General features: G+C 39.2%; 29 protein-coding genes, 1 long non-coding RNA gene, 1 other non-coding gene and 3 pseudogenes across 54 annotated transcripts; 17 read left to right on the top strand and 17 right to left on the bottom strand.

Moving 5' to 3' along the window:
- Positions 1-747: 747 nt before the first annotated feature.
- LOC137934966 (2-oxoglutarate-Fe(II) type oxidoreductase hxnY-like) lies at positions 748-3,100 on the bottom strand. Of its 2 annotated transcripts, XM_068779572.1 has the most exons (11): positions 3,018-3,100; positions 2,619-2,814; positions 2,390-2,467; positions 2,245-2,296; positions 2,049-2,167; positions 1,866-1,960; positions 1,716-1,774; positions 1,346-1,402; positions 1,216-1,261; positions 1,043-1,122; positions 748-958 (listed from the first exon to the last, which is right to left on the bottom strand). In XM_068779572.1, exons 1-11 carry the CDS (start codon positions 3,096-3,098, stop codon positions 892-894), a joined length of 930 nt encoding a protein of 309 aa, XP_068635673.1. In that variant the 5' UTR covers positions 3,099-3,100; the 3' UTR covers positions 748-891. The 2 variants fall into 2 exon arrangements, with proteins under 2 accessions (XP_068635673.1, XP_068635674.1); XM_068779573.1 differs by lacking the exons at positions 748-958; positions 1,043-1,122; positions 1,216-1,261 and having other exon boundaries at positions 1,342-1,402.
- Positions 3,101-9,196: 6,096 nt separating this feature from the next.
- On the bottom strand, positions 9,197-13,708 carry LOC137934967 (cell number regulator 6-like). Its single transcript, XM_068779574.1, has 4 exons — positions 13,267-13,708; positions 11,840-11,954; positions 10,223-10,488; positions 9,197-9,650 (listed from the first exon to the last, which is right to left on the bottom strand). Exons 1-4 carry the CDS (start codon positions 13,375-13,377, stop codon positions 9,429-9,431), a joined length of 714 nt encoding a protein of 237 aa, XP_068635675.1. The 5' UTR covers positions 13,378-13,708; the 3' UTR covers positions 9,197-9,428.
- Positions 13,709-18,310: 4,602 nt separating this feature from the next.
- Positions 18,311-22,235, bottom strand: LOC137934955 (leucine-rich repeat receptor-like protein kinase TDR). Its single transcript, XM_068779560.1, has 2 exons — positions 19,286-22,235; positions 18,311-18,980 (listed from the first exon to the last, which is right to left on the bottom strand). Exons 1-2 carry the CDS (start codon positions 21,969-21,971, stop codon positions 18,568-18,570), a joined length of 3,099 nt encoding a protein of 1,032 aa, XP_068635661.1. The 5' UTR covers positions 21,972-22,235; the 3' UTR covers positions 18,311-18,567.
- A 3,118-nt stretch (positions 22,236-25,353) lies between these two features.
- LOC137934738 (uncharacterized) lies at positions 25,354-29,865 on the top strand. Its single transcript, XM_068779254.1, has 7 exons — positions 25,354-25,788; positions 27,145-27,315; positions 27,441-27,605; positions 27,699-27,863; positions 28,358-28,492; positions 29,208-29,305; positions 29,518-29,865. Exons 1-7 carry the CDS (start codon positions 25,468-25,470, stop codon positions 29,714-29,716), a joined length of 1,254 nt encoding a protein of 417 aa, XP_068635355.1. The 5' UTR covers positions 25,354-25,467; the 3' UTR covers positions 29,717-29,865.
- An 804-nt stretch (positions 29,866-30,669) lies between these two features.
- LOC137934177 (phosphatidylserine decarboxylase proenzyme 1, mitochondrial) lies at positions 30,670-35,733 on the top strand. Of its 3 annotated transcripts, none has more exons than XM_068778431.1 (12): positions 30,670-30,990; positions 31,394-31,482; positions 31,864-31,917; positions 32,022-32,087; positions 32,552-32,612; positions 32,786-32,895; positions 33,015-33,271; positions 33,495-33,604; positions 33,796-33,863; positions 33,983-34,060; positions 34,597-34,722; positions 35,265-35,733. In XM_068778431.1, the coding sequence occupies exons 1-12, from the start codon at positions 30,837-30,839 to the stop codon at positions 35,424-35,426; spliced, it is 1,335 nt and encodes a 444-aa protein (XP_068634532.1). In that variant the 5' UTR covers positions 30,670-30,836; the 3' UTR covers positions 35,427-35,733. The 3 variants fall into 3 exon arrangements, with proteins under 3 accessions (XP_068634532.1, XP_068634534.1, XP_068634533.1); XM_068778432.1 differs by having other exon boundaries at positions 30,879-31,003; XM_068778433.1 differs by lacking the exons at positions 31,864-31,917; positions 32,022-32,087.
- A 1,626-nt stretch (positions 35,734-37,359) lies between these two features.
- LOC137934178 (uncharacterized) lies at positions 37,360-38,490 on the bottom strand. Its single transcript, XR_011109160.1, has 3 exons — positions 38,343-38,490; positions 38,032-38,180; positions 37,360-37,865 (listed from the first exon to the last, which is right to left on the bottom strand). It is a non-coding gene; the product is annotated as an uncharacterized lncRNA (long non-coding RNA).
- A 4,318-nt stretch (positions 38,491-42,808) lies between these two features.
- LOC137934880 (formyltetrahydrofolate deformylase 2, mitochondrial-like) lies at positions 42,809-46,508 on the top strand. Of its 2 annotated transcripts, XM_068779443.1 has the most exons (9): positions 42,809-43,031; positions 43,191-43,303; positions 44,787-44,937; positions 45,130-45,203; positions 45,277-45,436; positions 45,530-45,628; positions 45,734-45,820; positions 45,964-46,101; positions 46,216-46,508. In XM_068779443.1, exons 1-9 carry the CDS (start codon positions 42,894-42,896, stop codon positions 46,315-46,317), a joined length of 1,062 nt encoding a protein of 353 aa, XP_068635544.1. In that variant the 5' UTR covers positions 42,809-42,893; the 3' UTR covers positions 46,318-46,508. The 2 variants fall into 2 exon arrangements, with proteins under 2 accessions (XP_068635544.1, XP_068635545.1); XM_068779444.1 differs by having other exon boundaries at positions 45,964-46,302.
- A 453-nt stretch (positions 46,509-46,961) lies between these two features.
- LOC137935114 (VAN3-binding protein-like) lies at positions 46,962-49,626 on the bottom strand (annotated as a pseudogene).
- A 9,741-nt stretch (positions 49,627-59,367) lies between these two features.
- Positions 59,368-60,890, bottom strand: LOC137934708 (probable aquaporin TIP-type RB7-18C). Its single transcript, XM_068779210.1, has 3 exons — positions 60,676-60,890; positions 60,290-60,540; positions 59,368-60,206 (listed from the first exon to the last, which is right to left on the bottom strand). The coding sequence occupies exons 1-3, from the start codon at positions 60,800-60,802 to the stop codon at positions 59,832-59,834; spliced, it is 753 nt and encodes a 250-aa protein (XP_068635311.1). The 5' UTR covers positions 60,803-60,890; the 3' UTR covers positions 59,368-59,831.
- An 876-nt stretch (positions 60,891-61,766) lies between these two features.
- LOC137934707 (probable aquaporin TIP-type RB7-5A) lies at positions 61,767-63,057 on the bottom strand. The gene is made up of 3 exons (XM_068779208.1): positions 62,862-63,057; positions 62,493-62,743; positions 61,767-62,400 (listed from the first exon to the last, which is right to left on the bottom strand). The coding sequence occupies exons 1-3, from the start codon at positions 62,986-62,988 to the stop codon at positions 62,023-62,025; spliced, it is 756 nt and encodes a 251-aa protein (XP_068635309.1). The 5' UTR covers positions 62,989-63,057; the 3' UTR covers positions 61,767-62,022.
- Positions 63,058-64,561: 1,504 nt separating this feature from the next.
- On the bottom strand, positions 64,562-64,996 carry LOC137934300 (uncharacterized). Its single transcript, XM_068778584.1, has one exon. It carries the CDS (start codon positions 64,994-64,996, stop codon positions 64,562-64,564), a length of 435 nt encoding a protein of 144 aa, XP_068634685.1.
- Positions 64,997-73,174: 8,178 nt separating this feature from the next.
- Positions 73,175-82,147, top strand: LOC137934504 (uncharacterized). 3 transcript variants are annotated; one of them, XM_068778885.1, is made up of 12 exons: positions 73,175-73,321; positions 73,491-73,598; positions 77,555-77,630; positions 78,257-78,367; positions 78,490-78,606; positions 78,767-79,057; positions 79,746-80,065; positions 80,464-80,563; positions 80,646-80,705; positions 80,787-80,873; positions 81,196-81,336; positions 81,407-82,147. In XM_068778885.1, the coding sequence occupies exons 2-12, from the start codon at positions 73,525-73,527 to the stop codon at positions 81,734-81,736; spliced, it is 1,707 nt and encodes a 568-aa protein (XP_068634986.1). In that variant the 5' UTR covers positions 73,175-73,321; positions 73,491-73,524; the 3' UTR covers positions 81,737-82,147. The 3 variants fall into 3 exon arrangements, 1 of the variants encoding a protein (XP_068634986.1); XR_011109180.1 differs by lacking the exon at positions 73,175-73,321 and having other exon boundaries at positions 73,352-73,598; positions 81,407-81,830; positions 81,948-82,147; XR_011109181.1 differs by lacking the exon at positions 73,175-73,321 and having other exon boundaries at positions 73,352-73,598; positions 81,407-81,830; positions 81,928-82,147.
- A 7,266-nt stretch (positions 82,148-89,413) lies between these two features.
- On the top strand, positions 89,414-111,260 carry LOC137967116 (uncharacterized). 3 transcript variants are annotated; one of them, XM_068813561.1, is made up of 17 exons: positions 89,414-89,751; positions 91,840-93,196; positions 93,299-93,554; positions 93,945-94,391; positions 94,600-94,710; positions 94,892-95,295; positions 95,371-95,840; positions 95,928-95,986; positions 96,079-96,186; positions 96,269-98,064; positions 98,163-98,271; positions 98,380-98,563; positions 109,279-109,346; positions 109,562-109,671; positions 109,772-110,626; positions 110,805-110,910; positions 110,986-111,260. In XM_068813561.1, exons 2-17 carry the CDS (start codon positions 91,850-91,852, stop codon positions 111,003-111,005), a joined length of 6,450 nt encoding a protein of 2,149 aa, XP_068669662.1. In that variant the 5' UTR covers positions 89,414-89,751; positions 91,840-91,849; the 3' UTR covers positions 111,006-111,260. The 3 variants fall into 3 exon arrangements, with proteins under 3 accessions (XP_068669662.1, XP_068669661.1, XP_068669660.1); XM_068813560.1 differs by having other exon boundaries at positions 91,840-93,554; positions 110,989-111,260; XM_068813559.1 differs by having other exon boundaries at positions 91,840-93,554.
- Positions 111,261-111,582: 322 nt separating this feature from the next.
- LOC137933974 (malate dehydrogenase-like) lies at positions 111,583-114,643 on the top strand. Its single transcript, XM_068778132.1, has 7 exons — positions 111,583-111,883; positions 112,704-112,862; positions 113,008-113,183; positions 113,283-113,560; positions 113,653-113,788; positions 113,877-113,988; positions 114,338-114,643. Exons 1-7 carry the CDS (start codon positions 111,841-111,843, stop codon positions 114,430-114,432), a joined length of 999 nt encoding a protein of 332 aa, XP_068634233.1. The 5' UTR covers positions 111,583-111,840; the 3' UTR covers positions 114,433-114,643.
- A 574-nt stretch (positions 114,644-115,217) lies between these two features.
- On the bottom strand, positions 115,218-122,828 carry LOC137934002 (O-fucosyltransferase 29-like). Its single transcript, XM_068778173.1, has 9 exons — positions 122,139-122,828; positions 121,182-121,272; positions 118,904-118,980; positions 118,360-118,448; positions 118,086-118,275; positions 117,408-117,589; positions 116,667-116,769; positions 115,849-116,177; positions 115,218-115,556 (listed from the first exon to the last, which is right to left on the bottom strand). The coding sequence occupies exons 1-9, from the start codon at positions 122,403-122,405 to the stop codon at positions 115,238-115,240; spliced, it is 1,647 nt and encodes a 548-aa protein (XP_068634274.1). The 5' UTR covers positions 122,406-122,828; the 3' UTR covers positions 115,218-115,237.
- A 2,951-nt stretch (positions 122,829-125,779) lies between these two features.
- LOC137935167 (uncharacterized) lies at positions 125,780-128,409 on the top strand. Its single transcript, XM_068779851.1, has 4 exons — positions 125,780-125,923; positions 126,692-126,785; positions 126,875-127,142; positions 127,916-128,409. Exons 2-4 carry the CDS (start codon positions 126,702-126,704, stop codon positions 128,062-128,064), a joined length of 501 nt encoding a protein of 166 aa, XP_068635952.1. The 5' UTR covers positions 125,780-125,923; positions 126,692-126,701; the 3' UTR covers positions 128,065-128,409.
- A 3,958-nt stretch (positions 128,410-132,367) lies between these two features.
- On the top strand, positions 132,368-136,127 carry LOC137934929 (squamosa promoter-binding-like protein 7). The gene is made up of 3 exons (XM_068779521.1): positions 132,368-132,947; positions 133,235-133,353; positions 135,582-136,127. The coding sequence occupies exons 1-3, from the start codon at positions 132,496-132,498 to the stop codon at positions 136,034-136,036; spliced, it is 1,026 nt and encodes a 341-aa protein (XP_068635622.1). The 5' UTR covers positions 132,368-132,495; the 3' UTR covers positions 136,037-136,127.
- Positions 136,128-137,573: 1,446 nt separating this feature from the next.
- LOC137935078 (squamosa promoter-binding-like protein 8) lies at positions 137,574-139,936 on the bottom strand. Of its 2 annotated transcripts, none has more exons than XM_068779723.1 (4): positions 139,555-139,936; positions 138,657-139,379; positions 138,031-138,191; positions 137,574-137,937 (listed from the first exon to the last, which is right to left on the bottom strand). In XM_068779723.1, the coding sequence occupies exons 2-4, from the start codon at positions 139,292-139,294 to the stop codon at positions 137,762-137,764; spliced, it is 975 nt and encodes a 324-aa protein (XP_068635824.1). In that variant the 5' UTR covers positions 139,295-139,379; positions 139,555-139,936; the 3' UTR covers positions 137,574-137,761. The 2 variants fall into 2 exon arrangements, with proteins under 2 accessions (XP_068635824.1, XP_068635825.1); XM_068779724.1 differs by having other exon boundaries at positions 139,482-139,566.
- A 6,059-nt stretch (positions 139,937-145,995) lies between these two features.
- LOC137934298 (metalloendoproteinase 1-MMP-like) lies at positions 145,996-147,066 on the top strand. The gene has a single exon (XM_068778582.1). It carries the CDS (start codon positions 145,996-145,998, stop codon positions 147,064-147,066), a length of 1,071 nt encoding a protein of 356 aa, XP_068634683.1.
- A 3,286-nt stretch (positions 147,067-150,352) lies between these two features.
- Positions 150,353-151,156, bottom strand: LOC137935186 (uncharacterized). The gene is made up of 2 exons (XM_068779876.1): positions 150,970-151,156; positions 150,353-150,835 (listed from the first exon to the last, which is right to left on the bottom strand). Exons 1-2 carry the CDS (start codon positions 151,065-151,067, stop codon positions 150,562-150,564), a joined length of 372 nt encoding a protein of 123 aa, XP_068635977.1. The 5' UTR covers positions 151,068-151,156; the 3' UTR covers positions 150,353-150,561.
- Positions 151,157-154,732: 3,576 nt separating this feature from the next.
- On the top strand, positions 154,733-164,182 carry LOC137933931 (T-complex protein 1 subunit alpha-like). Its single transcript, XM_068778057.1, has 17 exons — positions 154,733-154,952; positions 155,152-155,216; positions 158,841-158,930; positions 159,020-159,106; positions 159,243-159,302; positions 159,448-159,498; positions 159,652-159,747; positions 160,005-160,070; positions 160,167-160,384; positions 161,217-161,313; positions 161,459-161,545; positions 162,230-162,364; positions 162,476-162,580; positions 162,717-162,845; positions 162,943-163,046; positions 163,117-163,207; positions 163,379-164,182. Exons 1-17 carry the CDS (start codon positions 154,880-154,882, stop codon positions 163,460-163,462), a joined length of 1,638 nt encoding a protein of 545 aa, XP_068634158.1. The 5' UTR covers positions 154,733-154,879; the 3' UTR covers positions 163,463-164,182.
- Positions 164,183-166,000: 1,818 nt separating this feature from the next.
- Positions 166,001-169,691, top strand: LOC137934586 (protein NONRESPONDING TO OXYLIPINS 2, mitochondrial-like). 9 transcript variants are annotated; one of them, XR_011109188.1, is made up of 5 exons: positions 166,001-166,265; positions 166,354-166,472; positions 166,791-166,897; positions 167,340-167,439; positions 169,274-169,691. XR_011109188.1 is itself a non-coding variant. In XM_068779018.1 (4 exons), the coding sequence occupies exons 1-3, from the start codon at positions 166,084-166,086 to the stop codon at positions 168,802-168,804; spliced, it is 321 nt and encodes a 106-aa protein (XP_068635119.1). In that variant the 5' UTR covers positions 166,001-166,083; the 3' UTR covers positions 168,805-168,833; positions 169,274-169,691. The 9 variants fall into 9 exon arrangements, 4 of the variants coding, with proteins under 4 accessions (XP_068635119.1, XP_068635118.1, XP_068635116.1 ...); XR_011109191.1 differs by lacking the exon at positions 166,791-166,897 and adding an exon at positions 168,785-168,833 and having other exon boundaries at positions 166,354-166,519; positions 169,274-169,300; XR_011109192.1 differs by lacking the exon at positions 166,791-166,897.
- Positions 169,692-172,212: 2,521 nt separating this feature from the next.
- Positions 172,213-173,417, top strand: LOC137935090 (GATA transcription factor 4). The gene is made up of 2 exons (XM_068779745.1): positions 172,213-172,592; positions 172,700-173,417. The coding sequence occupies exons 1-2, from the start codon at positions 172,359-172,361 to the stop codon at positions 173,261-173,263; spliced, it is 798 nt and encodes a 265-aa protein (XP_068635846.1). The 5' UTR covers positions 172,213-172,358; the 3' UTR covers positions 173,264-173,417.
- Positions 173,418-174,088: 671 nt separating this feature from the next.
- LOC137934985 (RGS1-HXK1-interacting protein 1) lies at positions 174,089-195,930 on the bottom strand. Of its 2 annotated transcripts, XR_011109220.1 has the most exons (10): positions 195,616-195,930; positions 195,466-195,532; positions 195,277-195,354; positions 185,530-185,582; positions 176,100-176,183; positions 175,915-175,967; positions 175,763-175,827; positions 175,615-175,673; positions 174,359-174,547; positions 174,089-174,245 (listed from the first exon to the last, which is right to left on the bottom strand). XR_011109220.1 is itself a non-coding variant. In XM_068779593.1 (9 exons), exons 1-9 carry the CDS (start codon positions 195,844-195,846, stop codon positions 174,458-174,460), a joined length of 780 nt encoding a protein of 259 aa, XP_068635694.1. In that variant the 5' UTR covers positions 195,847-195,930; the 3' UTR covers positions 174,262-174,457. The 2 variants fall into 2 exon arrangements, 1 of the variants encoding a protein (XP_068635694.1); XM_068779593.1 differs by lacking the exon at positions 174,089-174,245 and having other exon boundaries at positions 174,262-174,547.
- A 1,194-nt stretch (positions 195,931-197,124) lies between these two features.
- LOC137967063 (uncharacterized) lies at positions 197,125-219,953 on the top strand. 4 transcript variants are annotated; one of them, XR_011116481.1, is made up of 52 exons: positions 197,125-197,295; positions 198,100-198,391; positions 198,522-198,750; positions 198,927-199,266; positions 199,412-199,525; positions 199,610-199,738; positions 199,819-200,010; positions 200,176-200,370; positions 200,540-200,677; positions 200,760-200,882; positions 200,997-201,244; positions 201,558-201,661; positions 201,757-201,851; positions 201,936-202,169; positions 202,276-202,488; positions 202,586-202,697; positions 202,798-202,895; positions 203,013-203,158; positions 203,360-203,468; positions 203,578-203,724; positions 203,942-203,989; positions 204,065-204,193; positions 204,336-204,500; positions 204,587-204,718; positions 204,804-204,886; positions 205,015-205,120; positions 205,240-205,335; positions 205,492-205,644; positions 206,318-206,500; positions 206,638-206,870; positions 206,989-207,127; positions 207,222-207,344; positions 207,503-207,550; positions 208,097-208,174; positions 208,260-208,376; positions 212,076-212,202; positions 212,302-212,405; positions 212,628-212,765; positions 212,861-212,947; positions 214,137-214,283; positions 214,418-214,555; positions 214,674-214,703; positions 214,794-214,940; positions 215,034-215,095; positions 215,336-215,489; positions 215,581-215,772; positions 215,855-215,959; positions 216,110-216,241; positions 216,387-216,614; positions 218,900-219,001; positions 219,087-219,322; positions 219,448-219,953. XR_011116481.1 is itself a non-coding variant. In XM_068813488.1 (52 exons), exons 1-52 carry the CDS (start codon positions 197,197-197,199, stop codon positions 219,219-219,221), a joined length of 7,152 nt encoding a protein of 2,383 aa, XP_068669589.1. In that variant the 5' UTR covers positions 197,125-197,196; the 3' UTR covers positions 219,222-219,953. The 4 variants fall into 4 exon arrangements, 3 of the variants coding, with proteins under 3 accessions (XP_068669589.1, XP_068669588.1, XP_068669587.1); XM_068813488.1 differs by having other exon boundaries at positions 206,638-206,698; positions 206,765-206,870; positions 219,087-219,953; XM_068813487.1 differs by having other exon boundaries at positions 202,297-202,488; positions 219,087-219,953.
- A 1,695-nt stretch (positions 219,954-221,648) lies between these two features.
- On the top strand, positions 221,649-223,136 carry LOC137934297 (deoxymugineic acid synthase 1-B). The gene is made up of 5 exons (XM_068778580.1): positions 221,649-221,768; positions 221,877-222,052; positions 222,295-222,538; positions 222,612-222,791; positions 222,900-223,136. Exons 1-5 carry the CDS (start codon positions 221,649-221,651, stop codon positions 223,134-223,136), a joined length of 957 nt encoding a protein of 318 aa, XP_068634681.1.
- A 1,059-nt stretch (positions 223,137-224,195) lies between these two features.
- Positions 224,196-232,584, bottom strand: LOC137934777 (P-loop NTPase domain-containing protein LPA1 homolog 2). Its single transcript, XM_068779302.1, has 15 exons — positions 232,432-232,584; positions 232,234-232,317; positions 230,934-231,007; positions 230,646-230,679; positions 230,282-230,340; positions 230,038-230,152; positions 229,866-229,903; positions 229,557-229,654; positions 229,403-229,458; positions 228,266-228,503; positions 228,030-228,145; positions 227,899-227,946; positions 227,384-227,449; positions 224,913-224,987; positions 224,196-224,522 (listed from the first exon to the last, which is right to left on the bottom strand). Exons 1-15 carry the CDS (start codon positions 232,558-232,560, stop codon positions 224,454-224,456), a joined length of 1,299 nt encoding a protein of 432 aa, XP_068635403.1. The 5' UTR covers positions 232,561-232,584; the 3' UTR covers positions 224,196-224,453.
- Positions 232,585-235,099: 2,515 nt separating this feature from the next.
- Positions 235,100-238,005, bottom strand: LOC137934496 (F-box protein At5g51380-like). Of its 2 annotated transcripts, none has more exons than XM_068778873.1 (2): positions 236,435-238,000; positions 235,100-235,880 (listed from the first exon to the last, which is right to left on the bottom strand). In XM_068778873.1, the coding sequence occupies exons 1-2, from the start codon at positions 237,604-237,606 to the stop codon at positions 235,607-235,609; spliced, it is 1,446 nt and encodes a 481-aa protein (XP_068634974.1). In that variant the 5' UTR covers positions 237,607-238,000; the 3' UTR covers positions 235,100-235,606. The 2 variants fall into 2 exon arrangements, with proteins under 2 accessions (XP_068634974.1, XP_068634975.1); XM_068778874.1 differs by having other exon boundaries at positions 235,788-235,880; positions 236,439-238,005.
- A 3,097-nt stretch (positions 238,006-241,102) lies between these two features.
- Positions 241,103-245,336, bottom strand: LOC137934431 (MOB kinase activator-like 1A). 2 transcript variants are annotated; one of them, XM_068778756.1, is made up of 8 exons: positions 245,157-245,336; positions 244,239-244,287; positions 243,632-243,740; positions 243,263-243,356; positions 242,590-242,723; positions 242,341-242,504; positions 241,858-241,936; positions 241,103-241,551 (listed from the first exon to the last, which is right to left on the bottom strand). In XM_068778756.1, the coding sequence occupies exons 1-8, from the start codon at positions 245,177-245,179 to the stop codon at positions 241,454-241,456; spliced, it is 750 nt and encodes a 249-aa protein (XP_068634857.1). In that variant the 5' UTR covers positions 245,180-245,336; the 3' UTR covers positions 241,103-241,453. The 2 variants fall into 2 exon arrangements, with proteins under 2 accessions (XP_068634857.1, XP_068634858.1); XM_068778757.1 differs by lacking the exon at positions 241,858-241,936 and having other exon boundaries at positions 241,109-241,551.
- An 8,846-nt stretch (positions 245,337-254,182) lies between these two features.
- Positions 254,183-254,254, top strand: TRNAT-CGU (transfer RNA threonine (anticodon CGU)). Its single transcript has one exon. It is a non-coding gene; the product is annotated as a tRNA-Thr (tRNA).
- A 1,558-nt stretch (positions 254,255-255,812) lies between these two features.
- On the bottom strand, positions 255,813-256,671 carry LOC137935533 (cyclin-U2-1-like; annotated as a pseudogene).
- Positions 256,672-259,728: 3,057 nt separating this feature from the next.
- LOC137935170 (transcription factor UNE10-like) lies at positions 259,729-262,554 on the bottom strand. Its single transcript, XM_068779857.1, has 6 exons — positions 262,483-262,554; positions 261,666-262,317; positions 261,458-261,562; positions 260,893-260,958; positions 260,364-260,738; positions 259,729-260,283 (listed from the first exon to the last, which is right to left on the bottom strand). Coding segments are annotated over exons 1-6 (1,314 nt in total). The 5' UTR covers positions 262,485-262,554; the 3' UTR covers positions 259,729-260,169.
- A 5,353-nt stretch (positions 262,555-267,907) lies between these two features.
- LOC137935023 (expansin-B15-like) lies at positions 267,908-269,126 on the top strand. The gene is made up of 4 exons (XM_068779647.1): positions 267,908-268,148; positions 268,321-268,433; positions 268,508-268,701; positions 268,790-269,126. Exons 1-4 carry the CDS (start codon positions 267,908-267,910, stop codon positions 269,124-269,126), a joined length of 885 nt encoding a protein of 294 aa, XP_068635748.1.
- Positions 269,127-269,605: 479 nt separating this feature from the next.
- Positions 269,606-272,676, top strand: LOC137934296 (putative expansin-B2; annotated as a pseudogene).
- Positions 272,677-277,681: the final 5,005 nt, after the last annotated feature.

The raw sequence follows: 277,681 nt of genomic DNA, 5'->3' as shown, positions 1-277,681 counted from the left end.
CATAATAATTTTGTGTTTTATATTTTATTTTAATAAAAAATTATTAGATAAATGTGGTAATATATAATATTGATTATTAAATTTTATTTATTTCCCTAAAAAATTCATATAATTTCCTAATAAGGCACTAATTGAATTTTATCTAAAATTTTCTTTAAAATGTATATCCTAAAAAAAAATATTTTTTGTTTTTCTTAAGATACAAATTTCCAACTGAAATCCTAAATGTTGTTCATAATATTATAACAAAAAAAAATGATTGTATCTAAATAAATTTGTTGTGGTCCTGGGTTAAGTATTTGGTTTTCCACTACTTATCAGGCTGGTATTTTGGATAATATTAACTAGGTGTTTAACATTTGATATCAAAGTTAACGCTACGTGACGTAACTCGATTCCCAACAGATGCGACATGGGTTATCGCGAACCCCGGAATGCAAGGTTTCCGGATTAGGCTAGGTCCCTCGTCGCTATGTGTTAAGCTGTCGTGATCGTCGGTCGTTAAGGACGGCTGTCATGTTGTGGTTCTGGGTTAAGTATTAGCTAGATGCTTAACAAAATCATCGATCAATTGACTATGGTTATCATTTGGATACAAACTAAACTTTTAAAACCCAAATTGATTCGATTCTTCAAAAAAAAAAAAACATAAAAATATCAGAATTACGGATCTTCCTTTTCACTAGTGTAAGGTATCTCTTCAGCTCATCTTAGTGAATTCAATTCTTATGTAACCTAATAAGATAAAAACTCACAATTAAAAGCCAAATATATAGAGTCACCCCTTAGTATTGCAGGATACAGATCCCTGAGGTTTGTTATCAACACAGAAAGCTCTACTCAAGATCCTTTCAAGGGCTTGGAGACCAGCGGCACTTAATGCAACATTAATCATTCTTTTGAATAAGTGACCCTCAAACGTTCCATCACGTAGTCACCACCACGGATAGGAGGAAACCTGTGTGGATGTTCAATTATAGATAAACAAAATGCAAATGCAGGAGGAACCATCTTGCCTTTTAAGGAGTAGAGATAATTTTACCTTGGAGGTGATTTTTCACTCCAACAATTTTCTAGACATTCAACCACACAATCTGATTTTGGGTCCATAAAAAATGCCACCTGCAAATTTTGATTCGGATCATTGTTGGAAATCTCAGCCGTGTCTATAATCGAAAGAACATTAAAGAAGAAAATAATGGAAGTAGAACACACAGAAAAGCGATCTTGTCCAACCGTCATCACCCTATGCAGCGTCGACCTGAAAAAGAAAACCATTTCACTCGAGGAAATGGAAGCAATTCAAAATAATCTTATAGAAAAGAACTGGGAGCAATTTGATTACCGAAACAAGCAATTAGTCCATCTCTCCAAAAGATCACCAATATTGACAATGAAAGCACTGCAGAAACATTTCGGGTATGTTTGGAACCCATGGAAAAGAAAAGAAAAGAAAATGAGAATTTGACCATTATTATTCTCAAAAATAGTTTGTTACTGATCATTATCTCATTTGCACTAACTATTTTTTAAAAAAATAACGATCAAATTCTCGTTTTCTTTTCTTTTCTAGAAGTTCCAAACACACCCTTACTACCATGAGTGTGGAATCAAACAAGAAATTTATGTGAAATAAAGCTAAAAGTTCTAAAATTGTGGTCAGTTCATTTTCTTGAGTTTTGTTGCAGTTGTTATGGCAACAAACTAATGCTCACCCATTGACATGAGGAACATCCTCCCAGACTCTTGGGATTTTATCTTTTTCCCTGCAGATCTGGAAAATACCAAAACACAAAAGATCAGAAACTTTACTGCCTATTTGCCTTACAGGAAACAGATCGAAATAGCAAATTCATCTAACATGCCTGAAGGCCAGGGACCTCATCAGAAACTAAAAGTGTGATCATTCCATAATCTGAATGAGCAGACGCACCATATGTTTCTGAAGCACTGAGTTCACCTGAAAATGAATTTTTTAACCGGCTTCTGTATCAACTTCTGGGTTTAAAAATAAACTAAAAATACAAGAAAAGGATCTGTCATTTAACCTGGATAGTGTATAAGACGAAGAAAAGCTGCTGGTGGATAAGCACCCACTTTCTCAAAGAAGTCTTCTTCCAAATTCAGAGACAAGGCAATGAAACAGAGTAATCTTCGAGCTACAGTCCTGATACAAATATTGAAAGAATGAGAGAAACAGAAAACTTTTAGTACTAACAAGAGAGGAGGGATATTAGAACTAACTGTAATCTCTGGTAATATGCTTCCATGGTTGCTCTCCAGGATGGCAGGAGTTCTGAAATTTCGTAGGCCATTAAAACCTTAAGGTCAGATAGCTCTAAAACACAAGAAGATAAACCAGATAACTTAAGAAAACAGATTGAAATACCGTTTGGTGGCCATTGATTTGGGAAATTTTGTGTACTTTCCTCGAGAGAACCAATATAAAAGCTCTCCTTTAAGTCCTCTGCAATTTAAAAATGATATTTAGTTTATGTGATCTTGTATCTGTTGATAAGAGAGAGAGAGAGATACAACGGCAAAACAGGCTAATGGAAGAAAACTACGGGCCCCGGAAGACATAGGATAGAATCGAATGCAAGAATCAGATAGCAGACCTTGGGGTTTTATGGAAAGATCGAGAGTCTCATCATACAAGACCGTATAGCCTCTGTATCCCTCATTACGAAAGAACTTCGTCTTCTCTTGCAAAGGCAGAGAGAAGAACTTCCGACTCTCGTCAAAGACTTTCTTAATGAACTCGCTGTCAACTCCATGATTTACTAGATAGAAGAAACCGTGATCCAAGCACACCTGAAAATTTTGAAATAACAAAAAAATTCATGACCATTTCCACAGCAGCAGTTTACATATTGGCAGGCTTGAAGCTTGCATTAGTTTCCATTTTTTAGAAGAATATGCCATTTAAACGTTGAAATTTGTTAAAACTTGAGAAGAGAGTAAGTGCAAGAGAGACCCCCGATGGAAAAAAGGATCCAAGAAGAAGAAACATGTACCTGACGGATGGTGCGAGCTGTGGAGATACGGTCCGGCGACGATAAGTCGATCTTCGGGAGCTTCACAGCGTTTTCCATCATTATCTTCGTCGTTGCTATGAGTTCAGAGGCTATCGAGTTGGAATTTTTTAATGAACGACAGCACGTACGGCCTACATAAAATGGACAGCTTTAATTCTATTTCTCACGTGTTAAGAGATATTTCATAGCTTGAAAAGTAAAAATTGTTGGAATCTATCTCACTAAAACTTTGTCGAATATTTTACGCTTAAACAAGGTCAGCACTTCCGTGGTTAGGGGTCTCTCGGTGAAACGATAACATTCTGGCTTAACGACGGATATTTCTATACTAGCAAGCTCATCCAACATTCTGGCTTGACGACGGATATTTCTATACTAGCAAGCTCATCCCAAAGCAAGCTCGATAGCAAGTTTTTTTGGCCAAGTTTGACTTTGAGATGAGATACAAGTTGGGAAAAGACTATGCTGTTGCAGATACTTTAAGTAGAGAAACAGATTCTGCTATGCCTTTTGATGGAGAAAATAACACAAGGGTATCGGCTCATATACAACACACATCACCAGATTGCATTGCTAGAATACACTCAGAAACGGAAATTATACGTGCAACAGAGGCAGAAGTGCATGTGGCGCTATGCGAATAACAGTCAGTAACCTCAACGGGTGATGCGGCAAGCGGCAGACCCTTCACGTGCATCACGCGCGATGCGGTAGCGACTGCGCGAGACGGATATACGCGCAGCACATGCGTCGGCATTGGTTTCACATGCACCACACGCGGTGCGGTAGCAGCAGAACCTGATGTGGTGCACGACGCACACATAGACGCACGAGACATGCGCTTTGTGCAAGGCGTGCTTGCGCACGTATAAGACCATCTTGTCGCAGAAACGGAAAATGCGACATGGCGATTACGAGTCTTAGCAACAATTACACATGTTAGTGCTTCGTTGCTAGATCGGATTCGCACTAGACTTCACCAAGACGCCCAGACTTTCAGCATTGTGCAAGCTGCAACCTTGGGTGAGAGGAGAAGATTATGGCTTGACGACGGATTACTCAAGACCAAAGGTAATCGACTTTATGTGCCTAAGTACGATTACCTACAGCATGACCACTCGAGGGAATGCCATGATTCCTTGTGGGGAGGACATCCAAGCCAAAGACGGACATTGGCTTTGCTCTTTGGCCAATACTATTGGCTACACATGGAGAGCGATGTGGAGGAGTTTGTGTATACATGTTTTATCTATCAACAAGATATGATGAAACAAAGAAAGCCCGGAGGCTTGTTACAGCCTTTGCCCATTCCAAAACGGCCGTGGGAGTCTACTTCAATGGACTTACCTTTTTGGTTTGCGCAAGAAAAAAATGGCTTGAGTCTATCATGGTAGTGGTGGACCAGGTTACGAAGCACAGGACATTCGTAACGGTGCCAAGTAATTGTACAACAGAGGAGGCTGCTTGAACTTTCATGGCACAAGTGGTGAAGAACTGGGGCGTGCCCACAACACTCATTAGTGATCGTGACCCCAGATTCACAGGAAAATTCTCGACCGAGTTATCTAAACTATTGGGAATTACTGAAAAAAATTTCACTTATTTTCATCCTCATACTGACGGCCAAACGAAACTTATAAAGACCGAGAGGAGCGCAAAAGGGGCAAGCCCTGGAGGATGCAATACTTGGCAAAGCGGCGGAGTCAACCAGAAAGTTAGGCGACATGGCAAGACACTGCCGAGTTGTAGCAATCCGAGAAGGAGGAGGCCCACTATCGCCAGGGGATGCAGACGAGGGCGTCTGCCTTATGGCGGTGGGAGTATGAGACGGGGGAAAAAGCCATGGTGTAGCCAAACACTAAGGCCGAAGACTGTGCAAGTCCAGTGCACAACAATAGCAGCAACGGCCAAGGCCAAGTACAAAGGCACGGCCCAGAGGGGTGCACACATATGGTCGGCCCGGAACCAGCTGTAGCGGAAGAAGACGTACTTACGCTTGCCAAACGGATAGGCAAGCAGCAAGGTACGCAACAACCCCAGCAGCCAACCCAGACACAAGGCAGCACGCCAACAGACACTTCTGGCGAGGAGAAATGGGGTTGGGCGCGACCAGGATTCCTAGCGGGGCGAAATGGGGTTGCTGGCACACGGCCAGGACTCCAGGAGAGGTGAAATGGGGTTGCCCGCACACGACCAGGCTTCCAGGCAGGGCGAAATGGGGTTTCCTCAGGACACCAGGCGCCAACGCGTGCGTGGCAGGACTCCAGGTGCAGGTGCGCGCGCGGCAGGCCAGGCGCCCGCGCGCGAAATGGGGTTTCCTGGCAACCTGGTCGCCAGGCGCCCCTGACGCCAGAAACCGAATTTTCGGGATCTGGCGAATTTTTGGGCGTTTTTAGAAATTTCAAAGGGCCAGGACGGATTATAAGCATTTTAATGCCCAGGGGAGGAGGCTATAAATAGGAGGGGTCTCTCCCATTGTAAAGAGAGGAATTTCGGATTCTTAGGATTCTTTGCTTTTTGAATGTATAGAGAGAGTTTCTAGCCTTGGCCTTCAAGAGTGTTTGGCTACCCTTTGTAATCTTGTATTCTCAATACAAAGTAGGTTTTTCTCTTCTATATCTTGGTCTTTTCGTTGTCCCTTTTGGCTTGCAACTTCTTGTGTGAAGTATCGGTGGGAAGATCCGAAGCTCAAGGAGGCTGACTAGTTCTTCGGAAGAGCTAGGCCGCACGGGGTAGATATTCCGCTGGGCTAGATGGACTTAGCCCAAATCTGACCGCGTGACAACTAGTATCAGAGCAGCATTCCATCCATGACGTCCACAAGTGGAGAAGTAGCAGCAAGAGGTATGGAAACACACTCTGAAAACGATTTACGTTTTAGTGATTTCAAGTCCAGGCTTGTTAGCTTGAAAAATCAGCTTTCGAGACTGGAGGAGTTTGTATGTGACATTGCGCATGGCCTACACCCTGTCCCTAACTTGTCCCAAAGGTTTTTGGACAATGTACATAGTACTATGGCAGTGATGCGAACTGAAATCCAGAGAGTGGATGGAGATGTTAAGACCATCAAAAAAGGAGTGGGGCAACACTCACCCTATGAGAGAGAGCCCTTGCGAATGGAGAAGGTTCGCAAGGAGGTGCCAAGACCAGTTCTGCTGGGAGAGACAGCAGAGAGGCGCCCGATCCGGTGCTGCTTTCCAGAAATTGTTGGGTTAGGCAGCAAGGAGGCGCCAGTTCCGGTTCTGCTGGGAGAGACAGCAGCAAGGCGCCAGATCCAGTGCTGATTTCCAGCAACTGCTGGGAAAGGCAGCAAGGAGGTGCCAGTTCTTGTACTGCTGGGAGACACAGTAGTAAGGCGCCAGATCCGGTGCTGCTTTCCTGGAAATGCTGGGAGAGGCAGCATGGAGATGCCAGATCTGGTGCTGCTGGGAGAGACAGCAGAAAGGCGTCATATCCAGTGCTGCGTTCCAGAAATTGCTGGCAGAAGCAGCAGCAAGCCAACCATGAGTGGGTGGCATATGGTGATGGCACGCAGATGAGGACGTCTGCATTATGGCGGTGGGAGTATGAGACGAGAACATTCTGGCTCGACGACGGATACTTCCATACTAGCAAGCTCAGCCCAAAGCAAGCTCAGACCAAAGCAAGCTCGGTGGCAAGTTTTCTTGGCCAAGTTTGACTTTGAGATGAGGTACAAGTTGGGGGAAGGCTATGTTGTTGCAGATACCTTAAGCAGAGAAGCAGATTCCTCTATGCCTTTTGATGGAGAAAAGGGCACAAGGGTATTGGCGCATATACAACGCACATCACCAGATTACATTGCTGGAACACGCTCAAAAACGGAAATTGTGCGTGCAGCAAAGGTAGAAGTGCATGTGGCGCTATGCGAACAGCAGTCAGTAACCTCAACGGGTGATGCGGCAAGCGGCAGACCCTTCACTCGCAATGCGGTAGCGACTGCGCGAGACGGATATACGCACAGCACATGCGTCGGCACTTGTTTCACGCGCACCACGCGCGGGGCGGTAGCAGCAGAACCTGATGTGGCGCACGACGCACACATAGGCACAGGAGTCATGCACTTTGTGCAAGGCGTGCCTACGCACATGCAGGACCATCTTGTCGCAGAAACGGAAAATGCGACTTGGCGATTACGAGTCTTAACAGCAATCACATGTTAGTGCTTCGTTGCTAGACTGGATTTGCACTGGACTTCACCAAGACGCCCAGATCTTCAGCATTGTGCAAGCTACAACTTTGGGTGAGAGGAGAAGACTATGGCTTGACGACGGATTGTTCAAAACCAAAGGTAATCAACTTTATGTGCCTAAGTACGATTACCTACGGCATGACCGCTTGAGGGAATGCCATGATTCCTTGTGGGGAGGACATCCAGGCCAAAGACGGATGTTGGCCATGCTCTCTGGCCAGTACTATTGGCTAGACATGGAGAGCGATGTGGAGGAGTTTGTGTACACATATTTTATCTATCAACAAGATATGATGAAACAAAGAAAGCCCGGAGGCTTATTACAGCCTTTGCCCATTCCAAAACGGTCGTGGGAGTCTACTTCAATGGACTTTCTTTCTGGTTTGCGTAAAAAAGAAGGGTTTGAGTCTATTATGGTAGTGGTGGACCAGGTTACGAAGCATGGAACATTTGTAACGGTGCCAAGTGATTGCAGAGGAGGCTGCTCGAGCTTTCATGGCACAAGTGGTGAAGAACTGGGGCATGCCCACAACGATCATTAGTGATCGTGACCCCAGATTCACAGGAAAATTTTGGACCGAGTTATCTAAACTATTGGGAATTACTGAAAAAATTTTCCACTAGTTTTCATCCTCATACTGACGGCCAAACGGAGCTTATAAAGACCGAGAGGAGTGCAAAAGGGGCAAGCCTCGGAGGACGCAATACATGTCAAAGCGGCGAGGTCAACCGGAAAGTTAGGCAACATGGCAAGACACTGCCGAGTTGTAGCAATCCGAGAAGGAGGTGGCCCACTATCGCCGGGGGATGCAGACGAGGGTGTCTGCCTTATGGCGGTGGGAGTATGAGACGGGGGAAGAAGTCATGGTGTAGCCAAACACCAAGGCAGAAGACTGTGCAAGTCCAGTGCATAGCAATAGCAGCAACGGCCAAGGTCAAGTGCAATGGCACGACCCAGAGGAGCGCACACATATGGCGGGCCCGACATCAACTTCAGCAAAAGAAGACACACTTGAGCTTGCCAAACGGATGGGCAAGCAACAAGGTGCACGACAACCCCAACAGCTAGCTCAGACACAAGGCAGCATGCCAACAGACACTTCTGGCGGGGCGAAATGGGGTTGGGCGCGACCAGGAATCCAGGCGGGGCGAAATGGGGTTGCTGGCGCACGGCCAGGACTCCAGGTGGGGCGAAATGGGGTTGCCCGCGCACGACCAGGTTTCCAGGCGGGGCAAAATGGGGTTTCCTGAGGCGCCAGGCGCCAGGTGCGAAATGGGGTTTCCTGGCGACCAAGTCGCCAGGTGCCCGCCTGACTAGGGCGCCCTTGACGCCAGAAACCGAATTTTCGGGATCTGGCGAATTTCTGGGCGTTTTTAGAAATTTCAAAGGGCTAGGACGGATTCTGAGCCTTTTAATGCCCAGGGGAGGAGGCTATAAATAGGAGAGACCTCTCCCATTGTAGAGAGGAGGAATTTCGGATTTTTAGCATTCTTTGCTCTTTGAGTGTATAGAGAGAGTTTTTAGCCTTGGCCTTCAAAAGTGTTTGGCCACCCTTTGTAATCTTGTATTCTCAATACAAAGTAGACTTTTCTCTTCTATATCTTAGTCTTTTCGTTATCCCTTTTGGCTTGCAACTTCTTGTGTGAAGTATCGGTGGAAAGATCCGAGGCTCAAGGAGGTTGACTAGTTCTTCGAAAGAGCTAGGCCGCACGGGGTAGATATTCCGATGGGCTAGACGGACTTAGCCCAAATCTGACCGCTTGACACCCGGGTTCAAGTCCAGGCAACGGAAACTTTTAACTAATTTTTAGCAGCTCTTGTAAAGACTAAATTTGGTCCAAGTTCTCATAAATCATCCAAAAATAACGGTCATATTAATCACTACGCACAGTAGCTCTGGCGTAGCCACATTAAAAGACCTGTAATCGGCACCAATAACACACCCACTCACAACACCCAGGCAAAAATTCTTTTCCAATCCAGGTGATACAAATTATGTAGTCCGACGAAACGAGAAAACAACATAATAATCATAGTATAGTATTCTTATATAAAGAAATGTGCCATATCCGACCCAAATGGGTACAAAATGAACGTAAATAACTTCATGAAAGATCTGTACTAAACCATCCTCACTGGCTTGAAATGACACGAAATGAACCAGCACAAGAACAAGAGCCTACAAAGCCTGTATCTCCACGCTAGTCTGCTGTGTTCCGCCATTCTCAGAAGCTGTTGATTCCCTGTTCTCACTGCTCATTTCTTGGAGAGGAGGTGGATTGATGATGGTCATGGGCATGACAACATTGTCTGACAAGCGACCTTTCATCTCACGGTGCTCCTGACAGAGCGCACACCAGTGCATGCAACAATGGACCACACATGGGTCACATGGTGAATTCTGCAAATTAGTAACGGTAATTAAATTCATTAGACGTGCATCATCCAACATATTAGCACAAACATTCATGTCTTACAGTTTACTACAATAGCACAATAACCTGTTTGCCAAGGGATATAAAAAGGATGTCTAATTCCTTTACTGGGATAGTTATACTTAGTAAACTCATGGTAAATGCTCTCTTCTAGGACATGAGAAGTAAATTATCCAAGATTAACAAAATATGGCCTGATCAAAAAGATCACACAAGGCCTGGGCGCATCCTATACCAAAATGAGTAAACAGCCAATAGCAGTATGCACAATAAATGCAATATAGCTAATCCAAAGCTAAGCAAGACAAATTGTCTGAACAGAAGCATTGTCTATGGCTTCATTCAACTTAAAGCAGAACGCTATTTCAAAAGCAATTCCAGATGAAAAATACCAATCAAGGATAAAGTGCTGATCAATTTAAAAGAAGAATCATTTGCACGGCCTAGCATGCATGGATGCTTATGTCCATGAAATATGAGTTTCATGTGTGATTAGATAGATATCTGCATGAGACATACATAGAACAGAGAGATCAACCTTGAGATGATATTTCTTCTGTAGTGATTGCCGAAACAGGCCGGTATAGATTCCACACATCCACCAAGCAAACAATAAGCCTTCACCAATCAGAAAAGATGTCCGAGGATCCACACCATGGAAAATTGCAGTTAGAGCTGCAAGAGCTATGCCACCTTCAACACAAACAGCATGACAAATGCAAGGCTTGGTCCAAGGGATGTCTTCCCTCAAGCTTTCAACATTACGACCAAATAGCACACATGGACAGAATAACCCAGTCCAGCCTGAAAAAAATCAACAGAAGTGTTAAGCAATAACGCATTGTACATGATTCGTGCTTGCTAATTATGAGGTTTTTTACTTTCCTAAATGACAATTACATACACAAGCTAGATCCCTTTTTTTACTTTCCTAAATGACAATTACATACACAAACTAGATCCCTTTTTCCTGGTGAGACTTTAACCCAAGACATCACACTTAAAAATCTCCAATGTGGTCATTGAGCCAAAGGCTCAAACTAAGCCAATTATGGTGTTTTATAGAAAGCTAATAATTATACAGAGGAGAGAGCTAATAAATGCATTATCATCTGTATTAAGCACACCAAAGCAATGTAATTCTGTTTTTAAACCAAGGGGGAGCAGAACATGGTATTGTGTCACATCAGCAGAATTGCATGGTTACAGATTTCAACATTACAAATTTCATCAGATCATTTAAAATACCATAAGTTACTTGAGCACCCTCAAGTGGTTAAATACTAATGCAAATTGTCAATTCTTGATCAAAATTTTATCTTTTGAAGGATAAATCTTGGTTATGTTTAAAGGTTGATAAGTTTATACAGATTTCAAGAATAAACTTGTTATGTTCTCGTAATGCATGTGAAAAAAGGGGAGGTCTGAATATAGGTTTTGGACTGGATAGATTAGGACTGTGAACTGGGGGTTGTAACAATGATCTCATTGGGGAAGTGAGGTTCCAACTCCAGTCTTTTTCTTAAAATAAAAAAATAAAAAAATAACAAAACTCTGGTTTTTGCAGTACAGTACGTGGCAAATGTTTGAAGAAAAAAATTTACTGGCAAGAATGCTTATAATGATGTGAAAAGATCTCTGCACTGAATCCCAATGAAACTCCAAGAATATTGAAGCATTCAATATAAGTTTTCGCAAGGAATATTCTATTATCAAGACTGGTCTCTAAATGTAGCTCTTTGGTAGACTCTAGAATCATACTAACAGGAGCTAATTGGACTGCTGACACATTAACCAAATAAGGGTCTGCCTGTCAATGCTTCATGGGAACCCCTTTTCCCCTTTGATCCTGAGGCCCAAGGCCTGGCCTCACTTTGCTCTTTGTACCTTTTTTCATTTTATCTTTCATAAATAATTCACCATTTGAAAAACAAAAAAAGTACAATAACAATAAGCATCGTCATAATGATCTAGACATCTGAAGACAAGAGGATAATAACTGGAGATGACAACCAAATCACAAGCAGTACAAACAGAACAAGTACTAGGAAGGATAACAGTAAAATTTAACAAATAATCTACAATTTAAAGAAGTAACAACGACTAATGGTTTTTAGCTGCCAACATGGTGAGTCTCCAGTAAAAAGAATCTTACAACTCTCTGAATCTTCGGCACAGCCACATATTCCAGTTGTCCACGCTTCATCTGCAGGCGGTTCATAACTTTCTGGGAGGGGCTGTCCACATTCCTGACATCTGTGAACAGCCAACTGCCAACCAACACAATCTCTCAGTTACATAACAGGACATTTATTTATCACCAGCCTAAATCAAGAAATGTGCAGTGAAAATAACAGTGATATAGTCAATGAAAAAGCTGAATTAGTAGCCATTTTGCTAAAAGGAAATACCAGAAGTAAATGAACTAATCCATAATCTGAAAAGAAAACTACATCAATCAGAGAAATCCATTTTCCTCTTCGGACCTCATATTACACAATGAAAAGTTAAAATAGAATTTACTTTCATTAAAGGTGAACAAAAAAACTTTAGGTATGAGATGGTGCACAGAGTAATTAGATCACCTAAGGGAAAGATAAGTGAAAAATCATTGAAGGTTGACCTATGTTCTAGAGAAATCATGCATTTATGCATTAAATTGAGCGTATGAGAGAGAGAGAGAGAGAGAGAGAGAGAGAGAGAGAGAGAGAGAGAGAGAGAATATTCCATAGGTGAAGTGAACGTCTCTCTCACTCCCCACTTGACTAACTCAATTTTGCCCAATTCTCTAGAGAAAGTGAAAACTTCAGCAACTTTCCAAGCACTAAGTAACCATTAGAATGCAGGAAAGGTAGCAGAGGCATTCACCCAACTCAAAGAATTTAGTCTCTCTTTCAAGCCTAAATAAGGGGAAGTGACGATCCCTATAGAAAAGACATCTGTTTCTATCTCCAGATAAAGTTTTGAGTGAAATGATGTCGTGTCATTTTCAATAACAACCTTAGATCAAACAGAAAAATTAAGGGATCCTACACTTTCTACTGCACTTTTTGTGAAACACCAACACAAAGAAGCAAGTTCCCTAAAGAGAGTCAACGCCCCTAGATCTCACTTATTTCATTTGGTGATTCGCTTATCCCCCACCTTAGAAAAAACACCTCCACAAAAGTCATTCTTAAACTGATAGATTCTTTTGGGAGACATAATATAACATGTTTATTTACAAGAAAATTATAGTGGCATTGACCACGAGTTATGTTACCTAACATAACAAACAAAAAGACTTGTCAGACTGTGAGATAGTTATCCATACCGTCAAATAATTCTTTGCAATCAATCCATCTAAGAAAAAAAAAGGACAAGTAGAAGTATATGCAAACTCCAATCAGCGGTCAAAAAATGTCAAAATTTGTAACCTGAAAATGAAGACAGACTACGTTAAAAATCAAGAGAAACAAAAAACCTCGAGAGGTCCAGCCCGGGGGAGAAGGCTAAGGCTCAAACAAGTACGTCTTAACAAAGCAAATGAGTAGATCCAATTACAACTATATCAGACTTCACTGAAAGGGAAATGCCACGAACCTGAGGAACCTGAACGGGCTGATTAAGCTCTCCAGGCCGAATCTCCTCCACCGGCGAATCATGATCCTTCGTAAGCTTCACGTAGCGCGACGCTGTCATGTCCTCCATCATCAGATTCAACAAACTAACTCGGAAGAAACACCTAAAGCCACTTCCACCCGATTAAATTCTCAAATTCCAAGAACGAGCGTAGCCCTCGACAGGGAACTCAAATCAGAAGACTTCCAATGTTGTAACATCGGAGAAGGGTTCAACCTCACAAAATTTAGATCTGACTATTCGTTTTCAACGAACGAAACTGTCTGGAAAGAGGTGAAATATGGAAACCCTAGTAAATGTCGCAATTACAAAAAAAATCCAAGAAAACTGAAACAGGAGAGAGGGTAATTAGAACCGAAACGGCTAAGACGACCGAGACGAGGCTCCAAAAGATTCATCCACGTGGTCGCCTTCCGAGTCACGACGAGTCACGCCTGCAAGCCTCAAATCGTAACTACCCTCGCGTCGAAGGTAAACTGGAACAATGCAGTGGTTGGAGCCTTCGGGTACGGGTACGGGTACCGGGGTACGTGCCTTAATGCCTCCACGTTTCCGCCGGGGTCTATGGACGCATCGTCTGTTACAAATAAATCTTGTTACTACATTTTTCAGGCGATTTAGACCTAAGTAGCCTCCTATGTATTAGAAAATAAAATTGAATAGTGTGTTTATAGGACTTTTCTGTGATTAAAAAAATTGAAGGGAGTAAAGAGTAATCAACCCAAACTTCTTTCTAGACTATATTAACATGTTTTGGTATTAGTTTTTCCAAGTAATTCCATTTGGAAGCTCTTCGCCTTTCCAGAAACTTCCACGGTGATGCCACCAAATCCCATTTGTGGATGTAAAAAGGCTCAAGTAAATGGCACGCGAGGATGATGGAATTGAACATGAAGAAAATCTAGCATGACATTTAGATAAATTCCAAAGCTTAATAGGGAACAAGACAAAGATCCGGATTTTTCAAACAAACAGAGGAAATTGATGTCCGCAACAACCCTATATTTAACTACAAAGTGAAATTAGGGGGGGTTAGTCAATTTGAAACTGAAGATGAAGATCAGCAGCATTACGTCCTTCATCAATTTATGTCGTTAGTGGAGTGCCAGACTTCATGTCATCTTGATGTCGGAGATGAAGCGGAACATCGTCTCCACGTTATAAAAAATGAAAACCGGTTTTTGACCTTTTTTGTCAATCATCCGGACGAAGGAAACGCGAGGATTCGAACCCTCAACGTTTACGTTTTTTTTTCCCCTCTCTCGCCCTTTGTCATTTTCATTTTTTTTTCTCTCTCCCGCACCCCCTCTCTCGTCTCCCTGCGCCTCGACATCTTTGCTCTGTCTCTTCTCTCGGACGCTCCTCTCCAGCCTCCATCATCTCTGCTCCCTCTCTTCTCTAGCCTCCGTCTCTCGGTCTTCTCTCGGACTCGCCCTCTCTCCCGTACCCCCTCTCTCGTCTCCGTGCCTCTCTCTCTTCTCTAGAACTCACTCTCCGTTTTTCTCTCTCGCTTCTCCCTCTCTCTTATCCCTCTCAGCCTCCCTTTCTTCTCTCTCTTCTCCCTCTCTTCTCCCTTTCAACCTCTCACTCCCTTCTCTTTTGTTGTTCTCTTTTCCCCCAAAATATCTTCTGATTTCGTTCGATTTTCTTCGATTTTGACATTTGGGCATCGATTGCTGAATTTCTACTTTGATTAGGCATCGATTTCCCCATTCGGCTTCGGTTTTCCCCAAATTTCAGAAGGTATACAACACACTTACAATTTATGAGCCAAGAATTTGATTTCACTTTGTCGACCATTTTGTCTTCATTTCTTGAAGCTGACCTTTTTTCTTGTTATTTATTCTGTTAAGTAAATATGTTTGTCAAACTTCTTGCTATGCATTGGCATTTTTTGTGATGATTTAATTATCTTGAGTTGTTTGCTTACTGATTGATAACTTTATTAAAAGAAACAACTACTGGCATTAGTTAAAATTATTTTCACTTTGGATTAGTTTTTTACCTAGCAACCTAAAGGAATAGATTATGTTGAAAATTCTCCATGTATTTGTTCTGGACTTTAACTGGAAAATATTAGTTTTTGCAAGTTAACGAATGCAGTCTATAGACCATTTCAAGTTTAACTTATTTATTGGAGGAAGGAAACAAGAGTGAGTTCTCATAACTTATATAATTCAGTTGTTTGTTCAGCTGGAAATCGCTTTGGCATATAAGTTTAGATTGGTCAACTTGTTTAGGGGGGGTTAGTGCCCCAAATGGATTCTTGAAGATCAAGTTCATGTCCAACATGAAGATCATGTCAGTCATGTACATGAAGATCATCTTCGCATTTGGGAGGTTAGTGTTGACGACTTCATGTGCATTGGAAAACAGTTTCCAGTGTTAGTGCCCCAACACGAGAAAAACATAAAAAACAAGAAAATCTCTAAACCTTTACAATACACTTAATTACAATATAATCTTTAAACTCCAAATTAGGTAAAACAACCATTATTACTACGCGAATAAATTATTTAATGTATAATTAAATATATTGATATATTTATTAATTGAATTAGATATATTATTATGCATTAATATGGTAATTATACGAGCCAATGAAATACGCACATGATTAATTACAAATAATAAATAAATAGTGTGGAGTTATTAATAACGTTATAAATTAAAAAAATGAAAGTAATACGTGGAGTTATTAATAACATATGATATACTTTAACCTAAAAATAAATAATTTAAGAGAAAAAATTGATCTAATCATAAATTTAACACATTATATATTTGTATATAATATATTTGATGTATTATTAATTAATAATATATTATCACAAAATTTAAAACCATTGGTTTAATTAACTATAGCAATTGGATAATTATGCCAAGATAATTTATCAAATATTTATTTTAAAAATATTTTAATTATGACTATTAAATCACTATTTTTAATATAGTAATTATAAAATAAATGTATTAAATAAATAAAAATAATTATTTTATAAATTAATGACGATAGTTTTAAACTATCGTCGTCTTCCTCAGGGTCATCGTCTTCGTCAGGGGCGAGCCAGCGGGCAACGGCGACGGCAACGAGCCAGTGGGCAACGGCGACGATGGTACGTAGAGAGGGAGAAGAGAAGGAGGCCGAGAAGTCCAAATGTCAAAATCGAAGAAAAACGAAACTGAAATAGGGAAAATCGCAAGAAATTGGAAGGTCATTTGGGGGAAAAAATGATAGCGTGAGGGAGAAGGGAGTGAGATGCCGAAAGGGAGAAGAGAGGGAGAAGAGACAGAGAGATAAGAGAGAGGGAGAAGCGAGCGGGAGGTTCAGAGGGAGAGCGAGTCTGAGAAAGAGAAGGACGCCGGAAGAACGTTTGCAGTGAGAGATGGAGGCAGTAGAGAGGGAGACCGGAGAGGGACGGCGGAGACGAGAGAGCGAGCAGAGAGCTCAGGCTTCACGGAGACGACAGAGGGTTGCGGGAACGAGAGTGTCTGTGCGGGAACGAAACGAGAAAAATGAAAAAAAAAAAGAGTGAGACGGTTGAGCAAGAGAGAGCCCGCGCGAGAGAATCAAGTGGATGATTCTCAAAATCGGGTGGCATGTATATTCATGTACATGACATGAATTTCGGCGCCCCCTAACGATGTCAGGACATGAACTACGTAATGCGCATGAAGATCATGTCCTGAGTCATGTGCACTAACCCCCCCTAGGGGGGGGGGGGGGGGGGGGGGGGGGGGGTTCAAGTACATGTCCATTGGAAAACAATTTCCAATGTTAATGCCCCCAAATGAGGAAAACGCAGAAAATAAGAGAATTAACAACTTGTAAAGTATATTTAATTAAAATATAATACTTAAACATTAAATTAGGTAAAATAAACATTATTACAACACGAATAACTAATTTAATGTATAACTAAAATATATTAATGTACTAATTAATTTAATTATATATTATATTAGTTAAAGATTTCTGTTAACTATTTAACTATTTATCAATTGACAAATTGACAAACGGATGCGTTTCATTTAGAGTAAAGCTATCAACCAAATTTAGTTTCAACAACCAGGTAAAAGGGGATGATTTTTTATTTTTTTCTTTCCCTATAATCACAATTTACATCAACATTGGCATTAGCCTTAGCCTGTTGTCACAATTGTCCTTAATCTTGAAAACGGGAACAATAAGCATAAACAAAGAAATTTGCAATAAAACAACAAATCTCTTAAGAGAAGTTCACATGCAAAATAGACCATTTTGGAATTAAACTGGAGATGCCTCCAACACCCACCACTTTGCCAATTTGTCATTCATCTAGTCGTTTATTGTTTGAACAAGATGTGCCTTTGGAGCTAACAACAAAGCCAATATGTTGTACCCAAATCAAAATGAGAGTTTACATGGTCCAAGAAAAAAACTGAGAAGCAAACTATTGAAGGATCATGTTATCAATTAAGTGAACTTTACTAATCCACACCTCAAAAAATATGTTGTCCTTCTTTCTTCCATAGGAATGTTAGACCACACTTCTCACTGTTCAACAAAAAGGAAACAACAATTGTCACACTATCATTAAGCATCAGCAATGGGGTCTTAATCTGGTGACCTAGACGGAACTTATACATAGTGGCAGAGATCCCCTTCCTCATGGTGTTAAAGCAACTTGTCTCAGTTTGGTCTGAAGGACGACACCGGCTTCATCTGCAATGTTTTTCTTCTTTGAGGCAACCTGCATTTTACATTATTAAGTGTTTGGCTTTGCAAAAAACAAAAAAAAGTGAGCAACTTAAATATGAAAAGATGATCGAGCTCAAAAGAAATAATTAGCTCCAAGTGTCCCATAAAGGTCTTCCATCTTGAATGAACTGACTGAGGACTGACTGAGGAAATAAGGAGAAGCCTCCAGCCTACAAATTTTCAAAGGAGAAGGGGATGACTTGAACTCTGGTGCTCTACTGATGTCAGGAGAAGAATTAAATAATGCGGTTGAAGTTCATAAAATGATATAAAAAATGATTTTTTTGTCTTTTTGTTTACGGTTTCTAAGAGATCAAACTGAGGTCATTGTTTTTGTCGAATAAAAAAAAAAAAGATAGCAAAAACAGTTCATTCACCGTTCATTGCCACTGAAATTTAACCCAAAAAAAAAAAAGATACAGAAAGTGTAAAATAAAAAATCCCCCTCTTTTATACCAATCCCAAAGTGAAAACGAAAAGAAAAGGAAACCATTACAAGTAATACAAAAGTTAAAAGAAGATTAGCAATCTGTAGGTGGCTTCGGAGGCAATGAACCAGCGCCACCACTAAGAGCACCGCCTCCACAAATGGTTCCTCCTTGCAGTTTCCTCTTGGGCATGGCTTCCTGCAACATAGAAACAACGTCCCTCATTGAGGGTCTGTCAGCAGGGTTTCTGCTGGTACAGAGCAATGCCACTCTTAACACCAGCATCATCTCCTCCCTCACCGACCCACAAGACGCCCCTGCGTTCTTGTCAAGAACCTCAGTCACCCCTTCTTTACTCTTGATCTTGGATCGAACCCAGTCCACAATGCTGTTCCCGTCTCCAAACTCGGCGTCCACTGATCTCTTACCACTGAGGATTTCCATTAATACAACGCCGAAGCTGTAAATGTCGCTCTTCTCGTCCACTTGCAGAGTGTAAGCATATTCTGTTCACAAGTTCCTTTGTGTTAGCTCACGGTGCAGACATATAAGCAACAAAACCATAAATTGAAGAAACAATTGTTCATAGCATAGCATCCGCATCAGAGGAATTTACTCGAACATTTTAGGGGCTTCGGTGAACAGCGGGTGGCGGCGTCGGTTCCTACTCCCAGTGCAAGAAAAAGGAAATGCGGACTAGTTCCGTTTCAGAGGGTAAGGGGACACGAACAGGGGAGGGACTACTACGACAGTTGGGCTTTGGTTAACCTGGAGAGTCTAACAGTAGAGAGAGAAAGAGGGAGAAAATTACCGGGGGCAATGTAGCCATAGGAGCCGGCGATAACGGACATGGACTCGTCGGTCTGAATGAGCTTAGCCACCCCGAAGTCGGCGACTCTCGCCTCCATCTCGGCGTCGAGTAGTATATTACTAGGCTTCAAGTCTCGGTGGACGATGACGGGATCGCAGTCATGGTGCAGGTAGCAGATACCCTGTGCTACGCCCAGCGCAATCTTGTATCGCGTCACCCAGTCGGCTACAAGATTCTCCCCTTTATTTTTCCTGTGCAGAAGATCGTCCAGGCTTCCGTTTGGCATGTACTCGTACAGTAACATAGTACAGTCAGTGTTGCTGCAGCAGCCCAACAGCCGCACTATATTCCGGTGCCTCACGTTCCCCAACACGTCCACCTCCGCCAGCACCCCTCGCCTTCGCCGCACCGTCTCTTTGTGCTTCCCCCACAGCTTCTTCACAGCGATGACCTCTCCGCCGGGCATCTCGGCCCTGTAAACGGTACCCGTCGAACCCATGCCGATGATCTTGTCGCTCATGGAAAGACACTCGAGAACGTCCTCCGCGGAAAAGTTCAGCCGCTGGAACGCCGTCAATTTCCAAGGCCCCGACTGTGTTTCCTCTCGGAATGGCCTCCCATACCTTGCATGGAAACAGCGGCTGCCGGCGATAACGAGGAAAAGCCCCACTCCGAGAGCTCCAGCCATTATCCAAACGATCGCGCCGGCGGATTTCTTGGCTTGCGGCGGGATTCTGGTTTCATTCTCGCTGGCTTCTGACAAGCATGGTTTCCTCAGCATAGCACCGCAGAGCTTCGCGTTCCCAGAAAAAGCCGAGGGATGGAGATTGGGGAAAATAGTTCCGGAAGAGGGAATCGGCCCGGACAGGAGGTTGTATGAAACATTAAAATTCTCCAAATTGCTGCAATTGTCGAAAGCAGAGGGAATCGTACCAGTGAGAAAATTGTGCGAGAGGTCGAGGTCCGTGATGTAAGGAAGACCCGATAATTCCCATGGAATTATCCCAGTAAGCTCGTTATTGCTGATTTTTAAGCTTAGAAGCCTCTGACAATGACCAATATCCCAAGGAATGCCGCCGGTTAGGGAATTACCGTCCAACTCGATGTTGTACAAGCTCCGGCACCCAATGAAGTCGGGTATCGTACCTTTCAATCTGCTAAATCTCGCAGAGAAAATCTGAAGACTCGGCGCACTCCATATATTTTTGGGCAATGCGCTTCCGAGGGGATTCTGGGAAACATTCAGATAAGACAACTTCGGAGCCAACCCAAGATCAGCCGGAATCTCGCCGGATAAGTTGTTCCGACTGAGGTCCATGAAGGTCAAGTTCTGCAAGAACCCGAAACCAGATGGAATTGGGCCGCTGAATCTGTTATCTTGGATCCGGAACCTCGCAAGAGAAGTACAGTTGGTGAGCGTTTTCGGGAGCTCCGAGTCGAATCGGTTGGAGAACAACAGCAGCCCCGAGAGACTGCTCCCGAAGCAGACGGTCGGCGGAATCGGACCCGAGAGCGAGTTCGAGGAGACATCGATCCGCCGGAGTCTGCCATTGGAACCGAGTTTCGGCGGGAGGCTCCCCGTCAAAGAATTGTTCCAAAGCAGCAGCATCTCGAGGTTGGGGAGCTCACCGAGGCCCTCCGGGATGGGTCCAGTGAGATTGTTTTGCATGAGACTCAGCCGAGTCAGCTCTTTCAAAGCGGAGAAACGAGTCGGTATAGAACCCGAAAGCCGGTTATCGGAGATATCCAACACTATCAGGGCGCCGAGGTCGGAAAAGCTGTCGGGTATAGCTCCTGTAAACCGGTTACTGAATAGAAACAAGGACTCGAGACGGGTTAAGTTTCCGAGTTGACTCGGAAGCGGACCGGACACATCAGCAGCGGCGATGTCGAGGTAAGTCAAGTTACGTAAGAGTCCGAATTCCGGAGGAATTCTACCGTCGAATCTGTTATACCCGATTTCCAGATGCTCGAGTCGGCTCAGCTCTCCCAGCTCCGGTGGCAGCCTTCCGCTGAGCAGATTCCCAGCCAAATGGAGGTAACGGAGCTTCTGCAAACCACCGTAGCTCGCTGGTATAGTCCCGTCGAAAAAGCTGCCTCCGAGATTGAGCTCCTCCAAGTAGTGGAGCTTGGCGATGCTGCGCGGCAATGGGCCCGTGAAGTTGTTGCTGTACGCGTAGAAGAGCGTCAGCTGGCGAAGCCTGTAGATACCGGGAGGAAAGCTCCCGTTGAAATTGTTGCGGCTGATGTCGATCGTTTCAAGATTCGGGAGGTCGAAAATGGCGGGCTGCAGCGGTCCCTCGAAGGTATTGCTGCTGAGATTAAGATGGTGTACCCAGGAAAGAAGCCGTATCTCCGGCGGAATGACGCCGGAGAGGTTCTTACCAGAGAGGTCAAGCGATACAATCTCGAACGTGTGAGGGTCGCAGGTGACTCCAGTCCAGGCGCACCACCCAGGTCTGTCCGCACCCGGCTCAGGGACGTTGTAGTTCCAGTCATGGAGAGAGGAGAAAGGGTCATTAACAGAGTTCTTCAAAGAGATCAAAGAGTGGAGCGGTAGAGGCAGACCCGACGAGAGAAGCAAACTAGAAGTTTGAAACAAGGAGACAAAAACAGGGAAGAAGAAGAAGAAGAAGTAGAAGAAGAAGGAGAAGGAGAAGGAGAAGGAGAAGAGGGTGGGTTTCATGGTAGAGTGGCCGTAGCAGTACTGGTTTGCTGTAAGGGAATGAAGTTTCCGAAGGTCGATTTAAGGAAAGCAAGGGATAGAATTTGATTGCTGCTTTTCGGTAGTGGTGGAGGCAGAGGGTTTTTCATGATGATTGCAGAGAGGATCGATTTCAGTAAGGAAGCGGAATTGCGCTTCCACAACTACTATATACCTCATGAGTACTGTCTCGCTTTCTCTTTCTCTTTCTCTTTCTTTCCTTTTTCTTTTTCTTCCCCTCTTTCCGTTTTCTCTGTAATTTCTTTTTTGTTTCTGGTTTTTCCTTAAATCCCTTCAACCCCTTCTGAATCCCACTCTCCTCTTTCCCCTCTTTTCCAATTTTGTAACTCACTTCCCGCCTCTGTATTGAAATCCGACACGGCTATATCTCACCCCGTCCGATCACATACGATATGTGATCCGGGAGTTGACGTAAGTTCATTTCCCTACGATCATGAGTGGCATGTAGGTAAATACGTGAAGAGTGACCGCAGCGTCATTTTCGTCCCCCGACCTGAGCCATCTTTAACTGAAAAAACAAGGAAACCGAGACGAAGAAAAACGAGAATACAGAAGCATACGTAACGTAGCGCGTGGAGGTACGGTTGGAGGTGGGGCCCAAAAAGAGTAAAAAGTCGTAAGAGGTTATGATTGCGGAAGGGCAGCTTTGGTCACACTCCTTTATCTTTAACTGCGATAGGTGGGACCGGGGGTTTGTCTCCTTCATCCCCATCAACCTGCAACCCGCCATCACTCCTGCCTCCTTTGCCGCTTTAACATTCACATAGCACGTGTGCGATTTCCTCGCACGCTTAACGTCCTGCTCGACCCCACCATCCGCGTGACCATCGCGCCACGCTTGCATCATGTCCTGAACGGTGAACGGTGAACGGTGAACGGCCGAATGCCACCACCCTTGTTTCCCGTTCGCCTTTATATATAATCCAAGGGCATAACGGTAATAATGTGAGGTAATAAGATACTGCGATATCCGGGCCCACTAAGGGATAATTGTAGAGTTGAAAAGTCCTACGCGGGCCGTCGATAGGGGTAGGATTTTGACCTTTCCAAAGAGAGGAGCCCCGCCAGGTGAAGGCCCAAGGGCTTTGACGAAATCATTACAGGGGGGGGCGCTTCCGCTTTCCACGTAAAAAATTTCTGGGATCACGTCACGCGCGTTGGCAGTAAGTGGAGAACCGAATAATTAGGGAATTGAAGGGGGGCATGTGAGAGCGTCCCGTTTTGTTTCTTGGTGATTTTGGCTTTGGGAGTATGTGAAGAAGGGGAAGATTTGGGGATTAATGAGGCCTGAGAATGAGACTGTAGGCATGATGGTCTTTTGCTTTTTGGTCGTATGTCACTGTGGAAGAGACAAGGAGGATATAGCAGGAGAAAGGGGACAAAAGTGAATGTTAGTGAATTATCTTAGGAATATACAATGACTAGACAAGTTGAAAAAGCATGGTTTTAATGGGTTTTACTTCAATTAATTATTTATAATAAATAAGAAAATATAAAATTATTTTACTAAAAATAATAATAATAAAAAGGTTGACACGATGTACAAGTAAAAAACTTTACTATGTTAAGTACAAGTGAACTAAAGTTGATCTCTTTCTTATCCAACTTTAAAGTTTATATGCTTATTTGCATCCCAATGCATATTACTTTTTACATAATCGAAAGAGGCGAATTGGATGTTACATGATCCTCTTAATCGCCCATTTATCTGTTTTAGCCTTGTTACTGTTTTTTCTACAAAACACTGGAAAGACATTTATAGTAGAAATAAGTTTTTAAGAACCATTAGTACATCATGTTTCCTAAAAACATTTTTCTATCTAGAATTTAGTAACATTTTCCAAGCAAGATGGGTCAGAAAATCATATGAAAATTTTTTTAATAAGTATTTGACAATTGATGTTGAAATACTTTCAACTCAAGACACTAACAAGTTCAAATGGAATTTTATGTGAAAATTTCTTGGAAATGTGTATCAGTTTCTAGTTTTTCCTGGGATATAAATTTTCAATTAGGAACACTAACAGAGCTTCCCAATTCCATCTATGGTGGGCATATCATTTCATATATCATGTCAAGTAGCCAAAATCCGATATAATCATAAGAGACACAAATCTTTCTTTCTATATTAGGAGATAATTAGGATTAATACTAGATAATGCTCATAACTTTACTCGATCTCCTACTGATCGATATGATTGATTGAAGAAACTTAGAAAGGTGATGGCAACACTCCACACCCAAGTTTTTTTTAGGATTGAGTAAAATCTCTGTAATTGTTAATAAAACACTCCAAAGGAGTCACGTTGGGAGGAATCCATTAAAAGGAAGTGGATGCTTAACTTCTAATTCTTGGTAGTACGTCTTAATCCACTCGATTCACCCACAGTCAGTTCATGATTGCAGAGGGTAATCCTATAAACAATTTCATTTAGTTTAAGATTTAAGACAAATTTGAGTTTTTTTAAGCTCCCTTCACAGCGTGAAATGGAATCAAGGCTGTCCAGGACTGAAGTTTTCGTGAAATCATGATCTTTCACAGAAGGATTTGTCACACAAAAGTTAAAAGAAAGGATAAGGAAAGAGAGATATTTGAAGATATGAATCACCTAAGAAAGAAATGAAAAAGCAAGAGAGGCCGTTTTTCTTCTTCCTAACTCATCATTAGCTTCGTTTAAATTACAAATCCAAGAAGAACACGAGAAAGTAAGGAATAGACATTAAAGCTTTTCCGCAAAATCATCATCTTCCTCCCCCTCTCCATGCATCCTGCATTCGGAAGCAAAGCCAAAGCCCCACGTATGAAATCCACCATTGAAGCAAATCACCCACATTTTAAGCAAAAAATCGAAATGACAAAACCCCTCGTGATTCTGGTTTCGGAAGGCGAAGTTGCTTTTGGCCTGAGGTCTTGTCCATGGCTGGTCGACATGGGAATGATAAAAGATGATTTTGTTCTCCTCCTTTTTTCGCCTTTGACACTAATGTATCCCAGAGTCAATTTTTCCTTTGCTTGACGTGGAAAGCAGCTCAAGGAGGCATGCGTTTTGATTAGTTATGGTGCCGTTCGGTGGACTGCAATTCATGAAGATGATCAAATTCATCACTGTCCTCCCCTTTTGTTTCTTTTCCCTTTTCTGGCTGTGTAAGGATTCAGTGATCGATGGATCTTCCACCTACCATTAAACGCGTTAACAGAGATGAAAACAGCTTCTGAAAAGTGAAAAATAGTGAATTGCGCAACATGATCTCTACCATTTCAATCTCTAATACCAGCTTATTGAAAAACTGAACCCATTTCTGAGACGGGTCTGATTGTAAGTATTGAGAAAACAGGTAAATTGTGCGCATATGGTAGAGCACTACTGCTACGAAAGGATGAACGAGATTTACTCGATTCTGAACCCATTTTTACAGAAAATAACTTTCAATCTGATATTCAGATCCCATTTCTGAGATGGGTCTGATCGTAATTGTAGAAGAATGGATAAATTGGGCGCATATGATAGAAAGATACAAATACAAAACGATCGGTAGCAGTCTGCGACAGCACCACTCAATAGCGAGTCAGCAAGCAGAGGAAAGAGAAGCAGAAGCAAGGATGGAGGGTGCGGTGAGGTACGGGATCGTGGGAGTGGGAATGATGGGGAGGGAGCACATCATGAATCTGGCCCACCTCCGAAGCCATGGCGTCTCCGTCACCTGCGCGGCCGATTCCCACCCGCCTTCCCAACAGCAGGCACTCGATCTCGCCGCCACCTTCGACTGGCCGATCCAGGTGCGCTCCCTTCCACCTCTCTTCACTTCCTCCTCCGGCGACCGTCTATCGTGCGCCGCGAGTGTTGGAGACTTTTTTCCCTTAAGGTAGGCAACATACGGCGCATGTTAGAAAGAGAGAGTTATTCTGTGCAGGAATCGGTAAGTCAATGGGAGTGATGAGGTGGGAAAAAGCACGGTCCAGATTGGGTCGTCGTGGGGCCGGGTGGCCTCTCTGGTAACTCAAAAGGCTAGTCTATCGAGCTTTCCAGTGATTGGGTTTACCCGGGTTTCACCAATCCGCCGTCGTAACTCGTAACTCGGAGGCCTTTTTCTCGGGAATCCGATGCGAGTTTCTCCCGACTTCTGACGCTAGAAATATGGCTCATGCCTACGTACACATAGCGTGGCATGATTACGGACACGTATGAGTGAGTGTGTTGAAGCTCGGTAATTTTTAAATCCCACCAAACTATGATAAAACAAATATAAAAAATACAAGATGGCATATTTTCAAACATAAAAATATTATTATTTTTAAAAAAATTATAATCTTATTGTCTATTTTAATTAGTAAATTTTATTATTACTAAATTATAAATTATTACTAAATACAAGAGACCATATTTTCGGTCACTCTGAAATTCGATATGTATCAATTTTTCAAGTTTCTAATTAAGAACAAATTTCCCCGAATCAACCCTTCCAATGGGGAAATATGACAATAATAAGGTTGCAAGTAGGGGTGACATCGAACCGACCCAAACTTGAATCGGTATATGTTCGAACTTAGCTTGATCTGAATACTTCAAACTTGAATTTAGCCTAGAACTTGGAATTAGAATCGAGCTCGAGTCCAAAAATTTTAATCGAGTTTGAGGTTCGAGCCCTAACTTATATTTAAAATTAAAAAAAATAATAAAATAAATAAATAAAAATAAATATTATGATGAATTTAGTGCCACCTGTAGTCGAAGGGATGAACATCGGGTTTGGAATTTAATTCACACGTGTCCAACCTAGTTGCATAGGATAGGTGAGAGAGATCAGCGAGGCTCAAAACTCGACCCTTCTACGACGGGCGAGTCCCTTGTCTGTCAAGTTCAGCCATCCTCATGAGTCTGGGTCTGACTCGCTTGATCTAACTCGAAAAACCATGGTCTCGAGGTATGGTTTTGGTAGATGAACCGGTTCACCCGGCCTCCTGATTGGGTCGACGGCGGCTTGAGTCTAATACGTTTGATTCTGGTAGGCATTTTAATCGGATCATGCTATTTTCTCATAACAGAAGCTGTAAGCTTCCCAGCTTCAGATTTCTCCACTATGGAATTTCCAAACATTTGATGCTCATTCTCTTGACAATTTGGAAAATTTACAGGTTTTTTCAAGGCACGATGAGCTTCTGGATAGCGGGCTCTGTGACGTGGTGGTCGTCTCAACTCCAAATATGACTCACTTTCAAATCCTTATGGACATTGTAAACCACCCTAAGCCCCATCACATACTCGTTGAAAAGCCTCTGTGCACCACTGTGAAGGACTGCAAAACTGTATGTTACCTCATTCTTCTTTCATTTCAGTATGACAACAACACCATAACATGACTCTCTTTTCATCGTCTTTTCTCCATTCTGGTGCTGAATTTTCTCAATGGGTTTCCTGGGGCCATCTTTAGATCATTGAAGCAGTGAGGAAGAGGCCTGAGATACTGGTGCAGGTGGGGCTTGAGTACAGATACATGCCTCCTGTGGCCAAGTTGATTGAGGTAGTGAAGAGTGGCATACTTGGCCAGGTCAAGATGGTGGCAATCCGTGAGCATCGGTTCCCTTTCTTAGTTAAGGTACAGTGATGGTGCTGGGGTAATTACTCAGGAAGTCATTAGGGAATTCTGGTAATGATTGATGGGTGGTTAGCTTACTAAGTGTTTTTACAGGTGAACAACTGGAATAGGTTCAATGCTAACTCGGGTGGGACACTGGTTGAGAAATGCTGCCACTTTTTTGACCTGATGAGGTTGTTTGCAGCAGCAGACCCAGTGCGTGTGATGGCTTCTGGAGCTATTGATGTTAATCACAAGGATGAAGTGTATGATGGAAAGGTTGATGCCCTCAGTACTTTGAATTACATTCCAGAGCTTTGGTTTGATTCCAAATGCTAGTTGCACCTCCTCTCCATGCAATGAATTCTATGTTTGCGTTTGCCATGAAAACTCAAGATTTATCACCTGGTGAAAAATTACACCTGGCCCTGTTCAAGCTTTACGGATTGCTACTGGTTTTCAATTTAAGGTTGATACTATATTCAGTATTGCTAGGATAGCTGGGTGGGATACACTAGGGTTAATTCTCAAACTGTTTCAGAAAGCAGGGTTGAGTTTTGGATGGGTTGAAGCCCTTAACAATTCTCACTTCTTTTCTTGGTCAAGGGAATCGAAATTTCTTCTGTCAATTTGCATCATCACTTAATCTGGCGACTCGGCTTGCATTTATTGGAAGAAACTCCTCTTAGGAATTATCTAGTTCAGTTTTTTTATATGACTGACTTCTAAAATTTGTGATTCTCTTCTTTGCTAACTTCCAACTCTGGAAACAGGTGCCAGATATCATTGACAATGCGTATGTCATTGTGGAATTTGATAATGGCTCTCGCGGCATGCTTGATCTCTGCATGTTTGCTGAAGGCAGTAAAAATGAGCAGGAAATTTCAGTTGTAGGTGATATTGGAAAGGTAAACCATGATACAGCTTTCTGAGGTATTTGCTTTGGTTCCTAGTTTATCCAGATTTGAGTCCATACCGTGTCAATTGTTTTTGACGTACTAACATCTTTATGTCTCTCTTCTTTTGTTTTCATTTATTGTTACTATCTTGGTTTTTTGTTGACACATGTAAGGGTCATTCATTACCCGTTCTATTACCTGAATCATGTTCCGCTACTTGTTCGAGATGGAAGGGATAAGGGATGTTATGTTAAAGTTTATCTACGTGGTTACACATGGATAAATGAGAAGCAGTAAATAAATAGATAGAATGTCAACACAGCGCTTTACAAAGTTATAAAAGAATCACACAGAACTAGTAAAAAATTTCTAAGCAAAAACTTATAAAAGGTTGAAACACTTAAATCCTCTTTTAACCTAACATTTCTTGAATTATGCCATATACTGCATGGGAATGAATTCATACTACTTATACATACTGAGGTCAAGGTTAAATTCACAATGGCACCTCCTTTCATATCCAGGTTATTAGGTAATTGGCCGTGGCATCGATTTTACTGATACCCATTCCATTTGGTAATCGATATGCTGAATTGCTTTAGACAAGTTTTGACATAGGAAAGGATTTTTATCCTGTTTCAATTTACAAATAGAATGGTAGAATGATAAAAGTGATAGTTGGGTTAGTTGTGAACCTGTTATAATGTCAGAAAATTCTTTGCAGGGTGAAGCATTTGTTCCAGAGAGTATTGTGCATGTAGGCACTCGAGCTGGTGGGAGAGGTGGGATTCAGATCATAAAAGCTGATGATAAACGAATCAAGTGAGTTTTATTGGTCTCTCTCTCTCTCTCTCTCTCTCTCTGTTGTAGACCACAATTGGCATTGACAAGTTCTCCCATAATTGAACTACTAACATTTATGAGTCTCTTAAATTGGTTGCAGTTAGCTATCTTTTCTCACTTCTGTGATCCTGGTTTGATGAAAGTTCTTCACTTTATCAAACAAAAAAATATAATGCATGCTTCATCTTCAGGTATGAGGGACTACACCATGGATCAAGCTACTTGGAGCACCTCAACTTCTTGGCTGCCATAAGAGCCAAGGGTGACCAAGCTCCGGCTGTTGGCTTGCAGGATGGGCTCTTCTCTGTAGCTATAGGAGTAGCAGCACAGCTTTCAATCGAGAAGGGTCGTTTTGTTACCATCGAAGAAGTCATAAATGAAAAGATATAGTTATAGTTGTTTATTACTTGTTCCATTGCTATCAGTAGCTGAAGCATATTTTGGATTATTCCAGGCCATGTCAAAAGATTAAAACAAGGATTATAGATTCTCAGATTCCTCTCCTCTTCAACTTGTCCACTTTGAAAGTAAATTACCTTATGAAAGTGAATTACAATGTAATATATTTTACCTAGCAAAGGTATTTGTGTGTGTTAGTGTACACAATCGAAAGAGTGGGGAGAGAAGGGAGAAGAGAAACAAGCACATGGCGAGTTCAAAGCGAGCTAGCTTGAGAATGAAAGTGAATTCAATGGCCGTTGAAAGGAATTTTACTTCCGGTCTTTTTTCTTAAGGAGCGAAAGTAGATAATTTTACTTAGTGCATACTAATACATTTCAAGTCACTTTCATTAGTGAAAGCATCGTTCGGAGAGAAAATAAGTTAGCACATGGCGAGTGCAAAGCGAGCGAGTGTGAGAGTGAAAGTGAATTGAGCGAGTGTGAGAGTGAAAGTGAATTATCGCCAAGCGAGCGTGGGAGTGAAAGTGAATTCAGTGGCCATGGAAAGGAATTTTACTTACATTCGTTTTTCATAAGAAAGAGCAAAAGTAGCTTAGGTAATTTTAAGCGAGTGTGAGAGTGAAAGTGAATTATCGCCAAGCGAGCGTGGGAGTGAAAGTGAATTCAGTGGCCATGGAAAGGAATTTTACTTACATTCGTTTTTCATAAGAAAGAGCAAAAGTAGCTTAGGTAATTTTACTTGGTGCACACTAATGCATTTCAAGTCACATTCATTAGAGAAAGCACTTTCACTCTCAATTTTTCTTGCTAACAGGACTGAGTGCAATTCTATCATTTTAAAATAAAATTGCACTTTCTCTCTTCTCTCTCTCCTGTTTTTTATAAATGAAATCATTGGCCCAATCTGTGTAGTTTTATTAGTACACAAATTGATAAAAATATTACGTGAGAAATCTCTTCACTCTTCCTTCTCACTCCTCTGCGCTCTGCGTGCTATCGTTCAACACTCTTCATAGTCGCGAAACTCTCGACGACAAAACCTTCTCCCTGCGCGACTGCGTCGAGTTTCTGTCCGAAATTTGAAAAGACTGCGCCTTTTTTGCTCCAATATGAAATTTAGGGTTACTCCACCTTGGCCCGTCTTCGCCCGCCATTCCTCGCGCGCCAATCGGGTCTCACCTTACTTCCTGTGCTCTAATTCCTTCTCCAGAAACCTCATCTCGAGTCGAGCTTCTTGCAATGGCGGGGGTAGTAGCGGCGAAGGTTCGATTTTACTGTAAATAAGCTTTGACCTTTTCTGTAGCAATAATCTGTAATTTTCCGTCATCGTACTCTCTACTTAAATTATACTGTCTCTTCAGCACTTTGTTTTAGAGGAATTCACAAATTTTAAGCATCAGAACTGACGTTATCTTACTTTTTTTATTTAATCTATGAGACGCGTGTGAATTCAGTTTGTGGTTTGTCATTGTTTGAAATGGTTTTTAAAATTTTAATAGGCATTCACGTTTTCTGCCTATGAGTATTTTGGGCTAAGAGTTTAAATTACGTCTCCCGGAGGATTATATACTTATTTATCAGATAACTTCTGCGGCGAATTCATTAGCATCATTCTTATTAATGAAGGCAAATGAATTAATTTTCCCCAGGTGGTATTGTGTTGCAGGTAATTCTTTCTTTGTGCCTGGTGCTACCGTGGCTACTATTCTCATGCTTGGAATTCTTCATGCCCGCCGCCTCTATGACGACAAGAAGGTGCATTTCATTTCTACTCCAAGTTGATACTTGAGCTAATAGGCACTAAGAAGTTATCATCCCCCTTTTGGTTAGACTTGTTTCATAATCTTCTGGATGCTAGGGGACTGGTTATCTTTCTGAAGATGAAGACAGATAACCTTTTGTGGTACATGGATATAGCCCATTGGATTTTTCAAATTCCGAAATGCTGTTTTAGATATCTATTATTTCTTTTTATTGAAAAATTCTTGTTCACTGAGTTGATGGATATTATTCTAGTAAAAATGTCTCAATTAATTATGAAATCTTATTCTCTACACCTGGATTGGATTTCCTTGAGACATTTCTTTGAGTATAGTTAGGGAGTGGTTCTTAATGTATTAACTCACTGAATTACAGATTGAAGAGGCAAAGGAGAAGGGGCTTGAATTGGAATTCTCACCTGATGCAAAAGTACACCTCATATTGTACTTCTTGTAATTTTTTACACGATAAAACGTTTTTAAAAGAAGCCATAATGTACGGATAATATAATCTAGTATCTGACATTGTTGTAGGCTGCATTCTTGAAGATGTTGCCTCTGCGTGCCATCTCGCGTTGTTGGGGTTTCATGACAAGTTTGGTCAGTTTTTACCATTCACCCTTAAGGAATTTGCATTTATTTCTCTGTGCGCTAAAACACATTTGATTTATTTAATTGAGCTCAATAGGCTTTATCATCCCCACTGGTACTTGTTCTAATCCAGTTTGACTTTTATGCTTGGGGCGTTCTTGGAGGTTCTTGTGTTCCTTGTTTCCACTTATGTTCCTACATATGGTGATTAAGTTCCTTTTTAAAGTTTTGCAAAAAAAATCCTTTTAACGTTTTGTAAAAAAGCTCCTTTTTAAAGTTTTGTAAAACAATTCCTTTTGAACATTAATTGCTTATTGTAATTATCATCCCCTATCGTTTGGTGATTGCTGGCTGTCGTTTTGTAAATAACTGATGCTAGACGATTTATCGTCCAGATGTTTCTGTAGTCTGTAGTGCTTGTCCAGAAGTAGTATACTGTTCTCAACTTTCCTGCTTGAAAATTTGTATCTTAGGAAATCCCAGTCTCGATGCGGCCTTACATCTACAAAAGCTGGGCACGGGCCTTTCATACGAGTAAATTTGTCTTGACTATAACTTTACTTCTTGTTAATAATATATCTTTCATAGTGATTTTCTATCTGTTCAGTTCTCCATTGTTTAAGCTAGTTTTTTTTTTTTTTTTTTTGTTGACATACAAGAAATTTTCCTTCTAAAAAATAATACATTTTTTATTTTCTTTGCTGCAGACTTAGAAGAAACTGCATTGCCTTTGGAAAAATATGCATCGTTACAGGAGTTTTTTGCTTATACTCTGAAAGAAGGATCTAGAACTATTGATTCAGACCCTTTTTGTCTGGTAACTGGTAACAAACCACTTCTAATTTTGATCTATCAGCTTTTTTTTTTCTTTTCTTTTTGTGTGTGTGCAAGTGTCCTTTGCAGATATATCCCATATTTTGTTGAAAATGCAATCAGGTCAGTCCAGTGGATGGTACAATTATGAGGGTTGGGGAGCTAAAAGGATCAGGGGCAAGGATTGAGCAAGTTAAAGGGTTTTCATATTCTGTGATTTCTCTTCTTGGTGAAAATTCGTTCCTGCCTATGGTAATTGATGAAGATATGGCGCATGAAGAACGTATCAAACGAAAAATGGATTCAAATAACTCACATAAAAGGTCATGGTGGAGGGTTTCATTAGCATCACCCAAATTGCAAAATCCCATTCAGTCATGGTGCTCTTTCTGTTGCCATTTGATATATAATTTTTCACTTCCTTGCCTATTTGTTTTCCCTGGAAAATGTTTATAGTTTGTCACATATTTTAATTCATTTGTTCTCTTGTTTGGGAACGTAGACGGAACATATTCGAAAACTTAATTCTTACTTGCAAGGATGTAGATATGAATTTTATAACCTGTGGCAACAATGTTAATCATTTGATTATTTTGTTCGCAGCACTCCAATGAGGGGCCTCTTTTACTGTGTAATATACTTAAAGCTTGGTGATTACCATCGTGTCCACTCTCCAGTTGATTGGCATGTTTTTCTTCGCCGCCATTTCTCAGGTGCACAGCTTTGTTGGGGTTGGTGTATATATTTTTTTTAATTTGTCCAGGTTTCGGATACTGTAAGAGAAAAGTTACTCTCTCTCTCTCTCTCTCTCTCTCTGTGTTCTAAACAAGAGATTCATAGATAGAGCAAACACCTAATAATTCTTCTCAAATATTCTAAGTGTTGCATTTTATTTTTATCTCAGGACGCCTTTTCCCAATGAATGAACGTGCTACACGTACTATTAAAAACCTATATATTGAGAATGAAAGGGTATTTATTACTTCTCAAATGATTTTCTTCTTTTGCCAATCTTTATATTGTTTTCTATTGCTTCTTCTTTTCCAATCGATATCTCAAGATATTCACTAATTCATAGTTTATATCGCTAGGTTGTTCTTGAAGGTCAATGGGAGGGAGGTTTTATGGCAGTTGCTGCAATTGGTGCAACAAATGTTGGATCTATTAAGGTTTTGTAGTAGACATTATGTATATGCATTTTTTTACATCAATTATGTATATGCATTTAATAGTTGTAATGTTACTAACCAATAGAAAGTATACTTTGATTTGCTTTTGTCGTGCTGTCATAAAGTCTTGCAATTTGCTTATGTTAGTAGCCACTTGAGACACATTGAGGCATATATGATAACTTTAATATCTCCACCTTACTGGGCAAGGTTTTATGGTTCTTGCCACATTATTTTCTACAATGCTCTAGAATCAAATGCATCTTAGGTTATTGCTGCCATTACACTGTTAAGTATGATTTCTTTTTTTGCTTTTTTTCTTAAAAATACTGGAGATGGTTTATAATGTAATGTCTCCCTTTGTTGCAACTTAAAACTTCTTGCAAGGACTGTACTCTAGTGGAAACTGTTGATAGTTTTGGTCCTTTCATTTTCAATTACTAATTTTTAAATAAACTGATGATAATCAATTTAATTAATTTCTGTTGTCCAAATTGTTGTTACTGAAATCTAAGTTCATAGCTTTTTATTGGCAGCTTTCTATTGAACCAGACTTAAAAACAAACATACCAAGGAGGAGTTTTCTACAACCAGTGCCCCCTCCAGATGAGCATGTCTATGAACCCGAAGGCATTGGTGTGTCACTCAAGAAGGGTGATGAGGTAGGGAAGCTTTTATATTTAGTGAAGTATAGAGCCTCTCTTTAAACAATTTATGAATGGATGTTACTTCGATATGAGAAAGCTGAGACTTTTGTGTTGTATGTCAGTATTACATCTTTCTTTAGTTGCATGTGTGAAAACTGAAAACAAAAGCTTTAAGACCCAGAGTGTCACAGGCCAGCTGTACTGGATATGGAGACCTTGTCTGATCTTAGAAACCTGAAACATGGGATTTTTTAAAGCTTGGAAATGCTGGCAGGATAAAATCAGTTAATTCAGCCTGCTTTGTTGGGTTTCAATTTAGTCAACATAAATAAGATCTTTTCAATATCTCTATTAAAATTTAAACTGGTTAACCTGTTCCTTCCGGTTTTACCTCGAGGTGGCCACCCCACCAGCAGACACTTTTTTAGTGTTGGTGAGCTGCTACTCTGACATGCTGAAAGTGGGCAGGCCTAACATTTAAACTGGGAGCAGTGGTGCACATTTTATGTCATTTTAGCTTTTTTCATTTCCTCATGAAAGTGAACCATCTCTTACAGGTGGCTTCATTCAACTTGGGTTCCACTGTGGTGCTTGTTTTCCAAGCTCCCATTTCAAGATCACAAGGCAAAAATGGTGAAGCTTCAGATTTCCAGTTTTGCATTAAAAATGGGGACAGAGTCCGGATGGGAGAAGCCATTGGTAGATGGCATGCTTCATAACAAAAGCGCTTGGTATATTGATGGGCAAAGGGACAACTTTGTTGTACTCAGAAAGGTTCCCCATTGCCTACTAATCCTAGAAAAGATTACATTTGAGCCTTGTGCAGAATCTAAGGAATTATAAGGTATTGCCTGAATCATAATATTCTCCCAAAGTGCTCATTTCCTGTGATTATTTATTTTTGTTTTGTTATATATCATTCAAGAAAAAAAGCACAATTTATGAGATTAGCCATTACTGGTTGCATTTTTCTGAATTATTTCTTGAACAGCAAAATTGCAGACGGATATTGTTTCCTATAACACCACATTCAACTACTTGAGTCAGATATTTTAGTTATCAGAAACCAATTAGTAATGTCATTGCTGTTGACCAGCAGAGCATGAAAATATGCTAACAGACATTAAGACAGTTCAATGCCAGTACCATTGTCTGAAAGCAGCAGAGCTGTGAACCAGTAAACATTGCAGCTCTTATATGAACTGGTTGCCGTTATTTTTATTACCATGTTCAGGTCGATTACAGGAACCTTCGTCAAGCTCAACATGTCTCAAGCTCTGCTGTGGTTTTTCTTATATTACCCCACTAATCCTTGCTAATCTTCGCTAAGATAAAGCTGGGGTTACTGTGGGAGTCATTAACTCATCTGTAACCTGTGGTCTCCATCTTTTCACTGTTGGATGCAAGCAGCACTTAAAGGCTCTGAATTGTTCAACCGAACACCAATGATTCAGCTGTTTTGGGCAAAAGTACATGATTCAGTAAGAGCTCTGAATGCAATGGCTGTTATGGTGAAGAGAGGTTGACAGGATGAGCAATACCCAGGAAATCTGTTTTCAGATCAGACTCGCTAATGATCTGTTATGGTCTTCATAAAAATATTAACTAAATGATGTCCAATGTTTCCATTTTCAATCAATAGATGATAAAACAACTACCACTTCCTTCATATAGAAACCTCTGGAATGTTAAAAAAAAAGAGAAACAAATAAAAGAAGTTCAAAAGATGCAATATGCTGATGCATCTATTAAGCTCAAACTGAAACTAGAACTAGCATTAGAAGTATTGAAGACAGAACTGTATGGCTTACAGCACTGGCAAAACTGATTTGTCAGCCATTCCATTTTCTGACATCTGGAGAGGACTCCTCACTCTAACATCTCGTTGCTACTGTTGCTAATAATCCCTCTTAGTTTGTATTTTTTGTTTCCTTAACAATATTTTACCATCCCAAAGTTTTTTAAAATTTGTTTAAAAAAAGAACTGGAGAGATGAAAGTCCCACGAATGATTTGGAACCCTAGAAAAGAAAAGAAAATAAGAATTTTGCCATTATTAGTTTAAAAAAATAATTAGTAAAAAAAAAATCAAAATTTTTTTTTCATTAACTATTTTTAAGAATAATAATGGTCAAATTCTTTTTTTTTTTCTTTTCCATGGGGTTGGAACAGACCTCTAGTGAAGGCTACTAAGCAAAATAGCTTAAATATACTTGTGGATAGAAGTTTGAGTACCTCCGATTAAACAACCCCCAGACCATCATACTTTGCAAGGGACCCTAGTATATCCAGTACCAAGAAATCAGAGGATTGGTTTTCTAAAAATGCATTAGATTTCTGGGGCTTAAAAATCACATATTGGAATTCACAATCACCATGGAACCTGGGATCTATTCAATCAACTGTGCCTTGTTAACTTCTCCAAAATGTTCATGAAGCAAACATGATTCAAGATACTTGATACCATGCTTGTCATGAATATGATGGTCCTCCATAGGGTTCAAGCATTCTGTTAATCCATCAAGCTAGCCTTTCCATTAGTCCAGCAGTGACATCCAGAACACTAAGATGACAATTTCAAGATTCAGAGTGATCTGGAGTAAACTACAGATTCCAGCAACCAATCACACTTCACCAATCCTAGATGCACCACAAACCACTCAAGTAACTTGCTCAAATGAACAGATAATTCAGCAAAGATCATCAACAACCAAAAGTCATATCTCACCCCCTAGAACTATACAGGATAACTACATTAAAAATCAACAACAACATGCGCTCAAGAAGTTACTAATTGTACCGAAAGTGTCTGATAATAAACAACAGGAGAAAGATATCCAAACCATGGCTGAAAGGATCAGTCCTACTTATTTCAGTGGAATGACAGAGAAAATTAGGCCATTATCTTTCTCTATAAACCTCCACGCCCACTAGAATAAAAGAGGTACTGATTCTGCAGGCCATAATGAATGAGAGCATGTTCATTCCATGTCATGGAATAAGGTAGAAGTATCCAGCAGGAATTCATCAATTTTTACATTCAAATCCATATCCACTCAACAGGATTTACACTGTACCAGCCCGCGATATGCCAACATCAATCTTAACAAACAGAAGGGCGGAAGCAATTTCCAGCATCTTTACATCAGGCCTTTATTCCTATAAGAGGAGGAGAACTCGCATCAATCTCCACAACGGTCACAGATATAAGTATACGTTGAACAAAAGATCGTGCCCAGTTTTGCTCTTGTTGAAACAACTTGGTTCTCGCGAAGACTTAATAAAAGATATGTAAATCAAACACAACAAGAAAAAGCACACCTACGTCTGTTTGGCATAAGAGGAAGAAGAAGGGGCACGCTTGTTGCGGAACATCATGTACCCGACAGGCAATACCACTCCGATCATCATAATTGCCGCTCCCATTATATATCGAATTGGGGAAGGCGGTTCTACCTCCAGTAATCTCCTTAGCTGCGATGAAAACAAAAAACAAAGTTAGCAGATCTCATTCGATAAACCAAGCCAAATTGTCTCCAATTGCTTCAGTCTCCGGAACAAGAACTCGGCATGAAAAGATGCACATCGAACAGATCAGCAAGATACGGTAAATGGTAAAGGAATTCTAGAAATTACAGGCATCTTCAGCGTCTTGCAGGTGATAGAGTTCTTGGAAGCGCTATTCCGCGGAATCTGAAACTTAGCAAGTTAAAAGGCTCTGATTGATTAACCGAACACCAATCTTCTGTCTTCCAAGGCAGGGGGAGGGGAGACAGAGACGCAACCAGAGAAGAGAGAGTACAAACAGCGAAGAAATGGGACATAATAGAGGTTGTTTCAGTTAAGGGGCCCGGGGCGGGTAGGCTTGAACCTGCCTCAACTGTGATCGAACCGGGGGAGAAAATTGACGGTGAACGTAAATTCGTCCCTACTTACTAAATTCCATTGCTCTGATTATGAAGAACATCATATGTATTTCAAAATTAATGGTGGGTGTTGCTTGTAGACAATTTGGAATGGTATCATTCCTGTTGTTGAGTGATATGTTGTGTTATACAAATACTTAGCCTAGGGAAGAGCTATTGAGCAGGGCGGTCATGTACAAAAGTCTTAAGATAGATTTCTAAGTATTTATTTGAAACTTCTGATTGACGATTAGTCTGTGGATAATAAGAACTACTCATATGTAGCGTGGTCCCTTTAAGCAAGAAAAAATCTTTCCAAAAAGAACTAATAGAGAAAGAATCTTATATAATAAGCAAGAACAATCACTAATTATTGTCGATGGCATCTCATGTAGTTTGAAAATTGAGTTGATCAATACTTAAACTACTTGAGATGTTATAGAATTAGCTGGGAGAGGTGATAAGTGATAGTATTTTGAAAATTGATCAACTATAACAAGAATTGTCGTGTAACCTTTGGTGTTAGATAAGCTTGTGATAAAGTTTGTGGCAATGTCTTCCCAAATTTGTTTGGAAGTGGCTGGAAGAGGCATATTGATGTGTTGTCAAATATTTTATTTGTTGACATATATTGCACTTTGATTACAATTCTGGAGAACATTCAAAGAAAACCAACATTACTGAGTGGTGAAATTCATAAAACAATGGTGTGGTTGTAATGGAGTTGTTTGTGACAACAATAATTTTTCAGTAAAAAAACACGAGTGCATAGTGTAATCTATAACCAATGGCAGTTAAAGCGTCTTGTTTTATCTTCGATGGATGTTTTTTGGTGTCCTCATCAATTAGGTTGTCTGCTTTCATCATGGGCATAAGGCTGAATGTGAGATAATAAAATTGGAACTGGGATTTAATAGTAAGTGGGTGGCTCGTGATAACGTGTCTACGACACTATTGGTGGTTCTGGAACGATATTGAATGTCAAACTCATAACCAATCGATTTGAATACCCAACACTACTGCTTGTTGCTTTGGTGTTTGCAATGTTTGATATGATGCCTAGACTATTGATAAGTTCTAAAGAAAAACTTTCGTTCAAAAAATAATGATGTCGTTTCTATACAACATGTGTGATTGCAAATATTTCTTGAACATATGTGGATGCAATTGTCAAATGCCTAGCCAATACAACCCAAAAGACTGGTCTATTAAGTGCAGAAAACCAAGTACCTAACCCATTAGTGGTAGACGGAACCACCTAGCTCTAACACCCACCGTTCCAGTTCCCTACCGCTTCACCCGGGATTCAAACGTGGAATGTGGTGCCCAAGATACCATGTCAAATGCCTAGCCAATACAACCCAAAAGACGGATCTGTTAAGTACGGAAAGCCAAGTACCTAACCCATCAGTGGTGGACGGAACCACCTAGCTCTAACACTCACCGTTCCCGTTCCCTACAGCTTCACCCGGGATTCGAATGCGGAACGTGGTGCCCAGCTCTGATACCATGTCAAATGCTTAGCCAATACAACCCAAAAGACCAGTTTGTTAAGCGTGGAAAGCCAAGTACCTAACCCATCAGTGCTGGATGGAACCACCTAGCTCTGACACCTACCGTTCTCGTTCCCTACCCCTTCACCAGGGATTCGAACGTGGAATGTGACCCATCAGTGGTGGACGGAACCACCTAGCTCTGACACCCACCGTTCTCGTTCCTTACCGCTTCACCCGGGATTCGAACGCGGAACGTGGTGCCCAGCTCTGATACCATGTCAAATGCCTAGCCAATACAACCCAAAAGACCGGTTTGTTAAGTGCAGAAAGCCAAGTACCTAACCCATCAGTGGTGGATGGAACCACCCAGGTGGACGAAACCACCTAGCTCTAACACCCACCGTTCTCGTTCCCTACCGCTTCACCCTGGATTCGAACGCAGAACGTGGTGCCCAACTCTGATACCTTGTCAAATGCCTAACCAATACAACGCAAAAGACCGGTTTGTTAAGTGCGAAAAACCAAGTACCTAACCCATCAGTGGTGGACGGAACCACCCAACTTTGATACCTACTGTTCCTGTTCCCTACCCCTTCACCCGAGATTCGAACGCGGAACGTGGTGTCCAACTCTGATACCATGTCAAACGCCTAACCAATACAACCCAAAAGACCGATCTGTTAAGTGCGGAAAGCCAAATACCTAACCCATCAGTGGTGAACGGAACCACCTAGCTTTGACAACAACTTTGCTTTTAGGCTTGAGATTCTTGTTAAATAAAACTATTAGACAAGCATTTAATAATACAACTCCTATTTCAAATCCAAAAGTATATGTTTTATGGTGAATGAAAGGGTGAAATCAAGTAATACAAATATTAGCATAGACAAATATGTAATAATATAACTCTTATTCCAATCCAAAAGTATATGTTTTATTGGTGAATGAAATGGTGAAATCAGGCAATACAAATATTAGCATAGATCTCAATGCTATTTTCAATCGGTGGAAAGTATTTTCTCCGTCTGTCCACTACATGAAACACCTTTTTGCAAGAGATTTGTATGTCGGCTTGTCTATTTAGCATATGACAACAAATCTCCTATGGATCAAGCTAATCTAAGAAATGCTCTTAAGTCCCATAGGGTAGTTGTTCTTGGCCCTTTCATAGAAACATTAATCTAAAGATGAATCCACAAATACATTGGTCGAGGCAATTATATGGCCCAAATAGGCAATTTGTTGTTGTCTAAAAAAATATTTCTCCCTATTTGCATTAAAATAGTATTGTCGGAGGGTGCTTAGTATTTGTGGTAGATGTTGGAGATGAAAATTTCATGTCAAACTGTAAATCAAACAGTCATAAAAAAACACTAGGATAAATATACAAAGGGTTAAAAAATGATTTTCATCACTTATTGAAATTTAGGATCATGGGAAAGACCCAATTGCATTACTAAATACTCCCATTGTCCTTCATCGGTTGGATAGGTACCAAGTGACAACACCCATTGCAACTGATCATTTCATCATTGCCTGTAGTAATTGAAATAAAAAGGAGTAGAAGCAAGGGTCAACTAGTTCAAGAACTTACCCAAAGATGATTGGATGAAATTGTGTGTATTCTCAAGTAATATCTATATCAACAATGAATTTACTGATGCAGATAATTATAGTGTCGGGGTGTACTAGCTCTTCACATGGCATTGTAGGATATTTTGGCAAACAACTGTGTGGACATGGGTGTGGGGTGGATTGGTTAGTTTGTCAATTTCAAATTCTTTTGGTAATAAGATGAAAATTTATGCTAACATTTGTGACTTGTTGTATATCATTCATCTTAATGAAAATATAAACCTTTCTTTCAACATTGTTGGACTTCAATGATCGGGTAATGTGATGCTTGAGGCTGCAATATTGTTGAACAAGAGGTAGCCTCGAATAATTAGCTAATGTTTCAAAATCCGTATAACATTGCGAAACCATGGATGATTGCATAAGTTTGGGTAAAACTGTTAAGTTATGGAGCCTAATTAACGCTTTACATTGAATCGGTACGCGGATCCACGATATATTGATTGTTGTTTCATTAAGGGTAGTTTAAAAATTTCATACTTGTATTATGGTTACCTTAGTTTTCTCTTTATATTTGGATACACCGCTTTTAGGGTTATCATCGAAGATTATTTTGATTTGCGGCTAATAAAGGTTTTTGTAATTTCTCTTGTAAATTACTTTATCTTCATAGTGAATTATTACATCGGTTGAAGAGAGGACGTAGTCTCACCTTAATGCGAATATGTATAAATTTTGTGTTTCTTGTACTTAGATTATTTTTCTTCTTTTATGATTATTATTAGAACATAACTCTTGTAATCGGGTGAAGTTGCTCCAAGACGAGAACTGGTTATTTTGGAACATCCATCCTAATTAAACTCAAGCAGCTGCCTTGCACGATTTTTAACCCAACTAAAACAAAGATTCTTTATCCTAGCACCACATGTCGACTTCCATCTGTCCGCACTGCAGAGTGATCTCTTTGAGACATTTCTCGTACGTTTAAAGGAATTTGATATCCAAAACAATCTCGTAGGGATCAACCTATCGATTGCGACATGCCGGAATTGGTGGTTCACATCTGTCGGATCCATATATGGCCGCGGTTAAGGCACCAAGGGAAACCACGCTACAGATAGAGAGATCAAACGCTTTCGCGCGCGGTGCGGCAGTCGGTAGCGGGAAGGCGTGCGTGTCGTGCGTCTCATCTCCATCTCCCCGATGAGCCGATGTCAATCCGAAGAGCTTCGAACGTCTTACAGATCGTTGGATTTCGTTCGAGGCCATTTAGTTCGTGGAAGTTACCAGGCCAATATCACGATGCCTCTTCCAATGCGACTCTGGGGATCCACGTCTTCAGGTGCCCGGTACATTACCTCTTTCTCCTCCCGTCTGAATACTATGTATGAATTTTGCGTTCGAGAGGTGTTCGGGGGTTATTATTGGCAATGCCTCCTGTATGTTCTGTTTCGGGTGTCGGGCTGAATCGTGGTTTGGATATTGTTTTGCTTGAAAAAATATTTTAGGACGCTGTGGGGATAGTTGCGAAGCTGTCGGAATGCATTGCCTCGCGTGGGGGGAATATACAGAGTATTGATGTCTTTGTACCGGAAAACAAGGAAATCTTCTATTCGAGATGGTTAGTTTTTCGTACTTCTTCAATCGTAATGAAATTAAAAAAAGAAAATTAAGCTGTAAACGGTTGAATTACATTGGACATTTAGTTATGTCTTTGAACTAGATGTGGACATGTAGTTTAGTACTGTTTTTTATGTTGTGGTTTTTACTTCACGTTTTGGGGTGACTAAGAGTTACAGTTGAAAAGTCAGAAACTGCATGAGCTTTTCTTTTCTTCTGCTTAAATTACTTGAAGTAATTTGTTATGTGAGGATGAAAAATTTAGAGTGAACCGTGGTTGTGTTTTCCATTACCTTTGCCTGCAAGTGTTGCTCATGCTTCTAATTAGATCTTGAACATGTGAGAGACGTTTAAATGCCTGGAATGAAGCGTTGTGGTACTGTTTATTATGAAGTCAGTAACCATGTGACTGTCCAATTCGTTTCCTCTAATCCAATGGCCTTTCTTGGTTAGGATAATCTGTCCTCTGTTTTTTTCCTTTTGTTCAAAAGTGTTAAGTTGGGTCATCCCAAAATGACTAGTCTACTTTGGAAACCTCTTTTCTAACTAATAAACTCAAAACTTTTGTACTTGGGACTATTTGTGTAGGCCCTCTTTTGTGGCTTTACAAGTAGATAATTTAGGTGTAGGCCTTCTTTTGTGGCTCTACAAGTGGATAGTTTAGGTGTATGCGCTTTTTGTGGCTTTACAACTGGATAATTTAGGTGTAGGACCACATATGAGTACCCGCTCTGATACCATGTAAAATAGGTGATTTGGGAAGAAAATAGAAGAGGATTGTTTTTTCGTCATTTTGTAAATTTTCACTTAAACCCTGATTATAAAGAAGTAGGAAAGGCCTTTTTAGCTCGGATTCTAAGGCAGAAAAGCTGCATCTCTTCCAGAAATCTTTTTCTTCTTCTATTTTCTCCCCAAATCACCTATTTTTCAAAAAGTAATTCACTTATCATTTGAAATGATTTGAAAATCAAGAGAGCTCACCATTCCCATTATTCTAAATTCAAATGAAGGAGCTATACCATCCATATTAACATCTCATTTCGCGAGGTGCAATTCTTCACCTCTTATCCAAATATATTTTGCAAAAATTGTACAAAAGTTTTCAAACTTTTATGCTTGAAAGTGTTTTTTTCTGCTTTGACTGGTGCTGATAGGATAAATGTTTTAAGAAATGAGATATTTGGAAGAGTTTCTATCCCAATTGCTAATTTTAGCTATCCTGTAAACTATGATCAAAACACGGAGTTTTGACCTCTATAATATACATTGACAGCTCAACAGACTATGCAGTGCTCATCTCAGTTACTTGCAATTTAACATTCCCTAGCACTTTTCCGACACCAAATTTTGATATATAAGCTTTGTAGTAGTTTCATTTTATGATGGTATTTGTTGTCCTGTTTTATGGGCATTGCTTTTCAAGTAAAGATGCTTTCCAAGTAGTTCGCTCTAATGTTTTTTATTTCTGATACTGGTTTTCTCAGTGAATTTGTCTTTGATCCCATTCGCTGGTCTCGAGCATCAATTGATGAAGACTTTGCAAAACTGTCAAAGACATTTAATGCAGTGAAATCTGCAGTGCGTGTTCCTTTTGTAGACCCGAAGTATAAGATTGCAATTCTTGCTTCTAAGCAGGTGAATTACTTTTCTTTGTCCCAGTTTCAAGGATGATCATTGAACTATTAAATGGTTTGTTAGGAATTAATGGTTCTTTCATTCTGATTATTGCTTTTCATGCTTAAAATGAAGGGGGCATGACCAATGGGATGATGGTTCGTTCAATAACATATGTTACGTGAATTGGGTGAAAACTTTATCTTGTTGCAGGACCATTGTCTGGTGGATTTGTTATATGGATGGCAAGAGGGAAGATTGCCTGTGGATATAACTTGTGTGATAAGGTGACAGAACTTGAGAATCTTGTAAGATGATTTACTTTTGAATATTACGTTTTGACCTTGAATGTCTTTGCAGTAATCATCAGAGAGCTCCAAACACTCATGTTACTCGATTTCTGGAAAGGCATAGAATTCCATATTATTACTTGCCTACAACTTCAGGAAACAAAGGAGAAGATGGGTTATTGGAGTTGGTCACAGATACTGACTTTCTTGTGCTTGCAAGATACATGCAGGTCGCTCACTTTCTTATCTTGATGTGTGTATTGCAAACCTTACCTGAATGACTTTCTGTCATGCCTGAGACTGTAACTTGTTGGATTTTGTAGATATTGTCTGAAAAGTTTTTGGAGAGCTATGGGAAGGATGTAATAAATATTCATCATGGGCTTCTTCCATCATTCAAGGGTGGGAATCCTTCTAAGCAGGTCTAATGTTCTTACTTGTTTTTTCAGGCATCTAGATTTATGATATCTTTTGAGCTTGTTTGGTAAAAAAAGAGAGGATATCTGAATTTTCTTTACAACTTCCAGGCTTATGATGCTGGTGTTAAATTGATTGGTGCAACAAGTCACTTTGTGACTGAAGAACTTGATGGAGGTCCCATTATTGAACAGATGGTGATGTTGTTTTCCACATTAACCTTGTAAAAGATTCATATTGATATAATGATATGTACTAAATGAATCAAAGTATCATGAATATTTTACCTAGTATGATGGTACCAACTAAAACTTTTGGAGTTGTACGTCTATGGTTGCAGGTTGAACAAGTTTCGCACCGTGATAGCCTCCGCAGCTTTGTGCAGAAATCGGAGAACCTTGAGAAACAATGCTTATGGAAGGCAATAAGATCATATTGTGAGCTTCGGGTGCTACGCTATGAAGAAAACAAGACTGTTGTATTCTGAAAGGAAAAATTAATGTAAATGGTCTCATCTGTGTTAAGTTTTCTAATTCATTCAACAAAATTACTTATTTTTTCCACTCTTTGCCTACTTTGACTCTACAATCAGACGCTTCTCCTCCCCATTTATTGTCGAAGTAGGCTGGTCCATAATCATCAGCTGGCCCAACGGGAACAAATGTCTGTCAGGCAGATTTTTTATGTATGTTAATGAGATTAGAAGATATTTGTCATAATCCATTGGCTAGGAAGGGGGTTATGTCAAAACACCTTGTTGTTGGTTCCTTTATCTTTGATGTTTTTTATGTTTTAGCTTATCTTTGTTGCTGTTCTCCCTCTCTTCTTTATGAAGTTCCCTGACTGTACTTCCCTTCGTGGGTTTTTTTTCTTAATAAATTTCGTCTTTCCATCTTCTTCTTACAGGTACAATCTCATAAATTGCTAATTTCCTTGTTTGGGATTTGAAATTTTAATGCCATTTTTATGGTTTCCAGTTGGTTACTTTACTGCAGGTAGATTGCAGGGAGAACTTTCAATGACCTCAGAGAATCAGAACTTTCACTGCATCATTCTCAACAACAGCTCGATGCACTTTTGGCGTCCGTAAGTAGTAGAATAACAAAAATTCAATTATTGATTTGCCATCAATATGAATATGCTTATAGCAGTGAGGTTAGATTGTTTATGTCAATGTGCTCTTGAGGTCCTTAAGCAGCAGTAGGATCAATTTTTTAATTATTGATTTCCCATGAACATTCAATATGAATATGGCAGTGAGATTAGATTGTTCATATCTCTTCAGCATTTGCTAGTTCTCTTGCTTATTAAGTTCAATGTTTATATAATCTCTGTGATTTCTCAATTGATACAGAATTGGCAACTAACCACGTCTATGAAATGCATGGCTTGTGTCAGTTTCGTAACTACAGTAGTGATTTGATCATTTAGCATAGAAGCGTAGTTTTTGCAACAAGAGAGAATTAACTGCATTCTTTTACATTTTGAAGCATTTCTCGAATGCTGTCAACCCATTTCTGCTGCTGAGTCTTGCTTTTGCATTCAAACTCCAGAATTCCTTTGTGCTGTTCTCAAGCCGAAATAACCTCTCTTCCCTGCCTTCACCTCTTCCTATCCCAGGTCATGCTGGGATCTCGTCAGAGACGCCATAAACCACAGCTAATGATAAAATGCATATTTATATTCCATCATAGAAAATTTTCATGCCAATGATTCTCGAAATCCATTATTTTTCAACATGATTACTAGGACAATAGAACACTTAGACAGTGTTTGGAACTCACAGAAAAGAAAAGAAATGAAAAAAAAAGGAGAAGAAAATTATTTTCTATTATTTAGCAATAGAGAATCATTAAGAGAAAAGAAAATAAGAGAGAATAAATTTTCTCTCACAAAATGATGAAATTTAGGGTGAAAATAAAAGAAATGGAAAATTGAAAGAAAATCTTAATCATCAAAATTTTAAAATATTACTAATTTTATTTTCTTTTCATTTTTCACTTGTATCCAACCAAAAGAAATTATATTTCTCTTCAATTTTCTCTTTCATTTTCCATGGGCATCCAAACAAGAAAAAAACTTTTTTTTTTTTTTTTTTTCTCTCCACTTTCTATATTTCCAAAAACAGCAGTAGTTAATAATTTTTCTCACAAAATTATGCAATTTAGGGAGAAAAAAGAGATAGTAGAAACTTTGAGAGAAAATTTTAATCATCAAAATTTTAAAATATTACTAATTTGCTTTTCTTCTTCATTTTCCATGTGTATCCAAACAAGAGAAACTAAATTTTTCTTCCATTTTCTCTCTCATTTTCCATGGGCATCCAAACAAGAGAAAAGAAACCTTTTTTCTTTTCTTTTTTCTTCTCTTTATCTTTATCTTTATCTTTCTCTTTCTCTTTCTCTTTCTCTTTCTCTTTCTTTTCTTTTCTCCCCACTCTCTGTATTCCAAATAAAACCTTACTCTTTTTCTTCTTCGAGAATGCACCTCCAACATGCTTGCTTTTGAGCTTAACAATGACCTGTGAAATTCATTTCATAATTCCATCAAAACACTTCATATCTTGAGTATCTCTGGTGCAGTTACCCTTTTTCTTTGTTTTATGATATATACCTGAGAACTGTTTTTGACATATACAGAGACTCGCTTCCAGTGAAGTAAACCTGCAGGTTCCATGAACTGATTCATCAGTACTTCCTATTTTCAAAACAGATTGAAGGAATGAGGATGAACTGAAGCAAGAACTCGGATACAAGATAAAGAGCTTCAAATTTAACCTTTTCCTGAGCGATTCAATAGCTTGCCCTCTTTGCATGAAACGACAGAGCTGCTGTTATTTGGCTCTGTTCCTCTGGTACTAACAAGATGACAAGTTGCACAACGCCTTTGTCATAGGGAATTATAGCAGAGTTATGTCTCCCTTCTCTGTGAGTTCTCGCTTTCAAGGCCGCGGCTCCTCGTAGAGCTTAATTCGCATTATTCAAAACGGAAATCAATGATCAATTTGATGATGGTTCTTTATTCTGAATTCTGAAAAGTTCCAAACATAAACTCTGACCTGTTGCAGCAGCAGCGATCATGGTCATCAATTCACTCGGGTTTCTAACATCCACTGCAGATCTGACCAGGGATGCCACCTGTTCACGATCAGCTCCGGCGAGTTGTGCCATTTCCACGCAGTGCGAAGCCAGGAGCTCTGTCGCCGTCGCCATGGCCGTCCCCATTTTCGAATTTGAATGTTCTGCATTCGCAGCAGCAGATATGGACGCTATAGCTGCTGCAACTCCAGCCACGGACACGGCAGCGTGAATTCGAGCATTGTCCATGCGTGCCCGCTCTTTCCTTTTCAACTTGTTACTACTCAACTCCCGGTAATGAAACCAGTCTCCGATCGACGCCCGGAACGACTGGATCCGATCAATGGTCTGAAATATCAAAAGATCACCTGAGTCAAACAATAGGAGGTCAGAAAATCACACCTGCAACCGACAACTTACCTCTTGGGAGGTAACAAAGCTTTCAGAAATAACATCGGGCCTCTTGTCTCCAACTGATGATTTCTTCTTCTGTGCAAGTGCTTTAGAGATTTCAGCAGCGGAAGCGCTCCAGGATCTTGACAGAAATTCCATCGGTTCCTTCGGCGTTTCAGGAGGAGGGATCCTATACATTTCCAGACCTCCCTCCACCTCTTCAGAACTCCTCAATTCCAACCAATCTCCCATCTCGTCACTGGTCCTAAATTCTGCAAATCAGAAAGCTCCACTCTCCATCATCATACAAATACCCAAAACCATAAACAGTAAAAATTCTCCCCACAGCCCGTCCCCATATATACAAACACGAGCGGAGAAACACAGGAAGTCGAAGCAGGAAAGCAGAAGTGGAAACGAGAAGCGACCGACGCCTCGTGCGTGATTACTACTACTCCCTCTGGTTCTCGTATCAAAATTCCGAGATTAAAAAACCACGAAAAGGGGTGAGCGTGTCCAGGAAATGTCCAACGTTGGACTCCATTCTTTATACAGTCGCAAAAAACCATTCCCCATCTTAAAAGGAAGAAGACGAGCAAGCCCGGACGGTTTTGCTGTAACGGGGACACCCTTTTCCTTCAATTATGATGAAGAGACGTGTCCTGGCAGACCAATTTACGAACATATTTCCTAGACAGGGGCCCGCCCACGGGAAGCTCGGTTGGCTTTCGAGGAATTTTTGAATAGAAACCTTTCATTGGTTCTATTTGAGAAGAGGTCCCAGCCATGTGACTAGTGGGGAGCTCTTCAAATTTGCTGCTCCAATTGGAGCAGCTATAAAATCGGATGTCACCAACAGGCTTCTCCCTCCACGATGTAGATCTCGTGTAAACATCTGTTGTGTCATGATCGGAGGGCACTGGTGCTGACAAGGTAAGGGTCCATAGATTTATTGGTGATAGTGGTCGTAGATATTTATTTTGGGGTCTAGGGTAAATGTTAATTTTTATGGCCAATACAGAAACCTCAGATATCAAGGGATGGAGAGACCATGAATACTTAGTGAAGACTTAGTGGGGATGGCCAATACATAAGCATCGTCGCTCATGTCGGACCAAAAGTAGTAGATCCGATGACCAGAAAAAAAGCTTTCGCATCGTGTCTCTTAGTCAATTGTCGGTCATTGTAATCCACCATGGAATCCCTTTTTTCTGCATCTTTACCGCCTCACACGGCGACGAAAAGGCAAACCAGTTGTTTTCGAATTTCACTTTTCATCATCATCATCGGGTGAGTAGGGTTGCAGATTATGCCTTGCTTGATTCGAAAACACTGCCGGCGCATCCTCTTTTATGGAAGAGTACTGTTTACAGTTCCGACTTTAAAGCATTAGATTCCTTTCGATGGGATGGGACAACCCAGAAGTGCGTTCATCTTTTCTTACATGTGATGGCCTTTTCAGTTTTCCTCGTGCGCTCATCTTTTCTATCTTCTTTGTGGCGCTCATCGTTTCTTACATGTGATAGACATTTTCAGTTTTCCTCCCTACTCTGTTCAAGGTTTTTACAGTTTTTTTATGTTGCATGAAAATTCCTGCAACTTTTGAAGGCGGTTGAAATCGGCAGCGACAAGAGGCACAGAAAATCCCTGTGACCTTGTCTACAAAGCTCGTTAGCCATTTGGCTTTCAGGAAATGATTTACACCCTCTTATTGCACAAGTGAAATTACTTGTTAGCTCACTGTTTAAGTGGATTTCACTTTGTTGTTTTTCCTCTTTCTTCTTCTAGCTCTTGGTGTCTTCGTCCTCCAGTTCGACCCGCCCACCAACAAGTTTTATCGACCCTCTCTTTGTTCCTCTCGTGGGCGCTTCCCTATTGACAATCCCTCTCTCTCACTGACGCCGGGTTCTAAGCTTCAAAGCCTGTCGACGCCTACTAGTTTCAAGTAGGGGTGGCTTCGAACCGAGCCGGTTCGCGAGCTGGCTCGGTTCGGTTCGGTTTGATTCGTCATTTAACGAGTTCGAGCCGAGCACCGAAATCGGCTCGTTTACCTTAACGAGCCGAGCTAGACCGAAGCTAGGTTCGGTTCGTCGACTCGCGAGCCGGCTCGAAATGAGTCGGATCGGTATGACTTGGTAACGGGTCGCGAGCGAGCGGGGGAGCGGGAGCGAAAGCGAAAGCGAGGGGGGGAAAAATTTTTCCTCCCCCCTCGTCACCGCCGATCCCTCCCATCGATTGTTGTCGCCGCCTCTACCACCGTCGTAGCTGTTCGCCGGCGTCTATACCGCCGTCGCAGCTTCTCGCCGGCCGCCTCTGTGGCCATTCGTTCAATTTTTTGCTCTCCTCGCCGTCGCCTTTGTTTTCGTCGCCGCCGACTCCGTCGTGGTCGTCATCCTCAACGATAGGTCCTCCCCGGCGCCGTAACCCCCTTCCCTCCGCGTCTCGGCGGAAAACCAGAACAGGGGAGAAATAATCTCCCCCTTCCCTCGCGAGAAGATGATCTCGCACGTGCGATTTCGCAAGTGCAAGATCATAAAATAAAAAAATAAAAAAAAAAACTTTTTCCTTTGGAAAAAATTAAAAATAAATTTTATAGAAATAATTTTCTATAAACTATTAATGTCTCATGTTTGTTTTTCTAATTGAAATTTTGTATTAAAAATCATATAATTTTCTAAGTAAGATTTTTCGTACCAAGATGGGGTAAAAAACTGTATGGAAAATTTTTGAATAAGTATTTAACAGTTGATGCTGTAATACTTTTAGCATGAAGCAATTTTCATTGCAATTTTGTGTTTGATATTTTATTTAATTAAAAATTTATCGATAAGTATAATAATATATTAGATTGATTATTAATTTTTATTTATTTCCCTAGAAGAGACAATAAAAGGTCCATTTAACTTTCCTAAGAAAATTTTAAAATATTTCTTTTAATTTTCTAATAAGTCACTAATAGTAATAAGATTTTATTTAAAGGTTTTTTTGGGAATATGTATCATAGGAAAAATATTTTTAGTTTTTCCTAGAATATAAATTTTTATCTAAGGGCACTAAGGACGCCATAACAAATTATGGCCAGATTCAAAAATTACAAAACAAGCTAAACAACAATTGGAGTAAAAAATATTAATATTGGTGCATTTTAATCCATTATTGAAATTCAATCCTGAACCGCCCCTATCATTATATTTTTTAAAAATGTATGCATAATTTTATATATAATTTATTCAAAGCCACCCCTACGTGCGAGATCATAAACAAGGAAAAAAAAAACTTTTTGTCCTTTCCTCATGGCTCTTAAATAAATTGAAAAGATATTTTAGTAGAAATACGTTTCTAAAGACTATTAGTGGTTTTTTCAATAAATGTTGAAAAGACATTTTTAATAGAAATATAGGGACCATTAGTGCCTTATATTTTTTCAAAATATTTTTTTAATTATAAATTCTTTTTAAAAAATCATATAATTTTCCAAGTAAGATTTTCTTGCCAAGGTGGGTTAGAAAACCATATAGAAAAATTTTGAATAAGTATTTGACAGTTAATGATATAATACTTTGAGCATGAAGCAATTTTCATAGCAATTTTGTGTTTGACATTTTATGTAATTAAAAATTTATCGATAAGTATAATAATATATTAGATTAATTATTAATTTTTATTTATTTCCTTAGAAAAGGCAATAAGAGGTCCATTTAACTTTCCTAAGAAAAATTTAAAATATTTCTTGTAATTTTCTAGTAAGTCTGTAATAGTAATAGGATTTTATTTAAAGGATTTATAGTTTTTATTTGGGTGATTGTAAATTGATAGTGATATTTTATTTAATTTTGTTGTGTTTGATTATTGTATGGAGTTTATTTATAATGTTATGCAGTGTTTGGAGTGTTTAGATTATTTTATGGAGTGTATAAACAATTTCATGAAGTGTTTATGGAATGTATAGACAATTTTATGGAGTGTTTATGGAGTGTTTATGCAGGTATTATGTATATTGATTATGCCCAATTTTAAGCAGAGGTCATGCCAAATTTTATACAAGTATTATATATATTATGTTCAATTTTAAGTAGAGGTTATGCCCAATTTTATGTAAAGGTCATGCCCAATTTTATGTAAAATGTATGTATAATTTTATATACATTTTATTCGATATATATTTTTTGAAAAGTTTTAAATGTATGTTGAGGCTCGAGCTCGGCTCGAACTCGTTGGACTCGAGCTCGATAAAAATTTTAGGCTCGAGACGAGGCTCGGCTCGAAATATTTAAATCAAGCTCAACTCGAACATAAGCAGGTTCGGACTCGACTCGGCTCGATGCCACCCCTAGTTTCAAGCTGCAACGCCTTCCTCTCAACCCTATCCCCACTTATCTCAAGTCGTTGTTAAATCTTATTGTTCTCGACCTTTCATCCAACTATGTCACCAGCCCTATCTTGCCTCAGTTCGCCTACTGCGCCTACCTCAATCACATCGACCTCCACAATAATCAATTCATTGGTCCCATTCTGTAGCAATTGGGTATGTTGGACAGCCTATCCTCTTTTATTGTCCCCGGATTGTGTTTCCTCTGCCACCAGTAAAACACAGGGGTTTGTGAGACATGGCAATCGTGGGGATTGGATTGGGGAGTACTTTTTTCTTCTTTTTTGTTATTTTTCTATCAATATATTAGCTCTAAGTTGTCAGCTAAAACCATTTGTTATGATTCCAAAAGCTTTCAAATCAGTCTCTAATTACTCTTTTCTTTTTTTTTCTTTTCTTTTTTTTTCTTTTTTTTTTCTGACAAGTATAAACTAATTCAGTTGGCTTTTAATGGAAATACTCATCTTATTTTATTGAAAATTAATATTCTAATTAATGGATTTAAATTAATAGATTTTATTAATATTTTTTTATTAAAGGATTTTAATTGTAATACTCATATAATTTTATTAAGAAAATACCCTATTTATTTATTTATTATATTCATGATATTTAATATAAATTTATATTACTAATTTAAGAGTGATAATTAAGATATCATAAAAGTAAGAATTTGATCAACTATATAGAGTATAATTAATTAAATTAATATTTTTTAATTTTTTAATTATTGTATCAATTTAGACTAATATTCTTATTAATGGATTTAAATTAATATATTTTATTAATATTTTTTTATTAAAGGATTTTAATTGAAATACTCATATAATTTTATTAAGAAAATACCCTATTTATTTATTTATTATATTCATGATATTTAATATTAATTTATATTACTAATTTAAGAATGATAATTAAGATATCATCAAAGTAAGAATTTGATCAAGTATATAGAGTATAATTAATTAAATTAATATTTTTAAATTTTGTTATTATTGTATCAATTTAGACTAAAAATCTATCTTATTTTATTAATGAAATACCCTATTTATTTATTTGTAGTATTCATGATTTTTAGTAGTATATTAAATTACTAATTAAGAGTGATAATTTAGATTTTTTAAAAGTAAGAATTTGATTAAGTTTATAGACATATAAAAGTACCCATGTTTGTTTAGTTATATTTTTTTAATAATTTTTTTATTTTAAATTTAAATTTTGTATATTATTTTTTAATTAAATTATTAAATAAAATAAAATTAATAAAATTAAATCTATCAAATTATTTTATTAATAAACTCATTCTCCGCTATCCACTACATTTTTTTACTGTGCACACTAACACAATAAAGTATTTTACACTACACTTTCTATTGAGCACACTAATTGGTTGGTCCACAAGAATTAGGACATGAAGTGCACCCACATTACTTAGGTCATTCAATGAAGTTATTAGTGGTGCACCAATGCCAGCTTCATTTGAAGGACCTATGTTATCGGGATGAAGTCTCTCCAAGCTTAAAGAGTGGAATAAAAAATCAGGTAGACAAAATTCGATATATGTCATAGGTTAGTGTCCTATAATTGGCCTATATGACATCTTGCAATGTCCCACAAAATAGTATTTAACGTTCATAACACAATATTTTGTTTGTAACGTCTAAAAAATATCATCTGATATACCTATGGTTTCGGATGTTTTTTCGCCTAAACGGGGTGACACAATAGCCCTGTATGATAATGCTAATTGAAGACTCGAGACATATCGGATGATACATGTTAAGTAATATTGCGGATTGTATTCCCATTTGAAATCTTATATTTATGTTAAGAGTACTCCATTAATCACAAAAATACTTAGAGAAAGAGATTATTCACATAGGCAAGATGACTAACTCAAATCCCATTTTCCATATGTGAATGTGTCCATTCATCCTCTTTGTTCTTTAAACTTGCAATTTTTTTAAGTTGTAGGTGTTTCTTAACATTAAAAGATAACCAGAAAGTCTAAAGAACACTTGTAATCTAGCTGTGACCCTGAGGATGAAAAGACCAGCTTTTGACCGTCTCACTTGCAATCAAGCTGTAACCTTAGTACCCATCGTTGTTGATTTTTCTGTAATTTAACATTTTTGTATATATATCCAAATTCCAAATTTAACGTCAATAGCCTCAAATCTTCTCCAACAATCGGTAAGCTACCATGGATACCCATAAAAACAGAAACCCATCAAAGCATGCAACTGCAACTGTAATGGAAGAACATCCGTCGTGTCCAATTAGGGTTTTGTACAATAACCCCTTGGGTAAAAAATCCTAGAGGAGCAAAAATGAAAAAAACAGTTAACTGGCCAGAGAAGTCGTATCAAATATATCAAGTATGTACCACTTCATCTCCTCCTCCGTTTCAGCATCTTGATCAGAGTTTTTGTTCGTGTTGGAGGTTACCTCATCTGTTCCGTGGAAGTCAGATCGGTTGGTTTCAGAAGACGAACATGAGGATGATGAGTTGCCCGTCAGTTGCTGAACCACTCTCATGAAATTTCGAGGTTCGACGCGGATGACCCTGGGAGATCTGAGGTAGGTGATCACAGGTGGACGACGGCTGAGGGGTGCCGACGGTGGGAGTGAACGGGCTGTCTTCTTCAGAGAGTAATTCACGACCTTAAGGGGTGGAGGCCTCGAGCCGTGAGACTCTTTCTTGGTGGGGAGCTTCATATCTCTGCGACAAAGGAAGGAAAAAAACCCAGAATAGAGACAGCGGATTGAGCGGATTAATGGTTAGGGAGTTCGCCGTCCTGGAGAAGCTATTTAATGAGGGGAGAGGGGAGGGAAAAGCCGAGGCGTTGGTCAAGGGTCTGCTGAAGAATGCCCGGCATGGAAGGTTCTATTTCTATTGATCTTGGTTGCTTCGCTTGCATGGACATGGTCGAATGTGTAGAAATTTTCAACGCAGTAGAACCCAGAAAAGTCCAGTCTTTTGCGACTGCAGACGGTCAACTCGTCTCTCTCTATTTTAAATTTAACGGAAGTCGCCGTTGGTAATTTTGGACGGCGATGTGGTCTTCCAGAGGTTGAGGAAAGAAATTTTCATTACAGAAGTTTTTTTTCATTTTTGGCAATATTACTGCAAAGGCATGACCTTTGCTTGTTGGTCTTCGTTGCTCTTCTCAGGCGTCCTGCAGCCTCTTTAAATTAATAGCAACAGAACTCTCGAACTTGCTCTGTTCATTCTCCGAGGTATTAATTTTTCTTCAGTAAAATAGAAAGCATCTTCAATTACGACGATGACCCATTTCCAACAGTCTCTTTCTTGTAGCGCCTTCCGTTCTTATGTGGCTGAATTCTTCTCCATTTTTCTTTTTGGTAGTCGCAGCAGTTGGATCTGCCATGGCTAGGAGTGAAAATAATACTTCTAATATCAGACTAGATAAACTTTAATGGCAATTTCTTTCTCTGGTTTGTTCTGAACTTCTGGTTATTACATGCACGGCTTGTCGTGACAGGTGCGTCGTTGGATCCATCGTCTCTCGCCGTCGGTGCACTGGAAGTGGGTCAATGGAACCTGTCACTGGAAGAAGATGAACCAACGATAATATAAATATTTGATCCACTTAGACATCTTAACACTTGGATCTACAGTGAATATTTGACCTAATGCCGTGTCTTTTCACTTTTGTCAACCTAAAAACTTATTGCACATGCAGATGGTAGGAATTTCTTCACATGAAACCGACAAAGAAATACAAGCCAGTGAGATTGAAAAACGTATAAGAAGCCATCTTAAGACGAAGAAGACAAAAAAAACATTCCAAGGAGAGAGAGGATCAGACGTTATTACAGTGATTTTTAAGTATTAGGAATCGGGATATATACCTGGATCAGATGTTATTACAGTGATTTTAAGATGAAGAAGACAAAAAAATCTCAAAGGAGAGAGAGGATCATTTATAATATTTTTTAGGGTATGTTTGGAACCCGCAAAAAAGAAAAAAATGTGAGAGAAAGGTTTTTTTTATTATTTGGCAACAAATAATCATTGAGATAAAATAAAATAAAATAAAAAATTATTTTTTCTCTTAGTTAATAATTTTTTTTGTCACAAAACAATAGAATTTGGGAAGAAAAGAAAATAAATAGAAACTTGAGAGAAAATTTTAATCATCAAAATTTTAAAATATTACTAATTTTATTTTCTTTTTCTTTTTTCACGTGTATCCAAACAAGAGAAACTATATTTCCCTTCCATTTTGTCTCTCATTTTCCATATGCATCCTAACAAGAAAAAAGTGACCTCTTTTGTTCTACTTTTCTTCCTTTTATTTTCTCTCCACTTTCTGTGTTCCAAACACAACCTTAAAGATTTCCTTATGTATTAAAACAATATTGTCCTTTACACAAACAGTAATTGTTGCATGGAAAGGAGAAAAAATCGCCTTTTGAGCTATGATAACATTAAATCACCGACAATTTATGTAAACTTTTCCGTTACCTTCAAACCTTCTAATCCTATTGCTCCTAAAATTTGACAAAATCCTTGTTCTGAATTTTTCCTGCCATTAAAAGTTACAAAAGGAAAAAGAGTCACATTTAATTAGAGAAGTCCATGACTAAAGACATAGAAATGGCACCTTGAAGATCAATATTTCTCATGTTCTACAGATAAAGAAATGCCCAGACACGAAATGACGACTTCTTATGATTTCTTTACATTTGACCACAAACCAAGTAGAGTACAAAATCATATGAAAAATCTCATATCTGATCTGTTTATGAAGCCATAGGAAATGTTTTTAGACCATATTGACACTTGTCAGTGTCGTAAAGTAATCTACAACAAAGTTTAAAATGTTTTAGAGTTACAATTTGAGACGATCTCATATTCTATCAATTATTATATTTATTTCTATTGTACATGAGACGTATCTTCTAAGAGGAATAGCTAGCAAGATATCCTTCTTAGCTACAATTACTAAACTCCAATCTAGAACACCATCAAGAGAGAGGAAATCTTGCTCCCATTATAAGAAGCTCGAGCAAATATTTAATAGAAGCCAAGCATTTGGCAAGCCTGATACAAACATTGGTTCTAGAATTACATACTCAATCATGGCAGGTAACTAAATATTTTATATTTAAATATTAAAAATAGATATATTGATATTAGTTTTCCTAATCAGAAATATATGATCTTACTTCTAGACATATCTATTTCGTTATAATATACTTTACATAATAAACATTTACTGATAATAGTTTCATTTTTTGTGTTATTAATTTATTGCATCATTTTCTTTTTTATATATTGATGTTATTCAATTATTTGTTTCTCAATTTATTTTTAACCTATTCATAATTTAAAATCATTTAAAATATCTCAAATATTTAATAAAATATAAAATTTATGAATAATTTTATTTATTATAATTTATATATTTATAATACTAATTTTTATTATTTATTTTAATTTAAAGTTTACTTTTATTATTTTAATAGAATTAAAATTTTAAAATCCTTTCTACTTAACTAAATATTAAATTAATATCGCACGAAGTAGCCGCTAGTCAGTCACAATAGCAGCATTGAGCCGGTTCAGTAATTACTTGGACCAAGCGGTTCAGGAGAGAAGTAAATATAGCTTTCATTAAAAGCCTGGGCTTTCCTCATTGATGATGTCGTGATCATGGGTGTACAATTTTGAAAATTGTTTCTGTTTGGTTGAATTGAGAGGGGGCCTGACACCCATGTGGTGGTCAACATTATTTAATGGACGGAGTCATGTTCTTTTAATAACATTCACTTAATGTTACATCACTTTGGTGCACCAACTTCTTCGTGCCCTTAACGAAAATATATTGTGCTTTGGGGAACATGGACAAAAATTATCTATTCGGCAGACGATTCGAAGACAAAATTGACAGCACACACTGTCACCACCTCCATTTTTGTTATCCCATTATTCATGTTGCAGATGTGTGGGGCCATAAACTTCACATAAGATTTGTGGAAGCATAAAAAGTGGCAGTGTCCACGTAGACCCCACAGTCACGGAAGAGGCGACGACTAGTGCTTGACAGCTCAACCTGTTGGGTTGCCCAGCCCACCCACGTTGTTCATAGACGTGACGTGAGTAGGGCCGGTATCAAACAAGGCTCATCTAATTTAAAATTTCAGAGATTTTACTGGAGGAAGCAAGTTTGATGATCGATCCATGACCGTTTCTGTCCAATCAACAAGAGAAACAGTGCGCAAAGAGCGGCAGCAAGAAACCAACAAAACACAGAAATTGCTACCTACACTTTTATTGAAGCTGAGAGTACGCCAAGGAGTCCTCCAAACTCCTCGAATCCCAGCCATTTTCAAGGCGATCTAAGAGTAGTCTTCAGCAGCGGGGAGGGGGGTATATGATCCGATGAAGATGTCTCCGTAGACAAGGCCAGCGAGTCCACCGCCGATGAGCGGGCCAACCCAGTAAATCCAGTTCTCGGAAAAGTCTCCGCTGGCAACCGCAGGGCCGAAGGAGCGGGCTGGGTTCATGGAGCCTCCGCTGAAAGGACCGGCGGCGAGTATGTTGGCGCCCACGATGAAACCGATTGCAATGGGTGCGATGGTTCCGAGTGAACCCTTCTTGGGATCTGCTGCGGTGGCGTAGACCGTGTAGACGAGAGCGAAGGTGATGATGATCTCCATCACCACTCCCTCGAAGCCGTTAATTCCCGCTGCGACGCCGTGAGTCGGGATCGGCTGCCAAAAGATAATCATATGGATTAGATGGGTTAATTTTTAACTTATTCCGTGAAATTGTCGCACTATTTTAGATTAAATACCTCGCCACTGGTGACGAACTTCAAGAGGAAGCAAGCAACAATGGAGCCAAGACACTGGGCAACCCAGTAGAAGAAACCGGTGAGGAGGGTGATGTTGCCTCCGATGGCCAATCCGAATGTCACTGCAGGGTTTAAGTGGCCGCCGGAGATGTTGGCAGCTATGGAGACACCGACGAACAAGGCGAATGCATGGGCGACAGCAACGGCCACAAGACCAGCGGCGTCGAGTGGGGCACCGGCAGTCAGCTTACCTGCACATTGACGATCAGTACCACATCATGAGTTAGCAAGAAGGACGTCCAATTCAACCACTGCGTACTATCACACATCATCCATTTGACTCTCCATCGAACTGTAACCCAGATTAGACGCCTGTTAGTACTTACTGAAGGCAATGGCGGAGCCGACTCCAGCGAAGACAAAGAGAAGGGTAGCGATGAACTCCGCCAGATACGACTTCAGAGACCCAACACTGAAGGAGTCCCCAAAGCTACCGAAAGCGATCTTCACCATTTTTACAAGAGAAATCAAGCTCACTACACTTTCTCTGTTTCTCCTGCTTGTGCTCCGAGCTCGCCGAGGCCGTCTGGTACGAATCCAAAAGCGATAGAGCTCAGAGCTTTTATAATGGCACCCGGGCGACGACGTGGCGAGGTGACCCTGGACAGCACCGTCCCATGGACCCCCTGGCGGAAGACGCGAATGAGAATAGAGACATTTTCCAGAGAAGCACAATGATTGGCTCACCGCCCACCGCCCTAGCTTGAATTTATTAGAAATGATGAGGGCAAGGACAAGTCCATAATCAGTAATTAATAGTCGACCAAACTTTGGGGAATTTTGTTAATCAGTAGAAAAGCCCAAAAGTGGTAACCACCCCCTAATTAAATTAAAATATATAATATTTTATAAAATGGAAATATGAATTAAAATATTTTACAACTCTCGGATGACTTAATTTAATTTTTATCAAAAAAATTTAATTATAGACTTCTTAATCGTGTGGGCCCATGTTTACACATCTTAATCTGATCCTTATTCACTCGGATCGTCGGCCAATCGATGTCAGGCAAAGCTCAATCAGTGAATTCTCTTTTGTCGGATAGAAGTTGTTGGGGTCATTTAATTGGAAGCTAATTTTTGTCAATTAAGGCTCAAGTAATCGTACCAACAGCTGTTGACAGCAACTCGGCTAGTTTAACCCGGATTTGGAAGAGGATGAATGGGGTCATGGACAAGAACGTGTCCAGAATTTCAAATTTTTAAGTGAGATTAGGTGATGGAACCAGATCAATTTGATACGTCAATGGAACCAGATCCATCATGAATGATGGTCAATAGTTACTCAAATCTGGTCAAGTGAAAAAACAGACATTGAGATTAGGCAGGCTGAACTCGAGAGGCTAGATGCCGCCCCTAGTTACTGGCTCACATGTCTATCGCAGAGTCAGCCCTTTTATGTATCAAACAAATGATGTCAATCATAACGCTCATGGTCCAATATTGCAATCTGATCTACATCTGCGACCCTGTTTCTGTCCAAACCCAAATAACTCCAGAAACAGTACGCCCAGATAAACAACAATGAAGCAACAAACTACTACTACAAAAAAAAAAAAAAAAACTTCTTATCTACTCTTTTTATTGGAGCAGACTCCTAAAGAAAGAATCCACCACAGTTAAACATCAAAACCCGACATTTAATGGCTAATTCCAATCTACTCTTTCGAGGCCTAAGCGTAGTCTTCAGAAGATCCGGGGAGGGGGGCATAGGATCCGATGAAAATGTCACCGTACACAAGGCCGGCAAGTCCACCGCCGATGAGAGGACCTACCCAGTAGATCCAGTTCTGGGAGAAGTCTCCGCTGGCAACCGCTGGACCGAAGGAGCGTGCTGGATTCATGGAGCCACCGCTGAAGGGACCGGCGGCGAGGATGTTGGCGCCCACAATGAAACCGATTGCAATGGGAGCGATGGTTCCGAGAGAACCCTTCTTGGGATCTGCTGCGGTAGCGTAGACCGTGTAGACGAGAGCGAAGGTGATGATGATCTCCATCACCGCGCCTTCCAGACCCGTCATCCCTGCCGCGACGCTATGAGTCGGGATGGCCTGAAATAGCAGAAGAAAATCATATCCATTAGATTGGTGTCACGCTGTCTCAGTTACTGATTGAAATTATTGCACTGTTATAGATTAAATACCTCCCCACTGGTGACGAACTTCAAGAGCAAGCAAGCGACAATGGAGCCTAGGCACTGGGCAACCCAGTAGAAGAAGCCGGTGAGGAGGGTAATGTTGCCTCCGATGGCCAATCCGAAAGTCACTGCAGGGTTTAGGTGGCCGCCGGAGATGTTGGCTGCTATGGAGACACCGACAAACAACGCGAAAGCATGGGCGACGGCGACGGCCACAAGACCAGAGGCGTCGAGTGGGGCACCGGCAGTCAGCTTACCTGCGCGCGTGTTAATTCACCATAACTATTCATAAGATAAAAGGGTAGCTTCCAATTCAAATACACCAGTTCGCGTTAAGAGCTAAGCTAACCACCATCGTGACCATTGTTTACTTACTGAACGCAATGGCGGAGCCAACACCGGCGAAGACGAAAAGAAGGGTGGCAATGAACTCCGCCAGATAGGCCTTGAGAGACCCGACGCTGAAGGAATCGCCAATGCTACCGATAGCAAGTTTCACCATTTTTACCTACTGGAGGAAGAGACTGCAAGCTTGTCTGAGCTTGCTGAAACTTGGTTGCTTGAAAAGGTGAGGGAGAAATGACGGATTTTATAGCGAAGAATTTCGGCTGGTGGCGGGCCACGCCGGTACCGACTACAGGGACCGACAGACAGGAGATGCGACCGGTGAAAGACGGAATCGCGAGGGAACCACAAGATTGGTCGCCGCCCACCGCCCGTCTTGATTGGTTTTATTAGGCATGATTTTCGCCTTTTTTTTTTTTGTGCATCTTGTGAACGGGGTGAGTGCATGCCCGAGGACAAGTCCATGATCAGTAGTAATTAGCCCTAATTAATGAGCGGCGCTCTAGTAATTAGCTCCTGTGATTGTTGTTTAAAATGGAGCCGGTTCTTCGAGTGCCAATCGTAGTGGTTGGGGTGTCTTTTGTTGCTGAGTTGTCGACCCTATCATTATAAGTTGGGTGTAGCAAATTTTGGTTGGATTTGAGTGTAACCTCCTTTCGAAAGAAATTATTGGGGGTCCACTTCTAAAAGCAACATAAAGTGTATAATATAATTAAATTATACGACCACGAATCCATCTCATACTAAGACAACTTTGAAATCTCTAGGAATACTCCTTGACTAGAGTCTAATATGACTATTTCATAGAGGTGTGACGATCTAACAACTTACTAGTGATGGACATATCGAATTTCTAATACAAATTGGGGACCTCAAAACATGATACATATTGGTCATACAAATCAATACATTCTCCTATATTTGTACAATATGTTAGGAAACCCAAGTTTTCTATTCTAATTTGGGTAATATATTTATTATTTAATGGAATAGGCCGAAATTAAGTGGTTTAATTGTGGTAAGCCTATGGACTGCAATAAAAAAATTGGAATATGGGCCAATTAAGTAGATACCATAGGGAATTATGAAACCCTATATAAGGAGCACATTATAGTTATGGTCTCCAAGCGACTAAATCACATACAATTTTCCTTCTCCCCATCCAGAAGAGAGACGACAGTCCCAAGAGATTTAGTTGAGGAAGACCATAAAACCAATCATCCGTTCGTATCAATTGTCATAGTAATTCTACAACAATCGGTGATTGTTCATAATGGATCTATGTATTTAACCCGAATCTACAAATCCTAATATTCTGGCATGATGTAAATTCACCACAAAAATAAACTTTTCAGTATCACTTGGCAGTCGGCTCCACAGGCAACCCTGCAAAGGCTTATGTGAGTGGTAGCACCAGAATCCACCCACCAAGTATCTTTAGGTACAAAAGCTAAATTAACTTTAGAACAAACTAAAGCTAGAGACATACCCTTCTTTACACGCCAAATGGCGTACTTGGGACACTTTTTCTTCATATGTCCCGGCTTCTTGCAGAAGTAGCAGGTAAACATCTCATCCTGTTTTTTATTCTGAGAAGATCCTTTCGCAGCATCCTTAACTCTCTTCTTCTTCTTGATCTGAGAGGTCGATGCCAAGTGAACACTTTCAATCTTATCCCGTTGCTGCCTCTCTTCCTCTTGCACACAGTGAGATATAAGCTCATTGAGCAACTATTTGTCCTTCTGAGTATTATAGCTCACTTTGAATTGTCCAAAGTGTACAAGAAGAGATATCAAAACCAAGTACGCGAGCAAATCCGCAGACAACTTCAACTTAAGTGACTTGAGTTTTGACGCGAGATGTGACATCTCCATGATGTACTCCCTTATATTCCCTTTGCACTTATACTTCATCGAAACGAGTTTAGCCAAAAGGTTACTTGCCTTCGACTTTTCGTTCAGTGCAAAATATTGCTCAATTTCCTCAAGGAACTTCTTGGCGCTCTTGCTCTCAATCATAGAACCCTTAAACGCCTCCGAAATGGAGTGTTTCATGATCATCAAGCACATTCGATAAGAGCGATCCCACTTCTCTATTTTAACCTCATTGAGGTTTTCCAGAGTAGAAGTGGGTTGTTCAGCACGAAGTGCAAGATCCAAATCCATACAACCGAGGACAATTTCCACGGTATCTGATGTATAATTTTAGTTACATTGACTTTTATACCTCGCAAGCGTACGAATCGTTCATGTAATCTAGCAGTAAGCGAGGGTCATATCCACAGGGAGGATTGAATTTTGTGTATTCTTCAGTCAACTAGCCTAACCAAATATGATGAATTAATATGAACTAAACACTAATTATATCCTAAATTATCAAGCAATAATTTAATTAACTACTTGCGCAATAGGAAACCTCAACTCTGGATTTTACCGTGATTCGTGCCTCTCTCGAGCGCCACGTAACCACGAATCCGGATTCTCAATCCTTGCGTCTAGCCCCTCTCGGGCGCCTAGAGTTAATGACAAAGAGCAGATTACAATAGAATGCAGAGAATCAATTTCCTATTGTGATGATGCTAAAATTATCAACTCTGGATTTTACCGTGATTCGTGCCTCTTTCGAGCGCCACGTAACCACGAATCCAGATTCTCAATCCTTGCGTCTAGCCCCTCTCGGGCGCCTAGAATTAATGACAAAGAGCGGATTACAATAGAATGCAAAGAATCAATTTCCTATTGTGATGATGCCAAAATTATCAACTCTGGATTTTACCGTGATTCGTGCCTCTCTCGAGCGCCACGTAACCACGAATCCAAATTCTCAATCCTTCCGTCTAGCCCCTCTCGGGCGCCTAGAGTTAATGACAAAGAGCGGATTACAATAGAATGCAGAGAATCAATTTTCTATTGTGATGATGCCAAAATTATCAACTCTGGATTTTACCGTGATTCGTGCCTTTCTCGAGCGCCACGTAACCACGAATCCGAATTCTCAATCCTTGCGTCTAGCCCCTCTCGGGCGCCTAGAGTTAAAGACAGAAATCGGATTAAAATACCAAAATCCAACCTCAATTATAATCTTACCCTAATTAGCTAATTTAATCAAATATCAAGAAAACAAATCTTAAATAAACCTTAATTATCAAATCAGATTCAATTAACATTCAAAACCTAAGTTCAAACCATATAAAAACTAAATTCAATAATGACGAATTACTCCCCTTCTTCCTCCTCTCGCTCGGGCAGCAACTCGTTCTCACGGGTGCTGCAATTTCCCGAAATCAATGGCTTCGGGTTTGCAAGAGAGTGGCCGGAGGTAGAGACGACGCCGGCGACGAAGGGGTGAAGCCGATGGATGGAGGGAACGTCCGGCGAAGAACGAAACAGAGGTGAAGTTCTCTAACCGGCTCTCTCGAGCCTCGGTCGGAGTCGGAATCGCTCCGGGAATGGTCGAAAATACGTAACCGACGCCGGAGGATGGTCGGAAAGCGGAGTTGGCACCAGAGAAGCCCTCTCGGATCACTTCTCAGCCTGGCGACCAGAAACTGTCGAACTCACCTCGACGGAGACTCTCTCGAGCTCTCCTCGGGTTTGTTCTCGGTTGCTGGACGACGGTTGACGGCGGTGGATGATGGTGGCGGGGCGAACGACGGTGACGCCGCGATCGACGGAGGGAAACTTCTCTCGGGTCTTCCCCTTTTTTGGTCGATGGTCGTGCTCTGTTTTGTCTTCCCGCTCGAGTCTCCCCTCTCGGGTTTTCCCTCTCGGGTCCCCCCCCCCCCCCCTCGGTGTCCCCTTTCGACCTCCTCTTTCGACGCCCCCCTTTTGCTTTAAATACCATCTTATTTATTTTAAAACGATTTGACCTAAAAATCATCTCCATTTCACTAAGGGCATTTTGGTAAATATCTTCTTCTCCACCATAATTCTTCTGAAATTCCATAATTAAATCTATAAAAAGCATTTCAGGAAGAAATAAACCTTAAAAACAATGAAATATAATTCAGGAGAGAAAAATATGCAATATCAACAGTGATTAATGCCAAATTCAATAAATACTCATTTCATTTGAAAACCGATAAATAACCACCTATAACACAATTATAAAGGTTATTCTATTATAATTAACTTAGTTCTCATGTCAGAATATAGCATCTATCAGTATCTTTCCAGGCCTTAAAGTTCGTCCTGCTTAGCATTCGGATGTTACTTATTTGGACAGAAACATTCGTAGCAGTAACAACAGAAACTGTATATATAACAAAATAAATAAGTATACTCACATTAACTAACATGTCAAATAAAGAAAAAACAAAACATGTACAAACAATCCAAATTGGGGACCTATCTCAAGATACGTAGTACAACATTACTTCCTAGTATTTGAACAGATAAATTAACTGTAAGTGGTACTCTCTGTGCATTGATCAAATATTGGCAATCATTTTTGTCAAACAATACCCTTTCTTTGGACTGACTATTGTTCACATGAAAAGTCTTTATAATTGTCACATATTTATCATCACATGCAAGTTGTTTATTTGGCCAAACTGTGTCTTCCTTTGGGTAGAGCACAGTTTGCATAAATAACTCCCCACAACCATTTTTGTATTTTTTGTCAAATTAATCTACACTACAAAGGTTACTTTGGCAACATGTAGCTTCAATCAATTTGATTGAAAATACTAGACCAACTGATCAACATGACAATAGGAATAAAATTTCTATGAAAATAAAGTAATTCATAATTTTTTTAATATTTTTATTCAGTTACGACGCCGCGGCACTGCCCTCTCTGTCCTTGGCGCTACAGTGTGCCAATGGGCACTACAGTGAACGGGTGTTGCAACTGCAGCGCACCTAACGGACGCTACAGTAAACGCATTGCAGTGCGCCCAACGGGCACTGTAGTTGGGCGCTGCCCCACCGATCGCCGTCAGTCCTCTGGTTGATCAATTCCCTTCCAACGACCAAAAAACAAGTCATCACTACTTATTCCGGCTTATCGATGCAAGTTTACAGCAATGACGACGTGTACGAGGGGGAAACAATTATCCAACCCATAATACAATTTCCATAATTATATGAATTTTCTAAATACATAGAACATGCTTTAATCCCAAATTAAACCCCCAAAATTATAAAAATTCAAGGAATTTCATACAACTAAAACATTTTATTCAAGAAAATTAATGTGAACACTATCCCAATGGAATGGACAAATCCCAATAATCTAACAATAATTACTGCTCTTATACCACTTGTTAGTGTTACTAACCATTGTGCCAAAAGACCGGTCTGTTAGCGAAGGCACAACATGCATATTAAAGAGAAACCATTCCAATACTCCCCCGCACGGGGAACACCCGTGTACAAATACAAATGCACAATCCCACCTATACGGGGACGGCCAAAGACAAAGTCCCACCTATGCGGGGACGAAACAAACGGGGGGAGCGAGACTCGAACTCGAGACCACCTGCTCTAATACCATGTTAATCTCTCTGATTTCAGAGAGGTTTTTCTGTATTGTCAAAACTCTCATCCGAAATTTACAGAATCCGTCGGGTTTTAGAAACCCTATTCGAAAAGGAAGAGGAAGATGGAATTTACAAGTATGCCCTTGGACCAGAATTTACAAGTATGCCCTTGGCCCAAAGAAAAAGACAAATATGCCCCTTTACATATACATATTTACATTAACACCCCCCCCCCCCCCCCCCCCCCCCCCTCAAACTTATGAAGGGGCAAGTAACAAAAGTTTGCCTATGAGATGATGAAAACGAGGAACTGGATGCGATTTGGTGAAGACGTCCGCAAGTTGAGATGTGGAGGAAACATGGGGCAAGGTGAGAGAGCCTTGCAAGTAGTGATGCCGCACAAGCTCTGTCGTGGGTTGAATCCTCGTTTTGGCGCCCTCAAAGGTTGGTTCCCCTCCATTTCTCGGATATTTGTAGCTTGTTTACTTAGTCTCGTCGACCTCTGGTATTCACCTCTGTGATTTCTGTCCGTGGAAGGCATTTCAGACTCGTGGAATTTTTAAAAATTGCTGCAGTAGGTTAACATTGAAATTGGTTGATTTTGGGGTCTTAGAGTGGGTTTCGGACATACCTCTATTGGTGGTTGCTTGAAGTCCTAGTGATATTATTTTTTTGAGAAACTGTGATATAGATTTGTGTTTGTGAGGGAAGTTGATTATAGTGGCTGGGCTGAGAGCTGGTTTCAGTTTGGAATTACCTATCTATGGATTCAATTAGTCAAGATATGAAGGTCATTTCTTTTCGATTAAATGGGAATAATTACTCACTCTGGAAGTTTGTGATGCGAAATTTTCTAGTTGGAAAAGACCTATGGGATTACATTGATGGAAGTATTACTGCTCCAGAACCTACATCCATTGACTTCATCAAAGAAAATAGGAAGTGGTTGACTGATAATGCAAAGATCATCACTTGGATCAACAACTCAGTGGATCAGTCTATCAGTTTGCAACTATTGAAGTATGAGACTGCAAAAGAAATATGGGACTATTTGGAAACTCTGTATGAACAGACAAACTTTGCCAAAAGGTATCAAATTGAGACAGAACTTTGGTCTGCTAAGCAAGGTGATCGTACAATTCAAGAATTTTACTCGTTTATGACACCTTTGTGGGATCAATTATATATGATGGATCCATCCTCCTTTCGGAAGCTCCCTGAATATACCCGAGCATGTGATGATCGCAAGCTTACCGACTTTCTTATGGCTCTTTGCAATGATTTTGAACTGATACGAGGATCTATGATCCATAGAGCTCCGCTACCCACCTTGTCTGCAGCTGTATCTGAATTGTTGGCTGAAAAAACAAGATTGAGGTCTTTAGGTGGGATCTCTTCCAGTAAGACATCATCACCAGATATGTCACACGTACTGGTCTCTGGAACACACTCTCATACTCAGTCATCAGGGGGCATACTTGGTTCTGGAACACACTTTCATACTCATCAGTCATCAGGGAAGCCAAAAGTACCAGTTCCACAAGATGAATGTTCCTACTGTCATGGTAAAGATCATTGGAAACACCAGTGTCCCTCATTGCAAAGCAACAATAAAACTCAAGGCAATTTCAAACCTTCACAACATCATGCCTCTAGTCGTCACAATCAAGGCCATTTCAAATCTGCACCACATCATACCTTCAGTTGTCCACCTCCGCATAGAGGTTTTCGTCCATCTGCTGCTATTTGATCTTTGGATTGTTCAGATGCCTCTTCTGCCCCAGCTCCCACCAGCAGTGATTCTACGTCTGATCTCTCGTCATTAGCTACCGAGCTCACTCGCATTCTTGGCAAGTCGTCTGCTCTCAGTACTCAATTTGCATCTCATACAGGTATGGCTTGTTTGGTTGGCTCCAGTGACACTCATAAATGGATATTAGATTCTGGAGCCACACACCATATGACACCCCACTTGTCTCTTTTACATGATTGTGTTAAGCCTTCTCACCCAGTTAACATCCAAGCGGCTAATGGCTCTCCCATGCCACTAGCCTCGGTTGGAACTGTCACTCACCCTACTTGGTCTTTATCTAATGTCTTCTATGTTCCCCATCTAGCTGTTAACCTTCTTTCAATTGGCAAACTTACTGATTTGGGTCTCACCATTACCTTTGCTTCTGATCATTGTCTTATACAGGATCACCAGTCTGGGAAGCAGATTGGGATAGGCCATAGAGAAGGTGGTCTTTACTTGCTTGATGATTTGAAATTGCCAGTATATCTGCAAGTGTCTAGTTTTTCAGTTCAATCCATGTTGCAAGATTTACTTTCTGTAGATAACTCTTTTTACTTATGTTTGCTGCCTTCGACGGGCTTTATATGGTCTCAAACAAGCTCCCCGTGCTTGGTTTGCGAAGTTCAGTTCCTCTTTGATCCGCCTTGGCTTTGTTGCTTCCAACTATGATTCTGCCATGTTTATTCGTAAAACTGTTGTGGGGCATATTGTGGTCCTTCTATATGTTTATGATATGATTGTGACTGGAGATGATGAAGCTAACATTGCAGACCTTAAATGACAACTTCATTCTCTCTTTGAAATGAAGGATCTTGGGTATTTACAGTATTTTTTGGGTATTGAGGTTGCCTATTCTCCTGAAGGTTATATTTTGTCTCAATCCAAATACATCTCTGAAGTGATCAGTCGAGCCGGATTGACAGAGATCGGATTGTGGATTCTCCCATTGAACTCAATCATCGCCTAAGCCCTATAGATGGTGACTTGTTGTCAGATGTTACCCGATACAGAGAGGTAGTTGTTAGCGAAGGCGCAACATGCATATTAAAGACAAACCATTCCAACACTCCCCCGCACGGGGAATACCCGTGTACAAATACAAATGCACAATCCCACCTATACAGGGACGGCCAAAGACAAAGTCCCACCTATGTGGGGACGAAACAAATATGGGGAGCGAGACTCGAACTCGAGACCACCTGCTCTGATACCATGTTACTAACCATTGCGCCAAAAGACCGGTCTGTTAGCGAAGGCGCAACATGCATATTAAAGAGAAACCATTCCAACAGTTAGATAATAGTATCTTAAATCCAAATCTAGATGTGAACATCCTAGACTATAAATACCAAAGAACCAAAAATTTACATCATGCCTGAATATTAGGATTCATAGATTCGGGTTAAATACTTGAATCCGTTATGAACAATCGCCAACTATTGCGGAATTACTATAACAATCGATACGAACGGATGATTGGTTTTATGGCCTTCCTCAACTAAATCTCCTTAATTCCTCAATGGGACCGTCGTCTCTCTTCCGGATGGAGAGAAGTAAAATTGTATGTGATTTAGTCTCTTGGTGACCTTAACCATAATGTGCTCCTTATATAGGGTTCCCATAATTCCCTATGGTATCTACTCAATTGGCTCATATTCCAATTTTTTTTGTAGTCCACTACGGGTTTACCACAAATAGATCACTTAATTTTGGCCCATTATATTAAATAGTAAATATAATTAAATAATAAATATGTTGCCCAAATTTAGAATAGGAAACGTGGGTTTCCTAACACAATACACCCATACTTGATGACATTGCACCTCTTCCTTTGTGCTAGAGGCAATATAATGATGAAATAATCTTGTCGACATGCTAAAAAATTTCCTTATTGGCGTCTCTCTTACGCCTATTTTTTTGCTTTCTCCTTCCTCTACCGCCCTACCTGGAATTTATGTGCCTAATAGAAGTGTTTTTGCCAAGAGGAATCAAAGGTAAAACATGTAAACAATTTTTTTTATTTAACTAGAATTTTCTAGTTTTTGCGCCAAATGAGGATTACTTTATTTTATTTCAATTAATAGACAATTAATAAAAATATATATTTGAATTCTTTGTCTAGTATTTTTATTTGTTAATAATTACATAAAATAAATAAAAAATCAAACAAATAGGTAAGATTATTGGTGGACCGAATATGGTAGTTTGATTGTATTACAAATATTTGAATATCCAAAATCTACAAAACACATTGACTCCCCTATTGATGTCCCGAGTTAGTGCTCTCTATGAATTGTTTCTCATCATAATTCTTAAGGCCAACACCTCACTCTAGACTTTAGAGTACCACAAGTAGGGTACCTCAAGAAGTGCCCCTAACATGTGGCCTTAACTAAACCTTAAAACTGATTATATAATGGAAATGAAGTCGAACTCAGGTAAAAAATCGGACCACATACATATTTTTATATTAAAACATTTAATTTTTTTATTGTTAAATAATTAACTTAAATGGACTGAAAATCATTTATTGTTAACTTAAATATTTTTAAATGAGGATAGTGATAATAGTTTTAAAGTCTCCTATAGCAAAAACAAGTCCTAATATTTTTTTTTGTAAAATTAAATATATTAAAATGAAATTAACTGAATAAAAATTCAATAACCCTAATATTTAAATAAATTTATTAAATTTAATAAAATTTTAAACATAAAATACAATATAAATTACCCACACGTCTATAAGTTGTAAATTAGAATTTATTATTTTAAAAATTAAAATTTCGTATAACTTAAAAAACATTTAAAAATATTAAATATTTTTAGAATTAATATGAAAGCGATAAATTAGATTCAGGTATACCGTGTGATAAATAAATGGAATCAGAATTAGCCCCAAATATATGCACTATTAGACCGGGTCCGTCGACAGACCCGACCTGTACGTCTCGTCGAACCCGGGTCATCTCATCCCATCGATTCAAACGCTGGCAGAGGCGGTAAAATTCGAAGGCGAGCATTTAAGCGGTCTAAGGCGCAGTGATCAGAGACCACCAACGACCGAAATAAAGGAGCAACGGAGCAGGCGACTGGAGGTCCAGTTCATTAAATCGCCTCATTCAATTCTCCAACTACGCACATGCCGTTGAATTGAATTCTATCCCTCTCTCTGAAGCTTTCGATCCTTTAAATACAAAATGACACACTCTCGAGGTATAAAACTTTCTTTAAACAATCCTATTATAAAAAATCCTGAAAAGATCCCCGCGCAAATTCTTCGTATCATTGGATCCGCTGTCTTTTCATTCTGTTCTTGTTATAAATACGGCGACTCGTGTGGGAGAATGTGAATGAATTTTTTTTTGTTTTTTGTTGTTCATAGACGATCTTGTGTTTGAGGTTGACGAAATCGGGGAATGGAGGCGGTAGGTGAAGGTAGAGGCTGCCCCGGCTGCTCCCAGATTTCTTCCAGGCATAAGCGGAGTAAGAGGTAATGTTATTGGGTTCAATTGTTTGTATAGTGTTTGGTTATTGAATGGATCTCTGTTGAACTTTTAGACGACGCAGTGCAATGGTGTTTCATTGAGAGAATCATTTGCCGTTCTGCTTTGATGGATTATTTACTGTTTCTATACTACATTGTAGGTTCTGGCTTTTTTTTTTTTTTTTTAATATTTGTCGTTCTTGGGAAGGTTGGGGTTTCTTGAGAGATTTTTAGTGCTCTTTCATGAAAGTGTCACTTATTTAGGGCCATGAATCTAGTGTTTCTTACTTGTGCATTCGAGTATCGTCAGTAAGCTCGAGCTTTTTCCTGAACTGTGGTTGTAGCAGCGTTTATGAAATTTCTACAATGGAGTCAGGTAAATGAAGGTACGAGACATCCTTCTTAGAGTTGCATGTGAGGTCTTGAAGGTGTCAGTCGTGGATGTGAGCTTCTACAAATCTACAGATGGCGTTTTCTCCTCTCGTCTAACGTAACTCCGTCTTTGGCGAATAACGGTTTCTTAAGATCAGGATGAGAATTTTATGAGATCCTCGGTCCACTGGATTCATGTCATTTGTTCATGCTGGTAGCAGCTATAGGTCCTCGCTCTCGGCACCTTGAAACTTTGAAACTGTACCTTGAGTCAAAATTGACGTGTCTAGTTGGTCAGTCGAGAAGACTGGACAGCCATATTGAAGACATTTCTTTCGCTTTCTTCAATAGGTGGTCGCTTGAAGTCATCTGGAGGTGTCCTAGTTATGTTTTGTAAGTTGATTGGGAATGTCTATTTATGCACAAATTTTTGGGCAGCACTATTTTGAATTAACATATAGCAGAGCTGCAATGGTGGAGATTCAGCTTGAGATATCCTCTCTGTCCCTTCTTTTCGAAGTTCTATTCTCTCTGTTTTCACATCAATTTCTTTTTTTTCTCCTTCCACTGTTCTCTCTGGGTTTTTTATGGTTTCATCTTGTTTTCTTTAGGTTACACAAAAGAGTTTCATATTATCAGAGTTTAAGTTTACTGAATTGCTAAATTTGGATTTTGTTGTACTTCTCCAACGTTGATGACAAACAAATTTACTGTCTTCAAATGATATTTCAATTTCTAAATCAATATTTGAATTCCTTTCAGAAACTTCAAATAGAAATGATAAGTACAATGGCGACAATTAATATGAACGAGTTTATAATCAAGTACAAATTTCATGAAAACTATCATATTTTGAAATGTACTTCACGTAGAACTTGCAATTAAATAGCTTCAGGATTAAAACACATGACAATATAAAGAATAAAAACTATGCGTGCATTTGGCCTTTTGAGGGGTTCATATGAAAGTTGAAATCATTAGGTCTATTTGTAAATTTGAGCAAATCCATTAATGGGTCAGAACCTAATAAATAATCTGTGTCCAAAATTCAGCTCCATCACTCAATTATTGATCCCATTAACCCCAATGGTTCTGCAGGTGGAAATTAGATGTGGAGTCTTGTAAAAATGCATGACATACACCAAGATGGTTTAGGTTAAAATTCATAATTAATAATTTGTCGACCATTGAAAGTGCTGAAACTAATAACGAATTTTATTTTATTTTTTAAAAAAGTTAAGAATACATGAAAATGAGAAAGAAACTTAAGGATCAGAAGCACACTATTTACCATGTTTTACTTGTAGGTTGAGATTTTTATATGCCACTCAGAATCTTCTTTCCCTCTTAAAACTAAACAATTTTTTATTAATTTATAAGAGATTTTGTACTGCAACTAGTGGTTGGTTCCTTTTTTTTTTTTTTTTTTTCAATTCTGGGTTATAAATTCCCCATCACACTGGAATAGAAGGAATTGAGGAGCAAGGATATCCTTGCCTCGCCCATTTTATTAACTCTTCTCCATCAAGTTGCATTTATATTCTTCTATATCTCTTTGATTTCGAGTGCCAGACTATTCAGATTTTATTTCATCTTTCTTTGCATATCTCTAAATTGTTTATTTTGAACAAATAGAAACATTAGGATGATTTTTCTATAAAAGTCGAAATTTCAAGACTTAAAAACTTTAATAGTTCATTGTTTGAAAAGTGAGTATATTTACTTGGAGTCACTCTCTTGTGAAAATCAAGTCCCAGTTGTTATTTGGTCCTTGTTCAGCTTTTTTCTGCATAGTGATTTTCATTAGTCCCTGCTCTTTTAGATCCTCCTTTCATATATTGTTTGTTTCGAACTTGTTTCCATTCCTTTCTTTTATGATCTCCTGGTTAGAAATGATACCACTTCTATTTACACTCAATTTATCATTTCATGCTTAATTATACTTAAATTAATTCATTGTTACTTGTTTTCAAATATTTCTTGTAAGGCTTTTGATTTGTACCTTTCATCGATTTTCTTTAAATTTTATCTACTGGTCTGACTGGATTTCCCTTCGTGTCAAGTTTTCCAACTCCACTCCATATGGCTCGTTGAACTTAAGAGCGGTTTTTATATATCTCTAGCCCTCTGCTCTTGTTCAAATTATCTTCTTCATCTCTATCAAATTGCCCTACATACTATTCATGGTCAGTTGACAACTTCTTCAGCTCTATCAAATTGCCCTACATACAATTCGTAGTCAGTTGACAACATCCCTGATAATGCTTATCCAGAGTGTTTTTTTTATTTATATGGTGAAAAACATGTAAAGCTAAAAAGAAGGTGCTCAATTAGTTGTTAAGAGTGGTCTTGCCGATGGTCATCCAGTTTTGCTGTTCAAGGGGGAATGGAACTTAAATAAAATATTTTCTCAAGCAAGGGATAGAATTTGGGGTATGAAACTTGCATTTGAAGCCAGTATGGAGTCTATATGTAGAATTTTTTTTAGTTAGAACTTGGGGAAATCTTATGCAAACGAACAGAAAGGTCGAATTAAAGCAACATTTTCTCTCTCTATTCTACTTAAAAATCTCATCTCTCATATCCTATTAATTCTTTTCTTTTCTTTCTTCTTTTCAAATTTTCTCTCTTAATATATTTTTTGTTGGATTGAGCTCAGTTCTAAGTGCCGATGACTACCCAGTTCAAGAATGGACATAATTTCTCTTGTTTGTAGGTTTCTTATTTCTTTGACAAATAATGGCTTACTCCACCACCACAAATAATGGCTTACTCCACCACCACTTTAATGGGGCCACATAAAGGTTTTAGAAGGAAAAGAAAAGTATTATCCCTACTTAAGGATCTTAATTTTGAGAACAACTAAAATATCATCACCACACTTGATCTCATTCAGTTAGCAAAGTGAAAGTCTTATTTTTAACTTGTAAGTGAAAGTGTAATTGCTTATTTTAAAGGCTATCCTTTTACTCAATTTGACATTTTTACACTTGTTATTATTGGTTTTTAGGGTGATGAAATCATGCATTCTATTAGGGTGGTTATAAGAACCTTAATTTGCCTCTTCGCAATAGTCAAAGCTTATGTCCTTTAGTAAACTATGAAACTGTGAGGGCTGGTTCTGAAAATATGAAATGACAAAAGAGCCACGGGCACATGAGTTACTTTCTAAAGTGAGGTCTTGAGTCCTAGTCTCAGAGGGTGAGTTGGTTGTAGTTTGCTTTGTGTGGTCCAATGAACCTTACTTCTTTTGCTGTATAGTCCGAAGTTTTGGGAGGGATAAATTTTGAAGAAAATTTGTGCATTAAAACCACATCGTGTATTCAAGAATTGCTTTTCCTAATGGATTAAGGAACAGGACTAGTTCACTCATAAGCTGATTTTGACTCATAATTGATGAAGAAAAGATTTGATTGATGTGCTCCGTATGTTTGGCTTCACATACAATGTGATATCAAAATAAATGACTGTGGGAGGTCTTATAGTGACTTCACAGGTGCCTACAGTTTCCATACTGTTTCATCATCTTTATACTATTTTTGGTCACTTTCTTGAGGTCATTGAAGGACTACTAATGTTTTCCACTACAGCGCTTCTGATAGGAACTTGGATTCAGCAGGACGCGGAGGTTCACATTCCCATGGGAAAAATTCAAATGTCAAACAGGTCAGTTGAATAACTAGTTATGGCAGCTTCTGTTTTTCCTATTTTCTTAAGATTAGGACCATCCAAATGAGATAGCTCACACATTTCAAGTTGGGACTTACATTGACATGTTTAGATCATTAACTATTCCAACTCTTCCGAACACCTATTAGATCAGGTGTGTTTTTCCAGCTAACAACATAGGACAATGACCAAGGATGACTCAAACTTTTTTCTCGTTCAATCTCCTCTCAATGACTCAACGAGCATAAGTAATTTTTACAGGCCTCATTAATAACATAGTGTCCAATCCAAGAAAAGGTGTATATTACAGTAGATTTTAGCTGATGCAAGAATTCTTTTCATGAGCTCATATGGTGATCTAAGCAGTCAAACAAGACGCCCACAATCACATGGAGTTTATACTGACTGTAGTAGCTAACATATCTACACCTAGGTGCATTATTCTTCATTTAGGAATTCCTAGATATATTTCACAGTAACTTCTAACTGGTAATTTACAATAATGAATGGACAAGAATAGAAAAAAAAATTGGCTACTAGATATTAATAAATTCATTAGTTATTGGCATGTGGACTTCCATGTCACTGACTACTCACTCTGTCCTCATTTTCTTATGTGTCAGGACTTGCGAGCCATGTTCAATTGTCATGAAACAAAGAGCCCATTGAATCGAGATTCTAGTAAAAAGAAGGCTGATGCTTCATCAATCAACCGAGCTTCATTGGAGAATGATGTAACTCTCTCTCCCTCGCCCCCCCCCCCCCCCCCCCTCGCGCAAGCAGTGCCCTTCAACTAACTAAAAACAAAAATAGAATATGGTTGTGATATTCACACCATCTTAAACATGATCTGCAGATTGAGCAGCTGCAAATGCGTCTGAGTGAAGAGAGATCTATGCGTATTATGCTTGAGAGATCAATAGGTCGGGCCTCCAGCACTTTGTCCCCTGGACATAGACATTTTTCTGCTCAGGTATGGAAGTTTCTGAGATTGACACAACCTTCATAGCTACAATTACCTTCATTTAAGAAAGAACAAGAAGTTGGTACGCTATTTCCAGTACTTAACAATTTATCTTGCTATAAATGTGTATTAGTTGGAAAAAAAAGCACTAACTGTACTCATATTTTAGACAAGGGAACTCATACAGGAGATTGATTTGCTCGAGGAAGAGGTTGCAAATCGTGAGCAGCACATCCTTTCTCTATACAGAAGTATCTTTGATCAGTGTCGTAGTGGGGCACCTTCTGAGCAGAGCTCGGTGGTGACCTCTCCGGCCCACACAAAAAATGAAGCAAGAAAACACCCGAGCATAATTTCAAGTTCATTTTGTTCCTCAAAGAAGTTTCCCTTGCAATCATTCCAGGCACTGACCTCCAGTAAAGACCACGGGAAAAAGAGTTTACTATCAAATAATGTAAAGGTATGTGAAAATTTGACACCTCCTTAAACAACCTTGACTTCCTTACATACACGAAGTTTCATTACTTTCGAGTAGAATTATATCTGAAATTTATGTGAAAAAACAGACTAGTGTTATTTCTAAGACAGCTTCAACTGACAAAAAAAGCAAAATTGTCAGATTGCACAAAACAAGCAATGCACTTCATCATATCATTGACAGATGGTGTATCCTATGACATTGTTTTGAGCTGACTGAATACAGCTTTGTGTACCATAACTGAAACAGTGCCTCATCTAATGGTTTTTTCATGTTGACATTACAGTTTTATATTAAACAATCACACTGTTGTTATCAGATTATTCATCTGTACACAATTTACCAGACTTTGTTGATCATTTCTTTTACATCTCTCCATCAATTGATGGGTACCAAATAGGAGACTTCTATATTGAAGTAGTTATTGCAGATTCTCTTTTTATGGAAGTTTAATTAATAAATTTGAAATTGACATTTTCAATTAACTGTTTATACAGTACAGTCATTATTAGAATGAACTGCAAAATGGTCAAATATTGAACTAATTCTCGGATTGAATGTACACTGCAATCTGGATTCCTCAAGAAAAAAATGGGATTTTCTTTTGCTTTCAAGTCAGAATTTGTGAAAAACAATATTTTATCCTATATTAGCCCCATTACTTCTTCAGGTTCAAGGAAGGCCTCCAGTGGAAAAGATTTCTTTGCCTCGGAGCTTAAAAGACCATCTTTACCAAGGTCCCAGTGAGTTATCAGAGGAGTTGGTCAGATGCATGGCAACAATATATTGCTGGGTATGCAAAACAGATTCCACAAAGACAATAAAAGTTTGTTCACCTTTAGTATCAAAGGTATCAACCAATATAGTCCCGCCCCGACGGAATACTGGCGATGGCCTAAATTGGCCATGCAAGTCTATGACAGAAGTCTCTTGGATATCGACAGACAGGAATCTGTATCACAGAGCATCTTACGCTATTAGCAGTTACAGGTGAGCAGAAAATAGGGGATAGTAGAAAAGATCAATGAGAGGTTTACTTTTGTTCATTACTGTAGAAAGTACACTAGACTCCACAGTAAAGTGAGACAACTTCATGTTTTCTTGTAACTGGTTTAAAAAATATTACATAGAAATTAGCATGAACATCTCAGAAATACTAGGGAAGTGCTGGAATAAAATAATTATAAACATGTTTTTTATCTTTTCATTCTAATGAAAAATAGTCTTGACAAGGTCTCACAAGTTTTGAACCTGGATTTTCTATTTCAAAGCAAGTCACAATTGAGTCTGATGCAAATTCTACTGACTTGACTGATTCTATTGAGCATAGATTGAGTTCAATGACACTTCTGTTTTATTTCTTAACTGTATAATTTAACAACTTTCAGAGTTTTGGTGGAACAACTGGAAAGAGTGAATGCAAAGCAGATGGAGAACAATGCCAAGTTGGCGTTTTGGATCAATGTGTACAATTCTCTTGTTATGCATGTAAAAGTGTTCAAATTTTCTATTTCTTTCTTTTTCTTTTTTTTTATTGGCATAAATAATTTACGATGCACAATTTATGCAGGCATTTTTAACATATGGGGTTCCCCATGGTTCTGTGAGAAGGGTTGCTTTGTTTCACAAGGTAGGAGATTGTTTTTTACCATTGGGTTCCAATAAACTTTCTAGTTATTTTATGGGTAATGCTGTATGCTGGTTTGTGCAGGCTGCTTATAACGTCGGTGGTCACATGGTAACTAGCAATGTCATAGAACATTCAATACTATGCTGCCGAGCGCCACGAGCTAGTCGTGTATGAGTTCAACTTTTCTCTCTTTTCACCTCTGCTTTTCCATTATTTTCTTTGCTATTAATTATTTTATGAATAAGAACTTATTTAGATAGCTCTGTTCAACATCAGCAACCAGTTGCAGCTGATTAGTAGAAATTAGGAAAATACATGCAAAAGAGAGGAAAATACCTGTCTCTCAAGAAAGTCATAACGCCATGCGTGAAGCGGGGTGTATTGCTATTTGTAGCCTGTGCCAGTGTATTACTTGATGTATTAATCGATAGTTCGCTCAGATGAGGCCAATTATGTAGCTCTTTATATTTTGATTTTAATTTCGTTACAGTGGGTTGAAGCCATCCTTTCAACAGCAATGAGGAAAAAATTTGGTGAAGAACGGCAGCTCCAAAATGCCGGATTCACCCTACTAAACTCTCAACCGCTCACCTGCTTTGCACTTTGTAGTGGAGCATTCTCTGATCCTGTGGTAATACTTCTTCCCATATTACCTTCTTCCGATATCTGGTTCTAACTTATTTGTTTCAAAAAATTTCTAGCTTAAAGTGTACACGGCCTCAAATGTCATAGAGGAACTGGAGTGTGCAAAACGGGAGTACCTACAAGCAAATGTGGTGGTGAAAAAGACGACGAAAGTATTTCTACCTAAGATTCTTGAGAGATACGCAAAGGAGACCTCGATCAACTTGGATGAGCTCCTCAATTGGGTGTCTGAAAATGTGGATAAGAAGCTGCAGGAGGCCATCACGAAATGCACAGATGCTAAATCAAGGAAAAAAGCATCTCAGATTATAGAGTGGTTACCCTATGACACGAGATTCCGGTATGTTTTCGTTAAGGACCTAGCAGAAAAGCCCTGGTGGATATGAACTTCTCTCTGTTGGCATGAAACTAGGAAATTTAATTGATGATCAGAAATTCAAATCTCAAACTCACCGTCGAGCTTATGTACAGAGTGAACAGGTCATTGTTAGTGCAGTTCCCTTTTCAAATTCTATGATCCTGAAATTCTGATTGGATTCGTGATAACTGATGATCATGGTATTACGTAATGTTCCAGTTTCTGCATTATTTGTGCAGGCGATAGTGATCGGTCACGGATCGTGAGCAAACCCATGTGACGGTTGGTACCGCTATGTCCTTTTAAGATTTTTCTTTTGCATTTGATTTTTTCTTTTTTCAGGTTTTTTTCTGCGACCAGCTTTGATTTCGGAAACTATTATTTTGCATTTGATTCTATGAGCAAAATAAAGTCGTGGAAAATTTTGTGCTTTAATAAAGCTTATATCCCTAAATTATAAACCCAAACTTCAATTGGGTAACCTCAATCCGCATATGATCTAAACTTAGTTTTCAATCTTTGCATAAATCAATCAATAGTATTTTAGGAACCGCCTTAATTGAAACTCAGTTTAAAATACACATAATTATTTTAAGGGCGTAAATCCATAATAATGAGGAAGTTTGAACTTAATATATTGTTCACTAGTTCAATACCATTTGGTTTTTTATTTATGTTATGTCATTTTGGTATGATGAATTGGGCATAGTACAATGTGCAATAATACCATACTCCTCAAGAAACTTTGTAAATTGACCAAAGTGTTTATCCACTTTTCTTGTACCTACTATTGTATTTTTCATCTCTATTCAATCTCACAATTTAATTTGTTTTTCATAGTGTTTCTCTATTCTTGTTCTACAAAATTTAAAAACATCCAATGCTTTGTTTTTACTTTGAAGCAAATAAAGATATATATCATGAATACTCATCAATGAAAGAGATGACCATTCAAATTTGAGCAAATATTAGTATGTATTTTTTCTAATATGTCAGATTCCTCCTGCAGCTCTTTTGTTTCTTGTTGGTCTACTTGGCCTTTGATCATTTACTAATCATTTGATTCTATCAATGGAGATATATCCCAATTTCCAATGCCACAACATAGAGAATTTATTATTCATGACACAACACTCACTAGCAATGTTACCATGCACAACCATTAGATTATAATAAATTTAATTATTTAAATAAAAAATTTAAAAAACTATTGCTAATTGCACCATTTTCCAACAATAATTAAGTTTCTGACTATACTAAAAGAAATTCAGGAAAAGTTAGAAGAAAAATTCAAAGGTATAAGTCTTGAAACATAAATTAAATTCTAGAAAAACCTAGAATATAAAGGGTTTATTCTAAATTTAAAATGAAATTAATACTCAAAACAAGTATATAAGTTCCAATGGTTTTCTTGTATGAACAAATCTGATTGTCTGAGTAGATATTTTATTCACTTTCCATCGATTTCTTTCAGTTGATGAAACCTTGCATGGTATTCGAAAAATAAATTGTAGAATGAAAATTAATCCACCAAGCGTTATGCAATATTTTAACTATATTAATTCAAAACATGCTAAATAGAACCTTTATTCCCAAGCCAAATGTTGTATTTGGGCAAACTTTCTTTATTTGTCCCTTTTTTTGTACAACAGAAACAAAAGATAGCATCCTTATTCTCAAAATAGGAAAAAGTAAAATATTTTTCCATATACTCAATTCTTATGCCTGTCACGTGTTACCAAATGCATATTGTATCCTTTTTTCGAGTCAATTTCACTTATTCTTTAACATAGTCACGAGTTTATTAATTGACCATTTTCTTTATATATGTTATATGATGTTTTACAATACCAATACTAAGACGCGAGAGAATTAAGGATGAGGTGCACTAAAAATGACTATGAGATCTCAATCTCTAAGGACTTAAATTGAGCAATTATATGTCTCCAATTTGTATTGCGCTTATGCATACTTTTAACGTTGGTGAGCTTCATTGATGATAAACGCCTCATTAAGGCACTTGTGAGTTGTTGGCTCACATGACTTATCCAGAAGAGGGATGAATTGATTTTATAAATTAAAAACTTAACTACGCTAAACCTTCATTAAAGTTGTGATTAATTTAAATGCCTAATTCTCAATGTGCATATAAAGGCGGTCTTGATAAACACATTCAACACACCTGCACACAACTAAGGGACACAAGATTTGTTATTATTGATGTCCCCCGATTAGTAGTCACTGTCCAATAACCCTTAATTTGGAAAATCTTCACTATATGCTCCAATAACTAGAAATTATAAAGAGTTTCTTATACTCTTAAGCCACGTATAAACCCAATTACACGATTTATAATCTCCCAAAAGATTCAATACAAAGGAGTAGATTCCACCTCTAGTCAAACATTCCTCTTCTAGATTTCTGGTTCTAGAGACCAATTCCTCTAGCGTTCTAGGCATTAGAGAACCTATAAAAGAAAAAAATGAAAATACAAAAGTAAATAAAAACTTAGAGTTTATTCTTGATTTGGGAGACAACCCTTCTCCAAATGAGAACCAAACTTACAGATGTTTAAGCACGAATGATTGAAGTGAAAGAGTTTGATAAAACTAAATATGCTTTGAAAATTTTGAGAGAAATAATTTTTTTGAGAAAATGAAGGTTTTTCTCGGAAAAAAGGTAAAAATGAGACTTCCATGCTCAAATCAATTTTGAAGAGTTTGGGTATGCAAGTAAAAGCTCAATTCATATTCCTCAAGATATTTGGAGGGGTATTTATAACTTCCCCAACTCAAATTAGCCATTATTTACTTGTTTGTAAAAATCAGACTATTGGTTGATCAATCACTATAAAGTGATTGATCGATCATAATGACTATTATTCTGTCAAACAACGACTTATTGATTGATTCAATGATCAATCAATAGTTTACCATTGGTCCAAAAAATTCAAGTTAATTGATCATTATCAGTGGATGATCGATCAATTGAGATTCCCACTGGTTGTGTAATATAAGTATGATCGATCAATGTATTTTCCTATGATCAATCATGTTTTATATCCCTTAGTGGCAAGGTTCTGACTGATCAATTAATTAGAAGGAATGATCAATTATTCCATGAGAATTTTGATTGCCTGGACAATAATGATCGATCAATCCAAGTGGGATGATTGATCATGCATTATAACATGAAATGGTCTCGTCTTGGATGATCGATTAGTCGATTGTGGTTGATCGATCGTGCTTTATAGTCTTGCCTTGCACACTTCTAGATGATCCATTATTGGCAGAGGTCGATCAATCATTCCAGTGCCAGCTTAACTCAATTGACTTTTAAAGCATGAGAATAAACTACTCTAAGTGTTCAAACATGTTTGAAAATATGTATATGATATTTTTAAAACATGTATGAATGCAAAGTATGTCCAAAAGTACTTTCACGAGTATAAGTGATATTTTAGTTTTGAGAAAAAACTAAAGCTTGTGTTATGATTTCAAAACCTTGGTATGTGATGGTTTTGAGCATGGTTTGAAAACGTGACGTGTCCTAAAACTCCAATGTATTTATGTGCTTAAATACCAGATTTTTAGATGGCTATTTACATATATGATATTTTTAAAACATGTATGAATGCAAAGTATGTCCAAAAGTACTTTCACGAGTATAAGTGATATTTTAGTTTTGAGAAAAAACTAAAGCTTGTGTTATGATTTCAAAACCTTGGTATGTGACGGTTTTGAGCATGGTTTGAAAACGTGACGTGTCCTAAAACTCCAATGTATATATGTGCTTAAATACCAGATTTTTAGATGGCTATTTACATATATGATATTTTTAAAACATGTATGAATGCAAAATATGTCCAAAAGTACTTTCACGAGTATAAGTGATATTTTAGTTTTGAGAAAAAACTAAAGCTTGTGTTATGATTTCAAAACCTTGGTATGTGATGGTTTTGAGCATGGTTTGAAAACGTGACGTGTCCTAAAACTCCAATGTATATATGTGCTTAAATACCAGATTTTTAGATGGCTATTTACATATATGACGAGAGTTATTGAGATTTCTAATTTGGACTTGACTTTGAGTCTTGAATTCTTCACTCGTCTTTGTTTTGGAAGTTCTTCTATGCAACAACAATCTTCAATGTTGTTTTGCTTCTGGTCTTGACTTGGTGACTTGATTTATCATTCTCTTTGCTTGAACTTTGCTATAAACCGAATAATATAGGTGGTAGAAGGCTTTGTATCTAATCATATTGTTAACAACATTAGTAGCATAATTTCAAACTACCCATTTTGGTCTCCACTATTTTGATGATACATGAGTGACTTGTTTGAATACTGAAACTATTCATGAATAGCCTTTCAAGTAATCCTTGACATATGTGCATTTCGGTGTAGACCTATGAATACTAGTTGTAAATATAAAATTTGATTAAACATTATATTTAAACAAATAGATCGCTCCCAACCTTTGTACAACGCAATCCCATATGGGAATTAGTGTAGGTAGCACAAGAAGTTTCTCTTTATGAAGAGTGTTGTCAGGTTAATGTAGCCCAAATGAAGAAATTTTTTATGCTTTCAAGCTTTGTAGTTGTCATCACTCAAGTAGGGAATTTCACACATATTATTAGATGTGGTTAAGGATAAAATAAATAATTATGTTTATAGTACACAAATACGAAATATATTAAATTGCATACATATAGTGTACTTACCAATGCACGTCATACTAAAAAATTAAACACGTAAGCATGTCATCAAAATCTACATGTGGGCAAGAATTTTAATACACGATTGATTCATAATTAAGGATGTTATAGCTACTTTTAATAAATATGCATAAAAATGAGATAAAATAAATTAATTAAATTAAAAAATTAATTTACTTAAAGTTTATGTTATAATTAAGTAAACTTATTTATCATTAACTAAATTGTTTAGATGAACTATAAAAAAATAATAGACCTAGAAATCTCAAATTAGGTCCTTTCATTAGACTCCATTAAATAAGTTTACATCATTTTTATTTAATTTTAAGAAAATATAAATTGTAATTAGTAACACAAGAAAATAATTCACAAATTGGAATGAAATCGGCCCAATTAATTGGTTTGATTTAGATGGTATGATACATTATGAAGTCGATCAGTCAATTAAAAGTTAGAAAGTGACTACATTTATACTCCTATAGGTACCGGTGTGGCCAAAAGGCAAAGATGGATAACGAACCTCAAGTAATGATTTGATAGCCAAGACCCAAATTTTTTTAAGAAAAATAAAAATACAAAAAACAAATTTCTATTTCCCATGTAACAATGAAATCAGTTCCCCAAACCCCTACAATTTTTATCTTTGACAAAGTTCAAAACAAAGATTTGAAAGCAAGAGGCAAGACCAAAATCATTCATAGATTACTTAGAACTTCTTATCTGATTCAAATTGAGACAGAAATTTTTTGAAGCATTATAAAGAGAATCAAGGTGGATTAAGATATTGATTGTAAATTTATCATATTGCTCAATAAATCAATGAAAAAATCATCATTTTGTTTTAGTATAGTCCACTAGTTTGAAACATAGAAAATTCAGCGGAACAATAACTTTCTCTACTAAAATTTCAATCCAAATAGATGAAATTGAGAGATAAAAAGGAATATGTTTTTTCCTAACACAAATATATATTATTTCATTACCTCAAGTCTAACAAAAAAAAAAAAAATCGTCGCACAATTCGCTCAATTCAAACTCTAAACCGGAAATTCAAGTAAGAAACAAAACAAAAATTGAAATACATTCTCATCACGACAAACTTGTTATTAAAAATGCATAAAAAAACTTTCCATCATATCAGCATAGCTGGCACAAACAAAATATTTGATACCATAAAATGATGCATGACACAAATGTAAAACAATAACAAGCATAACTAAATGCAAGGTAAAAAGAAATTTTTGTTCTAATATCACATGTTATCCAGAATACAAATTCATGTTCACAGTGAACATATAGAGCAAAAACCCATCATATAGCACAATGAAAAATATAAATGGATTTAAAACTAACCTTTGGCCATAACTATAAATCCGCCATAGCTATAAATCCAAAAAAAATGAACTTCTTCAAGTGATGTTCAAAATAACTATGTTGTTTACTCCAATTCCCAAAGTGCTTATTCTAACTTAGAGTAATTCAAAAGTGATGGATAGCGGTTGACATAGGGAACAAATTACTTGAATTAGAAACTTAAATATGTGTCGTGTTTAGTTTCATATTTAGTTAGTTGAACATCTTCAATTAATTCTATACTCACAATTTAATTCATTAAAATTTCTATCATCCTTTGCATCACATTAGCAATGTTCCTCGCATGGTATAACAATTACTAAATCATTGATTTTAACATCCCTATTAGGAGAAATGGGGTTACTATTCAAACTTCGGCTCATATTGATTCCTTTGTGTTTCAATGATTTTCTTTTTTACTTAGTTCACTCAAAGTAGATAGTAATTAGAAAATAAAATATTATTTGCCTATTTTTATTTGAGATGTACAGTGAACCAACTAATTAGACAATTCAAACTACGTGACCTTGTTATTTATTTTACCAATGTCACCAATTTCCTCCCTTGTTAATGTATTCGTTTTAGTTTTTATTTTAATTTTCTTGTGAAATAATAAATTTATTTTCTTATTTCCAATGTTTAGCTTGGTCGACAATGATTTATAAATATTTTCCTCTATTGACAAATTTTTTTGAAAAATTTAAATAATTTAAAATTTTATTTTAAGAAAATAAGATATGATTAATTTTTTTATTTATTTCCTAAGAATGCACAAATAATATTTGTTTAATTTGTTTAATTTTCTTATTAATTTCAATGATAAATTTAAATTAAAAATATTAATGTAGATAACGAATTAAGTGATAATCATGTAAAAAGATAAGAAAACACCCACTTAGAAAAAAATTCAGACAGCAAAAATGATTCCATAAAATTCAGCCGATAACAACGTCCTTCTCCTTATATGCTAAAGTTAGAGTGAACTTAGTAAGTGGTAGGGTGTAAATATTATTTCAATAATATTTAAAGGATAAATTTGGTATTTAATTTAAACTTAATCTAAATTAATCTAAATTAATCTAATTTTAGATTATTTATGTTATTAATATAAAATTTAAATTAAATTTATATTTATAATTTTAATGCCCAATCGATCCTTACTAGGGTTGGGCGTATCACCGGTACGTATTGAATTTTGACCTAATTAACAACCCCCCTGCTAATGTGGCCACCCTTCACTCTCCCAAACAATGATGCTCATTTGGAAGGACCAAAAAAAACGGCGCTCACCCTATAATTGGACTAATCATGAGGAGGCCTCACCCGATTATCCATGTCATCATCTCACATGGGTCCCACATCCTGGCCTATTAACACGTGCTTTTTAGTATCCGCCCAATGGACGGAGAGAGTCGACATCTTTCGGCAGCCGGAGCCGAAACGATCCAAATGCCGGAGCAAAAGCTTCACGCTTGACGAGGAGAGCTTAAGCCAGTGGCAATTGAGATATTTTGTGTGAATATGGGGTTAGTTGTGAAGTTGTTGTTTTGTTCAAATGGAAAGTGTTTTAAGTCCGTCTCCCCCCCGCTGAGTTCGCACAATTGTTTCGGCCTCTCGTGCGGAAGAGAGTAAAGTATGCGGGAAAATAAATAAAATAAAAACTCAAAAGGAGGGCAAGAGAGTCGCTCGAGAGCGCGAGGGTTCTTTGTTTCCGCTCGACTGTTCCGATTCACCGGTCTCTGCTCCGGGAGAACTGCGGCACGCCGGCGAAAACCGTTTTTTTCCGGCTTCCTGTTGTTGGAGAGAATTCATGCAGAAACGCCAACAGGAGGGGGTATTTCGGTTGTGGCGAGACCATTCTGTTTGCTATTTGAGGAGGGTTTTGCCCTAGGTAATGAGCCTACGGAGGAACCGTAGGTTTTAGGGTCTCGCTTATCAACGGCCGCGATTTCGTCTCCGGATGGAGGGAGGTAGCTTCGCGGAACCCAACTCCTCTTGATGTTGCTTTAATTTTTCTCCTCTCTTCTTCCGCCATGTACTTTTTTTCTATCCGTCTCATGGTTTGTAGTGTCTACTGCTAGTGATTAGTAATGTGTAAACGACGAGGGCTTAGGGTTTGTCGTTTTGATTTTGTTAATAGTGATTTGCGGGGAGTCGCTTCTTCTAGCATTTTTCGAGTTGGTTGGTGCTACTTTAAGATTTTATGGATAGGTTTACTAATCCGTGGAAGAGATTGTTTTCTCTAGTAACAGCGTAGCTTGTTTGTGCTACATGATGAGAATACGAGTTGGATATCATTGTCTGAGGAAACATAGTGTCCTGCTGTGGGATTTCGTAACTATATTGCGCTTAAACAAGTTTTTGGAACTTTCGGCTTCGGGAAGTTCTACACTTCCACCGGTACATTGATTTGCGGTTACTTTTAGTGTTCAATGGTGCAAAAACGAAATTTTGTTTTTGCGTTTTTGACTTGTTGTCCTCTGCTACTTACTCTTTTGTTGTGGTTCTCTTTTAGACGTGCTTTACGATTCTATGTTTTTTTCTAATGTCTTTTCATTTTAAGAACTTGAAAAGACTATTGAATTACTATATATCTCTGTAGAGGATTTATGGTCCTTTTTTATAGCAAAAAAAAAAAAAAAAGATCTGTCAATGTTATAAGAAAAAGGGATTTCCATGATTTTCCTTTTTTGTTTTCAGCCAAAAAAAGAATATCTCTGGTATTTTTTGTTATAAGAACATGGAAATTTACAGGATTTGTCGACACTCCCAACGAACTAGTTTCAAACTTATGGCTATCCAGCTTGGGCGGTGCTTCAAAATTCTCTATGATTAGAAGATTTTATTTAGTTCAAGACTGAGATTCACTTGTAATTTTATAATTCTTATGAATAATGCTTTCTCTTTATTGAGTTATGACAATATTCCAAGGCGTGCAGAGAGATTTTGTGAGAACTTCTGTACTTTATTCCGCAATAAAATTTTAAAAGAGATAGGTTTTTAAGTATTTGTTACTCTGTCAATTGCTGCTATTTGTTGATAGTGCCTGATGAGTTAATGAGATTGTAATTCAGATTCTACTGTCTCAGTTCCTTTAGCGACTGCTACAAAAGCTTGAGTTCCCTTTGGAGGTTACTGAGACTCTCTTTTTGTTTTCAAAATTCTTGTTTTACTTCTGGAATAAGTAGCCCAAATTCTAAATCAAGTACTAATGTTTCCCTAGGGACTTCTCCCCATTTTGAGAAAATTTGCTGCTTTGAGGTTACTGTCTTTGACAACTCTTTAACTTATTGATTGTTGCCTATTTTTTGTTCTGAAAATGTGAGTGTGCCTTTTTTTCTGTTTTTTTTTTTTTTTTTTTTCTGATGTGGGAATTTTTTTACTATGAGTTTCGTTGGTGAGTATTGTTAGAATACTGATAAGGCACTGCTGCTTGCCTACATACATCTCACAGTATTGGTTTTTTCTCATATACTTGCGCCTGCATATGTATTGGATTACTAGTATAAATGAGTGCTCAATGATTTTCTACCTGTGAAAATTTTTTCTGCCCATAATATTTTTTTATCTGCTTGACATGAGCCATCTCATGTAGCACATTCTACTTTCAGATAATTATATTTCAAATCCATTAGCCAAAGATGGTGTTTCCCAGCTACCTTTTGCTTTTAGGACCGCCTTCCCTTGTAATTCAGAAGCCTGGGCCTTTTTCTTCCCTCTCTTATGCATTTTAGTTACTCTATAGTGCAATAGCAATTTGCTATTTAAGGAAAGAAAATGATTTCTTACATGTCCATGTTTATATTCCTTCATGCATTACTATATTTGAGTTTTCATAACTTCAGCAATATGATTACATGTTCCAAGTTATCATTGTTAAGAAAGTCAAAAAAAATTTGGGAGGCATTGTTCCAGAAAAAAACTGTCATATTATGTGGAATGTGACAGTGACATTTGTTATGTATATCATATCCTTTTTAAAGTGGTTATTGACCATGCATTGTGGGTGGAGGCTTTAGTTTGGTGTTGTAAATATTTTCTCCTTGTGGTTTCTTCAGGGATAAACACATGGATTATGATGACAATGATTTCCAAAGCCAAAATTTTCATCTAGTTGGAGAAGACGCCAGTAAATTTCCTCCAAGCTTGAGATCTTACCCACTTCCCAAGTACGATTTAGATGATAACCTTCAGGTTCACCTAGGGTTTGGAATAGACGAAACAGAAGTTTTACTTGGAATTCAGAGTCAACACGATAACCATTGGATTGAGGATTTCTCAAGAGGAAGCAGCGGTATTGAGTTTAGTTCTAGTGCTACTGAGTCTTGCTCCATTTCCAGGCGTAACAATGTTTGGTCAGAGGCCACTTCCTCTGAGTCTGTTGAAATGCTACTGAAGTCTGTGGGGCAAGATGAGCCAATCACCAAACAAACCATTATTGAAGAGCCAAATGCCTGTGAGGGACATGATTGCTTAAACAACTGCATGGATTCTAGTCTGAATAAAGATCAATCTCTTTCAACTACGACTGGGGATCTTATTGATACAGGGCCAACTGTTCCTCCTGACAAGCACATGGAAAGCTTAGAAAGCCAAATGGATTCTAGTCTTGACAAAGATATATCTAATCAAGCCAGTGCAGGAGGCTTTGCCGATACTAGCCTGTCCATGCCTCCAGACAGGAACGTCAAATCTTTAGCAGACACCATCGAAGTTGTTCTAGGAAATTATCCTCAGGTCGAGAATACTTCTCACACTGAAGATAATGAATCTGCTCCTCAAATTACTATCAATAATGATCAGGTTACCTCCAAGGAAAGTACCCTGGAATCACCAAAGTTAACTTCATTAATCATTTGTGATAGTGATGGTTCTACTGAAAAGAGAGCAGAGGATGATCACTCTTCAAGTCCTAGTGAAATGGTTAGTGGCAATCCAGAAAATCTCACCATGGAGAATGTGCAAATTGATTCTTCCACATCTATGCCTAGGCAAGGTGCAGGTGTTGCAGATCTGGACAAGCAAAAGTTTCAGTTGCTAACAGAGGGTCCTATTGACGTTTTAATCTGTCATAAACCTGATGTCTCTGTTAGCAATGATGCTGAGGGGGGGAAGCATGCACTTTTAGGCACTGACCAATTGGAAAGTGACCCTGACAAAATGGAAAGTGAGATTTATAGCAAAAATGTTGTGAAAGATGATGCTTTTGAAGGCAATATGAAAGGGGGTGAAAGATTTCAAGAAGGTCCTGCTGATGATTCGGGAAATGTGCTTTCTGTGAAGCCGCAAGACATGATCAAAATTGTCGACTCTGGACATGATAATGAGGTTTCTTCATCTGTATTGGAAGATAAGCAAGCCTTTAAGGGTGAAAAAAGTTACGGTGATAAGGGTAACCATTCTTCAGTTGTAAAGGTATATTCTCCAGCTGACCTGATTCAGACAACAGGGGAAATATCTAAAGTAAAAGTTAGTAACAATAATGTGGGAACTCATGCAGCTGAGTTTGCTTCCCAGGTTCTGGAATCTCCCACAATGGTCAAGAAGGTAGCTGATCCTTTGGTTACCTTAGATAGGTCAATATTAGACAAACCACTTCCTATGACTACTGATGAGATGGGAAAGTCAGCCAAACCTGTTGATGATGAAATTGAGAAGGTTGGCTCTTCTACGGAGAAGATCTCAGAGCCCATCATTCTTGATGAAGGTGCCAGTACAATGCCAATGGAAATGCAACCACATCTACCTGATGCAATAGTTGCAGATAAGTCAGGTATTCTGCTTTTTCTTTTGAATGCTAATTTTGGAAGGGAGAATCCTCTGGAGTTTAAAATATAGGAAATAGGTTGTTATTTTGTATGGTATTTTTAAGCATCTAGAGCATCTGTACTACATATGTTTATAGAGATTACAGAACCAAGATTGTGTGAAAGAGGGGTTACCATCTTACTCATTTTGATCTCTTCATTCATTTGCAAAAAAGAAGGGGCTAATTTATTAGAAATTAATGGAGCTATCCAATCTGTAGGCCTACCTTATTTGACTGTATCAGTTATAGTGGTAACCAAACAATAATTTGTTCTGATTTATGGTTTTTCCATTTTGGTTCATTTCCATAATGTGGTTTGATTTTTCCAAGTCTTATCTTGCTGTTTCTTTGCAGTATATGGTGGGGTTGTTTCAGGTGACGTTAAAGAGTTGAAATCATCCAATGAGCTGGATGTGGAGCACCAGTTTAATTTAAGAACCAGGTCACATGTGGGCAGTACTGAAAAAAATGAACCTGACCATCCAAATTTGCCTGCTTCTGATGTTGTTGACTTTGATAAGAAGGAAACATTACTTGATGGGGTCTCTGGTTCTTCATCAGATCCTGTTTCTAAGGATGATACAATTAGATCTTGCACTATTGCTGTAGAATTACCTTCTGACGTTGTTGATGGGTTGTCAGCTTTGCGGGAGTTCACTGGTAGTACTGATGAATCTCATTTGTCACCAACTACTATTGAAGCTCAAGAATATGGTAAAGAAGTGCCTGAGGATTCAACTACGCATACCTTTGTTATGCAAGCAGACAATGTTTATGAAACATTGCCTTCAAGTACTGTAGGTAATTACTTCAAAATATGCTTTTCTATTGAGGTTTCTTGTTCTCTATGATTGACATTATTTGCTCTTGAATCTCTTGTTGTTATTTGTATATGAGTTGTTTTTATTGATCTTTGTCTTTGCACCTGGTATCTACTACGTATTGGTGTTCTTTGCAGCTATAGTGGCTAATAGTGATGTTCATGTACAAACTATAACTTCATCTTTAGGTGGTTCTTGTCGCGATAATGACCAGAGCGCTAGTGCTAAGAAAGATGGTGGAACTACTGTGTCATCTGGAGATGACAGTGGCAGGCAGATTCTTCAAGCAAGTTCAGAAGGTAGTAAGCATTTTTTTAAATGTTGTATTTCTCTTTTTAACTGTGGTGTTTGGTTCTTGTAACTAATGCAATCTTAATGTGGGATCCTGAAATATGTGCAAATTGCTGAGAGCTGTATATTAGTAGAAGAGAGAATAGCAAAAGTAAATATTGTAATGACATTTATATGCTGTCCTGACAGGTGATATTACAATCAACTATGGTGAAAAGTCTGCTAACCTTTTGACTGGAAATGCTACTGAGCATGAAGCTCTAGATGCTAATAATTGTCCAGAATCTGCTGAAGCTGAATGTGGGTCACCAACTATCATCAGTTCTAATGAACAGTCCCACATTGAAAAAGTGCATCAAGAGGATGGTGGAAGGTCTCTAGATAGGAATGTTTCTGTTGGAGACCATCCAGGTTGGGTTGCTTCTACTGTCAACGAGCAGCCTGATAGTAGTAAATCTACCTCAGCTGATCTTTCTTCCGAAGGTGACAGAAGCTTCACATTTGAGGTTGGTCCACTGACAGATTTATCTGAAAGAGAAACTAGCAAAGCTTGGCAACCATTTCCAAGTGTTGAGTCTTTTGATGTGGCCCAGGTATTTAAGAAATCTTTTGCTCTTAAGTTATGCATGAAAGGGATATATTTTTTAAAAATTGATCTTTGTTTCTAGACACGAGATGTATCTGCTACAACATCTGGTTTATCCCAAACAACTACTGTCATGTCACAAGATGCTCATAGTGAAAGTAAGGAGGTCCCAGATGAGCACAAAGTGCTGGATGCAGCTGCTAAAGTTAGGGCGATGGATAAACGTTCTGGTAGTTCATCTGCAAAGGGAACATCCTTGAAGGGGAAGTCAGTGAAGGACACATCTTCTCGAAAGCAGAAAACAGAAAAAGATGCCAAACTTTCTAGTCCTAATTCCTCTGGGGCTATAAGTAGGGCATTGCAAGTTGAAGAGGTTCGGCTTTATCCATATAACGAAGGCATTACTGTGAAACCTTCCAATATTCCAACCATCCAGGCGTCCAACTTACCGGATTTAAACTCCTCAGCTTCTCCACTTTTATTTCACCAACCTTTTACTGACTTACAGCAAGTGCAGTTGCGTGCCCAGATATTTGTTTATGGATCTCTTATGTGAGTTTGATTATCTATTCATCATCCACCTTTCTTTACTGGCATTATGTTTCCAGTATTGCTTATGCATATTATCTATGACTGCAGTCAAGGAACAGCACCAGATGAGGCTTGTATGGTAACTGCTTTTGGAGATTCAAGCAGGGGTTTGTACAGATCTACCTTTAAAATCCCTTTGTGCTTTCAGATCTCCATTTTGGTGGAAAGTCTTACTCTTTTAAATGTTATTTAAAAACAGATGGTGGAAGGAGTATATGGGAAAGTACATGGCGAATTGCCATAGAGAAGCTTCAAAGAGAGAAGTCTCCACTTTGTAACCTTGACACTCCCTTGTCCTCTCGTGCAGGTTCATGCTTTTTTATTTATATTTACCTTATTCATTTATAGCCTCAAAAAAATTCAGTTGTCTTAGATAATGATGTTTACAGGTACCAGGATTTCTGAACAAGTACCAAGGTCTGAAACCCTTCAAAATAAACCCCTGAACGCTCCAACTGGTCGATCTGCTAGCAAAGTTGGAATCTCTTCACCTGTCTTAAATCCTATTGTTTCTTCATCATTGCCGTTATGGAATCTTACTACCCCTTCTCGAGATGCCTTGCAGTCTGGTAATTTGTCTAGAGGCTCCATCCTGGAGACTTATCAATCACTCCCTTCATTGAATCCATACCAATCTCCACAAATGAGGCAGTATATGGGGAACACTACTCCTTGGCTATCACAGGCTTCAGGTGTTGGATCTCCATGGTTAGTGTCTCCTCAAACCTCAAACCTTGATGTGGGCCAACAGTATTCTGCTCTGTCCATTGCAGAGGCTGTTCAAGTCACACCAGTTCGAGAAACTCCTGTCCTACATACATCCAGTGTGCAGCAGGCACCTCCAAGTCCATTGCCACCTATAGTTGGCCCAACTAATGTTACATCAAGCCCTGCTGTGCTGATGGATGTAGATAGAACACTATCATCGTCCTCTGGCAAGCAAGCTTCAGCAGAACAGAAATCTAGAAAGAGAAAGAAGAATGCCTCCCCCCATGAAGTAGTTCAGATACCTACAAGTACTCAACCTCGAGCAGAGCAAACACCTGTTGCTGGTGCGAATAAGCATTTGACAATAACTGCAGGCATCTTGTCATCACCTCAAGATATAACATCTAGAGTATCCGCTGGTAATTTTGCTGCAACTGTTACTTCTGGAGTTTCTTCATCCCAGTTACAGGTTATAGCTGGTAGGGGTACAGGTAAAAAGATTAGCTTTCTTGAGGATACATCTGAGAGAGTTGAGCAGGCCAAGCTACTGGCAGGGGATGCTGCCGCTGATGCTGAAGCTGCTGTTAAGCACTGCCAAGTCGTGTGGAATGAGCTTTCCCACCAAAAGAACTCAGGATTAATTAAAGAGGTTGAAGCACAGCTGGCTTCTGCTTCAGTTGCAGCGGCAGCTGCTGTGTCTGTTGCGAAAGCTGCTGCTGCAGCTGCAAAAGTTGCATCAGATGCTGCTTTGCAAGCCAAGCTAATGTTTGGTGAGGCTTTAGGCGTTGGAAGCTCAGCTCAAGGTTTTGACAGTGTTTCATCAGATGGTCGGCTGAACCCTTCATCAACTTCGAAGGGCAAGGATAAAGGCAACAATTCAAGTTCGATTATTTTTGCTGCAAGGGAAGCTGCTAGGAGGAGGGTTGAAGCTGCTTCAGCTGCTGCAAAACGTGCAGAAATTTTGGATGCGATTGTAAAAGCTGCAGAAATAGCAGCAGAAGCTGTAGCAGAAGCTGGAACTATTATATCTATGGGGGATCCTGTACCTTTGAGCTTGAAGGAACTATTAGAATCAGGTCCTGAAGGTTACTGGAAAGTACGGCATATTTCTGGGGAAAATAGAGGAGAGCAGAGCTTAGTTAATTTTGATGAAGGTGGTAGTGGGAAGGAAAATACACAAGATAAATTAGATGAAGCGAGGGAACCGCTTTCCAAAGCATTATCTAGACAGCCAGGAGAGAACGTCAATGGTCAGGTAAATGGGTTGCATCGGATGCCTGTTGGAAGCGAGAAAGGGTTAGAGGGGCAAAAAGGGCGTAAAGTATCTGAGCTTGCAAAAACCATTGGAGTTGTTCCTGAATCTGAAACTGGGTCGGGGGTAGGAAGTTCTCTCATTGCTCGAAATGATCAATGTGATGGAGACCAACCAGTGGTGGCATCAAAAGGATGTTGTATTGAGGAGGGGTCTGTTGTTGAGGTCTGTGGCTTTGACTGCCATGTTGTTTAATGTCTAAAATGTTTGAAACTTGTGATCCATATTATTTATTAACAATGATCTCCATTTGTTATGTTTAGGTTGTGTCTGATGAGAATGGGGTAAGAGGAGCCTGGTATTCAGCCAAGGTACAGATTGTGAAAGATGGGCAAGCTTTTGTCTGCTATGATGAACTTTTTGCAGAGGAAGGTAAAGAACTTAAAGATAATATCATTTAATTTGAGAAGTCATTGAGAATTTAGTGCTGGAAATGTATTTTTGATGTAATGCATCTTATGATCGTCAATGTTCTCTTAGGCTCTGATCATCTTAAAGAGTGGGTGCCACTTCAAGGTCAAGGTGATAGACCACCCAGAATACGCATTGCACATCCTATGACAGCTATCATTAAATCTGAAGGGACAAGAAAACGGCGAAGAGCAGCTATAGGAAATCATACATGGTCTGTAGGAGACCAGGTGGATGTATGGATGCGTAACTGGTATGTACACTGTTTTCTCAGCTTATATGTTGCTGCACGTGTGGGACTCTGCATGAGCATGTGCGGGGAACTGTTAAATGCATTTTGTTGTTTAATACAGCTAAGTGCACTTTTAGTTTTACATGCAAAGTGTAAAGATCAATGATGCCTTTTGTTATATATATTTTTTTAAAGGATCATCCTTACTTTTTTTATTGTGCTAGTTTTTGTTCTGTAGCAGTTTTTGAAAGGATGTGGGGTTCATATAACCATTGGGCAGTTTTAGGCAGCCCTACATATGTAGAGTGACCTGATATTTTTTCCTTTGTAAAGTTAGTAGAGTGATCAGGTATAGCAGCTCTAAACAAATTACTCACTTGTGTGGATTGTGTTTTGGCCTGATAATAGCCATAATTTTTTACCCTCTTTCTACCCATTTTTGTATTTGCTTTTGATAACTCGCATGTGCGGTTGTTGTTGCTGCTTCGGGTTCTCATCCATCTGTACATATTTTGATAAAATCTGTACAAAAGAAGTCTTGAAGAAGGAAAAGAAGAAGATTGAAGAAGAAAAGAACAAAAGAGAAAAGAAATAGATGAAGAGAGAAGGAGAGAAAAAGGTGCAAGAGCCAGCACCAGGTTACCAGACAAAAAGTTGTCCCTAACCCTATTTAATTAAGAAACTTAAGTTAAATGCGCATGACTTGACCATATTGTCCCTCTAGAACTACTTTACATAAAAAGCTAACCGAAGTAACAAATAATTGAAATAAAAGACACCCTATAACATCCTACCACATCACCAGAACTAAACAACTAAGAGGGACCTTTTACATGTACACATATAAAACTTGAACTCCAAGACCCCCCTCAGGTTGGACCATAAATGTCATGAATGCTCAAACTCATACTTGCCTAGGGGTTTTGTAAAGACATTGCCAAGTTGATTAGCTGATTTCACATAAGGAGTAACAATTTTGCATCATCACTGTGTCTTGAATAAAGTGATAATCTACTGCTATATGTTTTGTTCTCTCATGAAATAATTGATTGTTTGCAATGAAGATTGCAACTTGATTGTCACATCCCATTACCATATGTCCTTGAATCTCTATTCCTAGCTCCACATGTACAACTTCAACCCCACATAAGTTCAACAACTGTATGAGCTATGGCTATGTACTCTGCTTCAGCACTTGATCATGCAACTACTGCTTGCTTTTTGCTTTTCCAACTTACAAGATTGCCACTTATAAATGTGTTATATCCTGAAGTAGACTTCTTGTCAAGTTTTGACTCAGCATAATCAACATCGAAGTGTCTTTTAATGTCAACGGGGCCATGAGACTTATATAAATGTCCCAAACCTGGAGCTCCTTTCAGACCATTCAAATTTTTTTGTGCAGCTAAGAAATGAGACTTCCTAGGATTCTCTATAAATTGACTCACAACCAACCGCGAAGGAAATTTCAGGTCTAGGTAGAGAAATTCACTGACTGATCTTTGGTATTCTGTCTTATTTTTCATTATTGGACTTCGATCATCATGGAGGTTTAGGTTAGCCTCTATGATTTTGATTTTGCCCGTAAAAGCCCAATGTATTTTCGTTGAGATAACACCACTCCATCCTTACCTTGAGCCACCTCTATAACCAAAAACTACCTCAATTGTCCAAGCTCTTTTGTTTGAAAGTTTTGTTTCAAATAATACTTTACTTCTTTAATACTCACTTTATCATTTCCTGAAAGGATATTGTCATTCACTTAAACAATCAACACAACTACCCCAATTAGAATGTGTGAGAATAAATAACGAATGATCACAATGACTTCGAGAGAAGCCAAAGGTAGTGGATTGAATTTCTCTAACCATACTCTAGGGCTCTTTTTTAATCCATAAATTGCCTTGTTTAATTTACACACTTTATTAGTCTCCTCCTAAGTAACATACCCGGGGGGTTGATCTATATAGATAACTTCCCGAAGATCTCCATACAAGGCATTTTTAATGTCTAATTGATGTGGTGGCCATCCATGATTAAGGATCACAAAATAAGGATACTAATAGACCTAAGTCATGCCACAAGAGAAAAAGTACTAGAGAAACCACACCATAAGTTTGGGCAACAAGTAGAGCCTTGTAAAGCTCAATTGATCCATCTGCATTGTACTTCATTGTGTATACCCAATGACATTCCACAATGATTGCATCGGGAGGAGGGTCACACAAACTCCATGAGCAACAAGTAGAGCCTTGCAAAGCTTCAATTTCAGCATCCATAGCTGCCTTTCACTTTGAACATTTCAATGCCTCCTTGATAGTGCTAGGAATTGAAACCATAGACAAAGAAGTGGCGAAGGAGTGAAACCGAGAGGATAAATTATCAAAAGGAGTCATATTTGGAGATGGGATGATGGGTACCTTGTTTTTAGTGCTTTCACAAACTCCATTCCCTAAAGAAATTAGAAGATCTGAGTGAGATTTCCCAAAGCTATCGGATGTCATAGGAGATATTGTGGAATGAAGTGTGGGTTGCCTATCCTGTATTGCATCATGAGAAGAATCCTGAGAAGACAACAAAGAGTCCCTAGGAGCCTCTTCACCACCATCTATAGTAACATGCTTTTTGTGTTGATATACTTGTGAGTAATCTTTAGAAACTTTCTTCATTGGATGTTGTTGTACATAGGAGCATCAATCACTAACATGGAAGAGGAAGCATCAGACTGAGGGAGGAGAGAAACAGATTTTAAGGAAAACATAAAGAAAAGAATATGCTCAAAGAAGCTTACATTAGCTGAAAATATAACTTTTTTGGGTTTTGGATCATAGCACTTGTAACCTTTTTGATTTTGTAGATATTCCAAAATAAACAATTAACGGGTTTAGGAGCAAGTTTGTCAACCGGAGACCCAATCACATGGACAAAGCAAGCATAACCAAACACTCTTAAGGCAAATGTCAAACATAGGTCTCGTAGGTTGAAGAATCTACAATGGAACTCTATTATGCATAACAAATGAGAGTATGTAGTTAATCAAGTAACACAATAAGTATTGAATCCCCCCAAATATGGTTTAGGAATTTTCATGTGAAACATAAAAGTCCAAGCAACATCTAACAAACGCCTATTTTTGCGTTCAACAACCCTATTTTGTTGTGGGGTATATAGACAAGATGTCTAATGTCGAATGCCTTGAGCATAACAAAAATTAGAAAATTCTTATTGACAAACTTTAATCCATTGTCACTGTGCACAAATGTTTTTGATGGAAGCACCAAACAAATTCTTTATTTCATAGTAAAATTTCTGAAATACATCAAATACTTCTGATTTTTTCTCGAGGAGATACACCATATGGATGACTGGAATCATTAATAAAGGACAAAAAAAATACTTAAACCAAATATACTAGGTACCCTATGTGGGCCTTATACATCAGAATGAACTAATTCAATGACAAAACTACTTGTGCAATGACAGATAGTAAACAATGCCTTATAGTGCTTCACAAAAGCCAATTAAATGCTAACTCAAAAGAAGTTGGAGGAAGAAGTGCCTGGATCTTAGTTGGAGATGGATGTCCTAAACAAAGATGCCATTGGTATGGAGAAATCTTTGCATGAAGCTCAGTACTCATATGTGACTCTTCAAGATAGTACAACCCATCACGTCCTTGTCCCCCATCGATCGTCTTCTGTCCCTAGTGGGTAAAAATGTTATAGTACAATTTAATAGATAACAAATTAATGGGAAAGTTAGGTACATATAGGACAAATGACAAAGATAAACTAGGTGTGGTTCTGGATAATAGTCTTGGAACCGTTTGCCAACACAATTGATTTATGAGGAGGAGATGCAGTTAAGGACAAAAACTGAGATGACATACCTGATACATGTTGAAGTACTTGAGTCAATGATCCAATTAGGAGCGGAAGACACATGTAAGGCGGGCATACCTGAATTTGCAAGAGTGCATTGGCCAGTTGAAGGAGGTTCAGAAATTGACGACTAGAAGAAGCGGATGTTTGTCCTAACTTCTGAACTAACTTCTTAATTTGGTTTTTGAGTAGACGCAACCAATTCACCATTGCCACCACCACCATTAGGAAAATTTGTCACACTAGCATTAGCCCATGCAGGCTTTCCAAATTTGTCCTAATAGCTGTTAAATTGATGATTTGTTCTACCACAATGTATGCATTTTCTATTTCATGGACCTCAGCCATGACGAATTCCATCTCTACCTCTGCCACGTCCGTCACTTCCAATCGACGACCACTGACATTTTCTGATTTATTTTGTATGGGGACACAATTCATAGCCGACAGATCAACTGATTTAGGCTCCTTATTACTATAAGTAATTGCACCTTTTTTTTTTGGAGTGCAAGTAATTGCATCTTCAACTCTTAAAAGTCTGGAAAAAGCATTTTCTAAAGTGGGTACATCATCATTTGCCAATGATTGTACTCGGATAGCATCATATTCTGGTCCTAAACCATGTGAGCCACTTACATATGATTTTATTTATTCCTTGAAAGCTTTTGCATCTCTATGTCTGCTATGTCCGTCACTTCCAATCGACGACCACAGTCATTTTCTGATTTATTTTGTATGGGGACACAATTCATAGCTGACAGATCAACTTATTTAGGCTCCTTATTACTATAAGTAATTGCACCCTTTTTTTTTTTGGAGTGCACTTAATTGCATCTTCAACTCTTAAAAGTCTGGAAAAAACATTTTCTAAAGTGGGTACATCATCATTTGCCAATGATTGTGCTCGGATACATTATATTCTGGTCCTAAATCATGTGAGCCACTTGCATTTGATTTTATTTATTCCCTAAAAGTTTTTGCATCTGTAGTAAAAGGATGGTAAATGCTGATTTCCTTAACATCAGCCTGCATCTCCCCAAAGTAATTAGTGGCACTCTTTATTTTTTGATAAAAGGTGCATATATTAAAAACAGAGAAAAAAATACGAACCTAATGTCGGGGGCATGACTCCACAACAAAGTGTTGGAGAGAAATGCCCGCCTTAGCTTGGAAATCTGCCAAGTGATTAGCAGATCGTGGAATGTGACTCCACTTACAATTTAAAGGAGAATAAATTACACGTCCTTGAATATATCCCAGTGACGCCATGGGGGGTGACTGTGGTTTGCACACCAGTTGATGATCACTTTGGAATCGCCTTCAATACGAAGGGGACCAGAGAGGTTGCTAGAGAAGATTTGGAGTCCGTGTAGGAGGCCCGAGAGCTCTTCTGTAGTAGAGTCTGAGATACCAAGGGGACTGGCATAGGAGAAGAGGAGATCACCCTTTTCATCATGGATGACTCCACCGAACCCTATTGGGCCTGGGAAGCCAAGAGCATTTCCATCAAAATTGAGCTTCAAGAACCCGGGGGGAGGGGGGTCCAAATTGCCATAGTAGGATGGCGAGGGGGCAGAGATAGGCCAGCAATAGATTTCCAGTTACTTCTGAAGTTTGATCCACCAAGGTTGCTGAATTCTTTTTTATTTAATATCCATACCGAAACTTGGTTAGAGATTTGCTCAGTCATAGCTTCAACAGAGGAGGTTTTGAGATTGAATTTCCTCTTATTTTGCTCTTTCCAGAGTGCCTAGATAATATGACCCACACAACAAGATATTAGCATTTTACCTAGCTTTGGGAGGTTCGAGTTAATGAGTGATAGGATGGTGTCGGTTAGGTTCCCGGATGCATAGTATTGGAGACCAATTTTGTTTAGAAGGGACGACCAAGCTAGGTGGGCGAATTGGCAAGAAAGAAGAACATGGGTTGCCGTTTCTGGGGTATTTCTGCACAAAGGGCAGAGAAGGTCTATGATAGGAGTGCCCTTACGGATTGAGGAATCACGTGGAGGGGCAAGGAGGTCCCAAACATAGGCAATAGGGTGCTTTGGGAGATTTGGGGATGAGTGGTTGAGGAATTTGTAGGCGGAGGATGTGGAGAAGGTACCTTTTGGACATGGAGTCCAGATTAGAGTGTCACTTGAGGTGTTCAGCTGTCGGATTGGGAGGAGATGGAGGAGTTTGGATGCACGGAGAGCTTTTGGGTCAGTGAGATGCCTTATGAGATTTAAGTTCCAATCCCCATTTTCTGACCAGATGTCAGAAATGAGAGCCTTTGAGTTACCTGCGAGGCCAGATATTTTTGGAAAGCTAATGCTAAGTGGAGATTGGCCAATCCACCAGTCATTCCAGAACTTGGTTGATCCTCCATTTCCAATATAACATTTTGCAGCCACCTTGAATTTGGGGAGGAGCCGAACGATTTTTTTCCAGAGAGATGAGAGAGAATAGAATCTCCCTCCTCCTTTCCACCATCTAGATTGAATATTTGCTTTTTCTGAAACAAAGGCTCTCCAAATCAAATTCGGATTCATATTAAATTTCCATATCCACTTAAGGACAAGAGTGGAGTTAGTGTCTTTGATGTTCTGAATTCCCAATCCACCCAACATTTTTGGTGTGCGTACTTCCTCCCATTTGACTAAATGATATTTCCTTTCGGAAGCGCCTTTTTAGAGTATCAATTCTGTTTCTGATAGATGCAGGGCAGTGGAACATAGACAAAAAATAGGTGGGAATTCCCTGCAGACATGATTTGATTAGAACTAACTTGCCTGCTTTAGATAAAAATCTTCCCCGCCAGGTGGCGAGTCGCCCTTCTAGACGCTCAATGACAAGGTGCCAGGAAGCTTTAGAGGGGAAACGGGGAGTCAGAGGCAGTCCCAGATAGGATCCAATAGATGATTCTATGTTGCAGCCAAGATAGTTTACCATGGAGCTGAGTAATCCAGGTTCAATGTTGTAACCGAAAGTAGAGGATTTCTCCCAACTAATTTTTTGCCCTGAAGAGATTTCGAATAAGCTCAAAAGGGTGCTTAAATTATGAATTTGGGGGAGGGAGCCATCACAGAAGAGGATAGTATTATCCGCATATTGGAGGAGGCTGATATCCAGGGCAGGGTCAGAAAAAATAGGATTAAGCCATCCTGACATTTTTGCTAGACGGACCATGGAGGCTAATTGTTCTCCAATGAGAGAATAGAAAGGGTGAAAGAGGATCCCCCTGCCTAATGCCCCTAGAACCCTTAAAATAACCACAAGGTTTGCCATTTACCAGAACATAGTAGGATACATTAGAGATACAACTTCTCATCCAGAATCTCCATTGAGTGGAGAAACCCATCTTATCAAGGATGTGGTCGACTAGCTTCCAATTGACTATGTCAAAGGTTTTTTCAAAATCAATCTTAATAACAACTCTTGGATTTTTGGATTTTTTGAAGGAATGGAGGATTTCATGGGCGGCCATTGACGAGTCCAGGATGTTCCTGCCAGCAATAAAGCCACTTTGGTAGGGATTGATGATTTTTGGGAGGACAAACTTGAATCGTTTGGCTAAGAGGCGGGCAAGGATTTTGTAGGAGTTTTTGGTGAGGCTTATGGGCCTATAATCTTTGGTTAAGACAGAGGTAGATTTTTTGGGGATAAGGGCAATGAAGGAGGTGCCAACGGATTTATATGTTTTTTTGAGAAGAGGTGTGAATGTATTACTGAAGAAAAAAATTACATACCTTGAAGCTAAAAAAACATTTCCTCCACAACAAGATGTTGGAGGGTAATGCCTTTTTTCGCTTGAGCATCGGCTAAGTGATTAACAGATCTTGGAACAAGTTTCCAAGTGCATTGTAAAACAAAAATTAACTTACAAATTTCATCAAAAAGCTCCCAATGATGCCAAGGAGGTTTTGATGGCTTCGAGCACCAGTTAATAATGACTTGAGAATCCCCTTCAACCAAGAGAGCACCCTCCTTTTTTTGCTTGAAAAGTTTCAGTCCGTTGAACAGCCCATGCAATTCCGTGCAAGTAGAATCAGATACTCCAATTCGACCCGCGTATGTGAAGAGAAGATTTGTTTGATCATCGTGAATTACTCCGCCAAACCCAGCTGGCCCCGGACATCCGAGAGCACTTCCATCAAAATTTAGTTTAAAATGTCCAGGAGGAGGTTTGGACCATTCAACCATTACAGGGGCCTTCGATGGAACAGACATACCCCCAACGGATTTATATTTGTGATACCAACTTGATGAAAGTTGTTTACAAAATTGTGCACATCATCTCTGATCACATCCCAAGATTGGTGGTAGAAATCACCATTGTAGCCATCCGGGCCAGGGGCCCTATCTCTAGGCATTCCAAGAACTGCTGCCTTAATTTCTTCAGGGGAGAAAGGTCTTTCCAGATGCATAGCCTCAAAAGCAGAGATCTTACGAAAATCAATCTGGTCCAGGACAAGCCGGTTGAAATTTTCCTCCAAATACAGGCCTGAAAAAAACTTGACAAACTCGTTAGCAATAGAGACACTATCCGTACATTCCTCACCATTGATTAGAAGAGAGCATATACGGTTAGTTCTCTTTCGACCAGAGGCAATAGCATGAATTTTTTTTGTGTTTCCATCCCCATCAGATAGCCAGCGGAATCTGGTCCATTGTTTCCAGTGAGGGGTTTCACTTGTAAGGATTTTAGAGAGATCATAATTCTGGCTATTTCTGTCGGCGATTTCAGCAGGGGAGAGATCATATTAGTGGCACTCTTACTTTCACGCTTCATAGTATAATATCGAGTTTACAATTCATGGATCCCCTAATAAACTACTTTGATGAGAATAAAGTGACTCAAAAGTCTCCACATTCCTTTGGCGGTTCTATAAGTCATAATCTGTGAACCAATCTTAGGCTCCATACTATTGATAATCAAAGTCATCACTTAATAATTATCTGATTCCCTGTCGTCATTCATTGGAATTGGAGGTTCATCCCCATTATATTTAAGCTTTCTTTTGGTCTACATGTGGACGGAATTAGACCAGAAATCATAGTTTGAACTATTCAATTTTATAGAAGCAATTTTGAATTGAAGTTGAATCCTTACTCAGATTTTTTGGAACCTCTAACAGGGTTAACAATTTCACCTTGGTCTGCCATTATGCAATTTAATCGCAATCACCAACTGCATAGGAATATAATTATAATTCTGCGCAGACAATAAAAAAACTCCTCTAGGAGCAGTGGATAATAGAAGATATGCCAGCTGATACTCAAGCAACCAATTGACCTGCACTTCAACAGGTAATGGGTACTTACAATAGCCCTTAGCACACTATTTAGATAAACAACACGCAAATGTACTAAAAAAACACTAAAATATAGCAAAAAATAAAGCCTTTCCTGGCCTGTCCAAATAAGAGAGCCCACCAAAGGAGCAGTCACCTACCCTGGAATCAGGTACAGCACATTAAGCCATGGACCAATAGGTTCTGTCACACAGAGTTAAGGAAAAATTGAAACTTAAAGAACAATTAGAACAGAAAATTACTGAATCCTTTCCTGTAGAATTCTTAGGTACTAGGAAGAAAGATAAAGGCTGAAACCTGAACTCCCTTTGGACCTACTGCTCTGGTACCATGACAAAATCTGTACAAACGAAGTCCTAAAGAAAGAAAAGAAGAACATTGAAGAAGAAACGAAGAAAAGAGGGGAGAAATAGATGAAGAGAGAAGGAGAGCACCAGGTTAGTGGTGGGGAGACCAGTATGCCCATTTGGCCCCAGTGGACCCACCAATTATGGTTAAAATTATTTTTATTTTATCTTTCTTGATTTCACTAGATTTGATCAGATAGTGATCCTATCTATTTTGAATTTAAATTTTCAATTCTAATTTTAGTTTATCTTTTTTATTTTATTAGATTTGATCAAATAGTGATCTTATCTATATTGAATTTTAAATTTTAATTTTAGTTATTTATAGGTTGTAACAGGATGTTGAATTCAGCTTTAATAATTAATGAAATCTCTTTGTTTCTGGTCTCTCCCTCTCTCCCTCTCTCCCTCCCTTATCTTCTTCTTCTTCTTCTTCTTCTTCTTCCCGTTCTTTCTTCTCTATTCTCTTACACTTCATCACGTGCTCATCCCGCATCAATTAGAAGACAAATTTTGTCCCTAACCCTATTTAATTAACCAACTTAAGTTAAAAGTACATGAATTGACCATATTGCTTCTCTAGAACTGCTTTACATAAAAAGCTAACTAGAGAAACAAATAACCGGAATAAAGGACACCCAATAATATCCTCAACTTCAGTAGAACTAAACAAGTAAGAGGGACCACATTTACACATAAAAGACAGTAATACCCCTGAACTCCACCATACATATATCCATACATTGTACATAAGTATATACATGTATGTATGTGTATACTTACCCACATACCTACATATTTTAAAAAGGATGTGCACTCAAGTCCATGTAAATTGTGTTCACCAATTATTAAACTCGTTTGTTCCTATTCTACATTTTTTTCTTTACCTATATATTTATGATTGTTGTTAGCTAGAGACTCTTTCCTGTTCTTTTTTACTTTTTAATGATGAAATAGAGATAATAGATCTTGTGAAGAACTCAAGTTATTCTAGGATGGCTTTGAGTGTATCCAAGTTGTGCTGGATTCAAGTCCAGCTTTCTTTCCCTTATACGGTGTATGTGTCTGTGTGTTTGTTGATTCTAGGTACCTTTTTTGTCTTTTATACTTCTTTCTCATTTTTTTAACTGGAATCATTCTAATCTGGATGTCCTGGTTTTAATGGTGGTTAATTTCATTTCTGATCTGCTTGAACTGTTCAACTTTCAGTTGGTTGGAAGCAGTTGTAACAGAGAAGGACGGAGAGGATGACACGAAGCTAACTGTTCAATTTTCAGGTCTTTTTTTTGTCCATTTTTCACCATGGTCTTCTAGATTTAGTAGTTTGCTTTGATGAAGTAAGTGTTATTGTATCACTTACTCTATGTAAGGTGCATACTTGTACATGGTTGGTTTTTGTTTGGAACCTTCTGTTTTAGATTATTCATGAGTTGAGATAATATGCTATGCAACTTTTTCATTGCAAAATTTGAAATATTGAATTTCTTGTCAGCTGATGGACAATCATCAAGTGTAAGGGTTTGGAATCTCCGGCCATCTCTTGAATGGGATAACAATCTCTGGGTTGAATGTTCAAAAGAAAGACATGGCTGTTCTTTAGAGGTGTTTTCCATTTTTTCTCTATTATATTTCTTATTTACTAGCTTTAATATTTAATTTTTGTTTGCCAAGTGATTGAGTCTAATTATATTGTGGTAATCAGGGTGATAGCCCCCAGGAGAAACGGCAAAAATTGGGTAGCCGTGAAGTTGGAGTGAATTCTCAAGTAGTGAACAGAAATATTGAAACATTATCAAAGGATATCAGTGTAGAAGATTCAAGAAAACCTGAAGGGTCTTCTTGGTCGCGTATGTTAACTGAAAAAGATAGAATATTCACTGTTGGGAAAAGTGCGGGTGAGAAAAATAATTCTGATGCACTCAAGGTGAAGCGAATTGGGCTACAGACTGAAGGGTCGAAGGTCATATTTGGAGTTCCTAAGCCAGGAAAAAAGAGAAAATTTATGGAAGTAAGCAAACATTATGTTGCAGATAAGGTTCCTTCCAAGCCTGGTGAAGGAACAGACTCCGCGAAATTTGCAAAGTACCTGATGCCCCAAGGGTCAGGTCGTGGGTGGAAAAATTCTTCTAAAGTTGATTTCAGAGGAAAGCTGCCTCCAGCCCCCAAGTCCAAGGTGCTCCGATCTGGGAAGACACATGCGATACAAAATAAACCTGCAACTGGCAAAGATAATCATTTAGTATCAGCTGATCCCGATCATATGAAAAATGGTAAGTCTTCTGTTGGCCATGAAGATAGCAATGATGGGAGCCAAAGCCTCCTCGAAGTTGGCTCTGTGCCTGCAGATATGTTAGTACCAGCAAATGCCCCTGTGTCTAAGAAGAAATCATCTTCAGCAGCTGAATCAGACAAGGGGATGAAAGGAAAGCTAGGACCTGCTGTGAAGTCGGCTAGAGATGAGGAGAAATTTGCCACTGTGCATGATCATTCTGCAAAGCCTATGACTGATGCCATTGAACCTCGAAGATCTAATCGCAGAATTCAGCCAACTTCTAGGGTAAAAACTGTCTCTCTTTTTTTTTCCTGGGCTGTGTTTTGTAGTGCTTTCGACCTATTTCCCATTCTTGTGTGGCTTGTTGTGTGCTCGAGTGTTTTGCACTTTAGTAATAAATTAGAAGTGGTCTCTAATTTCTGCATATGTTCACTAATAACTCTTAATGTATTCAACTTTGCAGCTATTAGAAGGATTGCAGAGCTCATCTTTGATTGTAGCAAAGATGCCCCCCGTGTCACATGACAAGGGCATGAAATCTCGGCAGAAAAATACTTTATCTTCAAGAGGTAGTGGCTTTTAAAGCTTTTACTAGATTCCTATTTCATTGTTTGACATGCTTGAAGCTGACTCTTTTGTTGCAGCAGGCAGTAACCAGGGCTGAGATGACATTGATGGTGGTTAGGAGGGGCCCTTTGGAAGGCATTCAAAAAGGGCTACGTCAATGGGTTGGATGTAATTTTAACTGCGTAGGAATTCCTCTTGTAGTGCTACTGTATATAGTCATAGTACTTGATGAAATCAAACAGGTCCTCATCAATTTTCTTTCAGTTTCAGATGTAATATGTCATAGGTGTCAATATTAAATTTTATCTGCTTCACTATTGTGAGCATTTTTATCTCCCTTAATTTTCTTTTTTGACGGTTGTCCGGTTAAAATTAGTATAAGAGTGGTTTCAGTAGCTTCAACACTCATTAAAAAATACTGAATTGAATCGTTTACGGTCAAAATTTACTATCTTAATTAGTCTAGATACTTGAAGTGATTCTAATAAATTTGTATGTTTAAAAGGAATTTAGATTTCACGTTAATGGAGAAGAAGGGGATTATGATGAGATTAGATGAGTACAGGAACCAGTATGATCGTAATCTTTTATAGCTATATTGAGATCCATCAACCATGTCTTTGAATATGTTCTTCATGGTTTGCTTTGCTTATCGCGCATGGCATCATATCGGCACCACGTCTGTAACTTCGTAGAATCAGGATTTCTGAATTCTCACACGATCTGAGCTCGACCAAAACGAGAAGAATGAAACACCTACCTCCACACTCCCTCCCCTTCTCGTTGCGTTATCGGCATATCGCTTGCCTCGAAGTGCAGACCGTTCTCGTCACCTGCTCTCGTTTATAAAGTCTTTACGACAGCTCTTCCATTATAACCCTTTTCCTTTTTTCGTTTCCGTCAATCACCAACGCGCGGAAGTCTTTGCAACAATGGCAATGGACGCCGTCCGGGTTCTCGTCACCGGCGCTGCTGGTAAGTGTTTAGGAAGTTGCTTTGTCTAATTTCGTTTCAAATTTAGAGATTGAGTTTGGCCACTAAATTTGGCTTCAATGTGAGATGTGTTTTATATTGGATCCCATCGATGAAGTTCTTTTCTTGTGATTTGAGACATCGAAGCAAAAAGCAGCATGCAATTCTTTTGCGAAAGAATTTTACTTTGGAATGTGGATGCCTTCAATAGGAGGTCTGCCCTGAGTTCCTTGACACAGTATTTATTAGCCTGATCCTGGAATGCAGTTTTACTTCTTCATACTTGTTACGAAATTGTTTGTTTTGCACTTCCGTTAAATGGTTGATGTAATGCTTCATTGGAGGTTTCAATTCATCTCGAACTCTCTGTCTCTCTTCAGAAGTTTCATTGATTATCTGATCCATTCGCCAAAATTGGAGAAATCACCGTTAACAGTATTGGTGACCGGTGCTGCAGGCGTGTGATTCATTTATTTTATTCTTTTCCTTTTCTCTGGCTACTTTCACAACCTTGTCTTGTTGGGGCATTAACAACGGTTAAGGCCAAAGTTAAATAAACGATCTTCCTTATCCTAGCACAGAGTTCGCAAGACTATGGATGCTCACTTGCTTCTTGGCATGTGCCTGCTGTAGTCTTCAGATTCATGCATGAAAAACTAGCATTTTATACCCGGTGGACAGGAATTCTTCTATCCTGCTTGTCTCCTTTTTTATATTTCTTACCATTTTATGCAATTACAGCTTGGATAATACTGACTAATCGACGAGACTTGCACATTTGATTGAACAGTAGTGATTGACCTAACTCCATTTGTTTGTCCAGGACAAATTGGCTACGCCCTTGTCCCCATGATTGCAAGAGGGGTAATGCTGGGGCCAGACCAACCTGTGATTCTGCACATGCTGGACATACCCCCAGCAGCTGAAGCCTTGAATGGGGTGAAGATGGAGTTGATTGATGCTGCATTTCCTCTCCTCAAGGGTAACCCTTCATTTTGAAAATTTGCTGTGGCAACTATTCAATGTTTATCTTTTCTAAATCAGATGAAAATATCTATATTTACCGTTCCTCTATCAAATTGAATGAGAGATACTGCTTATGTCTGAGATGGATGTATGCCGTGTAGGTGTTGTAGCCACAACCAATGTGGTTGAAGCTTGTACTGGTGTAAATATAGCTGTTATGGTTGGCGGCTTCCCTCGGAAGGAGGGGATGGAAAGGAAAGATGTGATGGCTAAAAATGTTTCAATTTATAAAGCTCAAGCTTCAGCACTGGAGCTGCATGCAGCAGCAGGTTGCAAGGTAACATGTTATTGCTTAATAGTCACTGAGTTTCAATTTCCAGGTTTCTTTCTTTCTTTTTTTCTTTTTTTTGGTTTTTTAGAAATATTCATTTTGCAGGTGCTGGTTGTGGCTAATCCTGCAAACACCAATGCTCTCATTCTGAAAGAATTTGCCCCATCAATTCCTGAAAAGAACATCACATGCCTCACACGCCTTGACCATAATAGAGCTCTTGGTCAAATCTCTGAGAGGCTAAATGTCCATGTCAGTGCAGTGAAGAATGCCATCATATGGGGAAATCACTCCTCCACTCAATATCCTGATGTTAACCATGCAACTGTTACCATCAACAGTAGGGAGAAGCCTGTTCGAGAACTTGTTGCAAATGATGAATGGTAAATTTTGACCAAGTTGTACTTCAGTTCCTATCAATGGCATAGTTTTTGCCTCTACAGTTTTACTGAAAGTCTCCATAATTGTAACGAAGGTTGAACACAGAGTTCATAACAACTGTACAACAGAGAGGTGCAGCAATCATCAAAGCAAGAAAGCTGTCAAGCGCACTGTCCGCTGCAAGTTCTGCTTGTGATCATATACGTGATTGGGTTCTGGGAACACCCAAGGTATTTAGTTTTTGTTTTCCTTCTTCAATGAAATTTCCGTATCTTCCACACAAAATTTTGTTGCTGATCATATATTTTTTTTCTCCAGGGAACATGGGTTTCCATGGGAGTTTATTCTGATGGGTCTTATAGCATTCCTGCTGGTATTATCTACTCCTTTCCTGTTGCTTGTGAGAATGGAGAATGGTCAATCGTGCAAGGTAAATTCTTTTAGTCCCCTGTGGTCACCAGCTTGGCATCAAACTAGCTAAGTTTCAGAGTAAATAAATTTTAGTTTTTTAAAGCTGTTGGAAGTACAGTGGATTGATAATCCCACTTCAGAATGAAAAATTCACTACTGTTCTTCTCTTTTGTAAAGAGTAATCTTTCCAAACATTCTCTACTCAGTTGCATCCGTCCTAAACCTAAAATTGGCACACCTAAGATTTAATAGTCTTATTTTTGCTTCTGAACTCCTCAATCCATGCCTATTCTTTACTCCAATTGCCTATTCAATAGGACAAAGAAGCTGCATTGCGTTGAATTTTCTCTCATAAGCTTCCATTGCAGGTCTGAAAATTGACGAGTTCTCAAGGACCAAGATGGATACAACAGCTAATGAACTTGTTGAGGAGAAGTCTCTGGCATACTCTTGCCTAAATTAGTGAGATCACTTCCATACCTCAATTCCAGAAGGGAAAGGATGTCATCATTTTCTAAAAAATAATTAAACTGATAACTCTCCACTGTTTTGCAGCAATCAGTTTACTCTTTATTGTCTTTTAAGCAAATTGTAAATTTTGACACCGTTACTGGTTTTGAATAAATTTGTTATCTTCACACTGTGCTTATATTATGATGCTTATATTATGAATGTATCGGCTAATCTGCATTCAGAGATGCAGATCAATCGGCCATTTTGATTAGTTCTGCCCAGTCTCCGCCTCTTCCAACAGGAGTGAGACTTTTAAGCGTGTTGCTTTGTAACTTTTCAGAGTAACTATATCTAGAATTAAAGAAACTTTAGATCATAAAAAAGCTTTATACAGACACCCATCCCAACATATAAAAAACTCAATATTTTTTTTTTTTTGGGGGTAACCGGAAGGTCAGAAGTAACTCGTTTCAGCAGAGCAGAGTAGTTAACCTTCTTCAACCACCACAATGTTACATGCATATGCTACTGATATGTAATTAACAATTCCAGTACTACACTCAAAATGGAGCAGTGCGCTCTTCGAGACCACTGCGGTAACTCAAACAAAAATATGGACTAAAACACAACCTTATATGTTACAGAACTGTCTTCCTACTACCACTTCAGACATTTGAGAAGTGCAGCATGAATACGGTGACACCTCATGGCATGTTGAGTCAACTATTTGAGGGTTAAAATGTAGAGAAACAGAGCGAATGCAAGTCACGCTGCTCTTGGCCACAACATTGAAGATATCATTCGCCATCAAATGATTATTGCTGAAAATGTGTTACATTGCCTTGTATGCCAACCACCCTTTCTGGTCTTAAATCATTTAGTTCCACAGTCAAATTTGTTTGATTGGAACTGTAATTGTAAACACTCGGTGCTGCCTTGCATACACAGGAGTAAGGAAATTCAAGGAACTCACCTTTCCCTGGTTTCATCTCTCCTGGATCTCCCATAAAACCTCTCTGATATGCCTTAACTTTCTTGGAAAATGTCTTCCAGTCTATCATATTCCGAGCAATGAACAGCGAGCTCAGTTTTTTTGCATTAGGTCTGATTGTTCTTTTGTGTCCCATGTATCTCCTGAGATTCATATCAGAATAGAACATTATCAACTCAAAGGAAGTAGATAATTTCATGGAATTCATGGAATTCGGGGATCAAACAAAACAAAAAACAGTATCTGATCTCCTGCGCAACTACTCATAGACAAACAAACATGCTCCTAGAGAAGTAACACTTTCCATTATCACTTACTAATCCTTGACCAGTTTGTGAATCTCTTCACACAGGAATCTGCATGCCTCATCAACTCATAAAACGAAGCCACATGAAAAAGAAGAGAATTGGTACGAAGGAAACATGGAGCCATTACCTTCGACCTGCTAAAAGCTTAGCCATGTTGCCATTGTTATTGGTCACAAAGACATCACTTTCCTCGCAGACAATGTAATCAATAGCAGCAAGTCGGGAAGAGAAGGATAGAAAGGGTTTCAGTCCCTGGCCAGCAAGCATTTCTTTTGTGTAGAGATTTGGGAACAGCTGTCGCAGCGGTCTTAGGGTCTCTTCTCCACCATATATTTCTCCAGATGCAATATAAAGATTCGTATCATTTCCAAAACCAAGTGCCCTCAGCATCAAGCCCACCTCGTTAGGAGCGAGTGGACACTTGCCACGTTTCCGCTCTCCATCTGGACTCATTTCCTTTTAAAGATCAAAATAATGTCACTAAAGAATAAGATGAAAGAAGAGAGTGCCACATAGGTAATAAGGATAAACAACAAAACTTAAAAGAGATTGAGATGTATTACCAACCGAGAAGAAAAAATTAGTCAACCATTTTTACGCAAAAATTTAAAAGAAAGTGTTACTCAATTGAACTTTAAAGAAGGATAATTATCATAAGTCTGGAATAAACGTTTCTTTATAGATTTGACTGCTCGAACAAGACCAAGCTGCCAACAAAGATAAAAGCCTTAGTGTTGAACCTCACTCAACATGGCTACTGGAAGGAAATGCCAAGATAAGCACATGACTCTTCACAGACTAACCTTAACTTTGGCATGAAATTCAACAGGATGCTTTTAGAAAGGTGCTTTTGTATCATTCAACCATAACTCTGGCATCAAAAGCCAGATGTCCAGAACATTTGTAAACAAAAAACAATTTATGTACTGAAGTTTATGTACTCACAGGCAGATTAGGCCACTGTTTACGGATTTTAGCCAGGTCATTCCTTTCTTTGTCCCCTCCACCATAATAACAGCCGGAAAATGCAAGCATATCAGGTTCAAACCTGTAAAGGTGAAAAATAAATCGACTTCAGACCAATTATAAACACCAGATGACAGATATTATAAAAATGCAGTAAAGAAGTATAAAGATGTCCTAAGATGTCATCCACAAGAGATGAGAAGCTGTGCAACTACACTCCAGAGAAATAGGATGCAATTTCTTTTTCAGAGAAGTACTTCAGAGCAAAAGGATAGGTGTAGAAATGCTGGTGGACAGTCACTTGGAAAATGGAATTCAAAGGAAGGAAGCAATTCCCTGCAGAAATACATCTAGAGTAAAAAAATTTGAAGGATAATCTAACCATGTCCTAGACTGCAGCACATGAATCATTAACACATAAAACACTTAAAATGACAATGAAACAATAGAAGGGTACACATCGCATGGAAAAGTGATAAGACTGTTCTTGATGTAGCATTCTCTACACGGTATGTAAGAATAGAATTGGAAACAATAATTGAATTACAGGGCACAATAATGATTTTGTTCAAAGTCCTCTTTCTATCAAATCATAAGAGAACAGATCCAAATTTCTATTTTAGTTCCCGCTTTTTTTCAATTTTTTTTATAACATTCTTCATCACCTTGTACAGCTACAGGTTCAAGTTTCTATTTTCCGAGAAAAATATCAGAAAATACCTTAAGTGTACTGCAATGAAACGCGGGTTCATCTTCTGCATTTTCTTTACAATCTTTTGACCGATCTCTCTTATGGGTTTTACAAATCTCAAGGCATGAAAATTTACTCGGCAACGCAGCTTTTGCAGGTCCTCATTAAGACTGTTTGTGAGCCTGTAATCAAATTTAGTCAACTGCACAACCTGCAAGACAAACGAACAAGGTCATCAGTTTCTATTTATTTGTATGTCCAAACACGCATAATACTAGTACAACGTGCTTCATGGACAACATTTAAAATTTTAGGCTGCAGAGACGGGACAGCTTCAGGAGCCAACTAATGGAGTGTAAAAGAGCAAACAAATTTTTATCTGATTTAAGAAGCATAAGCTAGTCAATTTTCTCCTTAAAAGTATCAAAAGAGTGAGAAAAAGACTGAGGGCTTACACCAGAAAAAAGTTGACGAATTCAAGTTTAAAAAAGAGGAAGAAAGTACAAAATTTTCTATTTGTTTGTACTTGTCTATTGTTTCCATACATTTATCATGAAAAGGAAACCTGCCTTGTAATTCTTCAAGCAGATTGTGAGTATAGCTATGGAAATAATATATTGTGAAGCTAATAACCAAGTTAAATAGATAGACCAAATACAACCTAAACAGAAGAATCTAAAATGAAGAGAAGGTAGTAGCCTCCTTACGGTCCTCCTCAAGAGAATTGGCAGCACTTGATCCAGGTAATACTCAGGATTTGATCTCCTTGGAACACGCATAGTGTACGGAGGTCTTTCCATAGATCTCATGACCTTATCAGGAACTCTTTTGACAATAGTAATGTCCTTCGAGAGGGAGGAAATGAACCAACCAACATCAAAAATGTTCGAAAAGTCACTGTATGTCAAGGATGGCTTTTGTCATGACAATGATAGCAGTAAAATTACTATCAAATCACTTTGAAAAGAGAATCCAGAGTACCTATCATCTTTCCAAAAGGAAAAGTGATCCAGCTCGGGCAAAACTAGTGTAGCATTCAGAATTCGAGCAACAACAACTGCATCGGTTATCTGTGTATGCAGAAATGCTGATGAACATCATTAAATAAAAGACATGACAGTAAATAAATTAAAGATAAAAACAAATAAAAATATTTATTGTTGAAATCCACCTACAAATGTATTGCACGATGGAAAAGCACTGTTTACACTTTAACGCTTGTTGCTTTGCTAACTCAAGATGCATAAACATCAATGTAGTGTAAGTGACCATTGAGAAAGATTAGGCTTTGATAGTCCCATGTGTTTTCCTTACTAATGTAGGGAATGAAGTCACATCCTTACTCCATATCATGAAATACTATTGGTAATTAGACTCAAAACTGCTGCGTCTTAGTCAATGTTTCTTTGAGTGCGAGAGTATGAGTTGTTTTTCTCTTTTCTTTTCTTTTCTTCTCCAAATACTATCTCAGACCAGAAATCCCAATCTCAAATACATTTATGAAATTAAGAACCTCCATACTCACCCCTGTTCTTTGTTGGTTTAGTCCTCCACTTGTTGCAATAAGCAAATAGCCATTGGAGAGTCTCTCACGTACAGCAGCTAGTTTCAAAGATGATTAAAGAAAATGGAGCATCAAATGATTATAACAATATTCCCAGTAAAGATAGTAAAACACTAGAGTGAAAAATAAAGAACCAAAAAGCAAATAATACCGAGGATTGCTAATGTGCAAACACCCCTGAAGATTTGTCTGAATTACCATTTAAGAGAAATGGATACTATATGAAGCATAACTTTGACGATTTTATATACACAAAATGAAAAAATAAATAATCTTGAAAACTACTCAATAAAGGTTACAAAAGTGACTTGAGGTTCTAGAGATTTTCCAGAACGGACAGACCATTCACAATTCTGTTTGTAACAATCCACAGATGGAAAGGAAAAACGTGTTTCGTTGCAGGGTCCTTTTAAAAGAAAAGCATTTGTAAGGGGATGGATGTGAGGGAAGCAAATATTAGAGGAACATTTCCCTGGGTGGCTTGTAAGTTTTTAGGGAGTAAAGATTGAGGGCTGGGAACTAGACTAGAAAGAAAAAAAAAAAGCAATTGTATTCTTCCATAATGAAATATTACAAAAAAAAAGCGAAGCAACATGATTTACAGCAAGAGAAAAACTCGAACTGGATCACTTATTCATCAGGATAGACATCTGATGGGCCAAGCTATCTATTTATTCAGGTAAGAAGACACCTCATTTGTAAAGGAACAATGTATATTCAGTCTATTCCATTTACAATGTAAATGGATATTGAAAAATGAATAATTTCATCATCTCATACAGATATTTATCATTAACCAATACACTATTATAACTGGATGGTAAAAGTGATTGAGTGGATAAGCTAGTCAAGTTGCCCTACTGAGGTAGTATGGTGCGTAAATATGGAAGCAGTAGCTGAAGAACATTAAGGAAAATTTGAAACCACCAAAAACATTTCAAGATGTATGAGAGAAAGCAGAAGAAAAAAAGGAAGAGAAAAAGAAAACAGACTAGTTTTAATACTTTCCCTTCTTTCAAAGTCAGCAACTATCTAGTTCTAGTGGTTTCTCAACCTGAACATCAACAAGTTTCTGTTTGGCAGCATCTGTAGTCGAAGTCTCTTTTTTAGTTCAATAGTAGCTGTTTGTTCTCAAAAAGTCTAGATCAGCAAGTTTATGATTAGCAGTTTCTTTTCTAGCTAGTTGTTGGAATTCTTTCCATGGCTAGTTTTTCACGTTTAGAAAGTCAACATTCAACTGAAAGTAGGCTATTCAGCTCTATCGTGGTGACATTACTTAATTTAGCAACTCTAGGAGGATAAAATTAGGGATCTGCTATAACTTTGATCAATTTTGAGTATAATACACCAGTTGCTGAGACAGCTATTTTTTTTATTTTTTATTTTGGTAATGTGAAAAACAAATTGTTAGCTTTATTCAATAGTGCTATCTACTGTTAGCTACTGTATAACCTCTGGTAGTTCAATATCTACATACTGAACTAGAGATCAAGAAATTTATGTAGTTGAGTTTATAGCTAGTTATTCAAACAAAAGGTATATCAACCAGATTTGCCTTTAATAACTCCTGTGGTTTTACCATCCTATCTTTAGTGTAGGTTCAGACTAGTGGAAAACTTCAAGTTTATACATGAGGGTAAAGTTGCACAACTGCTGCCAACCAGATGAATTAAAGTACAAATTCTGACTTCTGGCTGAAATGAGACAAGTAAATCACTGGAGACTTCATGACAGGATTTCCCATGATGGAAACTTAGATTGTGCATTTTAACATGTAGTTACTTAAAATATGGGGACAGCTAGCTTACAATTGTTTTCTACTTGATGGAACCTTGGCATCGCACCACAGGAGTTTCAGTTTCTTCCCTTACATAAGATATACTGAGAATTTTGGAGACTGGTATCACACCATGAGCTGAATGACATTAGCACAAGGCAACAAAGTCATGGAGATCAAGGTCAAGGGTACAATTAAAGAAACAGTTAGAGAACAACTCCAATGAGAAGATCCAATATGTAATTGACTTCTTATTGAGTGTGCAGAAACCAAAATACCTAAAAAAATCATAACAATTAAAGCACAAGATTGTAACCCACAAATTATAACAGCCCAAGACCTCTGTTTAAAGAAAATAATTCAAATAAGTTACAGAAGGGTAAAATCTACTTCCAATCACAGATATAGAGGAAAGATAAAAGGAAAATATAAATTGTATCTACAACAGGAGAAAGAGCTTACGGGCAAAATCACGGCTTCTTTCACTACAACCATAGTAGAACTTGGAATACTCTGATTTCCATATATCAATTTGGGCTTGACGACCTCTAACCTGCATAAATTTAAATATACTAGCTTTTAACTAGTTGTATGGACTAAAAAATGATACTGCACTCTAATCCATATCATCATTAAATAAAATAAATAAATAAAGTACAATAACGAAGCAGGAATGGCAAAAAAAAAAAAAAAAAGGAAATTATCATCTTAATCTGAGTAATGGTATCTGAGAGCTTGTAATCGAGGAATATAGATACCAATCTCTTGGACTGGCAGTAATGCAACAAAGTAAGAAATTCAGACAAACGAAACACAACATAAAAAATGAAACTGAATAAAAAATGGAACAGATTATTGGATTTTAGTGTTTCAGAAAACAAGATCCTCCTCAAGTAAGCTGTTTCCGAAGCTTAGGGAAAAAAGGAAAAAAATAAAATAGAAAGTTTATAGTGGAGACCGTTCCAACATACGTAACCACCTCCTCGCACTCTGATTATAACAACAATTACATGTTGTCAAGATGTAAAGAGTTTCATCTATCTTCAGCGCTACCTAAATTAAACGAAAAATTGACAGAGCTTGAATTTTTCTACAGGACCCAAAGCATCGTATTATGGAAGTCATCCACTGCATGATCGAAATTATAAAGAAGCGCCAAAAAAGAGTTCAGAAATCGAAGTTAGCATTATACTTCACATATTAATGACTGCAAAATAAAATATTTTACTCTCGAAAAGCCAGGAGAACTACGAGTTCACGATAAACGACTTTTCGGTAATCTCAAATGAACGCGATCAAAGATTCGATTAAAACAGATTAAAATTCAACAGGAAGTAACAATATACACATCTACGAAGCGAAGCAATACTATGACACTGGAGTAGAGGAACTTCATTCAACCCTGCAATTAACAAGTACCAGCGTAGTGTACAGAGCTCGTTTCATTCCACGCTGAGAGTACCAGTCAGTGTGCCACTCAGTATCAGGGACATCGTACCCGATGAACAGAGAGAACAAACCGAGGCCGAATAGAAGCAGACCACACAGAAAAGTCCTCAGTGTTGCCTTCCTCGGTAACCTCCAGTTCTGCAGAAAATGCGTCTGCGTGGCTATAAAAGCAGCCAACCTCCTCGGCGACAAGTGACGGCACAATCTCTCAAGATTACATATCCACAACTCCGCCATTTCATTATCACAAGATCCGCACCCTATAAACCAGAAGGATCCGCCTCTGGAAAAAGAAAAGTTCCTGAGCAGCTACTTTGTTTATTTATCTCAGCTGCAAGATGGAAACTAAGAGATCGCCCATTCGGAAATCATACACCAGATCCATCATCTCTTTCAGCAAGCCACTGTAAGTATCAGAATGTAAATGCTAGAATTAATGCGGCTTCAGGGAGTCTGCTTAAAGACCGTACAGTACGGAAACTGAGAACTTTCTACTACCGCCCCTCCTTTTCCCAAGCCCCTAAACGGGAAACGTCGCTAGATTAGGGTTTTGTTAAGGTTTAATGCGGGAACTTCCTCAGCGAGGACGGAGCAAAAGAGAGCGAGCGCAGAAACGAGCGACGGTCTGCGTCGCTTTTCCATTTTCCGAATCGAATGAAATATTGGGGATGATTCCGTGGAAGCAAGCAAGCTTTCATTAGCTTTCATTTGTATACATTAAAGCCTAACACCGTTACCCCAGTAACTGCCTCTTCTTGGATGGGCGTTCAAAGCCCAAGACGTGTTTACCGTGAGAAGCACCTGCGAAGCTAAACTACTCCAGGACGTTCGAGTTGACGAGTCTTGACTCTAGAGTCAAGACAGGGACTCGAAAGCGCTAAGCACCTAGCAGGTTAGTCCTCGGTTAGTCCTCTGTTGGTGGACCCGGATTTGTCCCTTCGTTTTGTTGCTTATATTAGACCACATAGGTTATTAGTAGGATAAAACTTTAATGTCATGTCGTAGAAAATAAATTTGGTTTAAATTTTAATTTTTTAATTAAGAGATAAATCTCATTGTTAAAAACTTAAAGATTTATATAAATTATTAAATAAATATATTCATTTATTTTAAATTAAATTTCAAAAAATAATTTAAAGAATCGTCTCACGAACTAAGAAGTTTGGCTTAGCAATTATTTCGAGCCTGGTTTGAATGGTGGGGGAGCCGGTTTTACTTAGATTTGGTTCCACACCTCCTGGGTCGTATATGTACGTGAGACTACTTTAGCGGCGCCGAACGCTTTCCGTGAGGTGTTCGTTAAGTAGTCTTCGTCATTCTGTCAGTCAGAGCTCATAAACGCTGAAATAATGCAGATAATTCCAATTCGAAAACCGATTACTGAAGCCAAAAGGTGCATTTGGTATGATTAGTCTCTTCCACTTTAGTTAAAAAAAGCAGTCTTATTCCTCGGATGGGCTGCAGAGTGAGCCCCCTGGCCCTTACTTTCCCCGATTGGGATTTGCTTCTATGGATTTTCGGTCTTCTTCATCTCCCTCGCAATTGACAGATCTAGCTTTTCACGTTCCTTCTCCAGAAACTCTCCTTTTCTAATCCACAACTTAAATTCTGCCAGTTACCAGGGACCACAGACACTGCAACATCTCTCTTTATTGAGGAACACATGCTTAAATGAGATGAAGAAAAGCACAACAGATAGGAGATCAAGAACATATTGCGCGCTCTTCGGAATAATACAGGTAGATCCTTAAATATCAAGCTTAATTTAAGGTGCAAGTTGAGCCTAAATAGTACAGTTTAATCGCTCTTTGAACGGGAGACAGATCGGTAGTTTCTGAATCAAGAAAGCGAGATAATACATGTTTAATTGACGTACCAAATGTCAACTCTCCTCGTGCAGCAGATCCAAGGAAGATTGAAGTGAAGCCAAGCTGAAGTAAGTGACTGCTGTTGCAACCAATGAAAATAAATTTAATTACAGAAGCATTGCTTCAAATTGATCTGATGGTTGCGAAGATGCTGGAGTTGCCGCCTATCGCGGAGGCACGGGACAACCGTGGAGAAGCACAGTTAGCTTTTCATCTCTGAGTAATGCTGCTTTGACGATGAAGCTTTCTCTGACTAATCGCACGTCGACACTGTGTATTTTAAAAGGTGTTCGATGTTACATGTGCATACTGATTAGTCTTTTCTTTTGGTAGATGAGTGGAATGTGAATGCTTTCGTTGTCCACCACGAGCTTGAACAGTCTAAGCGAGTGTTACGGGTGAGGACTCATCTTTAAAGCTATTCTTTTAGATTTCTAATGTCAACTATTTTTTTTTTTTGTTTCCTGCAATAATTATCAGTATTATCAGGTTCACTCTGAACTCTTTCACCACTCATGAAATTGCAATTGCAAACGAGAGAAGGTAAAAAACCAGCACTGAGCTTGTTCACATAGTTTAATTGTTTAATAGAATGATAGAACAAACAATGTCAAATTACTTCTGAGGGAGGAAAGATGAGCCTCTCCCTCGTCACTGCAAAATGGCAAAACAAAAGGGAAAAAAGTTTTTCTTTCACACGTAAGAGGGAGGGATTGAAGCCCTCCTCCTACATCGCATGCATTTTTTTATCTTTTTCTACCAATTTAATCGTTAATACAACAATTAAGGTTGGTTGTACCTATAAAAAATTATAGAAAAACTGTACACATGAAATTTTTTTGTTTGATCATAATATATTGTGTTTTTGATGGTTTAGGAGTTGGAAAACTCTTTACCTTGTTCCTTTTGTCTACAAAATTTAAAGGAATGGAAATATGGATTTCCTTTTGCAGTTTGAAAATAATGGAAAAAATAAGTTAAGAACATACAAGTTCAAAAAAATCAGCTAAAGGGTGTTTACTTCCAAAGAAGTTTTCTTATTATTGTTTTCATGATTGTAAAATTGTTGTTAAAATTGGCATGCCTTTCTTTTTCTTATAACACTTTCAGTGTGTGTACGTGTGTGCATGTGTTGGAGAGGGGGATTGTGTTCCATTTTGACCTGTAATGAAATGGCAAATGCACTAGTTAAAACAAAAAACTTACTCAGTTTACATAATTCAATTTTTAATAATTAAGACATAAATTGACCACAGCAAAGCAAACAGATAAGGATGGTACCTGATCTAGGCCTTCCTAGGAGAGAGCAAAGACTTCCCCTATGTTGTAGTATTTTTTATTTTTTATGTTTGTATAATATTTTATTAAAAAATTACCAATTGAACAATTAGTTCAACTGGATCCAGCCACTTTTTAATCCAGTATCTGGCCAACTCCAATGACAATTTTTACAATTTTAATGAAATAAAAAACCTTGATGCATATATAAGGTACTAGCAGAACACTTTCTGTGCATAAGGGGAGAAAAAAAAATTGCCATATTATTTAGATGGATTGAACTCTTTATTTATTTATTTAATATATTATTTAGATATAATTAAGAAAAAAATCAACTAAAAAAGATAAATCGAATCTCACTAAATTCATTATGGTGGATTTGGGCCTCCCACGGTCACAAATCCATAAATCATGTTTTCCCGCTAGGGATCCACAAACCCACTGGAAAGAGAGAGAGGACTTCAATTAAAGTTCCGTTTGTCTGCCGTCTCGCGTGCTCTCCATTCCCTCGCTTCTCTCATTTCTTGACGGGTTGTCTATATGCTTCTGATCTGCAAATTTCTCCGTGCAAGTGAATAGTGGCCTTTTCGCGGTTTCGTGGTATTGCAGGTAAACTGTCTGACGCTGCCTATCAAGTTGAAGCTGTTCTGTGGAAGTTTGGACGGCTTTCTCCTAAATAGAATTTCCTATAGTAAAATTGGGTCATGCCGGACGAATTTAAACTGCAGTGCGGCTGTTGTTGCATATTCTTTCTTATGATTCTGTAGATGCATTTTAGCTCATTTCTGTAATTATAATATGCTATTTGTTGCTGATTATCAGCCAATGTAGATATGACTGGCATGGAGGTTTTGAAAGTGTGGCGACTAATACATGTTTGCTGAAATGCCTCGAAGAAACTATCTGTGAAGAGATGTGTAATGTGCTTTTCAAACAAAAATAAAAATATGTCACTTGAACTGATTCGTAACTAAGCTATTCCAACTAGTGAACATTAAAAGCATCAAAGCCATGATTTTAAGATATAAATTATGTATGTTATTCTCTGAAGAGTTAATTTCTATTTTCTTCATATCATATGATTAGTCTCTACTAGTTGTTAATGCTTTTCCATTGTGATGTGATTGACACTGTCTTCTTGAATGTTGAAAGTAATACAAGGAAGAAACTACATGTTTCTTTATTATAGGAGAGACAGGTAGGAAAAGTTCATATTTCATAATTAGGTATATTACACATAAAATTTGTCAGCTTATTCTAGATGATTTTTTTTCTTCAAAAAAATTGTTAAAAAATCAAATTTCCCTTATAGCTCAATTTAAAAGGCTTACAGCATCTTCTTCCAACCCAGAAAAACTCTAACAATATTTTTTATAGTGGACTTCCAATGGATGATGGTATGAAAGAATTTCAACAAAAGCTCATGGAAATTGAAACTGAAGCTGAGCATCTTCTTCTGGCACGACATCAGGTGAACTGAACTTTCTTTTATTCCTTATTATAATGAGTTTTGATTTTCGTTTTTTTAAGGTCCACCTGAACATTTTTGTCTGCATGCAGCTGGTTGAAAATGATAAAGTGAGAAATGCAAATAGAGAGGCCTTGACAGCTCTCAGAAAGAAAGCTAAGACCACAAAAACAAGTGTTCCAACTCCCTTTGAGTCAATCATGAAAGAAGTAGAGGGAGCAGAGTCAAAGACATTGGTGAAGGAGATATGCAGAACATGTGGCAATCATGACTCAATGGAGCCTACATGGATGATGTTTCCTGGTTCAGATGTTTTTGCTCGTGTGCCATTTCATGCAGCCCACACCATTTTAGAGAAAGGTATTCCAATCATTTGTTGGCATTGGTCATGAAAATAATGAGAAGGTTTAAGATAATTTGTGATTTAGGTCTTCAGAGTAAAAGAATGATAGGCAAGGAAAAGTGGATAAGTATAGACCAGTGAATTAAAATGATTTCTGTTGGCTTCTCGTTCACTTAGCTGTAAGATAGCAAAAGTGCAAGGAGATGACCTAAACTAATTTTCATCACCATCATTGTTCTTTAGGTGATAATTTTGTCAATTTGAAGCTGCTCCTGTACAGTGTAGCAGCTGGATTGAGCACAGGGTGTTGCAAGTAAACTTTAGACTGCAACTATTTTACTGCTACATGTTGTTAAAAAACTAAATTTTTTGTCACAAATAAAAACAAGGAATTTATTATTATTGTCTGTTTTCTTCAATTTTTGCTTTGATTATGCTGTTCTGCTTCTTCAAGAAAACTGTGATTTCTTAAGGGGTAAGGGAACTAGTTTTTGAGTATCAACTGTACTGTCCATGCTAGAATGTGAACTGTCTCTCAGTTTTGTCTCCTCACTCCCCATGGCATGTTTTCTTTGTTTTTTTAAAACCTGTAGCTACTGCCTTATTCAAATGCAAACAGGGCACTTTCCTTCTTCACTAGGTACTTCATTTAACTTTGTTTGTGGTAGTCAGGTAGCTGCCTTCATGTAACTCATGTTCTGAAAAGTTTGTAAATTTTTAGTTGGACATTTCTTGTATTTATTATGTTCCTTTTATGGTGTTTGAATCCACCTGTATTTTCTGATTTCAGATCAAGAACGACTAGATTATGAAACAAAAAAGTTACAGAGCCATGTAAAGGAGAAGTCATTTTCAATTTCAGAAAGTGGGGCTCTTGCCGACAAGATTAGTCCTGGTATCCTAAGATCTATGGTAACCTTAACTGACACATCAAAGTAGCTTAACCCAGTATATTACTTGTATCTCTGTTGGAGATGCTAGCAAGTTGATGAATGTTTTTGTGGGTCGGATGTTTCACTGTTTACGATTCATGAATTCTCAGATGAAAGGGTCTGCCTTTTACATAAAATGGCCGTCTTGGGGAAGCCTGGTGATGTTCTCGGTTGCCCTTGCACTCTTTTGTTGTAATATCTACATATATGAACTAACCTTTATGTATCTTCTCCATATCCAACTCTTTTACCCCGTGAAGCACCCTGGGAGGTCTGGTAAGAGGTTTCTGGGGACATTGCTAGAGAAAATAGGGAGAAAACAGGGTTGCCTGTATTGCCAATACATGTCAGATTTGAGGACGAAGGAAAGAAAATTTTCCACGCACAAATAGGATATGAGAGCCTATTTGGGTTGGTGAGGCCTTGGCATAATCCAACATCTGAACTTCTTTTATCCTCATTCATGATTGAATAGTCACCAATTTGTTTTGACCTGGATTGTCACAAGTAAAAAAAAAAATTATAAATTTGATTTCTAAATTGTGTATCTGGTTTATAAATTTAATCATCAAATAATTCAAATTTGAATTAGATAATTTATAACAGAAATTTTACATTAGTTTCTTGTCTCATATGTTAGTGATAATATTTATTTCACATTTTTATTTCTTTTATACCAAAATCAACTGAGAAGATGTTTCTTTTATTGTCTCACTGCATTATGTTTCATATCAGGTAGTACAACTGTTAGAAATTTTGACTTAGTTAACTCAGATTTTGGATGGGTCTGACTCGATTAGACCTCGTCTTGTGCTAGAATCGGTCCAATAAACTATGCTTGAGTCCAACTCAATTGAATGGACTCTGTGAGGAATCTTGTACTAGATTCAGTCTGATGGATTTGACTCGTGGCCAACTCAGTACAACTTCGTCATATTTCAAAGGTCGGCTTTTTTAGCTCATTATAGCCGGTTTGAGTCAGATTTTGAGAGTCCGGGCAACCCTAGTATCTATTACCTATTTGATTTAAGACTAATGACATTTCTACATTTGTAGATGTACAAGAAGAGGACACCGTGGGAGTTAAGGCGGTAACAAGCATTGGATTTCGACGAGTTCTTGAAAGCCCAAATCCATCATGGATTTTGCACCTCTTTCCACCGTTTTCTAAACTCACCCATTACCTCATGACATTTCTAAAGAAAAGGATAAGAATAAGAAAATTTATAAAATTTGATAGATCATAAGAGAAGAGTTCTAATGTTATTTGATAATTATTGATATCAAGAAAAGCCATCTCTCATCCTTATTCTCCAAGAGTTTTTTTTCTTTCTTTCTTTTTCCGTCCTCTGTGAGAGAACAATTCCATCTGACCATGATATTGTAGCTAAAAATGTAATTTTACGGCCATATGCGATCAATGATAAGAAGACCATCATCACAAGCAACTAAAGAATCAAACTATCAATATCATGGTCGGAAGTGGATTGTGAATAAAAGAAAGGAAAGAGGGCAAAAGTGAAAGATGGAATTGATGGAAATCGGGAGACACGTGAAGTGGAATGCCACTTAGTGGGTGGCAACTTATTCGTGGGCCCCCACAGCCTACTCCTTTTCTGTTTTCATCCTTTGTCAGAAGACAGAACTCAGAAATGTTTGCCAGCCCTGCAGTGCAGGCTGCAACACACATGCTTTATCTTCTCCTTTTCTAATCAGTCTCCACTTTCCCCTTCTTTACCAAAAGATCAAGTTTCTTATTTGCTAAGAAAAAAAACATGGAGCTGCGGGGCATCGAACCCCATGTCTCTCGCATGCAAAAGTGACAGCTCGACCATTTGACCTACATGCAATAAGGTATAGACGTAATGATATGATATTAAGTACATATGAAGACGAAAATGAGTGACCCAAGTTTAGAAACCTTTTCGCAAGTAAAAATAACAGATCTGACATTGATTTACGTGGGTAATAGCAATTTCCAGGCTACGTGTTCATCTGAATATTCTTCCTCCATCATCCCCTCTTCGTCTCCGAGAAAGTAAACCAGAGCTCTACTTTATCCTTCTTTCCCAACGTAAAATGCTAGTCAAAAAAGACGGAAAAAAAAAAAAAAACACGGAACTCACCGCAGACTCCGAGCACAGGTTCAGACCGTCGAGACGTAGCTATCGCATTCAATGGGAAGAAAGCTAAACCGTAACGTGGAGATAAAAAATTGTCCGTCTGCGGACTCATCACCTGAGCCGCTGACAGCGACCACGAGTAGTACTGTTCCTTTGCCGTTCGGATGGAAAAGGGGGAACCACTGTTCCTCATGTCTCACCCCCACGGAGCAATCGGGAATCGATCGCTTCTTCTTCTGTTTCGTCTTCCTCCCTTCCGACTCGAACAAGGAAAAGTCGAACCCAGTTTCAGAAAAGCGCAGAAATGGCGGGACCCAGGGTGGGAAACGGTGAGGATCGGACTCCGGGTCCGCATCAAAGAGGGTGTCTGCTGGGAAGTGGCATCGTATGGTACTTGTCTGGTTCGTACCCGTCTTTGTTTTCTTCCTTCCGGTTTGCAGCCTCCGTTGGGTTCGCTGTCTTTGTTCGGATCGTTGGGGACGACGAAAGCCATCGAAACTCGTAGGTGAGACGGAGTGTTCTCACTGTAATTACTAAAATATCCTCGCCAATTATTGGAGAGAGGATCAGCGATTACGGACCGCTTTTACCCGTTTCGTCCTTTCTTTTCTGTTGTTTACGAAGAAAACGACGTATTTTACTTCTATTTTCCAAGAACAAAATACCCTTAAAAAATAGAAAATACTATTAAAATAAATAGTATATTATGACCAATTTTTTATTTAAATTAATTTAAAATCAGTTTTAAAATCAATAATACGATTAACCCATTTTTGCTTATTTTAATAAAAATAAGATAATAAATAAAATTAAGTTTTTCGGTGTTAAAAAAACTCGAAATGTTTATTTAAAGATAATTATATTTAAAATAAGTAATTAATATATATTAGTAAAAAAAAATCCGCATATTTACGGCAGCCAGTGATTGCGCACGGAGAGAAGAAGCAGAGGATATGTGGGAAATCATTACTGAGACGGTAAAAATAAATTTTTACAGTTTCACAGTAATTTTCACTGGGGGAGGGAGTTAAAAGTGAGGAGTAAAAGCAGGAGTCACTGTGTCGACCATGACCAAGTGTTCATTGAACCTGCAACACTCGCAGCTGTTTCAATTTAAAGTGGGAAGACCAATCTAGCTCGCGGGCCATGCCAACAGTATAGATTCGTGCTTCCCCACTTCAAGACAGCTTCCCCGTTTCTGCTATTTCCACTACTGCTCCCAGCTGTTGTTATCCTGTTTCCCTCCTTCGCTCAAAACCCCTGACAGAGAGCATATAAGTATCGTTAATTCCTTTTGGTCGTCTTCCGCACTCTTCTCGTTGGAGTCCAGGAACCAGAACATTCAACTGACTCAGCGGAGCTCCCGATGGACCAGTAGAGATCCAAAAGCTGCCGTACTAACCACTGGCTCGAAGACTGATGCCTCAGCCTGCGAGATCCGGAGCTACAGGTAATCAGTGGCTTAAACATTCTGAATGCATCGGATTTAGATGATTCAAGCTCGTTAAGACACAGCAGCTAGCTGCACCGGAATTCTGTAACAACGTACGTGTTCGCTGGTTCTTGTTTACTGGATCTTTGCTTATGTCCTTTCTGATAAACTGAACGTGTTTACTGGATCATTCGTCATTTAATCTTGTAGTACAGATGTTTCTGGCATTCTTTTTTAGTAGCCAAGTGTTTTGGAAAAATTTTGTTTGTTGAGGCTTGAGATCACTTTGGGAGCTTTTTTTTACAGGGGACTGATTCTCGAGGTTGGGGAAGTTGGTCGGCGGTGTCGACTGTCGAGAGAGCAAGGAACGGTGGAGGTCCGCGGGGCAGGGAGGGGATGGAGATCAGCTAAGATTTGAAAATTTCTGAACTGGCGGATTTGATATGGATTATGCTTTTTCAGATGAGATGAGATGTGGCGCATTAATGCCACCTTCTCTCTCACGTCTTGTCACCTTCCCTCTTTTTCCCTTTCTCAGTAGCATTTCTTACTGACTGACTCCCTCCCATCACTTCAGGACACGTGTCGTCTCCCTCTCGGTCCCACTAGCACGTGCGCTCCGTCACGTGACACCAGGCCACTCTGCTCTGGCTTCCCTCTCTCCCCTTGCTTTGCTTGCTTGACTTGGCTTCGCTTGGCTTCGCTTGCAGTCTTTTTTGGTTGTTTTTTTCCTCCTCTGCTGCCTCCCCATTGGTTGCAAACAACACTCTGCTCTGCTCGCTCCTCTGGGCGTGTTCCTCTTTCTTCCTCTTTTGAGCTTTGGTAGTTTTTACCTCATTTTTTAAACAACCAAGAAAAGTGGGAGAGTGAGACAGGGAAAGAGATGGAAAACGGGGGTGATTATTGGGACTTTACGGCTTTCAACGCGCCGGCGTCGTTCAACGAGATGATGTACCAGGGGAGCAGTAATGCGCAGCACCACCTTCTCGCGGCGGCGGCCGGGGGTAACCACCACCTTCCCACAGTGGACCCCCACCTGACGTGCCTCAAGCTGGGGAAGCGTCACTACTTTGAGGACGGAGGGGAGAGGCACTTGGGCGGGTTTCCTTTGGTCAAGAGAGGTAGAGGGTATGGTGGGCCGTCTGCGGCGGCCGCGTCGTCGTCGTCTCCGGCGGCCATGGGGTCGGTACCGAGGTGCCAGGTGGAAGGTTGCAATGTTACGCTACTGAACGCCAAGGACTATCATCGAAGGCACAAAGTGTGTGAGATGCATTCCAAGGCTCCTAAAGTAGTGGTACTCGGGATCGAGCAGCGGTTCTGTCAGCAATGTAGTAGGTAAGTTGAGCTAGCTACTGCGGCTTCTCTTCGGCAATTTTCATGTTATTGTTTCTAATGGTCTATCCTCTACCCTCCCTCCACTATCTTCTGAACGAACTACTCAATATTCCACAGCTGAGAAGACTTACTTCGTCTTTTCTTCGCACCTTACCTTTCTTCTTTCTTGTCTACTCTTTTATGTCTCGAGAAGGGATCTCTTAGCATATACTCTCAAAACTTCAAAGATATTCCCTTAGTACGAAGCTGATAGCCTGAGAATTTTCACTAATCGGATGGAATTTCAGGTTTCACGTTGTTTCCGAGTTCGACGACTCGAAAAGAAGTTGTAGACGGAGGTTAGCAGGGCACAATGAACGGAGAAGAAAGAGCTCTCACGATGCGATGGCTAGAAATCCCTCTCAAGGTAATTTTCTACTTTTTTCTCTCCCGTATGGCCTGCTATTTTTTATCGTTCTCCCTCGGATCTCTCTTTCTCGCTTGCATGTACGAGATATTCATCTCATCCCTTTAACCGAAGTATCCACGCGCAAGGATTCACTCTTTGAGTTCGTACTTTTTCCAGACAATCACTATAATTAATGATAATAACTCATCAACACAAGGAGTTATTCCATATAATGTAATTGCGTTACCCGAGACTGTTTTATTTGTTGTACCCGCATCACTTTTCGGTACCGAAAGAGTCCTCCACGTACAACCCTAATTTAGGACAGTGGACTGGTCACGTTGGGGGTAAGCAAGAACCAAAACCTAGTTCTCAAAGGATAACTGGCATTTACAAATTGGGCTAGCTTAGGTGGATGAGTGCCTGTGTAATTGTTCAGTTTGGATGCAATTTTATCATCTTTCTAATGTATATGTTTTGCAGTTACGAGATCAAACTCGATGAGATATGCTAAATTAGTCATAGTTTATAGCTCTCTAGGGGCATATGTGTTCAGGGTTTCAATGTTAAAGCACTTTTAACTGTATGCTCAGATAGATTTTGTGTATCTCCGTTACTGCTATAGAATAAGGAACTGTGAATGCTAACTCTTACCGTCTTGCTTTAGTTTTTGCTATTTGTGCTCATTATTGTACCATGGAAACATCTAACAAAATCTTGAAAGACATTAGGAACCACACTTGTGTTCTTTGGTTTTATGGTTACAAGTCAAATCTCTGTACATATAGGTAGAAGGTACAGATCACTTCCACACATGTAAATTGAAAATTTTCTCATCACTTGAAAATTTGCTATTTGATTAGCAAAGATATTTTTACTTACCCACATGTGTCATGTAAATCAAGTGTGTATTTGTGTGTTCACAAGCCACTACATGAATGTTTTAGTGACACCCCTCAAAATTCCAGACAACAAATGTTTGAATCAAAATCTAAATTCCTCCTTGTTAGTCATCAAACTGAACATTGAGTGAGTATTGGGAGAAATTAAAGAGTTAAAACAGAAAAGAAATTTTCAGTGGACATTTTGTGATAACCGATAGGGTGGAAATTTTCACCGACAGTAGTTGCTTCTAATGTATACTGTACAGGTATCACATCGATTATTATTTTGTGATGAATTCGTAAATAAGAAGTTTACACGGAGATGATATTTAGTAGTGCATAGTGGGTCCTTTTTTATATGGAACTCTTCTCCTCAAAAGCCAAAGAAGATAGACCTGAAGTGGAAAAAATGTAGGAAAGGGGAACAGTTTGGAAAGAATATGACTCACCTCTTACATAATTTTCTTCCTTTTAGGTTCTGCTTTGAATCTTTATTAGAGGAAACTGGTTTTTGCCACTTCTGGGCCAACATAAGCTAGTTGGTTCGTAGAATTCTTCTCCTGCTGTTGCCTTTAAGTAGTTCAATGTTCAAGCCTCTCAAGTAAACACCAGCTGGAAGTGGAATGGTAAAACAGTACGACATACAAATAAAACTCTTTCTTCACACCATCACGTCCTAGTAGCTATTTTTTCATAGTTTTTTCTTAATTAGAGCACAACAGTTTGATTTGGTGGTTTAGTACCGAAACTGTTGTCTTTTGGTGGTCTTTTGGAACATGTTAAATATATGTAAAGGATTTGAACTTTGAAAAGCACATCAACCTGTCTAAATAAGACAACAGCTAAGTACTTGGAGATATCAATTGAATTTTTCTTCTAGCTGGATAAAAAATGTGGATAAATGACTCACAGTTAATTTTTCCTTGAGCATCTACACCTTCATCATCATAGTGACTTTGAACTAGGTTAGGGTTTCCTACTGTGGTAGAGTTTCCTATTCCAGTAAAACCATGCTACATCGAGGCATATTAGTAATTATTAGGCATTAGCCTTTGGATGTCGAAGTTTTATTGGGTCATAATAGTTGTTTAAAAAGTTTATTACCATCACTGTGGACTTATTTACTTCAAATTAGTTAACAAGATTCTTAGAAAAGGCATGTAAGGAATGAATGTCTTTGGCTTTTCCCTAGTTTCAATCAGATGAAATCAAACTATTAGGGTATGATACCTAAAGTACTATCATGTGGTTTTGCAGCTGGTCTAATTGTGGAGTTTGTGGTTGATTGTTCATATTGGTTATAGAATCTGCCTATCATTTCTTGAATCAGAGAATCCTAATCCAATCCCTTATTTTCTTTAGTGGCAGATAACAAACTAATGGGTGGCAGATTCCCATGTATATCCTCGACGTCCGATCGTGCTCTCTCTCTTCTGTCATCCAAAGCTTCATCATCGTCTTGGGTATCCCCATCAGATCTCTCTTCTCGTTCAAGCGCTGCCCTCAGAGAGCTAATTGCAGAAAACCGTGCTGCCATTCTTGCACGCCAGCTTTTTTCTGAACGTAGCTGGCCTCATGTAGTGGATGAAGCAGGAGGTGCTCATGCCTACTTAACACATGATGGGCACAACCAGCACCAACAGCTGCCGGTAGTTTCAGGCTGGTCCCATTTTCACGAACCAACAGTGCACGTCACTCTGGACTTGATGCAGGCCCCAAGCTCGTCTTTCGGAGTACACCCCGGCAGGAACAAATCCAAGGAGGACGAGGAATGTTGTGAACTCTGGAAGTCCTTGACAGAAACTCATGTGGTTTGATTTTTTTTTTTTTCTTTTCTTTTTTGGAACATTAGCACTTAAGCTGATTCATTTCCCTAATTTCCTAGGTTCCAAAATGGTTAGCATGCAATCCTGTATCATATTTGGCCATGAATAATGGAAATTGTGGTGTTTAAGTTTAGATACTCTGATGCACTGGAAAGTTCGAATATTTGGCCTTTAGAGGAGAGATTCCCTATCCGACTCGGTAACGTCCTACGGCGAGTGAACTACCCGAGTCGGAAAACTACGGGCGAAACGTAGAGAAGTTGTAATCACGTTTGGGAGGAAAAAATGATTGACAGAGGAGGGAGACACGTAGAAGACGATAGAAGCAGACACGTATTCAACATCATTTTCACCGAAGATTTGGGAAGTCCAGGGGTGGGATCGAGACGCAACTTCAGGATTGGTTGGCTCTTCCTTCACATGCCGCCCCAGCCCTAGTCGCCTCCCTAACTTACAGCACGGCCCCACCTCCCTCTGGTCTATGTCGACGCTTCACGTGCTTCCACGTGATGGTTAAGCCAACAGGATTCAGGGGACCTACCCTATCTCCATCAACGAAGTCACCGTGGCCTTTAAAAAACCCGGAAAGGACAACATAGCTATCTTTCGTCAAACGGCGGTCTGAGCCGATGTGGTCCTGCAAGTCTCCGGTCACTTTCCCTGTCGAAACCCACTTCACAGCTTTTCGATCATAATCTTTGATCTTAAATTTTTTGTACGAAATTATAGTGGCCCTACCTCAACCCGTCATCGTCTTCACAAGGAAACAAATGGATGAGAGCGTCCTTCTTCGCAGGAAGGAGATTGTATAGAGCCCAGAGAGAACGGCAAAGATTTCTGGTTTAACCACCGATTAAACAATTTCTAACAGGTTTTTTTTTTTTTTAGAATCACTGACCCAAGTGCGCCATTAGTATTAAACTTCTGAAAGTTCCTTTTTTCTACTCATGGAAAGCATAGAAGTGAAAGAAGCAGATTTGGACAATCAGTAAGAACATTTTCCCACGGCCCTTTCAGAATCGATCTCTGTTAGCAGATTTATGGTATAACTTCACCGTCACACTTGCCGTCCAAATCAGTGCTGGAGCTTGAGAGCACATCAGTTATGGAAATTGCTGCATGGAAAGCAAGCCTGACACAGGCCCCTCGATGTAAAAGCTTGCCATTGTAGGTCCAATAATGGGGATCGGAGTTTGTATCTTTCTGCATCGTGCACTAGGATGGAAATGGAAAAAGAAAAAGAGAATTGGAAGTGGATCACGGTGACGAACAACAGAAACAGAAACAGAAACTCTCTCTTTTTCAGCTCCACTCGAGCCAGATTCCCAGAAATTACGGTTCTATTTTGGAACACCTCCGAAGAGACTTTTCAATCATGCAAAGAAATTCTTCGTCGGATTTTAAATCCTATCTTAATAAATACTGTAGGGGAGCAAACTCGATCCTTCACTGCGTGAACTAGTGAATGGATTAATGGCTTCACTTCATTTGGTTTTTTCACGTATCAGTACTGGCATCGATTCTTCCATTATTAAAAGCAGGAATTTAAACGACGTCCATGATTGGAAAGCTTTTAACACGGTGCAACTCAACTTGGTCTCAGTTTCCCGGAACTTGGAAAGAGTTACTTGAAACTAAAAACGAGCAATACAAAAGAAAAGGCCCCCCGAAAAAGGGCTGGACACCTCCACGAAAGCAAGAGTGGATGTAACCCCGTCAGCAACCGTCATCGTCCCAGAGTCGACGATCCAAGGGATGCGACAAACGAGAGTTGGAAGACGATGAGGCCGACTCATGCCTCGCCCCGAAGCAATCCAGAGAAAACCGCGGAGAAGAGATTGCCACGGTGACCGACGACGACCGCCCCGTCCCGCCCGACTCCGACGACGATTCTGCAAAACACCCAGTTCGATCAGTTTCCTCCAAGAAAGAAGAAAGAAAATCAACCAGCCTTTGTCTGCAACAAATCAAACTAGAGCAATTACTAGAAGTCGAATCAACTGGAGGCGCGAGAGAAGTATTGGGGTTATCCGAACGAGCTGACCGCTGTGGCTGAGGCTGCGACTTCCGCCGCCGTCTGTTGTGATCTGCCAGCCTTTTTCTGCAACTACGCTTGCCTTGATCGAACTCCGACAGCAGATGAAACCTGCAAAACAATACCCAACAGATAAAAAATATAGACACTGCTTCAGAAATCGTAGTTCAGAATTTCAGATGCGTTTTGTTGCTTTTCGCAAAATATTTTACTCGTAAATCTTCCGAAAGTTTCCATGTTCTAACAAATAATAAACAAACAAAAGCGTGTCGGAGTGTAGACGTCTCTGTTCCCCTAAGGCCATAACAGCATTTCAGCCAACCGTGAGAAGACACGCGTTATCTCTTCGTCTTTGATTGGTCAAGCGTTGACCGTCAACGACGAAAAACAATTAAGAAATATCTGCAGTTTTTTATTTAGTAATGGTGAAGAGATCGAGCTACGGCCCACATGATGTGGAAAAAATCATGGGCTACATGCTGCTGGGCCCACTATGTAGACAGGCTTGAATCTGTGGAGGCAAGGAAGAGGAAAAGGGGTAATTTGGTATTTTGGTAGCAGTTCGGCGACGCTCACCTGCTGCATTGCTGACAGAAGCGCTGAGTGAGGCCGGCGGCTAAGACGGTGGATGCCTTGGAGTGGAACTCGCAGACCTTGTGCCGCCGGTGGTAGTGCTTGGCTTGGCTGAGGTCAGCGGTGCAACCCTCCGCCTGGCACCTCGGCGCGTTCGCCGGGCCGGTCTCGATCCCCCTCGACCGCCGGTACAGCCGGCTCACGAAGTCGTCTTCTGACGATGCGAAATACGTCCGGCCGCCCAGGTTCAGCCCGATGCGGGACGGAAACTGGAAGTCGTTGTTGCCAGAGTATGCGAAGTCCTCTGTCTTGGGTCCCACTAGTCCGAACGGCTGACCGGAGGAAAATCTGCTGGAAGGTGGGACGGGCAGGGTTGGGTAAGGGAGCCCGTAGACGCTCTCGAGGGGATGGATTTGGCTTTGCTGCTGCTGCTGCTGCTGCTGCTGCTCAAGGAGGAAATGGCTATGGTTATCGATATGATGATTCTGTGATGAGAATGGTATCGCCGGCGGGAGGAAACCTCCGGGTGTCACGTTTTCATGGTAAGGGTCCAGAACCTGACGCGTTTGGTCAGATATCTGGTTGGATTCTTCTCCCAAAAATAGGATCGTCGCCGGATTTCCCCATTCGTATTCCAACATTTCTTTCTCTCCCTCTTTGTCGGTCGGGTCTTTGCTTTAAGGAACGGAAGTGTAAATTTCAGAATTCACGACAGCGAAATTTTACCTGCAAGTCAAGACAGCAAAAGAGGAAAAGGATGGTACTAGTTCAGAGCAGCAATGGAGTGATTCCGAGGAATCAAAGCTTCTAATTTCACAAAAGAAGTACCAGTTCTACCATCGCCCTCCACGAGATTCCAACTCGAAGAACTGCAGAATATATCCCTCAACAGTTCACTTACCCATTATCTACCACTAGTCGCTTCCGCTAATGCATGGAAGCAGCGCAGCCTCTGGAGCTTACGAACCGCTTCCCCGAATCCCAATCGCCATTGGCCGTTTCGAGAACTCCTCGTCTCCTTAACCTGTCCTTCCTTTCTCGCACTGCAAGATGTTTGTACGACGAGAGACGGAAATGGATAATATCATAGAACTTCAACTTCTTCCAATTTGGCTCAGTGGGATTTTCGAAGATCCCGAGCTCTCTCTCTCTCTCTCCCCCACTGAGACTTTCAGTCTTCTTCTATGCCTTCACGCAATGGAAACATTTGAGAAGATCAAAAAGGACCCTGAGATGCAGAGACGGTTTGCACAGTAAAGCCAACTCTCTTTCTATACAGAACAACTGAGACCGGAGGCGGCTGCACGGAAACGGATACTGCAGCTACTGGTACATTCCCCTATTTGCCACATGATCTTCTTTAAATTACCAAAAACCCAGCAATAAAGTCTCCTCTTAACACTTGCCTATAACCCTGTCTAACTCTGTCCTTCGTCCCTAACCTTTCCGTAATGATTGCCATTACGTGACATAATGACCTAAAAGCCCCTTAGTCCGGAGCAACCATTATGAATGGCAGTTCCGAAAATGTGTGAAAGAACGTGGTCAAACATTCTGGCTGAAAACGACGAGAAGGCGATCGTATCTACGTACGATGTACTCCATTCAATATAATTTTAGTTAAATGTAATATAAAATAACGGGGAGGGATTTGGTGGAAAAGTCTGACATGGACGTTGACCTTGCGTACGGAATGTTGGAAGAATAAGAGATTGGGTGAGAGAGTGTTCTGAATGACGATTATAGCCCTGGAAGATTTCTACGGACTTCCGTTAACGTTCGAGGGCATTAGAGATATTTGCCGAGGTAGGGGGGGGGAGGTCCTGGAGAGGGTTTCGGTTTTGTCTGGTAGCGAAGTTGAAAAATGAGGAAAGGGTGGGAGGCCCCGTCCTATCGTGTCAGAAGAAAGGGCAGGGGCGACCGGAGACCGTGGATGTGGCGGAAAAGCGAGACACATGTTTCGATCTCTTGAATCCCTTATGCGCTCCATCTTGACCGTCCACGTCAACTCTTGCTGGTCTGGAGTGCTCCAGATGCCACCCGTTGTCGGTCACGCACTCTATCGTCCACTGTGGCACGTGTGAGTAGATAAAGATCTCTTGGAGTGTGTTTTGATGGGGTAGCTAAAACTCGGTCGGGTTGACTCACCCAAAGCCAGGTAATGCATGCATTTGCGTTAATGCTTATTTAAGAAATTAATATTTTTTTAATCAATTTTAAAGATAAAATAGAGATAATGACATTTCATGCAATAATAATCGAGAACCCACTCAAGCATGTCAAAACTCGGTCGGGTCGATCTGAATTTGGGTCAACGCCCGTTCCAAAATGTTTAACCAATTTAGTAAATCTATTTTTTAACTAATAAACTTAAGATTTTTATACTCACTAATTTATGTGGGACTATTCTTTAACACTCTATCTCTCTCACGTGTAGGTCCTTTTTTTGACTCTCCGTATATATAATTTAGGTAGAAGCTCACATATAAATACCTACTCTGATAACACATAAAGTTGGGTCCAAAACCTATCCCAAAATGATTGACCAACTTTAAAAAAAAATTATTGACTAATAAACTCAAGAAATTTGTAATTAAACTTATTTTTAATCAATTTTAATGATAAAATAGAGGTAATGACATTTCATACAATAATTTAAAAGAAAAAAAAGTGCTCTCCTTAGTTCAATTCATGGATTCTCACATAAACAGTTTCTAGTCCAATAACTCTGCAAGTATTCAATTCACGAGAAATTGGATTAGGTTGGATGGAGAACCCATTTGCTACATGGGCTTCTCTGTATACAATTATTTGGCCCATACGAGGCCGTCTCAGTGGGGGTCGGCATCAGATCGGGCTTCCCATCGGAATTCATAGAGAACTGAGACGAAGATATAAAAGAGGGTAGAGACATAATGGAGATAGGGCAGCGATGGGTCAATCAATTTGGTGTTTCACTTCATATTTTGTATAAATCGCATACTCTTTGTAGTGTCAATCGCATTGTTCATTAGTTTTTTTGTGTTTATACTCCACAACAGAATAGAGTTGGATAGTACAAGAATTGTCGCACTATGCTCTTCCAAATTAAGAATATTGTTCTCAAGTTGCTTAGTAGAGGTGGGTTAGACAAGCATTAGAACGAAATAGCTTGTGTGGTGACTAATCATCAGATATTGATTGATGAACCCTAAGTGAAATGGGATCAGCTTACAATCATTAAAACCTAGATTAAGTCTTAACCATTATTTAAGATTGATTCATTATCTTTAATAATTATCTTTTAAACCCATTAAAATAGTCGTTAATTAGCAAGAAAATTTAAACCAATTATGGTCTCGTTGAATAAAATATTGACTAATGTGGAGTTGCATAAAGCCGTCAAACGAAAGAATTATTACTAGCATTACTTTTAAAGTGAATCGTAGGAATAGCCAAGAAAATGTTAAAAAACCCAAATGAGGGAATTATTACTAGGATTATCTTTAATAATTATCTTTTAAACCCTTCAACATACATTTAAAAATTTTCAAAAAAATATATATCAAATAAATTATATATAAAATTATACATACATTTTACATAAAATTGGGCATGACCTATATATATAATACACGTATAAGATTGGGTATGACCTCTACTTAAAATTGGGCATAATCTATGTATATAATACCTATATAAAATTAGACATGACCTCTACTTAAAATTAGGCATAATCTATATATATAATACCTGCAAAAACACTCCATAAAATTGTCTATATATTCCATAAACACTCCATGAAATTGTTTATATACTCCATACACTCCATAAAATAGTCTAAACACTCCATACACTGCATAACATTATGAATAAACTTCATACAATAATCAAACACAACAAAATTAAATGAAATATCACTATCAATTTACAATCACCCAAATAAAATCTATAAATCCATTATAAATTTACAAACTATAGTTGTTTCTCTTTATACTAGAAAATAGTATACGTCCATGCATGAGCAAAATCTCCACCTATGACAAAAACAAAAAAAAAAATTAGTTATTGTCGCATAAAAAAATATTTTTCCACTACTAGTTACTTAATGTCGTTAAAAATATTAAAATTACTTCATCGTAAGGTGGCAGAGCAGCAGCACAGGAGGCAGCTGGTGCGGACGAAATTTTATTGTCAGGTGGAAAAGTAGTTGCATTGGAGGCGGCTGGTGCGGACGGGATTTTATCGTCAGGTGGAAAAGTAGTTGCATTGGAGGCGGCTAGTGCGGACGGAATTTCATTGTCAGGTGGCAAAGCAGCAACACTGAAAACGGTTAGTGCGGACAGAATTGCCTTGTCTGGTGGAAAAGCAGCGGCACTAGAGGCGGACGAAATTGCATCGTCTGAAGAAAGGGCAGCGGCTAGGGCAGATGGAATCACATCGTCCGAATAGGATAAGAGATTTTTTTAATTAAAAAAAATTTGCATGTGCGAAACCCTCCCAAACTCACACGTATGAAAGTCCACATGCACGAGACGACGCTTCCAAGAGGGGGGGGGGCGGCGGCAGGGGGGTTGCGCCAGTAGACGGGAGCGGTCGGTGTTGTGGCCGGTGGGGCAATCGGCAGCAGGCGATAGCAGGTGAACCGATTTCAGCGGTAAATCAGTGACGAGAGAAGAGAGAAGGAATATCGAGAGGTTTTGTACGGCGCCGGTCTGGCGGGGGACGGTCAGCGCTGTGGCGGGAGGGGCAAATGGGGCCACCCCTCCCCCTCTCTTCTGGTTCAGAGAGAGACCCCCGAATCACCGCTCGTTAAATTAAAGAGCCGACGAGCCGAACTTGGCCCTGGTCGAGCTCGGCTCGTTAATTTAAACGAGCCAATTTCTAATCTCAAACTTGAGATATAACGAATTGAACCGAGCCAAACTCGAGCCGGCTTGGTTCGAAGCCACCCCTAATTGGAGATAGAGGTGGGCATCAAGTTGGGTTTCATGAGGAACCTCAACCAAACCCGAAAAAACCCTAAAATTGGGTTTTGGATTTCATCACGCGGGTTGGATGCAAGGTGAGAAAAAAACCCATCGAGTTTCAGTTGGGGACAAGTTTTCCTAAACCCGACACGCAGGGATGAGACGAGGATATAAAATAGGATAGGGACAAGTCAGGGATGGGTTGAGGTTGGGTCTTGTTTACGAGGACCCCAGGAAGTATTGGTCATGTTCAAACCGAGTTTGCATGGATGGGGTTGTTAGGACGGTGATCGGGTCAGGGTTGGATATGACATTTCAATTTTTTCTAGTTCAAGTTTGGGGGTCAGGTTTTAGGAAACCCAATCGACCATACATGTGCCTACCCCTAGTCGAAGATCATTGTAAACAGTTTAGTTGTTGTGTTTGGAACATAGAAAGTGAAGAAGAAGAAAAAAAAGGAAGAAAAAGAGAAAAGAAAAAAAAAGTTTATTTTCACTTGTTTAGATGCACAAGGAAAAAGTAAAAGAAAAAAATTAACAAATTTAAAATTTTGAATGATTAAAATTATATATAAGCCTAAGAACTAAAATATATGTAAGTATTAAAATATTAATAACAGACTTCTCTTTACAAACTAAAATCAATATTTGGAATATACATTTATTTATAAATCTATTATAAACAAGCATTCCATGATTTAATTTCTATGAATTGAATTTTAGATAATAATTTTATATTTTTATATTACAATAATTTGAACTTAAATATTTTTTATATTGTGATAAAATTTTCTCTCTTTTTTTCTCCAATTTCCATATTTTTTTTCGAAGAGTCTATTTTTAAAAAAATATTAGCAAAAATAACTAATTTCCAAACTTAAATTACCCCTTTTACTAACCAGTCTTTCGGAGTTGATCGGTCAAAGTTTGGTATTGGGTATTGAATGCTTCACATGTTCTGCTTGTTGGCCGGGCGTTATCTGATTACTAGATAATGAGCTTATAAACTCTTAAGTAATTATTTTGGTTGTAACAGAAATATCGGGGTAAAGAACCGGTACAGAGACGGCAAGCGATGGGTCAGATACAGAAAGCCTCCCTATCCGGTCATGCATTATTCTTCCATTATTCCTCGCCATCTCTTTCACTTGCGTCGACCGGTCGACCCTGACGCTTACCAGCCCACTGCCCACACATAAAGAAATCGTAATCACAGGCGAGGTCAAGCTTCGTCGGTCGCCAACCTTACGTGAGTCTCTCACATACCTCTCTTATTTTTAACCAATCCGACATCGCTTTTCTCAGTTGTTTAACGTCGTTGCCTTCCTGTTTTATTTCTGATCAATCCTCCATTTTCCGCACAACCCCAGACATTCACGTCTGGAATTTCTAGGCCATACTTTGAATTTTATCATTTCCGGCGATGAAAACTACGTGGTCCGACCCTTTGCTTTCTCAGAATAGATCGTTTGCCAAGGTCGATGTTTTTTAAGGTTTGATCACGGCGGTAACTGCGACGTAGATGAAGACTCGTAAATAGAAACGAAGAGAAAATCTTCGGTTGTAACAGTATTCTCACTTTTTCCTCGTCTACCGGAAGTCTTTGTCATCTTCGGGCTTTTGGTTGACCTAAAGTGTTTGTTTCTTTCTCAATCGGAAAGGAAAAAAAGAGTTCAACAAGATCAACTAGAGAAGTTAACGACCTTTCATTTTAAAATCTTTGTTTCGATAACATCTAAGAGTAGATAATCTTCTCTCAGTCGATACTAAACATGTCATCTTTGATTTCTTTCTGGTTTTTTTTTCTTTCTTAATCTTATTTTTTTATGGAAGTATAATTCAATCAATCGTGCAAGAAACAAGAAACGAACAGTGGATTGACGTAGTAGCCCTTCGGATGCAGTTGAAGCTTCGTGAGCAGTTTCGTGACATTCGTCATCATCGGTTGAGTCTCCCTCACGTCCGAAACTACGACTCAGAGGCCCACCTCTGTGGATTATTATTCCTAACTGGGCGAGCTCCATCATCGAGTTTTCCTCCCTGAAAACGAAGGCAGACATCCCTCATCCAATTTACAGGGGTGCCATTCCTCGTTTCTCTTTCTGTGTCTTTTCGGTAATCTATCAATCTCTTGTTTTTTTTTTTGTTTTTCTTTTCTGCTTTGTTATTCAATCGTTTTTTAGTGGTTCACCAACCGTAGAGCCAGAGAGGAAGCGTCATCATAAGGAGGTAGAAATTCAAACAAGCCAAAGGATCATGAGCCTTCTCCAACGAAATCGCAGATGTTTTGTAGGATTAAAAAACCAAAAAAGATAAAACCCACGAAAGAGGGAAGCTTTAAAAACATTCCCTCCCACCATCGCTACTGTACGATCGATGCTTTGGAACGAAGAAATGGGTCCGTTATCTTCTTTCTCTGTCGTCTCTCTCTTCTTACTATCTGTCTCACTCTTTTTCGGGGTGTGTCTTCCCGCCAGAACTGCACCGGCAGAGAAGCAAACACAAACGATAACCATCGGGGTGGAGGAGATCAACGCCAGGTGGGGTGATCAATTCCAACGGTTGATTGACGCGGAGCTCGGCAAGGAAGTCACCGGCTTCGCCGAGCTGAAGAAGTACCTGAACCGGTTCGGGTACATCCGGCCAATTCCAGGGACGAATTTCACCGATGTGTTCGACGACCGATTGGTGTCCGCGGTAAGGAAATACCAATCCAACTTCGGGCTACCCGTCACCGGCCGGCTGGACTCCCACACGATATCGTCGATAAACACCCCGCGGTGCGGCGTGAGCGACACCCCGTCGGCCGGCCCACTCCACACGACACGTCGATACCAGTTCTTCCAGGGACAACCACGATGGACCCGCTCGACGCTCACGTACTCCTTCTCCCCGACGAATTCAATCGACTACCTGGACCCCTCGGACGTACAGAACGCCTTCCGCCGGGCGTTCTCCCGGTGGGCCGCCGTCATCCCGGTCACGTTCATGGAAACGCCGTACTACCTGTCAGCCGACATCAAAATCGGATTCTACAGGGGCGATCACGGAGACGGCGAACCGTTCGACGGCGTGCTGGGGGTGCTGGCGCACGCGTTCTCGCCGGAGAACGGGCGGTTTCACCTGGACGCGGCGGAGACGTGGGCACTGGACTTGGGGACGGAAAAGTCCAAGTCCGCCATCGATTTGGAGTCCGTGGCGACGCACGAGATCGGTCACGTGCTGGGCCTGGCTCACACCCCAGTCAAGGAAGCCATCATGTACGCCAGTCTGAGTCCTCGGATAAAGAAAGTTGATCTAACGGTGGATGACGTGAATGGGGCCCAGTTTCTGTACGGCTCCAACCCCAACTTCAATCGCAGCTCCCTGGCGGCCTCTGATACATCTAACGCCAGTGTATACACCGTCGCCGTCGGAAGAATCTTGTTAGGCCTTTTGATGCTGATATTAGTTAGAGCAACATAAGGAAGCAACTGCAAGCAATTAGAGATTCTTTAATTCATTTCTGGTTTTCACCACCTTTCTTTCAACGATAACATACACCGAAGCTTGATGTATAAGGATTCGTAATGAAAAATGTTTAAAAACTTCGTCTGGTGGGTTCTTCCTCGGCGTCTCCACGATGTAAGCAAGTCCTCATGGTACAAATGTTGGATGGGGCCCACAAAGTGCTGGGTCCACTAAAGGATGAATGTGGGTGACACTTTGTGGGCCGCCCCATGGGGATCTGACGGCTGGCAAGGGGTGGAGGAGAGGGTCGTTGTGCGTTTGAAAGATATAATCGATGGGAGTTTGAACTTGGGAATGGTTTTGCTGGTCGCCACTTGTCACCTCTTTTCCTTGGGCATTCTGATGGGCCTTCCCTAATTCGTTGGGCTCGATCTAAATTCCAATTTTAGGTTCGAAGCCGAGGTCGAGATTGATTATGCTAACGATATGAGATTAAACCTAGTTAGCGTAGGTTCAACTAACTTCACTTGTAACTAATAATGAAATTAAAGTTAATTAATAATTAGCTATAATTTTTCATTTAATTGAACTTAATTAGCTCTTGTTGTAACCAAACCCATGGAAATTTTCGCTTTTAAATATCATTTAATGACACATTAATTAAATTGGAAATTTAGGAAGATTAAAACAATTTATAATGAATTGTAAGGCTGAAGTTTAGGAAATAGATTCTTCTTATGATGTGACACGAGGTGTGACACCAATTAGGGAGCAATTTTCACATGGCACCTTTTTTAGCCCATGTCGAAATGTCGAGTGATTTGTGTTGTAGCTATTATTGATATGTCACAGCAACCCGGCATTGTTTCTCACTCTTGTGGAGAATTACCAGTCTGTCCTTCTGACTCGCCTAACTCGTACACTATTTCTCTTTAGGAAACTCAAACTCGCCCCATAAATTTAACTCCAAAAACCCGTTCTTATAAGTTTGAAATACATGTAACGGTCAGACTGACTGAGTCATGTTGAGTCAATCTGAGTCTAAGGCTGGATTTAAGACCAGAATAGAAAGCGTGAGTCTTAATCTCCAACCCAATTCAGATCCGTTAAAATTCGGGTCAACTCAGCCAAGTCGAAGCTGTTCCGACCTGATAGGTGACTGGGGATCAGTCTTGATCTTGATGAAATTGGTCAAGATACCAAGTAAGAGGTTTGACTCGATTCGATTTTGGAACGAGTAACGGGAGACTTGGAAGAAACAAAACGAATGGGTCAAACCCGACTCGTTCTCACCCAAATTTGACTCGGCCGCTCACAAATCCATAGTTCACACGGATTTGAACTTGTCTAAAAACCCTTAATTAATAAAAAAAAAAAAAGTGGGTGGCACAGCTGAAACTCTGTCGATCTCAACAGAGACGAGGATTCAAAGCATACGAATTCAGAGCAGATCACATGTGGAATGCATCAATCGTGGAAAGTTTCTCAAACATCCGAACGATTTTATCTCTTGGGTGGAAAGAAAAAGAAAAAAAAACCAGTGAGATTTCTGGACCATGAATTCGTTTGGTGATTTGGACGCTTCAACTCATGGGTATCAGTCTGATGAGACATGTTCCACATGCGAGTGCTTCTCTCGTCCTCACCTTCGCCTCCCGAAAAGGCGGTTTGGCCTTTTTGAGACACCCCCGTTGTATTTTTCTGTCGAAACGGCAAAATCTTAGAGCTTTTCTGTCGGTTGAGCCATTTCCACAAACACCCAAGGGCCGTGGGTTTCCGCGCTTTCTTTCAGCCAGTTACAGCGGGGAGGGACGAGCTTATGCGGCCTGAATCCCAAGTCCCAAGTGTTGCTTGCGAGAGGGGAAAACTGAAAGGAGGGAACGGATGGTGTGAGGACGAAGAAAGAAGGTGAAGATGGTTTGGAAACCAAGGAAGGTGGGTAGGATTTGCAGGAGGAAAGTTGGTTGGGAGCGCAGAGCAAGCACATGATGGCCGCTCCTTCCTCAAATTAGCGTCTTGTGGAAGAGGTGCGATGGGCGCCGACTGCTGAGAGTCGGGGACTAGGGTGAGGAATCTGGGTTAATTCAGAATTGAGATTGTAAAACCAGGTAATGTACCAAATGAAGTAATATTAAAGTCATGCTTTGGCAACATCTTCGTCAGCTTCTGGGACTGTTCATATAGGAACAAAAGCTCTGTTCTGTAGCTCATAAAGCGATAGCTTCACTGTCATTTCAAGAATAGAGACAGGGACTGCTGTTGGTTTCTCACAAATGGCCAAAACAATTGCAGTGGAAGGGGTCTTTGAAGCCGTAGCTCTTTGGAGATATTTCCAAACCAGAGCAGGTCACGAGCACCATATGTGTTCAATATTAAACCTCCGTAAATTGAATGAATGGCTACAACAAACTCCGTCTCTCCCCTCTCTGTCTGTACCCTCGTACTTGGGTTTTCCTGGTTCATCTTCAACATCATCACAGTCTCCTTCATATAAATCCAGAAAGGAGTCTACATACAGTAGTTTTTTTTCAGATGGCCCAGAAGTACAAACAGACGCTTAAGACTGATCCGTTGTATCCAATGAACATGGAACAAGCAGCTTTTGCCGGTACTATGAACCTTAATTTGAATGCCTACCCAGATATCTTCCATCTCATCAAAGCCCTACCAAAGGCCTAGTTGAACAACTCTAGCCGGAAATGACAACGTGTTTCCGCGCAGTTACTGGTATTAATTTACGTTAGGGTTTTGGGTTTACAGTACTCAAATTAAACCTGCTTTGCTTTCACCTCGAAAGAATTCAGAACCGGACGATCTGTCTCAGCAATACCTCAAGCCTTATCCAGTGTTGTACGCTGCTTTTTTATTCTGGAATTTTTCTGCAGGATCAGTCCAAGGCCATGAAAATTCACTGAAGAATGAAAGATGGCTTTTGCGAAGAACTCGCAAATACTGTATAGATGCGATAGATTAGACGCGGAATTCCTGTCTTTCCAATCTGGGTAAATTGTATCTGTTAGAGCTCACGGGTACGCTATTTCTAACATTCTCCAGATGCAATAAATGGTACCTTAGCTCTCACTTCAGAATCAGACATTTTTTTTTTCTTCTGATGCAACCACTCATGGGTTCCTTGTACGCAAAAGTGAGATTCTCTATCCTGAATGTAAAAGCGAAACTAATTTACAAACATCGAGTTGGTAACCCTAAGCTCTGGAAGGAGTCAGTTTGAGTGAGAAAGAAGGGAAGGCAGAAAAGAGGATTAACTTTCTGCTCTCTTAAAATTAGGTAGACGAGAAAATTAAGAAAGGAAACCTCCACTGATTTTCAGCAAAAATGTTGACGATCCATACATTAAGGAGAAGCCATGACGGCATGACCGATCACGGGAACCCGTCAAATTCCCTCAAAACTTGAAAAGGAAGAAGAGATCACCAAAACGGAAGCTGTAATTATCAATTACTATATGGACGAACTCACGATTTTTATGCTTCTTGAGCGTGAAGTTTTTCAACAAAGAACATCCTTGAGCAGCTTGTATCTACGACCGGCGGGCCTGGGAGACGGGGTACCACTCATGTTCTTGCCGCGATCATTGCTAGTCTCCTCTCTCTCGTGCTGTTTGATCCTGTCCCCACTGTACTCGGACCTGCTGCTGATTCCGGCTTCCTTTCCGGCTGATCTCTTCGAGTAGCCACCATGTTTAGTACCACTCCTCTCTTCACTCTGGCACCAGTCACAGACCGCGGCCATCGATCCTTGATCGTTGTAGTTGCTGCAGTAACTGTAACAATCCAACAGAAAGAGAAAAATTCATTTGAGAAGAGAGTACTAAAGAAGAAGAACGTGATGGAAACGAAGAATAAATGGACATGAGAATAAGCGGGAAGTCACGGCGGGGAGAAGATGATGACATACGAATGTTGGAATCGATACTGGCATTTGTTGCATCGGAAGAGTTTGTCGCGGAAACCGATGTCGCCGCACATGCAACAGACGGTGGGGATGTCGACCATGGCCGGAGCTTCGGCCGATGCTTCAGAAAGAGAGAGGGAGAGAGAGAGAGAGAGAATGAGAGAGTGAAATACGGGGCCGAACAAATGAGAAAGCGAGGCCGGTTGGGTCGGTAGTCAGCTTCATATGTATATATATAATACATGTAGAAATTATAACCTCTGTAAATTATAACGATGTATGACTGTATGTACTGTAGAGGATAAATTTTCTACAGGTTTCGGGTGGGGGAGAGAGACAAAGAGAGAAAGACGAGGAGACTTAGCGCAGGCAGAGCTGAAATTACAGAAGCGCGAAAAGTCTCTTTTCTCCTTCTCCTTCGCCATTGTAAAGCTGTTTTTATACTTTTTCTGATTTCTACACCGGTTACCAAAGAATCAGAAAAACCGAAACAGTAACGAGTAAATTTATTTTTTCTTCAAATTGGACGTAACTTTGTTATGAAGAACTTGGCCAACGGCTACTACGGACCCAAAAAAAAAAAAAAAAAACATGCAGGAGAAAGAGGACGTAGTTGTCATTTCCCTGTCAAGAACAAGAATTCTGAACGCGAAATCCTTGGACCAGGCCAACCACCTAGACGCGGATGAATGGAATATAGATGGGACCAGTTTTATTCATGTCGATTTTGATCGGGTTCAGGGATTTCTTGGAAAAGAAATTCCTGGAACGAATAAATCAACTAACGCGCCCCTGAATGAAATTAAACTCACCATGAACGAAGCTCATTCAACTTCAGTCCAGAATCACTAGTATTTATACTTCCAAGCGATAGGCCTCTCCACGAAGATTGATTGAAACAAATCTGAACTTAAAAGATCTGTGATTTATATCATTTCCCTCAGACAATCAGAACCTCATGTCTTAGAAGATCCCCAAGTTCAAAATCTGCTATGAGAATACTGCAATCGAGCGTTTTCGTTTTCGTGACTTCCCTTCGTAGTTCAACAAGAACCTTCAGATGCAAGGCACAAAAGTTTGTTATGAGCAGCTCATCTTCCCCGAGTGGGAAGAAGAGATCTCATAATAATTTAATGGAGGCTAGCCCTCTACTTCAAGATAAGTCAGACGATAATTGAAATGAGAATCCCCTTCATGGCCCAGCCTCAACAATTCTCCCAGTGCTGGCCCTACTAACCCCAATAACCCAGCATAATAGCAGAGCAGATTCTCAAACACAGGTTTCTCGAATATTATAAGCATTAACAAGAACAAGTCTCGAACTCCCAATATCTGTAATTGGGTGGTTTTGGATGTTGCGACTGAAGTGAACGGAGAATTTCTGACTGAGCAGGTCTTGTAAATTTTCTTTAGTGGGATCTTTAGACTTTTGTGGCCTTTTTTTTTTTTCCTGTTCTAAGATGGGAATTTTGATGTGACCCATGACGAGTCCCTCATCATGGGGATCTTGGACTTATCTAATGAGATGGATTTATTGATATGATACGGCTGAAATTTGCAATATCTGGTGTTACGTAATTGAAGCATCATTTGTTCTGCTGACTTCTGCTCTACCGCTGAGACAAATTTTCCCCATTGCAGAACCTTGGTGTTGAGCAGAAACTGAAAGAACACAAATAAAAACTCTTAAAACCTCGAGACAGTCCGAGGAAACTTAGGGTGGTTAGAGGTTACAGGAGGTAGTAGAAAAGATTTGGGAATGAAAATTGAGATCTCCACGGGACCAAGTTGAAATACGAACCCTTCCTGTCCAATAATCCATCCTTTTTGTGGAGAGGCCTTTAGAATCAGAGAGGATAAAAAACTGCTTGTGTTCTTGGTGAGATTTGATGATCGATCTCTGCATTTCGCAAATCCATGGCGAAAACGAGCTCAATAAGAAAAAGAAGTTTCATAGCCGACAATGTAGTTAGTGGGACATAATTCACAGGTTTCCTAGGCATCTTGTCAATCAATTTCTGTAGCTCTTTCACCCTCCTCCAGTAAAGCAAGGAAGAAGCAGCAATCGCAAAAACCAGAAGGAAGAACAAAAAAAAAAAAAAAAAACTCGTCGAATAGCAATCGGGTAAATGAAGAGAACTGCAAAAGAAATGGATTCAGCGAAACCACCGATCATAAGCAGATGGCGCTGCACAGGGAAACACAAAATTTCTTCTGTCCTCGCTTTTGCTCTCTTTGTTATATTCAGGAATTACCCTTCTATATTCTTCATCCAAATACATATAGAGGCTACATGGACTGACATCCTTCTTAGATTCCATATACCCTTCTTCATGTTATAACAAGTATACGAAGCCACTTATTATTCGTCATTTCACAAATAACATCCTTAATACATTTATTTTACATAAACGAGTCGTAAAGGTTAAACTTTATATAAGCCATCGCTCCTAGCGGTGACATCGAGTCGAGCCAAACTCGCTCAACGTCGAACCTTAAATTTAACTTGAGCTCGAGTCGGGTTTGAACTTTATGTACATTTAAAATTACAAAAAAAATAAAAATGAATAGAGGGAAATTAGTGATGAGATTAGTACCATTGAGTTGCACGTTGTTGTAGAAAAGTTAAGACTTTGCAAAGAAGCATAGTAATGTACAATAATTTCGGACGTTGAAGAACTTGAAAAGGGCTAAATTAGCCATCGTCTTTGAGGTTCAAGGTAAATAAGAGGAATCATAAATTAGGATAAAGGGTATTTTTTTAAGAAAATAAAACTATTCCGTTAAATTGCTAATAATGTTATTTTATGGGAATATTTGATGTTAATATAAAAAATAGCTATTACGAGAAGAAAAAAAATCTTATTTTATCACTTTTTTTTGTATTTATGTTATATATTGAGGATACGAAAATTTTGACCCTAATTTATTTTGTGATACAAAAAGTTAAAATGGATGAAAAAATAAGTTCCTTAATGCTTCAATAAAAATAATAAAAAATTACACTAAAAAGCATTAAGCTAGTCTTTATCACCATCTCCTCACATCCTCCTCATTTGTTTTATATTTTAATAAAGGCAAAAATACTAAAAGTAATTTTTTATTATTTTCTTATAGCAGAACAAATGTAAGAAAATATTTTTATGAATAAGTAATTTTATAATAAAATAATCTATTTTTTTCTCTAATTGTTTTAATTTTCTAAAAATAACACATTAAATAATGGGAAGACATTACAAGAAATTACTTTAAAATAAAAAAAATACTTTTCAAAATTAAGATAACATTTGAAAATTTTGGCCTTTTTTGGCTTTGAATTGTTGTTTTTTTTAATTATCACGTAATAGGTGTATCCGACAATGAACCAATTTCGAGTAGGGGTGGGCACGAATTGGATTAAAATGGAGAAAAAACTTATGTCGTATAGGGTCTAGGGTTACAAGATATGTTTAAAAAATATATATATATAGAATAAATAATATTATATTATTTAAAATCAATTTCATTTATATATAAATTATTGAATATTTTTTATAAAATAATTTATATATTTTATTCCTTTTCCATAAAAAAGAACATTTCGAGGTGGGGATGGATTTGAATTTTCAAAACCGCGATGGGGTCCCGGGGTATGGATGGGTTTCAAAAAACCCATCCGAACCGGAAACCCGCTCATATTTGGAATGGTAGACGACTTTGTGCAGGGGATTCTGCCTCTATAAACGAAAACCCGCAAAAACCCTTCCACTACTTTTGGTTCGAAGTTTTGAGGCTTTGAGAGTGCGCCTCATTTCCTCTTTTTTAACTCTAGCGGAGAAGAGAGTTCAGAGACATCATTCTCCGCCCAAGACAGATCTAAGGTTTTCTCGATAATCTAGACATCCTTTCTTCGTTCTGCCCTCTCCCATCAAACATGGCAACCTCAGGCGCAACTCTGGACATTCTTGGAGAACGCCAGTCGGGGCAAGACGTCCGAACCCAAAATGGTAAGTTGTTCAAACGTTCTTTTTTGTTTTGAAGCGTGATAAGTTGTTGTTGTTGTTGTTGTTTTATCGGTCCTTGAAATGTGGTCTGTGCTTAGTGTGTCAAGAGTTCTTATATTTTTTTTGTGGAGGGATGGTCTTGCTAGATGTTTTAAGCCAAGCTCATTTTTTGTTTTTGAAATTTTTACCTGGAATGCTGCAGTTGTTGCCTGTCAAGTTGTTGCAAATATTGTGAAGTCTTCCCTTGGACCTGTTGGCCTGGACAAGGTTTGCTTTCTGTTTTTTTAGCTATTTTTTCATATTCATTGATTACCTGCATAGTCACTGATCATATAACAGTATCATCATTGGAACACTATTATGCGTTTTTCCTTAATCTGAGTGTTTTGTCCCCTAGTTGTCCATTCTCTTTCAATTTTATAATGGGTACTTTGACTAGTGTTGGAACTATTTCTCAACTGTGCGTTCTGGATTCCATTTGATTCTTCAGTGGGATCAAACTCGAGCATTTTATTGTAACCAAAGTTGTTACCGGAGATTGTTTTCTGATGCAATTTTTTACTATCGACTGCAGTTTCTTGGTTACTCCACATAATTAAAGAGGATACTCTTGAGTTAAACGTAATAGTTTCTATGTAGAAATTTAGTACAATTGTCCTTTTAGATATCAATTTGGCTGAGATGGTAAATGGAGTGAACTACTGAAATTGCTGAAACTTAAAAACCTGGGCACTTGTATCCTTGTACTGCAAGGACATCAGGATTTCTCAAGTTGAATTGCACATTAGAGTGTAGGTGAATTCTATTGTTATTCAAGACCTTTTTTTCCCACCTTAATCCTGGTGTTTGTCTTTTTGCCGAAAGTATATGGATTCCTGATTAAGGTTGTAGGTCTTTCAAGTTCCTTTCTTATTGCTATGAATCAAATCATTTTTTCATGTAAGGTACTCTTAGCATAGAATTATTTGACTGCTTATATGTGCCCCATAATCCTTATATCTGGACGTGTTTTTAAAGATTGTCTTTATTTTATTTTTTTCAGTTTTAATTTGGAAATTTCCTAAATGCACCCATCCAAAAAAAATTCTGTAGACAGCTGGTTTATCATATTTTTCACAGGTCTTAGTCATTTTAAATGGATATTATTTTTAAAATTATTGTTTCATCATGAACTCGTATACTGTAGTTTGTTGAAACTCTCGAGGAAATTATTTCAAGTGCTAATTCATGATTTTCCTTTTGGATGAGAGAAAAGATTATGTTCTCTAGCTTTTCACTTAAGCCATGTAAATGGAAGAGATCTTATTTTCACTTGGTCACCATGTCTTCCTACTTCTATGGATGCTTGTAGATTCTAACTTACTGAACGTGATAGTGCTAGTACGAGGGTGATAGCCCATTGGCCTAATTTTATCTAAAATGATTAGCCAAAGTTAAGAGATTCTTTCCCCAATTAATAGCCACATGCCTTTTTTTTTTTAAATATAAAACCATGTGGGATTATTCTCTCTCACTCTCTCCATCAAATCTAGGTCTGTTCAAATGAAAAACGGGCCTCAGATGTGAACAAATCAAATGGGGTATCAACCAAAATAGGATACAAGCTAGGCCTAACAAGGCAGACAGCCTGCTTTGATACATTGTGAAGACCTATATTAAGATGTTTGAGAGGAAGAAAAGAGTGATCGGAAGAACAAATGATTGAATGGAGTGACAATGAAGCAAGAGAGCGAACAAACTGCTGTCAACAGGATAAAGTCTTGTTGACCGGTCAACTGCTCTTTTTTAAACTCATCAAAAGTACTTTAGGTGCACTCTTTAAGCTTCCTGGGTGTATATTTATATTTGTTGCCATCCTATACTTTCATACTTGTTTTACTGTCTTTTTCAAGATTCTACTTTTATTTATTTATTTATTTTTTGACCACCTGACATCCTTGTTTGAAACTTTATTACGCAAGCTGCCTTTTCTTAAGTTAATACACTTTGGAGAGAGTTAATACACTAAATTATAGATTTGTTCTGGCTTGAGCGGAGTTATTGCGTGAAAGAAATTGGAATTCCATTGTGGAGAGGGAGTCACTTAAAATAGTGACAGTGATGTGGGTCAGCAAAAGGATTTATTTAGGATAAGGCCCAAACTGAGCTAAAATTACACTAAAGGCATGGGATGGTGAGAACATATTTTAATGTGGTGAGAAAAAGGATGCATAGCACTTGCTGGAGTGTAAGGCGTACACAAATCACATAAAAGGCAAAAAATAATCTAATCAATTATAAGGGTATTGTTAATAGGTTGCAGCAGTTCTAATTAAGCCACCAAGAAGAACCTATGGGGATAGATGTATTGTCAATCTCATAAAATTCTGCTTGAAGCAACTGAGGAGGAGTTATTTCCTGAAGCTTAGCTGATGATAACTGTCAAATCCTCTTCCATCTGGATTTATCAACCTAAGCTTGTAGACATTGGAAGGGTCTCAATTCTGCCTTCGTAGAGTCACAATGATTGAAACAAGTAGAATGTACCAAAATTATATTATCTATAGAGGGTTGGCTCTCTACCTGCTAGTCAAAGCCTACCTCTGGAACAAGTTACTTTGGTCAGAATAAAACCAAATTTCATACTAAATTTGTAGAAAAATAAAGTATCTTTGAAAGTTAAACAAAGTACGTCACTAAAAAATGCAAAAAAGATAAAAAGGAAATACTTATATAGTGAAGAATCTTCCATGCTCATATGTTTCTGATAGATTATCAATTCCTCTCGAATGTAATATGTTTTGAGAATTTGATTCAATAAATGTTTAAACTATGGTTAAGAGTTGGAAATCTCAGGTCTGTCACTAATTTGTTCTTACCTGCTAAAACAAATGGATTGATATTTGAAGAAGAAAAGAACAAAAACTGAGTTTATAGGAGAAAAATTGGCAAATTAGAGAAATAGGGTTGAAGAGACAAGTAAAAAAGGATACCCTAAAGTTTATGTGTAGTAGGTGCTACATTAATTTGCTACATGATATATATACTTGTGCTATGTTGCCGAGATATAGTAGTTTGCTCTGGCCATATCGGGAACTTTTTTCGTTGGGTGAATTTTGTTAATTAAAAGAAAATAAAATTTTGGGAGAGATGGAGGAAGAAAAGATAAGAAAAGAGTTAGAAACAAAAGAAATAGGAGGCATTGCATATGAATTTTGCTTTCAACATAGCATCATACTGAATGCTGAAGCCTAACTTTTTTGATACAACATTGTAATGGTTCTATATGAACTCTTATGCTTGAAACTTAATGCCCAAATAAAAAAATTCAGAGTAACAAGAAAATAAGGTCAACATTAAAAATGTAAAAATGAAAACTTAATGGGCATTGGAGCATCCAGATAAGGCCAAATAGCCTAAACAATAAAATCCAATTTTAAAAAAGATCATTATTGATAAAACCCAGACTAATTCTTAAACTTCCTAAATTTACTAAATTGCAGGAAATCAAGTTATGGGTTCTTCATTGAGCCAAATAACCAAGTTTTTCTTTCAGTAAACTCTAAAATTTCAAATCTGTTAAATAGGATAATTAGTAATAGGTTTAATTCTTTCATGAAATTGACAAGATTAGTGCCATATTAGCTATTTCATGGTGCATACTCTGGGAGATTCCAATCACTTGCATTTCTTGGGGAGAGATTAGTGAATCTACAGTGCCGTTCGCAGTTATTTCACTGATTTCTTTTATTGACTTATTTTCATTTGTTTTTCTTCCTTTTTGTGCTTTTTTTTTTAATTTCTTCTTCCGTGATAAATCCCTTTCTCACAGTTTTAGAAAAGACATGACACATCTCAGGCAAGGAATTTTATCCATCTTTCTGTTTTTTATTCTCTGGTTGTTTTTCTCAGATGCTGGTGGATGATATTGGTGATGTCACAATTACTAATGATGGAGCCACAATACTCAAAATGTTAGAAGTTGAACATCCAGCTGCCAAGGTAGTTAACTTCATCCCTGAGACCTCTATTTAGTACTAGTATCTCTGTTTCATCTAATAATCTCTTCTCTCTATGTTGAGGGTTATTAGGTACTTGTAGAGTTGGCTGAGCTGCAAGATCGAGAAGTTGGAGATGGGACAACTTCAGTGGTTATTGTAGCTGCCGAACTGCTGAAGGCAAGTTAGTAAATTATATTGTGAATTGCTATTGTGGAAGAATGTGATATTTTACTTTGAGAATCTGATTCTTTATGATGAGTATCATTTTAAATGACTGAGTGATCTTGTCTGTTTCATATATTAAATTTGGCAGAGAGCCAATGACCTTGTGAGGAATAAGATTCATCCAACATCTATAATCAGTGGGTACAGAGTGAGTTCAAAACTGAAAACTATCTTGCATGTTTTCTTTTGTATCTTATCCACTAAAAAGACCTTATTTCTTTAGTATAGTTATGGATACCTGGGTGTCAAACACTCATCTATAAACATATAACCCAATTCTAAATTTTGGACAGCTTGCTATGCGAGAGGCGTGCAAGTATGTTGATGAAAAATTAGCTGTGAAGGTATACCTGTTCTCTGTGGATTCATAATTTGGTGATTTAGCTCTCCTTGTAGTGATAATTATATTCAAGTCCTTTTTACTGTGTCTATGATCTATGGGAACCACAATTTCCATAGTCTTTTGTGTGTCTTATACCAACTTTAATATCAAATAGGTTGAAAAGCTTGGAAAAGATTCTCTTGTAAATTGTGCCAAGACCAGCATGTCTTCTAAATTGATCTCCAGTGATGGCGACTTCTTTGCCAACCTGGTAAGCTAAGTTCTTGACTATATTTTTTAAATGCATCTCTGACATAATTTTCCTGGCAATCAAAATTAAATATAAAACTGAACCTTTCTGTCCATGTAAAATATGGACTTGAGATTTTTGTTTACATTTTGATGTCATTTTTAGTTTACTTGTTTCTTTTACTAAATACAGTACATACTTAATGCAAAGATCTTTTGGTCCAGTTTTCTTGTTATAGAAGGAAATTTGTGCACCTACTGAGCAAAATTGAATTCTAGGTTGTAGATGCAGTTCAGGGAGTAAAAACTACTAATGCAAGGGGAGAAGTTAAATATCCAATCAAGGTCAGTTGATGCCGTTCTACTTTTTCCTCCTGCTGCCCTTTTTTTTAATTTTTAATTTCATAATTTTAGTCTAACAAGATCCTGTCTGTGTTTCAGGGCATTAATATTTTGAAAGCTCATGGGAAAAGTGCTAGGGACAGCTACTTGTTGAATGGTTATGCTCTAAATACAGGTCGTGCTGCTCAAGGAATGCCCACCCGAGTTGCTCCTGCAAAGATTGCTTGTCTGGATTTCAATCTTCAAAAAACTAAAATGCAGATGGGTGTTCAAGTCTTAGTGAGTGATCCAAGGGAGCTTGAAAAAATTCGTCAAAGGTGATTTCCTACTATTGCCTGTGGTGAATTTGAACCTTTATTCATTTCCCAAATGATATGCCAAGGACCGTGGAATCATACTGGGAAAGATATCAGGATACAGTCATTTATAAATATAGTAAAAAAATATTTACTGTTCAAATTAGAAAAACTTCTGCTGGATTACTGAAAGAAATGTTTGGACATGAATCTCATTGCTTATTTCATATTGAGCTGTATGATTAAGTGATTTCTTTGTGCACAGAACATGAGAGAGAAAGGAGAAATTTCTCTCTTATGCATGAATGAGAGCAATCCAGTGGCTTTCTCCGTATGGATAGAAATAAAAGTCACTTTATGGACTCACATGAACTCTGTGCAGTTACTTGGTTTGGCCGAGTTTTTTACTGCATTTTTTCAATTTGGCGAGTTTCTTTAGAAGGTGTTACATACCCAAGTTTTAGCCAAATAACTTGGTTTCTTAATCCCCACTTTTATAACTATGGAATGTATGGATGTGTTTTTACCTGTGGATATGATGGAATCCCCCCAGTATTCTGCGATAGAATCATGTTCTGGAAGTTTGTCATTTTTCTTTTATGAGAATTTCATATGCAGAAATAGGTGATTTCACCTTATTTCTTTTTACTAATTTTTATAGTGAGAAATACTAGGCGTTTGCTTGTTGACTTATGGACCTGAGGGGGATAAATATGTAGGGATTGGAATAAAGTATAAATATGTAAGGATCTGAATATTTTGATGTATATATTTAAAATGAAAATCCTGCAATAGGCGCAGACATGTGATGCATGAGATTGTAAGTTTTAGTTATGATATTTTGTTTTTGCAGAGAAGCTGACATTACAAAAGAAAGAATTGAAAAGCTTCTGAAAGCTGGAGCAAATGTTGTATTAACAACTAAGGGCATCGATGATATGTCCCTTAAGGTATTTGAATTTCATTCATTTACAGATCTAACTGTATCAACGTTTCTGACTTGATTTTACAAGCAAATCATGCATGAAAGTTATACTTTTACTCGTCACGATTATGGAAGATCTCCTTTCACTGTAACTTTTATGTCATGTGCAGTATTTTGTAGAAGCTGGCGCTATTGCTGTGAGACGTGTTAGAAAAGAGGATCTGCGTCATGTTGCCAAGGCAACTGGTGCAACTGTGGTAATCTAATGCTTCTCATTTAAACCTTATTAAGCGTAGTAGATCTGCTATTTAGTCACCTTCAGATTCCAATTTTGTTTTGTTCAGAGGCTTCATTTAGTTTATGTGGAAGTTTATTAGGAGCTGCCTAGTTACTTGTATCATGCTGATTGTGTCATAGATTGATTGACATAGATTTCATTCCCATAATATCTTAAACTCTTACCTTTGAGATATTTTTTTATGATTTTTTTTTTGGATGAAATCTTACATTTGAGATGATTGTTGACCCTCCTCTGGTATATTTGAGCGAAAGCAGGCTGGTGTCAAGTCTAGCCAACTTTGGCTGGACCTTACATTTTGTTCTTTAGAAAAGTATAATTGACAAAAATACCATTTACTTTAATACAAGTATCTACAATAGTACCATGCTCTTCATTATGTCATTAGAAACTAATATAGATATTAAAAACTAAATTAAGTGATTGATTCAAGAAAAGCTACATTATACATCAATCATGGATATGTAGTATCGGGAATAAATGTAGAATGAGAAGAAATAAAGTTTTAGGTCATTTGATTTAAAGATAATTTATAAATTAAAACCGCATTGATGTGGACTAAGGTCCATATTTCTTTTTTCCTTAATAAATCTGCATTTGTCATTATATAAGATACATAAATTTGCATTCTGATGATCTGCAGGTTACAACCTTTGCGGATATGGAAGGAGAGGAAACATTTGATTCATCATTTTTGGGATATGCAGATGAAGTTGTGGAGGAAAGGATTGCTGATGATGATGTTATTATGGTCAAAGGAACCAAAACTAGTTGTGCGGTTGGTGGCAAAATATTCCAGTTACTTACAGATTTACGAGAATTTGGTAATTATTTTTATAAATTAGTATCTTATGATCCTTCTCTTCCCATTTCTTTCGGCAAAGAACAGGTCTCCCTTATACTAAGAGGTGCAAATGATTACATGCTTGATGAGATGGAGCGAGCTTTGCATGATGCTCTGTGCATTGTCAAGAGAACTCTGGAGTCGAATGTGGTAATCCCTTGCTTCTATTTACTGAACTACCAAATCTCTTTGCATTACTGAGTACCGTATTTCTGGTACCCAGTAAAGATGGCTATACTTCCATGTGAAGATGATAAAATTTCCATCCTTTTTGCGCTGAAAATAGGTTGTGGCTGGTGGCGGAGCAGTAGAGGCTGCTTTATCAGTATTCTTGGAATATCTTGCTACTACATTGGGATCCAGGGAGCAGTTGGCTATAGCTGAGTTTGCTGAATCTCTATTAATCATACCAAAGGTGTTTGGATATTGCTTCTGCTGAATGAGTATCTTTCCTTTGAAGAGGCCTTTCTTTTTTCCATTTAAATTCTAAAAGTTTCCAACTGGTGTTACAGATTCTTGCTGTGAATGCTGCTAAGGATGCAACTGAGTTGGTTGCAAAACTCCGGGCATATCACCATACAGCGCAAACAAATGCAGATAAGCAGCATCTTTCAAGGTATGGAGACCCTCCTTCCCTTTCTCTCTCTCTCTCTCTCTCTGCCTCATCTTTGTTTTGTTTTTTGCAGCATGGGACTTGATCTTTCAAAAGGAACAATTCGCAACAATCTTGAAGCTGGAGTAATTGAACCTGCAATGAGCAAAGTGAAGATAATACAGGTACGATTGTTAAATATTCCATTGATGACAGACTAGACAAGGAGGATCAATCCCTCATCTTGATCAACGCTCTTATGGCTTGGCCTTGTATCTCATTGCTCTGGCCGCCTGTCTGTTTACTTTTTTTTTTTCAATATTCCATTGATGAAACCTCAATTTCTTCTTTGCCAGTTTGCCACAGAGGCAGCAATAACCATTCTTCGGATTGATGACATGATCAGGCTTGTTAAAGATGATCAGAACGAAGAAGAGTAGTGTATTACACTAGGTTGAAACTTTGACTTACAAGTTTTGGTCTTCGTTGTAACATGGAATTCGTTTTTTGTCATTCATGTGAAAATTCCTTTCCTGGATTCGCTTTTTATTTTAATCTCTCTTGAAAAGGAGCAGGGAGATCCTAATACAGTAAGAGTTTGCATTCCTGAGTTGATTGATTTTGGCCTGTGCTTCGTTTTTGTCAGTGCGACTGTATTATACCTTTAGGATTTCTCTCCGTTGCTGAATGCTATGTTTTATTTTCAGATTAAATATATGAGAATTTATTTAATTTTGTTTAGAACCTTCTTAAAAAATCCACTACCCTTGGCAGAATAGCGAGCATCTACGCGCTTCTTCCTCGTTCACCCGAGCAGGGCTCAATGGCTATGGCGCTCAAACCGCTGCTTTTGCTCTCCTCAGTTTCCTTAATCCCTCCTACTCACAATCTCGATGACCACAACGTCCTCATTAAAGCTTCCCCCTCGAAATTCAGTCCTAATCTTCTGCACGGCACTGACGGCCGCTCCGACTCGTGGTGACGACTCAAAGGCAGAATGAGAAGAAGAGGAAAAGGAAGACGAAAAAGTCGGAAACCAGAGCGAAAGGTTTCTTCCTCGTTGATTTTTCCTTCACTTTCTCCACAGAGTCGCCTTATGCTTTTTTTTCAACCAATCTCCTCATTGATTTATCTGATTCAGAACTCTTATCATAGTTTCATTTTCATAGGCTTCTCAGACTGTTTCAATTAAGCGAACTCAATACAAAACAAACCCTGTAGCCCTAAATGGTGATTAGTCTTATTTGACACCAAGGTTTTGTGTACAAATAATACAATAAAGAGGGTTAATGAAATAAAATTTTGGGTAATTGACTTAATGTAATTTGAATGCAATGGGTAAGAGGAAATTAGTAGAATCTAATTATAATTAAATTATTTTTATCTTAATTATATCCAAAGTTAAATATTAAAATATAAGTACTAGAACAATTGAATAATTATACATAACTAAAACACCTTTAATTGAGACTCTTTTATGATACCTTCTCTTGTGAAACTCTTATAAGACTTTGTGAGATTTCTTGTTGTGAGAGTCATGTAAGTATTTCTCATACCTGTTCTTCACCACCTCCTTTAAGTTGGAGTTTATAACTTCAGCTTACAATGAAAAAGATTTTTGGTCTTCAATGTTTTTTTGTTGAAAAAAAAATTCCTTTGTAGACGCAACACTCGTACTTCCAAATTGACTTTTTTTTTTTAACAAACGGGGGAAGACTATAATGGTAGAATTTAATAAACTTGACTAAGTATAACTTTTTTTGGGTGATTACAATGTTTTTAGAGTTAACTATACGAAAGATACAACATTTAAGCAAGATATTACTTACCTTGAATGAACACATCATGGAGTGATTAAGTTTGACCAAAACTCTTTGATTAGAAGAGAAATTTGGCTAAAAAACTCGAATTTTAGGAGAATGAATTTCAATTCATGCCAATACATGGAAAGATAATAGGAGAGAAAATAATTTTTTTTTTTTTTTTTGTTGAACTGACTTTTGGCACTTCTGATATCGATATATAAAAAAATATAGCTCAAAATCATAAATAGTTTGTTGTTCAAGTAATTAGACTCAAATAATTTGACATAAAGATTCGTTCTCGAATCTTTTATGACATTTTTATTTTTTTTGTTTTGTATTTTAACCCTTGCTGACTTCAATGTGAATATCTCCTTATATATAGATCAGATTGACATGAAATTTTCTCCTTCTAAAACAAGACTTCGATACCTTTCATCCAAATAAAATTTATCTTAATAAAATATACTTCTTTTGAGAGAAAAAATTGATAGATTTCAGACTATGTAATTTAGTCAAATCGAGTACTCTTTCTTATTTGACTAACATGACCATTGACTCTTGCGAAATTAATATGTCCCTTTAAAAATGAAATTGAGAATTGGTTTGATAAGGTATAAAATAGACTTACAGATCTTTATTTTGACATATAAGTATCTATAAAAAGTTTCGTCCTTAATGGCTTAAACAACTCAAAAAGTGAAGTTTTCTGTTATTGCTTGAACCTCTTTTGTAGTCTGATATTGCAGTTTCAAATATAGATTTATCTTTGTAAAAAACTTTGATTGCCAATTTTCTTTTGGCGTTGGAAAGTGGACTCAAAGATCTTTCCGTAAATATATAATTTTTAATATAAAAAGTTTAATATAAAGGTATGAATGCAAAAAAAAACATCGGAAATTGGGACAAGAAAGAAAAAGTATATAATACAAACCTATACTATTAGAGATGATAGATTATAAAATGATAAATTATGACTGAGTTAACTCATAGAACCCGCTCTGATACCGTGTTGAGTTTTTAAAAATTAAAATTTTTTATTAATATAATTTGATTACAATAAGACTTTATTTATAATAGAAGAAATTAATGAGTCATGTAAATTTTTTTTATGTCTTCAATGAATAAGAGCAAATAAAAAAAAAAATTACAGAGGCGCTTACTTCTCAACTCGAGGTTAAACCCTAAAGTCCCAAACCTCTCGTATCGAAGTCCCCGCGCGCTCCTGGTCCAAATCGTTGTTTTTGCTCACCTGTTTGATGGCTTCCTCCTGCAATAGATTCATAAGTAGAATGGCTTTGTCCTCTTTCAAGTCAGCCATTAAATCTACGACGCGAAGTCCATCTCTCGACGGATTTGCTGCCTCTTCGTCCTCAAAGATTCCTTCCGCCGGCAAAGCCGCATCTGCATCTCCTCTTCGCCGCTTTTCGTCACTTTCCAGGTTAGTAAGTTTCAGTTAAGAGAATGCCAAATTTCCTTGTCCTTCTGAGTATATGGTTTCTGAGTTTATTTTCGTTTTGTTCCCGTAGATCTCCTTCTGAACTGGGATGCGCTCAGTCTCTTTTGCCTCTACACAGCGCCGTAGCTGCTGCGAGGCTAACGTCATGCTTGAGCTCGGGCGCGGATAATTGCCGCGCTCTTTCACAGGGTAGCGTCTGCCGTACCTATCCTGGAAGCTAATGTTTGTTATTTTGAGTGAGTCGCTTTTTCTCCTATCATGTTTATATGTCAAAATTTCATATTCGTTTGAAATGAATTCGTATCATTTTCTATTTTTCTTTGGCCAAAAAAATTTCGGTTACGCTAACTGATTTCTCGACTGCGTCTTATATCTTCATTCTTGATGCATTGTCAGCATAACTGAGTATGGTGAAGATTTGGTTACATAGCAAAAGATAGTCTTTAGCGTCATTAAGTAGGTTTTTCATGACGAAGAAGTTTGACAGACTGCTTCTTGAGAACACAGATACAACACAACATGTTGGAACTCTTTGTACTAAGAGTTCTGAAATGTCATGAAGACATCTACCTTGCATTTACACAGTACTGATTGGCCATTGCTCTGGACAAGAGGTGAGAAAATGGGTTTGGTGTTTGTGGTCACTGATCAAATAGAGATAATCTCTTCTGTATTGGGCAGTTTAAGACTAATCTCAACATGAAGAAATCAATGTTAAGATTTTTTTATAGGTTAGCTTCCATTCCTTGTCAACATTTAAAGTTGAGAAATACATAAAGTTTTATACCTAAGAGAAACTTTTGATATGTTTTATCCTGTCAACCAGTGTTAGCCTATTATATGGTAAAATTATAAAAGCTGTCTCATAGCAGTGGGATCATGTGTACTTTCCACTTGGCATAAGATCAATGTTAGCCTAGATATCTAATATGGGAAATTCTGTTCCTTGTTCTTCTTTTCTCAGAATATGATGGTTGGCGGTTTTCATATGCATTGGTGTGGCATGTTTGTTTCATTTCCAAAATACTGACTTTTCCTCTCTTGGGACCAAAATAGGGCCTTCAGTTCCTGCAGGCACATGATCCTTTCAATGCTTGAAAGAAATAAACATGGCTTTAAGGGGCCCGGAAATTTTGGTTGACAGCTTCACTGCCAAGTATGAACACTTTTAACATATATGATACCAATCTGTTGTTTACATTTTAATCTAAGAGAAATAAAGAACTGCTGCAGTTTTGGCATGTTTTTCTCAACCGGTCAGTGAGTGTTATTGTCTAAAGAAGTTAAATAATAGTAGATAAGAGTACTTAAGACTTATTGCTTTATTACTTTTTAATTATTCCCTATGAATGTTATTTAACTATGTGCAAGTTTAGCTTGTCATTTGGATATGTTCTTCTTTCTTGTAGTCATAGCCTCTTATTTGAAATGATAATAACATTTTTATGGGCGTGCTTCTAGTCATTGATTCTCTGACAGAACTTCTTGCCATTGCTGAAAGATCTAATGTTTAAATGGTTTAAGCTACAAATTGCTCAACGTGTTTCTTTACTTATCATAAACTTTTAAGATGTAGAGTTGTCTAATTTTAGTTCTAGAGTTTCCTATTCTATACTGACTTCCCCGGTATTCCACCTGAAAAGTTCTTTGGAGCCCTCGCTATGTGGATTGCAAGAGCCTTACTCTGCTTGAGCTTATAAGGCATATTAACTCATATAATGTTATCTTTAAATTAAATTTTACATTGGTTCTACAAAATAAAATACTAAGCTATATCATTCCAAGGTTGTATTTGGAAAAAAAAGTCCCCCTGAGGTTATTTTGAGAAGTTTCTTTCCAATATGGTGCAAAGTTGATATGTAAGGGTGAGCATTTGAGCTACACCGGGACTTTAGCATTCGGCTAGTTGCAGAATGAGGCAGGATGCTTTTGCACTATGAGACTGGCAAATGTGGACAATTATGATGTTAACAAGAATCTACAAAACATCAAGAATCTTGTCAGATGGGCATAGGCGAATCTCCTACAAAAGGAGTGTTGTAGTTTACAGTGGGTATAAACATTCTCTATTGGGTGGCAATTCATTAACTTGCCTCCAAGTGTTTCATTATTTTGTGTAAGGATGCCTATGTCGATTAATATGTACGATCACTGATGCAGTTGTTTAGGTTACTCAGTCATGTTTTTGCTTGATCCTGATTATTATAGATGGATAAAAAAATGCTTTAGGCAGTTTGTTTCTTGCATTTGGATTTTCACAGTAGTGTTTGGAATAGCAGCCATTTGGTGAACTTCTCAAGTTGCCTGCTTATTGCCATGGTATCTTGTTACTGTCAGAAGATTGGAAGACAGCTATTCAGTTTGTTTTGGAAATGACAGCAAGTCTTCTCATGGCTGAACACAATATTTAGGATATTTCAATATTTATAGACCAAAAACTGATATAGAAATTCTTACACATGTTTAGAGTTTAACATATAATCAAATTCTGCTTTTCCCAGATGGAATTGATGGTACGTGATGTTTGCAATCATTTACCTGTTTTTGAAGGTGGGCTCCTGTGATATGCTTTGAGTGATTTTATGGGAATGATATTGTCATTTCTTCAAAGCACTTGCAGTTAAATCAGTCATAAGCAGAAATCTTCATTTGGTGTTTGTGTGGCGTCCAAGTTACATGTAGAACCTAGCTGTACTTGCTATCAAACAATTGAAATTAAATTATTAGGACTTTGTATGTGCACAATGAATGACTTCCTTGTTATTCCATTTTCCCATCAAAACATGTGAAGAAAAATTAACTTACTTTCTGATAATTGTAGCTGTGCAATAAAACAAATCTTCTTTGTTAATGCACAATGAGAGGGGGAGGACTTTCTTGTTATTTAGATGGTTGTTCAATTGTATCAATTCAATTTTAGTTTTATCGATCATTTAGTTTCTGTTTGCAAATCCTAGGCTGATTGAATTTTAATTTTTCTGTACTGCTAGAGCTCGGGTTATCAGTTCCAAGGTGACAAAGTAAGCAGAAAGCCTGCAACTTCAGCTTCTGGGACATGGAAAGGTTATCCCCCTTGCAATTGTCATTATCCATCTAAACCTGTCTTTATACACTGCTTTCAACAGGAAGCGTGAGATGTCATTTTGATTATTCCTGGGTAAATTATTGAACCTCGATTGGAAGAAAAAATAGTCTGAAGAGCTTGATTAGTTTATTTTCTTTGGCATACTAGCAGTGAATCTTGTCTCTCCTTTTCTTTCTTCATATGCACTTATTTTCTGTCGGTGAGCTTTACCCGTGTAGTAACTTAAAATACAGTCTTGTTCACTTCTATATGCTAAGGGATCTGAGTATCAAGGTGGGTGTGTCATTAGATTACTGTTTCGGCTCATGTGAATCCTGAGAATGTTGTCGTGAAGGAAATGGTCTTTAGAGGCCTGTACAATGTACATGTGTTGGCAAGTGCCTGAAGGCCATTAATCCCTTAGAAATCTTCAAACTTTTTCTTCTCCGAAACCAGTGAATTATAGATCTTGCAGCAGAGTAAACTGTAACCAGACCCTGTTTGGAAGTTGGAACCCCTTGATCAATGGATTAATTTTTATATTAATTTTATCTGATAGGGTATTTCTTGTGGAATATTCCCAGTCAAGTGATCCTGTGGTGTTTTATAATCTTAATTAAACTTGATTAGACTAAATTGCTGCTAACCAAACTTTTCCACTTTATGAAACTGCCGTCTCCACATGCTGACCCACTAAATCAAGAGCTTTCACGTGGAAAGAAAGATATCCCACATAGATTACTCTTTCTACGGAAGAAATTGATTTCAAAATGAAGAGACTCCTGACGTGGGTTCACTCACTACTCACTCAGGACTGTCGATGCTTGAGATTTAAATATATTGGCTAAAGCTAGGTGACTGCGCTTTTGAAATCAACTCCCCGAGGGTCACCCACGTGATACCATCTTCATTCTCTGCAATCCCTCATTAATTTATGTTTAGTTATTTAACTTGATATCTTTTTTAAGAGCTATTTTCTTATTTAATTTCGACTTGTCAAGAAACCACAGGTGAAGCCGCACTAGGATGGACCAATTCTGAACCGGGTTTCTAGGTATTTATTAAAGGTCTAGTTTTAAGCTAATGAAATTGTTTATATAGTGTTAATTAATTCTAAAATTAGAAGTAAACATAAAGACAATCTCATAAAAAAATATGATTTTCTTCATTATGTGTCTGATTCGACCCGACCCAAAAAAATTCAGGTTTAGATTTCAGATCAAGAAGGGGCGGAAAAAAAAACCCATCTAGCTCCGGATAAAAAACGGGAGGCAGAGATGGGGCAAAGATTAGTCGGGATTAAGGGACAAGTTAGGGGTGGGGATTAAATATGCCTTCTCATTAGTGTTGAACAATTTATAACCTAAAAAGAAATATGGGGATTAAGCCTGAGTTACTTCCGAGTGTGGGTCATAAAACCTTAATATTGAATAATTGGTTTTATAATACATAATTAATTATCTAATAATCAATTAAAATATATCTTAATATATTATTTAGTTAAGTTTTACATTGTAGCCAAAGAGATAGGCCGAAAAGAAATATTTTCTATATTTTATTAATAAATATTTAATTACTAATAAAGAATTACCATACTAATTAAAGAGAATTTATATAAAATTAGGTGAGGGCGTGTGGGGTTTGGTTCAATCATTCACCGGCAGGAGGGACGACTTTATTGAGCTAGACGGGCCAACCGGTCCGACTCGTAAATGACGGAGCTGGCCCATCCATAGCCATGACGCAACCCACGTGGACCTGACCGGTACCTGACCAACACGTGTCCACCCGTGTCCGACGTACGCGGTCCCCTTTAACCGGGAGTTTACTTTTTGGATTAACTTAGAGGTGCGGATTCCCCTAATCCGCTAATCGTCTTTTTCTTTTTTAAGTAAAAAAAAAAAAAAAAAGGGAAGTGAAAACGGTATGCACGTGCAGGGGTACTCTTTTCGGGATCAGAAGTCTTCACCTGTCACGTGATTCGAGACTCCGGTTACGCCCCTCGATGTTAGGATAATACCGTGTACGCCCTTAGTCAACCTTAGTATAAAAAGACAAAAATATCCCTAATTGTGGTCCATTCGAAAGAGCTAGCATACAAGTTTTAATAGCTCCAAAATAACCAAAGGATATTATCGTCAACGTATGTATGAATGACGTTGCTGGGGACTACGTAGTCACGTACACTTCTCGTACGGAGAGAACGGTGACGGAAGGCCCCAAGCTGGCAAGCCCGCCGGAAAGTACACTCCGTTTGGGAGAGAACGGTGACGGAAGGCCCCAAGCTGGAGACAGCTGTTGGGAAGTTGGAATTCATTCGGCACCGTCGGTGAAAATAAAAACGGCGCAACGGACTCGACTTCTAGTTCAACGCGGTGGTCCCCACCTCCTCCGGCCGTAACGGGTCTGCTGCCACCGATCGATGTAATTACAGTAACGTGAAGACGGAGGAGAATTGCGTCATTCCGCATGGAGGGTGATCTTCGTTTTTATGGCTGGAGAATACTCAAGAGGGAGGAATCGGCATCTCGAGGAGGAGATTTAACGTGGCGGGGTGGGAAATTACTTGAAAAAGCAAAATTTTCAGGGCTGTATACGTGGTCGGGAGTTATTTTAATGGAGGGAGGGGTGGTGGCGGGGGTGGTGTTGGTGATGACCCATGTTACTTCCTACGAAAGGTCGGAAGCAGGATAAGTATATGTCTCGTGAACCAGTGACGACTTGGATTGTTTAATCGATAAAAGAAGATTTTAAAATTAAAATTAGAAAAGAAGGGGGAACCAGAGTAATTAAATGAGGTTGGACTGGACTGCATGGGCACTCGCTGCACGTTGCTTTCTCTCTTTGAAATGAATGACTGAACGAAACCCCTCTGGCCTTCTACTCGTCTTCTGTCTCTCTGCATTCGCACTTACTGCCCCTCTTCTTGTTTTTTCCTTCTGCGACTGTGAAGAACCCAGTTTTCGGGGGTATTTCGACGTTGAAGGAGGCAGTTGAGCTTGTTGGGGTTCATGATGTCATCCGAGAGAGAAACAGGGATGGATTGTCGTTACGGGCACTCATCTGATTTCTTACGCATTGATGATCTTCTCGACTTCTCTAATGTCGAGATTTTCGACCCGGATGTACCTTCTTCATCCGAGGTTCCATTGTCAAAGTCTTGTAATGGGAATAGGCAGAATGTGGGAGACGGGGATGGGAATAATCCCCTCTGCAGTAGCTTCTCCGATGAATTTTGCCTTCCGGTGCGTGGGGTTTTCGATTTTTTCTTTTGTTTCTGTATTTGCTCTTTTTTTCTTTTCTTTTTTGTGCAGGGATGTTAATGGTTTGTTCTCTTTCCATTTTCTCCTAGAGCGAGGATGCTGCGGAGCTCGAATGGTTATCCAATTTTGTGGACGATTCGTTTTCAGACTTGCCGTTCTGTCCTGTAAGCGGGAACGAGATAGAAGGGAACGCGAACTTCTTGTCAGATACGGGAGTCCCCGGCCGCGCTAGGAGCAAGCGGTCAAGAGCAGCGGCACCCATGGGCAGCTGGACTTCTTTTCCGTCGACGGCGGAGTCAGAAACGCCGGCGGTGGCATTATACCTGGAATCAAACAGAGAGAAAGCAGCTACGAGGAAGAAGGAAACCTCCCCTTCCGGGCCTGTTCCCACCGAGGGAGTACGTAAGTGCTCGCACTGCGCGACGGAGAAGACACCGCAATGGCGGACCGGGCCCATGGGTCCCAAGTCGCTCTGTAACGCTTGCGGCGTTCGTTACAAATCCGGCCGTCTCGTGCCGGAGTACCGCCCGGCGGCAAGCCCTACGTTCGTTTTAACTCAGCACTCCAACTCTCACCGGAAAGTGATGGAGCTCCGTCGGCAGAAGGAGCTTCTCCGGCAAGAGAAATTCCTTCAGGACTTCAAGGTTTGCTGACGTAACTCGTCGATCACCCCTTCAGCTAGTGTTTTCGAATCGAAAACAAGTTCTCTTTTTCACTCTTCCCTCTTAGAAATCACATCAGAAACTACTAGCAAATTGAAATTGAAGTATTCTCTTCATATGAAATACGTATTGCTGTTATCTTTTCTCTGTTATTCTATCTTCTTCTCCAAATGGCAGAAGCTTTCACAACAAAACGGTAATGTTTGTGTGATGAGAGACGCGTTTCATGTGATTGCCTGATGGGTCGCCATGAATGATCTCTATTATGTTACTGTATTTCACCCAGGCGTAAGTACGATAATGTACACTCATGCCGTCGAAGTGAATGAGATAAATGCTACTTGATTAAGAAAGGAGCGATAAACCCAGAACAAGTAAATTTACTGGGGATAATCAAATCGAATGCCAATTGCTAACATTAATCACTGCAACCAAAAAGGAGTCGAAGTAATGGAGATTGGGGTCTGGGAAAGTGACAGTGTATGCCAACGACGGGCAAAATATAAAGAGAGGCAGATACAGAATTACAGAAGATAAAGTTCTCTTCTTGTATGAAAAATGGTAGAAAGAGGAAGCTGGTTTTCGAGTATGTTAATGGAGTTTTGACCCCATGGTCGTCTTGAATATATGAGAAGGACGAGAGGCAATGAAGGACCGCACGGCGATGTAACTTGCAGTGAGATGGAGCAGCCTGGCATGTGCTGATATGATAAAGTCAGGTTCAGGAATCAATGGGATGGGCTGCATGGAGTCAATAAAAAGGAGGGACAAAGGAGGATGAATGCACATGCTAAAGGGTCACAGCGAGCGTCCCAAATGTTTGCTTAAATTACTGAACCACGTTTTCTCACTTCTCTCTCTCTGTTAAGAAGCGTACATGTTTGATACTAGAACGAAAACGAACTCATCGTCTTCCTTCCAATTGGATCACTCTCGAGGTGGCAATCTCTGCAACTTGCACGACTCCACGGAGCTTTACAACATTAAAAGAAAAAACTATTCAATGCCATGCAATGAGACTTAGTGAGACAGAAAGTTACTCATGTTAATGAAATTTTGTTTTGTGAGGTGAGAAGATTCACCAACATCTCTTTAAACTTCATTTATAATGCCGCAATATGATTGAGATAAACCATCACAAACTCGATATACATGGGAACGATTGAGGGAGATGAGCTTGAATGATCAGACTGAAAGTCCATAATTGCTGATCTTAGAAACCTCTTTACCAAGAGCAATTCTTTCTTTTTTGGCCTCAGAGGCAAGAGAAGACACCTGCAAGTCATGCACAAGAAGCAGCATCAACATCATGCTCAACCAGATCAAAACCAAACTGTAAAAGAAAAAGCAGAATAAGTCATCAACAAAGCAAGTATGCTTGGAGATCAGCTTTCAAAATCCATCCAGAAAAATAAGGGGGGGGGGGGGGGGGGGGGGGGGGGTGAGGGGGTTGCATTCACACAAGACTGACAACATAAATAGTAAAAAAGTTACCATTTTAGGGCAAGACATCAAGGGTTGCCTTTCTCACCAAGACTATTCGCATCTTGAGTGAGTTATATCACATATGGAGAGTCCTCACAAAATAAGACCCTCTCCCCTCCCCCTCTATTTAGTTTTTAAACTCCAACTAAGGCACCAGCTGGAAATAATTGGGAGGGATCAGCATCTGTGGTGCCATGTTCAACCAGAAACTATAATTGTTCTTCATGCAGATGGGATGGATAGTGTACCCAAAAACAGAATTAGAGGGTTTCTGAAACTGAGTCTGCTTGACCTATAGGTGGAATGCTAGTTTTCATAGTGTATTGGATAGGCATTTCAGGCTTAAACCCCATACCATGGTGAGATTTAAACAGAATATTTCATAATAGGAACCTCCAGTGTGACAATTGAGGCAAAAACAAAATTTACAAGACTTACCTCTATGTGCTATGTTGGATAATCCTCCGGGCCTAAGAAACTAGAATCTCAAGGGCTGAAACAACTTTGTGAAGAAGACACCACATGTCTAGACCTCCCCTCTACAATCCCAACTTAATGTAACCTAATTACGAATTATACTACTACATGCATGCTTCCTCTTCAGGCCTCCCCCTCCCTCTGACCAAAAGTCTGTTTCTCTTTCTATCGAGCCTTCTGGAAAACGATTACAAACACCATAACAAAAAGGAAAATAAAAATGGCCTCTGTGATAGGGAAGTTTCTGGAGCTAAAGATTTAAAGATTAGTTTCTTACAAATTCATGTGGAGTGCCAGTTCACTATACAATGGAAGCATCCAAAAAAAGGGTTTTGAAAATCTAGGGAAAACCTTTTGGCTTTAATAACTAAGAAGATCACCTGTGACCGGAATTGGGATGCTTCTCTGCGAGGGAGCTCTCCAAGGATGTCTTTCAAGCCTAAGTAACAGAAAATATGATGTCAATTGGAATATAGCTTCTTATCAAATGCAATAAGATTAAAGCAAAATGAAAGATACTATACGCACCACTAGCTTGTCCTTCTATCTTATAAACTGAACGAATAAGACCTTGAATTTGATGTCCTGCCTTTCTAAAATAATGAAAAGCCAAAACTTTTAGTAGACAAAACAAAAGATACTTCCAAAGAAAATGCCATGATTATGTGCCTCGTACACACCTAAGTTTGTCCCTTCCACGTTTCATTTCCTCCTCAGCTTTTAAAGCACCCTCCTGGAAACCAAAATAATTATCCAGTGAAAAGGAGATGGATATTTAATATAAAAACTAGTTACACTGATGGAATGAAAAGCACGACTCATCAGTTAAGTCTAAGCATTCTTTATCATGTCCCAGCACAGATACCTCCAGCTTCTTGCTTTCAATCTTCATACGGTGGAGTGATTGTTGTAATTCCTTCACTTTTGCATCAGCTTGAGAAATCAACGACTGAACACCACATAATATGAATCATATAAGTGATGTCAGAAGAATAGATATGCAGGAAGCTGAATACAACATCATCCCCAATTATATAAATTCAATTCATGCTTCCTGTACAACATGCTCCACATTCCTTGGCAGGTTATCCACGTTCATAATGCAGCATATCAGGTTTCACCAACCTCATTTTTTTTTTTTTTTTTAATCACAATTACTTACTCTATGCAGGACATTCATATGAAACTTATTTTTTGATATTTTAATCTCTCAATCCTCAACTAGTGTCAATCATGATGAAATATGAATCGGTCAAATAATTATTTTCATGTACACCTACCAAAAAGCAATAAAGAATAAAATCTAAATAGTACTAATCATCATGTCCTCACACTACCTCCTGAACATCTGAAGTTATATAAGAAATCAGGCCTCTTGGAACATTCAAGGAGTAGGAAGTTAGTAAAAAAAGAGTAAGCACAAGCCTAGTAGTTCTTCAAGAAACAATGTCGCAGGGTATGCTGGATGTTTTTTTTAAAAAAGCTTTAATTAAGAAAGCTTAAAGAGGGACGAGTACAGAGTAAGATACATCATAGAGTACAATGTAAGATACAAGAGCACGGTTTTCTTCAGAGATCAAGAGAAATCCCAGTACAGAGGGTAGCTTTGGAGACTCTGAATTTAGCTAGTTTTGTCTGCAACCAAGTTGCAAGATCTGGGCACTCCGCTCCAAGTGATGTGGTACTCAAATGAAATGTCAGAAATCTCATCATAAATATTTCCTAGAGCCCAGGGAGCATTACTCTTTTTGCTACCCCAACCAACGACCAGAGCTGAGTCGCCCTCGATGACTTGAGGGCCACTGAGCCAATGCTTGAATAGCCTTAGGCCTTCCAATAGAGCTAGGGATTCTGCTTCATTGGATGTGCAGCAACCAGCTGGTCCAGAGTAGGTCAATAAGACCTGCCCCTGGCTGTTTCTGAAGACTCCTAGTCCTGCTGGAACTGGGTTTCTTTTTAAAGTTCCATCAAAGTTTAGATAAAAGCAGGGTGATGGAGGTGGTTGCCATTCTTGTAACACTGGAGGCTTAGGGGCCCCAAATTGGATGACTTTGCCCCAAAATTTGCGAGTGACAGAGCTTGGAAAGGGGGGTAAGCCATGGAGGCTATTTGCCCATATTAATACACTGTGGATTACTTTTTCTATCACTCCCCCTGCTGTGCAACTTTTGGCTTCAAATGTTCTCTGATTTCTTTCCAACCATAGGTGCCAAGGGATTGCTGCTGGAGCTCCTTTCCATAGAGATTTCCCATAGACGGCTGGGGGCATCAGATCCATTGTTGAAAGAGGAGGCGCAGAGAGTTTGGCATGCAAAGGTGGATGCCAAATTTGATAAGCATGGTGTTCCAAACAGACCTGCTGAAGCGGCAGTGCATGAGTATGTGGTTGTTGCTCTCTTCCACCTCATTGCTTAGCGTGCATAGGGAGTTTACTATCTGTTGCCCCCTTTTGGATGGCCAATGTTATGGTCCTGGGTTATGTACTTATGTCTTCCGCTCCTAATAGGTCGGTCTTTTGGGTAGTATTGGCTAGGTGCATAACATTTGGTATCAAAGCTAGCGCTACGTCGCAACTTCGAATCCCAGAGGGGGCGACTGCGGAGGGGGCGACCAGAGTGTGCTTCCCTCACCAATGGGTCACCGCTATAAGTGGAAAGGGCGACCTGAGTGTGTTCCCGCACCATGGGCCGTCGCTAGAGTAGGCCATTGCAAGTGGGCCGCCGTGGACGTCGGCTCTCGCGAGCGTGGGTGTGATGTTATGGTCCTGGGTTATGTACCTATGTCTTCCGCTCCTAACAGGCCGGTCTTTTGGGTAGTATTGACTAGGTGTTTAATATTTGGTATCAGAGTTAGCGCTACGTCGCGACTTCGAATCCCGGAGGGGGCGACTGCGGAGGGGGCAACCTAGCAGAAGGGGCGACCAGAGTGTGCTTCCCGCACCAATGGGCCACCGCTATAAGCGGAAGGGGCGACCTGAGTGTGTTCCCACACCATGGGCCGTCGCTAGAGTAGGCCGTCGCAAGTGGGCCGCCGTGGACGTCGGCTCTCGCAAGCGTGGGTGTGATGTTATGGTTCCGGGTTATGTAAGAATTACAGTACCTTTTTGGAGCACAAGCTTCCATGCCAGGTTGGTAGCTAGAGAACTGTTTTGGGAGGGAGGGGAAATCTGGCATTTGTAGTAAGAGCCCACCAAGAACTATCCTGGGAGGGCAAGGCTGCCATATTACTTCATCCTATCCCTGTACTCAAATATAATGTGCCTTCTATTATTTTCATAGCTTCCTCGGTTTCTGGATCATTCAGATTCCTTTTTAGGTTCATGTTCCAGCTTGAGCTTGTGTCTGGATTTCTGGATTCCAATACCAAGATCTGTTTGTTTCGGGCTAGTATGAAAAAACTTGGGAAGTTTAGGCAAAGGGACCTATCCCCTACCGAGCAGTCTGTCCAGAATTTGACTAACGCTCCTACTCTAATTTGGAATCTAAGGTGCTGCTCCACTGTCGATTTTTACTTCAATATTGATTCCACAAGTGAGATTGTGAGCTAGGGAGACCATTGAGTGGTAACCTCACGCAGGACGAGCATCGAGCTGTTGGAGTGAAGGAGAATTGGAGAAAATAAAAGAAGGAGAAGAAGAAGAAATGAAGAGATAAGGAAGAAGAAAACAGCGGGAGAAGAAAGAAAAGTTTCAATTCATTCAACAATGCTCAATTAGACGCATAACGGGTTTAAATAGCGACCCAAAACCCTAAAACCTTTCAAAATACCCTTGATAGTAAAAATGCCCCTGAAGAAAAAAATACCCCTGAACAAAAAAAAAAAATTACTTATAAGGATAATACAAAATATAAATAAATAAAATAACAATTAATCTGTCCTAAACGCTGCACTCCCATCCACAACGTGGTGGGTCTTGTCGTAGTCTGGTGTCTCCAAGTATAGACTCGTGTAATCGGTGGCACATGAGATGTCCCCATCATAACCAATTCTAGGAGTTCCCCCCTTATTCTTCATCAATGATTTGCCTCCATAGTGACCCTTTTTCTGTGGCATATCTCCATATCCGCTTTGTTAAAAGTGCTGCATTCATAACTTTGATTCTTTTGATGCCCAATCCACCATGTTTTTTAGGTGAGGAGACTTTATCCCATTTGACCAGCAGGTACTTGAATTTGATTTGAGCTGCCACACCATAGAAATTTGCATTGGAGGGCTTCTAACTTAGCTGCTACACTTGCTGGACAGGATAGTAATGACAGGTAATAGATCGGGAGGCCAGATAGGGTGGCTTTGATTAGTGTGGTCCGGTCTGCTTGTGAGAGGAGTTGCTCCTTCCTCATATCCTGTCTTCGCTCACATCTATCTAGAATTGGTTGCAGTGGTGCTTGATATTTTGCCACAGAACAATGGTAAGTCCAGTTAAGTTGAGGGGAGTTGCATTGGTTTGCGCTCTAGTATTTGAGCCATTTAATTTTGGATGAAGTCATTGAGATTGAGGCCCACTATGCCTGAATTTTCCCAGTTGATGCTTTGGTCCAAACAGATTCCCTACCCCACACACCACCCACCCCCCGGCATAGCACCATTGTGTCTTCTGCAAACTGTAGAATTGGGATCTTTAGCTGCAGCCCCAAAAACCATTCCTTTTCTTGTCCAGCATGAATTCTGCAAACTGTAGAATTGGGATCTTTAGCTGCAGCCCCAAAAACCATCCCTTTTCTTGTCCAGCATGAATCATTGAGCAAAGTGCCTCGCTAAGAACATTGAAGAATAAAGGAGAGAAAGGGTCTCCTTTTCTCAATCCCCTTGTACTGCTGAAATATCCTTTTGCCATTGATGAGGATAGAGAATTTTGCATATGATATGCAACTTTGCATCCAGCACCTCCATCTCACCGGGAATTCCATATTTTTTAATGAGTCAAGGAATGACCAACTCACCTTGTCAAAGGCCTTTTCAAAGTCTAGTTTAAAATTTACTCCTTCCATGCCCTTTTTGGTGTAGTGATGCATGAGCTCATGAATACTGAGAGCTGAATCCAACATTTGTCTTCCTTGCAGGAAGGCTGATTAGTTACTGCTTATCACTGATGGCAGGACCTTTTTTAGTCTGTTTGCCAGCGCTCTTGAGAGGACCTTGTATTGGCTTGATATGAGACTGATGGGTCTGAATTCTTTTGGGCCACAAGCTCCTTCCTTCTTTAGGATCAGGGTAATGAATGATGAACCCATACTCTTGGCTGTGATCCCATGTTCATTGAATTCTTCAAATCCTCTTTTAAAAATTCCCATCCAGCTTTGAAGAATTCAGCCATGAATCCGTCTGGGCCTGGTACTTTGTCACTAGGCATGTTTTTTATGGCTTCTTCTATTTCCTCCATCGTGAATTGTTTTTCTAAGCTTAGATTTTACATGTACTATTGGATTCCAGCCACTAGGATTATAGTGTGACTTGAAATCTTTCCCCATTAGCCATGGGGGGAGGGGGTCCCCGCATTCCTGGGATGTTTCCAGAATGATTGGGTTATGATCTGATGTAGGCCATGGAAGAATTCTCCCTGCTGAGTTTCCATATAGATCTAGCCATTACTGGTTTATTAAAAATCTGTCTAGCTTGGCCATAATTGGAGGGGATATGCCGTTGGACCAGGTGAATTCAGCCCCTGATACGGAAGGTTCGATCAGGGTGTGATCAGATATGAAGTCAAAGAACCTTCGCATTGGTGTAGTGTGTCTATTTATCACCTCCCTTTTTCTCAAAACCATAACCAATGGTATTAAATTCACCTCCAATTACCCATGGCAAGGGGTATAAAATTAGGATAGCTGCAATCTCTTCCCACATTTCCCGCCTTTGTGAATGGTCATTTGGTCCGTAGTGATAAGGCTGCCCAGTGAGCTCCATCCTTTACTGATCTGAAGTGAATTGCCAATATATGCTGGCCTATCTCGGCATTAATCATTTGGTGAAACTTTTCCAGTTTCTCCTAGTTTCCCATTGTTTGGGGGTCTGTTCAAGTCAGACTCTTCATCGTTTGTTGTGTTCGCCAAGCTGGGGTTGGCTATTCCGTCACCGCCGCTGGTTGGTTTGTTTTTGCACTTTTTTCTTGGTGTAACTCCTTTCCAAAGTTTCTCCCAGTTTCCCATTGTTTGGGGGTCTGTTCAAGTCAGACTCTTCATCGTTTGTTGTGTTCGCCAAGCTGGGGTTGGCTATTCCGTCACCGCCGCTGGTTGGTTTTTTTTGCACTTTTTTCTTGGTGTAACTCCTTTCCAAGTCATTTTCCGGCTGTGACTGTTTTCTGTGCTAGTCGTTTCCAGATTGACATATGCTTCAATCTTCACTTGATACACATACACCCTACCTATATGGGAATTTCAAGCCTGCCAATGAATGCCCTCGAGCCCAGTATAGGGGCTCTTCGCCAATTGATTCTTCAAAGTAAGGTTGCTTTTTCATTGAAGTCCGTGGCCACGCCAATGGTTCTTCAAAGTAAGGTTGCTTTTTCGTTGAAGTCCGTGGCCACGCCAATGGTTCCTATGATGGCTTGGAAGATTTCCATGCACCATAGATTGGCAGGAATTCCTTTAATAGTGACCCAGATGGCCTGATTGTCTACTGTTGTTTGAGGCCCCCATTCTTTTAAATCTCGGTATGTGTCACCCTTGATTTCCTCTTTTATTGCTAATATCCATGTTTTTTCCTCTTCTTGACTCCAGGGATATTAATCCAATATCCAATCCCACATAATGAAATTTGGGAGGCGTTGCTAGTCTCTAGGTGTGGTGAGTCCACTGCTGCAAGTGTTCAGTCATCATATGTTCTGATTGCGTGAGCAACCACGCATTTCTCTAATTCTTTTCGCCATGGTTGGGTGAACGCAGGATCAACCCTGAAGTGTCGGTCTTCTGTGCATTTGCTCCAATGTTATGGCTGGTGCTTTTGTTGGCGTTGGTCTTGTATTTGAAGCACATCTCTATATGTCTTCTTGGTTGGACTTTGGTTTGTCGGAGGGGCTGGATTTTGATTCGTCAGAGGGGCTGCTGAACATGTGGCTTCCATCGATGCATCTTTCGTTGTATTAATAAAGTTTATCTTTCCATGAATGTTCATTACCTTGGCTTTGAGCCATCCCCATCCATTGCTTCCTTTAAGATTTTTTGGTATCTCCACTATGCCGACAATCGTTGTCCCGCGCATTTCAGCTATTCAGCAGGTTTGTAAGTCTACATCTTCATATATTCCTATCTGATATTTTGCATTTTGTGTGGATGCCTGTCTTCCGGGCTTTCCATTTGTAGTTGTTTTGTTTAGCATCTCAATTAGGTCATCCAAATCTACTGCTATGATTCTGAAGAAAGATCAGTGCAGGACACTTTTTAGTGCTATTTTTACTGCAAGTACCCCAGGAGTTGGATGACAACCAAATAGTATCAGTTGCCGCCATCGATGATGGAGGAGGCTTTGGCTTCATCTGGAACTACAAAGTATGTGTTTTTTTTACTATGGTTGGTGCGTGATTCTTCCCTCTTGTTCATTTTCCAGCCTGCCACTTTCCTTCCCGATGTATTTGGTTCTCTAGTGCTCTCGCTCTCGGCTCTTTGGATAGTCCACACTCCTATTCGGCACTCCCACACTATCAATGTAACTGGTCAGAATAGAAGAGACAACCTTCAATCAGTTGCCAGCGAACAACGGAAAGCAACAGCAGACAGTGGCACGAGCAATAGCTCTCTCCTCTGCCATTCACTATCATCTGTGCTGGACTAGAAATTTAAAAACAGAAACAATTTCTGTGTATGTTGGATTCATAATCCAAGATATCTGAAATTGCCCCTCTTGAATGGAAGGCGATTGATGCGATTTGTAATTCTGGAGGTATTTTGGTGATGTGCGATAACAACTCAATCGAAGTTATTGACGTGGAAATCAGATCCTTCTCTATTGGGATAAGCTTAGTCAACAGAGATTAGGAGGTAAATGGTGTCTTGCGGGAGTACATGGGCCAACAATTTATATACTGTGAGCTGCTTCTGGGATGAGCTACTCAGTCCAGAAGTGGCCTCTTCCTTGGCTGCTGGCAGGAGATTTAATGTCATTAGAAACTGAATTGAAAAATCATCAGCAGCAACCAATAACTTAAGATGAAGGGGCAATGCCATTGCAATTCTTGTGGGTTGGTTGAGGAGCACATGGATCATACCCCTTTCCATTGTTTCTTCCCTTGGGAAGTCTGGATGCATTTTCTTAACAAAATTGGCCTTGCACTGTCGCCAAACAACCTCTCTGAGTTGTGCAACTCTAAAAAAGGTACGAAATTGCCAAAGACTTGAAAAACTCCTGCTCTCCTAGTGCATTGCTCATATTCAGTGGTGCAATGGGAAAACCTCTTCAGTTCAGGAAGTCATCTATAAGATAGAAGGCACTATTGTTGTGTGGATCAACAACAAAGATGAAGTCTCTATCCTATGTGGGGGTGCTCTTAGAGAGAACTGGAAGTTAATTGCTCAAAAGACCACCCCAAAGAAAGTCACAATTCTACAGTGGGAGTCTCCTCCCCATGGAGTAATCAAATTAAATTCCATGGTTGAGCTCTTGGCAACCTGGGCCTAGTGGTGTTTGGAAGTGTTTTCAAAACCATGAAGGTGTCATCCTTGCCTCCTACTCTGGCCCCTTAGCCAATTCGGATTCAACTAGCACCAAGCTCCAAGCCCTTCAGCATGGGCTCCTCATTTTTCAAGATAGTTGGGTGGCAGGTTAAGGATTGAAGCTGACTCTAGTGTGGTAATCAGGTGGTGTTCCAGAAATTCAGACCCTCTTGGAGACATTGGCAGTGTTTACATAAAATTAATGATATATCCCTCTCCAATCTCTCATTGTATCAAAAAACCCTCTTGTTTAGCATGTTGTGATTTTTGTTCTTTGCCTTTGCCTTGCATAAAATTCTCCTTCCTAAAAAAAAAAAAAAAGAAAAAAGAAAGCCATTTGAATATGTACAAGAAAATCATAAAATGTAACATAATGTCCATATCATCATAGATACCTCTCTTTTTCATGTTATCTCCACAATTTCGAAAATTTTGATATTTATCAAATTTGTAATCCAATTTTAATCTTCAAATCATAATAGAAGCAAATGAAGAATTTTTCTTGTTCTAAGGGCCAAGAACACTCAGAACAAGGTTCAAACACATTGGACACTAAAAGACAGATAGCTTCCAAAAGAAAAAGTAATAAGTAAACCAGGTTTATAACCCAGAACAGCCCAATTAGTAGACCACCATTGACTGCTACAGGCAGCCTCAACCTGCAAGCTTACTTATGTCATAGACATGCAGAGTGCAAGGTATATAAATCCTCACCGAACTAACTGGACTGATCAACTGGTCTAGTAATTAAAACATATAGAAACAGAAGGTCCAAAAGAAATATTAAACCCACCTAAGGACACCAAAGAAAGCAACCATGGATAACAAAATTAAGATCACTTCCATAATTTCATAAAGTAATTAAATTCATAGAACTTGCTGCTTCGCAGAACTTGTAAATCTATAAACTTCAAAAGAATTTCAATCAGATTTCACAGTAGAAATTTAAATGTGCATTGTGTTTGTTACTCCCAATGTTAATTTGATTATTTGTGAGTAACAAATACAAATGCACATTTTCTGTTAAATAACCAGATTATATATAGAATTTAAACTGGTTTCCTTTCCCAAAAGTAGTTTTTTTTTTTTTTAATTAGCTGCGTTTATAGAACATTGCTAACATTCTATTAGGTCCTTTACCCAACAGGTCCACCAGCTATACAAGAACATTAATGGAAAATCCATGCAATTCTCGAGATAATTAGAACTAATTTATTCATGGCCACTAAAAAGAAAAGGATCAACCATGGTGGTCTCCACAAGATGATCCACATCTTGGGCAAGTCATCTCAGAATTGGGCTGCCCAAGACGACAAACTGATAACCCAATTAATGTGGCCATAAAGTTCAGTACAGTCAGCAAGTATTTCAGGTGAAAGTCATATTTTCAATCTTGAAAAGTTGATCACAGTCAATCCCACAATAATTATATCTATTTTCCCCTGAACTTTACCATCCTCTTACCAACATTTGCACCTCATGGGTGATGAGATCAATTGTCATTAGGTGGTAAGAGTGGTACCTTCTCCTCCATTAAATTTCAATACATGCACCCACAGATGGATATGAGCATGTGTGTGTGTGCGCGTGTGAGACCAAACTGACAATTCAATATTAAAACAATCTCATCAAATGAAATATTTGAGATACCTCCTCATTCACAAAAAATCTCCTTGTGTTGTAGTATAAGAAACGCCGTGGCCCTGAAAGAACAAATTGATCAAGAAATAAAAGTTAAACACATTTCTAAGGACAGCATTTGTCTGGTGCAAACAAGAGAACCGTATATTTGATAAGTGTTGAGAAGATGACAATGAGGCCAGTACTCAAAAATCAACTTAAAGAGATTTCAAAATAGCAACTACAACAACATCAGCCTCCTCATTTTCAGAACTTCATCACAAAGAAATGAATTTTCAAATATACAGGCAAAAACAACAAAAGGTTACAAGCCATACTCCCATCCTCAAATATATATATATATATAAGCCATCCTCAGATCCATAACTCCCTGCAATTATTCACTGTTAAATACATACATAAATCCTTTTTGAATGTTTTTTTCTTAAAGATGTATAACACCAAATGCAGCATCAATATGTTGGATCCTGTCAGAACTTTCAGAATCATGCTGGAGTGAGAGCAGTACACGGATTTTTTCTCTCTTTTTTTTTTTTGCGCAATAGTGGAATACTTTTATTGCTAGTGAGAACTAAAATACATGGTACATTGGGGGGGGGGGTGGCTTACATTACACTGGGAAAGTACTCCCAACAGCAAGGTGCTGCCAGAACACTCCATCTTTGGCTAACTAATCAGATTAGCAACTTAGAACATGTCTCCAATCTACTAGCCCATGAGGAGAAGATTTATGAAATCTCATCAATAAGCAGCCTAGCCCTCCAAGGTGGATCTAATTTCCCAGCCAACCATGCGATGGTATCAGCTTAGTACCCTTCTATAACCAGGGGCCCAAAATTTTTTGAGAAACTAACTTTACACCCACAAGGATAGTTCTAGTGTCAGCCACTACTGAATCACATTCCCCAGAAAGGCCAGAGAATAGCAAAGAACCAAGATACTATTGTCACTGATGATACTACCAGTACCTGCAGGATCTAGGTTTCCAATGGAGACATCTGACTGGAACCCTCCATCTCCAGCCAGACAAAGGTAGTTTCCACAAGCTCATTTCTCAACAAATTTTTGCACACAAACTCGGATAAAGAAAAATGGAAAACTTTATTGTTAAAATAATAGCACATGGATCCAGAACTAGAGAGATCTTGTTCTTATTTACTTGGGAAGAGACCTCCTAACGTCAATTTGTACCCAAATTTAACATGATATTACAGCGGGTACTTATACGTGGGCCTGCACCCAAAATTGTCCATATGTAGAAGCCATAAAGAACACCTTACATACAAGGGGGAGAGTTAATAGTCCCATAGATTCAGGACTATGAAGATTTGTCCTTATTACTTGAGAAAAGGCAGACTAACATCAGCTAGTCATTTTGATGGGTTTGGACCAATCTTTAACACCTATAAAACTCAGTGTAAGGTGAATTGTAGTTCTAATATTTACTAATGAACTACATCCAACAGCAGCAAACATCTTCTTCTTTTTTTAAGTTGATGAAATTTTATAAAAAAATATAAAAACTTAAGCATAAAATGAGAATGGAGGGACAAATTAACCCTCAGTGAGAAGCATCCACAAATACAAAAGCAAGAGAAGAGACCCGATCCTTGGCTAGCTTATCAGCAGCACAAATTAGTGTCAAAAGGATTTTTTTCCCAAACTAAGAGATTGACTTCGACCCCGTTTATTTCCTCCCGATACATAGATATACATAGGTTAAGTTATAAGATACATAAATTACAATAATACCCTTTCATGATTCAGAAATGACAATAATATACGATAACATCCCCCCTCAAATTGATGCTGGTAAGTCAACCAACAACAATTTGCCAACCAAAAATTGATGCCGCTGCTGAGTCATTGCTTTGGTGAAGACATCAGCCACTTGGAGATCTGAAGAAATGTAAGGAAGAGAGATCACCCGACTATCCAAGGTATCACGGATAGAATGGCAATCAACCTCAATGTGCTTGGTGCGTTCGTGGAAAACAGGGTTGTTGGCAATCTGAATAGCACTAGTGTTATCAGCATGAAGAGGGGTAGAAGTAGTCTGAGGGAACTCAAGCTCCGCAAGAAGATCGCGTAACCATACAAGCAGTAGACATGGCACGATACTCAGCTTCAGTAGAGGATTTAGAAACACGATCTTGTTTCTTACATCTCCAAGAAATTAAGGCATCACCTAACAACATACACCAACCCGTGGTAGAGCGACGGGTATCCGGACACCCAACCCAATCAGCATTACTATAAGCAATAAGTTGAAGAGAGGAGCCTGTAGGAAAGAATAACCCACGAGTAGGAGAACCGCGAAGATAGCAGATGATGCGTCGAACTGCAGCAATATGGAGATGACAAGGAGAGGACATAAACTGACTGACCTGATGAACGACATAGGAGATGTCGGGGCGAGTAGTGGTCAAGTAGATGAGACTCCCAACCAGGCGCCGATAGAGAGTAGGGTCATCTAGGAGGTCCCCTTCATCTTTCCAGTATTTGACATTGACCTCCATAGGAATATCAACAGAAGAAGTGTCCTCCAAACCAACCAAGGTAATAATATCTTGAAGATACTTATGCTGGTTTAAGAAAATACCATTGGCCCGATGATGGACTTCCAGTCCTAAGAAGTACGTGAGCTGGCCAAGATCTTTCATATGGAAAGTGGCATGTAACACCTGTTGCAGCTTGGTAATCAGTCCAGAGTCAGTGCCAGTAATAATGATGTCATCCATATAAACCAGGAGAATAACCATGCCTGCGGCAGACGTATGATAGAATAGAGATGAATCATACTAACTTTGTGTAAACCTGTGGAGAATAAGGGTGCCACGAAATTTCTCAAACCAAGCCCGGGGGGCTTGCTTAAGCCCATACAGAGGACGACGAAGCTTGCAAACCTGATCAGGAGAGGAGGTAGTCATACCCGAGGGGAGCTTCATGTATACATCTTCTTGGAGGTCACCATGGAGAAAGGTATTCTTCACATCCATCTAATGCAACGGCCAGGACTGAGAGGCTGCAATCGCGAATATAGTACGGACCGTGGTCATCTTGGCAACCGGTGCAAATGTCTCCTCATAATCAATCCCATATTCCTGTTTGTTGCCCAGAGCTTCTAGGCGAGCTTTGTACCGATCCAAAGAGCCATCAGAGCGAAGTTTGACAGAGAAAACACATTTACTCCCAAGAGGCTTAATTGGAGGAGGGTAAGGAACAATATCCCAAGTGTGATTCTCCTCAAGTGCTCGAAGTTCTGTTTGCATTGCATGCTGCCAGCACTCATGTGCCATGACCTGTTTGTAACAAGTGGGAATAGAAATAGAGGATAAAGTAGCGACAGGAGAGACAGTGGAGGAGAAACCGTACCAATGAGGAGGCCTAGAAGGGCGAGTAGACCGGCGAAGAGCGGTGGAAGTTGGAGCAGGAGTAGGATTAGGCGCCAAGACAAGATCATGAGGGGGCACAGAGGAAGTAGAACCAAACTCATGGCCACTACGTCTTCCATACACAAAACCAAGTTTGAACCTTTCCACAATTTGCGGAGAATCATCAAAGCAAGGTAGAAGACATAAAGAGGCAGATGTTTGCTCAATGAAAACCACATTCCGAGAAACACGTATACGACGAGCATGTGGATCATAACAAACATAACCCTTTTGAGGGATAGCATAACCAAGAAAAGCACACTTAACTGATTGTGCTGTAAGTTTATGTCGTTCATGAGCAGGGAGATGCACAAAATAAACACAACCAAATGTCCGAAGATCAGAATATGAAGGAGAATGGCCAAATAACTTAAAGAAGGGAGAAATATGATGTAATGTAGGAGAAGGTAAGCGATTGATCAAATGAACCAAAGTAGAAAACGCTTCACACCAAAAACGAGAAGGAACAGATGATTCAAGTAAAAGGGTTCTCTGACCACATCAAGAAGATGACGATTTTTCCTCTCAACAACACCATTTTGTTGCGGTGTCGAAGGACAAGAGAGCTGAGAGACGATCCATTTCCTATGAAAAAAGGCCTGAAACTCATTAGACATGTATTCGCCGCCAGAATCAGAGTGCAAGACCTTGATGCTGGCAGATTGAGTCTCTAGGAGCGCAAGAAAACGCTTGAATGCTAAAAAAAACTTCGGCCTTAGCTCGTAGAAAGTAAACCCAAGTAAACCGACTACAATCATCAATAAAGGTGACAAAGTACTTGTAATGCGCATGAGAAACAACAGGAGCAATCCCCCAAACATCAGTATGAATAATATCGAAAAATTGTAACACATGAGAGGCATTATGAGGAACATGTAGAACTTTACTTTTGCCAATTTGCATGATGGATATTCAAAAGAAAGATCAAGATAAGAACACGCTTTATGTCCCAAGACACCTGAATTAAATAATTTTCGAAGTGCATCAGAGTTGGGGTGGCCTAGACGTTTATGCCACATCTTAGGTCCAAAATTAACAACATTACATGCAAAGGAAAGGAAAGGACAACTAGGACTAATGGTGGGAAGAAAAACATAAAGAGGAAAGAGTCGTTCCACATTAGGCCCCTTCACGATCATCGTCCCGGATACTTGATCCTGCACAACACAACCAGATCGAGAGAAATGGACATTACAATTATTATTGACCAATTGACCAACAAAAATAAGATTTGTGGAGAGGTCAGGAGACACAAAAACATCAGTTAAACAAGAGGAAAGATCACCAACAGCACTGATAGGCAGAGAACTGCCATCAGCGGTGTTAATTTTCTGATTGCCATCATAATTTCGGACATTGGAAAGAGAAACAACAGTATTGGTCATATGATTAGAAGCTCCGGAGTCAAAATACCATGGCTTAGAAGAAGCTGTAGGATTACTTGAGAGCCCAAAAGTAGAGAAAGCAGAAATGATCATCTGTTGTACCATCTCAGGAGTGAGTATGGTCGGTGGGGCGGAAGTTGTAGGTGCAGCAGGAACAACTGGCGAGGTAGCAAGCAATGCAGTAGAACTAGAGGCACCAGCGTAGGCATGATAAGCAGTATCCGGCCTCCTTGCAGGTCGAATGGGGCAAATAGAGATGATATGACCTAGTTTCTTGCAGTAGCTACAGAATTTTCTAGGGCAATCCCGAGCAACATGACCAAAAGCTTTACAACTATAGCACTGAACAGCACACATGTCGCTTCCCTTATTCCTCCCCTGGGTTGCATAAGCCACAGTGACAGGGGCACTAACGTTAGCCCGATGTTCGATGCCAGCCTGAATTGCTAGACGCTGCTCCTCACAGAGAAGTTCACTGAAACAAGCAACTAGAGATGGTACAGGATGACGATTTATCAGATTAGACCGTGCAATGTCAAAATCGGAACGGAGTTTCATCCAGAATTGATCTCTCTTGCTGGTTTCATGCACTGCTTGAATAGCAGAGAGAGCCGTAACGGGAACAGTAGAATGAACAATGTCGGCATAGTCAGCCCAAAGGTTTTGAAAACCAGAAAAAAATTCCTCGATGGATAGACTTCCTTGTGTGAAATTAGCCATTTCATATTCCAATTGAAAACGTTGAGTCGTGTTGTCTTGATGGTAAACCTGGGCGAGGTAACTCCACATGTCAGCCGCATTTCTATAAGGTCACAGATTGAGAACAAAGTGAGGCTCAACGGAGCCAAGGATTCAGGTTATGACCCTAGCATCCTTGACTGTCCACTTGGACAAAGCCTCGACCTCTCGAGGTGTGGGATTAATCTCATCTATATGACCCCATAACTCCTTTCCCATAACAAATAAACGAAACTGAAATTCCCAGGCACTGTAATTTTTACTCGTGAAACAGATAGGGAACGAGTCTACCTTATCAGATGACATGATAAACCTACTGCAATGACAATAAGTGGTGATGGAACTCTACACCAGAGATGGCTCCGGAAGGAGAGATTAGAATTGGAGATGCCCCTACGAGCTTGGTCACAAACTATTAAGTGTGCTGCAAAACCCAACAATGAAAGGTTTCCAGCAACTGTGCTCACCCGTGCCAATATGAGCCACGCCTTCGTTGCTGCAACTGTAGAAATGGCCGCTGCAGATGCTGCAACACGTGGACTGAGCAAAAGAATCGTCGTGGAGGGGACCTTTCCTCCCGTCGCACACCAAAAACGAAGCCAATGACCCTGTCGAACACCAAAAACGAATCGTCCAACACCAAAACGAAGATGTTCCCATCGAACACCAAAAAAAGAAATACCCGAGAGAGGAACTGCTGAAATCCGCTAAATTCGAGAGAGGAACCTCCGAAATCCGAAAGAAAACCCACAAGACCCTCCGAAATCCACTACAAATCGAGAACCGAGAAAGAGGGAAAGATAACGCACCTCTGAGAGCACTATGCCGAACCGATTTCTCCAACACCAAACTGAGACCGCCGAGGGCTTCGAAAAACGCTCAGAAAAAAAAATCAGGGCGTGGAACGAAGCTCTGATACCATCAAAAGGATTTTTTTCCCAAACTAAGAGATTGATTTCGATCCCATTTATTTCCTCCCGATACATCATAGGTTAAGATACAGAAATTACAATAATACCCTTTCATGATACAGAAATTACAATAATATACAATAACAATTAGCTGCCTGAAATGTATGATGTGAATAGAGGAAAAGATCTCCTTATTTTCATCAGAAATATGCCTTATCTTCCATTGGAAAGGAAGGTATTTTGTAAACCAACAAATAACTAGCACAAAGTTACCTTCAATAACTACTAGTTCAGAGATGTGTATAATTACTAGTTCAGAGAAGTGTAAGACGTACAGCAAAGTTCAATTTAAGCTAGTTAGAAGAAAAGGGAACCACAAAGCCAGGCAGGTTGGAGCAGAAAACTAAATTCTTAGCTTTATTGTAAACACTCTTACAAATAGCTTCCTTCACTATACCAAGTGGCCACAACCACTTTGAGAAAACTGCCAGATCCATGGGAGTGAATTTTACTCTTCAGCTAGCAAATCACTTTTCCTATTGTTAGCCAAAGCATCCCGATGAAACTCTCCAAATAAATCTTTTACTCAATAAAAGCTTTTACTCTTTAGTATACACCTGAAGAGCAAGTTAGAAGGGATAGGAGTTGTCTCCAATACCAGCTAAGGGGAGTAGGGATACCCGTCTTTTGATAAGAGTTTACCTTTCTAAGACGAAATACCTCTTCAGTTTTCTCCAAGACTATAGCCAACCAGGTTTTGAAAGTATTGATAAAAAATAAGTGGGAAACTAAGTGGAAGGAGTGGACAAATGACAAGAAGAGTATTATCATTTTGCCAAGCACTCAACAGGAATGTGATGGCTGCTAATTGTGTCAAAATTAATCTTTGCTTCCTTTTTCATAATGTCAAGCCACAATCGACAACTTTGTATGGAAAGTCATATTTGGGCTCACTGAATAGAAACATATGAGAGCTTCTTCGAAGATATGTATTAACCCCTGCAGAAAGGCCAACATAAATTCATAATGGATCCAAATAATGTCCTGATCCGATACGAACCCGAATCTGGACTTCAAATATTTATCCTAAAATTGGATTTCACAAAACTTAATTGAATAGATATCTGACTCATCTCCAGAAAGGAACCAAAATCAAGAGATCCAAACCTAGTAATCTGAATATGGAATCTCAACTGTGCATATTAGTTACCCATCAAGGGCTTTTGAAAAAAAAATCCCCCTCTTCTGATTCTTTGTCCAGCAAGCAGCAGTCAAGTTCCCTCTCTTCCTCTCCTACTCTCTTTCAAGCACCACTGCATTAAACACTCTCTTTCTCATCATCTTCATTGAACCCCATAATCTCAAAAACACTCATCTCTCGGCTCTAATGGGTCTCTCACATTGCACAAGTAATCCATCAACAGATCTTAATTACCACATTTTGCAGGTAGTTATTCTTTTTTAGATCTCTTGCACATTGAATGTCCATAGATTTTCCAAATCTCCAACTTGGCACGAAACCTTCTAAAGCAGGCTTCACTATCTTTTCCTAATCCGAAGCTCTAGTTAACTTTTAAAATTTACTCATAAAAACTCTTAGGGAATTTGTTCTTTGTTTCTTTTTTTGTTGGGAAGTTTGAGTTGGACTAGTTTCACAGAGACTTCGCCTGATCGATTTGGTCTCATCAATTGGATCGCTCCTTCCAGTGTTTCAATCATCACTGCAACAGCTTGACAGGACTCTTCTTAGGAAGCATAAGCATCAAGCTCACCCATTGGCCGACTGACCCAGCTCTCACTTCTCCCTTCTGGTGAGTCAGTTGAGATGCATCCGAAATTTTTGAATTCAGATAGAATTCGTATATTATCCAAAGGAATCAGATGTAGATATTTGACTTCTGATAGGTTCTTTATTTTTGGATTTCAGATGTCCAAATACTTGTAAACTGATTGGATTTGGATAATTCCCCATCAGGTCCGAATACAGTTCATTTACAGCCATAGGCCAACAAGGTTATTTTCCAAGTTTCTTGTTTCTCGAGTATTGAAAGTTTGCTGCCAAACATGACAACATACTGGATCGCTCCTTCCAGCATTTCAGTCATCACTGCAACAGCTTGACAGGACTCTTCTTAGGAAGAATAAGCATCAAGCTCACCCACTGGCCGACTGACCCAGCTCTCACTTCTCCCTTCTGGTGAGCAGTTGAGATGCATCCGAAATTTTTGAATTCAGATTGAATTCGTATATTATCCAATAGAATCAGATGTAGATATTTGACTTCTGATAGTTTCTTTATTTTTGGATTTCAGATGTCCAAATACTTGTAAACTGATTGGATTTGGATAATTCCCCATCAGGTCCGAATACATTACATTTACAGCCATAGGCCAACAAGGTTATTTTCCAAGTTTTTTGTTTCTCAAGTATTGCAACCTTAGCCTTAGGAAAGTTTGCTGCCAAATATGACAACATACTGGACACAACTCTCTATACTGATTATTTTAAGCAAAAAGCTCCTTCAACCCAACGAGTTGGACAGATTGCTTTCTCACATATATTTAGCCCCTATAACTTTCAAATTGTCAAAAATTCCATTGAAATCACTGGCTAAAATCATTGCAGTCTTTCCACCAATTTTTTCATTTTATGAACCATTGACAAGGAACAGATCCATTCACATACTCTTGTACAATAGCAGAATTAATTATAGAATAATCAAAGAGAGAGTAACTTATGCATAAAAACAGCAAAGTGCAGAAGATTTTTGCCCTAAATAAATAAAAACAAGGGAAAAGCAAAAAATATAGCAAGGAGTGTTCTGAGATTAAGATATTAAATTTCACATGTTGATGAAGAAAAGGAGGTGAGTAGCATGACATTCTCATAACAAGGAAAAAATCATCAAAAATAGATTATAGGAGCATCATCTGTAACCATGCTCATTTGTGAGTGGTGATTAAGATTCTACAGCAGCATATGGGTAGTCCTTTTGCGAGTTCACAAGATTCATTCCCCTATTGCATTGATGAGTATTTTCAGACATTGACAAGTCTAAAGAAAGTTACTTATCATTGCTTATAGTGGATATCCCCTCTTCAAAGTCACCAGTCTGATTAGGTACTAGCGGCTCGGTTTTAACTGTCTTTTCTATTTTGAGAACACGAAATTTTCATTGCTTTTCCAGGTACTCAGATGCTCTCGCCATTGGAACAGAACAAGAGTTGTTATAGAGTAAACAATTAGAATCCCATGTTATGATTTCACAACAGATATTAGAAGTCTTACTTTTGAATGCAATCAGTCCAAACCCAGCAGCAGCTCCAACTGAAATAACTGGATGTGAAGAGGCACCGACCAGCCCCTCTGCAAAACCAACACCCCATCATTAATGATGACATAACGAGAGTGATCCAGGTATCTCGCTTCACAGCTAGCCAAATAAAGAAAGAAAGAAATAAAACAAAAGTAATTGACCTTTAATCTTGCTGAAAAAAGCATCCTCGTAAGCGCCAATCTCGGTTTTAGCATTCTCCAAATAATCCTACATGCCATTGCGCCACATTGGAATTTGTCGCAGTTCTATCTTAATTTGGGAGTATATGGAACAAGAAATCTGAAACGTACCAAGGTCATTTGAAAATGCGCTGACGAGGTATAACGAATCTCGGAGATTCGAGATCGTGCAGCATCGATGGAGGAATCGGCAGTTTCCTTGATGGTTTGAGTCAGAATCTGAGCTTGCTGGAAAGCGTATTCGATCCATGGCTTCTCCTTCAGCGCCTGAAAGGTCTGCTCCAACGAGTTTTCTCCTTGCGGGAGCTCAGGCTCGTCACTGGAGCTGTTAATGGTGATCATTCTCGTCGAGCGAGAGAGAGGGAGAGACAGTCCAGAGGCGAATAACGTTCCGGCTTCGGTTTTGTGTCACTTCGAATTTGGCCTCCTCGAGTGCAGGACGGGTACGAGTGCGACTCAGCGAGTGAGAGGAAGGGTACCATATTACCATAACACGCAAACTCGGGTAGGCTGGATCTCTGTAGGCTGGAGCGGTAGACGGTTCGGTCCGCTCCATAGCAACTCAACCCCAATTCCACCCCCATAACATGGGTATCGGTTCGGATTTTACGGGGAACTCCACCCGGACGCAAAAAATCCGGTTTCGAGTTCTTATTTCACCCCAGGACGGGCAGGAAAAAAACCCATCAGGTTTTGGGTCGGATTTATGTGAACAAGATAACAAAAGAAGGTGATCGGGCGGGGGTCGAGTTCGGTGGTTCTAGTTTTTTCCAGTTTTTAGAGGTTCCGGTTTCAAGATCTGGGATTAGGTTCGGGTTCAGGTTTTGGTGAACCTGGCCCTGACCTGACCCATGTCTACCCCTACGAATTAGGTTGAGTTGGGTCGATTAAACTAAGATGCCCACTATAAAGGTGCAAATTTTCAAATCTATATTTTTATTTATTTTTAATGTTGAAAATAATATATTTTAGTTAATAGAAAACTTTTTAGTTTATTTTAAATTTAAGTTAATACACAAATTTTAGTTATATTTTAGAACATAATTACGAATATACGAATAAGCTACTCCACAAAATGACATGATCGATGGCAGTACAATAACGCAAAAGAAGATTACTAGTGATGTTTTGTGTCATATATTGTAGTATAGGGTAGGAACAAGGTTGTGAGACGGGGTTATAGAATTGGTTAAGGTTTACCTCTTTATTCGGTGGAAGAAGATTTATTCATTTTTTGTCATATAAAATTTTAAAAAATAAAAAATATTATAATATTATTTTAATTAATTAGCTAGTGGCACATAATATATTATTTATACTAAGAGAAAAACAATTCATTTTTATTTATTATATACTTGTGTTTACTTTCCTTCCTCAAATGAAGGATCACTTTTTTCTCAAAATAAATAAATACATAAAATAAACAAAATATAAATTTTTGGATAATTGTAAGGGGTAAATGTATGGGCTTATTCCGAATTAGACTAGGTTTAGGGTGATATTTGAAAATTACCCAGTGGCCTAATCGTTACAAAATACCACCGCTATAAGAGACACGGACCCTGGGTCCGAGGTCCGTGTATGACAGGCCTGACCTCTTCGCCTGCTCCGTTTCTCAATCTCCAGGGATCTCTTTATCTCCGGCGATCACTCTTCCGACCCCTCGTGCTGAGCCCTGAAGGCCTTGCAACCATGGGAACTTTGCCTCTCACCTTAGCGAGCCAAATTCGATTCTTGCTTCAGAGCTTGAACGATTATAACTTCGACTCGGTTGTTCGCGAGTTAACTGAGGTGTGGGAAACTTCTTGTTGTAGATTCCTTAATTTTCGTGAAAACGGACGGAAAATATCTTTTTCTTCATCGATTAACTATCTTTCTTTCTCTTTCTTCTTCTTTTTGTGTGTGATTTGAACGTTTTTTGAATCCATTGTCAAACCCTAAATGATCCTAGTTTATTTTTGCTCTTATTTATTGCGCATTTTTTCACTTGATCTAACTATGGGTTCCTTGTGTATGCTTTTTGTTTTGGAGTTCGTACTTTCTTTATCGCAAGAACTGGTTGAAGTTTTAAAGTTATCGTAGATAACAGGGAAGTCTCGATTTATGTCTATAATTGTAAAATTTTAAGCCGGTCTTCAGCTTATGTATGTTATGCTTTTCGAAGTGTTAGACGTCATAAATTAAACTTCAGAAGTTACTAGGTGTGGGCTGTCGAGTTTATGATTGCAAGCTCATTTGAAAAAGCTTTTATGCCGCTGTACTGTGCAACCTGCAAATTATTTGCATTTTGTGTTATGATGTTTCAGTATACTGTTATTAAACTTCTTTTTCTGTAATTCTAAACTGTCAGTTGGTAAAACACGTGAGCTGCACAAGCCATTTATGATAGATTATGTTTTAAATTTAAACCTTTTGACAACTGATTAATTCGGAATAGTCACAAAAAACCTCTGCTAATGGCCATATTTTCTTGTTTTATGTTTCGCCTTTCTATGCTACTATTTTTCTAAAGTAAATTGTCCATGATATTATACGGAGGATAGTCATGTATACTGGTTAGCAGTAATTACTTACATGCTCTATCTGGTTGTGCAGATTGCTGATCTAGAAAGCGAGGACAGCATTTTACTGCTTCAGACCTTGTTAGATCAGGTGAACTTTCGTGATGGGAACATGCAATTAAAGCTAGATCTCCTTTCAGCAATCTTTAGGCACTTGATGGGAAGACCAAATTTCACAACAGTATTTTGTGTAGCACTCAGAAACACTCAAATTAGTGAAGATTTTCTATCGGATCTTTCCAATGCAATGAATTTGACAACCCCTGAGAAGATAGGGGTTGGACTTGCTTTTTCAGACTCTGAAAATTTGGATGTCAGGGTGAAAGGTATTGGCATTTCTGGTTACATCTGTTTATAAGGTTCCTTTAGTTTTCTCCTCATCCTTGTTTGTTTTTTTGGTGGGTTGTGCTTGTTTATGTGTCGCTGATCCATTTCAATTTCTGGTTTGCATCTCAGGACAAAATTTCTGCATGACCTGTATCGAGGAGTTGTGTGCAAATCCTGCTGTCATGACTTCAAATGAGCAAATACAGAATATTTTTATTTTTCTCTCTCGGTCTCAAGGCCTTGCCAAGTATGTGGATTCTTTTACAAAAATGTTGTCCTTACAACAGCTGAAGGAGGGAACTCCTTGTGTATTATCCCCCATGCTTCCCAATGATTTGTTTGAAGTTAACTCTCTGAGGTAGTCATTCCTTGCTTCTGTTTTCTCTCTCTCTCTCTTTCTCTCTCTCTCTCTCTCTCTCTCTCTCTGGTTTGGTCTTTTTGAATTGTGTTGTTCTTAAAAATTTTCTTTCAAGGTATTGAATATGTATGCGATAATTTTGTTGTGGCTGGTTAGTCATTCAGTTTTTGCTGCAGGCATTTGGATTTATTCTTTGAATTGAAGGACGAAGATTTTGATGTCCTTTTGCAAGAGATAGAAGCAGAAATAAGCATGGCAGATATTGTGAAGGAGCTAGGCTATGGATGTACAGTTAATTCTTCACAATGTAAACAAATATTATCTCTTTTCTTGCCTCTTAATGAAGTTATTCTTTCGAGGATCGTTAGCACAATTGTACGGACTCATGCTGGTCTTGAGGATGGTCAAAATACATACTCCACATTTTGCTCTGCTCTTGGATGGGGTTCATCTACTGAGTCATCATGGTTGAACTCGTGGAGTGTTGATGTTCTCGCTGATTCAATTAAAGAACTTGTGAGTAAAAAGGGTTTTTATCTTTCTTCCATTTGTTGCTACCTCTATCTGTGCTCATCACTGGTTGCATTATAGTGGTACTAAAAATAGGACATGATTTTTTTGGCTACCCCTTTTGTTTCTAATTGCGGTTTCCAAATTTCAGGCTCCTGAAACTAATTGGATATCAGTTATGGAAAACCTGGATCATGAGGGATTTTACCTTCCCGATGAAGGGGCCTTTTCTGTTTTAATGTCCATCTACAAAAGTGTAACTCAGGTATAATTTCTTTGATATTCATTTCTGGATCAAGTGCAGTTAATATATTCTAACTGTTCTACATTGATTGGAAACACACTTTAGGATCCATTTCCCTTACATGCCATCTGTGGGTCGGTTTGGAAGAATGCTGAAGGGCAGTTATCTTTCCTAAGATATGCCATATCTGCACCTCCTGAGATATTTACATTTGCTCATTCTGCAAGGAAGTTGGTATGCTGTTCACTAAATCTGATTGGTTCATACTTTTTTATCTTTTGCTATCGATTTGTTGATTTGACCTTTTGTTGCAGTCATATGTTGACTTGCAGCAGGGATCCAAACTTCCAAATGGGCATGAAAATCAAGCATGGCTATGCCTTGACCTGATTGAGGTATTATGTCAATTAGCTGAGAGAGGTCACGCCAACTCTGTCCGAGCTATTCTTGAGAATCCCCTGAAGCAGTGCCCTGATTTACTGCTTATTGGTCTGGCTCATATTAATGTATATCTCTCCTCTGTTCTTCTTCCTTGTGATAAATTATGTCTTCACAATCTTTTATAAATTTTCTGTCTTATCTTATTCTCTTTTCATTTTCTTTCTCTCATCATTCGTTTCCGTTGGTATTTTGAGGTGAGCAATGACAATCTGTCCGTTTTCATTTTGCAGACTGCATTTAACCTCCTCCAGAACGAAGTATCTTCTATAGTTTTTCCTATGATAATTGGGAATTCTATGAGAGGTGCTATTCTTCAGAATTTGTGGAGTGTTAATCCCTATCTTGTTGTACACGGTTTTGTTGACATACAGAGTGTTGACTCAGACAACTTGAGTAAGGTTCTGGATATTTGCCTGGAGCTGAAGGTAAAAACAAGAAAAAAATTGATGTTTGCTCTTTGTTGCAATCACAGTTTTGATTCTGGTTCTCATTTCCTGGATTTATCCCATACTATTAAGTGTTTATCATCTCTACTTTGTGCTAGGTGAATGATTTTTTGTTCTAAATTTGGATTATTGTTGCTTATTCTGACAGATTCTTCCCTCTGTATTGGATATGACTCCATTTACGTTTAGTATCAAATTGGTGGTCCTTGCTTCTAAGAAGGACCAAATTAATCTTGAAAAATGGTTAAATGAGAATCTGACAGCTTACAAGGATTCTTTCTTTGAGGTAATGTTGTAATCTCCTTTGTCTTGGAGCTCTCTGAACGATAGGGATGTTTAATTCACTTATTGAAACGATTCCATTTCAGGGTTGTGTCAAATTCTTGAAAGAAATATCCTTCTATACTTCAAATGATGGGTCTGCTAATTCTATCCAGCAGTCTGGTGCTCTGATAAATACTTATGCCGAACTAACGCCTACTTTATTCAAGGTTTTTTTCTGTAACTGCTTTTCTATTGTTATGTGTATTGCACTACAACAATCATATTTTTTTTTCCCTCTCAAAAAAAATCATAATTTGTGTGTAATTTTCTTCTTTTTGTAGGTCCTTCAAGCTTATTCAGGGCAACTTATTTCTCAGCAACTAGCCGAGGAATTGAAAAGGTTACAGATAACACATGTAGCTCCAAGACTGCAAAGTTCTGGGACTGCAGACTCAACTACATCTGATGGATTTCCAGATGATGTTGAGGCTGAAGCAAACTCTTACTTTCATCAAATGTTCTCTGGACAGCTATCCATTGATGCCATGGTTCAAATGCTTTCACGATTCCAAGATTCTCCTGAAAAGAGGTAAAGTTGTACCTTCTCTTCATAACAATACTGTTTAGATGGAAGGCAACATTTTTTTTTTTTTTTTTGAATATTTAACATCATTGAAGAAAGAACAAGACTTGAAAGTGTGTATTTGTGGATCTATTTAAATAAAGAAATAAAGGAACTTTATAATGCCAAATCAGAAATGGATAGAGCTGCAAAATTGAGACCTATAAGTTTTATAGGATTTACCCCACCAAAAAGTATGATGTTTGAGTGCCTACTTGAGCTAACTATGGTTTAACTATTTACTTATTTGATTAGCTATGTTTGTGTGTGGTTGAAACAGGGAACAGGCAATCTTTGAATGTATAATAGGAAATATATTTGAGGAGTACAGATTCTATCCCAAGTATCCAGAAAAGCAGCTCAGAATTGCAGCTGTGCTCTTTGGTAGGATTTCCTGCTATGTTATTTGGTCTTGTATCCTTTTAGTTGTTTTATAAATTATGGCTGATATGCCTGAGTCTTATTTTGATGTGTTGCAGGTTCTGTAATAAAGCATAAACTTGTAGGTCATCTTACACTTGGCATGGCACTGCGATATGTCTTGGATGCATTGAGGAAATCTGTTGATTCAAAGGTTAGCACTGTTCTCCTCAAATTGACTGTCATCTCATAGTTCAACCATCTTCAATATAGGTCTGATCTAACTATTTGCATTCAGATGTTTGTGTTTGGGGCCAAAGCTTTAGAGCAGTTTGTGGATCGTTTGGTCGAGTGGCCCCAGTATTGTAATCATATTCTACAAATATCTCATTTGCGTGGCACACATGCTGAGCTGGTTGCTTTCATTGAGCGAGCACTTGCACGGATTTCCTCAGGGCAGTTGGACTCCAATGGTGTGCATAATGGTCCTAGTGAGCAACACCAAGGTCCTAATTCCCAGGAAAACATGGAGGTAGTGTGGGATTTTTATGATTTTTGTTCATTCCTCGATACATTTTCATGAACTTTATTTTATTTTTTCTGTGCCCCCTATTTAACGACTTTTGAATGGATTAAAGGTATCTGATGCCTCATGGCAGACAATAGGTGTGGGCACTGTGCAGTCTGGGCAGCAATTTTCACATCAACTGCAGCTGCAACAAAGGCATCAGGGTTTTCTGGATGAGAAACAAAAACCATCCACAAGTACTGTAGGCTACTCGAAGCCTCCTCTGTCTGCTGTACCGGGTTCAGTTGGTTCCGCACCTAGTGATCTCACTAATAATCAAAAGGTATTTGATTGGTTTTCTTGAATGCCAGGTGTTCATGTTATTCAGTACATTTTAATATTTATCCGCTTACTACCTTTTCTATGTCTCTATTGTTTAGTCAATCTCTTCTCAATCCTTCCCACCGGTGTCTTCTCAAAGTCTACCTTCAGTTCCAGCTCCTGTTCCTTCTCCGTCGAGTTTTCGTCCTTCTCGAGCATTGCCACCTACAGGTACAGTAAACATGTGTTGAGCATTGCCATGTTTTTATGTTGTGTATAATTCATGTCACATAATTTTGTTATAATTCTGATTTTATCTGGTCCTGCTTAGGGGTGCTTCGTCCCCACACGTCTAACACTGGTTTTGGAGCTGCTTTGAACATTGAGACCCTAGTAGCAGCTGCTGAAAGAAGGGATACACAGATTGAGGTCTCTGTCTCTGTCTCACTCACTCACTCACTCACTCACTCTTGCAGTTTCTTAAATTCATTGTATGCCTTCTGATGACTTCAGTTTTGAACTTCCTTTGTAACTCTCTATCTACAGGCTCCATCTTTAGAGGTTCAGGACAAAATATCGTTCATCATAAATAATATTTCAGGCACAAACATGGAGGCAAAGACAAAAGAATTTAATGAGATCCTAAAGGAGCAGTATTATCCATGGTTTGCTCAATATATGGTGATGAAGAGGTCATAGATCTTTCCAATAATATTGACTTCCTTTTTTGAGTGACCATCAATCTGAATACTGTTCCATTTTTAGGAGCAGTGTAATATTGTTAATGCATAATTGCTTTTATCACCATTAAGTTCAATGCATTATGTGGCAGCTTGTTTGTTATTTTTAGTTTTTTATTGGTTTTGTAACAAGGACCTTGCATTTGCTTACAGAGCAAGTATTGAACCAAATTTCCATGAGTTGTATTTGAAGTTCCTTGATAAATTTAGCTCAAAGGATTTAAATAAGGAGATTGTGAAAGCAACTTATGAGAATTGCAAGGTGCTCTCTCTGAACTTCCACTATCCTTTATTCGTCTCGCTGCTATATTCTTGACTTTTTTTGTCAGGTTTTTTTGATGTCTGAGTCTGCTTTTTTCTTAACTTGTCAGGTTCTTTTGAGGTCTGACCTTATAAAATCAAGCTCGGAAGAGCGATCCTTGCTTAAAAATCTTGGTAGTTGGCTTGGTAAATTCACCATTGGCAGGAATCAACCATTGAGGGCCAGGGAAATTGATCCTAAAGTGTTAATAATAGAGGTGATTTTTTTCTTCTTCTGGCTGAGATGTGATGCTTTAAAATTAACGAGTCTGAATGGAACTGACTGGCATGATATTAGGGTTTGTTTAATACTCCTATTTGTTATCCTCTCCTGGTGCTATCCATTTTTAAATGTTAGGGTTTATTTAATACACCTATTTGTTATCCTTTCCTGGTGTTATCCATTTTTAAACCATTTCTGTTGGTAATGTACAGGCATATGAAAAGGGGTTAATGATTGCAGTTATTCCATTCACTTCGAAGGTATAAAAAAATTTCATCCCTTGTTTTCTTAGGATTTTCTAAGCACAACTTTTAATATAGTATTGTTTGTGGTAGATTTTGGAGCCATGCCAATGCAGTCTGGCTTATCAGCCTCCAAATCCTTGGACCATGGGAATTCTTGGCTTACTTGCTGAGATATATGCACTGCCGAATTTGAAAATGAACCTGAAATTTGACATTGAAGTAAGTGTATTTTCAGAAACATAGAATTTCTTCCTCTCTTCTTGTGCTTGTGCTAACTACTTGATGCCTAGTCATTTCTATTTTGGTCTGGCTTATTATTTATATATTTGTGTGGTTACTTATTTATTTATTTTTGGGCTAGGTGCTTTTTAAGAACCTGGGTGTAGATATGAAAGATGTAAAACCTACTTCTCTTCTCAAAGATCGTGTGAGGGAGATGGAAGGAAATCCAGACTTTTCTACTAAAGATGCAACACAACCACAAATGATAACTGAAGTTGACCCTCAAAAAGATCCATCCTACCCTGTTGTTATTCATATCCTCTATTTACTTCTTTTGGTTGACAGGTGTTTTTTATTTTTGTCTAAATGTTTTTTTGTTGGTTGCATCAGTACAATCCTGCTCCTCTTCCTTTTCCTTCAAGTTCAGTGGGGGATGCAAAGACTGGACCTGGGAGCATTGTTAATCCTGTTCATGGACTTCCACAACCCACTCCACCCCCATTGCCATTTCCTGTTCCCCAGGCTGGTTTCATCTCTTTGTTTTATCATTTTATTATTAGTAAATTTTACACACTTGTTCAGCTAACTATATATTTGTTGACTGCAGCTTCCGACACCAATCCTCAACATTGGAACCCAAGTTATTATCAATTCAAAACTTAATGGGCATATGCAGTTGCCACTGCAGAGGTTTGGAATTCCTACCTGGGTTATTTACACTTTTTTTTTAATCAACTATCTTCTTTTTTTTATTTCTACAATATTTTTTAGCTGGTTGTCTACCAGCATGTCTTAATAATTCGGTTATCTTGTAACAGGATTGTTTCAATGGCCATGGAAAGAGCTATAAGAGAGATAATGTCTCCAGTTGTTGATCGTAGTGTAACAATAGCAATGCGGACAACAAAGGAACTTGTCATAAAGGTTTGTTATGTGAATCCTTATTTTCATTGACTCTCTTATGACTCGTTTGAGCTCTCTTTTCTAGCTCAAAGTTTGTGTCCCCTGATAATTTTCTTTGGCTTATTAAATTTAAAACTCAGGATTATGCAATGGAGTCTGATGAAAGTCGTATATTTAATGCTGCACACTTAATGGTGGCAAGTCTTGCTGGAAGTTTAGCTCATGTGACATGCAAGGTTTACTTTCTAATCTCTAATTTTCTGTTGAAGTTTCACTACAACCGAGTCTTAAAAAGTATTCTTGTGCTAGAGTGAGGGGTAGCATGTCAAACTGTGTACATTATCTGTCTTTTCTTACCTTTTAAGGAATTAACCATTTGCATGTTTTTCCAGGAACCTCTTCGTGCTGCTTTAACAAACCACTTGAAGAGTATGTTTCAGGCATTAAGTGTCAGTGCAGATATTGTGGCAGAAGCTGTACCGATTATTACAAATGATAATCTTGATCTAGGTTGTGCAGTTATTGAACAGGCTGCCACTGAGAAGGTAAAGTATGTCTTTGCCTTTAAAGTCACTTTGGAATAATGTCGAAGTTGGCTATTTCCTCCCAAAATGACCTGTTGAAGTTAGGTCTCCCATAACTCTCTGACTACCTGCCTGAGATGTGGAACACATATTCAACCAATGAATGGTGGGACTTTTTATCCCATCATCACTTCTCAAGTCCAGAATTTTATACAGGAGAAGACAGTTTTGGAAATGCTCTTATCCCATAGTGAAGTTACATGGTTCCTCTTAAAATGACAAGCCAAAATTAGGACACATTTTCTTAAGTAAGGATATGATTTTCCAAGGTCCAAACTAATGTGGGAGTATTCTCTCACAACCACTTCTCTCTCTCGTATGACTGGAATGAGACATGGAGCACAAGTACAACAGAATATGACAGGATGTGTTTACTTACCAACAATGGTCTTATTTGATTTGCTGTTTTTTCATTCTTCTAACTCCCGAATAGGTTTCTAATGTCAATGAATTTGTTTTGAATTTTCATTTTTCAATGACATTATTAAATAATTGCCATATATTATGTTCCAGTTACCCATTGATAAGGATCTGGAGGCCAGATTATTTGTCTGGAAACATTTTGCTGTGTTTATTTGATGCATTGATTTAGGAAAAATGGTGGTTGATTTGTTCTCTTTGATATTTTTTCCAGGCACTACAATCAATTGATGGAGAAATAGCGCCACAGCTTATGCTTCGGAGGAAGCACAGAGATGGTGTTGGTTCTCAATACTTTGATGCAACAACTTATTCGCAAGGCCCCTTTGCCCGTGTACCCGAGGCACTTCGTCCCAAGCCTGGTCGCTTGTCCATTGCTCAACAGCGTGTTTATGAGGTATTTCTGTTTTACTAGGATGCATGTCATTACATTTTTTTTTGTTGCAAGGACTATGGTGCTATAGTTATTTGTTTTTTTTTTTTTTTGAAATGTTTTCATTTAATTTAATTTCTCTTTCCTCCTTTGCTTCTTAGGATTTTGTGAGGATTCCATGGCAAAACCAGCCAAGCCAAAGTTCAAATGCTGTGCAGTCTGGTATGCTTGTATCATCTGGTGGATCTGTCAATTCTGGATTGTCACGTGCCAATGTTTCAATTTCAGGGCATGGAAATTCGAATTTCTATTCTTCTGTACAAGTGGCTCCGGGGTTTGTACAACCATTAGATCTCTCGTCTGAAGAGGATCCTGGTTCAACACAAGTTCTCAGGTACTCTTTGATTCATTTTTGGTCTTTTGTTTTTTCTGTTCAGTTTTATTTATTTCTTTGTCTATTTTTTATTGATATAAAATTGTAAACATGTGCTTTCACTTTGACAAAATTTCAGTACGTCTCCAAGACATGTTGGGAATGCAGATGTTCTGCAGCAGCATGTAACTTCTGACAGTAATTCTTCTGCCCCTTCATTCCCTCCAGCTGTAGTTCCTACAGAACCCCACCCAATTGATTCCTTTGGTGCAGTAAAAGTAAGATTTTTTTTTTTTTTTGTCAGTTCAAATGTAAATACATCTTCATCTCACCAACCTATCACTAAACATATATACCTTATTTTGGTGTTAGGAGGCAGGAACACCCGTGCAACCTTCACCTGCACCTTCTGGAGAACGCCTTGGTGGTGCTTTATTAGAACAATTACTATCTACAGGAGAAGCATTGGATAAGTACCAGACTGTTGCTCAGAAGGTAGTGAGCATTTCAACTCAATTTATTTATTCTTTTTGATTTTTTTTTGGTTCATCTAGTAGATCTTAATGTTGTAATATGCTTTAAATTACACTTTTGTTTGTTATTTCTTATTTTTTTAAATTTGATGTAATATGCATTGGATTCCTGCCTTTCAGCTGGAGGCTTTGATTACCACCAAGGATGCTAGAGATGCTGATATTCAGGTTCTCTCTCTCTTATTTTTTTTTCCATCTCTTGCTGGAATCAGCTACTGTTGATTTTGATGCTACACATGATGTGACAATGTCTAGTATCATAAGTAGGAGTGGGCATTGGGTTGGGTTTCACGGGGAACCCGACTCAATCCTAACTGAAAAACCCAGGGAAGGGCAGTGAAAAAACCCGCCAGGATTCTGCTCAGGGAAGAGTTTGAGTGGTTTACTCAAACTCGACCTTCAGGGATTAAATACCCCAAATGCAGGGAAAGGGCGGAGATACAAGGACAGGACAGGAACGGGCTGGAGATACATGGATGGTGTAGGGGCGGGTTGAGGAAAAGGGGAACAGGGTGGGGAAGGGGTTGGTTTTCCAGCCCCATATGGGTTTTTTTGGGGCAGTTTTTGGATTTGGGGTTGGGGTTTGGCAACCTGTGCCCAATCTGACCCGTGTCCGCTCCTATTTATAAGTTATATTGAATGAATATGAGTTCTGCTTGCGGATGAATACCTTCTTATTTCTTGAGTGCTGCTTGCTGCTTGAACTTTTCATAGGGTGTCATTGCTGAAGTGCCTGACATTCTGCTTAGATGTGTAAGCAGAGATGAAGCTGCATTGGCTGTGGCACAGAAGGTCTATTCTTTTTCTTATACCACTTAGATTGTCAATCAATTTTCTATTTTACTCAAGATGCATGTGGCATCTAATATTTGAACAGGTTTTCAAGAGTTTATATGAAAATGCTTCAAACAACATGCATGTTACTTCTCACCTTGCTATACTGGCGGCCATTCGAGATGTTTGCAAGCTTGTTGTTAAAGAATTGACGAGTTGGGTATGTTCTTGATTATCCTCATATGAGTTGGTTTCATCTTTTTTGTCTTTATAATTGTTGAATTTGCAGGAGGAAAGTGTTGGAAGAGATTAAGGTTTAGAGATCCCCTTCTCTCATATTTATAACTTAAAGATATTCAAAATTATATTCATGTTCTTGCAGCTTGTAAACCTTTGGAATCTGCTTTCTATAGGAAAATATTTTCTTAGAAAGCAATGAAAATCTAATTAACTCAAAACAATAACTTTCATTATAGCTTGATTTTGTTACAAAACATGTGTCACAATTCCCCATTTTAAGCGCAAGTCTTTCATTATATCTTCAGCTTGTTACAGAACATGTCTCATAATTCTCCATTTTAAGCGTAAGAACAAAAAGAAAACAGAAAATTATTTTCAAAATTTGTGGTTTGTGAAGCTTTGTGACCTTTTATGTGGCCTTGGACTTCTTTGTGACTTCAGTTCTTGAGGTTGCACTTGTACGGTGATTTTTATTATTAACTTCATCGGCAATAGGCTACAAATCATTTTTTTTTAAATGATGCTGAATTATATTAAATCAAAAGGCTCCGAAGAGCAAGATTACCGGGGGGGGGGGGGGGGGGGGGGGGGGGGGGGGGGGGGGGGGGACGCTCCTCGAATTGGTGGATTGAGGGAAACAGAAGACGTTTATTCCCTATATGGAGATCTCTCTATCTGCTTCTCTTGATTTTCTCTTCGTCAATCCGATTTTATGTGGGTAATGGCCAATCGATTAAATTTTGGGAAGATTGGTGGTTAGGAGAGATGCCTCTTCAGAACTCTTTTTCGAACCTCTTTCAAATTTCCAGATTTAGGAGGAGCGTAGTTGCTGAAGTCGTTGGTAATAGGGGATGGAACATTGACCCTCGACAGGGTTTATCGGACTTAGATGCACTGGAGGTGAGTCGCCTTTTGGAAGCAATTCAGTTGACCATGATACAAGCTAGCAGAGTTGATAAACTAAGAGTGGTTTTTTTGGGTGTCCTCCGCTTATCTCGCTATATGTGGATGACTCTCTCACAGTTCCAGACATGCGATAGAGTTCACTTGGCACCTCAACACCCCTCCAAAAGTAAAGTTCTTCATGTGGAGTGCCTGCCTCAATAAAATTCTCTTTGCTGACAATTTCAGAAAACGTGGCCAGCTTGGGGTTGACCCCATTTACCCTTTTTGTCATGTAGCTGAGGAAACTGTCAACCACCTGCTCTTTTCATGCCCTTTCTCATGGGAGATTTGGACGTTGATTACAGTTTTGCTTTCCTGCTGATCTTCCCGCATCCTGGCGGATGCTTGTAGGGACTTCCGTCCCCGGTCTTGGGAGAATATTGATCTCGGCTTGCTCGGCTTTCATTCCTTGGGGGCTCTGGCTAGAGCACAATCAAAGGAGATTCAATGCCAAGTTCAATTCCCAAGAAAGAATCATTGAAACCATCTTAGGTACTATTACTACATGGTTTCACTCTTAGAAAGCCTTCTCCCACTTCTCGGAATCTTCCATTAGGAATAATTGGGTTGTTTTTGAGTGGACCCCGCCGCCAGCTAGAGCCCTTAAATTGAACTTTGACTGCTCTTCCTTTGGCAACCCTAGTCTAGCTGGTTTTGGCGGAGTGGTTTGTGATTCTTTTTGGAGCCAGATCGTTTCTTTCCATGGCCCTCTCGGTATTGTAGATTTGACGACGGTTGAGTTACACAGTTTTCTTAATGGGCTTCGTGTTTTCCGCGATCACTATGTTGGGCCCATTCACATCGAGGGAGACTCAAAGGTGGTGATCTGCTGGTGTGAACATTCCTCCGTGCCCCAGTGGCGTCATGGGACACCTTTTTTGAAATTATGGAAATTGTTAGTCTGTTTGATTGTTTTTGGTCTGATATCCCGAGATCAACAAATTTTGTGGTCGATTGTTTGGTCAAGCAGGGAGCTTCCTTGCAATCTGTTGTTGTTAGGGGTTAGCTCCCCTTTTTTCTCCGTTTTCTTTTAATAAAATCATCTTTCATAAAAAAAAAATACAGGGGATGGGGGGGAAGCCTTCAATACATAGTAAGGAAGATGACTCCAGCAGTAGGAAATCACCTTCTAGAAAGGCACCAGTAGGAAGGTAGTGGGTCTGTGGGCTTTGCTTCCAAGTGATGGAAAAAAAAACATGCTGGGCAGCAAACAAAACACTTGCAGCTGCTGTAACTGACTCCTAGCACATCAAATCAGGAATAACAAACAAATCTTCAACAACAAATAAAACAAAAAACACTGACAGCAGCTAATTAACCTCTGATCAGACTGCTGGGATAATAGAAGCAGGAAGGATTGGCAGAAAGCCAAGTCTCACTCAAAACATTGTTTACGCAGATAATTGATGAATCTTAAACAGTAACTGAAAGCACTCACTCAGGAAGTATCTTGAGTGACAAAAAAAACAGAGATGTTATCTTGAAAGCAAGCAGAATCCTAGTTACATTTAAACACAAACCGGCTGGAGGAACATGGCTGAAGAGACAGTAGTCACCGCTGCTCTTCCAAGTGGAATCCTATCCGAGATACACTTATCTACAGATTCACCAACCACACTCGATTCAACATCAAACATGCCGGGCAGCCTCCGTCCAGCACTTACAGCAAATAGCAAGGAACCTATCGGTTCGGATTTGAATTGAGACATGTGGTTGGATAGTGCTAAAATGAAGGTATCATAGCTTCACTTGGCCAAGTAGATTCTGAACTTGTAAGCAGGAGACCTAGCTAGAAGGCAAAAGCTGAAGCTGCTACAAGATTTGGTTTATCTGCTGCTGCAAGGGAGGCGAAGCTCTGTTTTGATCATGAAGAATGTGATATCCAGAGAGTGGCTGCCACTATTAAAAACCACAAGTCAGAAAGATTGGAGCTGAAATTGAAGCTTCTGCTGACCCTTGGAACCAAGGCTAGACTGAGACAAGGATCAAAGAGGGCATCTGAGATCAATTTTAATCTCCAAGTAGGATGATGATGTTCACAAATACCTAAACAAGCAGGCAACTGACAGAAATCAACTGTGAAACCTATGGCAGAGAGACACTCCTCTAAAAACAGAGAAGAAAAAAGAACCAGTAAAGAGATTGAGAACAACTAGAAATTGTGAGATTTATTTATTTTCTCTCCTTTTTCTTCTTCTTTCTCTTCTTCTTTTTCCCTTCTTCTCTGTCTTCTTTTCCTTCTCTTTTCTGGGACCATTGACGCTCTGATACCATATTAAAATTTGCAGGAGAAAAGTGTTGGAGGAGATTAGGTTTTAGAGACTCCTCCTATTTATAATTTAAATAATATTAAAAATTATATTTATGCTCCTGCAATTCATAAACTTTAGGAACCTACTTTCTAAAGGAAAATACTTCCCTAGAAAATAAGGAAACACTGACTAACTCAAAATAATAAATTTTAACATCAATAAAAGTGATTCTTAGTTAGCGTGAGCCATACCACTGGGTCAAACTAGTGATAAAGCTTATTATTATTGCTGATATTATTATTATTTATAAAATGACATGTAGTTATTTGTTATACTATACTGTGGAGATTCTTTACATGCTTATGTTATGGCATCTTTGATGCGATCATCTTTAATTTTTTTAATTTATGGTATATATTTATTCAGAAAAATGATTTTATCTAATTTCTATCTTATTTATTCATGATCTACAACTCTTTTAGATCATCTACTCGGATGAAGAGCGGAAATTCAATAAAGATATCACGATCAGCCTCATCCGTACTGAGTTGTTAAACCTTGCTGAGTATAACGTGCATTTGGCCAAACTCATTGATGGCGGGAGGAATAGTACGAGTTTTGAAGTTCAATTTCTTAATTACGGTGATTTTTTTCTTTTTTCTTTTTCTGTTTGATACGTATTACCTTGTTGTATATTCTTTCTTACAGAAGCTGCTACAGACTTTGCCATTTCTCTCTTGAGCACTCTGGTCTATCAGGAAACTGGTGTTAGTGTCTCAGAGTTTTATAGTCTTGTCGATACTTTGGAGAAGGTTAGATGATTCCTTTTGTTTTGGGCTCTGTTTGTTACCTATTGATGATTTTTTTCTTTTTGTATTTCTTTTTTGGTTTTTATTGCTGCATTTTTTTACTAGTTTTTTCGATTGTCTTGTCAGTTTTTGTGTTTCTTTGTAATCGTCTCTCTCAATGAAATTCTCATTAATCTCCAAGGAAGAAATTGATGATCCGACACATGCAAATGTTTAACTTTGTAGCTTGCTTTGAGGCCTGGAGCTCCAGAAACTCTCCAACAGTTAGTTGAGTTTGCTCGGAATTCAGCTGCCAGCCAAGTTTCTCATCCTCGCTTTGTCATTGGCAAGGATGATAAAGCTAGATTGCCTAGGGACAAGAAGGTATATGTAATTGTCATTCGTCTTGATTTTTACATGGAATGTCCACCCTGTTGGTTGAAGTCCTTGTGTTCTGATGTGGTTTCTGTTTGGTGCAGCTGCCTACCAGCCGTCCTCTGCCAAGTAGGGATGATTATGGCATGACTGAGCCTTCAACAGCTGACCCTGCTGGATTCCGTGAGCAGGTTACTCTCTGTCCTTTTATTAGTTCCAAATGCATTATGTATCCTATATTCCTGAATTATGTTGGTTAAAAGATGGAACAAAAATTGCTTTGTGGTCTTATTATTAATGCCAGTATGCATACGAAATATATGTCCCAGAGGATAGAAATGTTCCTGGGGGGCTAATTCTCAAGAAGTTAGTTGTATTACCAGATGCTTTTGAAGTTGTGTCCATTGTGAGTGCATCCATCATTTTGAGTTCAGGAAAGCAAATGGGCATTCACTGCCATTAAAGTTTCTGGTTTTTCCCAAATAAGTATTTGAAATAAAATAAAATTCGGAGATGTAATTCTGGGTACAAAACACCTTTTGTTATTTAAAGATTTGGATGAGTGGGACCATTGATTTTTCAGTGAGTCATAGGTGTTTGTGAATAGAAATGGTCTGGATAGTCTGTATTTTGAAGAATGTGTGACAAATACTAGTGAGAAGTCTTTTGTCATAGAAACTGTGTAAGAGAGCATGCTATTCAACTTTGGTTTTCTTCACTTCTCATATCTAAAACTGTGGGGGTTACTGGGGATTCAGACAAGCTCACCGAAGATGTTGTTATAGGGATCATATTGTATTTGGTCCTTTATCCCTATAGTCATGATACCCTATGTTGTATTCTATGTTGTATTCCTATGCTGTATTATTTTAACTTTTATTGAATAAAAGCACATCATCATTTTCAAAAAAAATATAACATCATGGGGGTTGATTGGCTATTATTGTGGTATGAGGCTGTCAGAGCTTTTATTGAAGAGAGTGGAGTCTCCTGCCTGTTGAAGACTGATCTAAATAGCTCAGTGGGGTCTTTTTTCTTCCAGAAAATCATATCTTACCTGTTGTGGGGAACTTGCTTTCCAATATAGTTTTCGGCTTTCTGCAGGATATTTATTCATGCTTGGTTTTTTCTTTACTGTATCCTCTGCTCTCTCCTTTTGTAACTTATTCTCATTCTCACTGTTTTGTAAAAGAATTATTGTTGTCTCTGTTCCCATTTCAAATCACCTAAAAATACAAGTATTTTCTTGAAATGGTTCTGGAATGTGGAAAATTAGAAACCATAGGCTGCTCAATATCCTACTTGATGGTGTTGCCATCTTCAAAACATGTATTCTTAATCTATTTGTGAGAAGCTTATTATTTTGTGGACATATGGTAGGTTGCTCTGCTTTATAGGGAATGGTACCGAATATCCGAGCTTCCTGGGGCAATTGATGCAGCTTGTTCCCATTACATTTCACAACTGCAGCAAAGTGGGTTGCTTAAGGGAGATGATATTACTGATCGGTTCTTTCGAATCCTCATGGTAATGCTGGTTCTTTATTCATGCACATGGTTGATTTTTAAAAGCAGTTCAAGGGTCGTTTCCTGTGTTGCAAAGCTCTGTATAAACTCAAGAAAAATGAATCATGTGTTTTTTAATGCTTTGAAAATTTCCAGGACCTTTCTGTGGGACATTGCCTTGCATCCGAGGGGATCAATCCAAACCTGTTGTCTCTGCAAACTCCTCAGCAAGGGCAGCATCTCTCTTTCATAGCTATTGATATGTTCACAAAGCTTGTTGTTCTAGTTTTAAAGGTAGACTCTCTTATAGTGTGTGGTTTTCTCGGACCTCATGTTACTTCCTTATCATCAGTTGCATTATGTGATCATGTCTCTTTTTTCACTGTGTTCTCGGTTGTGGGCGGTGGAGCAGGGACCAAGCAAGCTTGTACTTCTGCCTAAGGTCAAACTCATTAGAAATTGGTCTTTAGGTTTTCTTTTTATATTTGTTTCACTACTTTTTTTGATGATTCCTGTTGTACAACAATGACAGATCTTGGCTGTTGTTGTACGAGTCATTCAGAAGGATGCTGAAGAGAAGAAGGCTTCTTTCAATCCAAGACCATATTTCAGGTTTTTGGTGAACTGTCTCTTGGATCTTGGCTCCCCTGATCCTGCATTGGAAGGAGCAACCCTGCAGGTATGGATTGGTTACTTTCCATGCACTTTGCAACTTATCCACCTTGCTTTGTAATATCTGTCTATCAACTTATGCAAATTTTCTGCTGTTCAGATACTAATGGCATTTGCAAATGCTTTCCATGCACTGCAACCATTGAGAGTTCCTGGTTTTAGGTTAGTATTTGATTCTGGTCTTTTTTCTTTTTTCTTTTTTGTTTATATTGTTGGTATTGGAGTTTATCTGTGAATCAAGGTTATATTCTATATCTATTGTTGAAGCTACATGTTTATGTGAATGAAAATATGTGAATGATGGGTTTGGCAGACCAAGTTATCATCACGTGTTTTTTATCTAGTCTTTTTAGTTTTCTTAATGTTTGCTGACAAACGAATAAGTGATTGGATTGCTTTCAGCTTTGCATGGCTGGAGTTGGTTAGCCACCGGAGTTTTATGCCAAGATTGCTTACAAGTCCATCTCAGAAGGGTTGGTCTTTTGTCCAACGTCTACTTGTGGATTTGTTCAAATTTATGGAACCCTACTTGAGAAATGCAGAACTGGGAGATGTGGTTTGTCTCTCTTTTCAATGTTTATGTTGGCTAACTTGTGCTTGGAGGGGAAATTTATTTTGCACTTCTAAACCACATAAAATATATCCAGGTACAATTCTTGTACAAAGGAACCCTGAGAGTGCTGCTTGTATTGCTTCACGATTTCCCGGAGTTCCTCTGTGATTATCATTTCAGTTTCTGTGATGTTATTCCACCCAGTTGCATTCAAATGCGAAATGTTATTCTCAGCGCATTTCCACGCAACATGAGGCTGCCTGATCCTTCAACTCCTAACTTAAAGGTTGTTTATCTCATGCTGGCATTCTTTAATTTTTCTCGGAAATTCAAGGGGTAAGTAATCCTTCTTACCCACCTCCGTGCAGATTGATTTACTGGCTGAAATCAGCCTATCACCACACATTCTTTCTGAGGTTGATGCTGCTCTGAAAGCGAAGCAGATGAAGGCTGATATTGATGAGTATCTCAAGGTAAATGGTCTTGAATTTTTGCCAGTATACACCTTTATATATATCAGGAATATCATATGTTTGCAGAATTTACTGCAGAAAAGATGAAAGTCTTTGCTCTGTGTTTTAAGATGTCTTATATATTGATGCCCCATTCCTGGAATGTCACAGACAAAGCAGGGACCTATACTTCCTTCTGAGCTGAAGCAGAAATTGCTGCTGCCCCAAAACGAGGTGGCACTTGCAGGAACTCGGTACAATGTACCACTGATCAATTCGCTTGTGCTTTATGTGGGCATGCAGGTATATTCTTTTTCTAGTTTTGCACTTCCCCCTAAAATAAAAAAGTATTTTTTGTGTATGTGAGCTTTTTGCTGTTTAAAATTTGAAATGCCAGGTTGCAACGTGTTTTATTTATTTGTTGTGTCCATGCATTTGTGTATTGCAGGCAATCCAACAGTTACAGAGCAAGTCTGCACAACAGATGCATACAGGCCCTATGGATATTTTCTTGGCAGGTGCAGCTATGGAGATTTTTCAGGCTCTCATCAGGGACCTGGACACGGAAGGACGCTATCTTTTTCTCAATGCAGTTGCAAATCAATTACGATATCCAAACAATCACACCCACTATTTCTCCTTTGTCTTGCTGTACCTGTTTGCTGAAGCCAAGCAGGTAGGGAGTAACTTTCTCATGTCTTTGATTACCAATTGTGTCTTATTATAGCACTGGCATTGTCCCTTGTGAGCTTAGACCAATGAAGAACAGAGTGAATACAATCTTTGATAATTCCTCCCACTAACCTCAATTTGCTAGAAAATGTGAAATCATTATGAGCTGGCCAAAGCTTCCAATGAATGACTGCAAGAGTTGGCTGCGAGAGTGTTTTACCTACTTGGGGAACGGAAACAGCAAGACACTGCTGAATGAGCTCATTAAAGGAGTTGGGGAAAGAGAACTGAATTCCGAACTTGCTAACAAACGACCAGATTTGACCTGCCATTTGTGCAATTGTGCAATATGTGATCAGTGGTGGCATTGTCTGTAACACAGAATTTACACAGATGCAACGCTGGTCTGTTGTAAAAAAATTACTATTCAAGGTATAGTGAAGCTTTAAAAAAAAAGTATAGTGAAGTAAGTGGTCCTCACTCTGATTAGTCAAAAGAGGGTAGGAGGCAGGTTAAAGGCGGCCATATGTGGTCCATTTCCAGTTTATGAAATTCTTCTTGTGGCCCCCATTTTAAGGTATCTAGAAAGGTTGAGAGATGCCCAATGGTACCGATTTCATTGTCATTAGCTTCTGTCCTTAGGTTCAAATCTCAACGCCACTTGCCAGCACTTAACTCTAAGCAGTTGGAACCAGGTTGTTTGGGTAGGCATTGCAAAGAGTGTCATCCCCTATCCATGTCTGTCCAGAATTTTTTTCTGTTACCAATCTTCACTCTAAACTGAGTACTGCATGAGAAGGTAGGCAGTAAGCTAAGAATCTATCTGCTAGCTTGATAGACCGCTTTTACTATTCAGGGGAAGCCAAATATCATGCTGATCTTTCTTATTCCCAATGCACTGTGCATCTTGGCCTTGTATGCCTTGTCCCACTTGACATGGTTGCACTTGATTTTCACCAAAGCCTTTCTAAAGGAATTTTCTCTCAATTTTTCAATTTGGGTACGAGATGAGTGAAAACAAACAATCAGGGGTGCAATAATTGTTTACACTTCAAGAAGATAGTCTCTAGTGGCAGAGTCTTTCATGTATAGGGTCCCACAGTCCAGCTGATACTCCACCCCAAGAAAAGAGGTAGCCCAAGATAACTAGATGGAAGATCCTTGACATTGCAGCTAAGTGTTTGTGCAAGCTCAGTATTGTTTCATTGAGACTGCATATCTCTGATTTATTCAGATCTGTTTTTTGGCTCTCAGAATAACTCATATACGAACAGCTGGAGTTCACATTTTAAGTGGTCCTGGAGTAGCATCACGAAGGCAGTCTGTGAATTGGAGGATTGGAGTATTGAGGGGTGAATTAAGAGGAGACCCATTTGATAGCTAGCCATGATCCTGTGCAAGTATGAAAAGAGCAGTTAGACTCTCTCCCACAATGTTGAAAAGAAGGGGGCACAGAGGATCCTATTGCTGGATCACATTGGTGGCTTTAGAGTTTCCTCTACTGCCTCATCAATTAGAGGTTGGAGATTTAAACAACTGCTGGTCCAAAACTTCCATCTCCCACCAAATCTCATCTTGGCATGTTATGGCCTAGAAAATGCCATCTTACCCTGTCAAACGCTTTTGGAGCATGTCAACTTTATTTAGTGCTGTTGTTGGCCTAAAATCTGCACTGCTCTACAAGTTCTACTAATCATTAGATAGGAATTGTATGTACTTGCTGGTCCACAAGCTGAGTTGGTAAAAAACTTATGGTTGAGGCCTATAACAATTCTTGGCTTCTCTCTTCTTTCTGATAGAATGCTTTTTCAGTGAAGTTTTCATCATTTGGCGTTCACCTTGGAATTTTGCTGTTTGGTCTATTCAAGGGCATGTTGACATTGATTGCATGAGTTTGTGTATGTCAAATAAGTTGCTTTTTTTTTTTTGTTTTGTTTCCATCTTCTAGCAGTTAAATACTTGGTTGCCTGCTGACTTTGCATTACTTTTTGGTTTATATTTACTGGCTTATAACTAGGAAACTCTATATGATTTTTGAACGGCTTATATCTACTGCTGGTTTCTTTTGTATTGGTCCCATACTTATCATGTTGGTATCAGAATCCAGATATTTGATTTGGACTTTATACCTGTATGGTAAACCAGTTAAAAACACTAATGGGTGGACAGTAAACAAGAAATTGCAGTGTATCTATTTTTGTAGGTATTATTGATTTTTGTTGTTATGCATTAGTTTAACGGTATTATGATCTGTTTGGGACTGATAATGTCTTTCTATACCTGGCACAGGAGATCATCCAAGAACAAATAACAAGGGTGTTGTTGGAACGCTTGATTGTTAACCGGCCACATCCATGGGGTCTACTTATTACGTTCATTGAACTCATTAAGGTAATTTACTTTCTCCCTAATTACTAGGATACAATGACGAGAAAAAGTGAAGACTGATATTTGCTAACTAGTTTAATTATTACAGAATCCTCGATATGATTTCTGGAGTAAGAGCTTCACTCGTTGTGCTCCTGAGATTGAAAAACTATTTGAGTCTGTATCTAGATCTTGTGGGGGAGCAAAAGCTGTCGATGACGGGATGGTATCGGGTGGAATCTGAGAAACATTGTCATTTTAAATGTCACTTGGACAAATGGGCATGGAAGTGTTCATCATAAGGAAACATTTGTTTTCTCCGCATAGAGGAGAAGATGATCCTGGGTTAGACGTCAAACTTGTATATTGTACATTTTTTGTTTGTTGGAAAGTTCGTGTTGTACATATTTTGATCATGAAACTTCGGCAAGAAATGAATTGTAAACTCTGGTTTGATAAATTTTTGCCAGTGGTTATTGGCAACAACTCGAGGAGCTGCCCACTCTTCAACATCAGGTGAATCTGTTCTCAGTCTCATTCTCATAGCTAAAAAGCAAACAGTGGCTCTTCCCTGTTGTTGATTCACACGAGCTTGACACAATCCTGGGTGATTTTACTGCTGACGATTTTCTCTACATCTGCCATGCCACAATGGAGGAAATTACCAACTTGAAAGCGATTCTCATTCTGTTTGAAGCAATTACAAGACAAGGATTAATTGGCACAAATCTGCTATTGTCTACGTTTGATGGACAATTTTGGCCCTTTTCTCGGATGCACAATCCCAACTTCTCCAACACATTGGAATCTCTTAGTTAACTACTGGATCTTCCAAAGCTCCTTGGAAAAGGAAAGTTATTGTCCTTGCTTGGTGGGAGGATGTTTGCCTCCCAAAGTTTCTCAGTCAGTTGGGTGTAAGAAAGCTCTACTTGATAAGTGGATATGGAAAACACTGTAGTAATAAAGACGCTTAGTAACATCAGTGAAAGTTTCTTTATCAACTAATAGGTCATTTAACAACCCATTAGTTGGGTCGCTTTAGCACCTACGAGAAATCATACAGGATCCGAATTTTGAGAAAGCCCAATAATTAAGGCCATGTAGGCCCATGTCAGAAAAAAAGGAGTTGGAGCGCATCAATATTGACTTTTTTTTAATCTATTGCGGCCTACTTTTAGGCCCATATGCAAGGAAAATCATTTGCCGATGCTGGAACTGAACTTTCGATCCGGTCTACCGTGAATTACCGTACAAAGGGGCATATCGTATCATTAGATTCACTTCTCGAACGAATCCTATCGAAGTGGCAACAAGATTCGAATTTACGATCCAGCGAGAAAAGGAATACGGGAAGAGATTCGGGCAGTAGATTCGAATCTACCCACCCCAAACTATAGATTCGAATCGCTGCAACAAATAAAGCAAGGATAAATCTGGCGAGAAGATGATAAATATGAGAAATATACAAAGGATTAATCATACGTACCAAATCGGTTTAGGAGATAAGATTTATATGATTGTATTTATTTTTTATATTTATATAAATATCACTCTTAATTAATATAAATATATGTGATTTAATTCAGAAATAAGGGCGGATAAAAAGGGGATTCATGGAATTTTCTTAGACTTCAAGGGTGCACATATTAAATTATAAAGACCTTAGGGAGTTTTTTCAAAAATGAAATGAGCAAGAAATAATCGGTCTTCAAATGACATATGCCGGACCAACTCAGCCCAACCGACCACGTTGCTCTGTCTCATTTGGGTCCGGAACCCAAATGAGCAACTGCTTTGTCTGCAGAATCATCCGAGCTCGAAATTTCCGGGCTTTGATGGAGTCAACCTTCAACTAACAATCGGTGCAACTATTAAAATTAAGCTAGTCAACCATCAATGGCTACCAAATTATGTCTCTCGGACAACAGAGATGACTTCGCGACGCGGGAGTCGACTCGAGACTCCATTAATGAAACAGAAGCAGAAGCACCCCTTTGCGTATCCAAGTGACACCGCCCTCGCCCGCCCCTCCATCGTCTGAAACTAAGCTGTCCTCTGTGTAATCTCTGATCTCTTAATTCACACAAGATTTTGGTTCTCTGTAAACCCCTTCTGGCGATCCCGGTAACGTGGGAAATATCCTGGGTTCGTATTAAAGTATCTGATCACGGCCGACTTTTGGATGAATGTCCTCCAGAATCATGTGATTGCCACCTCATTTGAAGCGGATTAAATATTTAACCGGGGATTGGGTTTCTGCTGCTTGTTTCAAGTAAGATGCGGGAGGAAGTAAACCCGTGGTTGATGTCAAAATGGGTTTTAAAAAAATGGAAGTCGATCGTCGTCTCTTCGAATCCCATCCGACAGGGAGGATCCCATTTCCTTGCAACTTACGCTCTTCGAAATCTATCTGGGGATTAATTTTTTGTTCTTCCCCATCTCATGTTTGAACCTGTAATCTCAGTACTATTTTCGCATTGAATTTGCATCTGACAACAAAATAATTGAGTTCTGGTGAAGATTTGTCTACTCAATCTGAACAAACTTAAAACCGCGTTGAGGGTTTTTGTTTAAATGCTTCAGAATCGTCTGAAGTGTGTTGACCTCAGCATGGCTGACTCTATATATACTTGCATGCTGTTGGGGAGGGTGGTGAAGAAGATAAGGAAGCATGAGGAGTTATAGAGAGATGTTGTCGAGCACTTGGGAGCTGCCTCTCATGGGTTTCGGAACTGCGCTTCTTCCCTACAATGGAGACGCAGTGGAGGAGGCCATCGGCGTAGCTCTTGATGTATGAAGAGTGAATAATATCATCACTGTTGCTTTCTTTTCTCTTTTCTGTTTAGTTGATTCAGTGCCTACTTCTCTGCACGTTAACGTTTACGATCTTCGACAACAGGTTGGCTACCGGCATTTCGACACTGCTAAGATCTACGCTTCGGAGCCAGCAGTGGGGAGGGCTCTGGGGAGTGCTATCGACGAAGGGAAGGTGGAGAGGGAAGAGCTTTTCGTCACCTCGAAGCTCTGGTGCTCTGATCACGATGACCCAGTCATGGCACTGAGACAAACTCTCCAGTATGTGAAACTCTATGATGATAATGTGCAGCTCCGTCTCCTCTGCCTGGGTGAACCGCACATTTTGATCTGTCTCCTCTTTTTCGTCTCTATAAATGCTTCTGATTCTTCATATTTGAATGATGAACACCTGACTTATTAAGGATTTCTCCTGGTAGTCGAGCTATCCCTTCATGCTCTGGGTGATTAATTTCCAGTTTCCAGTGCAGTAGGCTTTAAGAGAATGTTTTCTTCCTTCTCAGGAATCTAGAGATGGAGTATCTCGACCTGTACCTCGTGCACTGGCCGGCGAAACTCAAGCCATGGGTGTGCTATCCCGTCCCAAATGAAGACGACTTCGAAGAACTGGACATGGAGTCGACATGGGCAGGCATGGAAAAATGCATAGAGTTGGGTTTGTGCAGATCAATCGGCATTAGCAACTTCTCTTGCGCTAAGATCGATCGGTTGTTGGATTACGCCTCCATTCCTCCTGCTGTTAACCAGGTAATTAACTGATTCCGCAACACAAATTATGAGCTCTTCTGCAACTTCCCATTCATTAAATGCTTCACGACAGGTTGAAATGCATCCACTATGGAGGCAAAAGAAGCTCAGACAGTTCTGCCTGGAGAGGAACATCCATGTGAGTGCCTACTCGCCGCTGGGCGGACCAGGAAATTCATGGGGATCAAAGGCCGTGGTAACCGATCCTGTGATAAAATCAATAGCTCTTAAGCACAGAGCAACATCTGCTCAGGTGAAATATGTTTTTCAATTCTTTAAGAAGCTAAAGAGAATTCCAATATCCAGTTCTTCCCTGTCTACAAATGAATAAGCTGACTATGCTTTTGGCGTCCATGAACAGGTGGCACTGCAGTGGGGAATGGTTCAGGGTTCCAGCGTTATTGTGAAGAGCTTCAACAGGAGGAGAATGAGGGAGAACATGGGAGCCCTGCAAGTGACTTTAGATGAAGAGGACCTCATGGCTGTGGAGGTGTTGGAGGAGAGGAAGATTATGAGGGGAGAATTCTTTGTCAGTGAGAAGGGTCCTTACAAGACAATCAGCGACCTGTGGGATGAAGACATAGATTGTCTGTACTGATTTTAGTGAAATAATCTTGTGCTGTTTACAGGGAAGGATTAAATTCCTCTTTTAATGCATATACGTTGTTCTGGATTAATTTGTACAATTTATAACCAAATCAAAGCAATCCAACTCCAAGAAGCTTAATAAAATCGAAATATCCAGTTGCTTTAAAAGACTGTTTGAGGAGTTCAGGGCCGATTTACTTTCAGAAGTGATCTATCAGAGTTGCTTCTTCTATTGGAGACATTCAGAATAGAAGCAGGAACTCCCTTAAAAGATGCCAGTCTCGTTAGAAGCCTTAAGAACCCTAACCCTTTCACCTTATCAAATAAAACCTTCTTGTACCTTTCTCCCCTTAAATCTAAGGTTTGAAGGTCTTAAGCTTATTACTTAGAAAAACAGCTTTCTAGCTTTGACGAATGATAGATCTTGACTCAACTTTAATAATCTATAAAGACTGTACATGTTCATGCTGTCTTCCAAAAAAACAAGATTTTAGGGGATTTTTCAAAGAGCAATCAAACTAAAGCGCATTCAAGCAACCTAGGGCAGTAGGAGGGCTACAGGTGGAGAAGGGAAGTGGCCTCTCCGTCCTGTATTCTTTTCGCACAGGTCAACTTTAACAACAATTTTATCAGTGGAATCGTGGAACCCTAATGATAAAAAATCAAAATGAAGGAATCAAGGGCAAAGTCAAGACATAAATGCAAAATTTTTTAAAAAATATAAATCTTCCAGCTCTTGTTCAGTTTGGCTTAAGCACAACTTGGTTTATCTTGGAGTACTGACCAGCTAAATTCCCAGGTCTCCGTTGGGATATCTGTAGTCTAATTGTTTTGGGTGCGTGGGTCAGTTTAAAGCAGAGCAGCTTTAAAAACGGACAAAGCTGTTGATTCTCCATTCTCGTATTATTGCCTTGGATCTGAATGGAGTGACGGTGTTAGCTAATAATGTTCTCCTCAAAGGAAGCATCGAAGAAGGTTTGCTCGATGCGAGTGGCCATGCCGAAACCCTTATTTGTTTGAAGTTTAATACTGGTAAATTATGGTTTCTCTTCTACATTTTCAGCTTCCATATGAAGGCGAATGCCAGCATTTTATTACTCGAAAGCTTCAATGTTACAGCAGTACGATGGTGAGTTCTAAAAATGAAGAAGCAGGTTTAATCTCGTACAGATGGAACCGCTTCATGTTTTCTTGAGATGATCTCCATAACAGTACCACGGCTCTGGTGTAAAGATAATTAGTAGGTCCGATCGTTCGTTCCTGGAAACTCTCCGCCTATCCTGGCAGAATTATATTCAGAATGATCTTACCCATTCGATTCAAGTACTCAGCTGGGATTTGCAGCCAAATTCTTGTTGGGCTCAGAAGATGAAGAAGAAATGCCTCGTTCAATACACTGCCAGGTAAACAGGTGAAAATGCTAACATCAATTACTGAAAAACTGTATAATTTATATGAACAGATGAAAGGTACCAGTAGGACAACAATCATGGGATGACACTGTTCTCTATGGAGATTCGAGAATTATGCCTAGGTAGTATCTGTTTGTTGCTCTACCCCCTGTTTGTTGCAATAAGATTCTAAAAAAACTGGTCCCAGGCATTACCCTGTGCCTAATATACTGAACAAGTTGCAGCATGATACTGATAACAAATACTGCAATAATTTCTTTATTACCTTGCTTCCATTGATGAGAGCTCTGGGTACAAATTTAGGTGCTGATACTTCTCATTTCCAAAAGTAAATATGATAAAACAAAATTTTGGTGAGAAATTGGAGAATATACCTGTAGAAGATAGCTGTGTAACCAATCCAAAGTTTGAGGAAACGTTGTAGCTGAAATATTGACCACTGTCAAACCCTGTTTCATGACACAGAATTAGAAAATGAAGAAATAATACATAATTTTGAGAGGTGAACCTTATAGAAGGCCAGTTGAAGATCGACAACCAAATGTATAAGAAAAATGCAAGCTTTTCATATGAAGAATACACAAGTGCAAGCTTTAGCTCAACAAATATCACAAAATATGAAGAGTTATTGGTCAAATTCGTGGACATTCTTATGAAGAAACACTTGAGGCTAAGAGAACTCATGCTTTATTGAGAACCATATCTTATTTTTAAATTGTTTTATTCTGCAACAACAAATGCTGGCTAAAATATAGGTTTTAGCAAAGCAGATTTTATAAATTAGTAAAGAGGAAGTCAATGAGGATGCTGCCATGAAAACACACAGTTTATAAGTTACTCAAAGATGTGACATGTTTCACATGAGTTAGTTAACTACAATGTTCAATGGTATAAGAGTGCAAAAGAAAAATAGTGGTAGGATGGACATGGTAGTAACATTAATGTGAAACAGTGACCTCCTACATATGTGAAACTAGTTATTTATGACACAGGGAAATGGAATAATTGTGGTATCTCAGCAAGTCGGTTCTAAATGATGAGGCCATGTTTGGAGAAACATTGTCATGGCAGTGAGGTTGGAATCAGTTAGTTAAGAAGTCAAACTATACAAGACAATGGCTAGGTAGCTCATGTAAAAATCTCCCCTCAGAAAACTCAGTGACTAGCTGATGAGGTGACCCATGAGAGTGAAGTGTTTGAGACAAGAGAGCCATATAAGAGGTAACAGACCTAACACTAGAAAAGTTAGCGCCAAGAAATCTTTAAAGATGTAGTTTCTCCCAAATAAATGCTTCAGAATAATCAAGATGAAAAATCAATTTTCCCAGACCTACTTGACAATTCAAAGTGCTGGTTTAGCTGTCACTAGGGCGAGCTATTTGCAAAATTATTGTCGGAAAATTAGGTCATAGATGAACAGAGTTAGGGAAACCGGATCCTTATGTTCTACTGACATTAGAAAGATACTACAACTTCATAGTATTCTCTCTTATAGAGAATGGGTCGAACTTTTTTAAAACGGAATAGGAAATAAGCAGGACATCTGCCAAAACTCTGTTGTTCATTGATTCAAGGAGTAGGTTAAGGGTGAAGTAACAATGTGGACCTCAGGAGAGAAATAAAGACACATTCATGAGGTTTCCACTGTGCAGGGAGTATATATTTATGGGAACAATAGCATCCAAGGCCTGAGGACCATGAATGTAACATCTGAACATGCCCAACCATGAATTAGGGCACATAGTATTTAGTAATGAGGGAAGTCACCAGAAATTCTGAGCGAGTAGGAAACTCGTTTCAGAAACTGGAACAATTTTATTCTTAAAATTTCATAGGCAACCTTAGAAAACTTCAATGAAATGTTTTGGGAACATCTTTTATATTTTAGACAACTTGTACTAAATTTCATTAGAAATATATGTAAAGATGAAGAAATCATAGATTTATATATTTCCTCACAATAAGAGTTTAAAAATTGAAAAGTGAAAAGAGTTAAAACAATGAAATAGTAAAAATTTCGAACAGAGTTATTAGACCCACACCAGACTGTCTGGTTGAACAATGTCCAATTGGACCTGGTCCTTTGTCTGTCTTAAATTTCTAAATCTAAAGGGTTGTTAAAAACTGGATGGTCCGGCCAGTTCCCTCACTTCAATTGTTGAACTAAAAAAAATGGTCATGTTTCAAAAACAAAAGATAAAAGAAGAGGAGAAGCTCGAGCTTCTCCAGTCAGAGCTCAGGGGAGTGGGAGGGCCCTGCCCCCACTCCATCCATCCCGTCTTACTTAATAAAGGTTGTCGTACTTTTTAAAGTTAAAATGATTTCATACCAGCCTCAAAACCTCTGTTTATGTTGCTTTTGGCTCAAGTAAGTTGTTAATTAATATATACTATAATCAATTTAGCTATTTTAAATTGAATTCATAGTTGTGGTAGGAATTAGCATTTCTTATTTCTTTAATTCGTGAACCTACAAGAATGTTTCTTGTTTGATTCTAGTCTGTTGCTTACAAATTTTTAAATGGTATTTCCTACCATTTCTGACAAATTTCTTTCACTATGTTCCCTCTTCCCTTTCCTTCTCTAAATGCATTCTTATTCATTTCTTCAACATTTTACTGAAGTTTCTCAAGTGTTTCCTGTGCATTCCCTAATTTTATGTATCCTAAATATTTTTTCATTATACTTCCTAATTCATTTCTCATTCCTGTTTCCTGTCTTGAAACCAGTGGTCCTGAGTTTTAACAGAAGATAGGATATAGAATCTAAGCTAATTCATACAATTAGAAAGTAATAATTCACACTACTGATATTTACCAAAAATGGATTCTGATTTAGAAGCAAACCTGTGATTCAAAGGAGCAAAGATAATCCTGAATAATTTTTAAATTGCTTACAACCTTCTCTTGATCCTGACATAATTCAAAAGCCAATAAGTAACAATCTTCAAGTAGATGGAGACAAATCATTGAAGTAAATATCAAAATGTAAAAAATCCAAGCCCCCCACCCCCCACCCAAAAAAAAAAAAAGGCTTGATGAACTTGGAAACGTTTGATTCCTGAACAACTGCAACTTTTTGTTTTTTCAAAATGGCTTATGGAAATGTAGATGATGCAACAGAAACCAACTCATAATTTCATTTTGCATGGTTCACGACCCCATAACTTCTTTACAGAAATTTAAATTACAGGAATGTGAAAACTTCTTTGCAAGGCATGACTCAAATCTTTAACCAACTTTTACTTCGCAGGGGGACACATGGAGATTCAATCCTTTACTACAAACTATAAAATAGACCATTGGAAAAACAAATTTCATGAATACCTCGTGTCATATCTAACAGATTCCATATTTCATACCTGGGCCACTCCAAATGTTCTTGTGGAAATCCACTCTTCTAGTAATGCCTAAGTGAACAAACAAAGAATGAAAGTCAACAGTAATTCTACCACAAAGTGTGAGATATATTTTTAATGACAACTAATCACACCTTGTGATCAAACTCTGCCATGTTCAAAACAATTGGTACAATTATTTGTTCAGCAGAAGACTTGTCTTTCTTTGGAGTTGCAGTAATCTTAGCATCTTTATCATCGAGAGGTCCCCCTAAAATACCAGAGAATGAAGAGAAACAATCAGATGAAAGATCAGAAAAGAGGCCAAAAAGAAATATCCAACAAGAAACAACATAGGCTATACATCGCTAAGATTGCTGCATGAGATAACCTTGAGATTTCAAAAAATTTTCACTTAACGAGGCAGATCCTAGAGAATCTGTGACTGTTTCAACAAGGTTAGTTGATGTAGCTTCTCTGTTAGTCTCTGTTTCTTTCTCACTAACTGTTAAATTGCTATTCTCTGAATCCACAGCAACTGAAATTGGCTCTTCCTTTTTTACAACAGAATTGGTCAAATCACTGTTCTCCTCGTCCATCAGATAAATGCTGGGATCTAGATGTATTCCCTGTCAAAGTAATAAAAGAAGTTCTTAAAGAAAAGAAGATAGAAGATATTTAGTATCTTTTTTTCTTTCTAAAAGATTTTATCAAAAGAAAGGGAAAGGTATAAAGGTATCAACTGGGAGAGACAGGCATAAACCAAAAGAGGAACACATGAAAACCAGGAATATGACAAATCAATCTGAAAACTGCCTCTTAGATGTTGGAGGAGCTAGCTCTGGAGAGAGAGTCTGCAACGCTAATCACACTTCATGGGGTTCATCTCCAAGAGATGGTCAAGAGAGGAATATGACTACTTCCTCACACAAGAAGATGTACAAGGGTGGTGCCAGCCCTAGAAAGATAGTCCACAACACTATTCACACTCCAGAGGCATGTCTTCAAGTAATGGTCAAGGAAGAAGTGGTCCTAAATCTCGTCAAATAAGTGCAAGAAATGACCAGGAGTAAGGATCTGTCTGAGACCAGAGGGAATTCCCTTCTACTTGAATGGGTCAATACAGCTACCACAATAAAGTTCCAAACCCTGAAAGAGAACCATCAGCTCTGCCTCCATGGAACTGCAATGGGGCAGGTTTGACAGGGAACCAGCCCCGACTCAACCCCCACCTTGTAGGGATGGATTTCCCCTTTCACCCTCCTAGGCAGAGATAGAATTAACCTAAAAACCTAACCCGATCCATGGAGTTTAGTGTAAGAATGACAGTATTGGCCCCATTAGACAAAATTTTATCTGACAAATGGGTGCCTAGCCTGCATACCATGAATTAATTGTCAAAGAGCAATGATTCCATGGTATATATCCTAACTTTTGATGAAATAACAAAATGTAAGAGCCAGTCATGGAATAATATACTTTATCATGAAATATATATTATTTTAGCTCGCATTGCTGGCTGACACACCTCAATTATGATGGGCTTCCCATCCTTCATGGCCTTCTTCAAATCACCAGCTAAACCTACAACAGATGCAATCCAAAAGCCCATGATATGACTAGAACATGATATATCAAAATATTCAGACACCTAAGAGTGCCAATAGGACTCGGAAGGATACCTTTCCGAACAATCCTACATTCACGACAAAATTCAGTAATGAACTCTTCCTGTGAGCTGAACTCCTGAGCCCAGACAGGAGTAGATGCCAATGGTGCACTACATATTAGATGGCTCGATATCAGAAATTACATCATGGTAAAAACAGAAGTTGGACAAGTGATTGTTCTAATATATAACGCAAATGCTAACATGTTATATATGCTATTCATGGTGAAATTTTTTAAAAAGATCAAGGTACTCAGATGTAAAGAAACAATGATACAAGTAACCGTAAGATGAATTATAATGAAGTTAGAAGGTCAAATACTCTGTTGATGTCCGCAGCAACTCATAAACCATATCTGTCTGCAGCAATAAAAACAAATTACATAACAAAGAAGAAAGAACTAACAATTGAAAAATAAGTTTAGAACATTTTCTGCTCTAACAAAAAAAATTTTAGCACATTTTCATATTAAGTGTAGAAAAGGATCGATCACCTGCAAAACATTTGGTAAGTTTAGTCTTTGAGCAAGTTGTGTGGCAATGGTGGATTTCCCAGAACATGCAGTTCCACAGACAAGGATAACCAGCGGTACTCTTTGATGATGGAATCTAGCAGATAAAGGACAGGAGATATTAGGTAACTAAGACATGAAACAGGCAACAACTACCTAGAAATGGTTAAGGAAACCTGGGATAAGGTAACTTCAGAAAGCTAAAAAAGCATCAAACATGACCAACCTAGTCATCATTTTGTACCGATTTATGTATTCTTCTCCATAGCCTCGCCGCTCCATCAACTGCATAGAAGATAATGAAGATAATCTTACCCAGAAATATCTTATCCTTCTTCCTTCTGATTACAACCCTACCCAGTGTGTATGTGTGTCTGTGTGTGCATGGTTGATGATTAAGTCAATATTTTAAAGGTAATGATGAGCAATAAAGCAGAACTACTAAAAATTAAAAGGTTTAATTTATTATTATTATTATTATTTTGAAAATGTTGATGCATATAAACGAGTTTGAATTAAAATTTGGTAACAATTTAACTGGGTTTACCAAGAAAGAATTAACTTATGGAGAGACCTGCACTTGAAAGTACCTTAAACAGATTTGCTTCCAAATCAGATTGAGATCTGCATAAGATCCAGGCCAAAATGGTTAGGTAGCTGGTATACGGGGAAAAGCACATAGCAATCAATGAAATATAGAAAGAAAAATAAAAATGGCAAGCAATGAATTACCATAAAATATAAAGAGGGATATTAGTACTGTCATATTACTTTATAGAATGAAGTGAGTGCTTCACTTCCATTCTTTAGTCCACAATTTAAAATGAAAAAAAGGAAAAAGAAAAGAAGAAGAAGATAAGAGCAAGAGAGCGACATACACATCGAGAAGGCTGTTGTCAATAAGCAACTTTTTGAGTTCGAGGGCAATTTTAATAGCAACATGATTAGGTATCTGAGATTACAAGAAAAAAAAAATTAGATTCTTCCATGTTATTTTTCAATAAAAACAACATTTATGCAAGCTTTTAGAGTGTGGATCTCAAAGAAATTCAACAAAAAATAAAAGGAAAACTGGAGTAGTTAATTGAAGATAAAAAAACAATATAAGATCCTTCAAAAGAAAAAAAAATAACATAAGTAATAGTAAGGTGACACAGAACTAGAGAAAAAATCTATTTAATAAAACAAAATGGAAGGAGAGGAAAGGACTGTTCATCTTATTAACTACTGCTTTGCCTTCATGAAAACAAAAGACACTTTGGGCCCTAAGGTAAGGTGAGTGATTTTTAATTGATGAATTTGTGTTTTCATTTTTGTACGAAAACATTACATTTTAAGAGTGGTAAGCACATTCCTTCTCCAAAGAAACAAAACTCAGGGTTAAATGGATGGTCTCTACATACATATCACTTGTCATCACTTTTCCTTTGGTCAATCATCTTTACTTCTTGCTTTATCTCTAACCTACTACTTCACACTAACAAAAACCATACCTACCTCTCCATGGTTTTGCTACAGACACCCCACCCATCATGAAACAGCTCAAACATGACAAATCTGATAATGTTAACAACTTTAAAAGCCACACAATATCTGAGATAGGGCAAGCATGAAGAAATGAACTCATAAGTAGCATATATTTTATTACCAAACATGCAGTCTTAGAGGATACCAACTTTAAAATGTAGAAGCAGGTGAATTCTGCATAGCATCAGTGATCAGAGAAAGATCATTTATTTAACTCTAAAAACGTAACTAGGTAATCCAGTTTTGGGTCTCTGTTCTTTAAATTATCTAACCTATTTAAAATCGGTTTAAATTTCTCTAGGGGTAAAGAGTTTCATAAAACTCAGAAAGAAAAAATAAAAATTTGATCAATCACACATAACTCTTCAACAAGAAAACATTGGCTACTGATCACACCGACAAGGATAAGACGGATATTTATCAGGTTAACCAAAAAAATCAGGATACAGCCATTGACCAATAGGAATTCACCAACTCACTGTTTTTATACTTCGCTATCTGCATATTCGAGGGTAGCTCAGTACAACTGATCGTATCAATGTCAAATAATGTTGGTGGAAAGAAAGAACAGCCGGACAGAAATTCAAACGCATGTCTTCAGGTAGTTAAACAACAAACATCGTGAAAGAAAATATAAAATGGGTAAGCTACCTTTGTGACGGTCAACATCCTACTAAGAAGAAACCTGGATAAAACGTAGTAGTGATCTGCGTTATCTCCAAGCCATACTTTGACCTGAACATCGCCGAAACGAGAAAAAAAAATGATTCAAAAGCCAGAGCAGATAACGAAACATATCCCATTAGAACCGACAAGAAAACGCATGCCCAAACAAATAGCGGCATTTACCTTGACGAAATCATACTTGGAAGAAGCGTTACGGGCAGCCAATCGTCCGGTGGGCCGAGAGGAATCTATCTTCTCATCCAGGTCTTCCCTACTCGGAGGAGCACAAACAACCACCTCTTTCCCCTTCATGCTCGCTCCTCTTTCCGACGTCCCTGTGCCTTACCCAGAGATCAAAATGTGGGAAACTGAAGGAAATTGGTTTCCTTCTAATTTTTTCGTGACATTTTGCGCAAAGTTTTAGGCAAGGTTTCTGACTCAGCTCATGACCCGACTCTGATACATGAAAATCTGAGTCAGATTAGGACACGTTAGTTCAATGCCTGGACTTGGGTGAGTTGAAGGAGACTTGGCCAAAACAAAAAACGTCGAGTCCCATCCTTTAAACTCCGTTTGCCCAGTCTCAAATCCGATCCAACTCAATTGAATCGTGAGTCGACTAAATGAATTGGAAAACCATTGTCCTAAGTAGACAGGGTGGGGTGAACTCTGCTCTATTCCGGACGAGTTCCCATAACGTTGCTATGTGCCTGAGCTTAGGACTAGTACCGACCCCTATAAGCCTATGATAATGTGATTTTTTTATTTATAATTTTATAAGATAATAGTAACTATTATTATTATTTTCATTTATTTACCGATTATTCATTCTACGATTCAATAAAAGGTAAATAATGGTATACTGAATAATTTATTCTATAATTTTTATATTTTATGCTATAAATAAATTATAAAATATAAGGGTCTGTTAGTGTGCAGCATAAGTGAAGTGTATTTCATTTACGCTGCGGAAAGTGGGCCGAAACCTGTTAGTGCGCCCAGTAAGTGACGAGGGAAAGTGAAATACAGTTGTATTTCGCTTTCCCCCGTCTTAGGCATAAAACAATGGTAAGTGAAATCCGAGGGGTCGAGCTTAGATTTCACTTACCATCGTTCAAATACATCTCGCTGTCAGGGAGGATCGGGTAAGAACCTCTGTCGAACGAGGTTTTGGAGAATTTTTTTTTTCTCTCTCGCGACATTCAGCTTCTCTTCTCTCTGGCCTCCCTCTCCTCTCCCTCTCGATCTCCGTCGTAGAGCACGGGAGGCTGAGCCTCTCGGCCTCCCTCTCTTCTCCCTCTCGGCGTACCGTTGGAGTGCCACCTCCGTCACCGTTGTCCGTTGGGCCGTTGCCTCCGTCGCCTCCGTTGTCGTTGCCCGTTGGGCCGTTGCCTCCGTCGTCGTTGCCTGTTGGCTCGTCGCTGTAGTCTCCTGCCTTTGAGGAAGACGACGCGTGCAGGAAGATGAAGGTTTAATTTTTCCTTAGTAAGGAAAAATTAAACCGTCGTAAAAATAATAATTTATATTTTTTTATAAAATAATTAATTTTATTTATTTAATATATTTAATTTATAATTACTATATTAAATTAATGATTTAATAGTCATAATTAAAAATATTGTTAAAATAAATATTTAATAAATTTTTTTGGTTTAATTATCCCATTGCTATAATTAATTAAACCAATAGTTTTAAATTTTGTGACAATATATTATTAATTAGTAATACATAAAATATATTATGTTATTGATAAATATATATTTATTTATTATATTAAATTAGTGGTTTTTAATGTTAAAACATATCTTATGTTATTAAAAAATAATTTATTTATTTATTATATTCACTTATGTTATTTTTTATTTATTTATTTATTTTTAATAATTTATTTTAGTCTCACATACTCAGAGGGAGTCTGTAGTACAATCTGCAATAGCATCATACTATCGAGATGTTTTAGTAATTCAAATGTGGCAAAATTATTGACTATTATGTTTTAATACCACTAAATATTTTTTATGTTGTACTTTTGTATGAATAAATATAATTTTTTATATTAAAAAGGTGATTGAGTTATATTTGTATAATTTTTATTTTTATTATTACGATATTTGTGTAATACGCTATGTAGTACGATATTTGTATAATTATTTTATATTTAGATATTAAAAAAATTAAAATTTGATTACAATTTTAATAATATAAAAGTAAACATTTATTTAATTATTATATTTAATATATTTTATTTATTAACTAATATTAATTTAATTTTATGATAGTCAGATATATCAAAATATTTTATTTAATAAATAATCTATATACACTTTACACCACACTTTCCATTGTGCACACTAACACAAACAAATACTTTATACTACACTTTTTATTGCGTACACTAACACAAACAAGTACTTTACACTGCATTTTCCATTATACACACTAACACAAACAAATACTTTACATTCCCTCTCACTTTCCCCTTGAAGAGTAATTTTCATTATATTTCATTTCCCTTTGCACTTACCAAATCCCTCAATTAACAAAGGGTAAAAGTCGTTTGCAGAACGCCTCAGTAAGCTATCCTGTTCTCTAGAAACCGATACAGTTGTTCCAATAATGGAAGATTGGTAGAGCTGTCTTCTGCACAACGTTCATATTTTCAAATAGTTAAAAAGGAGGCGACAACAGCTGGAGCAGATGAACAAACGAGCCAGTGTGACTTCATCTGTTGCAGCTGCAAAAAGAACCCAGAAGTCTCAAAATATGGTTTTTTTTTTCTTCCGACATTTTGATGTCAACCTACAGATCCTTCAATCTCAATTAAATTTCTTACCGTAATAGCTGAAAAATGAGTTCCATTCATTGGGTAAAAACAACTTATATTAAGAATAAGATAAAGTTAGCCTTCCTATCGATACAGATTTTCTACATCAAATATCCAGGATTCTGATCATGCTAAGCAAATGAACAGAGGTAATATACAAACAGAAGCCACTTGGAAGAAGTGACTTGATTCACCTACCCAATGAAGATATAATTAGCATCCCTAATCTTGTTAAGGAGGTAGAAAGTGTACAAGATACACAGCTCTGGCATATCAATGACAAAATTTGAGCTGTTTAAAATCAATCATTTTTTACCAGATTCCATCAATAGAGACAGGGGTTGAAGAAATGGAGATTTAAAAAGATTGGGTTGCCTTTCATTGCCTCCATAATCAGACTGGTGAAGCACCCCTCACAAGTGAAGATATTACCCATCCGAATAGATGAGAACTCAATCCTGGCTTATATACAGGAAGAGTCAATTAAATTGATTTCAGCCAAGACGATCAGGTCCTCACTCTCTAAGAGGGTTCTCATAGTCCTGCTCTCTTGAAAAATCTTCCACCTCTAGATCCGATCCCGGTTCCAGCCAGACTCGATGCAAGAACTGCTCTGGAATCTAGCTGCCATTTAAACTCCTTTAGAACAGAAAACAGGCTTGAAAGGGCAGGAGCGACTTCAGTGTCCTTCATACTTTTACACGAAACCACTCTTAGCCTTTGAAGCTCTTTCCAAGAAAGAACCACCGACTCCAAACCTTCTGCTGTCAACAAGGAGCATCCTTGCAAAGAAAGAGATTTTACCCGCCTGTGGAAAAGATTAAGAGTAAAAAATTCAAAATTGCTCAGTAGAAATCTTGAGAAACCTTGTCAGCATCAAAGAAATAAAAGCAGTGGTGGTTTCAATGGCCCATCACGTAGAGTTGTTCTAGCTATACAAGCAAGTTGGTCATTTAGATTTCAAAGAATAGGGTAGTACAACTACAACAATATCCTAGTACAGTAAGTGATGAGCTGAAGGCAACATCCTTAGTTTGGTCAGTAATTCACTTGTCCACAAAAATTCCAATAGTATCATAAATTACTTATTATTAGCAAAACTTTCATCTCCTAGGTCCAATCATTCACCAAGAATTTGCAATCCTGATGGCATTTTATTGTTAAAACAATGTAGACCTGAAAACATACCCTTCACTATTTTCTACAATTAACAGAGAAGTTCTTCCGCTGCAGAGTGCAAGGGTCACTGGAAGAAAAGTTAATATATAAGAAAAGAAAAAACAGCTAACATGCTCTATTCATGCTCCTATAAGGTTTTCTTACACTTGAAGGGAGGAATGGAAGAGCAGAGAACCCAAATACCTGCAGATACTAGCTGCACTGAACATTTCATTATCCAACCCCCAACAATCTTGTAACTCAATCTCTTTCACTGCTTCACACATCATGAAAAGAGCATATAAGATCTCCTTGTCCCGCAAATGGCACATCTGCAATTGCAACTTTTCCAACGTGGGGCAGGAACCCAGATGCTCGAGAGGTCCCGGATCGTTGTCAATTTTCCTACATCTCTGAACCCTCAATGTCTTCAAGTTTCCGCAAAAAGGCAAAGCCGCAAGCCATCCTGCGTCCATCCGATGGTTGCAAATCGTTAACTCTTCCAACATAGGGCAACATTTGCCTATCGCACTAATCCCAGCATAACTGCCTTCACATCCGATTAACTCCAACTTGACCAATCTCCTGCACCCGTGTGCGAGAATGGTGAGCCCAATATCTGAAACAACCGAATCATAGAACCCATCAATGCACCCGATCACTCGTAAGATTTGAAGATTCTCACAAGCAGCGAGAGCGCGCAAGGAGGAGTCAGTGCAGCGGTGGAGCTCCAGTTCTTGCAAAGTCGGGCACAACGCGGCGACACTCGAGAGCCCCGTCTCGGTGGCAGCAATGAGGGCAAGCCTCCTCAAATTGGGGCAGCCGCGGGCCAGAATTTTGAGCCCCTCGTCAATCATGTCTGACGGCAAGAGAACCTCCTCACTGATAAAGCCTCCATCGGAGAAATCCGGATCGATGTGAACCGACAAAAAAGAATGCGAAAGCACAATTCCGCAATTCTTCGGAGACTCCAGACAGGACGACGCGAGATCAACGTCGGTAAGGTTCGGGAACCGCGAGACTAACCTCCCCGACTCCAAAAAACTCCAATCCAAGAGCTTAATCGAAGAGCGAAGCCAGCCGGAGAGTGCAAACCATCTCTTGCAGACTAGCGAATTAGCGTTCCACTGGGACTGCGAAAGTTTCGAGAAAATCCGAAGCAGCAGCTCATCCGAGAGAAGCGAGGTGAGGTCGACGTGCCCGAGAGGGGAATCTAGGGCAAGGGTTTTGGCTCCTCGTATCCGAGGAGATTTGAGGGAATCCAGCTGCATCTTGAAAACCACATGCTTAAGGGAGTTGGATTTATCCTTAAACCAGAGGTCCGGCCAACCCAGTGGCTTCTTCCTCCGCGGCGTGGTCCCCGTCGAAAATGGCATTTAGGGTTCGCAATAAAGAACAATCCCTCTAGGGTTTTGCCTGTCGTTCCCCGGAGACCACGATTGGCAATCCCGCATAGCCTCCTCCGCTTCACAAAATCCAAATACCAAATCTCCAATATTCACTACTTCACATCAAATTCCTCCGCTCTCTCTTTCTTCTTGATTCTTCTTCTTGAGCTGCAGTCTGTGTTGTTTCATCTCCAACGGATTCCAAAAGCGGGTCCCCTGAGAAGCCTTTTTTCTGGCTTTTCTATGCGTCTCGGCAACGAATTCAATTTAATTTATTGAGGAAGGCATGCGTTTCTCTCGGAGCGTCGCTTTTTGTATCTTTCTTCCGTTTGATGGATTTCGTGTTTCAAATTTGCAGCCGCACGTTTCCTTTTCATCAACTTGACATGATGACCGACAAGACCAGCTTAGAGATATGGAATGATTAGTAGAATTGGGTCGGGTTTTTATAGACCTGATCCAAAAATTTCAACCTGTAAATTGAAAAATAAGTAAAAGAAATCCATCAAGTTTCAGGTTGAGAACGAGTTTTTCTATACTCAATCAGGTCAGGGTTATAGACGTAGGTTTTTCAGGGTTGAAGTTTGGGTTTTCAAAAACCCAACCCGTGGCGACCCCTATAAATAAGTACAAAAAAAGTTTTCCATACAGTTATTAAGGGAGAAAACAAAAAAAATAAGAGAGAAAACAAAAGAGAGACATGGTTTGTTTGATCATATGTAACTTATTTCTTGCTACCCAAAGGGATCGATCGACTTCGACTCTTACTTGAAATTTAACTTTTTTTTTTTTATCCATCTCAGTTATGGATATTGTGTATCCTAAATTTAATATTTATCTATTATAGTTTCCTTGTAATGCACATCCGAGGAAGAAGCATGCACCTCTCCCTAGTTGATATTTGCACCCACTTAAAGCAACGCTTGGAACATTCACAGACATATCTGTATTTTTAGATATTAGGTAGAAGGAAGGGTTGAGTTTCCCTCGGGAAGTAGCAATAGAAAAGGATAGCAGTATTGTACCACAATTGTGATTCCATCTTATCCAAAAAGGAAGGGATTCAGTGAAGCAGGCATGATTAGTATTGCTTAATTAAGGAAGTACTCATTAGAAAAGAGAAAAATAAACGAAAGGCAAAACAAAGAATCACCGTCCGTCCAACTCTGAGGGGTTGGTGATGGTTTAGATATTTGTTCTTCATGTACTATCTTGTAGGTTATGTTTTTAACTATTTTTCCTTTTTCTTTTCCTTGGAAAAAAGTGAAATGCATACAATGACCAATAGTCGAGATCCTCGACCATGACTATAGTTGCTAAGAACGGCTTCCAATGTCGACCTAAGCATGTCTTCACACCATCGAGATCCTTGGCCGCAACGATGCTGCAATAGTGGAGAACTGAACTGGTTTTTAGGCTTTGTCAGATTTTCCTTGAACAACGATTTTGTTTGGATGGTTTCCTCGGTTTGCGGATGCTTATGTTGCAGTCATGAAACATAGCCACGAAGACATCACTGAAGATGAAATTTATGGAGTCATAGATGTTGCATTGTTTATGGAACTAACTGTTGAGCTTGGCGTAGAGAGTGTCCTGGAACCCACGAAGCTCACAGTGGAATCATTGCTACTATTGGAGCTTCACAACTAGTTGTATTCTTGCAAGTAATATCAATGGTGAGGAACTCATCTCCTTGCACCACTGCACTTTCATAGAAGAGTTGTCAAAATAATACAAAAAAGGTATCATTTATCAATGAACCAGCTAAGGAAATAAGTTGTTCACCACATTGATTCTGAGTCTTCACAGGCAGTGAGTGACGACGAGCTCAATGGTGAGAATTCCATGCCGAGAAGAAAAAGAGAGAAAGGGAAGGGGAAGGTGAAGAGAGAGAGTAAAAGGGAGTGAATAGGAGTTGGAGAGATGGAGAGGTAGGTGACTATGGGCGAGCGTATTGGCACAAAGAGGGAAGGAAGCTTTCTGGTAGGGGTGGCATTGAATCGAGCTGTGCCCAAACCTACCTATGTCTGAGCCAGACTTAATTTAAATATTTCGTACTCGAGCCTAGCTTCTAGCCTAAAATTGTAATCGAGTTTGAGCCCAATAATTTTAATCGACTTTGAACTCCAACCTACATTTAAACTTTGCATAAAATACATGTCAAATAAATTGTATATAAAATTATGTATACATTTTACATAAATTTGGGTATAACCTTTGTATAGCAACCCTACACAAAATTATTTATATACTTTGCATATAAAATTATGCATAAATTCAATAATCAAACACAAAAACATTCCTTTTAAAAGCAATTTTGTCCATTTGTACTCAATTAAATCGTTCTAATTCAAGGACTGGAAAACCAAATCATCGAGACAGAGAAAAAGTTTAAGAAAAATGGTTTTGGATGACTTAATCACATGCCCATTTTCGTTTTTTCTTCGGAGTATGTTATGATAGTATTTATAAAAAAAAAATCTTCACACACTATGCGAGGGGAGGGGGGGGGAGATGTCAATGACGGCAAAAGCATCAGGGAGGGGGGAATGAGATACGAAGACAGAAAAGAGGGAGAGACAGTTGCGAGAGGGGTTCAACGATGGAAGACAGGGGGAAGAAGAATAAAAAATAACCCCCCCACAAATCCCTATTTTTGCACCCTAATTCCCGAGAAGTCGAGAACAAAAGGCGAAGAATCAGTCTTGAACTCGAAGAGTCAAAAACACCTCCCAACTCCGACTGAGCAGGAACCAAACCGGCTTGGTTTGATGCCATCCCTATTTTCTGGCTCATTGGCTAAGGAGGATGGAAGGTTTCGAGAAATTTCTACCCCTTTCTATTTCTTTTCTTTTCTCTTGGAATTCCATCATTTTAAGATGGAAAATATTATAACTCTCATTTCACGGTTCCAAACAGACTCTACGATTAAAAAATTATAATACCATCCTTCTTTACATTTGGGTACTCATGCTTGGATAATAAGCTTCAAATCTACTCATTCTATTTAATGAACAAATGAAAATCCTTGGAAAACGTCGTACGCGGTACCTATTTTAACCCTAATACTCTCTAAAAGCTACTCCAGCATGATGAGTAATAATCATATCAAAATATATACAGTAGAAATATAAGGTAATCTTTTAAAGTAAATCACATAATTCACCCTACTTGTTCAGGCAACTGAGCGAGATACCTCTTACCTGTATCAACTAAACGAAAGCCGAAATCCCTGAGAGACTTAGGACCCAAAAATACATTAAGATCACTCCATTATCTTTCACACTCAATAATCTGCAATTAGGCGAAACTCTTAAATATGCCTTTAAAATGGTATAACAAATAATAAAATAAATTTGCAAACACCTGCTAGACCTTGTCCAATATATAGGTTTTAGGGAGCAATGCACTCTATCATTACAAGATACACCTCATTATATGTATATTGGTGCCTTATCAAGCTTGTCTCTCTAATAGAAATGATAAAATACAATAAAGAAATGTCGGGGGTATTATCTCACCTGTATCTAATCCGATCTAGAGAATCAATATTTTACACAATCAAGGATCTCACTGGGGACACAGGATGCGAGTTGAATATTTTCACCAGTAAATGATATTTTATTGTCATAGACAAGATTACAGATTCAATCACCTAGGTGTTTTTTTTTTTTGTTTTTTCTGTAAGGACAGATACATTCACCAGTTAACACGATATATCAAACACTAGTACATCTACCTCTCTACAATGTCAGATTCCTCACTTCATTTGCAGGGGAAGAAGTGTAATCAGGAATCACATACGGCCACTCACAGTTATGAAATAAGTTGGTTACTAGTTGAACAAGCTTATACCTGTTAGTAAGAGTAAACAATAGATTCTATAAGCTCTTGAAGTGGTGCAAGCTCTTTCTTGTCTATCAACCCAAATTCCTGCACAAGAACACAATGAAAGATCAGTCATGCTTTAAGAAGTTTCACTTCATCAGTCCCTCGAGTTTTTCTTACTTGAAGGTCAATAAGGAAAAATAACTCATATTCGTTGCTATTCACATTCACATACTCTTAATTCTTTTTAACATCTAAAGGTAAAACAGGAATTGACACGAAGCAACTAAAGGCATGGGATATAGAAAAACAATGTTTGCTTCATTTGAATGGCTGAAGTAACTGTCCCTCCTAATGACTTAAGCTCCTGAAGGAAGCAATGAATACAATACAATGCAGTCAAAAAATAACCTATAGACCCCATGTAAGGAAGAAGGCAAAGAAGTGATAATGGAACAGAGGTGCCTTCAACAATAAGTCGAAAGAATGCCTGAAATAAAAAGCAAAGTCAGTAATAGAAAAAGAACTAACGCCCCAGACTAGAGGGAAAATGGTTGAACTCAGATGGCAAACATGGCCAAAGAAGCAGCTGTAGAGGAAAGTTAATGTTGCCTATTGTCTGATGAAAGAACAAGATAACAGCTAAAGCCATTGAATTGTACAAGATTAAAAATATAGCCAAAATCAACTAGAATTTCAATCCACTGGAAGCAAAGTTCTTTCAGAGGGACTGAACATAATTTAATAAACATGGACAAAATATCTTCTAAAGCTGGAGATGGAGAAAGCAGGTGAAGAAATAGACCAACTACTGAAACTGAATAAATGGATATATTTTCTGTACCAAGTGTAAGTGCAAAATAGCAAAACAGATATGAACAGCAAAATACTTACATGTGTAAACAGGATGAAATGCTTGAAACATGTGTTAAGATGAGCTTCTTCCTTAAGGCTCACAATTTTTTGAAAATGAGAGTGATAGATATGGGCATAAACTCGAAACAGTCTTTTGAAAATGGTTTTTACAACATCTTTGAAGTTTGAAGGGAAAGGTGTACCTACAAGTCAAGCCACATAACTAGAAGTGAGGTCCAAAGAAAAGAAATAATTTAAATTATTCCTAGAAAAAACCAAAGATCTTACCAAGCTTCTGAGGGAATATGGATTCATCATCAAGCTGAACTTCAATCCAGTCCATCAAGTACTCCACATATTTTGGAGCTGACACTTCAATAGGCTTCTTTATTTGCACTCCATCAGCCCATCTGTATTCGTACCTGTCATAGGTTCAAATCCCCATTATAACCATTGCAGCTCATGAAACCGATAAACAAGTGCAATAGGTCATTTAGATAATGGCAGCTACAGGGGACCACTACATCTGTGCTATTTATCAAATAGATAATTGTAATTGTAAGATTTCCATCCCTGCATATAGAAAACTGAGGGATAAGCTTCTTATATGGAAATCCGAAACAGTGGTAGAGAGAAACTGCTTTTATCTGAATTTGAGATGCCACTAAATTTAAGCTCTATATCATCTGATCAAAGACTGAAGTTGCTAGATTTGGAAGAGATATGAATTCCAAAAAAAATATCCTCGAAGGAGTTACAGCATTGCAAACTGATGTCTTTAACCCTAAAAGTGGGATAACTCGATAATAGGAAGAGTCTAACCGATTTGTTTATATGTAAATTATAGATATAATTTATGCATCCTGACATATTTCACAGAATTAGGACGCAGCACTGTTAAAAAAAATCATACACCTAATAAAATACTAAAATGTCCAGTACATGATGTAATGAGACATACTTAGGTCCAGCAGTCATGGTAGGGCAGTTCTCAGGTGTGCAGAATTCAGTAAGAGTGCCATAGAGCAGATTCACCTGGTTAAAGAAATCCACAGCTGAAAATAGAAAAAGTTCAACAACTTTATTTCAGCTTTCAATCCAGCACCAAAATCATGAAGAAACTTATTGCAAGGAAAAAGAATGGAAAGAACTTTCTGTCCATGATTTATAATTTTTCGTGATAATCACAAATTGATGTTATCTAGGCCAAAGGAAGATGACGAATAACTTCAGGTTTTAAGAGTGAAATAAGACAACATGCTCATTTTCTTCAGAGAGAGTGAGAGAGAGAGAGAGAGAGAGAGAGAGAGAGAGAGAGAGAGAGTATTACTGTTGACAGCTAGCCATTCATTGACATCCTCCCCAGGTGGGAGACGTACTGCTTCCCAGAGATTTCCACTCCCCAAGGTGGCATCAATGTGTTGTCGCAATTGTGCTCCCTGAAACAATTTAAGAGTTACATAGATATGAATTTCAACCTGGAAGCAGCCAAAAATGAAGAAAACCAACATATTCTGGATTCAGCTAAGTTCACCCAGTGACAAATTGACTTGGAACCACATGAGAAAGTACAGAATCAACATAGAATTCAGCAAGAAAGTGATTTAACACAAAAAACTGATAAAAATAACCCGAAACAAGTTTTACCAAACCACTTGAAATTTGGTCAATATGTGTGTCTGGATTTGTCTTGAATGAGTTCTCTCTCAAGTTACAAACCAAATTATTCTATCACCAACATGACATACATAGGCAGCCTCTAACTAAAACTTTCGCTTGATTCTGTATAAATAGGCTAGCAAGATTCACATAGTTCAGAAGACATGAGTTTAGAAATGGAACTCGTAAACAATGACTTGTCAGAGCTTAAAGCAGGACCACAGTTCACAGTTAGATGTATACTTAAACTAAGAACAAAGCTAGCAAAAATGGTACACCTTACTCCCAGATGGCACACTCTTTTTTGGGCGGAAAGTCCTCTGGTTCCTGTCCAAGGCAAACAAATGTCATTCTCATTCAAAATAGAAGTAGGGCTGTTTTTATTTCCCCATCAGAATCTAGACTTGTTTTAACACTTAAAAGAAGCAATATTTGAAGAGGTCGACAGTGACCCTTAGAGGCTACTTTACAAGTTCTATGATGATTCCGTGACCAGTGGAGACACATTAGACGTTATTCCAGACAACAATATGTTCATATCGCTTGAAGAGAGCGTTATCTCAATTGAATTTCATCTTTCACAATGAACAGATAAAGTCCAGCATCCAGTGCTCCATTTCACTGGTTCAGAAAGACAAAATACGCCTCCCAAAACACAGGTCGGGCAAAAAAACAACCAAAAGGCAATGGCCTCTAGTCTTCTGTAGATATCAAATTCAAGTAAGAATTGACACAAGTGGTTTATCCTTCTAGCCAAGCTGACACAGAAGTCAATCGACACCCACTGGAAAAACGAAGAATATTAACCACAGAAGGAAGGTAAGTCAAAGAACTGAAGGCCACAAACTAAGATGTCCAATGAAAAAACGAAACTAGGACTAAATATATTGCCTTCGGCACCACTTTATCAAACCAAATTACTATCCTTGGTTCCATCATCACGTTTCTAGTAAAGTAGACTATGCCCGGTGAAATCCAACTAAATAATTGATAGAAATAGCCTACAGCATCCCAGGCTAAACGCGTGGACTTACGCGACCACGTCTTATTATAGAAAGTAATGAATGCTAGTCTCACAATCGACTAGGAAACCAAGATTAATTGTCCAAATTGAGCACAAAATCAATAAAAACCAGAGCGAATAGTAGAGAATTAAGAAAGGAAAACAAAAGCTACAACAGCAGAGGAAAGCTTGCCTGCCGAGACCGAAGAGGCTCATGGCGAAAATAAAGGAGAGAAAGCGAGAAGGCGGAGGGAGAGAGAGTGAGAGATCTGCGATTTGAGCTGCCTCCGTTCGTCAAAAATGGCTAAAGTTTTTAAAAGGGCGAGGGATGAATCGGGCAGCACATGCGGCCGTGCCCGTCGGCCTCACTCACCGTTAGTGGGCAACTTTTGGGGAAAGCACCTTAAAAGGCATCTTATATTTTCTCTGTCGTCCTCAAAATCAGGTATTTTTACCGCCACAGCCACAAGAAATGGTTAATTTCAAAACAATTCCTCAAATCATAGTTTTAGAACTTAGTCCCAGTCGGTCTGAGTTAACTAGGAAAACTTGGTAATTTTTGTATGCCAAAACGAAAGCAACATTAAATATAAAAAAATAAGTAAAAAATTAAATGGGTCTAAAAATATTAAATTATAATTAAAATATTAAATTTATTTGTTCTACATGATTTAATTGACATAATCTATGATCAATAATTGATGTAATCCAAGACACTATTCAACAAATCTCCAAATTCACCTAAATTTTATTGATTTTTTTTTAAAAATCCTACTAATTAAGGCACCATTTGACAATATTTTAATAGATAGTTTTATTTAACATTTCTATTAATAAGATAAGATAGGTTTTAATTTGTTTGAATTAATAAATAATTAAATTTATTTATTTATTTAATAAAATCTATAAAATAAAATTACTTACATAAATTTTACTTTTATAATATCCAATGCTTAATCAAATTGTTACTTTTTAATATTTGAATTCTTACTCTTAAAATAGTATTTAAATATACTATCGGAAACCATAAATTTATATAAATAAAAAGAGAGTATTTTATTATAAAAGATTACTTTTATAGATTTAATTTTATAATAAACTTTTATTTAACTAAAATAAAATAAATTTTAACTTGTTTTAAATAAATAAATAATTTTTAAAATAATTTAAAATATTTATTTAATTAAATATATAAAAATGATTAAACTAATCCACTTTTATAATAACCAAATGCTAATCAAACTGTTACTTTTATAATATCTAAATTCTCACTCTTAAAATAGTTATTAAATATAATATTAAAAATTAGGAATTTATATAAGTAAAAAAGATGGTATTTTATTATGTAAAAATACTTTAATAGATTTAAATTTTATTTTAGATAGTTTTATTTGACTAAATTAAAATAATTTTAACTTGATTTAAATTAAAATTAAACTATAAATTTATTTTAAATTATTTATTTAATTAAATATATAAAAATTAAATGATTAAACAAATACTTACTTTTATAATATCCAAATACTTAATCAAATTGTTACTTTTTTAATATGTAAATTCTCACTCTTAAATTGGAAATCAAATATAACACTAATATCATGAATTTATATAAATAAAAAAGAGGGTATTTATTATATAAAATTACTTTGTAGAGAAAAGCGGGAAAAGAAATTGCCGCGAAAGTTGAAGAAGGCCATCGCAGACAACCCAAAGAAAGTCGCAAACTTGATCACCTCCACAATCTTCCTTCCTCGCTCCGCGCATTCTTGGGTCAATCACTGAGTTCCCCTTTGAGCTGTTTCATTCGTGTTTGGTCTTATATCAAGACCAACAAGCTTCAGGTCCCTCAATTTCCCAAGCTTCTTTTTTCACGTATTTGCACACTTTCTTGCCGTTTATCTCTTACTTGGGTTGGTAATAACTTTTGGAGCTAGAGCTAATTTATATCTCTTTAAACCTCTGCGACCTTTAAGCTCGAATCGCAGCACCAACATTAGTAAATGCTGGCTTACTATGCATACTTTGCTGATTGCCAGTTAACGGGTAAGGATTTGGACTGTGGCGTGCATAGTTGGGAGTTTTATTTCTTATCTCCTGTTATGTAACGATCATACAAGAGTACTTTATGCGTTTTAACATAGTTATTTAGATGCTGAACTCGATAGGTTTTTGTCTGTTGATGGGAGAGATGGCATCTAATGTTTTTGGGACTTCTCTTCTTTATCGGTTGGCGTTGGTCATGGGAAAGGATCCCTTTACTGCTATGGAGTGGACAGTAAGGAATTGAGATAGATATTTGGTACTGCATTTGCTAATTCTATTCTCTTCCATAGTATCTTTATTGCTTTCTTAAGAAACATTTGCATGAGTTTTCATTACATGCCTTTGGGAGTGATTTGAAGTCTTGATATTGTTTAGTGCTTTTAAGGACATTTTGTATGAACTTTTTGGTTTTGTTTTGATAAGCTTTCTATAAGGAGACTTACAGGTAAGTAAAATTGTGCAAGGGAGAGGGAATTGTCAAGTACTAAGAAACCTTGGCAGGATTTTGGTCAAAATAAAAATTTGTCCGGAAGTGGAAACTTTTCAATCTGTCTGTGAACTATGACAAAATTGGACGACTTATGGTGTTATTATTGACTGTGGTTTTCCACTGGTTGTAGACCTAAACAACCCTCCACTTTTATCTGGCCTTCTGATGGGCTGTTAACCACTTATTTAGTTGTGAAAGTATTGGAGAATTCAGTGAGAGAGAAAAAAATAAGAGAAATTTGGCCTAAGAGGAAGTACAGTCGTGATTAGATTTTCCCCACAAGAGAGTCATCTCATGGAAAACATAAGGGTTTGGGGTCATTGAGCAGAAAAAGAGTTCATGGGTTATATTGCTCGTTAAAGCTGATTTTTTTATTTCTTTACAGTTCAATTTCACTTGCTTTGGCAGATCTAAAGACTCTAGGAACTAGAAGGTTGCATGGGAACCCCATACTGTTATAATGGTACCTCTTGAATAGTTGGTGGCATTAAATGATCCTAATTGATATTTTCTTTTTGAACATCTTTTCATGACCAGCAACCAGGAAAATGTGATTCTATCATATTTAGAGAAAGAACTTCTCACTACAAAACTCTATAGACCAATTTACGGGAGATTCTTGTTGGATTTATGTAGAATTAGCATCATCCATTTTCTTTTTGGTAGTTTGCAAAGTTAGCAATTGTCTATTTTTATATTTTTCTTTTTTTGGCTGTTTTTGAGTTCAGCATTCTATTTTTAATTTGTTTTCTGAGAAGACACCATTGTACAGTTAATACAATTGGCTTGGCCTGAAGTTGGAGCTTGGGATTCCATCTCCTAAAGAATTTCATTAAGTGAATCTGATTTCTTGCCTACAGTTTGGAATTGGTTGGTGCACTTTCAGATTTCAGACAGAGCACCTGTCATTTTCAATGTGAAATATGATGGAATATAAATTGTTAAATAGAACAATTTGCACATTAGCAAAGAGATTCTGGATCAGAAGATTTTCTGTCTTTGGAGTTCTGGCAGCAACAACATGCTTCCAAGTGACTCAAGGATTTCATACCTTGATCCACCTCCTCACATGAAAAGTTCAGTTAGTCCTTCAAAAACCAGATTGTTGCTACTATGTCTGTGTTAGTCCTTCAAAAACCAGATTGTTGCAAGTATGTCTGTGTTAATCCTTCAAAAACCAGATTGTTGCAACTATGTCTGCACTGAGTCCATGGAGTACTGCACAATACAGTATGTATGTAAATATGTTAATAGGAAAAACCCCTAGTATAGTATCTGACAGCTCCAGGTTCCAGAGTGCAGAAGACTAGAAAATACTCTCAACTAAGAGGGCCTTCTGCAGAGGAAGAATCTTGAGCCATACACGCTCATATGTGCAACTGTCCATTGCTTATCCAAGTTAGGCTGCTATCCTATTCAAACATTGCTCCTAAAACTTGATGGATTGTGTAACTGGGAGGTTCCTTGAACTTTGGAAGGTTTCATAGTAGCAATATGTAGTTTCTGTTTTTAACTCTAGCTTTTGAGTTAACACTCTTATATGTCAATAGACTGATTAGCTTTACAACAATCTGGCTTCTTGATTCTGTCTTTGGTTCTTTACATATTTGCATGTCCCTTTTAATGAATGTGAGTCTTCAAGAACTTATTCGTTCTGTTTATTCCATATGGTATAAAATGACAAATTTCTAAAATCCATATTATTCTTTGCCATGGATGGATCTTGTTCACATTGCCAAAGGTTGAAGTATTGACAAAAATTCTGGTGTTTGCAGGACTCAAACAACAAAAGCACAGTCAATTGTGTCGATAAACTGAAGAGCATTTCTCAAAGCAATCCAAGTAATTTGTGATTATTTGGCTGTTTCCACTTAATTCCTCTTCCCTGCATTTATGTGTGATTAATATGCTAATTGAACATATTAATTTTTGCATCTTCAGGAAACTGATGTATTAATATGACCATTGATTACTCAAGTGGATTATCATGGAACAAGCTCAAAGGCTTATCCAGAACTCTCTCACCCAAATGCAGGTAGGCTCGCCAGTTAAGTTATTTTGTATACCCAGGTTTTTGTGGATTCGAACTTTTCATTACTCTGTAACTTCAAGCAGCTCAAGGGTTCTGATGGTGAAGATAAACTGAATATTCAAATCATGATTTTTTTCATGACAAACCACTCAGATTATAATTAGTGAAAACAGGTCATACTTTAAAAGAGGAGTGAAATATGGCCTCGTCACATGGAATTTTGAAAGCAACAAAATGTTAGTCATGACTCAAATAAGTGGCACATACTGGAAATGATCAAAGATAGAGGATTAAATGGTTATAAATAGAGGCCAATTCTCCCAGAGAAGAAAAATCTTTAAGAGTAATTTCAAGAGACTTGTTTAGGGCAGAAGAGGACTCATCAATTCCACCCCCTACTGCCACTTAAGAGGCACTTGAAGCCGAAGTCCTAGAAGACGAACTCGTCGGTAGCACGTTGGACGGAGGGGAGGTTGAAAAACTCGAAAATAATACTTCACTTTCAATCTTGATTTCTCATTCACATCATCGGCTTAAATAGCCGTTATACAAAATATACATGGAAGAATTTGAGTGATTAACGGGATTACCCCAATCACCGGATTTATAGAATATTACATGATTTCTCCTTAAGGGAAGAAATCTCTGAGTAAATCATAACACTCCCCCTCAAGTTGGTGCATAGATATCACTTATGCCCAACTTGTCAAGACATTTGTTAAAAGCTCGGTAAGACACTGCCTTGGTTAGCACATCGGCAAGCTGATCCTCAGATCGAACATGAGGGACTTCAATGATTCTTGCTTCTAACTTTTCTTTAATAAAGTGTCTATCAACTTCAACATGTTTAGTTCTATCATGTGCTGGACTGGGTTGTGGGCAATATCACATGCGGCCTTATTGTCACAATATAATTTCATAAGACTTGTCTGCTCAATATGTAGTTCTTGTATCAGATTTTTGATCCATAATAATTCACATATTGCCTTGGCCATTCCCCTATATTCGGCTTAAGCTGAAGATCTAGCCACCACCTCCTGTTTCTTACTTCTCCAAGTGACCAAATTTCCACCTACAAATGTAAAGTATCCAGAGGTTGATCGTCGATCTTCTATTGACCCAGCCCAATCGGCATCAGTATAACCTTCAATTTTCAAGTCACCTCCCTTTTTAAATAAAATTCCTTTCCCTGGAGATGATTTCAGGTAGCGTAGGATACGGTTGACGACATTCATATGTTCTTCACTTGGAGAGTGCATAAATTGACTAACCACACTTAGTACATAAGCTAAGTTTGGTCGGGTATGTGCAAGATACATTAACCTCCCAACTAGTCTCTGATAACGCTCCTTGTTAGCAGGAACTTGATCTAAATGTATTTCAAGTTTTAGATTTTCTTTCATAGGAGTACTGACTGGACTACATGCTGTCATACCAGTTTCCTTCAATAAATCCAAAGTATATTTTCGTTGAGATAGAAAAATTCCTTCCTTGGACCTGGATACTTCAATGCCAAGAAAATATTTTAAGTAGCCAAGATCCTTCATTTCAAATTCTCTAGCAAGACGATTTTGCAATGATTTCTTTTCTTCTGGATCATTCCCAGTTACTATCATATCATCAACATATACAATAAGAGCTGTGATGCCCTCTTTGTTATATTTCAGAAAGAGAGTATGATCTGAGTTGCTTTGCTTGTATCCGATAGATTTCATAAAATTCATGAACCTTCCAAACCACGCCCTCGGGGATTGCTTCAAACCATATAGGGATTTCCTCAGTTTACATACTTGTTTGCCTCCTTTGTTTTGCATAATGCATCCAGGAGGTAATTCCATATATACTTCTTCTTGGAGATCTCCGTGTAAAAATGCATTTTTTACATCAAACTGATATAAGGGCCAATCAAGATTCACAGCCAGAGATAGTAGAATCCGAACAGTGTTGATTTTGGCCACTGGTGCGAATGTCTCCATATAATCGATCTCGTAGGTTTGAGTATATCCTTTGGCGACAAGCCTTGCTTTGAACCTTTCAATGGTGCCATCGGCTTTATATTTAATAGTAAATACCCACCTGCATCCAACTGGTGTCTTTCCTACAAGTAGGTCAACCACTTCCCATGTTGAATTCTTCTGAAGAGACCTCATTTCTTCATTCATGGCTTCTTTCCATTTAGAATCTTCCAAGGCTTCCTGCACACTATTAGGAATAGATATAACAGATAATTGATCCACAAATACCTCATTTGCCTTTGACAATCTATGATAAGACACAAAATTATGCATGGGATACTGAGATTTAAAGGTGAGAAGAGGTTTATAATTGACTCTAGGTTTTCCTCTTGTGGTTCGATGAAGTAGCACTCTTAGTTGAGTTTCGGAACTTACCTGAGGTTCAGACATGGACTCGGACTCATTATGAAGGGGGGAAGATGGCGGCTGAGACTCTGGTTGCATAACTTCCATCTGGTCTTGTCTTTCTCCATCCTGTGAATCATTTTGATGTCCACAGTTGTAATCAGAATATTGACCACTTGTAGTATCCAAATGATAATAAAGGGTCTTCAATTCAATCTTGTTCTCCTCCTGTATTGAAGACTCGGGAGTAGAATAATACATGTTTTCTTCGTGAAATACCACATCAAGAGTGACATACAATTTGCCAGATGGAAGATGATAACAACGATAACCTTTCTGATGTTAAGCATAACCAACAAAAACACACTTGAGAGCTCGGGGTTCCAATTTATGTCTTAATGACTTATGGAGGTGAACAAAGGCTACACACCCAAAAACTTTTGGTGATAGATTCGGCACAGTAGGTGAACTTATGGTTTTATGAAGAACACTCAAGGGAGTCTGAAATTGTAACACACTCAAGGGTATTCGATTGATAAGGTAAGCTGCAGTTGTGATGGCTTCACCCCAGTAACTTGTCGATATATGAGCTTCAAACAAGGAAGCACGAACAACCTCAAGAAGGTGGCGGTTCTTTCGCTCTGCAACTCCATTTTGCTGAGGGGTGTACGGACAAGTAATTTGATGAGTAATACCATGATCATCTAGATATTCTTTGAAACTTTGATTCACAAATTCTCCCTCATTGTCACTTTGAAGAGTTCGTATTGTAGAATGATACTGAGTGACTATTATTTTGTGAAATTGTTTGAACAACGAACTAACTTCGCTTTTTGATTTCATTAAACAAATCCAAGTCATACGGGTGTGATCATCAATAAAAGAAACAAACCACCGTTTATCATCTCGTCCTCCTTCTCATCACCGAAGAGCAGAGCGAAAGCTCTGTTCCGTAATCTCAGTCGACGTACTCTGTTTCGCAGCGAAACAGAGCTTTACGCCGACGACCGTAGCCGAGCCACTACTCGGTCTTCCATCAGAAAACTTCCGATCGACGAATCGCCGCGGAAAAAAAGTTGTTCGGAAGTTCCGCAGGCCGCCGACGATCGTAGCCGAGCCAGTGCTTCACTGACCGACGAAGAAGAAAAAAAAAAAAAAAACAAGAAGGAGAAAAGCCTCACCGGCACCGGTCCAGCCTCACCGACGACATCTCGAAGGAGGCAAATTTGCACCGACGACGGCCTTCAGCCTCACCGACGCCGGCGAAAGGGAAGAGACGCAGCACTGTCGAGAGTCTCGATGAAGACGAGGTACAGTAAAAAAAAAATTTTGTTCGTTTAAACTTAGGTCCGGGTTAATTATTTGCCGAGCGACCTGGTCCGTCCGAGACCACGATCAGCCCAGCGCAATAACGTGAACCGGACCAGACCAAATCGATTTACGGACCGGATCGGACCAATTTTGTTGTTTAGAAAGCAAACCGGACCAGACCGAATCAATCTACGGATCGGACCAATAATTTTTTTTTTGGTGTCCCGTGTTGAAACCATTGCGCTAAAAGGCTCGGACCTGTTAGGAAAGCAACCCCACGGATCTTATACAAGGACTGGCCCGGTCGATACAAACACAAATTCCAACATTCTCCCGCACGGAAAACCCGTGGACAAATTCACCGGAAAAACCCGGGATAAACTCCTAGAAAAACCTAGGACAAATTCACCAGAAATACCTGGGATAAAATTCGGTGGGAGCGGGACTCGAACTCGGGACCAACCTGCTCTGATACCAACTCGAAAATAATACTTCACTTTCAATCTTGATTTCTCATTCACATCATCGGCGTAAATAACTGTTATACAAAATATACATGGAAGAATTTGAGTGATTAACGGGATTATCCCAATCACCGGATTTACAGAATATTATATAATTTCTCATTAAGGGAAGAAATATCTGAGTAAATCTTAAAAGAAAAGAAGCGAGCAGGGAGGACAGAGCGGGTTTGACACGGAGGATGGAGCGGAAGACGCGATCCCAGATTTCCATCTCGAGGTCCAGGTTGATGATGTATCCGCGAACGAATGGTCGCCTTAGGGAGATGGAGGTGGGGTCTTCGCAGGACAGAAGCTGGTCGGCGACGAGCCAGCGCTTGGGGACCACTGCAACGGGGTCCAGATCGCCGCCGATGCCGGCGTACAACACCACCACATTTGACACGTTTCTTGTGCTGGTTACCTGCCTCCTAGAGTACCTTTCAATATGAGAGCCTCCTAGAGTAGCTATAATGCAGTACAGCCTCCGTAGCATAGTGGTAGTGCGTTCGCTTCGTAAGCGAAAGGTCGCGAGTTCGATCCTCGCCGGGGGCTCGTCAAGTTGATGCTCCGCTTTGCTGCTGCTGTTCTTTCCATTTTAATTTTTAGTTTTGCCCTTGACACAAGTGACAACAGAAAGGAAGAAAAAAATCTGTCTTTCTCTGCCATCGCCAACGTAGTCCGACGATGGGTACCGGCGGCCCCCTCCACCTCTACAAAAGGGCAATGCCAGAACTGAAGAGGACAAGAAGCTGTTCCTACTTGAGAAGGTGGTCAAGTACGGGTGTCAGGTAAGGAGGTTTAGATTTGCCCCGTAGTCTTTGCTTCTGAAGTTGAACAATTCATCAGGATTTCACCTACTAGTTGAAATTTGTTGCGAAGCTGCGCCGCTTGTGAACAGAGAGGGGAAAGGGGCCCGATTGGATTCAGGCAGATCCTCTCTCTCTTTGCACATTGCACACGCTCACAGCAAATCTGAACCGGATTTCCCCTGGTAGGAGTTGATGATCGACGCTTTTAGAATTTATGAAGTGTAAAAATAAATGATACCTACCGCCGATCCGCACCAGTTTTTAATGGTGGATAGGAACAAGGAAGGCCAATGAGCTCCTTTGACAGACCAACAAGCACCAGGATGTTACAAGCCACCAGCATTTATCATCCAACTAACATTATTCATTTCTCAATCTTCTACACACGCCTCCGAATGATGGCGGTGAACGAACTTCAATGGCGTTTGCGCCCGTGTGTACTTGTCTGTCTTCACTCTCTCTCTCTCTCTCTCTTCTTTCTCTATGGTCCTCCGGTCAGATGTTACAAGCCAAGCATGAAGCATTTCTCATTCAACTTACATCATTCTTAAATGGCGTTTGCGCCCCGTTTGTGCTTGTCTGTCTTCTTTCTCTCTCTCTCTCTTCTTTCTCAATGGTCCTCCAATCGGTAATATTGGGTGATGGGTGATGCTCCCTATTGGAAATTTCTTTTCTGCATCGAATGGAGTCCGTATACACGATAATAATTTTTGATGGAACTCGGTTGTGCTAGCTGTCTGTTATTAATGGCCGATGGAGGACTCGCCACCCAGCTTTTCCTTGTCCAGTTCCTGCTGGTTTTCTTCTATTTTTGTGTTTATGTGAGCTTCGGGGACGGTGAAGTGAAAAGAAGATGTCGCACAGAGTTACAGCAAACGGTGGGGTGGTAATTCTTATTAACCTCGTCCTTTTCTGACTAAAGCATCGCTGCAAATTTCTGTCTTTTTCTTCGTTTTAATATGAAAATGTGATTGAAAATGTAAATCGGTAGGTTATAGCTTCTAACAAGAGGGTTTTCCACTGGGTGTCAAAATTAAGGAGATTCGAATCTTGGATTAAAGATTGAATTCTCTGATCTTGGCTAAAAAGGTCTAATTTTTTTACTATTTTTATGTCTTATAATGACAGCTCTTTCTGCTTTGTCTGTAAGATCTTCTAGTACTGATAGCAGTGGCCATCTGTGTATAATTAGTACCCCTTGCTGTCACTGGAAAATCTGTCACAGGAGAATGACAAACAGTTTTGAATTTTTAATCTCTATATACAGTTAATAGTGACCATGAGGTCTCTATTGCATTCGATCAATGAGAACCATGTCCGATAATTTGAGCTAGCTGACGATCGAGAGTTCCCTTCTCGCTCTTGCTGGAATTGATTTCTTTCCTGCTGCACAATTAGTCTCAGAGTTCTCTCAATCTGGCAGCCTCCTCCACTGCTCACTTCCCCCTCCAGATGACAGCAGTAGCTCTCGAACACACTCAAGCTCACTTGCAGCTTGAAGCCCATCAAGAACAGGAAGTCCAACTCCAGTCTGTTCATCTCTTCCGTGGTTAATCCCCCCACTCTTGCAAAGTAGGAGTTTCTGTAGTTCCTGCATATGTAGAACAGAAGAAATTAATCAAAACCAAAAGTTAAATTTTAAAGGATCATCAACGGCGATCCATGAAGAGAATGTGCAGCTTTTAATTTTCTTCCACTGTAGTGGGTACTCACATGTCCTCAACAAACTTGGAAGCCACCATGATCGTGGTGATGAGGAGTCTGAACATTATTGGAAGTGATTCGGAAGTCCGGGTGGAACTGGCAGAACCAATCGATGTAAACGTAGGCGACGACTACACCAGTGGAGCGACATGGGCGTAGCGGTATATCCTCTCGAGGTAGGATTGAATCTCCATGTCTGGCGTCTCATGAGAATCGAACGCTCGAGCACTCGAAGCTCTGGGTGAGAGCACCCACTCGCATTTTCTCAGAATCCTCTCGTTCCTAACCGTTGTCCTCTCCAGAAGAGACGCCAGCACTGAGATCACCAACGAGGCTGTGGATTCATCTTGGTTTGAGAAGCTGCACAGATCCGACCTTAGCCTCCTCGGGGATATAGCGTTCAAAGCAGATGCCATAAACGGAAAGAAGACCCAGAAGAGAAATCATGACGAAGAAGCCGAGATTCGGTTCAGCTGATCATAAAGAGAAGAGGTTGAAGAAGGAATCAAGTAAAGTGTAGGAAAGCGGTAGGAAGGAAAGATCTGTAATAGTTTATGCAAAAGATTGAAGAAGTTGTCGGTAGGGCAGAAAATGTTACGACAAAAAATTAGTACCTTTGCTCTTTTGATACGACAAAGAAATCGCCGACTTCTGGGGCTGTGCTGTGTACGGGGTGATATGGGTAAAGCAGCTTCAGCTTCAGCACATTCCGGCCCAAGAGAGAAAAACAAAGGAAGGATAGCAGCTTCTGATAAGCGTTGTTGGAGGGAAAGGGGGCACACAGATCTTTTCGTTGATTGAGAGGAGAGACGCCATTGTTTTCAGCTTTTAGTCTTTGACTGCAGCACTCACCGACTCACCGTATTGGGAGGGCACACATTAGTCAGGTCATTAATGTCGCCTCGACCTCCATGGGAGGCAGGAACTGAGGAGCTGATTGTTTATTTCGCCTCACTGCTGCAAGATTTATCCGTTCTGTTGTACTAAATAGTAATGACTGGTGCCTGTCGGTAATGAAGCCTGCTCCAGTCTTTAATGTAAGGTTTGGACTCTGCACTGCGGAGACGAAGATGATCGCACTTCGAGGCTAGTTATTACGTAGTGTGAAGACTCGCCAGTCGCCACCCACGATTCATTCGGAACTGACCGGGTAAGGACGGGGCAAGACTCGATCCATTAACGGGTTCTATCTTAATCTGTTCCGAGTTATTTAAGAGTATCTAAGTTTGATGTGATTCAGATAGTCCGACTCAAAATTTTTAGGAAAGTATTAATTCCGAGTCATAACTAAAGAAGCAAATCAGAGCACCCTCGTCGTTCAAGGAAAATCCTTCCATCTTTCTTCATCTTCTTCCCCAGTAGACCTCATTTCTTTACAAATTGTTGCCGCAGGTCACTGATGGGGGAGGCTGTATTGTCTTCCATCTTCGTGTTTAGGGTGGGGAAAGCAAAGATTGATAAAGAGGATAGAGAGATCTAGCCACTGGTGTGTTTCAGATTTTGCAAGTGTTCAGCTTTAGAACAGTTGCAGAATCATTGAGAAAGCCCAGAACTAGCTTGAAATTCAGCCTCATGGCCCTCATCCATGTGAAAAGATTTCATGTCTGACATGAATGGTATTTGGTACTAAGAAACCGAAGGAAATTTTGAAAAATAAATTACCAAAAAATTTTAAACAAGATTTTTTCATTTAGTTTCCTTACCACTAACCTCCGTCTGTCCCTGTTACGACCTGAGGTTCTAATTACTGTAAAATCATAAACAGAGAAGCAAAGTGGGAGGCCGTGAAACTGCATTTCACCTCCATCGAATCTGTCACTAAAAGCGAACTCTTTTTGTTTCGCCTCTTTTGGAAAAGATAAGCAGAAAATATCTTAACATTTTGGGGTTTCCATTCATCCAAAAAAGGCACGCTCAGGCTTTGTTCTCTCTTTTTCTCTCAGCAAGCGCTTGATAATGGAGGGCTTCACTTATGATTTTAAATGGATAAAACCTTGAATCATCACCATATATTTTTGTAATAGGTTTTTGAACTTTTCACAACTATTTTTTTTTCGCAGGAAAATGACTTATTTCTTGTAGTTTCCTCCATTAAATACGGAGATAAATCCCAATTCCCAGTGCCCCATTTGTCCTCTCCCACTGGAAGTCCACCGAGATACCGATTATCCAACTAGAGTTCAGTGCGTCTCAAGTGAAAAGAAGGTCAGCCATTACCATCCTTCTGCTTTCCTTCCGAGTTTCACGAACTATCGTGTCACTTCACTTAGAGAGGACCACAATAACCCACGCATTTATCACAGACTTTCAAAAACAGCAGGTAAGAGGGGAATCTACCAGGGGTTGAAGAGGATCTCGGCGTCTCCACCACTGAGAAAGCTAGCCTCGAATCTCTGCGAAACCTAGATAGCTTTCCTGTTCATATTTTAACAGAGATGTAGCCAAGACAGAGATGCGCAACAGCGCGAGTCCACGATGTGATCATGGAGGACGCTCGTTCTACATGCAATGATAAATGCACGAACAAAGCAGGTCCTCCCTCTCACTCTTTCTCTTTCTCCGAGGAGACCGCTGCTAGCTGCTTTGATTGTGTGGTGATTCCACAAGCCATGCGGATGCTTTTCTGCCCAATCAAGTCTCGTGCCGTACCTGTCATTCAGTCCTTCGAACGCCAAACTAGGTGACCTATCTCTTCAACTGCTCGACGCCGATTCTCTTTCTGGATGCATGGACCAGACATCTGAGAAGACGTTTTTCACTCCGATTCCGTCTTTTCGGTCTCTGCTGTGAATCCACTGAACTCGGTTTTGAAACTTGATTAATCAGATTAATTCTTCACTCCCACCTCATCCCAAATCGGAGCATTAATGGCGGAGTTCAACTTCAGTGCTCTAACCGCGCGAGAGAGGAATTCGACAATGGAGGAGTGAAGTGTCGTTCGTCTTGGTGAAATCGACAGTAGTTCTTTGTAAGTTTTAACCTAGAAAGATGCGACTGCCCGGAAAGGTCAGAACCGTTTCGTCGTTTATGGCGATCCCATGCCTGCAACGGCTTCTCCCTGAAAATCGATTTTTTGTTTTTTTCTTTCCCTATGTAGACTAACCCTGTAACTCACATTTCCAAGCCTTAGTTGAGTGAAAGAGCGGGACGATGGCGATGGGGTTTGATGGCCTGTCCGGACCGGTCATGGAGCATGTGGTCCGAGTGCACCGGGAGGAATCAGTCCCCAATCATTTCTACTGTACAGCCTTTGGGAGGCATTGCATGTTACTAGTCACCATCCGTGACTCCTTGGGAATTTTGGTTTAAACTTGTGTGTTTGGCTATGTGCCTCCTCTAGGGATATGATTGTAAATATGTATTTCAATTATATTTTATATAATATGAGATATTATGAGTATAATGAATAAGTTATTTTATATATCACTTATTTATTTATTTATTTATTAAACGGTAGAGTAAATAAATGGAAAATAATAAAATAATTCAAATTTATAATTTATTAATTTAATATAAATAATTATATTCATTTTCATGCTATTTAAACAATGAAACAATAATCAGATAAAAATATCCAATCGAGCAAGGATTGTTTCCTCGGAGAATATTTAAATAATAATAAAAAAATACACTTTACGAGAGTTTCTGATTCAAAGGCCATTTTAGGGGGGACCACCGGACTCATCAGTGTCGGCCGCCATAAACTCGCGTGCCTACTCAGTCTGAAAACCACACGATTGCTGTCTGCAACTCCGATAGATTAGACAACTTCTTCCAATCGAGGAATCTTTCTTCTTTTGGAGAAACAAGTTGGAGAAGAAGAAAGAATTCCTTTTTTTTTCTTTTTGGAGGAAAAAGTGACAAAAGGAGAAAGAATCTCAATAATAAAATTCTGTAAATATACACATTAGATTCGAGAGAGGAGGACTAATACGATTTGCAGGAATTTCGTTTTTAGGATTGCCTTGCATAGGGAGAAGCAGTAGCGGCGGCGGCGGCCGCTGCTGTGACCATAGGCTGCTGTTGACACAAGGCAGACATTCTGTTGTACACGTCCAAAGTCATCGGCTGAACATAAAAAAAACCGTAGAACGAAGATCAGTAACGCGAGAATCTGAAGTGTGAGGTAAGCTTGGGGAGGGGAGTACCTGTGCTTGCGTCTGACAGGCGAGCAAGGCGGCGAATGGGTCGGGTACGATGGCAGGGGCGGAGGAGGTCAGTCGGTCAGCGGCGCCGTCCCACGGCGTGGGCACCGTGAAGAAAGCAGCCGCTGCAGGGTGGAGCATGGAAGCCATTCCAGCGGGCTGCGGCGGCCGGGCGATGGCATTCATGTCCATGACGCCCATCCCCATCCCCATCCCCATCCCAATTCCCATCTGGGCCATCATCGCCATTTGCAGCTGTTGCATGCTCATTGGCATCATCATCTGCGACAGGCTACTCATCTTGTTCATAATCTGGACTTGAGCTTGCAGCTGCTTCAGGTATTCGATCACCTCATCCAGCATCGACGCTTTGTCCGTCTATGCGCAAAGAAGTGAAGAAAACGAAGATGCAGAGATCAATTTCTGGTCGACCTAGAAAGAAAAAGGACGGAGGACTCTTCCCAAAAGACTAATTAATTCGTGGATAGAGACGAAACACTGGTGGCTTTTAGGATTCCGCTATTTAATATACCTTACTGGAGTTTGGTACCAATTTCTGCAGCGTCTTCATTCTCTGGTTGATCCTATCTCTCCTTTTCTGAAAACAAACCTCGTTATTGAACGATAATAGTAGCAGATTATTCTCAGAGTACTGGAACTGTTTCTATTAAAAAACTAACGCTTGGATTCGATTCGACTGCAACATAAATATTTTACGGAGAAATGGGGCACTGCAGCACTTTAAGAACTGCTTATACGAATAGATCGACATGTTTCTGAAAATCCAATATGGGAGAAAGATAAACAGTCCATAAAGTTTCTTTCTGTGGATCATCACTATTCCAGATTTTGTACAAAAATCAGGAGAAATACACGGCAAGGTCCAAAGTTGGTCAGCCATAGCTGTGGTTGTTCGCAGGAGAGGTCTTGGGAAATGAAGACCAAATCTAAGTAAAATTCAGAAGCCAGAATCAAGCAATTTCTTACAATATTAGTTAAAAGCTCCTTTAGATTTTGAAGACAAAACGAAGATTTGTTTTGTATCTTGTGTTCGAATTTTATATTCAAGAATTAGAACAGAATTTTGGATGGCTTACACGTTCAGATTGATTATGAATCGCGGCCGCTCTACTTCTCTTGGTGGAAATGGAGGACCTTCCTGAGTTCGCCTTCTTTTCCCTACCGTTTCCTGCTTCCTTCTGTAATTATCAGGGGTAGCAGATTTAGACGAGACGGATCCAAAATGAGTCAAAGAGATGGCAAAGCAAAATTGAAGACGAAGAATAAGACAAGAGTACTTTCCTGGTTTCTGTGGAGGGAGACGGAATCATGATCGTCAATGGTGGTGGGCTTCGAGCCGGAGGAGCCCGGCTTGCCGTAACTGGTGTTCTCCTGCGAGGACAAATCAATCTCGCAGGAGTCTCTAGTTACCTGCAGGCTCTCGCTTCGATTCACGCTCTGATTCCTGCTATTCCCGGCGAAGAACCCGGAAGCGACCTTTGCTCGCTTCCTCACCCCATCACCACCACCACCACCACCACCACCACCACCACCGTCGTCCCCGCAGCCGGCGACGACGTCCTTCTTGGCGACGCTGCAGGATCCCACCCGCGTGGAAGACACCACGATAGTGTCAGGAACACGGTTGGAATGCTCGTCGGCGGAGTCTGCTCGCCAGGCGCAGGGCACCAGGGCGTCCATGGTAAGATTAGCTCCAGCAGCAGCAGCTCGGTGTTGGTCGAACCAGGGGAGCAGGTCGTCGGAAGATGGCGCAGCATTCCCCTGCGGTAAGCCCGTGGCCTGGTTGACGATGGACTCGAGGGTCCCGCCGGCGCCCGTTTTGTTCCATGTATACTTAGAGGACGCCGTGGCCTTCCCGGCGGGGCGAGGGAGACCCAGACCGTGCATCGCCAGCTGCCCGTTCTCCCATGTCAGCTCCGCCACTTCGTAGTCTAACCTGCAAACCCCACCCATGTATTTCGACCGTAAAAAAGTATCCAAACAGAACAAGAAACCTGCGCTCTATTCTCCAATCCAAACCAGTCAAGAGCAAGCAGTGAAAAGGAAAAAGAGAAAACAAGAAGCCGACGGAGAAATTAAAAAGCAGCAAAAGCTCGCTCACATGGTTTCTAAACGGAGCTGGTTATCCGTATTGGGGTTGCTGTCATCGCCATGGAAATGAGGACGACTACACTCGTTGTTGCTGTCGTCGAATTCCCAACTAGGAACGCACTGGCTCATCTCTAAAAACACAAGCTCTACACCCCCTCAAAAAAAAAAAAAAAAAAAAAGAATAAAAAAAATAAAAACTCAGATCAAACAGTCCGAGCTAGATAGCGAGAGGAGGATAAGAAAAGCGAAGAGATAAAAGGGCGACCACAGTCAAGTGCCGAGTACATTGGCTTACCCTGGAACTAGAGATTCTGGTAAAAACATTAACCCTGCTGGGATCGACCCCATTTTAAGCTTCTGAAGCATTAATTATGACAAGGAGAGACAGGCGTTGGGCAATGGTTTGTTACGAATCCGGCTGGCTACAGAAAGCTTATGGGAAGCCAGCACAGGCTACAGAAAGCTTATGGGAAGCCAGCACGTGAAGGCTCCCTTCGCTTCCCTCAGAGATTAAACAGGAAAAATGAAGACCTTAAAGATGAAAAGGATGCTCAAATTGACCCTATTTTTCCATTGATTTCCTGGTCGAGAAACTCGTCGCCATGTCCAGAAATCTACCGTCGAATAGCCACCAACTTCTTTGCAAATAACTGCTCCTAAAACCTAGTTAGAGAAGAGATTTTTTTCCTTCTCCATTTCAACCTGGTTGCTTAATTATGATTTGCTCATCAAGCTGTTCCAAAGTCTGTAGATTCGGATGATGACAGAAATTTAAGTGAATATAATCCGTCTCTAACGATCTTTAAGGAATGCTTAATTGAAGTAATCAGCAGTGGGTTCTCACAGCGATCGAAAAACCCATCTTCTCAATCAAAAGGTACGACCAGTTTCATGAGGTATCCGTAGCCGATCCGCGGTGGTTAGCTACGTTGCCAATTAAATAGCTACAGAAGAACAGAAGAGGCCAAAGTAACGTGGCGAGGAAGACGCGAGAAAAGGTGGCAAAGACTGAAGCAGAGAAGTCAGGGAAGGAAGAACCAGCAACAGTACGCGTGGAGGGAGGGGGGCGGCCGTGCCCGTGACGCATGCCTCCACCGACCACCGAAGCAGGCCTGGGCGCCCCAGCGCCGCCTCTCTCCTTGTGTCTCTCGGGGGCTGTGGGACGGAAAAGGCGTTGATTCGTCGTCTTGTCGCAGCTCTGGTGGGCGGGCGAGAAGGGACGCTTTTGGCGCTAATCATCGGTGAATTCACATCAAAAGATAATCAATCTCTGTGTAAAATTTGAATATCGAGTGCATAAAGATAACAAAATGGGAGGAAGAGGAAGTCCCCATGGCAATAAGAGAGATGAGTCTCCTTTGTCATTGGTAATGGGAACAAGGGACTTGAATAATGGGTCACATCACTTGACGAGACCTTCTACACAGAATTCACTCGGGAAGCTCCAAAGGCTTCTTCTTCAAGCTAGTTTGAGATTTGTTAATGCATTCGAGTGAAAAGAAGTTGCAGAGAAGCAGGTGATGCAATGGGAGATGAAGAATTTACGGTGATCTCTGTTGCCTGAAAAGCAATTCCAGCTGCTTATGTAATGGATTGTCAAAGAGTAGAGGATGGAATCCGTTGCATGTTTTGCTTTCCCCAGCATGAATGGGCCACGATTGTGCTCCTGAGTTAGCAAAGTCTATTCTGATGAGCTGCTTATCACTGTGTTTTGGCTTATATGTATCTTCTCAATCATCAAAAGATAACGTACCAGGGATTTTTTCCACTCTTGATACATATCTCATTACAGTCTCATAATCTGTATTTAATATGTTAATGTGAAACATGAGAAAGAATAAACGATAAGATTTAAGTTTTTTATTCTTTTTAATTATTATTTTTAAAAATTATTTTAAATAAAGTAAGAGAGTATTGGTCTGCCTGAGAGGGGGGATGACAACCCTTGCCTCTTATTTTGACATGGAAATCAAGTTTGAGGAGGGATGAGTAACAAGTGATTGTATATATCCCTTCAATTATTGGATAAGATTCTATTGTATTTATCCCTTATTGTAATTATCTTCTCATATAAAACTTATTTTTTTATTTTAAATTATATAAATACCACCCTTAATCAATTGTAAAGGTGTGATTCAGTTAATTCTCTAATATGTTTCAGTTCAATATCTAACATGGTATCAAAGCATAAGAGCAGTTCGATCTTCTGCATCTACCATCCTCCAATTTTTTTCCGTCCTCTGCCTGTCCGCTCGTCACTCCCTCTTAGCAATGCCCTCCAATAATTCATGTTGAACCACTGGCAATGAACACCAACTGCCCTTGGCCTCTCCTACATAAACCAAAAATTCCATTTCTTTCTCCACATCATTTTCTTCTTTTGCTTTCCCGGTTCCCATTCTCCCCAATTTGACATTCTCAAAGAAAAAAAGAAAAACATACTCCCCCATTCATCCCTTACCGCCCACCAGCCAATCACATTGTCACCTCCACCATCTCCAACCTTTGTTGTTACCTCCACTGTGGTCAATCGTCATCGTTGCTCGATGTCGACATTGTTGTCGCCACGACTTCTCCTTCTTCTCCCAAGCTTCTAGTCACTTGACGTCGTCGTCGCTACCTTCCAGAGCATATCGGCCTCATTCCCTCTACTATTAACTTTGTCTTCGCCTTCCGATTCTGACTCTCTGTCGTTCATTCTATGGAACTGCCGATTGCAGCAGTAGCCTTCTCAACCTTCCTGACCCTCACTGAATTTGCAGCGATGTCGTTGTTGTCAACTCCATTTTCGAACATTTATTTCGCTGCCATTGTCTCCTCTTCCACAATCTTTAGCCTTTGTCGTCGCCATTGCCATCTATGGTCGTCGTCATTGATGCTCTATGTCGCTAGCAAACACCTTGTGTCTGTCTTGTGCCAACTGTAATCCTCTCAAGCTTCATTCTTGCAGACAAACTCAACTAAGTCATTGTCGTTGTCGTCGTCAACTGGTAGATCCCCTGCCCTGTTTGCATCTCTCGTTGAGCTTCGATTAATTACCTGGATTAATTGAAACCCTAAAGGGGAATTTCGCACGTGCAAATAAAAAAAAAATAACAATTGCTCTTCCACATCTCTTCACCAAACGATGCGCTCTTTTCAATTTCATTCGACTCAGCTACTACCAGTGCCACTGCTCTTCCCGTGTTTTTGCTTCCAAGAATCCTCGAAACAAATCTCCTTACATAGCCAATGTCAAGTTCACAATTTATGTTGCTACGAGATAAGATTGGCCTCTCTAACAGAGGCCTATCTTGAGGGGGAATGCTAAGGGATTAGTATAATCCTTTCAGTTGTCGGATAAAATTCCATTAATTTATACCATGTTGTAATTCTCATGTAAAACTTATATTTTCTATTCTAAATTGTATAAATATCACCCTTAATCAATTGTAAAAGTGTGGTTCAGTTCATTATCTAATGTGATTCAAGTCAATATCTAACAAAGAGAAGGGACCTTCCCCTCCCTCAAACATTTCCAATTTGCTGCAAAAAAAGTGATCTTAGTGGGAAGAGGAAGACATCCCACACCCCCTATTCTAGCAAAGAAATGGGGGGTATGGGAAGCTCTTCTTGCTTTCTATGTCTCAGTTTGTATGCTAAAAGGAACACATTCAGAGGAGGGTGGGAGCCCTTGTGACAAAGGGGACCTCTTTATAAGCTAGAACCAAATCTAGAATTGTAACATTGGAATAGATCTTGCACCTAGTTTTTTACTTGGAGTCAGAAACCGACTTGAACACCTGAAAGACTTTCGAGTCTGATAGCCAGACTAGGGGACTAATATTATGTTATTAAGAGCAGGATGTACCAGGGAGGGATGATCCCCCATCCATGGAGGTGGTGATGACCCCCTAAAGACCGGAGAAGAGGTTTTGACACAGGAAACATGAGGAGGGGTTTGCCAGTGAGGATATGAGATTTTTTACAAGTTTCGTAGTGGTCTCAACAACAGAGGATACTACCATATTTCTAGCATATGTGATCCTATTAGGAGGGTTGGCAAAAGCAAAAAGGGAAGAGGCGCTGTGTGAAGGGTCTAAGACCTATCCTAGAATGATTAGTGAGTACAAAGATCTTCAGTTTATTAGTTGGGAAATAGATTCTTAAGTTGGCTAGTCATTGTGAGATGGGCCTTAAACCCAACTTCACACACCATTTTATACGAGAAGATCTTATACATCATTTACAACAAGTTGAGAGTTCATGATCTTCTCTCATCCCCAGTTTGAGATAGAGTGGTAGAATATGGGCCTAAACCCATAAGACCAAGGAAGACCCATATATCCAAGAGATATGGAAGATGGGCTTAAGGCTCATAGACCAAAGACAAACGTTGGACCCAATTTAACATAATATTAGACGAGTTGGGGAATAATGGCTAAATTGGCTTTGCCCATCCCAACATACATGCAAATTTCGCGGTGTAAATTAGCAAAACCATGGTTTTCCAACTTGAAATCCAAACCCGCAAGGAGGAGGGCATTCTACTGTTCTACCCGGCTTGTTCTGAGTCTACCTGGCCTAATCGCCACGCGACTCAACAAATCGGAAAACCAATCCGGATTGACAAAAAGTTATTTAAAAGTCAACGGCAGCGGAGGAAAATAAGACGTCTAGTAAGAATTTCAGCTCAGAATCCAAAAGCGTCGATCAAAGACTTTGGACGGGTAATCCTCAATCACAGCCAAAATTCATGGGGATATGTTAGACCACAGCACTGGGAAAACGATTGATCTTAGATTTTCCAAGACTTCGTTTCAACTGCCAATAACCTCCATCAACGGCTGCGTTAATGGAGGTTCTGTTTTCTGGGTCGTTAATCTTCCACCATGCAGAAAATAAAAAATTCGAGTAGAAGACCAATGCTAGTCTCTGGTTCCTCTTTCGAATTTGATTACTGATAAGCGATGGCTTCGTCTTGAAAAAGTGGGTCTGCCTGTCAGGAATTTGTATGTCTCCTTTCTTTCCTGCAACTATGCCTTAATTTAAGCAGTTTTCTGTCATGTCATCTTATCGATTGGTGATTTTAGTCAAACATTATAAGGAACTGAACACTTCAAATTTCAATTCTTAATATGAGAGTTGATTAGTACTTGTCCTAAGGCATTGAGCGCATGAAGGCTACTAAATGCATTCTGATGCTGCAGTTCAGGATGGATGTTACAAGCAGGAGCCGGAAACAGAGACAAGAAAAATATTTACGGCAGATGTTATCCTTTTAGTAAATCATTCATTGTTCATGAAAGGTACTGTTACAACGTGAATCAGAAGTTGCAGTTCCTCGTCTCGGGTCATATGCCCTCGCCTTTCCTTTATAAATACCTGAGAGTTTTTCCCTCTTGCTTCATCATCTGATCAATCGAGTTAGTTCTTCAATTTGAGTAGCAGAAATGATGGCTGCTTCTCTTTCACGATCTCTGTTCTCTTTTGTTGCCATCCTCTTTCTTTGTGCTCTGCTTCTGCACCCATGCAGCTGCTTCAATCACAGAAGACTGCCACCTCCAAAACGAAATCCCAGAAATCTGTTACCCCCAAAACGAAATCCCAGAAAATATAACTCCTCCGGTGTCCAATTTAACTGGCTGCCAGCCGGAGCCACCTGGTACGGGAGCCCCAATGGAGCCGGCAGTGACGGTAATGCTTAGGTTTCTATGTGTCTATTGTAGACAAAAGGTTTAGTCTTCGGAATTAATATAAGTACACGTATAAGGTTGATTTTCTGTTCACATGGAGCCTGAGCTGTTTCAAACCCTTTCAAGTAAATGAAATCCTGTCACATGATGTACTTACTGTTGTGGGTATGTAGGTGGAGCTTGTGGGTATGGAAGTGCAGTGGAGCAGCCTCCTTTCTCCGCCATGATATCTGCTGGAGGTCCGTCTTTGTTCAGCTCAGGAAAAGGATGCGGAAGGTGTTATCAGGTAAAGATCATCATATACCAAGCAAAAAAATCTCTTCCGAAGTTCACTGGGGTCTATAACGCTTCGGTTTTGAGTTGCAGGTGAGATGCACCGGCAATGCCGCATGTTCAGGGAAGCCCGTGACAGTGGTGATCGCAGATGAATGCCCCGGTTGTGTGTCTGAATCAGTTCACTTCGATCTGAGCGGGACTGCCTTTGGAGCCATGGCGATTCCGGGCAGGGCCGATCAACTGCGCAACGCTGGAGTGCTGCAAATACAACACAAACGGTGGATTTTTTTTTATTTTTTTTTTCTGAAACAGCAGAAAACGTGTTTCTTTTACACTTGAATCAGCTCACTGCCGCTTGTTTCGCAGAGTTGCTTGCAATTACCCAGTGCGCCTGGCCTTCCATGTCGACCCTGGCTCCAACCCATACTACTTTGCAGTCGTCGTCGAGTACGAAGACGGAGACGGCGACCTCGCAGCAGTGGATCTCCGTCAGGAGTCGGGTACACAATCCAACTCAGAAGAGTGGATGTCCCTGCAACAGTCCTGGGGTGCCGACTGGAGGCTCAATTCGGGTTCAGTGCTGCAAGCTCCCTTCTCCATCCGGCTCACGTCTCTCAAGTCTCTCGAGACCATCGTTGTAAGGAATGTGATTCCGGCCGGCTGGAAGCCCGGAGCCACCTACCGATCATTCGTTAACTTCTAAGAAGAACGCATGAAGATTTCCAATAACATGAAGAAATTAACCAGTTTCATATCAAATCTCAGAACTTCTGTAACAACATGTGATCAGTCCAAGCTGTTTTTGGACAACTTCATCACCTTCGACAGCATGAAATTAGAATAATCTGTTTTCGTCTTCTGCAGCAGCAGGGAGTCTGTAAACATTTCTTCTAATTTACAGTTTCGTTAGCATTTTGTTATCTGCCTTTGCCAATTGAAGTAAACGTTTCAGGGCATCTACCTCACATTCCTACCCTAACTGAAAATGGAAATATCAGGGATTTTCCGAACGGGGGTTTATCGGAATTGATTAAAATAATATTGAGTTAGGCAGGAGCACGATATTAAGATGGGATTGGATGATTGCTGGTCACTCTCTTTTCTTCGTCAAAACCAGAAATTTCTTCAGAACCCAACAGGAGCTTGAATTGAACATTAATTAGAAGTCAAATTAAAACAAAAATGGGTAGAAAAGGAGGCGATTAATGATTTGAGCCTAAGGTAGGCCAGCTCCCATCATAAGCTTGAGTAATTATCAAGGTAAGAACCAAACGAAATACCGTGTGACTTCTTATCTCGATAGAACTCGATAAACACACGAAATTAGAAGCTAAAATCATTTAGGCAGAGACCCATCGATACATCCACCATGGATTTCTTGTTAAATGATTGCTCTCTCATTGCTCTCTTCCTTCGTTCTCCTCAAGTCTGTTCTCTCTCCCATGTCTTTCCAGTTGACGAGTCTTGGTTGCCCAATCCGACTGGCAACCTGCCGAAGCTACTTGGTATGGAAGCTCCAATGGTGCGGGCAGTAATGGTAACACTACCTCTTTGGGAAAGAGATTTTCTAAGTTGGTTAATCATTTTGAGATGAGATTATAACCCAACTTCACATTAGTACGAGAGTAGGTACTAAAGATTTTGAGTTTATTAGTTGTGAAATAGGTTTTCTAGGTTGGTTAGTCATTTTGGGATGAACCTTGACCCAACTTTACATTCGAATTCTAATTTTATAACTAAATGTATGAACTACTCGATATGGAAGCTGATATAGTATACTAATTTGTGTTGGAATAGCTTCACATTGATCTTAAGAGTTCATCAGGTCTAATTAACCTTTAACATGGTATCAGAGTTAGTGAAATTTGTTTATTAGTCTCCATTATACTCGGTTTAATTTAGATGTGAGTGTTACTGCTACTTAATAATCTCATTTAGATTAATTTCTTTTAACTAAACCCAAGCTTAATATCATATTAGAGCCAATAGTATGCATACTCTTCATTAGACGAGCAAAGCTTATTTCTTCTTGTGACTTGCTCATGGTATCGCATCAATAGTTTCAGGTGGAGGGTGCGGTTACAGAGACGCAGTGGAGAAACCTCCATTATTTCAACCGGCGGCTCTTCTTTATTCAATGCAGGCTTGGGGTGTGGGATCTGTTACCAGGTGAGATGCGTAAGCAATGCTACAGGCTCTGGGAAAGCCGTGACGGTGGTGATCACATACGAATGCCTCGGGTGTGTCTCTGAATCCGCTCATTTCGATCGTAGCGGGACTGACTTCGTAGCCATGGCCGTTTACAGCAAGCTGATCAACTTTGCAGGGCTGGACAGTTGCAGATATAGTACTGTTAAAAAACGGGATAAGGTATTTCCCAAAACAAGTTAATTTCATTCAATTGAATACAACATATTTATACAAATTCAGTGTTTCCCCCTTAAATCACACCTTCAGATAGCTCACGCTGATACTCCCCGTCACGTTGGTGCGTACAGATATTTTGTCTCATACCAAGCGTCAGCCGAACAAAGAAAACGGATTGTCGTCGGAGTGGGTCATCTTCCCTGTGCGGCGAACAGCCTGCAGAACGTAATCTCGGTATCGTGGTCCTCCGATGGAAACCAATCAGCAGTAGTTTTTTTGTTTTTCATCGGCGCCGAAGGACTCTCGGAGGAAACCGTCCAGAAACGGCAACTTGCATACTTCGGCGTCATCGTCCTCCCGCGGAAACCATGGAGCAGACGTTTTTTTTTTTCTCTCGGGTGCAGAGTCGGTCTCCGGCGACGGTGGGTCGTCTTCCCCGTCAGCCGAACAGAGACAACAGCAATACATCTTCTTCCCCGACGCCGACGCTGTAATGGATTTGGTCCACGGCACGAACAGAGGAGCGTTGGGATTGAGATTCGATGTCCTCGGCCTGGAAATCACGTCCATTGCCTAAATTCTTCGTCTTCTTGTGAGGTGATCTGATTTTCTGGATCGTTCCGAAATTTTCTTCTCTGGAAAGGTCTCGCTCTCTCCCTCTCTCAAATTTCTTTCAAATTTTCTTCTCTGGAGGGTCTCTCTCTCTCCCTCTCTCAAATTTCTTTTCTCTCTCGCAGTCTCCTCTGATTTCGGGATTTTCTTCCCGAATCAAATTTTCTTCTCTGGAGAGGTCTCGCTCTCTGCCTTCTTTGCAGATCGCGCAGACGGAATTCTCGCCCTCTTCGATCTCTATTGTCGGAAGCGCCGCCACGGCGGATCTCGCCGCCGGTGGAGCCCTCCGCCACGACCCACCGTCGTTCTCAGCCATATTCTGCAGAAACACTTCGTATCCTGCTGCGTCCAGGTAATCATCGGGGTTCCGGACGTACCGGTTGGATCCTTCCGGCATCTCGTAGCATCTCCGACCAGTCCAGATCCAGGCTCCGCCGCCCGGCGGTGCAACCTCCTGTGAAGTCTCTGATTCTCCACCGCAACAGATCTCGACGCCGCCTCCGGCTCCGCGTCCATTCCCTAAACCCTGCGTCGTACCCGAAATATCACAATACCTTGATAAAATCTCTGGGTGTATTTCCCAAAATAAGTTAATTTCGTTCGAATACATCATATTTATACAAATTCGTTGTCTCCGATCATGCCTCGTCTGAAAAGACGCTTGGACAGCTCACGCCAACAAGTACGGTAAACTCTGAACTTGAGTTTAAACTCAGCTAAAAATCTATGAAAAAATCACAGTTTACGAGTTATGTACTGAAGAACTGGGATGGAGTCGCAGAGTGGCATGCAAGTACTCCGGCGACAACATGGCTTTCGATGTCGACGCGGGCTCCAATCCTTGCTACTTTGCAGTGACGATCGAGTACGCGAACGGAGACGGAGATCTGGCCGCCGTGGAGCTTCGAGAGGCGTCGGACTCGGATAAATGGGTCTCCATGCAACCTTCATGGGGTGCTCTGTGGTGACTCGACTCTGGCTATCCGCTGCAGCCAGGGAAGTCTCACAGGACCATTGTCGCCGTCAGGGAAGTCTCACAAGACCATTGTCGCCGTGGAAGTGATTCCGGCGGAATGGAAGCCAGGTGCAATCTACATATCCTCTGTCAACTTTTGAGCCTACGGATTGATCTGTTTCGGTTTCTTCGAGTTCCTTAATGGTCTTTGCAATAAATGGACACCAAGATGGATTGTAGTGATGAATGATGATCATCGTCAGGCTCCGATCCGTCTCTGGCTGTCTACTTTGTAATTTTTTTTTATCAAAAAGCAAAATATTGGGTTGAGTACAGAAGCTTCCTTTTTTTTTTTTTTAATTCTCCCCTGCCCCCGCAATGTGAAGCTGTCTTATCTTCACATTTAGATTTTTTCATAAAATTTTCCCATAATTTCAAATTCTGAATTCATTTATCATCTCATTATAGAACTGTTTATATTCAAGATACTAGGAATTTCGTTCCACACGGAATTTCCTTCAGTTTCCACCATTTTTCTCATAATTTCAAATTCTACAGTTTTTTTTTTTTTTTTGGGTAAGATCATGCAGCCTGATGAAGCCTTTAAGATTAAAAATCTGAATGGAAAAGGACAGTATAAACACCACGAGGAGGGAAGTCTTTCTCCTCATTGTCTCCACTCTGAATCTTCGCTCCCTTATTCCCAAATTCCTAAATCCTTTTCCCTGCTCAAAAGACCTTTTCTTTCTTCTGTTGGATTTCTTATTCACCTCTTTAGCCCGTTTCCAGTTTCTCCCTTCTCTTCTTTCATCCTGTCAAGATGATTTTAGACATTTTCTTTCTTTCTGTTACTTGGATTTCTTATTCACCTCTTTAAAAAACTGGGAATTCTTGTTGAATAGTTAACTAATATGTATATTTCTTTTAGACACCCTTCCAGTTTGATGTAACATAGTTGAGCCAGTATGAACTTGAATTGGTCAAGTCACCAGTTCCATGGCTGGTCCAGTTTTTAAAGCAATGATTTGGAGGCTCTACACTAAGCATGCAGGCCATTTATACCTGATATCATATTGAGTTATAAAAATCCACCGTGATCCTTGTGCAACTGCAAAATCGATAAGGGTGTCTAAGTTGATCTTCCAGCTCACTGAATCCTGAAATATGAAGGCGAAAGACAATAAGGAACTGAAGTAGATACTCTTCATTACCATTCAGCCCTCGGCCCTCTGTAAAAAGCTAAAACTAGCAAAATCACACAAGCAGCATACCCATGAACACATCAAACTCATCCATGGCTCATACAATGCTGCCATTTCATGAAGCGCCAATGCACAGCAATGAGTCCTAGAAAGGAAGAAGCAATTAGGATCTCATTACCACTAAGCAGACCCTAATTCAATTAAAACAAAAGCATGGTCAAGCCCAGAGATCAATGAAGCACCTGAGAGTCCTCTAGTATCACGGATAAATGATTTCTAAATAAACTAATCAACATGTTGGTGATGACTCCATTACATCCAATTCTACCCTGTTTGAATTTTCTCCCTTGATGAAATTTCCAATTATCTAATATCAAAATAATAGTAATAAAACAATAAAAACAGATACGAACATCCCCACCATGGTTAAAATAGGAAATAAGTTTATCACCTCCATCTGGAGGGCCTTCTGTTCATAATCAACTATGATGAGGCCACTGATCCCTTTCTTTCTCAAGTAATCATCAAATCTGATTCGTTTTGACAGAATGATGTCAGGCATGTGAGCCATGTGTCAAAACCAGGAGGTAAAAAGAGTTAAAAGACTCAGGATCATTCATAGCAGGCCGAACAAGAACCAAAATATACACATTTTGACTACTTTTGCAGTTTGATATTAGAGTAGAGCACTTACTGCCACGTCAACTGGTGTTTCAGAAGGCTGGCATTTCTTTGGAATTTGGCCCATTGTAAATCGAGTGCCTCTGACATGCCCACATTAAAAAAGTACCATTAAAAAATTACAGAAAAATACATCAAAGAAAAAAAAATTGCTCTAAAACTTCTGTAAATCCAACACAGTCAAACTTGTCATGGGAGGGCATCATAGTTTTGTCGCTTCATTTTGATCTTATTCTCTTTCTTATCATTCAAAGATCCTCAATAGATTTGGGATGTCCGCAAATAAATGACATGATTTAGATAAAACCTTCAAAAGACTTCAATAATTCCCAAAGGGAGATTCTCTGCATGCTATCCTCTGAGCCTCACCATCGAGCCTTTTCTTAAGGAAAGTTAATTCAGCAGTCAGTTTCTATGCAGTGGTTCCAGATCAACCTCCTAGGGCTTCAACCTCACTGAGTGGACATATAGTTCATGCTTTCTTGTAGCTTTCCTGCATAGCTCATTCTATACCACACACTTCTTCAAAACAACGATTTTCAGTGATTCAAAAACTAAGTATTTTCAGCTTTTCATTGGTGTACCCTTCCAGTCCCCAAGGTTGTTGGTTGGAAGCCTTTCCCACTGGGATTCTCAAACCGATTTACTGATAGAACCTGCAGTAACCTTAGGCTAGATGGTCATGGAGAGATGCCTTAAAGGTCACAGAAAACCACAACCATGGCCTCTAGGCCAGGTAGTTGCTACTCAGAAGCTTCTGAAGAACATTAAGACATTTCCAACTTAGTGGCAATTAAACAAGGTGAATCGTTAATGTTATCGATTGCTCAAAATAGGGAAGATTCTCCTTGCCCAAGAGTAATCTTTTGTAAAGGAATTGCAATCCACACCATCCTCTAGATGGTACTTAGTGATAATCTATTTCTACACTTATAGCTGCTAAGAGTATTGTGGTCATTTTTCATATATCAGATTGTCCCTCTAACCTTAGGAGTAAGTGTTACTTAATGTATATGCCCTATAGTTCTAGTTCCGGTCAATTCTGAGGTGTAAGTAGAGAGATATGGTAAATTTAGGTTAAAGGGGCATCTACATACTTTTTTCCCATTATGACTTAGTGGGATCGATTTTCTGACTCCCTCAACAAATGCAGAATTCTGTGCACTCTTTTCCTCTCTCGTGCTCTTCTTTCTCTCTCTTCTTCTCTCTTTTTCTCCTTAATTTTCCACCTTTACAATAACAATATCCTCTTCTTTGTAAGCCATCAACAATGACACTTTTACTCCACTTATATAAAAACCTTCACTTCCAGTGAGATATGTACATTGAGTTAATGTTTCTTCTCTATAATCAAAAGAGACCCTTCAGGTCTCGCAATCAATGTCTCCAGAAGATACCCATTACCTATTTGGAACTCCTTCCAGCCATGTCGATGTCTTTTCATTCCTAATATCCTTCCATCAAGAGACTGTAGTTTCCCTTCATTGTCCCACGGACAGATTGGACAAGCACAAATCAACATGAAATTTTCCATGCTTTTAATCTTCAATTTGAAGCTCTTTGGGTTCCTTCATAATGGGTCTTATTGAAGACTCTAACTCATCCAACATTACATTTGCAGCACCCATGATCTTTAATGTTTTATAATAATTCATTCACTTGCATGATCAAAGAAAACTACGATAAGTAGAAGCTAGACATCCAGATGGAAGACATCAGAACCAAAACAATAATATATGTAGAATCTTTAACTTTGGTTCATGAGCTTGAATAAAACAAGGACAAACATAAAACAAAAACCAAAACAAGCCAAACAGCTATCATGTATCAGATAATGCAAAAAGCAAACAATAAATTCAGATGAATGAGGAGATCACCTTGAATTTCTCTTTGTCATTTCCTGAATGCAAAAAATTTCTGCTTTCGTCTTGACTCGTGATGATGCATGGATTGTCTACATCAATCTGCAAATCAAAGCATGGCACGCATGATAGCAGACATATGAGAGGAGATCTCAACATGGATAAGGAAAAAATAAAAGAAGGATTTATGAAAGGTTAACATGTACAACCACTTGTCAAAGAAGAAATTAAAAATTTATGTCATATCAGTTCAGGCTCCTAGCATCTCTAAAATAGAAAGCATATCAAATCATGTTAAGATTAATTCTTTCATTCTAACATTCTATCATGGTTTTAGTAGCTATCATTGTTCCCAGTAGGTACTAAAACCATACAAGTGACACTAAACATTCTTAACTGATAGTTATCTTCTTCTTTTATCGTTCAAAGCAGTTGTGCTAGAGGACTCCGTCTACGCTCTGTTATTATGAGACCACCGTAAATAGCTGCCTTGAATGCATCTTCCCCTAGATGTTTGGGTTCCACTTGGACAAAAGCATAACTGCAGGAAAACATCGCAGTGTTCGTCATAAAAATTTAGAAAAACCCGCAAATGCAGACTATGAAAAAAAAACGGATTTTTAGAGTTTCCGAAGAGAAATTCTACATACATAGCATAAAATTCACCTAAATCGAATGGTTTTAAATTTGAGACGACAAACAGCATCTGCAACCGGTCTTTATAAAATCTTTCAGAGTGGATACCCTTTGCGTGCCTTTCGCTCGGCAACCGAATGCAATACATAGCACCTGTACCACCTAAAACCGAGAAATTCATGCATCAAAACCAAAATGAAAAGAGTTGGTTGCTGAAAGAGTAGCTATTGACTTACTTCTGGTTCTAAACCGTGATGAAATTGACCCATTCCCCAAGAGCAATCTCCAAACTAGCGTCACACATGAAATTTCTCCAACCGAACTTTGGTGAAGGTACGAAGTGGGTTCGATTGAGGGAAAGCCCCAAACTCCTCCATCTTCTGTGATTTCATTCAAGACTTGAAGAGGAGGAAGATGGAGTGTATACGCTGATCAAGGCACAGGGGAGATAACCGGTGCAGAGATGGCGGGAAAATGCTAGATGCCGTTCACTGGTTGAGCCGAAACGGATCTCTGCTTTTGAACTCTAGTTACCTCCCAGGTAAACCTTTCCCTACCGGTCGACTCAGAGGATGGACGGTCCAGATTTTGTGTGACATGTTTCAAAATATTTATATATATTTATACATATTTATATATATTTATACATATTTATATATATTTATATATAATAATTTTAGTATATAAATATAATTATTTATAAATTGTATAATAAAAGTAGTGATACTTTGATTTGAACAAATATAGTTGGTATTATAAATTTAATTATTTAAAAAAATAAAATATAATGGGTAAATAATACCACACTAGACAAGTGTGTTGTAACAAAAAAATTGGGATTATTAAATACCAAGTATTACATGTGGGTAAGGGTGGCATCGAGCCGAGCTGAGCCCGAACCTGCCTATGTTCAAGTCGAGCTTGATTTAAATATTTCGAACTT

The sequence above is a fragment of the Aristolochia californica genome, unplaced genomic scaffold (genome assembly GCF_029961685.1).
Source record: "Aristolochia californica isolate CCGP_79_NKW_82.1479 unplaced genomic scaffold, dmAriCali1.0.hap1 SCAF_6, whole genome shotgun sequence".
In the NCBI taxonomy this organism is placed as follows: domain Eukaryota; kingdom Viridiplantae; phylum Streptophyta; class Magnoliopsida; order Piperales; family Aristolochiaceae; genus Aristolochia; species Aristolochia californica.
Note: the sequence above shows the minus strand (reverse complement) of the source record. Positions and strands in the feature narration are given on the sequence as shown.

Excerpts from the sequence above, each read along its gene's own strand:
- LOC137934966 (XM_068779572.1), bottom strand. The coding sequence starts at position 3,098 with ATGATGGAAAACGCTGTGAAGCTCCCGAAGATCGACTTATCGTCGCCG. Across the intron at positions 2,297-2,389 it reads AAATCAATGGCCACCAAACG|AACTCCTGCCATCCTGGAGA; the intron begins GTATTTCAATCT and ends ACGAAATTTCAG. Across the intron at positions 2,168-2,244 it reads GCATATTACCAGAGATTACA|GACTGTAGCTCGAAGATTAC; the intron begins GTTAGTTCTAAT and ends TATTTGTATCAG.
- LOC137934967 (XM_068779574.1), bottom strand. The coding sequence starts at position 13,377 with ATGATGGAGGACATGACAGCGTCGCGCTACGTGAAGCTTACGAAGGAT. Across the intron at positions 11,955-13,266 it reads AGCCCGTTCAGGTTCCTCAG|TTGGCTGTTCACAGATGTCA; the intron begins GTTCGTGGCATT and ends GTTGGTTGGCAG. Across the intron at positions 9,651-10,222 it reads AGAAGAAATATCATCTCAAG|AATTCACCATGTGACCCATG; the intron begins GTTGATCTCTCT and ends ACTAATTTGCAG.
- LOC137934955 (XM_068779560.1), bottom strand. The coding sequence starts at position 21,971 with ATGAAACCCACCCTCTTCTCCTTCTCCTTCTCCTTCTCCTTCTTCTTC. Across the intron at positions 18,981-19,285 it reads CTATGGCTACATTGCCCCCG|AATATGCTTACACTCTGCAA; the intron begins GTAATTTTCTCC and ends ACTTGTGAACAG.
- LOC137934738 (XM_068779254.1), top strand. The coding sequence starts at position 25,468 with ATGGGTCTGATCGTAATTGTAGAAGAATGGATAAATTGGGCGCATATG. Across the intron at positions 27,316-27,440 it reads CTGTGAAGGACTGCAAAACT|ATCATTGAAGCAGTGAGGAA; the intron begins GTATGTTACCTC and ends GGCCATCTTTAG. Across the intron at positions 29,306-29,517 it reads GCTGATGATAAACGAATCAA|GTATGAGGGACTACACCATG; the intron begins GTGAGTTTTATT and ends CTTCATCTTCAG.
- LOC137934177 (XM_068778431.1), top strand. The coding sequence starts at position 30,837 with ATGAAATTTAGGGTTACTCCACCTTGGCCCGTCTTCGCCCGCCATTCC. Across the intron at positions 33,605-33,795 it reads TCTTCGCCGCCATTTCTCAG|GACGCCTTTTCCCAATGAAT; the intron begins GTGCACAGCTTT and ends TTTTTATCTCAG. Across the intron at positions 34,061-34,596 it reads CAAATGTTGGATCTATTAAG|CTTTCTATTGAACCAGACTT; the intron begins GTTTTGTAGTAG and ends TTTTATTGGCAG.
- LOC137934880 (XM_068779443.1), top strand. The coding sequence starts at position 42,894 with ATGTCAATCCGAAGAGCTTCGAACGTCTTACAGATCGTTGGATTTCGT. Across the intron at positions 45,204-45,276 it reads GATATAACTTGTGTGATAAG|TAATCATCAGAGAGCTCCAA; the intron begins GTGACAGAACTT and ends ATGTCTTTGCAG. Across the intron at positions 45,437-45,529 it reads TGCTTGCAAGATACATGCAG|ATATTGTCTGAAAAGTTTTT; the intron begins GTCGCTCACTTT and ends TGGATTTTGTAG.
- LOC137934708 (XM_068779210.1), bottom strand. The coding sequence starts at position 60,802 with ATGGTGAAGATCGCTTTCGGTAGCTTTGGGGACTCCTTCAGTGTTGGG. Across the intron at positions 60,541-60,675 it reads CGGCTCCGCCATTGCCTTCA|GTAAGCTGACTGCCGGTGCC; the intron begins GTAAGTACTAAC and ends GTCAATGTGCAG. Across the intron at positions 60,207-60,289 it reads AGTTCGTCACCAGTGGCGAG|CCGATCCCGACTCACGGCGT; the intron begins GTATTTAATCTA and ends ATCTTTTGGCAG.
- LOC137934707 (XM_068779208.1), bottom strand. The coding sequence starts at position 62,988 with ATGGTGAAACTTGCTATCGGTAGCATTGGCGATTCCTTCAGCGTCGGG. Across the intron at positions 62,744-62,861 it reads TGGCTCCGCCATTGCGTTCA|GTAAGCTGACTGCCGGTGCC; the intron begins GTAAGTAAACAA and ends ACACGCGCGCAG. Across the intron at positions 62,401-62,492 it reads AGTTCGTCACCAGTGGGGAG|GCCATCCCGACTCATAGCGT; the intron begins GTATTTAATCTA and ends CTGCTATTTCAG.
- LOC137934300 (XM_068778584.1), bottom strand. The coding sequence starts at position 64,996 with ATGGATTTGGATCTTGCACTTCGTGCTGAACAACCCACTTCTACTCTG.
- LOC137934504 (XM_068778885.1), top strand. The coding sequence starts at position 73,525 with ATGGAGGCGGTAGGTGAAGGTAGAGGCTGCCCCGGCTGCTCCCAGATT. Across the intron at positions 73,599-77,554 it reads AGGCATAAGCGGAGTAAGAG|CGCTTCTGATAGGAACTTGG; the intron begins GTAATGTTATTG and ends TTTCCACTACAG. Across the intron at positions 78,368-78,489 it reads GAGCTTCATTGGAGAATGAT|ATTGAGCAGCTGCAAATGCG; the intron begins GTAACTCTCTCT and ends CATGATCTGCAG.
- LOC137967116 (XM_068813559.1), top strand. The coding sequence starts at position 91,850 with ATGGATTATGATGACAATGATTTCCAAAGCCAAAATTTTCATCTAGTT. Across the intron at positions 95,987-96,078 it reads TTTTGGAGATTCAAGCAGGG|ATGGTGGAAGGAGTATATGG; the intron begins GTTTGTACAGAT and ends ATTTAAAAACAG. Across the intron at positions 96,187-96,268 it reads TCCCTTGTCCTCTCGTGCAG|GTACCAGGATTTCTGAACAA; the intron begins GTTCATGCTTTT and ends TGATGTTTACAG.
- LOC137933974 (XM_068778132.1), top strand. The coding sequence starts at position 111,841 with ATGGCAATGGACGCCGTCCGGGTTCTCGTCACCGGCGCTGCTG. Across the intron at positions 113,184-113,282 it reads ATGCAGCAGCAGGTTGCAAG|GTGCTGGTTGTGGCTAATCC; the intron begins GTAACATGTTAT and ends TTCATTTTGCAG. Across the intron at positions 113,789-113,876 it reads GGGTTCTGGGAACACCCAAG|GGAACATGGGTTTCCATGGG; the intron begins GTATTTAGTTTT and ends TTTTTTCTCCAG.
- LOC137934002 (XM_068778173.1), bottom strand. The coding sequence starts at position 122,405 with ATGGCGGAGTTGTGGATATGTAATCTTGAGAGATTGTGCCGTCACTTG. Across the intron at positions 118,981-121,181 it reads AAGAAGCCGTGATTTTGCCC|CTGCTGTACGTGAGAGACTC; the intron begins GTAAGCTCTTTC and ends CTTTGAAACTAG. Across the intron at positions 115,557-115,848 it reads AAGCTTTTAGCAGGTCGAAG|GAGATACATGGGACACAAAA; the intron begins GTAATGGCTCCA and ends TATGAATCTCAG.
- LOC137935167 (XM_068779851.1), top strand. The coding sequence starts at position 126,702 with ATGGATGATGGTATGAAAGAATTTCAACAAAAGCTCATGGAAATTGAA. Across the intron at positions 126,786-126,874 it reads TTCTTCTGGCACGACATCAG|CTGGTTGAAAATGATAAAGT; the intron begins GTGAACTGAACT and ends GTCTGCATGCAG. Across the intron at positions 127,143-127,915 it reads CCACACCATTTTAGAGAAAG|ATCAAGAACGACTAGATTAT; the intron begins GTATTCCAATCA and ends TTCTGATTTCAG.
- LOC137934929 (XM_068779521.1), top strand. The coding sequence starts at position 132,496 with ATGGAAAACGGGGGTGATTATTGGGACTTTACGGCTTTCAACGCGCCG. Across the intron at positions 132,948-133,234 it reads TTCTGTCAGCAATGTAGTAG|GTTTCACGTTGTTTCCGAGT; the intron begins GTAAGTTGAGCT and ends ATGGAATTTCAG. Across the intron at positions 133,354-135,581 it reads GGCTAGAAATCCCTCTCAAG|TGGCAGATAACAAACTAATG; the intron begins GTAATTTTCTAC and ends TATTTTCTTTAG.
- LOC137935078 (XM_068779723.1), bottom strand. The coding sequence starts at position 139,294 with ATGTTGGAATACGAATGGGGAAATCCGGCGACGATCCTATTTTTGGGA. Across the intron at positions 138,192-138,656 it reads TTCTGTCAGCAATGCAGCAG|GTTTCATCTGCTGTCGGAGT; the intron begins GTGAGCGTCGCC and ends ATTGTTTTGCAG. Across the intron at positions 137,938-138,030 it reads TCCAGTTGATTCGACTTCTA|AATCGTCGTCGGAGTCGGGC; the intron begins GTAATTGCTCTA and ends GGTGTTTTGCAG.
- LOC137934298 (XM_068778582.1), top strand. The coding sequence starts at position 145,996 with ATGGGTCCGTTATCTTCTTTCTCTGTCGTCTCTCTCTTCTTACTATCT.
- LOC137935186 (XM_068779876.1), bottom strand. The coding sequence starts at position 151,067 with ATGGTCGACATCCCCACCGTCTGTTGCATGTGCGGCGACATCGGTTTC. Across the intron at positions 150,836-150,969 it reads CAGTATCGATTCCAACATTC|TTACTGCAGCAACTACAACG; the intron begins GTATGTCATCAT and ends GGATTGTTACAG.
- LOC137933931 (XM_068778057.1), top strand. The coding sequence starts at position 154,880 with ATGGCAACCTCAGGCGCAACTCTGGACATTCTTGGAGAACGCCAGTCG. Across the intron at positions 163,047-163,116 it reads GATAAGCAGCATCTTTCAAG|CATGGGACTTGATCTTTCAA; the intron begins GTATGGAGACCC and ends TGTTTTTTGCAG. Across the intron at positions 163,208-163,378 it reads GCAAAGTGAAGATAATACAG|TTTGCCACAGAGGCAGCAAT; the intron begins GTACGATTGTTA and ends CTTCTTTGCCAG.
- LOC137934586 (XM_068779015.1), top strand. The coding sequence starts at position 166,084 with ATGGCTTCCTCCTGCAATAGATTCATAAGTAGAATGGCTTTGTCCTCT. Across the intron at positions 166,266-166,353 it reads CGCTTTTCGTCACTTTCCAG|ATCTCCTTCTGAACTGGGAT; the intron begins GTTAGTAAGTTT and ends TTGTTCCCGTAG.
- LOC137935090 (XM_068779745.1), top strand. The coding sequence starts at position 172,359 with ATGATGTCATCCGAGAGAGAAACAGGGATGGATTGTCGTTACGGGCAC. Across the intron at positions 172,593-172,699 it reads CCGATGAATTTTGCCTTCCG|AGCGAGGATGCTGCGGAGCT; the intron begins GTGCGTGGGGTT and ends ATTTTCTCCTAG.
- LOC137934985 (XM_068779593.1), bottom strand. The coding sequence starts at position 195,846 with ATGATCACCATTAACAGCTCCAGTGACGAGCCTGAGCTCCCGCAAGGA. Across the intron at positions 175,968-176,099 it reads TTGAAAGCAAGAAGCTGGAG|GAGGGTGCTTTAAAAGCTGA; the intron begins GTATCTGTGCTG and ends TTTGGTTTCCAG. Across the intron at positions 174,548-175,614 it reads CATCCCAATTCCGGTCACAG|GTGTCTTCTCTTGCCTCTGA; the intron begins GTGATCTTCTTA and ends CATGACTTGCAG.
- LOC137967063 (XM_068813486.1), top strand. The coding sequence starts at position 197,197 with ATGGGAACTTTGCCTCTCACCTTAGCGAGCCAAATTCGATTCTTGCTT. Across the intron at positions 212,406-212,627 it reads TTGTCGATACTTTGGAGAAG|CTTGCTTTGAGGCCTGGAGC; the intron begins GTTAGATGATTC and ends TTAACTTTGTAG. Across the intron at positions 216,242-216,386 it reads TGCTTTATGTGGGCATGCAG|GCAATCCAACAGTTACAGAG; the intron begins GTATATTCTTTT and ends TGTGTATTGCAG.
- LOC137934297 (XM_068778580.1), top strand. The coding sequence starts at position 221,649 with ATGAGGAGTTATAGAGAGATGTTGTCGAGCACTTGGGAGCTGCCTCTC. Across the intron at positions 222,053-222,294 it reads GCACTGAGACAAACTCTCCA|GAATCTAGAGATGGAGTATC; the intron begins GTATGTGAAACT and ends CTTCCTTCTCAG. Across the intron at positions 222,792-222,899 it reads ACAGAGCAACATCTGCTCAG|GTGGCACTGCAGTGGGGAAT; the intron begins GTGAAATATGTT and ends GTCCATGAACAG.
- LOC137934777 (XM_068779302.1), bottom strand. The coding sequence starts at position 232,560 with ATGAAGGGGAAAGAGGTGGTTGTTTGTGCTCCTCCGAGTAGGGAAGAC. Across the intron at positions 230,680-230,933 it reads GACAACAGCCTTCTCGATGT|ATCTCAATCTGATTTGGAAG; the intron begins GTATGTCGCTCT and ends GATCTTATGCAG. Across the intron at positions 228,146-228,265 it reads AAATTTTTTGAAATCTCAAG|GGGGACCTCTCGATGATAAA; the intron begins GTTATCTCATGC and ends CTGGTATTTTAG.
- LOC137934496 (XM_068778873.1), bottom strand. The coding sequence starts at position 237,606 with ATGCCATTTTCGACGGGGACCACGCCGCGGAGGAAGAAGCCACTGGGT. Across the intron at positions 235,881-236,434 it reads AGTGCAGCTAGTATCTGCAG|GCGGGTAAAATCTCTTTCTT; the intron begins GTATTTGGGTTC and ends TCTTTTCCACAG.
- LOC137934431 (XM_068778756.1), bottom strand. The coding sequence starts at position 245,179 with ATGAGCCTCTTCGGTCTCGGCAG. Across the intron at positions 243,741-244,238 it reads GTGTGCCATCTGGGAGTAAG|GGAGCACAATTGCGACAACA; the intron begins GTGTACCATTTT and ends AAATTGTTTCAG. Across the intron at positions 242,505-242,589 it reads CATATTCCCTCAGAAGCTTG|GTACACCTTTCCCTTCAAAC; the intron begins GTAAGATCTTTG and ends CTTGACTTGTAG.
- LOC137935170 (XM_068779857.1), bottom strand. Across the intron at positions 261,563-261,665 it reads CCGTCTCCCTCCACAGAAAC|CAGAAGGAAGCAGGAAACGG; the intron begins CAGGAAAGTACT and ends CCCTGATAATTA. Across the intron at positions 260,284-260,363 it reads CCTGTCAGACGCAAGCACAG|CCGATGACTTTGGACGTGTA; the intron begins GTACTCCCCTCC and ends TTTTATGTTCAG.
- LOC137935023 (XM_068779647.1), top strand. The coding sequence starts at position 267,908 with ATGGCTGCTTCTCTTTCACGATCTCTGTTCTCTTTTGTTGCCATCCTC. Across the intron at positions 268,434-268,507 it reads GATGCGGAAGGTGTTATCAG|TTGCAGGTGAGATGCACCGG; the intron begins GTAAAGATCATC and ends TTCGGTTTTGAG. Across the intron at positions 268,702-268,789 it reads CTGCAAATACAACACAAACG|AGTTGCTTGCAATTACCCAG; the intron begins GTGGATTTTTTT and ends CTTGTTTCGCAG.